General features: G+C 40.2%; 6 protein-coding genes and 1 long non-coding RNA gene across 17 annotated transcripts in view; 5 read left to right on the forward strand and 2 right to left on the reverse strand.

Annotated features, from left to right (window-relative positions):
* Positions 1-360: 360 nt before the first annotated feature.
* On the forward strand, positions 361-10,734 carry entpd3 (ectonucleoside triphosphate diphosphohydrolase 3). Its single transcript, XM_031278325.2, has 10 exons — positions 361-518; positions 4,411-4,548; positions 4,945-5,062; positions 5,359-5,518; positions 6,570-6,729; positions 6,864-7,091; positions 8,063-8,326; positions 8,412-8,522; positions 9,262-9,399; positions 10,064-10,734. The coding sequence occupies exons 2-10, from the start codon at positions 4,414-4,416 to the stop codon at positions 10,250-10,252; spliced, it is 1,503 nt and encodes a 500-aa protein (XP_031134185.2). The 5' UTR covers positions 361-518; positions 4,411-4,413; the 3' UTR covers positions 10,253-10,734.
* Positions 10,735-13,533: 2,799 nt separating this feature from the next.
* Positions 13,534-13,901, forward strand: LOC118496132. Its single transcript, XR_004898596.1, has 2 exons — positions 13,534-13,656; positions 13,689-13,901. It is a non-coding gene; the product is annotated as an uncharacterized LOC118496132 (long non-coding RNA).
* A 678-nt stretch (positions 13,902-14,579) lies between these two features.
* Positions 14,580-138,699, reverse strand: LOC116035255 (RNA-binding motif, single-stranded-interacting protein 3-like). 4 transcript variants are annotated; one of them, XM_031278249.2, is made up of 15 exons: positions 137,347-138,695; positions 103,977-104,161; positions 94,459-94,517; positions 83,241-83,332; positions 47,804-47,961; positions 46,509-46,588; positions 35,771-35,877; positions 30,018-30,061; positions 26,199-26,295; positions 23,742-23,792; positions 17,604-17,720; positions 17,355-17,438; positions 17,110-17,196; positions 16,424-16,548; positions 14,580-15,274 (listed from the first exon to the last, which is right to left on the reverse strand). In XM_031278249.2, exons 1-15 carry the CDS (start codon positions 137,419-137,421, stop codon positions 15,271-15,273), a joined length of 1,365 nt encoding a protein of 454 aa, XP_031134109.1. In that variant the 5' UTR covers positions 137,422-138,695; the 3' UTR covers positions 14,580-15,270. The 4 variants fall into 4 exon arrangements, with proteins under 4 accessions (XP_031134109.1, XP_031134111.1, XP_031134110.1 ...); XM_031278251.2 differs by lacking the exon at positions 17,355-17,438 and having other exon boundaries at positions 137,347-138,693; XM_031278250.2 differs by lacking the exon at positions 14,580-15,274 and having other exon boundaries at positions 16,420-16,548; positions 137,347-138,697.
* A 79,912-nt stretch (positions 138,700-218,611) lies between these two features.
* On the forward strand, positions 218,612-233,045 carry azi2 (5-azacytidine induced 2). 2 transcript variants are annotated; one of them, XM_036006515.1, is made up of 8 exons: positions 218,612-218,768; positions 221,528-221,781; positions 222,469-222,585; positions 222,828-222,933; positions 224,673-224,806; positions 225,200-225,264; positions 227,167-227,291; positions 230,700-233,045. In XM_036006515.1, exons 2-8 carry the CDS (start codon positions 221,563-221,565, stop codon positions 231,140-231,142), a joined length of 1,209 nt encoding a protein of 402 aa, XP_035862408.1. In that variant the 5' UTR covers positions 218,612-218,768; positions 221,528-221,562; the 3' UTR covers positions 231,143-233,045. The 2 variants fall into 2 exon arrangements, with proteins under 2 accessions (XP_035862408.1, XP_031134151.1); XM_031278291.2 differs by having other exon boundaries at positions 218,635-218,768; positions 221,520-221,781; positions 222,828-222,927.
* Positions 233,046-235,082: 2,037 nt separating this feature from the next.
* Positions 235,083-245,851, reverse strand: cmc1 (C-x(9)-C motif containing 1). 2 transcript variants are annotated; one of them, XM_031278353.2, is made up of 4 exons: positions 245,726-245,851; positions 245,208-245,300; positions 236,131-236,221; positions 235,083-235,902 (listed from the first exon to the last, which is right to left on the reverse strand). In XM_031278353.2, exons 1-4 carry the CDS (start codon positions 245,742-245,744, stop codon positions 235,782-235,784), a joined length of 324 nt encoding a protein of 107 aa, XP_031134213.1. In that variant the 5' UTR covers positions 245,745-245,851; the 3' UTR covers positions 235,083-235,781. The 2 variants fall into 2 exon arrangements, with proteins under 2 accessions (XP_031134213.1, XP_035862430.1); XM_036006537.1 differs by having other exon boundaries at positions 245,208-245,297; positions 245,726-245,816.
* Positions 245,852-261,524: 15,673 nt separating this feature from the next.
* Positions 261,525-267,764, forward strand: eomesb (eomesodermin homolog b). Of its 3 annotated transcripts, none has more exons than XM_031278375.2 (7): positions 261,525-261,778; positions 263,186-263,875; positions 264,099-264,253; positions 264,550-264,671; positions 265,112-265,270; positions 266,123-266,184; positions 266,389-267,764. In XM_031278375.2, exons 2-7 carry the CDS (start codon positions 263,352-263,354, stop codon positions 267,215-267,217), a joined length of 1,851 nt encoding a protein of 616 aa, XP_031134235.1. In that variant the 5' UTR covers positions 261,525-261,778; positions 263,186-263,351; the 3' UTR covers positions 267,218-267,764. The 3 variants fall into 3 exon arrangements, with proteins under 3 accessions (XP_031134235.1, XP_031134236.1, XP_031134237.1); XM_031278376.2 differs by having other exon boundaries at positions 261,526-261,778; positions 266,395-267,764; XM_031278377.2 differs by having other exon boundaries at positions 261,530-261,778; positions 266,437-267,764.
* An 809-nt stretch (positions 267,765-268,573) lies between these two features.
* LOC116035232 (ankyrin repeat and IBR domain-containing protein 1) overlaps positions 268,574-288,358 on the forward strand; it is a 38,295-nt gene continuing 18,510 nt past the window's right edge. Inside the window, exons 1-8 of one of the 4 annotated variants that reach the window (XM_031278209.2) lie at positions 268,574-268,768; positions 271,211-271,486; positions 272,699-272,999; positions 274,847-275,029; positions 275,778-275,895; positions 278,442-278,650; positions 287,531-287,619; positions 287,736-287,880. In XM_031278209.2, coding sequence (XP_031134069.1) covers positions 271,299-271,486; positions 272,699-272,999; positions 274,847-275,029; positions 275,778-275,895; positions 278,442-278,650; positions 287,531-287,619; positions 287,736-287,880 — 1,233 coding nt within the window. In that variant the 5' untranslated portion in view covers positions 268,574-268,768; positions 271,211-271,298. Of the gene's footprint in view, positions 268,769-268,864; positions 269,024-270,515; positions 270,642-271,210; positions 271,487-272,698; positions 273,000-274,846; positions 275,030-275,777; positions 275,896-278,441; positions 278,651-287,530; positions 287,620-287,735; positions 287,881-288,358 lie in introns of those variants that run through there. The other 3 variants (XM_031278211.2, XM_031278210.2, XM_036005903.1) reach the window with 3 other exon arrangements.

Consider the following 288,358-nt stretch of genomic DNA (forward strand, 5'->3'; position numbering starts at 1 on the left):
GCGCAGCAGATGCACTTTATCTTATTGATTACATCAATTAACTTTACCACCGCTCCCCCTCTCTCTTCTCACATTGTTTCATGCATACGCACAAATACCTGTGTCTGTGCTTAATCATTACACACAGACAGTGAGCGCTGCATCACTCACTGTCTGCGCTTATGGGCTGGTTGCTCTGTTTCACTGGTGTAGTGGTGAAAACTGGAGTTTGTAATGCATTGCTCCTCCCATGTTCCCTCTGTCCCTGACATTATGTTTTGTTGGGGTACAACAGCTCAGCTGCTCTTGTGAGCCAATCCACCTCTCTCTCTCCCACTCACAGCACACACACACACACACACACACACACACACACACACACACACACACTATCTCTCTCTCTCGCTCTCTCGCTCTCTCTCTCTCTCTCTCTCTCTCTCTCCCTTTGCTGCTCCCCTGTTTCCTGCTGTTTTTTCATCCCTTCCTCAGAGCCATCTCACTCCCGCTCCCAACCAGAATCTACAAACCAGCTCTTCAAGGTAAGAAACAAACACACCTCCTCTCTTTCACAAGCATCTACTGTATTTACCTGTTCACAAAACATTTATTTACCAGTAACAAAAAAAACAAAAAACAACCCAGAATTTTAAACAGTTAATTGATGCAGGTAAGTTTGTTTCATTGTGTGAGTTGATTTACTGGTCCTCACTGTGTTGTATGATATGTGCATGTGTTAGTGTTTAACCACATTCCACCCCTTTACCTCATAAAGACCAGTCTAAACAAGCAGACTTGCTGATTCGTTTTTTTCCTCGACTAGTTTTGTTGCATTGTGTATTTAGTTTACAAATATAAGTTTTACAAATGAAGAGTAAGGGGGGCTTGTTGTGCTTCAGGGTGGATAACAGAGACCAGAGTGGTCCACATTGTTTTTCTGTGTGTGACTTTAGACCAGAAAACACATTTATGTCATCTTGTACATTGTGAATGCTGCATCAAGTGAATACACAACTGCTCTCAGTGTAATCTCGTGATATACAGTATAATGTCATATACAACTGGACATGTTCAATGCAAAACTACTTATACAAAGAAGTACACTTTAAGATTGTAATATGTTGGTATTCTAAATTACAGTAAATGACCTACAGTAAAACCAAACTGTCTCTACTTAGCTTACTTGCTTTTACTGTCTGCATCCACATTTCACCTGTTTGTGACATAATGCAAATTATAGCTTCATATCTATGATGTAAGGTTTATGGAACATGTATCAAAACATATTTGAGAAAAAATACTAATACAAAACATGATACAGACAAAAAAGCATAACATTTGTCTGTCTTGTTGTCTAGCCGTTTTACCTGCATGTTTACACATGAAGTTGCTGTGGTAACTCTAAATGATGTAATGTCAAACAATAACAAACATTGTCACTGCGGTGTTCTTATAGTCTGATGACAACAAAGTGTCAAATATTGATTTGGGGTTTATACAACTTAAAAAGAAGCTTAAATGTGAGAAAAAAGGGAGAGATAGAGAGGGAGATGGATACTTGTGGTGCTGCTTACTCTCCCAACTGTTTGACAGACTGATAATGACACCCATGACAAGGCTGACACAGCAATACCTAATACCTGTAGACTGACACAAGTTTGTAATTAGTCTTGAGACCATTTATGACCTCCCATTGCCGTTAAGAAAAGCAAAGGATGGGTGAATATTATCCATTGCTGTGTCATTATTTATGATCATTCATTTATTTCATGACTCTATTAAAAACATGCTATTTTAAAAGGCATATATTCAGTCCTTGTTATTACATAGCATGACATTTTTTTTTTTAACCTTTATTTATGGAGGTAAGTCGATTGAGAACAAATTATCATTTGCGACGACGACCTGTCACATTCACACAGTTACACATTCATACCTGGAAGCTGCCCGGTACAACAGTCTAAAACAGTCTGATCTGCTGGCCACTGAGCAGCTCCATTGGAGTGGTTGGGGTTAAGGGCCTTGCTCAAGAGCAACTCAGTGGTGATGATGAGGGAGGGACAAGTGCTGCTCTTTTCACTTTTCCCCACCCAGATTTTAGCCTGTCGGTCTGGGGATCGAACCGGCGACCTCCCAGTCACAAGCTTGCTTCTTTAACGTCTAGGCCACCACTCCCAAATATAGATAATCTTCACATACAGCAAATACCAATGAGAACATGCACATTTAAAGAACTAAGGCGTAAATAGCATGCAAATAAAATAAAATAAATCAGAATATTAGAATCAAAAAAATGTATTGGTTCATGGGAATGTGTCTGCGCACGTCTAGGTACAAAGAGCTGCGTCTCATGTTAGAGAGTTTGTGTGTGACTCGTAATTGCAGCCATATTGACTACATGAGAAATACATGTGTGATTCTGGTAGAAGAACAGTCTTGTATATGCTAAAAATTTTCTTTTAACCTTGTGTACATTTTACTTTTTTTCCATCAAAGCACACATGGTGAATCTGGCACGAAACACTGTTTTCTGTCATTTATTATACACTTGAAACTCAAACAGAGCTGTTTGTGGCACACCATGTTTATCAACAAGATCCAAATTTGACTGAAAAAAGTGTTTCTCCGAGGTGAGCATTAGAGCATTGCCTAAAGCTTGACATCAAATGTGTTTGTTGTAAATGTCAGTGTTTGTACTCAATGTCTGGCTGTTTCTTCAAAGCCATTAGAAAGAGCTGAATACAAAACACACTTACTGTATGAACCAATGATCTGAGACTGGCCTTCCCTGAAAAAACGGCCACATAAGTTGTTTGTTCAAGCAGCAATTACGAGTCACATTTAGGTTTATAGTAGCGGCGCCCTCTAGTGGCTGTAGTAGTTATGATGGGAGTATAGCAGAAAGTAAGGCGACAAAGTATAAAAGCACCAAATTTCTACTTAAAGGTGCTCTAAGCAATGTTGGGTGACGGAACTTGTTGACGTTCGAAGTATTTTCAAACAAAACGAGGCTAGCTCGCCTCTCCCTCCACCTCATCCCGTCCCCTCTCCCTCCCTTCCGTGCTTCCGCGCACTAACCCCCCAACCCCCACCCCCAAATCCTTCTTGTCTTGGAACACTGTTTGTTATGTTTCGTGGGTGCAGGTTGGCACATTTTGTTTTTGTTGCCGTTTGTGGAGCCTGGGCTGTCTACAGAGACCGCGTTTCTTTACAGTGTGTTCAGGGGACAGGCAGCTCGCGGATAGTGAACAGATGTTTGCTGTATGTGACAAAAAATGTTGCAGCCTAAAAAACGTGTGACATCGCTTAGAGCATCTTTAAGGAGGTAGGTTGGGGTGGTGGATGGGTCAAACAAACACAGGACTTTCACCAAGGAAATGGGGTTCATGTCCTGTTTGAAAATAAAATTAAAAGCAGAGTTTGTTTTACTTTATGGAAGAAACGGAGCTACATCACGTTCTGCATCACGTGCTTAACCGGAAGTGAATTAATGTCTGATTTTAACCCTATATTATTTTTTACTACACTTAACTAAGTAGTTAAGTGCCTAAACATAACCAAACTGCAACTGTCTCACAATGTTATCGACGTGTTTTAAACCGTGGTTTAGATATGGGAATGGAAAACGCTCCCGGGGTCGTGTTAGAGGGTATGAACAAACAACCTATATTGTTGTATGGTTTGGAGGACTTGTTGAATGATCTTCAATGGCAGGTTTCCCTATCCAGTGGGTTTGTGCAATATTGAAATGTGTCAGCAATCTTATGTTGGATGTTGTAATCTAGCTGTGCACCCATACACTCTACGGCCCTTCCTTAAGACCTGAACAAGTTCTGCCAATCAGTGTTTTTTTACGAATTAGGTAGATACATAATTAACCAGTAAGGTTTCATTCCTGCATTTAGGTCCGACTGCACACGCAGTTCAAGTTTATATAAACAACACAACCAAAACCTTTGAGATTTCAAGGCTAAAGATGCAAGACTTTAACGAGACAGCAGCCAATTTGCTTGCTGGCTGTTGAGGACTTTTAAGCCTATTTTTTCTTCTTGCTGACAACCTTGGTAGAAACTGACACCTCCCAAAACTCTTTTAAATCAAACATCACAAATAGGTCAATCATAATATTATGGCATTAAAGTATCTCGTAATTGTTCATAATAAAAAGTAAGACAACTATTCAGACAGCCAATCATGATCCACATTCTTCCTCCTGATTCTGTTTCTTTTTATGCGTTTGTTTGGTGGTATTGCTTAGTCCATCAATACTATTAATGCTGCCAATGTTTTTCTTCCAGCTTGAAGTAAATAAAGTGTACTATTATTGTTCATCATCATTTTTCAAACCTCTCCACATGTCATCACTTTGAGAGCTAAAAAGCTTTTAGTGAGAACCACGCTTGGTTTTTTTTAAACCGCATTTCTTGCCAACAGGAAATGGCTTCCAAACAGCAAATTGGCTACAAGTGTCGCATAGCTGGAGTGCTGCTTCTCCTCTTGGCTAGTATTGCTGCCCTTGTTGCTGTTGCCGTCATCCAGGACACCTGGATGTCCAAAGAGTATAGCCTAGAGGTGAACATATACATGCACACGCACAAATGTATAATAATTAAAAATAAATAATAATAATAATGTCATTATTTGGCTGTAGATCTTCACTTCAACAAAGTAAAAGTACATAACAGTTCTCATACAGAGAGAAACAGAAACAGGTATACAAACACATACTTCGGCTCCCACACAGTCAGTTGTGAATGTGATGCCAAACGTTTTCCAGATGTCAGGGTCAGATATCATGATCCTGGTCCTGATGGACAACGTGGTGGGGGGTCGCAGCAGCCTGTAGTTTGATAGTCTCAGCTCTTTGCCATATTAACAAAATCATCTAGGGTTTTTAGATATTTCACTAATCAAGGTAAGAAGTGCTATTAGATAGACCAAACATTGATTTTTTTTCTTCTTCTTCAGTATGGCATAGTGATAGACTCAGGTTCATCACGTTCCAATGTGTACCTGTACAAGTGGCCAGGGGAGAAGCAGAATGAAACCGGAGTGGTGACTGAGATAATGAACTGTAAAGTTGCTGGTGAGTTACTGCTGCTTCTCTACACCGATTGCAGGTTTTGTGTGTAAAAGTTCTACATTTTCTAGAATTGAGTTACATAAAATGTTAAATGAAAATTTTGCAGTAAAGTAAATTTGAGTATAGGGGGTAAGTAAGAGAAAAAATAAAAAGCCAAAGCTTACTGAGCATTTTTAAATCATTCAACATTTGTTGAACTTACCAAGTTACAAATGTTACACATTAACATTAACAAATCACAACAAATTTGTAGTGCCTGTGCTTAGGAATATGATTTTATCTTTGCCTTGTGCCCACAGGTGATGGCATCTCAGAGATGAAAGTTGACCCACAGAAAGATGCCAAATCATGGAAGGGATTCAAAGAATGCATGGACAACATCACCAAAGCCATTCCTACTAAAAAACATGAAACCACACCTCTGTTTCTGGGAGCTACTGCTGGAATGAGACTGCTACAGTAAGGAAATGTTGAAATAAGTCAGCTTTAGGGTATTCTCTCGCCATTAAGGTATTTATGGGTTCATACTTGTATCTTGGGTTTCTACTAGAACATGTTTGCATGTTTTAAGAAAAAAAAAAACTCATTATTGTTCTTATACTGTCTGTCTGAATATACGCTTCGTTTTAGCGCCTGTCTCTTTAAGCCCCCTTCTCGAAAAGCCCAGTCTGCTCTGATTGGCTTGTGAGAAAAATATGGCGCACCTTTGCAAAGTTAATTCTGAAGCAGTGGATGGAGATACTCAGATGGGGGGCAGTATATTCTAATGAGCCTGCATGTGACATAGGAAGGGGAACCAAATCTGAATGACTTGTTGAATCCCATGTTTTCTGATGTAGACAGCCCACAAAAAACTGACTGGGATGTCTTATTTCACAGTGTGTGGGTTGATAGGCATTGCATATACCTATAAATACCTATATAAATACTCCATGTATATACTTATTATTGATGTTGGTATTGTAGTGGATATTTATGGAAATTCACTTCATCGCTTTCTTGCAGAGAATAAGATAAGATGCTCAATATCACTCTGGTATTTATATTGCAGTTAATATGGAGTTACAGCCAGGATACGATTAGCTTAGCTTAACACAACATAGACAAGGAACTGAGGGAAACAACAAGGCCTAGGTAAAGAGACCTCCTGGAGGTCACCTCACATTCTTGAATGGATTGAACAAACAAGATATAATGTGTTAATATGTCAATAGGCCAATATTTGTGTTACCTTTGAACAGAGCTAACTATTTCCTCTTCTTTTCCGTCTTCATGTTACACTAAGCTGACCATCTCCTGGCCAGCTCTGGCTTCCTATGTAGCGTACAGACATGACAGTAGTATCAATCTGCTTTTCTAACTCAGCAAAAAATATAAAGGAAATATAAAAAACATAATTTAAATATCAAACTATTACTTTAATGACACTGATTCCATATGTCATGGCTACTGACCTTCCTGTTTCCAATAAGATCTGTAATTGTGTTCCTTTTTTTTGCTTTGCTATAAGTGAGAAGGATGAACAGAGGTGCAATGAAATCCTGGCAAGTCTCACAGCATACTTGAGATCTTTGCCTTTCAACTTCCATAATGCTTCCATCATTACTGGTCAAGAAGAAGGGCTGTATGGGTGGGTCACTGTCAACTACCTCATGGGAAACTTCCTCGAGGTAAGACACTGTCATGGATCTATCTGTAGGTCAACATGTACATATCCCTTTAAAGGTGAAAAAAAGAATACTGCTTCACAAACAGGGCCATCACACGGTTCATCCTATACTAACCTTTCCCCTTATTTTTGCAGAAAAACCTTTGGAATACCTATGTACACCCAGAAGGGAAAAATACTGTAGGGTCCATGGACCTCGGTGGGGCGTCAACACAGATCGCCTTCGCTGTCCAGGATGATCTCAGCGGGCCTGACTACTTGCATGTCAAACTGTACGGTTACCCTTACAATGTCTACACACACAGTTTCCTCTGCTATGGCAAAAACGAGGCTTACAAAAGGGTTCTGGACAAAGTAGTTCAGGTACACAGCTTTTTGTTTTGTTTTGTTTTGTGTGTGTGTGTGTGTGTGTGTGTGTGTGTGTGTGTGTGTGTGGGCCTGTCTCCCAGATCATCCGTCTACATTCCAGGTAATTAGACTGGCCAACAGCTGAGTCCCATTAGCCTTGATTACAGTATTCAGTACTACAGAAGAGGAGAGAGAGAGAGAGAGAGAAAGAAAAGGAAGAGAGCTAGAAAGACAGGAATCTGTGTGTGTGTGTGTGTGTGTGTGTGTGTGTGTGTGTGTGTGTGTGTGTGTGTGTGTGTGTGTACGTTTTCTAGCAATAAAGGTCATGTCTTTCAGGTACTATAAGGGTGATGGTTCTTCTCTGAGTTCTCTCCCTGATAGTATGTGTTTCTATGTTCATGTTTAAGTGCTTGTGTGTGTGTGTGTGTGTGTGTGTGTGTGTGTGTGTGTGGTGCACATGGCAGTGGGAATGTCTGTTTTTTTTGCATGCATGTGCAGGCCAAGATCCATTAATGCCCAGTTAAGAATTGATTAGTGAATGGTGTTGACCCTGAGTTGCTAACAGGCAAAGGGAGACCAGTCAAGAATGCATTATGTCATTAAGAATATTGATCGGACTGTGAATGTCGTCATGCTAGTCTGCGAGAAATGCATTATTTCTTGCAACTTATAGCTTCATTCTTGAAAGTATTAGTAACTGAGCTGGATAAATATGCTATTCAGTGAGAATATGTTATGGGTATACATTTGCAGCAGGGTCCTGGCATAAAATGTTGTGTTGTATTAACATCAGGACCTACATGTCATAGTCAAGTAAATTAATCATGGTTTTTATATATAGATGGTGTCTGTAAATGCAAGTAATACTGACCAAAGCTCTTATCTCATCCTTCCATGTCTCTTCCTGTCCCTTTTTTTCTTATATGTAGTTGTCTTTACTCATCCTCCATTCTTTCTTTTGACATGTCCTCCTCTCAACGTTCCAGGAATCATCTGACCCAACCTACATTATAAACCCCTGCTACCCTGAAGGTTTCAACACCACCCTCAAGGCCTCATACATTTATGACACAGAGTGCACAAAAAAGCCTAACGGCTACAACCCACATCAAGAACTCTTCTTGGTGGGAACAGCTGACCCAGACAAGTGCGGCAGCATAGTGAAGTCCATATTTGATTTCAAGACTTGTAACTCATCCCAGTGTTCCCTCAACGGGGTCGAGCAGCCACCCGTCACTGGAGATTTTATGGTAACACACAGTGCAAATAGAACATGTGCAAGAAGAGAGATGAAGATGAAAAAATCTTACGATATGTCTCTACTGCTCCTGCCAGGCATATGCAGGATTCTTCTTTACTTCTAGGGCGCTTGGGATGAATGGAACATCAGATCTGGATCAATTCAACGCCTCAATTACGAAATTCTGCAACACAAATTGGACAGAAGTAAGCTTGTCCAATTTTATACATCTAGTAATAAGAAAAGGAAAACAGGTGGACCAGGAGGATGAGAAGATAGTTTAGGAAGAGTTAGAAACAAAGTAAATGTTGGGAGGAGCGAAAATATAGGGAAGAAAAAGGACAGGAATTCTATATTCTAAGTAGTGCAGCAAACACTACCACTCATAGGTCAACAACACTACACAATCTTTTTACTAAACAAGAACAGAGCAACAGTCAGTATTTTCTTTCTCCCTAAGGCACAAAACATGCTTTGAGATCACAGGCTGACATGTGCCTAGCAGTGTGGGAACATTTTCTTCTCTGTGTGATTTAGTGTGGGTGCTTCACATTATGTCAAAACAGCAACTTAACTCAATAAACAAACTATGTGCATTAAATGTACACATACAGATCATATTAGGTAGGGTTGTTGTTTTAGAATGATCAGCTCAGCTATTTGGAGATTTCAAGCACTTTAAGAATATTCCTGCCATGTCAGAGCGGATATTTCTCTATTAGACACATCTGTGTATCAGACCTCAAAATAGCACAGTTTAAAAAAAAATCCTTCCGGATGGATGTAGTTTTATTTGATCTTATCTTAACTGTGAATTGAAATCAGTCTTGATCGCACATTGTTTTGTCTCAGTATTGTCTTGATATTAGCATTCAGCTTCATTCGATTGTATCATTCTTCTTCCTAATCACAGGCCACTCTAATCTCTGTTTCTCTTCCTTTCAGCTAAGTGCAAAAAAGGCATGGATAGCTGAAAGATATCTTAAGACTTACTGTTTTGCAGCTCACTATGTCTTCACTTTGCTGGCGGATGGATACAAGTTTGACAAAGAGACATGGAAAAACATTAACTTCGAAAGAGAGGTTGGTTGAGCAAAAAAAAAAACACATAATAACATACATAAGTGTGAATGAGGCCACCCATGGGAACCTATCAAAGATGGATGGCTGACATATTAATCATCTGCACACATGAACAGTTGAAGCCAGAGTGAATGGCAGGCAATGTATCGCTCTGGGATGCCCTAAGGACACAGAGCGTCTTTCACAATGGCACTCCCTCAACAGAAGGGGATTCCTGGTCTGTGACATGCATTCTATCAGTCATGAGTCATAAAGAAAGACAGAAGATGTGAAAAAGTCACACATTACAGCAGCAGTTTCCAAATTGTATGGCAGTTTGCCTTTAGATTTTAACACAAGAACGTTCCACAACAGCTGCCGATGCTCCCAATTTCCAATCCCACCAACAAGAGAGTATGTGTGCTGCGTGTCCTGTTTAGTGCCTTTAGGCTGTCTGGGAGTCTGGTGGTTTGGTAGGTCCTTTTAGAGGAAGTTAAAAAAAACAGACACACTTGGAGTATTTACATGGGTGTTCTTTGGGTGTTATGACTCATCTTTTGCCCTAGAGCTGCAATTGTGCAACTTCTCTAGACATGCAAAGTGATGTATTAGCTGCATTTACTACTAAAGAATGCAGTGTACACATTCACAGTAAAACGTGGGAAATCTCTCCTCTTCTTTTCAGGCAAAGAACACCAGCATAGGTTGGAGTTTGGGCTACATGCTGAGTATGTCCAACATGATCCCGTCTGAAGTGAAATATACCCCCCCCATGACGGACCCCGTCTTTGCCGGCCTCGTCTTTCTATTTTCAGCACTTACTATCATAACTGTTGTCTTTGTTTTCATCATCCTCATTCGCACCTGCTATTGAGAGTGTACATTACAAAAGGAATGATCTGCCATTGTAAGCCTTGGCGTCTACTGTTATCCTGTAAGTAGAGGGACAGAGCTACAGCAGCATGTGCCAAGGATCTACTATAGTTAAAGTTACTGAACTACTGAAAGTTACTAATGAATGCCTTTTATTTCAATTATGAGTTTTTTATGACAACTGAAGAGCCTCAAAATGAAAACCTCATTTTGTACCTCAGGGAAACTCGCGTAGATTTAAATAATGGGATGTTTTTAGTTTTACTCTTCCAAGCTCCACTAAAGGAAAATAGTGTTGTTTTACAGACAAAAACAGGTGATACAGCCTGATGATGAAAGAGCACCCAGAAATGTCCATGTGCTCCTTCTTGTCGCACATTGTGTAATCAATGTGCATTGAAAGCATGAAAAATAGAAGTACACACAACAATACTCCACATTTACGGAATAAAAACCACCTTAATAAATAATGTATTGAGTGTGCTATGTGCCATTGTTTCATTATGATTTTGCCTGGGCCATCCCTGGGATGGTTTTCATTCTGTATTTAAAGAACAGAGCATTGTTGGATTAATATAAAATATATATATATATTAGGGCTGTCAAAATAACGCGTTCATTTCGATTAATTAATCAGAAAAAATAACGCGTTAAAAAAAATAACGCAGACTGGAGCCATTCTAGCTAGCTAGTAGCTGGATTAAACACGGTTACAATGCTGACAGCTAACGCTAAACGGTGTAAAGTTTGACTGTGTTTTACTGTAGAGGATTCAACACCGGGATGTAACAATCTGCAGCTACTGTCGGAAAAACAACACAGACGGTGCGTTCAATGAAACTGGTAAACTACAGCCTCGTGGTGCATTTGAAGTTATTGTAAATGTCCTTTTCCCATCTGGTGGTTGTTTTTGTTGTTCAACAGCAATTTACTAGTGAAATAAGTTATTGTTATTGTTATACATTATTATTAAATCATTTAATTTTGACCATATGGCCTTAGCAATAAACAGGTTCAGGCACCGTTAATTATGTATGCGATTAATTTTGATTAATTAATCATAGAGTATGTAATTAATTAGATTACATTTTTTAATCGATTGACAGCCCTAATATATATATGATAAGTCAGTGGAGTAGTTTGAGAAACTACACCAAAGAGTTAAATATAGTGTCAACACTGACAATCCACACATTTCCAGTTTTCAGTGTAATCTCTACTCAGTGTTGCTATGAAAGATTTCTGAATGAGAGATAGATTTCAATCAGCAGAGACTAGTTTACAAATATAAAGCAATGATGCAACAAGGTTATTTGAGTTTTTTGACTCAATTTTGTCAGTTTTGTAGATGAGTCCTAAGCATGGCTGAGAGGGAGCAATGAATCTGACTGACTGAGCTGTGTATGAAACACACTTGATAAGTACATCCAAAACATTGAATTGGTAGATGACCAGTAAGTATTAGCAAATAAGAATGTTTTCCCATTATTGTACAGTCCTTGTTACAGTATTGTTAAATGAGTTTCTTTTCTCAACAATAAACAATAAAGGCATTACAGAACATTTCATTCTATAGCAAAGAAAAGAGATTTCTTCACGACATAATTTCTGACTGAAAACAGCATGAATTCAAACGTGTGTGTGTGTGTGTGTGTGTCTTTTGACATTCTGTATATACATGGCTCTCTACTTGGGTATTGTTGTATTTGCACTTGAGAGAATTATGCATGATGTGTATGTAATGCACTGACTACTGTATTGGTCCTGTTTTGCTAATTCTCTATTCAGTATATAATAAACCTACTAACTGTACCTTTCGTGGCTGTTGTAAGAGATTCAGGCTTCCGTGTTGCATCATTTACCTTACTGATTTTATCTGAGCTTGGCATGTTATTTAATTTAATACCAAACACTGGTGGCTTCTTCAAATCAAATTCATTAATTAACAGTGGATATATTAATGTACAACTACGCCTGTATGAATCTAAATGTCGCTTGTTTATCTGTGTCAACTGAGCAACTGTAGATGTCCTGGTGACCTGTTAAAATCACACACACACACACACACACACACACACACACACACACACACACACACACACACACACACACACACACACATGCAGCTCTTCCTCCAATAACCTCTCTTCCCCTCCCCTCACATCTCATACTGTGTACTCTCATACTGTGTACTACAGTGCACTCTAGTGGTACCGCCTTGTTCCTGCGGAATATACAGTACAAGGGGAGTATTGACTGTTTGAAACATTTTTTTATTGAAAGATTTGTCTAAAAAGAAAACATAAAGAAAAGAGACATTTGAAACTACAGCAATATCCACTGGTTCTACAGACACTCTCAGAATCACAAGTTGAAAGACATAGGAGGCATGTGACCAAGCAAATAAAAAAATAGCATCATCAGTTATTTCTGTTGCATCTTCTTTAACACACCTGTACAAAAAAAGATCTCATAAATATTACTTTTGTTCTCGCTTTCTCTACTTTCTCTCTTCTTTCAATAATTTATTTTCCCATAGACGTTTGTATCTGCTTGATTTTGGTTGAACTTTTTCTACGTGTCCGTCTGTTCCTACATTGGCTTCTTATCATTGGTGGAGTGTCAGGTAGGTGGGTCTTCAAGGATTGACCTCAGAGCTTGTGTCAGCCAGTTAAAGTCCACTGATGCTCTCTTACTTAGTACAAATAATGCAGATTCGTATTACCAGCTTTTAGCAAAGAAAATAGTATTCTGATTTGTTTTGTGTTTTTATGAGGGCTGCAACCAGGAACTCTTTCACTTGAGAAGAGGCACAAAACTTGTAGGATGTGTTTTACGCAGTCAAGTCATGGATAACAATTAACTGTCTTTATCTTGGCTTCAAATGGTCAATTTTGAAAGTGTATCTCTTTCACACCCACCCAACACAAGACTGTCTCAATCCCCAATAATACAACATGTTTAGCAGCTCACACATCATAATCAATTCTTAAAAAAAGACAAAAAAAAGGCAACACAAAACGGAAAACAAAATCCTCGTCCTTTTAGAATATACTAATATATTTAATTCAACAGAAATGTTCTTTCCTCTATCAGAGATCATCGCCCCACTCACATTTTAAATGGCTTGTGTTTGGCAAGACGGTGGCGTAAAACAGTTTGTCTTATGGACTGAGACTGTGAATTTATATAATAATTAAATCTAGAGCAGTGGTTTCCAAGGTTTCTTGAGGGGGTTCCAGGGGGTCCCCAGCAAAAAGGGGAATCATTTATTTTCACTATAATTCCATCCATAAGTAACACAATGACAGAATGCATGACTATTTTGGTCATGAGTTTCACACACTTTCTGTAATAAAAAATCTTAAAGCAAAAATCTGGTCAGATGTTGGTCCGTGGTCTAATGTGTGTCAGTTTAGGGGTCCTTGACGTAAAAGAGTTTGGGAACCGCTGATCAAGAGCATTTCGGCTGGCCGTTATAAAAAGGACTTAAGGTTGGTCAATACAGCCTGAAGAGGGTGTTGTTGGGCGTATACACAGGTTTAAAAAGTACATGCCAATATTCCACAGGATATAATGAGTTTTTGGCCTCTTTACCACTAAAGTATTATACCAACTTCCCAATTACATACCTACCTAGACAGATGTTACAGCGCCACTTTAGAGCATCACCACTTTTGATCACATGACAAACAAAACATCTCAGAGCATGCTCTTCTTGTTGAGGCAGTTGTGTTAAAGACCTACTGCATGTTCCCAGTCACCGATTAAACCATCTCACACACCAACACTAACAAGCAAGAAAAATCTCAGTTTCAGAGATGAAAAAAAATAAAGAAAAAAGCAACATACAGTAAGGAAGATCTCTTCACTACCTAGTTTCTTCATCTTTGGTATAAAATATGCCACCTGTCGGCTGCTTTTGTTCAACGGTTAAGAAAGACTCAAGAAACTGTCAACAGTTTTACTAAAACTATTGCTTTTTGCACATTTAAAAACCCTAGCATTTATTTCTGCTTTTTGTCAAAGTCAGAGATGTTCCTTTTTTAACTTTTCTTTTTGCGGTGAGACAAGCAAAGCAGGCAAAGCAAACAGTTTTTGAAAGGTAAAAAGACTGCATTTAAAAACAAAACAAAACATAATACAAATGTGATGGAGAAATGGAACTTTTATCCCATGATTAAACCTAACTGCATTTTCCAGGAAGCAGTGTATTGACCCTTCCTACAAGTATCATAAAAGAAGATTTTTTCCCCCTTCCAACCAACATCAGCTGCACTGCAACACATAATTTAAAATCATCTTCATACAATTACAACCTTTTTTTTATCCTGTACAAATAACTTTGTAGATTTCATCTTGGTGGCTTGCGGAACTTTCCAAGAAGCTCTCAAATCATTCAACCACTCTTTTTTTTTAATAATTCAACACTATGGAAACATTTTTTTTCCCAAAGTTTGAGAAAATTAAGGCAATAAAGATTTACGAAAACATTGATATTCTAGAAAACTACTCAAATAATAAAAAGAATGAAAATAATGTAGCTTAATATCAAAGGAAGACAACCTGTTTTTTTTTTTCTAGACTTTGCTTCCTTCCTTTTTTTTAATAAAAAATGTCTGAAAATCTACCTGCACATTCAAATGTTCTTTTTTTTCTGTACAGCTTGTTGGTTGAGTTTAGATTTCAGTCTGTCTTCTCTTTTTCCTTCGGAGGCAAAGTCAAGTCTCACAGTGAGAAATGATAAACTCAAAGCTGCAGACTGCGTTTGATTTCATTGTCCTCAAGTTCAGTAAACCAGTCTTTTTCTTCGTTCAACCAGGTAAGAAATATAATTGATTTTTTTTTCTTCATTTTGTCTTTTATTTGGTGCCTGTGCACAGTGGAAGCATTCTCCCCTCAGTGTTGCCCGTCACCTCTTTTTTTTTTGTCCCCGTTTCACTTCGATTCTCTTTGTGTCTCCAGCGCCTCGGTGCAGTCCTTCTAAAGGCAATGCAGCAATGATTCCTACCAATCTTGTTATCTAAAGGAGACAGAAAAACAAGTCAGTGAAAAAAGGGGTAACTGAGGAAACTGGGGACAATGCTACAGTCTCTACAGCAGGCACACATTCTTTGTCCGACCGCTGTGTGTAAAAGAAACCACCAGCAGGTTATCAGGGAGGCAGAAAAACAAGATGAATAAACACCAGGAGAAAGATAAAAATGTGTTTTACAAGCAAAGGTTGACATGATTCTGTGACCAAAACTACACAACATTTTGTCTGTGCAACTACACACTGTAGTCTTCTGTAGCTACATATATACACACTATTCAACATGATTTATTTAACTTGTGAATCGCAACCTTAGCAAACACTGTTGTAGAACATTTTAAGATTGTAAGGAGAAGTTGAATGCGTTCTCTCTCTGGCCTTTTCTACACACGTACGCTAAATAAAAAGTCGGTAAGACTTTCTATGTCAATAATGCATTATAAGCACATTCATAAGACTTTGTGATGCATTTATAAGGCTTTGTAAAACTCTTAATACATTCTTATAATCATTCCTGACAACTTATAACAAACTATATAATGTATTATAAGTGGTGGACATAATGTATTATAAGTTCAGCATTTATAATGCTTTATACCTCCATGCCAAAGTGACAACAGTATTTGAAAGAAAAAAGGAGAATCTGAGGTTACACAGCACATTATGTCTAACTACCATAACTTCAGCCAGTTATTAAAACACAGAGAACTGCTCTAACATACTGTATAACAAATGTATACATTATATCTTTCTGAAATGGAATAATGTCTCAATAATACACTATAGCATGACTTTGTGAGCTTTACGTAAAGTGAGAACACTGAATACATGTGCATGTAAATCTCTCTCTATGAATAAATCTTTTAAAACTTATTTTCCACTATTAAGAAGGTAGCTTGAAGCTGTGTTTTGAATGAAATTGCTGTGTATGTGTACTGACAAATCTACATGTAAAAAAGATGTATGGCGTATCTACGTTATCACAGAAAATGCTGCATGCCACTAACTAAAGTGGAGAATGGAGAAAAAAAACTTGACAGTGCAACGCAGGAGTAATATCGCAATAACGTAACACCTCTGTACCAGCTGCACAGAAAGTTTGCGTTACAAAGACACACGTCTAGTTACAACACTCACTTTGACTGCTGGTAAGAGTATGCTGTGGCATGATCTCCTGTATTCTCCACTGTTAAAGGCTGCTGCCCGCTGGCGTCCTGGGAGGAGGGGGCGGCTGTCTGTGAAGATGGGTCTGTCACCATGCCCTGACACCAGAAACAAGTCAGATATGAAGCTTTCTCACACTGTTAGAATGTTTAATTTAGGACTCTCTGTTCCACACCGCACTGAAAAAAAAGTTACTGAGAAAATACAGTTCAGCAAAGACAGGTATTGATTAAAAGTGATCTTCCAGCAGACCCAATCTCATTTCTGGTGCTCATTTTAGGAATTAGATAACAGTTCCTTTGACTTTTGGGAATTTAATATAATTAGTGGCAATGTCTCACTCTGAATCACACAGACAGAACCACGACCTGATTCTGATATTATCAAGGCTTAAGTTCCCTCACTGGCAATAAATAAGTGACTGACACTGATGTCTCAGTATCAGTCTCTCATAGGTATCATTTTTTTTTTTTTCATGAAAGTGTGACCATTATAAACTACAGCTTAATTTACTAGCATCGAATCTATCCGAGAGGCACAATACGAGAGAATTATATGTGAATTATAGTGAATATAATTCTCTATATTCAAGTCATGTCAGGCCTGTAAAGCCCTATATAGGCTGCTGTTTGAAGTAAGTATAAGGCGTAACAACTTACTTCCACTGTGATGGCAGAGGCAGGCACTGCAGTGTACTGGGGAATGTAGGTTCCTTGCATAGGACCAGCTGTTGCAGCAGGCATGTACTGCAGAGAGAGAGGGGGGGGGGGGGGAGAGAGAGAGAGATACAGACAGTATTATAATGTAGGCGCAGACAATTTGTCCTTTAGAATATCTGGATTAAAAGTACTGTCTGACATTCTTGCGGAGGCATGTGGTTTTGTGACACTTTACAATACATTACATAATAGTTTGGCTTGGTCCCAGGGTCATCGCACATTTCAGCAAACAGAAAAAGGCAATTTCCATGTGTGTGGCTTTGTGGTTTCTGCCATGAGATAATTTCAATTACAGCTGATCATGGAAATCTTTACGGACTAATTGTATTGATTATATTACAACTCAAAAGATAAAAACACACACACACACACACACACACACACACATGCATGCAGAGCAAGATAGTTTAGAGGAGGCACAAGCTGAGACTCACGGTGCCTGTGGTGCCCAGAGACAGGTGGTTCATCTGCTGGGTGAGAGGAGCCATTACACTGGAGGGGTGAAGAGACAAACTGGGCTCTAGAGCCGTTGCTGGGGTGATCACAGCACCCTGAAGCAGGAAGGAAGGACACATAACAGTATAGACATTGTTGTACAAGGTGAACAAACTCTTATATGAAAAGCAACCAATGGGATCGATGAAACAAACAACAGGCTGTTTATGAAGTTTGGTTAAACAAAAATATTTAAACCAATCAAAGAAAGTCATATATGAAGGGATGGCGGGGGAGAACAAGAAAGCAAAAATGCATATTTCCAAAATGTAGAACTATTCCTTTAAATCAGTATAATCAGCAAAATATGTCACTTGATGTGTGTACTGCAGTGGGAAATGAGGATGTATTTTATGCTATACAGCTGCTTTGTAAGACATTCAGCTAGTAGAAATACGTTAGTAAAAGAAAAAACGTCCAACCCAGTTAAGTTTGATGACTGCAAAGGGTTTGCCGGTAATGCAGCCAGTCAGCCGGCTTGCCAGGCAGGCTTGACAGAACATGTGTCTGAATGAAGCAGAAAGGCATTTACTGTAAATCTCTTCGATGTGAAGGGCTTTGAAGCCTGCTAACACCTTGATGCGCTGAGCTCTACTTTTCCAGTACAACTCGACTACAGACTCAACAGCTCTTGTTTTAATAGGAGGCTTCTCGCCATAGATATCCTCGCATCGTGTGCTTAGATGCCTGGCAACATCCCTGCAGAGGTAAACACTGTTCATTTGTGATTGCTGTTTAACTGCACTTCCCATGAGCACAGACAGCATCAGTGGACATGTGTCAGCATCGCTCCAGAGAGCAGTCAGCACTTCTGTAGCTGCATGTTGAGACAAGATGTTAGAAGAACACAGGTATTAAATTTAGGTATTTTAGGCACTGGCCTAGCTGTATGGCAGTCGTCCTAACAGCTCTGTATCTGTAGGGTCTCATAGGGAGGCTTGCAACAACACAAGCACACATAGATGCACACATAGGTACACACACACACACACACATACACACACACACACACACACACACACACACACACACACACACACACACACACACACACACACACAGTATTGAAAGTTCTAGCTGTGTGGAGCGTTCTTCTCAAAGGCACACAGTGTCAGAGTTGCTCACAGTTGCAAACCTGTAAGTGAAGATCCTTATGTCTGCAAGCTTCACAGGGACACACCCACACCCACACACCCACACACAGACTACAGACAAGGATTGTCACAGCTGCTAACAGTGGTGAGTGCTCTTCTATCTTCTATCAGAAATGCTCCCTCAACCCTGTCCTCAACATCACAAGTGAATGAGTGGCACTTTTTCCAAACAAACGCACACACGCGCACACACGCACACACACACACACACACACACACACACACACACACACACACACACACACACACACACACAGATGCTCCACAGATCTTTCCACAAAGCTTTGGCTTCTGCACGTAGATTTAGCAGCCAGAGTCTAGCTACTCTAATTAATACCCAAGCTTTTCATCCATCTATATAATACGTTCTCTTGTTGAATGATTTCTTATCCTCCTTTGCTATTTCTCTCACTTCATCCAATCTCGCAGCAGGCTCCCATGCTGAGAGAAAGCTGCATAAAGCAGAAAGGAAACCCATAATAACTAATTGTCTGCTCTGATTTACAACTGTACAAGAATTAAACTTGCTATCTCTGCGTGTCTTCATGCAGACACTATGCATTAGTTGGTGTGTGGTGAGTATGTAATTATATGTGGTAGAGTGTGTTAGACATATTTTTTTCTGTGGAAAGCAATAAATGAGTATGCAAGGCAGACAGTTATCTTTTCCCCCGAGGACAGAAGAGAGAAAAACACAAGATCTTCTTCAACTTTGAACTCTCTCTTTCTATTGCTCACTCCCTCCTGTCTTCATCTCCTCCTTTTCTTTTGCTGTCATTTTTCCAGAAGTCAAGTGAAGCTGACTAGCAGAATGCTGCAGGCACCGTGCAGCATCAAATACACAGTATTGGTGATAATGACACCCATTTATCGAGAAAACCACTAACGGCTGCTGGTGTGACGGGAGCGCTATGTGAGCATGCAAAGAGTTCCAGAGAACCGGCATTATTTGTTCTCTCTCAGGTGGTGTGATCTGAAAAGCAGATATTTGGATTATTCTACAAAAGGATTTTCAATACTGAGACTACACCCTGGTCTTTTTTTTTTTACATTGTAAGCACAAAAGACTTTATGACATGAAGCAAAAACTCAGGTATTGCTGTGTTGTAAACTCTAAACATGCATGGGTTATGCACGCTGAGAGAGGCACACGTGCACACAAAGGATCCCAGCATAAAGAAATACCGGAAACAAACCACATATTGTACACTATTCAAGGCTCAGATATGTACTGATCTGTGCTTTCTTCCAACACCCCCCCCCCCTTTGTCTGCTTAAATGGGTTTAACATAGCAATTTAACTCCGGAAGATCTGAAATCCCAATTCTTTGGATGTCTCATTACAGCGCTCCCCAAAAAGCCCTGTTCCCTCTTTTTTGTTTTGCTATGCATAGTTAGGGTAATACATTAATTTCCTGTAGGGGGATTTGTGAATAATTATGCACAAAGACATCCTCTCACTAATTAAGATGTAAAGACAGCGAGTTCAAGTAATCTGGGCATTCCACCAAGGCTCGGAAACACAGTCCTTAAGGCACCACTATGTGAATAGGTGTGTGTATCTGAATAAACCTATGTTGTGTTTGTCAATTGTGTGAGTGCATGTGAACTTGCACTGTTTTTATTTTTATTTCTCTCATTCTAACCTTTTCATTAGAGTTATTCATTTCTTTAGTAACCGTGTAACTAGAGTGTGTATCTGTGAAACCATGTGCAATTGTCAGTGATACACATAGCAACCCTCCCAAAAACTATAACTGTATGATGGACTGTTGACTGAGTGATGAGAAGAGGCGTGCTTGCATGCATCAACCTAAATGTGTCAATGAGCGCACACTATTGTTGAAAGTTACCGGTCATTAAGCGAGGCACAGCAGTGAGGAAGCCTCGGCTGCCATAGGAACAGAATTAAGCCGCTGTGTCTCTCTCAGACTCCCTCCCTGATGCAGCTTTAATTTGCTGAGCTTCTTCTGTATCCAGGAAATACAATGACTAGCCTTCGCCTTTGTTGTCTAACAGGGATTTTGACTATGCAGAGACAAGGCTGGGGAAGAGGCGCACACAGCCCAGACATGCTTTTGCAGCCGTTGTTTTCTTTTCATTGTTCTTGATTTATTCTTTGTAATCCCTTCTTTCCTTTCCTTCCCCTGCGCCTGCCTCTCCCTTCTTCTCTTCTATCTCTCTCTGTCTTCTCCAAAGTCTTACGCAGTCATATCAAGGGGCCTGCCAAATAATTAGACAAGACATTTGTTTGAAAACACATTTTCAGAAGGGTATTATGCTCTCTCACAGACATAATTTTAATCAGAAATGACAACATAATGCTTTCAGGAGTTGGCAGACAGACACAGAGGAAGACCGATAGGATAACAGAACTATAGAGATGGGGACAACAGAATTTGGAACTAATTTAAATACAGTATTGTATTGTGACAGTATTAGCTGGAATTCCTCAGTGCATGGCTGATATACCATATCTGTGCTGCTGCCTCTATCTTCCACCCCCGTACAGCTGACAATTTCAAAGGAGCATAACTGCATTTTGCAAGAATAAAACAGTCTGCAGATGTTTGCAAGAAGACAACTTACTAACACTTGTGGTCAGATAAAATTCTGGATGATAAAATCTGTTTTGACTATTGTCTCTTTGTAAGAGAAGCCAACTTTATTTTCTAGAAAATATCGGAAAGGAGCCTGCTGTACTGTAAATCCTACTTCTCCTTTACACAAACCTGGAGCAGACAGTGTCATCACGGGCCATGATGGCCATGATGACTGAAATCCTCATTGGATTGTGCAATTGTCTCCCTCACTTTCTGACTGATAGAGATGTTCCCTATGAAATTGTATTGTTTCCTTTCCCCTTCATATGAACCCTTTCCAGGACAGGTGTGTAATCAAAACACCTGAGTATAAAAATGAAATGCATGTTTTACAGGCTTAATATAAAATTACCAAAGTACACTGTAGCCGAGCAGAACCACTGGAACTGTGAACTGCTGATGATTAAATGTTTAAGAGGTGATTAAGGTTTATTGTTCATCTGAAGCACTTTCAAGGTTATTGTGTGTTCCCGAAATTAATTTATCATTTTCTTATCCCTTAAACCTGTTGATAATAATCAACCAGTAAGTGAGTTTGAACTGCTGAGATCTTTCACCTGCCAGGCATACAGCAACAACGTACCTCACTTCTTCCGACAATTAAAGGGAGGACTCTGTCCTGCATCTGGACAAAGGTGTAGAGATGTTATACAGTATGTTAGGGTAGTTAATGTATGCCAGACAGACAGGACGTCAGCTGAGGCTTTACATTGAGCTCAGAGCGAAGCTTGCGGAGGCTCTAAGTTACTATAGCTGTATACAGTCCATGGCTAAAGGAGAATCTGTAAGTGAGTGTAAATTTGCGGTGATACTGTATTGACTGTACACCCATATACTCACAGGGAATATACATGACTTGATGTGTAAATATATGTGTGGGTGTGTATTACAGTACAAATATGATCAGTAGTTACAGATTATAATTGAGTTTATATTAGTATAATGTTTACAACTACACTTAGTAGCAGTGGGAAAATGTAACTAAGTAAATTTACTCAAGTACTGTACTTAAGTACAAATTTGAGGTACTTACTTTACTTGAGTCTTTTCTTTTCATGCCACTTTCATGCCATGCATGCTACTCCATTACATTTCAAAGGGAAATATTGTAATTTTTACTCCACTACATTAATCTGACAGCTTTAGTTACTAGTTACTTTACAAATTAAGATATTTGATATAAATGTAGTTTATGTTTAATTATAAATTAAACTACCTACCAATATAACGGCCTAAGTCCAGCTGAAATGATTAGCTGATTAAACACTTAGTTGATTGACAGAACTGTTTTGATCGTTTCCAGTTTCTAAAATTTGAGGATTTTTCTGCATTGAGTACTTTTACTTTTAATACTTTAAGTACATTTTCCTGAGGATACTTACATACTTTTACTTAAGTAACATTTTCAATGCAGGACTTTTACTTATAACAGAGTATTTTTTACAGTGTGGCATTAGTACTTTTACTTAAGTAAAGGATGTGAATACTTCTTCCACCACTGCTTAGTAGTAATGCTTTGTACCTGTAGTTTCATTTCAAACCAGCAGGGGACAACCTTTTTTAATGTATTCCAGCCTCTGCTCCGCTGAGCTCTGTGAGCTGCTGTGAGGAGGTTATTCAGAGGCTGATTCAGCACGGTAAGACTCAGATGCAGGGTGTGCGTTTTTTTTGGCCTGGGTTTGGCTCTCACATGCTGTATTTGTTTCAAACTGTATGTCTTTTTTCTTTTATTATTTGGCTTATTGCAATTATTCAGTGACTTGTACCATCATTTGCACTGACATACGAGTTTAAAATGAAAAAATAAAAATAAAATAAATTTTTGTAATTAAGTAATGTATTTGAAACACAAGAACATCATGGAGTCAGCAGATGTTGATATCTTGCAGCTAGATGGAACCAAGTCAAAGGAACAACTGTTTGTCTACAGTGACATCCTGAATAATATCCAGAAGTCTCTTTATCAATGTAATTAGTGACATTAAAACTGTTACAAAGCAATTATACTGTAGTGAGCATTATAGCACAAACAAGAATATGTTTTCTTAGATTTGTTTCATAGATCCTGTGGCAGCCAATATGACAGACATTCACATTACTTATCAAGCTTTTTTAAATGTGCATTGCTCAGAATCTTGAATGTTTTCAGATTGACAGACGAAGAAGCCCATAAGGCCTAAGTGCTGAGACCCGCTGACACACTGATGACAAGCAGCGATGGAAAAAAGAGGCATGAAAAGTGCTGAAAAATGTAGAAAATTACTCTATTAGAAACATATAACCCAAAAATTAAAGGAGAGGATAGTTAAAAAAAACTTACTGTAGGTTGCATAACATACTGTTGATGTGGCATCCAAGACGTACTCTGAACCTGTGGAGAAGGAAGTAGGAGGGGAGGGGCAAAGAGGGGAGATTAGAAGATGCAGCAAAGGTAGAGGTGATGACATTAAGAGCAGACATGACAAAGGAAATAGAAAGAAGAAAGATAGAGAGTAGAAAGGAAGTAAAAATAAAGTAATTAAAGAAGGAGGGGATGGGCATGAGTAGGGGGATGCAAAAGGGAGGTCAGGAAGCGATGAGACGAAAGGGAAGATCAAAAAGAAGATTGTTACAAGTGGACAAAAAATTGAGGAAGAGAGAACATAAAGAAAGACAATTGAACGACAGAATGACAGGAAGGGGGAGAAAATGAGAAAACCAACGAGGAGAAGAGAGAAAATTAATCATTAGCTCAAGTCTTTACAAGCCCATTTCAGAGCCTCAGTCCCTGCGGCAGGGCGTCCTAAAAGATATTACAGCAGTAACTGAGGGTCCACTATACAGTATGTCATGTTGTAATTACAAGAGGATATGAAGACCACATAGAGCAATAGAGTCTAATAATTACTGCTTCACATTGGAGGTTTCATCATCAAAGCCTGTCTTGGCCACAAATCACCACTTTCATCTCCTACTGCCCAACCCTAACATCAGGTGGAACAAGTCCCAGAAGGCCGCTTTGTCACATGTAAAACGGGGCATGCATGTGTATAGTAATTATATGAGTGCATGTGTATGTTCGCTTACCTTTGTCTGTCTATGGGGAGTTACGTAATGCAAGGTAGGTCAATTCCTTCTTGTGATTTCCTCAAAAAGCATTATGTGACTGTCTCTGTGTGTAATTCTGCACTGCACAGGTGTGTTTGTCTTTGCATTTGTCTTTCTCGTTTACAGCAGTGTTTCGTGCTAGAGAAATTAAGTAAGTAAGTCAAATGTATTTATACAGCGCTTTTCACAGACAGGGTCACAAAGTGCTTTACAATGTGCATAGACGATAAAACATAGTAGAAAATTGTCTAAGAATAGAAAAAGTACAAATACAACAGATTAAATTATCAATAAATAAAAGACATAGGTTACCCAAAAGCTAGCCTGAACAAGTGAGTCTTCACTTGTCCCTTAAAACAGTCCACATTCTCAGCAAACCTAATTCTGTTTGGCAGAGCATTCCAGAGTCTGGGTGCCATAGCGGCAAAGGCTCCATCCCCACATGTCTTCAGACGGGTGCGTGGCGTGGATAGCAGATTTTGGTTGATAGAAAGCCTTTGGGGAAGGACTGGTGTTTGTTTTAAAGTCTACGTGTTTGACAAACCGAGGATCAAGTACTGAGTCAATCTCTCAAAGAACCGCAGCTACATCGGCACCCAGCTTTGACATGAATTGGTATGGTTTGTGCGTGTGGAAGAGAGGATGTGACACATGGGAACAGAGAGAGAGAGAGACAAAAGGAGGATTTGTGCAAAGAATGAAAGATTGATGGGAGGAGTGCTGCAATACAAGCCTGTGTTTTATCATTGCTAGACTAAGAATTGTCAAGTTATGTGTTAAAGTCTCTCCTGAGAAAAGACAAGCTCTACTTGCTTGACCTGTCCAGGGACTACACACAGGACAACAGTGAAAAGAGTTAGTAATTCAACACATTTTAAATGAATTTAAATTTGAATTTAAATTTGTGCCAGCAAATCCCATAAAAAGACCAAAACCAACAATGTCTTAGTCTGTCTCTCCATACTTTCAGACTTCTCTGTGTGTTTCATTCAGCATGAAGCCCCATTCATTCCTACAGAAGACAGACATCTTTAAATATAGGTCGCAAATATCTATTTCATTTTCTAAAAAGGCTGAGTAATTTTCTTAAACAGCTGGGAACTGTAGTTTTTAGCAACACTTAACAGTTAAACAGGAGAAAATATATGCATTTCGTGGGGATTGTTTTGAGCTGCAGATTAATACACATTTGGTGTGCTAGTGGTTTTGGTCTTTTCATGGGATTTGTTGACAATTGGAAAAATATAGAATATCACTTATCCTTTACAACCACATATTTACAACTACTAAACCAAAGCTCCGCTCCCATGTATCTCTACAAAACTTCACTTTGCTATTGCTATCAGGTTGCATTATATGCCAGTGGGATGCTACAGTATATTGGAGCTATGTCTGACTTTGATTAGATGCTTTGTTAACTCTGTTGGCTGGCCAGAGAGCTATAGCAAAGTCAAAATGACATGCCTGAAGCTTGTACTTGGGTGCTTTGCAGTAGTGGCTAGGATAAGACAAAACAGTCTACTAAAGTACCCTGAATTTGGAAAGAAAGCAACATAATGAAACCATCATTTTAGCAATAAAGTTATTAATCAAAAAACACAACTCTAACATGCCCTTGTCAATTTCTAGAGCCTTTACAGGATTTCAAAGCTTGGTGTAACCCAGCAAACTTCAGAGATGGTCTACACACCTGATATGTGGAGACGGGAGAGGCAGCGATGAAGGGTGTGATTGACGTCTGTGCAATCATCCGATTGGTGGAGATGCTGTATGGAGAAGAGTAGAACCTATAGAAGCAAACAAGAAAAGGTTTAATTTTGACATCATTAATATTGCCAAACCTAGAAGCGGGGTAAACCTAAAGCAGGAACATGTTAAAAGACCGTACAACGTTAACAAAAATGCAACGTCAGTCAAGAGGCTTCTCTGCACAAACAGTTTTAGCTCTCCAGGTGTAGCCACATGCAAAGGTGAAAATGTGCCTTTTGTACTCTTTGTTTTCAACCACCCAGTGCACTTCAAGACACCACTGACAAAATGGATCAGACATCATCAAGGCTGTCATAGAAACAATAAATATTGCAGCTCCACTCCACTCCGTGCTACACCATCAAAGATGTCTTCGAATGAGACTTGACACTGCACCGGAATGCACATCATGTTACAAAGCAGTCTGCTCCACTGCTATACATAATAATGAATTATAACCTTAACGTGTAAGTGGATGAAATATTTCAATATTGCCCTTTATGTTCTGACCTATGCATATTCTACTTGGGAGAAAAATACATCTGCATTTAGTACTCGGTTTACTTCTCTCCCTATACCTTTGTTTGCCCTTCTGATTTTGCTCCATGTCTTTTTTTTTTTTCATTTCACCTCCTCAACCCTGCAGCGGCAGAATGCCGTCCCTCGCAGTGCTTTATTTATCATTGTGTACCTAGAGAGGACATGTTTCATCCGCCAGGCCGTGTTGCTGTGCCCGATCGATCCCAACGTGTCTGTTGACTGAATAACGGAGCAAGGGAGGGGAGAAAGAGAGAAGCAGAGACAGAGAGAAGCCCTCTCCTATATACTGTGTCTCTAACATAGCCACAACTGTATAATAAGGTATAAAAGTGTTTTGCTTAAGTGGGGGAGAAAAGTACTGAAACATCAAACACACTGTTGGTTTAATTTTAAGGGTTACTTCAAACTACTTCTGCCAAATGTCACAATACTCATTTGCCGTATTTCATTCATAAAGAGCTGTATTACACATAATAGAATATACAATATCCACTCTATTCTTACAACTTAGCTGACAGCCAGGCTCAGCAACCAGCCAAAGACAGGAAAACACAGATGGATACTTCACTGTGACACCAGCACACACCTTATTTCAAGGGTGAAATGGGTTGCCAAGGTGGTCACCCGCTTCTGTTTTAACATTACATTTGTTCGGTGAGTGATGGCACAATCGGTGTTGAACTCAGCTGCTAGATGCAAACCCTCAGGTATTTTTAAACAATTGCAGTCCTGGCCTCAAGGATGCAGCTGGTTTCCAACTGCCTGCGATAAGCTCCAGAGCGTGATTGTGCTTCACACGGATATCTAGCCTCCCTGTTGGATTTATACGCTCTACTTGGTGTGTTGAAGCCTAAGTAGTAGTACATGAAGAGTATAGCTACAATGGTTACTCTCTACGTTTCCTAAATGCACCATGGTTCACTTCCTTGGCACCAGAAAGAGAAATCACATGAATTATTCGCACTATATATTTTCTCTGTTCAGCTCTGGTTCATACGCAGGTTGATTGCGTGTTCTATCTTCGGTGTGTTGACACTGGCTCAGCTTACACTGACATAGATTTTCTTGAAATTTACTTTTGCACCTTTCAACTCTGGATCTTATTGATATTTTTCAACCTTATACACCACCTAAAATGGAGAAGTTGAACAGATAAATAGAGGATGGTTCAAAGTTGGAGAAATAACTTGTACTAGAAAAGAACATGTTTGTCAAAATGGTGATCAGCGACAAGAAGAACAAAACTCTTCTGCTGATCACGCAGCAGTGCCGATCCATCTTTGTGACTGTACAGTGAATGTATGACTTGCATTAGAGATACTGTATTACTGTCACTGATGAATACAAATGAGAGAACGCAGCTGGGTTATTCAATATGGTTCTCTGATTGTGTTTATTGTATTTTTCATTAGAGTGATGTGTATTGAGAGAGAGAAATAGTAGGTAGAGGACAGATGCAAGGTTATTGATGGAGGCTATTAGCCCTGAGCAGCACGCTGTCCATAGGGACTCCAGCACGGCTGTTTAAACAATACACTAAAACATGTAATTGCGAATAGAACATCACTACAGGATTGAATTTAAAACCTCTCTGTGAGTCCCTGGTGTGACCTAGCCACACTGTCAGGAGTTTGCTCTGAAAAATTAGCCAATGATTTAGAGCCGGCCTCAGTGACTTTTCAGTGGAGAAATGTGGGGGAGCATGCTAAAATATACATGTGTATGTGCAATGTGTGTGGGCAGGAGACACAGAGGAAAGGGAAGACAGACAGAGAGGCAGAATAAGAGAGGTAAGAACAGAGGCAGAGAGAACTAGACAGAAGGACGGAGAAACAAAAGGACAGCAAACAGACCAGATGGAGGAGAGAGATTGAGAAAAAGAGAGCCAGAGAAAGGGAATTTTATGTCTCCTTGATAAAAGAGAGGACAGGCTATATGCCAAAGCAGTCTGGTTGGTTGCAACACATGTTTCCAATAACATCAGATTGGCATCAGACCCTAGAAACCAGCCGTCCTCAAGCTTGGAAAGACTCACAAACCTGTAATTGATTCGTACCCTTCCCCTCTCCTTGGGCTGACTTTATTTTGCCTTTGCCCTCCTCTTGACCCCGCCCGGCCATCCCTTTTTATTCAACCCCCTTCCCTCCCTGCTTTTTCGCCTCTCTAATTAGCTGCATTAGCATTTCACAGTCATCTAGTGCTTCGCCGGAAGGAGCTCCGATGACTGCGGGAGAGAGGTCGGGGAGGGTTTAAGCACCGCAAGTGCACAGGTGCTCACGTGTGAGCATGCATTTATACATGCACGAGCATGCACACATACACAAAGACACCAGAGAAGAGCGAAAGTAAATCATCTGCTTGGAAATGGAGAGTAGGAATTATAAGAAGAAAGAGACTACAGACAATAACGTGTAGGAGAAAGGGGAAGAGATGCAAGAGTCGAAAACAGTTTAAAGAAAATGTAGGAGGTGGTCAGAGAAGCACAAGAGGGCTGGTTTAAAGGTGTTGTGAAGAAAGTAAAGGGAATTACAATGTGTTGAGCACAACAGGACAACAGTAAAAAAAGAGGAGAAAAGAGGGAAAGTAGGGATACAAAGTGGGACTGAGCCGACAAGGAGGAGAAGAGAAACAAAGAGCTGGAGGGATGCGTCTCCTGGGATCGCATCACCAGCAGCATTCCTAGCAGACAGCAGCGATCTCCAATTTCCCCCTGAAACAGGCAGACACTCGGCTCTCTGCATTAAGCCTGAGAGCACTGCAGATAGCCTGAGCTGACGAAAGTCTTACAGTGGCACTGCAACACCGCTCAACTTCCCTGTCTGCAATCAAAACCTACATGTCTGACAGCTTGTATGCATAGGTGCATTAATAAATACTCCATCTGCATCAGTCAGATGTGAGAATGAGGGCAAGAGCATGCAATGAGTGTGTGTGTGTGTGTGTGTGTGTGTGTGTGTGTGTGTGTGTGTGTGTGTATGTGTTAATGACCCGTGTGTCCTGTATCTGCTTGAATATGTGTGCATGTTTGAGGTCTTGTGCATATTAGTGCTGATGGTTGGCTGATGTGTGTGTTCATCTTTGCAGCTTTGCTGCTGTGGGAGGGTGTAAGGTTTGCAAAGGCTCATAAACAGGTGCTATACAAATATTTGGCACAGAATGTGAAAGTTTGCAGACATCTAAAGTTGTAGAAGTCGAAAATCTGAGAAAACTCTCTACGTACCCATTCTGCATCGCTGTGGGATCATATGTCAACGCCATACCACTCTGGGGAAAGAGATAAAGAGAGAAACATATAAATATTTCATATGCCTTTTGTGTTTGTGCTATCTCATTAAGATATTGATGTGTAAACATGTTATTTGATGGTGTAAAGACACCATATAGAGGGAAAGTAAAATTATTTGTGATGTAAAATAAACAATGAACACAAAAGCTTTGATTTGAAATTTAATAATTTAAACAAGTGAGTGAGATACAAGACCTGCTAAATAACAATTGATAATGTACGCACAAATCTCAAATGAGCCAGTTAAAAGCACTCATGTTCAATAAAATAATGCTGCATGAATTGGTGTGAGCCTGTGGACCACTTAAACTGTATTTATTGTTTTCAAAAATAGTAAAATAAACACAAAGGGGACATTGAGAGATGTTTGTTATAGCCCTGATAGTGCTACTGCATAATAGGGATGTAACAATTCACTCCTGCTGTTCATTGACTTAGTTAGAGTTAGCGTTTCACACCATAGTTTCCTCCAGGCTTGTCACAAAGCTCAAGGACCTGGGATTAAACACCTCACTATGCATGTGGATCCCTGACTTCCTGACACACCTGTTTTACCCTCATCCTTAACACCGGAGCACCCCAGGGGTGTGTTTTGAGCCCCCTGCTGTACTGCCTGTACACACACGACCGTGTAGCCACATTTGATTCCGACACCATCATCAAGTTTGATGACGACACAGCTGTGGTGGGCCTGATCACAGAGCAGCAGCAGAGAAGGAACTCTCAAGAGGGTCCTGGTGAGGAACATCACTACCTGGTACGGAAACAGCACCGAATGAGATCGCAAGGCCCTGCAAAGAATGGTTGGTTTGGCTGAACATACAATAGGCAGTGCCCTACCCTGCCTAAAGGATATTTACACCTGCCGCTGCAAGAATAAAGCTAGGAGAATCATAAGGGATCCCAACCACCCAGATAACTGCCTTTTCTCCCTGTTGAGGTTGGGAAGAAGGTCCGAACAGTCAGTGACAGTGGCCAACATGATCAGTAAAGCCCAAACTTCATTTCAATGACTGCAACTTGCTAAAAAAAAACAACAGCAACTTCTATGCAACTGAATGTCTCCATTTTATAACAAAAAAAAATCAATCCACAATACATTGTTACACCCCAACTGCAGGAAGTGCTGGAACAACAAGCGGACACCATACTGTAATTATCATATAGCAATCTCCACCAGTTCCAGGGCTTACTTATCACTACACTACTCAGTATACCCAAAAAGGAAAAGTTTTCCCTGCATTATATCAGTATCAGAAAAAACCCAAAGCTACAAGAGTGTGTCCTTCCTCCTCTCCATTAAAGGGGGGTTAGAGTAAAATAAGCCCATACATACCCTTCTCATCTCCGTGTGTGTTGTAACTCTGTCTGACGCACCCACCGCTAGCCTAGCTTAGCACAGATCCTGGAGGTAACCGACTCCATCTACGGCAACATTTACCTATTTACACGTTTTGATTTGTATAGTCACAACGTGTACAAATAACAAGGTCACATGAGACACAGCCATCTTCTAACCGTATACATACTGGGAACTATTCTCAGAAGGCGAAGCACTGCTACTTGGGCGGAGTGATTAGGGTTAACGCTGAGCAAACTCCAGGCGAACTCACTGCTCCTCACCATGGGGCTTCTCAGGTGCTGCGAGCAAATCACTCTGCCCAAGTAGCAGCTAGCGGTGGGTGCGTCAGACAGAGTTACGACAAGCACGGAGATGAGAAGGGTATGTATGGACTTATCTAACTCTGGGGGATACGGTGAATAAGCTAAAGTCCCAATAAGTCGGCGTGTTCCTTTAAATGTTGTCCCTATTAAGTCAAGTGTTTATCATTAAGTGACACGTCTGTGACTCTGAATGTTTTCTATCTGTCTCATTTCCTCTATCATGTGCTAATGAAGGAGACTGTACTTCTAGCTGCTGAGCTTTGAAAATGTTCCTCATCCACTTGACTGCCTCTTGGCAATGTTGGAATAGACTTAAAACAACAATGGTGTTTTTAGTCTAAACTTTCGCTCCCATGCCATCTGCAGCCTTACACAAGTCATTTGGACTGGAGTATGCCCTACTTCTGAACTTTGCCACGATGTTTGTTCTTTCCCCCAAACACTGTTTCTAGCCAGGACTGGGGGAATATAGACTGCACAAGCAATATAAAGGACTGCCAAACATTGATGACCAGTGTTGGGCAAGTTACATTAAAAAGTAATTAGTTACAGTTACTAGTTACTTCTTGCAAAAAGTAACTAAATTAGTTACTCAGTTACAAATTATGAAAGTAACTAGTTACTTCAGAAAGTAACTATTGTGTTACTTTCAAGTACATTTTTAAATGCTCAAATGTGACCTCACCTCCCCCTCCCCCTCTTTAATGGAACTTAAAATACATGTGCATGTTCAATTATTTATGATGAATCTGAATATTATAATGAAATGGACACTTAATACGATACATTATTAACAGAAACAATGTACACAAATCTAAACTATTTTAATGTTGCTGTGGGACAAAGTGAGACTAACCTCCAATCAAATGCCATGTATGTAGATATTATGTTTATATAGTGGATCGATACAAATAACACAACACCTCAACAGGCCACAACTGGGCAAAATTAAATTATGCTTGTTAAGTACTATACCAAAAATAAATAACAAATATATACACTCTTTGTAGTGCAAATAACGTAAGTGGCCTGATGTTTATACTTGTGCGCTGGTGTGTGCGTCGAGCCGGCATGTATGTGTTTGTGTGTGTGTGTGTGTGTGCAGCTCCTCTTTTCACCCTGTGTGTTGAGCTCTCTGTTTTAGCTACAGAGTGAGGCATCGCACTCAATCTTTGTTGGGAGTCACACATGTGCAGTAGGCCTACCTAGGTAAGGACTACTAGCTAGTCAGTTGCAAAGTATGAGGGTGTGCCATGCTAGCAGCTAGGCAAGCATTATAACGTGTGTTACAAAGTGACGCACGTTTGTCACGGAAGTAAAGGCTGGACTACAATAGAGCTGTTCGGAGCAGTTTGTGAACAGTGTTTTCTCTGGAAGATGGTAAGTCCCTTTGGGGTGGACTTTGGGCTTTTTCACTTTGTAAACCTATAATGTGCCCAACAATATATATAACACAACAAAAGAAAGGGAAAAAGCCAAAAAGCATAATATGAGCACTTTAATGGACCTACCTGGAACAGGCCCAGGGGCCCAAAGGGTCAGGGGGCCCCTGGAACCAAAGCATCTGTTTAAAGTTACTGTTAACATCTCTTCAAACATCTCTTCTACAAAGAGATGCAAAACAACTACAAAGAGACATAAAATCACTACAGAGAGACACAAAATGACTATGAAGAGACCCAAAATGACTACAGAGAGACACAAAACAACTACAAAGAGACACAAAATGACTACAGAGAGACACACAATGACTACAAAGAGACACGAAATGACTACAGAGAGACACAAAACAACTACAAAGAGACACAAAATGACTTCAGAGAGACACAAAATGGCCACAAGGACACACAACATGTTTGTAGTTGAAAAAGACAAAACAACCACAAAGAGACAGGACGTGTCATTTGTACTCAGGTTTCTTGGTGTGTGAGTGACTGTATGTGTAATATCTGCTCATGTCACAGTCCCAAGGCCAGACTCATTTAGGAGTGAGAGGTATTGGGAGATTAAGGTTGGTTGAGTGTGAGGCCGCAGTGAGGCCCCTCAAAGCACCTCCATGGCCAGATGCCTCTATTAGTCTGCCTGGACCCGGAGACTTGGCTCAGACAAATGCATAAACCTCAGAAGAGATGCCTTCCTTTAGCAAGGCCAAGTGGGGCTTGTCAGGACTTGGGCCACTGACAAATGTGTGAGGAATCCCACTGAAAGCACTGATCATTTATTTCAAGTCCAGCTGACACTTCACAAATGTTCACACCATGATAGAAAAAAACAATGACTAACACCAGGGCCTCTAATGTTACCTAAGCCCTAATGTGATTTGTGTTTGCTTTTACAAAAACAAAAACTGCAATGGGTGCCTGCTACACACATGAGGGTAATGCACATACTGTGGCATCCTGTTTTTGTTGTGGCGGCTCTTGTTTAAGCCCACAGTTGTTTCAGAGTGGTTCTATTTCATTTCACTTCACCACCCTGCTCGTTCCCAACCTCCATGTTATGCGAATGTTGGGAAACTGTTAAAAACTGCACTTGGTGTGTGGGTGGCAACATTATTATTCACTTTCCCTTGTTCTGTAAATTAAAGCTTTGGTATCGACACTAACAACTTCTGAACTCCCTACATTGTGCAACAGTCAATCTGCTTTCAATCCACTGCACACGGTTTAATTTCTTCTGTAGATGACAGACTGGAGGTGGGAGGTTCAACAAAGGGAAAAACAACTTGGCATTGGGGTCTTGCAGAAACCTTGTATTTTAAATTTAACAACCTTTATACATGCAAGCTTTCATACTGTCAGCAGCATCTCTAAATCGGCCTACAGAGTGTTATTGGAAATGAAAGCTGATAATGACACAGTAGGGGGGCCTGTCAAGTTATTAAAACTTGGTTATACACTGTGAAAAAGAAACTGGTGTCAAAGGGAACATCAGCCATATATTTAAAGTTTATTTAAATGGCGACCTTTTAAGCATGATTTATGCTTCTGCGTTAAATCTAGGCCATAGCTACGTACGTAGGTACGTGGAGACAGGGACCCTTCGCCGTAGCCTGACGTGCACCTCTCGGAAAATGTAACTACACGTCGCGGCAACGCACGTCACTCGGCCGTGGCTTTGTAGCGTTGCATTTCCGCCCTACTCATTTCCTGGTTCTCCTTCTCCATTAACAACATGACATCAAGGAGAGGGTTAACTTTTCCTGCTACAGATTTCCCACCGTGGTCAGAAAGAACAGAGGAGACACTTTGTTTCTCTCACTATGACTCTAGAGTCGGTACTCTCTCCAAAGCTAATCCCCGTCACTCTCTCATTCTCTCTACCACATACTATTCGCACATACACACATGCCGGCCCTGCTATTCACTTAAAGAGATTGAAGCACACACCAACGCACAAGTATAAACTTCAGGCCACTTACGTAGGCTATGGCGAAAGCTGTGTGGAGCCTCCGCAGAACCATAAATCACACTTTAGAGTTAAGGTTGTATGGTTTCTGTGAAGCAGCTGTTGACATTGAGCTGTGAAATGCTGCAGTAAAATATATTGTACTGTGTCCAACAGTATTTCACTCTCACCTCTCTGACTATTATGATAGGATTACTGTTGTGCTTTTGCTAGAAAGCTGAGTAGGCAAAGGTTTAAAAGAGGTTTGTGGATATACTGTACTCATACGTGTGACTAAGTTAGAATAACAGCACTTTGGGTTTCGTTAACTTTACTATTTCCTCTTATAAACCCTCTCGGTGTACTCATTCTGACTATGAGAAGTGAGCGGCGATCGTAGATTTTGAAAATGTCTACTGCGGCATAATTCTGCCTGAGGAAGAATTCTGTGTTGCTTTCTTTTACTGTGGCAAAGGGTAAAATGGGTAATGTTGTAACAAACTGATTGAAAGACATGGTTTTTGTGTTACAATTTGTGTGTTATAAGAAAAAGCTGCTGTTGCTGCTGAAGGGAATCTTTTACGATGGGTACTGCTGAGCTTTTTTTGATGATTAAATAGACTTTTAAGCCTCACCTCTCCGTCCCGTGTCCACGGTCGGCCATTCTGGGGATACTTGACCTGGGTCTGCCTCTTCTTCTGGCCTCCGTCAGCAAACTTGCACAGCAACGGCTCTGCAGGGGCTACAGAGTGAGTCAGACAGAGAGGGAGGGAGACGAGGACAAACACAGAGATGAACTGATCATCTTAATAGCAGGAAAAAGTGAAATTGTATCCATTAGGTTATGAGTTTTAACGGTAAGATTTCAATAGAGTGTGTTATGCTGCGGCTTAAACAAAAACATAACATAAATCAATTGGACCTGAAAACAGCACTTCAGCTCTTACATGTATCTCCACCACCACTAATCCAAACATCTAAACAACCGCCGTTATCGCACCATCTCTGAAAACCCCTACAACCACACTTAGACAAAAGCAGACGTGGAAACAAAGCCACGGGCTAATCATCAAAGCATGGTGAGCGTGGTTCAAACAACAAACCAAACAGGCATATTTAATACGCTAAATAACGCCACACAGCTTGACCCCGGGCAATTGTGATTTCTCCAAAGACAACATGGTCCTTTCTAGACCAGAGAAAGAAGAAAGCCTTGATTACAAATAGGATTAACTGAGTGTGACCTCCTATACAAAAGTTCACCAAAACTCTAACTTCAACCTGATAGGCTGCAGCCTCCAAATACCCTACAGGTTTCTGAAATAGCGTGAAAAAAGTGGCTGGATTGGGGCCGGATTATCTGAAAGAAAAAAAGGCTTTGTTCTGTATTAATGTATTGAGAACTTTAGAATGTGTTAGAAAGCAAGAAAGCGTGAATAATGGCTTCTATTTCTGGGAAATGCTTCAGCAACAGCATGAATCAACAAACACGATAAAAAGTATTATCCTGACATGAACCAGGACACTGGGAGAAGACATTTGATGGCTTATGTAGTCAGATAGTCACATACATACTGAATCACCATGGATCAAAGTAAATACTGCCCTCTTGGTAAAGCAGAGATTCTAGAGAATTAGAACATGTACGTATTATATGTTACCCAGTTAGAAAAAGAATGTAATAGTGTATTAATGTAATACATAGAATTGGAAAAAAAACTGAAAACTTCCATTTCACTTGAATGTATCTGGACTTTAGGCATTAAAATGTATACAGAACGTTTATGTTTTACGTAAATTCAGCTTTCCACTGAGGAAAGAACTACATCAATTAGATAACACTCATAAGACAAAGATTTCTAGCTGGTAACCACAGAAGATGCATAGCAGCCAATGAAGCACAGCAAATTATCATAACAGTATGTTCCAGTAAAAAGGCATTTAAATGGCATTAAGACACTGAAATTATAAAGCCCTAAACTGTAATTGTCTCAGTGATACGCTGTCACACCAGTGTTCTGTTCATGTCTTGATTCACTTTTATAAAGACACCCCTTGACCCTGAAATTGAATAAGCGACCTACTTTTATGCATTGCCTCCACTTGTTACTTTAATACGTCCACCAAGGCCTGTTTGAATCATTGACTGCATGTATAAAAAGAGGCTATTAGCTGGCACTCTCGTCTTATTTAACTGGCAATGATTTCAATCTGCAAAGAAAGTCAAATCCTTATTACTGTGTGCAGCTTAGAAATAAAGAAGTTCTTATAATTCTATGAACATCATGCCCGTACTGATTCGCACTTTGTGAATGGTAAAATAAACTACGCAATTACCTCGCCTACTTCAAGAAAAATGCTTCTTCGTCTCAGTAAACTGAAAAATGAGAAGAGGTGTTCTCAGCGGAGAAAAAACATTCAGAGCTCAAGGTTGAGAAGAGAGCTATTTGGAATGCCTGGGGCCCAGATGGGTACTCCAAAGGTAAGTAGACAGAGAAACACAGAGCTGTGAGATTATACTGCATTTAGGAATACTTTGTCATTATACTGTTTTAACTTGATTTCTATCTGAATAACAGGCCTCACGGCTGAGCCTCTGTTATCATCCCTCGCCTTTGCTATTCACCTTTCTCAATCACTCCCCTTCTCTCTCTCTCTCTCTTTTACCCACTTTGCTCCATGCATTCATTTACATTTGGTAAACAGTCATGTGTGTAGGTGTATGTGTGATGTGTGTGTGTGTGAATTTGTTCTCGTACTGTAGTTTCCTCGTGAAAAACAAGAGCTTGGCCCAGAAACAAACACAAGAATGGCCAAGATTGATTTAAGAGGTGCTGGTTGTTTTTAAATCAAGATAAATCAACAAAATCAGAGAAGATACAGTGTGGGGAAACAAACATAGGTCATTTTAGCAGAGGGAACTTAATAAAGGAGATAGCACCAAAGCTATAAAAACAAATGTTGATACTGTCTATTTCTCTGCATTATCAACTTACTTACTGTGGGCCTTCATTCTTCAAAAGCCCTGTTTCAGCTTTAGATGTCCTTTAAATAACAGCCCTTTTCAGACATATAGTTGCAGGAACTGAGCAGCTACAGCAACACAATTTATTTACTAATAGTCCCTTACACGCATTCCTGCTTGTGTTTCTACTGCGTCAAAAGAACCATGAAAACACACCCTTGATACAGATTTAAAGGGAGCATATGTGTTGTGTTGCTGTTTTGTTTTACTGGTGCGACAGTCACATTGTCGACGGCTGACAACTTGTCGAGTTTATAGTCAGGACACTTTCTTCTCTGTGTCTTCTACCACACAAAGAAACTTCTGCTGATCTAAAACAAGTGTTCGTCCTTGGTATTTGCATGAAAAGGATACCTCTGTGTTTTGAATTTAATCTGTTATTTTTATGCACCTGGCTTATCACAAAGACAGCAAAATGTTTGTGGACTCAAGTGAGATGAAAAAAATGGGGCCATTTATTGTTAGAATTAGTGATGCAAAAATGCTTAGTAGTTGAACCGAAGAGAGGAAAATAAAAGTAATGTAGAAATGTCTGTTCCCATGATGTGACAGATGCCTGCTAAAGGATGACGGGCTAAATTTAAAAGTGTACTTTTCCTTCACTTACTCCCTTGGTTTCCCTCATATTACCATCCAGTGAGTAATGCATGCAACATGATAACAGAAGGACATTTCTGTGGAATAACTTGAACTGCTTGTTAAAAGCAGGAGTTGGAATAAGGCCACTGTCTGGCCTACTATACCCTTATTTATCCATTTACATGTCACGTAAACATTGCTCCCAGGGCTTCGTCACTCTCTCCATCCCCTCAGTCTGTTTGGAATTTGGTAAAAAGGCCTTCTCCTACTCGGCCCCCTCAACCTGAAACACGCTACAACAGGAACTGAAGCTGTCCAGCATGATTCCTCTAGAGGATTTTAAACTACATTTAAGGAATCTGGAGAGATGGTTATGGGGATTTGCTGTCGTATATAGTTTTAAAACTACCACTTTTGTCTTTGTATGAACGTCCTGTCTATATCTTTGTGTCATATTGCTGTTGTGTCCTGACCAGGTCTCTCTTTAGAATGACACCCTGTGTCTCAATGAGATTAACGGTCTAAAAAGGTTAAATTAAAAAAATAGTAGCATCCATCCACATACATAGACATACAAATTCACATACACAACAATGCAATGTTGCTGTAAGCTGTTTTTGTATTAGAGCTGATGAAATGGCTCCAGTGTTTTTATATATACACACACACACACACACACACACACACACACACACACACACTTATAATATTTTGGGTGCCTTAGTGCATCTGGAGCTTGGATTTAGTGTTTTTCAGAGACTGCTGCAGGCCAATTGGGCAGGATATTTAGACAGGCCCATATATAGAGAAAGTTGTGTTTCTTGTTTCTATAGATAATTCGAATGAATGCACAATGCTGCCACATCCTCGGATACCTGGACTTCCTGGACTAATCCTATTATTACTTAAATCTGACATGTCAGATTATATTGTCATGGCATCTCACAATACCACCAAAATAACATAAGCGCAAAGAAGATTAAGTGTTTGAGCTGTAGCTTAAGACAGCAAACTAATTGAAATAAAAGAATAACTTGAAATGTAGGATTAACGGGATCCTGCATGTGCAGTGTATACTGTATGCATGTACCGTATGTGTCAGTTTATGACTGTGTGTGCATGTGCTCCTGTTTGAATGAAGGGGAACAGAGTCAATTTGACTAAATGTCTTGTTGGAATAGTACTTTTTTAGCTATTGTTGATGACCATCTTCAAAGGAAGACCATATCTGTCATGCATGCCATAGTTTGTCTTTAATACCGAATTAGTTTTACAAGCCAGAATTAATTAATTAATTAATTTGGTACAAACCGTGAAAGGATTTCCACTGGCTATTAATGAATCAGTATTGGCTAATGTGCAAAAGGATACATTGCACAAATCAGACCACCAATGAAGGCATTTAGTCTATTAAGTGATTTTATTAAACCAAGAGCTGTTCAACAGAGCCATTATTTTTGGTAATTGTCTAAAAAAATCATCTGTATTGTGAGGCATGTAAAATGATGCAAAGCGACTTTCACTGACAGTCTCTACCAATACTCCAGTGTGTAGTACGACAGTAGCAATATCATACAGAGCTAAAAAATTATCTAAAATCCTTTTATTCGCCTCATGTTGCAGCTATAAGGTAAAAACAGACAAGTGTATAATGTCACTGCTGTATTAGCTTTAGGTGATGCCTGTGACGGCAGAATTGTGATAGCATGCATTTCTCTGAGGGAGGAAATCATTCACTTATATTCATTCACAGGCACAGTGACAAGCCATAAATACTGAGGATGATAATGACAATAAGAAATGTTATTTATTCCTAAGAGGGAAACTTAGATGCCACACAATCAGGAAGCGACAACAACCGCAAAGCATCCAGAGACAAGATTACCTGTCTACTCAAACTGGTGCACCAAGTTAATTATTCAGTGTGCTTTCACAGTTACATTACTACAATCTGTTGCATTTCACAAGAGGGCTTTAAAAGGAAGGACATTTTTAATTGTCAGTTTGACCCCTGCTGCTCTCACTCTTGCTGCTCTGCAACACAAAGTGATGAATTCATGATGAATTTGGGTACAGCTGTGTATGCCCCTTAAAATGGGTCACTTATGGGCATTCCAAGTTAATTAACATAGTCTTAACCAAATATATGGCTATCAAAAAGTTCAGATATGTGCATTCTTAGTAAACAAGAAAGAAAGAGAAAGAAATTCAATTCAATTTAAATCCAATGAGCAAAAATGATTGGTACAGTCACACATAAATCGTTCTTTGTAGCCCCAGTGTTTCCTCTATGTTGATATTACCGCGGCGGCCTGCCACGGTAAAATTTCTGCCGCCACGGTATCATAGATAGGGCAGACGCACAGCAGGGTTTCCGCTATGTACACCGCGCACCGCCGCTCCTTCAGCTGTTTATGAAAAGTCATAAAATCGTAATTAAACGACTCGGCAGAGCCGTCTGCTCTACTGAACTCAAGCAAACTGTCATCCGCTCTCTCTCCCCTTTAGGGTGAGCAACTGGAACAGTGACAGGACGTCATCACTCGCAAAGTTATGGCAACCAAATAAACAACAGGGCGAGTACTACTTGTCACTCAATCTTAGGCAACGTGACAAACAGTGACGAAATCAGCGACATGAAATCTGCACTCACGCGGGTCCCGTGAAATATGACAGCTACAGCTGGAAAATAGCATTGAGGACATTGAATTTGATTAATTTACTGTTTATCAGACCTCAGATGAGTCAATAAGCTAATGAACGTTAGCGAATGCTGCGGTCCCTCTGCGGTCCCTCTGCCTTTGACTCCCCGCTGCAGGAGACGCTGTATTCCTCCGACACGATGTATTAACGTTACTGTTTTAAAACCGTTTTCCAGGTTAGTGGGGGTGCATACCGCTCAAAAACAACATGAAAAACTTAGCTAGTAATATTCACTCAGCGTTTTCTTTGGTTGTTAAACTGTGTGTAAAATCAGCGGTGACGTTAAATCACCATACGGTACCGTTTGCTGGATGGTTTCAAGGTAACGGTCGGTAGCTAACATTAGCAGATAAGCCCGTACTTTTTGACACCCCCCCCCCTGAGGAAATTCTAGAGGAAACACTGAGCCCCAAGCACAATATTCCCCTTCTTACCCAGGACTGCGTTTTTCTTGTCAGTGTCCCGACAGGTAAGGGGTTGTGTGGGAAATCTCAACATCATTAGTTTTCAAACTACTGCAACGTGCAGACAACTGCACACCTCATAGAAAATGATTGGAGGCAGAACGAGCTGCTTAATGGAACTTCACCATAACAGAAAGAGTCAGAGTGGATACACACAGTGAGCAGGCACACCGAGGTGAGAAACACTGTCTTTATTTTTGTTCTATTAAGTTTATACTGTAGTCACATTTGATTACAAACCTGATATATTATTCATAAAGATGTTATTCTATTTTTATATTTTTATGCACAGGAGCTTTTGTATTATACAGAACAAGTTGTGAGCCAACGTATCGCATACACCATATTTTGTTGTCTCACATATTCAGAAATGAAAAGATAACGGGCGTTACACTACCTCCATAGATGATCTTGTCATCATCCAGTTATGGATGTAAGTAGTTAATGATATTTGGAAATAAATAAAATGCAGATTTTAGTTTACACAGCCTTTGTTTGTGTTCCAATAATATGTCATTGGCTTCCATGACTTGGGAGGAGGTTGTCCTTGGTATTTGGTCCATGTGTTTATGTGTAAACATCATAATATTTTGTAGGTGTAAAAAAGTCTGTAGCACTATTAATCTTTCAAAATATCACAAATTAACATAAAAGAGTCTAAGCTGAATTTTATTTCAAAGTGAATCTGAATTTCTTGTTTTTGCTGTAAAATGTGACTCTGAGGTTCATCCCTATGATGAATGTGTGAAATAAAATACTCAAGACAAAAAAAACAACAACCCACACATCGAGCTACTATGTGGTGTGTGTACTGTAGCTGTGTAGTCAATACTACCAAACAACATAAGTTGTTGCCAAGAGCTGCAAACTTGAAAAGGGCAAGTAACTGAAGTGAACAGATAAAAAATACTACATGTAAGTATTTGTTCAAAATTGGGAACTGTTTACAAGATTTAGTTGTATGCATTAAGCAAAGCTTGCAGTAGTTCATTTACCAATTTAATTTATCTATCAAAGTTCCACAGCTTTATGGATCAGAAAGTGAAGAGTTTCACTCCAGTTTTTGTGTTTTCTTTGCTTCATTTGGGGAAAGAAAAATAGGGTGACATCCTGCAGCTGCATAGACAAGCGACGCAAATAGAAAATAAAAGACGTGAAGACTGCAAGAGATATCAATAAAATGACAGTGGTTGGTTGTTTGCCTGTCTGAATGTGTGTGTACATGTTAATGCTACAGGGTAAGAACAGAAGTAGTGCTTTACTGATTTGAAATGGATCTTTCGATCTGTGGCGGTTTGTGTATGCGTACATAGGTAGCGGTGTGGGTGGATTGTACTGTGAGGAGTGGATCACATACTGTTACCACTCATTGGAGCTGTGGGATATTGCAAGGCAACATAGAAACTGTTACACTCCAGCAGAGCAAACAAACATATCCATCTGTGTTTTGGTGAGAGGGACACAGGAAAAGAAATAGAGGGGAAAGAAAATGTGGGGGAGGATTAAATACACAGGCTCCTTTAGATGCACCTGATTAAGTGAAGGTACTAAAGACCTTAGGTTTGGTGCTTCTGCGCAAGGCATCAATCTGTAGGTCAGTAAAAGGCCTTAGCTCAGTTTTCACTTAGGAAGAGGGAGAATATCATATGAGTGGGACAATCCCTCAAATGGGAAAATTCTCATTTAAAATCCAATCCATTTGCAAGCAACATGGGAAATCATTTGGAAAATGGGATCCAATCCCCAAATGTGATAAAATGAGGATTCCCTATACTCTGAATGGGATGTCGTCTTTTTTCTTTAAGAGACCAGGCATCAAAGAGCTCAAAGCCCAGGGACAAAAGAATATGGACTCTAGAGGGTTACTATTTCAAAACATGAGAGGACGCCAACTATTTGCCACCCAAATCAAGAAATATGTATTAGAAAAATGTTTATGCATACTGCTATTAGCCTTTTTATAGCATTAATAATGTCTACTGCAATAAACAAAACAGTATGGACCGTAAACTGAGACAGAGTTCGGAGATTTAGAAGGTTTTTGCACTTTAAGTTTAAAGGTTAACTAAGTTGATCTCCACCCTGTGTGGCTGCCCCTGTGAAGCACGAGTTGACATTAACAACCACTCAACAAACCATTCCCTGACACCATCCCCGGGGGAGAGGAAGCTCACCACATTTACTCCATTTTCTTGTCATTAAGCAACCCAAAAAGAATTGGCTATGAGACAAGTAGAAATAAAAGGTACTGATGCACTAACATATTTATCTAAGAATGTTGTTCACAGAATGATGTTAAAATACAAGCACGTCCTTGCAACTTTTAGAACTTGACAGCATTGACGTGAATTGGTCAGTGCTTCAAAAGAATCACATTTTAACACCCATTGCAATGTTTTGAGTATAGAATAAGTCGCTGCAAATATCACATGTAAGCTGACTCGGTCTGACAGTGCAGTGCTGCCAAATAATTACAAAATCTTTTTCTCAGTACAGCACCGTTCAATTATTTTCCAGCATTATCAGGAACATCAAATAACATTAATTTCCTATTTATGAAAGTATTGAACCACTTCTGCAACAAATGGGGGCTTAATGCCTCATGGTCATACCAGACACATTTAATGCTGCACACATTTTTTAAAGCCTCCTGATCATTATTGAAAAGATTGAATGATAATGGGCCTTCTCTGAGATCTGGACATTTTTCATTATTGTCCTCCATTTGTCTTACTATTAGGGGAGGATAGGAAAAAGAGAACTATTAAAACTACAACACTATACTGTGTATATAGATAGTGGGAGAGAAAGAGAGACAGAATGATTAGAAAACGGTAAAGAAAGAGAGGAAAAAGAGATCAGATATGGGTCAGAGGTGATAGCGTGTGAGAGAGGATAACTTGGAGGAGAGGAGAAAAAGAAATAACAAACAGAGAAAAAGACATAATGGGGAAATGCAATTGGGTTAGAGTAACATAGAGAGGCAGATTTCCCTTTTTTCATTTCCTGAATCCAGCATCTAATTACTAAGTATTTAATTTTATACTTTTGTTAAGCTATATCTGACCAGGTCATATGTAGTTGCTGTTTTTATGATTTAATCATTCAAGAATTTAAGGTGAAACTGCCATGTATATGTATTATTGGGCTGCATGAGTATCAATTAAAATATTACCAAAATTCAAATAAGCATAAATAAACAAGATCTCTTGAGAAACTCTTAACCTTTAATGAAAGCTCTAGAGTGTGTGTGTGTGTGTGTGTGTGTGTGTGTGTGTGTGTGTGTGTGTGTGTGTGTTTGTGTGTGTCTGGGTGAGAAACGGAGCCGCCCACCATGCTGTACCTCACAAATCATACTGCCAGGGCACGGGGCACAACTCTCTAAGTCTGTCGTTGATTTCCATTTTCTTCAGTGTGGCTCAGCTTCCCTCTTTCTATCTATATTTGATCATTCTATATGTCCATCTCTTCTCTCCCATTTTGTGTCACTTTCAGTTTGCTTCTCCCCACCTCAGCTTTCTCTTTTCTCCCACCTTGTCCTTGCTCTGCTATCTCACTTTCTTTTTCCAAGCACAATGACATCCCCAATCTCATCCTCATTACATATCCTCCTCCTCTTCTCCCATCCTTTCCTCGTCTCTTTCTCTCTCTCCCTACACCCCATCCTCCCCCCCCTCCCTCTTCCTCTTGTGCATGTGTGCATCTCAATCTGTGTGCCTCACAGTCAATATTCAATTAATCACTTAGATCTTCAACTCAAGGTGGTCGAAGGAGTGGGACAGAGGGAGAAAGAGAGCAGTAGAGATGATGCTGATATATTATCAGTCGCACTGACACTGCTTGTACACAGACAGATGCTGTAACACCAAAAGGCGGAGATGTCCCTTGCATGGCTGTAACTGATTAGAACTGTTGGATATACTCTTGATGGAGGTCCAAAGGGGCAGCAACGTTTCTTCAATAAATGGTGATGCTGTAGCAAGAGCAGAGTGCGGGATTTTCCTTTTTTCGAGTCTGTGATATTTTCCAACGGATGTGCGAATCGTTTCTTTGAAAAGATGACTATAACTGATAAAACGTGATTAATTCATTAAAGTATGGTGATACTGTAGCTGCTACGGTTATGGGTGTATTTAATCAAATGAAAGAAAAATGTTTATATTCCTCAAACTAAGTTACTGAAGATAGGTATAATTTTGTTATTGGTACTAAAACTCAGGTGCTGTATTTGTACTGGCATTAAAGATTTTCAAACAATAACTAGCCCCATTTATGAGAGCTGTCCACCTTATCATGATGTGCCCATAACAACAACATGACGTGCACAGGTTAAACATGACAAGACTGCTGTGTTCTCATCAATAAGACACTAAAAGATGACTTCCTTTACATTTGTATCAACAAACCTCTGAACTTATGGGAGGTGCTTTTAAAGGTTGGTGGAAAACTGAGTTAAAAGAACACGAAGATTGAGTGTAAGATGCCACATAGGTCTGCATCTATATGAGCACCCGGACCTACATATTTAGAAACGCCATGCTCTCGCTATAGAAAAACACAAGCTTTGTCAGTACAACACAATTCTTGGTGATCGACACCTACCTGTCATGCCTGGAGGAGTTTTCAAGAATTTCCCGTTGAAATTCTGAATCACCACATCGCACTTCTCTGTTGACTCCATCCTGACAGAGAGAAGAAAAGACAGAGGTTCTACTTGACGACAGTAAGCTCCTTATGTCACTATTCAATAGGCACAAAAGGTAATGTGGTTCTTAAAAGTGTGAATGTACTGGGCGCCTGGATAGCTCAGTTGGTAGAGCAGGCGCCCATATATGGAGGATTACTACTCAACGTAGTGGGCCAGGGTTCAACTCCGACCTGCGGCCCTTTGCTGCATGTCATTCCCCCCTCTCTTTCCCCTTTCATTTCTTCAGCTGTCCTGTCAATAAAGGTCTAAAAATGCCCCCCAAAAAAGTGTGAATGTACTGTATGTGGATATGTGTGCATGCAAATGTATCCTGCAATACAGTAAGTAAATGAAACGCCTGCATATTGTGCTTGTTTGCCAATGTTAGCCTGAGCAAAATGCCTGAGGTAGGCCTGTGCATGTGTGTGCGTCTGTGTCTCTGTGTGTTTTCTATGGGGTTTCCTCTCCTTTGTCCGGGTTTAAAAGCTCCATTCAGTCTGATCTGTTGTGTGTCATGTCCTCTTTGTCTGCCACCATTCAGCTCTGCTCACCCAATCACAGCTCAATGACTAATTGCCTGCTTGGCAAGCAAAAGCCAGTGGTGTATGTATGTGTGCGTGGGAGAGAAAAATGGTGACGAGAGAGAAAGGGAGACAGTGTGTGCGTGTGGTATGTGAGCATGCATGTCTCTGTGTGTATCTTGGGTTTTCTACACATAGCCAGTGACCCTGAATGGAGCCCTGACTGCATTCTAATCACTGGCACACTTCACGGTGTAACTGAGAAGACCACACACACACACACACACACACACACACACACACACACACACACACACAGATAGAGGAGGGTGAAGGGACCAAGGGTACAGGAATGTGCAGTTGTATCATTACAGCTAAAAGTCCTCTGGTTGTAAAAGGCAGAAAGTCAACTCAGGGTTATGTTACCTCATGAATCTGAAAAAAATGTGATAGTGTGATAACTATGAATCTGTATTTTGTTGTGCCTGATAAGTAATTCTAGTTTGTCCAGCAAAAGCCTACATTTAAATACATTTGGTTGTGTTTGACAATTGGCATGTAAAAAAAAAAAACAGTGGGAAATGTAGTTAAGTTCCTCAAGCAATACCAACGTTTTGGTAAATACAAGATTTTTGGAGAGCCATAAGCCTAAGTGACAGTTTGTGTGCTTTCTCTCTCTCCGTGCATACCTAGCAAAGCCGACTCCTCTGCTCAGGCCATTGGCGTCCCTCAGTATCCGCGTGGAAATGACATGACCAAAAGGCTTCAGCATGTTCTCCAGCTCCTGCTCATCCATGGACAGTGGCAGGTTCGAGATGTAAAGGTTGGTGGGGTCCTGCTCTTGTTGCTGTTGGGAAACACAGTAGCATAAGATATGAAAAGAGTCATAATCACTTCATTTGTCTTACATAGGCAAAGGTTTCAAAGTCAGACAGAAAAGAGAATTTGCTTATTTCAGTCTAATCTTAAAGACTTGAGCACTGATCGAAAATGCCTCTCTGAAACCTTGAAAATAATCACTATTGGGTTTCACAATATGCGCTTGTATGCTATTTATTCTTGATAATCAAACTTCACAAAACTATGCTCTAAAAGATCAGCAGTTGGTGCATATAAATGGACTGTGAACAGTACAGATGTTGGATTCATCCTTACCTGTCCTTATGCTAAGCAAACAATTATTTTCATTTTGTATTGTAGTGTGTAAAATGCTCAAACTGAAGTAAAAGAAATAAAAGAGTTTGCTATAACCCTCCACTAAAGGCTGGTTTTGCAGCAGTAAATGCATTAAAGGTTAAGGCAGCACCATTCAAGTGCTTTATTTCCATATGTATGACTGAATATCCTACAGCAAAATAACTGTGAATTTAACTTAAGTGGCAAACTCTCCTCAAAAGAGGAATAAACATTTCATTGAAAAGGCAGCGCACCAGCTTCACTCAGACCCCCTGAAGCAATAAGGAAACCCCCTCAGAATTCATAGATGTTAAATGAGTTGCATTAAAAAAATTCAAGGAAATGAGAGAACTTCCTTGTAATGTGCCTCTCTGCCGCTCTGTTTAGCAGCACCCTATTGAATTGATCCTCTGCAGGAGACCAAAGCCCGTGTGTGCATGTGTGCGTGTAACTAGAGTGCTGGCAAATTAAAGAGGGATGGATGCACGAGAGGGTTTGATAGAGAGCGCTCCATTTTGCTATTGAGACTAGTCATGGGCCGGTTACTGGTTTCAAGGTATACCGCGGTTTGAAAAAGTTATGGTTTCAAAACCACTAACATTTTCTGTCATAATATCGTTCCTAAGGTATGAGCTGTTTTTTTCTGAGTCTTCAAGGACAGAAAGTGCAGTTTAGAAATCCCTCTTCCTGCCAGTGTGCAATGTGTTTCAAAACAAAATACATTGTGTTCAGTGGAAAAAAGTTGTTTTTTACCCAGACATTTCAAAAATAATATTTATACCTGTAATTGCAATACCGTAATACTGTGAAGCCATGATATTTTTGCTGAAGGTTATCATACCGTCAGAATCTCATACCGGCCCATGCCTAATTGAGACAGCCAGAAAGGAAGAGTGATAGAGAGTGAAAAGGGGGTGTGATACACACATGTTCTATGAATCCTAACTACATGATTTCATAAAACTATAATGCCTCTGTGATGTTTCTTTGATTCATGGGAGTTTATGGCTGCGTCGGCTTTATCTCCCCTCCATGCCATAATTATGCTATGTATTAATTATGGCCTTGGTAATAACTTTGCAAACACTCAAATTTGTAATTCACAACACATTTTTATTACGATCAGTGCTCAGAAGTGTCTGGAAAGTCTCTGATACATTATATCAGATAGTAGCTCTTATTATTAAAACGGTAGGGTCTCACATATTTTATCTCATGTCACCTGTGCACAAACCCAGGCAGCAGAAACACAAGTAACACACTGACATTGAATCCTGTGCAGTGCTGGAATGGGACACTCGTTGTACATTTGATTCCACTGTTGTCATGGAAAATAAAACAAATACTAAAAGTAGTAGTGTGTATAGTGTGTGTGCTATGCTGTATACATCAAATGAAATGGTAAGAGTCTTATTTTAGTGCTATGGCAAACAATGTATGTTGGATATATGTCTGCGTGTGTGTTGTTGGGTGAATACCTTGTGACAAAAAAGAAAATTGCCCAATGTGGCTCATTTTGAGTATAATTATTTGCTTTATCCATGGAGGCTTTTCCTTTGCATGCACCAGAGCTATTTGATTTCAAGAGTGGGAGTTCCAAGTCTGGCCGACTGTGACCAAAGCCATCTATGTAATCAGTGACTCAGAAAAAGCAGAACAGTGAAGAAGTCTGAAATATTTTACCTTTCTTTCTGAGTCTGAATCTCTCTCTCTTTGTCAGCAGGGGTTTTCCCTTGGCAGAGTGTCCAATACACAGAGTGGCACAGTTGTATTCCCACATGGGGGCAACTGGCTTTCAATGTAATCTTTTACATTTGTGAGCATGCCTGTGTGTGCGTTTATTTATGCAAGCAGTGGCATCAAAGGCATACAGTCGTGTAGAGCCAATGATCTTCATTAAAGAGTTAGGTCACTGAGATCATCAAGACCTTCTACTTGCCACATACCTGGGTAAACTATTACATAGAGCCTGACCGGTATATTGGCGAGCCGATATTATTGGCCGATATTAAGCATTTTCCAAACTATCGGTATTGGCATTTATAATGGCCGATAAATGAATATTTAAAAAATAAAATAAAAACGGACGAAACACCCTTCAACCATGTTATGAGTGTTGGCGTTGCATAGTTTGTCCACCAGAGAGCACTCTACAACGTCCCTGTTGGCAACACTCGTGTTTAACCCTTTAAGTTTCATAGCTTAAGTTTGTATTTTTATACATTTTATTTATCAGAACTTTAATATATTTTAATGTTCCTCTGTTCTGTTGTGACAATAAAGAAAACATTTTTAAACTGCATTATCATATTATTTTAGTGAGAACTCATAAATAACTACAAATAACTAATGTTAGGGAAATCTGTTTATGTTTTGTTACGCGTTTCTGGATTTTTTTTAAAAATACATATCGGCCGATATATCAGAATGTCGGATTTTTAAATCACCAAATATTTGTATTGATATCGGCCTTAAAAAATCCTCTCCGGGAACCATCACCTGGTCGTGGTGGAGAGGTTTGTGTGTCCCTATGAACCTGAGGGCTGTGTTGTCTGGAGCTTTGTGCTCCTGGTAGGGTCTCCCAAGGCAAAGTGGTCTCAGGTGAGGGGCCAGACAAAGAATGGTTCAAAAACCCTATGAAAAAACGAGGTAGAGATGGAGTGACCCTGCCCGGAGGAAGCCCGGGGCCCCCGTCTGGAGCCAGGCCCAGATGGAGGGCCCGTCAGCGAGCGCCTGGTGGCCGGGTTTGCCACTGAGCCCGGCCAGGCACAGCCCGAAAAAACTACGTGGCACCTCTCTCTCCAACCCATGGGCCCACCACCTGTGGGAGGAACCGCTGGGGTCGGGTGCGCTGCCACATGGGTAGCAGTGAAGGGCAGGGGCCTCGACGGACCAGACCCGGGCAGCAGACGCTGGCTCTGGGGACGTGGAACGTCACCTCTCTGTGGGGGAAGGAGCCGGAACTTGTGCGGGAGGTGGAGCGCTACCAGTTGGATCTGGTGGGGCTTACCTCTACGCACAGTCTCGGTTCTGGAACCATACTCCTGGATAGGGGTTGGACTCTTTTCTTCTCCGGAGTTGCCCAGGGTGTGAGGCGCCGGGCGGGTGTGGGGATACTCACAAGCCCCCGGCTGAGCGCCGCTACGTTGGAGTTTACCCCGGTGGACGAGAGGGTCGCCTCCCTACGCCTGCGGGTTCTGGGGGGGAAAACTCTGACTGTTGTTTGTGTGTATGCACCAAGCAGGAGCTCGGAGTATTCAGCCTTCTTGGAGACCTTGAATGGAGTCCTGTATGGGGCTCCAGTGGGGGACTCCATAGTTCTGCTGGGGGACTTCAACGCGCACGTGGGCAATGATGGAGACACATGGAGAGGCGTGATTGGGAGGAACGGCCTCCCTGATCTAAACCAGAGTGGTTGTTTGTTGTTGGACTTCTGTGCTAGTCATGGATTGTCTATAACTCTGACAGACCTGGTAAGCCCAAACGGGTAGTGCGGGTAAATTGGGTACGTCTGGAGGAGGCCCCTGTCCGACAGACTTTCAACTCGCACCTCCGGCGGAGCTTTTCGTGCATCCCTGTGGAGGCTGGGGGCATTGAACCCGAGTGGACAATGTTCAAAGTTTCCATTGCTTAAGCTGCGGCGAGGAGCTGTGGTCTTAGGGTCTTAGGTGCCTCAAGGGGCGGTAACGCACGAACACCGTGGTGGACACTGGTGGTCAGGGAAGCCGTCCGACTGAAGAAGGAGTCTTTCCGGGATATGTTATCCCAGAGGACTCCGGAGGCAGTTGCAAGGTACCGAAGGGCCCGAAGGGCTGCAGCCTCTGCCGTGAAAGAGGCAAAGCAGCGGGTGTGGGAGAAGTTCGGAGAAGACATGGAGAAGGACTTTCGGTCGGCACCAAGGTGCTTCTGGACCGTTCGCCACCTCAGGAGGGGGAAGCGGGGAACCATCCAAGCTGTGTACAGTAAGGATGGGACGCTGTTGACCTCAACTGAGGAGGTAATAGGGCGGTGGAAGGAGCACTTTGAGTGCTAAATCCGACTAATACGCCCTCTATGGTAGAGGCAGAGCTGGAGGATGATGGGGGATTGTCGTCAATTTCCCTGGTGGAAGTTGCTGAGGTAGTTAAACAACTCCACAGTGGCCCCAGGGATTGATGAGATCCATCCAGAAATGCTTAAAGCTCTGGGTGTGGAGGGGTTGTCTTGGTTGACACGCCTCTTCAACATTGCGTGGAAGTCGAGGACGGTGCCTAAGGAGTGGAGACCGGGGTGGTGGTTCCCCTTTTCAAAAAGGGGGACCAGAGGGTGTGTGCCAATTACAGGGGTATCACACTTCTCAGCCTCCCCGGTAAAGTCTACTCCAAGGTGCTGGAAAGGAGGGTTCGGTCAATAGTCGAACCTCAGGTTGAAGAGGAACAATGCGGATTCCGTCCTGGTCGTGGAACAACGGACCAGATCTTTACTCTCGCAAGGATCCTGGAGGGAGCCTGGGAGTATGCCCAACCGGTCTACATGTGCTTTGTGGATCTGGAGAAGGCGTATGACTGGGTCCCCCGGGAGATACTGTGGGAGGTGCTGCGGGAGTATGGGGTGAGGGGGTCCCTTCTCAGGGCCATCCAATCTCTGTACGACCAAAGCGAAAGCTGTGTCCGGGTTCTCGGCAGTAAGTTGGACTTGTTTCAGGTGAGGGTTGGCCTCCGCCAGGGCTGCGCTTTGTCACCAATCCTGTTTGTAGTATTTATGGACAGGATATCGAGGCGTAGTCGGGGTGGAGAGGGGTTGCAGTTTGGTGAGCTGGGGATCTCATCGCTGCTTTTTGCGGATGATGTGGTCCTGATGGCATCATCGGCCTGTGACCTTCAGCACTCACTGGATCGGTTCGCAGCCGAGTGTGAAGCGGCTGGGATGAGGATCAGCACCTCTAAATCGGAGGCCATGGTTTTCAGCAGGAAACCGATGGAGTGCCTTCTCCAGGTAGGGAATGAGTCCTTACCCCAAGTGAAGGAGTTCAAGTACCTTGGGGTCTTGTTCGCGAGTGAGGGGACAATGGAGCGGGAGATTGGTCGGAGAATCGGCGCAGCGGGTGCGGTATTACATTCAATTTATCGCACCATTGTGACGAAAAGAGAGCTGAGCCAGAAGGCAAAGCTCTCGATCTACCGGTCAGTTTTCGTTCCTACCCTCACCTATGGTCATGAAGGCTGGGTCATGACCGAAAGAACAAGATCCAGGGTACAAGCGGCCGAAATGGGTTTCCTCAGGAGGGTGGCTGGCGTCTCCCTTAGAGATAGGGTGAGAAGCTCAGTCATCCGTGAGGAGCTCGGAGTAGAGCCGCTGCTCCTTCGCGTCGAAAGGAGCCAGTTGAGGTGGTTCGGGCATCTGGTAAGGATGCCCCCTGGGCGCCTCCCTAGGGAGGTATTACAGGCACGTCCAGCTGGGAGGAGGCCTCGGGGAAGACCCAGGACTAGGTGGAGGGATTATATCTCCAACCTGGCATGGGAACGCCTCGGGATCCCCCAGTCGGAGCTGGTTAATGTGGCTCGGGAAAGGGAAGTTTGGGGTCCCCTGCTGGAGCTGCTACCCCCGCGACCCGATACCGGATAAGCGGACGAAGATGGATGGATATCGGCCTTAAAAATCCTTTATCAGTCGTGCTCTACTATTACATCACTGCTTTTTAACATAGAACATATTTAAATGTTGTTTTTATCAAAGGGCAGTTTCATAATTGTTCAAGTCTGTCTTAAAACAACAAACAGGTACACATAAGAACATTAGTCGGGTTTCCATTCAGTTGTCAAGTGAATTTTAAGCAAACCTTTAAAATTTTGCAAAAAAAGAAATGCAATTTAGGTACATTTTCATTAAAGGTATTCTAAGCGATGTCACGCGTTTTTTAGGCTACAACATGTTTTGTCACATACAGCAAACATCTCCTCACTATCCGCGAGCTGCCGGTCCCCTAAACTGTAAAACGCGGTCTCTGTAGACAGCCTAGGGTCCACACACGCCAACAAAATCAAAGTGGTCATGCAAACATACACAAACCGTGTTCCAGTGTTCAGCCAATAACGGACAAGAAGGATTTGGGTGGGGGGGGGGTTTAGTGCGCTGAAGCACAGAAGGGAGGGAACGGGATGAGGAGGAGGGAGGAGCGAGCTAGTCTTCGTTTTGTTTGAAAATACTTTGAACGTCAACAAGAAGTAACGTCACCCAACATCGCTTAGAGCACCTTTAACTGGTTTAGAATGAATAAATAAGGCTTCAGCGTGGTTTCGTAAGAAATTGGCAGTATAGGCTATGCATGGCTGTAATTGGCCAGTAAACAGAGAAGTAAAACCGGAAACAAAAGAAGTCTTGGCCATATAACCTCTACTAGAGAAAAATAAAGAGAAGTCTTTAGGAATTTGTTTCAGTACCTGTGTTTGCTACTACCAGCCATATTTTAGCCGCCAGCACAGCGACACCGACAGCAGAAACAGGTGTCTCCATATCCTATTTATTGCATTAACTCTTTATCGACAAAGGCAAAAAAACACCTCAAGTGAACGCAAAACTTTTTTGAGCAATTGAGGAAGTGTTATCGTATTTTTGTGAATGGAAACACGGCTAACGAAACACGATTCCTTCCTACTGCCTCACATTAGCTTCAGGTAAACCTTTGGATTCATTTTTGTGCAGAACGACAACTGAATTTTGTCCACCATAACTTATTTTGGAAGTCCATTAGGAAGGGCTCTCTTCATGTCAGGTATGAACAGAAGGAATGATTACAGCAAGCAAGGCAAATCTGTTTCAATGTTCATATGGGCACCTAAGTAAACAGACTTAAACAATTGTGAACCTATCCGTTACTTATTTCTCACAAGACTTAAGCAAAATCAAAAGGGGGAATTATTTAAGTCTTTAAACACTCATACATAATATCACCAATGTCTACATACTCTACTTATGAAAAATTGAAAACTATTCTTTCAGACAGGGATAGAGTTAGTGTTTTACTTTGCAAACTTATAAAATAGTTAAAAGCATTGTGTGCGTGACCTTCTCTTTATCATCAGAACATACAGACATATCTGTCTACACTGTGAGCTTTTTGTTTATGAAATCAAGATATATTCTGGTTTGTAAAGGCTCGAACAATTGCCTCATGGGACCGTGTTTATACCCAGTGACAAACTGCAGCACGGTGGTTAGATTCAGTGGAATTGTGCTCTGCAATAAGAAATAATGGCTTAATAAGACCCGCGTTGACAAACAGGACATTTTTTTATTCAGTTGCCGTGGGAAACCTTTATAATAAAAATCAGAACTTGAACGCTCTAAAAAATGTGAATACCCAAGAGAAGATTCAGCAGTACCTAAGGCTAATGAGGTGAGAAAAATAAAATAAATAAATAAGCTCATAAAGGTACCATAGCACATCCAAGTTGCAGGAATGTAGTGGATAAATCACTGGAGAAACTAAAACACATTCATTGCCATGTCACACTGATTAACGTTACAGGGAACCATTTCAGGAAGGAGGTTTAACAAACTCTGAGTCTAACCCTGATCTCTGAGTTGATTTACCCTGAGATGGAAACTCTGAGTTTTCGGTTCCAGAACAGCTGATTTGAGTTGGTTCAATCAACTCAGAGTAGGTTCACTTTTGACTCTGAGGTTAAGTTACCTCTCATCTCAGGGTTAACAAACTCAGAGTTTTCACTAAACCTGCTTTCTGAAATGGGGCCCAGGTCTCTGAGTTTCTGTCAGTCAAACGAATTAGCTCCAGAGCATTCCTGAGGCTATGTTTCCACTGTGCTTCAAAATCTTACTATGGCTGTGGACTTTGTCATAATCAACAATAACTTGCTCATCTAGACACAAAGGATTTTCACTTTTCAGTCTAGAGCAGAATTCACCCTCGCTGTCTGTGGAGGAAACACTAACAAAATCCTGTTCTCTCTGTTTGCAAGCCACAAAAAAAGATTAAATGGTAAAACAGAATGTTTCCTATCCCTGTGGTCAATGTGGTTGCAAGCTAATTTCATCCAAAGACAATATGTCTTTAACAAAATCTCACAGTGGTTTTCCCAATTTTTAGCAAAAAGTGGGTCAGCTTTTTTGTTTCTGAACACATTTTCCATACAGTTTGAAGTTACTGTAACAAGGGGAATGAATGCAGATTCCAAGCGAACAGGAGGGATGCCTTAACCTCTCCTCTACTCGTCCTACAGTTGCTGATTTTATGCATGTCTGTGCCCACCTGGAAATCCTTAGTTTTTCTTTGTATCATTTATATTGTCTCAATCCAGGAAAATCAAGAGTGAGATGGGTACAAAATCAACAGGGGTGGGTTATTGAAATTCCATTACACTTCACTACACCATGTCTAGACACAGTTGGCTGTGAAACCATTAATTTGCACAAGTACTTCTGGGATTAGCCTGGCTCCGCCCTCCTACGTACTTCCGCTCAATTTTCTTTTTCCTTCAGTACTCCGTCTGGGTTTGTGGTATATTTTTGGGTTTTCTCCAGCCAAATATTTGGCGGTCCAGTCAGCGAACAGAGGGAGTGGCTGAGAACGATGACGTTGAGGTTGTGACGTGCGCTAGTTTGAGTTATAGTTCCGTAATGGCGGTGGAGAAAGATGCAGTCCGTTGTGGCTGCTGAATATCCAGAAGTTAAAGCCCGAGCAAGAACAATCTTTGCTGAGTTCTGTTGGTGGCCATGATGTTGTGGCCCTCCTCCCCACGGGGTTCGGGAACAGTTTGATTTTCCAGCTCGCTCCGTTAGTGGTGAAGGAGTTGGCTAAGGCTAACTCTAGCGATGCTAAGCTGATAGTTGTTGTCGTCTCCCCTCTTGTTAGCCTGGTCCTACCAGACAGTACGTAGGAGGGCGGAGCCAGGCTACCAGAGTGGCTCTGGGCAGATCCAATAGTTTTAAACTTCAACAGAGTACCCGTCTTCAAGGAAGTTAACACTTGTCAATGGAGAGAGGCCAGACTCTCTGTACAAATGAAATGTACGAGAGTCTGGTAGGACCAGGCTACTTCTGGCATATGAAATAAAGTGCTTTGGAGCATTCACATGTGAATGAACTCTGCTTGACTTTGCTCAAAGTTGCGATTTGCACAAAGTTACTTCTCAGTGATCCCTAAATCTGCATGTTGCAAATGACTCACCTCTCTGTCCCCTCTCCCTCTTTGTCTCTCTCTCTCGCTCTCTCTCTCTCTCTCTCTCTCTCTCTCTCTCTCTCTGTAACATCTGTCATGAGCTGGAAACAGCTTCACACCAACTGTGCCTCTCCCTGACTATATAGTCTGCCTGCCAGTCAGTCAGCCTGTGTTTTCAGCTCTATTAAACCTCATTGCAGCATCCATTATAGCAGGTCTGCACCTCTTATCATGCTACTTCCTGGTTACCCTGCAATGCAACAACACCTGCTGAAGAGCTAGAGGGTAATGAGAGGGCAAAGCAATGGTTAAATACCTGTGAAAAACACCTGCTGGGTCTGTATGCTAGATGGATGGATATGAGGTGAGACGGTACTTGAATGTCACATTTCTTTAAAATCCCAGTTGCATCTCAAATAGCAACACTTCACATCAGACCTGCCACATCACAGCCTCCCACAGCCCGGAACAGGAATTGAGGTATTGAAAATGAATGGAAGGAAAGATGAGGAAAAAATTAAGTGAAGACATAGGCTGAGAAATGCTTTTTAAACAACTAGCAGAGTACTTCCTAAAAAAAGCAGTATATGATTAGGGAAATGAGACTTTCTATTCATTACGTGTTGACTCCTTCCTCTACCTTTCAAGCTCATTTTACGCATAATCCTGCTCATTTCCTCTTTTAATCCATCTATTCTTCCTTCTCATTTGCCCTCCTTCAGCCCACCTCCTCTCTATCCTTAACTTCCTCTTTTCTCATGCTCCCCCTCCTCCTCGTTTTCTTTCCTCTTTTCCCTATTTGCTATTTGCCCCTTCTCTTCCTCAGATTAATACTAATCTCATATAATAGCCTTGCTGTTTAAAATGCTATCTGAATGCTTCATGAATATTTAAAGAGCAGAATTTTCCTTCTTCCTTTCCTTTCCCCTTTGCCTCCTTGCTCTTTTCCCTCTGCCATATCTTACATTTTCCTCTTCACATCATCTTTGGTTTCCTTCATTTTCATTCATCCCTCACCGCAACTTCTTTCTCTCTCTGCATTTCTACCTTCCTCCATCTTCCTCTTCCTCTAGCCAAGATCTAATCTTTCATAATGATTGTCTGGGTGTCTAAACGCTCTCTAACGGCTTAATCAATACTTAATGAACATACCATAAATACTTTATGAACCCTAAACCCTGACATCCCCAGGGTTTCATTAGCCATGGAGATATACACTTTTCACCATCTTCATTATGACTGGAGGCTCAGTGAAATCAACACTGGATACTGATTACCTCATCATTTAGTCTCTGGTCAGTTCATACTGTATTACTGTTGGCATGATGTTCAGCTACTGCTGCTGCTTCTAATACCTGCATGTGTTTGCTCTGGTGTAGTAGGAAACAGACATGTCTATGTAAGATGTTAGTTTAGTCAGCTGTACATATGATGTATGTCCTTTCAATTGTACAGGTCTTAACACAACACCCACCTGTCAAATAACTCTTTTGTTGATGTTAACTTGTATTTTCAGTATATTGCCTGTCTGCTGCATGCCTAATACTTTTCATATTGGATTTATCTACCTACATGTATTTTAAAACACGGAAATATGTAAACATAAAAATTCCTGAAGCACTGCTGCATGTTTCAGCCACCTAAAGGCACTGCAATGTAAGTGTTTTGCAAGTTAAGAGATCCCAGAGCTTGTGGATGTACTGTATGCCCTTTTCATCACAAGAAGAGTCACAGCTGGTTATTTCTTCTGTGTTTGTGTGTTGAATAGCTCCAGAGATTTGGCTTTAATATGTACAATAATCAGGGTTTCTGCAGGTTTTACCAAGTAAAATTCATTTTTAAGACCATTATTAAGTAAATTTAAGACCTATATCACGACATTAAAAACAAAACGGGCGAGTTGGGAAACATCTGAAACAATTCTCTGATTTCCTCATTCGCATTATAGGACTGGTGTCTAGTCACCCTGTGGAGGACCCAGAGTAGGATTGGACATCGTTTGGGTTTTTTTCTGATACCGGTCCTAAAACAATTAAACTTATAAAATGGTGTTGGTGCCTTAACGATGCCTGAATTAAGTTTTACCATTAAGTTATGTGTTGTTTCTCGGACAACTCTGAGTCTTGAACTGCATGTTCCAGTGTTCCAGTGTTGGAATCCCTCCAGTGTGAAATACTGCCACACTTTAATGTGACACCATTTAGTTTCAGCATTTAAGCAGCTACTGGCTAATGTTACCTGCTGTGAAGTGTAATGTTAACTAGCGTTACATGCAGCGATGCTTCTGTTGCTTCTGATGTCCATTTCAGAGCACCAGAGAGCAGCGCAGGTATTTCAGTGGCACCAGAATGAGGCACCGAAATCTGCGTTACTATTCGGCTCGGTAGATACATATCAGCACCGGGTTTCGGTACCCAACCCAGAGCGCCTCCGCTCTGTTGGCTCTGATCCAAAAGCAACACAGAAATCGCTTAAGGGAGTTGCGAAGCTGCTGTGTGGGTCTCACCTAGGCAGTGTAGAGGTACTGCCGGGACTGGAGCCGAAAACTGAGGAGGACACGCTGTTGGATGCTGTCCTCCTCTCCTACTCTTTCTTCAATGCCTAACAAATCTATCTCTTTCTCTCCCAGTGACCCTGTCTTTCTGCTTGAGCAGCACTGGTTAAAGCCTGAAAATATTGTAAACAAATTAATAACATAACTAATTACACTGGTCGGACTGTTCAGCTCTGTTTCAGACTGATACCTCCGGTTCAGGCTGGTCCTCATCCTCAACACATGCCTTTTTCAGTCGCGGAAAATACTGTTCAATACTCATCTGGATTGAAGCAGCAAACATTCAGTGTAAGAGTAAAAAAATGACATAACATTATTTACAAGGGGCGGGGCTGTGTGTGTATCTGTGTGTGTGTGTGTGTGTGTGTGTGTGTGTGTGTGTGTGTGTGTGTGTGTGTGTGTGTGTGTGTGTAGCCTATGTGAGAGAGATGCGTGAGTGACAGAGAGACGGAGGAGAGCAGGGAAAGGAAATGCAGCTGAACGAATACGCTGCGTGTTTTCAATAGCGTTAAAAAAATAAATAATAACGAAACGCAGTATGTGGCGGCCGGTGTTGATTGTGTGGCGCACCGCCACCAATTAGTCTATGTGTGGGAAACACTGGTTTAAGCAGAAAAAGAAAACACTATACACTGATCAAAGAACCTTGTAAATTCATCACCTGGTTTTTGCTGTGGCTAATTGGCTACAAAGGTCATTTACCTTAGCTAACTTTTAAAGGATTGAGCCAAAGCTCAAGCATCATCAAAACTGGGGTTAGATGCTTTTCAAGTGGTGGCATACTTATAAAAATATTCAGAAGCAGAAAAGCTGTTTCTGGCTCTCTGGTGGTTGTGAAGTGGCAAAAAACCCAGACTATTCAAAGAAATGGCATCACACTTGACTAAGTGAGAGACTATGTTTCAATGTTTAATTCAATTTCATGACAGGCAGAACGTTTTTCTCTCCCTCTGGCTACGAACGCTGCCTGTGTTTTTACACTCTGCATGACTCATTTAAAGCAATATGAGAGGCCTTTCTAGATAATGGGGACTACACACAAACACACACACACACACACACACACACACACACACACACACACACTATTACTCAATTCACCCACTTATTTGTACCTTTGCTTCTCCTTCTCTCCAGCCCTCAATGTTTTTGCATTGTGCTCTACTGTCCTTTCTTACTACATTAATTTTAACATGGCTTATTCCCTTCACATACAATCTTTCTCTTTTTTTCACTCATACTGTCTCTACTGTGTGTATTAAAAGGCCAGTAATTCATCACACATTTAGAGCAGAGTGCAGGCTGCTTGTCTGCCAGCCGTCCAGAGCTAGAATCAATCACCCAAACCTGAGACATTGAAACCATCAGGGAGGGTCAGATGGAGAGAGAAGAGAGAGGGAGACACACAGAGAAAACCAGAGGGAGGGAGAAAGAGCTGGAGGTGCATATATAGTGAGATATCCAGGGCGGATTAAATACACATTTCCTGGGCTGAATGCAGATCAAAATGCCTCATGAATTTTTTTAAGGCAGGGATACGAGATGGATAGATGCTTAGATAGACTAAACAACATCCTAGCACGATTATAATTTTACATCTGTAATGCGTTCTTTTGTTGTTGATGTAGTTGTTTATTCTTCAAATCGACCACACAAACACAACTTCTGGTGTGGGGCTTGATTCCTAACAGTTGAGTAGAAGTGGTGTAATTTTCTGGGGTTATGTGGTTGTTGTTGGTACTTCTTTATGGCTAGGTCCTGGACTTTCAGCCAAAAACCCAAATGTGTTATTTAGACTCATTGAAAAAATATATGTTTCTTATCTTGTGGGGATCCACCAGAAACAGGCCTGTGACCCATTTTGGGTTTAACATTACAATTTTGGCCGACTGGTAAAGTGTCTCAGCGCCCACTGTGGGAAGCCTATTGAGAAAAATAAATTTTTGAAGAGTTATGCTATGAAATTTAAAACACATGCTTATAGACATAGTCAAAAACAGAATTCCTTAGATTAGACTGTTAAGACCCAAGGCACTGCTATAACACATAGAACTCATGTACAAGGATTACACACACGCCTACACATACCAGGCCTAATGCCTTAAAAACATACTCAATGTATACAGTACACACACACACACACACACACACACACACACACACACACACACACACACACACACACACACACACACACACACACACACACATTCCTCTCTTTCTAGCTCTCTTCCTTTTCTCTCTCTCTCCTCTTCTGTAGTACTGAATGCTGTAATCAAGGCTAATGGGACTCAGCTGTTGGCCAGTCTAATTACCTGGAATGTAGACGGATGATCTGGGAGACAGGCCCACACACACACACACACACACACACACACACACACACACACACACACACACACACACACACACACACAGTCAAGCGTCTTCCATAGTCAAGTTTCTTTTTTTCATGCACCTGCCACTCAAAGAAGTGTGAGTGTATGTAGCGTGAGTCAGCATGCACTTTTTTTGCATGTGGTGTGTGTCTGTGTGTTCACAGTTCACACAAATGCATGCATTTTTTAAAGGTCAATGAAAGCTCAGGCAACATTTCCATTCTATCTCAGTCAGGAATTCTATAGGCGAAAAACCTGGTAGAGAAAAGCATGTTGCTAAATTTACACAAAACCTCTCCGGTCTTATTTCTCAGTTCTTTTAATTTACTGAATAATTCTAGTTATTTTTCACATATTTTCCCATCATTTTCACTCACACTGTTTACTTCTAACTAAATTCTCACTTATTTGACAAAGACTAACCTCCTCAAGAAGGTGAGGTGGATGCCAAAGCAAAAGTGAAGTAACCTAGAGCGGAAATTTTAAATCATTTATATTAAGATATTAATTTAGATTAAGATATTGAGATACATTTTAAGCATTTTTAGTGGCAAACAAAGCTATGATTGAGCATTAAGTTAAGTGCTCTAAAACTCTCACAAAGTTCAATATAAAGGGATCAATAACTTTCAAATGGGGCTGATTTAAATGCTGTCCAGAATATAAAACCTTCAACAACAACACAGACGTCCTGTCTCTCCAGTTAATAATAGTGCATCCCATCCCACAGATCAAATTTCTGTGTGTGTACTCATTAAGGATGGCAGCTACACATCCACACACAAATACAAAACGAAAAACACAGCTATAAACAGATGTGTCACACTGGGCAGTTGAGATAATCAAGGCAGGAGGAAGAGGAGCATGGGTGAATAAAAATGTAATAGATAAGAAGATGAAGTGAGGAAGAGAAGGGAATATTAAACATAAACGAAGGATAGTTTTTTTTCAAATGTAACTGCAGCATACATTATTAACAAATTAGCATGCTAAAATATAGTATAGTATAGTATAGTATAAAGGTGAAAACGGTTGATACATAGAGGTAGTTCAAAGGTGACCTGAGAAAACTAGAAGAAGGCCTTAATACTGTATGAAAGAATGTAAGAAGAATGACGGTCAGTGAAGAGACCAAAGAATCTGTATAATGTCTAATGTCTCTTGGAATTAGTAAAAAGTTGAGCTGCACAATTACAAAAGAACAAACAAGGTGGTTAAAGCATGGACTACTTTTGCAAGAAATATTGTTGTTCAAAAGGTTTTGGCTATTGAATGAAAACAAAATTGCATCCCTCTAGCCAAGTGTTTTTTTCACTGGGTTAAAGTAAAATATTACACTTTCTAGAGGATAAGCAACCATATTGTGTGTTACATTGCAATATGAAGTGGTGTATCAGTAGCATAGAAATACAAAATGAATTATTTCATGAGGCCCAGTCACAGCATAGATATAGAAAATAAAATGATCCTAAATTGATCCCTGGGGAACACCATCTAGCATCTATAATGGCAACAGAAAACCTATCCAAGCAAGGTAGCATTACAATTATTCATGAATCCTTAATGCCAACAATTCTTTCAGGCAATCATTTGGAATGGTCAATGGAATCAAACGTTTTTACTTGAGTCAGACATGTCAACATACAATTTTTCTGATGCAGCTACAATCATTGATTTCAATAATTAGGAAAGCTGTTTTTTTCATCAACAGACATCATTTTTATGTCTATAGCTTCTTGCTAAAGACACCATATGGCACAGCAGTGGTATTTCTGCTTTATTAGTAGGGTTGCACGATATTGACAAAATGTGATATTGTGATATCGATTATGAATATTGCGATATCGATATTAATTTAGATATTTTTAAACATATGTAAAATTACAAAATTTACGGGAAAATGCATCAAAATAGATTCATAACAAATACAAAATTTTTCTTACAACACAAGGTTTATTTCAACTGACTGTCATATTGGACTGGTACAACATGAATAAATAAATAACGACCATGTCTACAGCACAGGACATGTTTTACTGGTTGTACAGTATAAAATAAATAAATAAAGAGAACAGGACACAACCTTTCTTTCGCTTCTCTGATTCGTTCCGTTTTGTTGTCTCTATCTATTTCTTCACTTACACTGTCACTCTGTTGAAATATGCACACACGTGGTACGCTGCATAGGGTTTGTCACGTAGTGGACCTGTGCACTGACGTGCACTAACATGTGCAAGTGGCACGGTAACTGGCCAATGAAACATGATCATTATAGCGGTTCAAGCGGGCTCTAAATCAAACCCAACTAAGCCACACAGCCAACGGATGGAACGCAGCGCTCCACAAAATAAACTAAATATTGTATACTTATTGCGACACTTTCGATATATTGCGATAACGATATTGAGTCGATATATCTTGCACCCCTAGATATAATATTGCGCAACGTGATATTGCGACAACGATAGTGAGTCGATATATCTTGCACCCCTATTTATTAGACAGTGTCTTGTAAAGTGTGACAGGAAACGGGGGGGAGAGAGAGGATGAGAGGTAGTCAGCTGGTCAAGATGAGACTCAAACCCTGTAGACTTGCTTTGCCAGACCTTTTTCCACAGCACTAAGCCCTGCAATCCTAGCTGCACGGTCTGCAGCCTACACTGTGGCACTGCACTACCTACTCGAACAGATTAAAAGAAAGTTTAGCTGTGCTCCTAAAATGACTCACATACTACCTTATCTATTTCCTCTCTCTCTCTCTCTCTCTTCTCCTTTCACCGAATTGCTCCTTGATTGCCTGTCTGTATCAGAGCATTTTATTAGAAAAATGCAATAAACCAGAAGACCTGCTGGATTGCTGGATTACCATTGAGGAAGCACTTTCGCGGATAAGGAAAGAGAAAATTAATAAAGAAAGTTTTTAGACAAACTTATTGAATCCAGGGTTTCTTTGTTTCCGACTTTTTTTCCCCTCGCTATTGGCATGTGGCTTTGTCCTCAGACAAATGATTGGGAAATGAAGTTAAGAGCCACAGCCAGAGAGAAAACAAATTAAAGTGAAACTGCAAAATTAAAAAAGTTCCCGAAAAGTGCAGGGAGTAGGATTGTGCTCTCGGCACTGCAGTGATTACAATTAAAGCACTGGCTCAGACACAAGAATCCCATTGGCTCAGAGGGAAGAAAGAGGCACATTTGATTCTGACCAAAGTTGGTGCTTCTGTTTTGTCATGTTACATTCTTGCATGGGGAGATGAGTATGGGGAAATGCCGTTTGAAAATTAGGAAAATTACACACAAAAAATAATCAAATTCCATCCTGGTCTTGGTGATGACTGCAGAAATCTGTTGTATTCTGCATTTGCACATTTGTGGGAAACAATTCGTCTTGAGAGCAAGCAAACAAAAGTCAATGCTAGAGTGTAAATGATGGGCTTTAAGGCAAAGGCTACAACCTTATTTTTGACTTAATTGCACTGCAGTAAAAGTGAGGCTGTCATATCATCCAAGGGCAAATAACACTTGCAGCACTTATAAAAGTTACACAAGCTGGGTGACTTGCCATATTATGGGGAGTTAAGCTGTCCGTGTCCACCCACACCTTCTGCTGGCCTCTGCTATAAAGTCCTGGAGGAGAGGAATACTGGTTTACACTTCAATAAAAGACCTTTTTCATCAACTCTGCTCTTCTCACTACATCTGTCATGCTGCAATCCCGCCATCAAGGTCAAGTATGTGTATGTTGGCGAGTATGTGTGAATGAATTTATGTCTTGTAAGATGGCAAGTATGACCTAAAAAAAAAAAAGGCAATACGTTATTTTCCCTGCCATAGTGACTCTGGGGCTTCAAACCAGGAAGGAAACTTCAAGGCTGAAATATGCATCTCTAGTTTGTTATTCAATCATCTCAAAATGGCTATTAACGTTTTGTTTACCTTTAATACTATTGTTCATGTTCTTCCTGTTTCTGTCTTCATCATTCTGAACACATCCTGTTCCAGGGATTCGTTAGACTTAACAATGTATGGATTTAACAACAGCAGCTACATGTATACTTGGTTGATTTTCACGCAGTGTATTATAAGTGACTGAGCAGCAAAGTCAGGGTTGGTGGATTCTCTGCCTCCACGCAAAAGTGTGTTTGTTTAGCGCTTACACATGACACTATTTCATCCTGATCAATGCTTTTGTCCCACCGACCCAAAGCTCGAAAGCCGTGGTCTGTTGCCATGGTTATCTCTATTTGAAACCGGGGGGATTAACCTCCAGGGGGATGGCTTGGGAGACAGTGAGAGGGAGACGAAAAGAGAAAGAGTGAGAGAGAGAGAGTGAGAGAGAGTGAGAGAGAGAGAAGAGCAAAATAAGAGGGAAGAAGTGAGAGAAAAACAACTACTGGTGAGAAGAATATAATAACAATAATATAAGGAACGAGATATAGATAGGTATAGAGACAGAGAGATAATATACTGTAGGGGCTAAGGATTTGAGAGGTTCGCAGGTTGCTATGTCCTAGTAGTGTCTTGGGCATCACACAACAACACAATTGCTCAAAAATATACAACCATAGTACTTCAACAATATAAAGAGTAGCCAAACACAAAAACAGTTATGTGACTGACTTTATTTACCTCAACTACGTTGCCAACTTTATTCCCTTCTTACATTTTGCTTTGGATCGGCTTGGTTTGCTTTGGCTGTACAGAAACCACAGGCCTGGATTTCAAAACAAAATACTGGGATTCTGTCATTGAGATGTTGTTTTTCTAATTGGCTGTCATTATGCTTTGTTAGGGAGCACGACCGATAAAGGATTTTTAAGGCCGATACCGATACAAATATTTGATGATTTAAAAATCCGATATTCCGATATATCGGCCGATATATATTTAAAAAACAAAATATCCAGAAATGCCGAAAAAACAGATTTCCTTAATATTAATTATTTGTAGTTATTTATGAGTCCTCACTAAAATAATATGATAATGCAGTTTAAAAGTAATAGTTTGTTTTATTGTCTCAACAGAACAGAGGAACATCAAAATATATTAAAGTTCTGACAAATAAAATGTATAAAAATACAAACTTAAGATATGAAACTTAAAGTCCTTTGAACAAAAAGACAATAACAACAAAAAAAATCAAAGAGTGTTGGCCCGCTGATTTATCGGTCGGGCTGTACTAAGTGTGTGAGTGTGAACCAGAGCCCTCTGGTTGAAGAACAGTCTTTGTGCTGCAGACGACGCATTCAAGGCAACATGTGGGGGAATTAATTTAATATGCTGGCAGAAAATAAAAGCATGTAAACTGTACCAGTTTTTCATCAGAAGGTGGCTTTTTGAAGATACAAGTTCTTTGCAGCACGCAGGCTAGCCTCTCTGAAGATGTGCTTGTGGTGCGTGTTGCTATGGTGTTTAGATGTGAGAGCAGAGATTTTCTCGCCGTCTTTAGATGTTGGGACGAGGGCACAGTGGGGCCAGCTGACAGCTTGGCGGACCAAGGTTATTTACTTTTAGAAAGGGAAAACCAGCCTGAGTCAGCAAATACTAAAGGGCAGCCACACACACATGCAAAGACACAGGCACATGCACAGACATCTAACTAATTCATCTCTGGTAAGTGCTCACACACACACACACACACACACACACACACACACACACATACACACACACACACACCACCAAGAGGTTAAGTAGGCTCATCGCTGGAACACTATTGAGAAAACAGCAGCCTAATTACCATAATATCCTCCACCAAGGACACCTCATGACAGCACGCTCACATTCGTCTATTCATTTTACCTGTAAAAACTACATCAACAAAGCCATTAGGCTCTAACAAGGGTTCTTAAACCCTTCCAGCCCGAATTGAGCAGCTTTAGTGTCCTCCTGAGACAGAACCTCATTAAAGCGCCATCATATGAGCACCCACCACAAACCGGCCAGTGTTCTATTTCAGCTCCCAGCAGTGCCATAACCCCACATTTTACTAACATAAGATCTGATAACCAAGAACCAACCACTAACCAGACAACCATTTACTAATATTGGCCTTATCACTAACACACACACTTGTACATTCTCATTCTCATTCTCACTCACACACACACACACACACACACACACACACACACACACACACACACACACACACACACACACACACACACACACATACAGAATAGAAGCAGCAATTACATATGATTTACTATAATAGCATGCATAAGAACATAGACCAAAGCACCTCTATCTTTAACATTCACAGGAGCAGCCAGGAATTTTTATCCACCTGCTGGACCATGGCTGCTAATGTCCAATTTGCTCCCCCTCCCTAGCCAGAATGTGAATGTTCCTGAAAAAGGACAGCCAGTGGCAGTCAATAGGATCTTCTAAGCTCTTGCCACATGTCATTTTTATTTTAAGCTGCAACATGAAGGTAAAAGCAGAAGTACATATTGTACAAAACTATTACTGTATTTGTTCTTAAATTCAGTGTTCTTTCATCATTTTCAAGGAATGAAGATTTCATGACCTTGACCTTTAGAGTGACTGTTGCTACATTAACTTAACCTGACGCTTTACTGATATTATGTTTTCTATTATAGCCACAGTCAAATACATCGACATCAAATATATCAGTTTGAGTAACCATCATCAAAGCTTCTTGCTTTTTCATTGAAGCTGCAGATCTGTGCAAGTTAACCAACAGATGACAGTTTCATCTTTCAATGTTAGATTTCTTTGTGAAGGAATAAAAAAGAGAATTGACTGTCTTATTATGAATCATAACTTAGTTTAACATGCTCAAATTCTTTGGAATGCAATGAAACATTTCAGCTACTAAAAATTATAATATATATATATATATATATATATATATATATATATATAATAATAATAATTTATTTTGCATCTGCAATCAAAACATCTGAGCCTGGAAAGTAACTACTAAAGAATTAGAGACTGACATTGTAAATTTTACTGTGAGGGGCTCAGTGCAATCACTTTTGTTCTGATCAAGTAAGATATTCTGCAATGCAATGATTGAATTCATTTGATTTATTAGTATGGGTAGATGACATTTCTACAATTCTTTGTGGAAAAAGGAAAGTTTAATGCATCCAAAAATTATCAATCAGAATTTAGTCGTTTTAATAGTGATTTATAGCCTTCATAATTTATGGTTTAACACTGCTATAACTTTCTTCAGAGTAAGCTGGTGCAATCGGAACTCTAATCTATCTGTATAGACTTAAAGGATCAGTTCACCCAACTTACAACAGATATTTTTGCACTTATAGCCCTAGTGATATCAAGCCATGCAGATAGTCTTAGTTTTGAGGTATAATCTGATATTTTGTCATAATTGTTATGAAACACCCCCCGCATACATGTGCAAGTTATGGCATTTCCTTTGCTGCTACAAGCACTTAAAACAAGTTAACATTAGAATTGTCTTTTTTTTTTTTTTTTAGAAAATAGCGCATGTGGGTAGAATTTTGGTGGAGTTACTGTAACCTATTTTAACCTGCTTAACTCTGGGTGTGCCAAGGTTTTCCCTGCAGATTCTTAACTGCTGAATTATAAAGTGCTGGCTTTATCTTGAATTTTAAGCAACAAAACAGTTCACATTTGCTTTGCAAATCATTCATCTGAGTAAATGTTAAAAGGACCAGCGGGCATTGCAGGTGTCTCACTCAAGCATCATCATGATTCTTAGTGCATCTCTGTTTAGATAGACAAAGACAAATGACCCTGAGGAACTCAGTAAATAAACTTTTCAAGAACAAGAAGGGGAATGGGGATGATTGAAAGAAAATGAAAGACAGAAGAAAATAAAGAAGAAAAGAGAAGACAAGTGAAGAGGAAGAGTAGACAGGCTGATAGGCACAGCAAGAGAAAAAGCCTCATTGGGTTTCAGTGGGCATGTGCAAGCTCAGACGTACTAAAAGGTTACAGCATTTGATTTGTGATATTCCACTCTGAAAGCTCTCTCTCTCTCTCTCTCTCTCTCTGTCTGGAGGAGCAGTTTGGCTACTGCTGTCCACAAAGTTTGATCGATGGCTGAATTATGCCATCGGATTGTGAATCTAGCCGACGCTGCTGTCTGCCCAATGATAAACAACAAACATGCCTGGCCACCAATAACAATGAGAGATGTGAGGACCGGACAGCCAATCAGTAAATAGACTTAATAGTGTCCCCATGAAATAAGGACATTTCAGTCAGCCGCTCCTACTACCATTAATATTTGTACTTCATTCATATGTATTCCACAGTGTGTGTGCAATACACCCTTTTCTTCCTCCAATCCGCCTTCTCTTCTAGCCTTTTATTTCCTTCTTGTACCTCCTCCTTCTCTCTGATTAGTCTCCATTCCTCCCTCTCAGAGTTCAAGCTGCCCACTCCATATTCACTCCATCTCTCTCCATCCGCCCTCGCTACAGTTCGGGCTTCCCACACCCTCCCTCCATCAATCTCTGTATGCACCCTCCCTCGCTCCAACAGCCCACTCAAAGGCTAATTCCACAGAGGGAAAGAATGTGAGGAGAGGCATTTTATAGTGTTTTCCAGTTATCTCCGTCCTTATAGAGCTGTTCTCAGCCCAGCTCCATCAAACACCAAGCACCACCCCCACTCTCCAGCTGCCTACTCTATTCCTCCTCTGTTCGTGGCAATATTTCCCTCATTCCTCTTTGTTTTCCATCCTCTCTAGGGTAATGCTGGGGTGATGCTGAATCTGAAGGGGTTCAATCCTAAATGAGGCATTTGCCAGTTGAAAAACACTTTACTTCAACAAAATGATGCCCCATATAAGCTCATTATCTAATTTTTTTCTAAAATAATAACCTTTTAAATAAATGTTACTGTTGTTGCCTATTGCTTTCCATTATTATAATATAAAGCAATGAAGATGTTATACTTTTAGTTTAAATTCATTTCACACACTATGTTGTGTTGCTATTAGCGGATTCATTCGGCCTTGTGAGGGAGATTTTCACATGGCCACCTCTTAGACCTGTATTTGATTTAATTCATTTATAACGTTGAGAAAACATGACTGTGTCACTGTATAAACAACTATATTTTTGCGTTTAATGAACTGTGTCGACTGTGCAGTATGTACTAATGTTTTATTTGTGCATGAACTCATGCCATGACATCATGGCCCAGATGCTGGTTTTCTTCTTCAGTATTTATTCTATGAGTTGGGACCACATTTACATACTATTTTTAAGCAAAAATCCCTAAAAGTCTAAAATCATAAAGTTTTTAAAGCTTTTCATGAATACAAAATCCAAATCTGGAGCTTTTGGGACATTTTCTTTCAGAGTGCTGCCATCACCACTTTAACGCCACCCAGTTTTCTTTTTGCTCTGTTTCTGCTGCCAGGCATGATGCCGGGAACTGCAGAATGCATAGAGTTGGAATTGCTGCTGTCCACAGAGACATCCCCACATTATGAGATATAAAACCAAAAATCTGTGACTTAAATTAAGAACCAGAGACTTTTTCATATACGTACAAAATGTCTGTTTTGCTCATCTGTGTGATTAACTGATTCACAATACCTGACCCATGAATTTGTATTTGCACAGCATTTTCCTAAACAACAGGTTGTAGGTAGGGCCTTTCTAAGAAACATGCTTTGGAACACAGGACAATATACATTTGAACATTCCCAGCCGCTGTAAACATTTGATTGAATTAAACAGATGAGGAACTCAAGGAAAACTTAAACTTAATCACCACAAAGAAGGTGTCTCAGTGGGACACTGATTGCAGAGTGATCTCTAGGATTTAAAAAAAAATGTTTTAACCTTTATTTATTCAGGGAAGGTTCACTGAGAGGCAACCTCTCTTTTGCAGGAACGCCCTGATCACATTCATACCTGGATGCTGCCCGGTACAACCACACTGATCTGCTGGCCACTGAGCAGCTCCATTGGAGCGGTTGGGGTTAAGGACCTTGCTCAAGAGCATCTCAGTGGTGGTGATGAGGGAGGGACAAGTGCTGCTCTTTCTCTTTCCCCACCCAGATTTTACCCTGTCGGTCTGGGGATTGAACCACGACCTCCCGGTCACAAGCTCGCTTCTTGATGCATGTGTGTGCGCATAGACTACAAAATCTGATTATCATCTGACAAACTGTAAATAAAATATAACAAAGTGGTCTGCTCTGAACACGCTAGTCAAAGTCATTCTAGATACTGTCGGCAGTGTGAAAAACTACAGCTGATGACAATAACTTGTTCTGTTAGTGCACTCTCCTGTGTATCTGTATCTAAATCTGTATGCAAATACAGGACTGATGTTACCACTAAAGGAGAGAGTAACACTACAAAGTAATATGAATGGAACATCTTTTTAATGGTTACATTAAACTGGAATTAATTTACATCTTACAATATTAACCCCAAACCCTATTTTTCTCCCTACCTTGCCATCCACTTATCACTCTCTGCCATCTGTGCTGTCTGTCTGACTAACTGACAAGTGCACTGAGGTCACTTCTCCCTTTTTTTCCGTTTTATAGAGGGTGGCAAAAAGCATTAAGGTGTATTACCACCACCTAGACTGAGGTCGCTGATCTGCTAGGTAGCTTTAAAGAAAATGCATTGACAGAAAAGAGTTCTGATGTTCGAAAGTTCTTACATCACCTCATTTAGGACTATGTTCTCTATAGCTACGAAGAAAACATGTTTTAGCATTGTTTGAATTATTAAGACCGAGAAAAGTGTGAAAATATAAACAGTGTTGAACATGTGCTAAGTTAAGCATCCCCCGGTGACATAGAAGAGTGTAGGCCCTCGGGCAGCCTCGGCCAATTAAATCCCTAAGTGTGACTGCCCCTAGTTTGTCTGTCAACCTCTTTTTTCTGACTGGTCTGGCAAACTACATCTCAGAAAAGGCACTGCTTCAAGTAATACAATTATAATTTTTAATGAACATACTGCAGTATTTATGAGTCAGGGACCTTTGGATGGATGGCTTTTGGCTGAATATCAGTCAAGCTACAGTAAGCCACTGCAGGCTGGATAAACACAACAAGTTCTTTAAAACAACAAACTGATATCCAAGAGAACAGTAGACTGTAGACTTACTATAGTGTAATGAAAATAGATAGAAGTTTCACATTGTATATCTGAATTGGTGTAGGGTGGCTTAAAATAAAGTAAATATACTTTGAAAATACAGTACTACAATTGTTGTGTTGAAGACTCTAAGCAGGCTATTACGATGTATGCAAAATGACATATAGTGGCTTATAATGGGTACTATAATAAGCAGTAACACAAGTACTAACTGAAAGCAGTCTAAAAATAGTTGTTCTGTGACATGCCAGCGTTTCCTGTTGTCTTTACTAAAACTATGTTGTGTCTCATGCTGCAGTGCACAGTGATCATTTTCAGAAGCAGAAATTGAATCAGACTGATTGTTTCTATCTCATTTTGTTATGAAATGTGGACATTATTAAAAAGGCAACTGTTAGCCAACAACTGTTAATTATACTCAAAGAATAAATGTTTGTAGTTTGCACTCTTTGTGTTTGCACTGTTTTGTCACACCCTATTAAGTACGTTAGGCTAATTATTAAGATTTAAATTGTGGCTGCAGTGTTGCATCCCTGATTTTTTTATCCATATGCAATCCCTTTTTGACATTAGTTAATGCAGCAAAATAAAGAAACTGTTAAGTGTCACAAGAAATTATCGTGATTACTGCTACGAGAAATGTTTTTTTTTTTCATTAGCAATGCCACAGAGGCACATTAATCACCCAAACACCCTTATTCATCTTCATTTTCCTCTCCATCTCCCTGCCTTTCACACTCTCTCTTCTTCCCATCCCGTCCATCTCTTCCTTTTCTTTTCTTTTCTCTCTCATCCACTTACACTAACATAAAAAAGCCACATGCACACACAGACATACACACAACCCAGGGCTGGTAATGCAGGGTTAATGAGATTGGAGAGCAGCTGATGGTTGTGCACATTCAGGCCAGATTTCATTTAATTCGATTGGGTTTCTCTCACTAGGCTCCCTCCCACTCCTCCCTTCTCTCTCCCTTTCATTCCTCCTTCTCCTCATTGTCCTCCTGCTGCTTTTGTTGGACCAGAGGTGGTCCGGCCTCACAAAAACATCCAGGTTCACACAGCATGTGCACACACATACATAGAGTTTTTACTTTGGAGTTGCTGTGAATACACATGCACACACACACATGTCCTTGGCCACTCCGCTGTCCTCCACTCCAAACCGAATGTGATTCATTATCTGTATTTTACAATGTCAACTCTGCCTTGAACCAGACATGACTTGAATCAGGATGAAGCACATGGGGAAGAAAAAGAAGATTTTAATTAATTAAATGTCTAATCTAGAATTTTTAAAAAGATATTTAAATACATGTGTGCATGCTTGACTATTGTAAAACAATGTTGCAAACAAACATTGCTATTGGCTCCTGCTGTCACTGCAGCGGAACTATGGCAGGGCAGTTGGATAACACACACATTTCATCCTATTGTATAGAATTAACTAGAAATTGAATATATCTTATTGTGGCAGTTTTAAAGAAAGAAAGCCTGTCATCGCCAATTCTTACAATATACTTTTGAGTGCCACTACAATGGATACAGTGGTCTTACTACAGTATATATTATTACTTTTGTGCTTACTTTTTCGCTAAGAAATCAGTATGTATCTGCAGTGTTTGTTTTGATTAGTCCCATGTGTGGACAAATCTTGAGGTAATGTACAGAGTGCTGAGGTTAGCCATTACCACATCTGGACCCATGAAAGAGAAAAAGCTAACGCTAGCTAGACATTTCCTTAGTATACTGTGGGATGAAAACAACACTAAGTGTGCGGGAGCCTAAAAATGGCCCAAATTACATAATCAAACAAAAACTGTGTTGGAACTAGTGCTTTCGTTAGCAGGCTAGGCTAACTACCACTTCCTTTTTGAGTGGAAGCTAGTTAGTCTAGCTTCCACTCAAAAAGTTTTTTTTTGGTCACAAAAAGAGAAAATTCTTATTCTAGTTAGCCTTTAATATTGTTTAACTGCCCACAGACAAGCTTGCCGTATCAACAACAGGCAGTGGTAAATATGAGCAATACATCTTCTCTGTTACTGTTGTCTTTTTAGTAATGTATATGTTTTAGTAGTTTATGAGGGATCGGAGACTCTGATTATTTTAAATTTTACAACAGACCATAAAGCCGAAAAAACATCACACCAGCACTATTGCTGTAGGTCTTGCCATTTTAAAATGATGCTTCTCTGTCACAGAGTTTGCTTTAGAAAGGAGAGTGCCACCACTCTTCACTTTAAATATATATGCTGGCTTGTGAAAGGATAGTGTCTTATAACTGGCTGAGAAAAAGAAAGAGAAGGAGCAAGATGAAACAAGCAAAGGAGAAACAGAAAAAAAGAGAATACATGAAAAAGGAAACAAACACATTTGAACAAACAGGGTATGAGATATGAAGGGAAGGAACAATGGAGGTGAAATAAGACGGCACATAGTTTTCAGGCAAGAAAGAGACAACAGAGTGATAGACAAGCAGAAAGTGGGGTTAGAAAGAGAGAGAGATGCACACGTCTTCCTGTCTATGTGTTTTTGTCTCCTCTCATCTTTTTATATGTCAGTCGGCTCTGTTGTCCTCTTCCCATCACTAACCTCAGCTGTCAGACACACACACACACACACACACACACACACACACACACACACACACAGATACAAGAAAGCACACACACACACACACACACACACACACACACATGATACATCAGTAAACCATTTCAAGAGAACAGCAGGCATCTGGCTTTTATCAGACACACACGCAAGAAAGAAAAAGAAAGCACACAACTGGACTGACCAAAGGGTTTAATCAGGGCTGATAAATGACAGTCATGCAACAAAGTTCACTTTATGTGTATGTATATGTGTGTGTGTGTGTGTGTGTGTGTGTGTGTGTGTGTGTGTGTGTGTGTGTGTGTGTGTGTGTGTGTGTGTGTGTGTGTGTGTGTGTGTGTGTGTGTGTGTGTGTGTGTGTCCTCTCTTTCTCTTTTTCATTACACTCTCTCAACCCACACAGACACCCCCCCCCACCTTTCTCGCTCTATCCCTCACTATCTGTCCTCACTCAACCCTGTAACTAATGACTCTGGCAGAGGCATTGCAGCACCTGCTGCAGACAAACACAGGAGGAGAGAGTGGGACAAAAAAAAGGAAGGAGAGATGATGAGGACGTAGGGGGAGGGGTCAGATAAAGAGAAAAAACTAGTCTGAAAAAAGAGGGAAGACAGGGAGGTAAAAAAAAAAAAGAAAGACAGTGAAGGGGAAAGAAAGGCAGGAAGTACCAAGGACAAAGTGGAGGGAAGAAGAAAGGGAGAGAAGAACGGAGGGAGGTGTGAAGTGTCAATGCCAGTGGTACCATCTCTCTAATTAGCATAGTGACCTTGGTCCTCTGTAACTGTTATTGCGCACACACGCACACGCACGCACACACACACACACACACACACACACACACACACACACACACACACACACACACAAAGTGCTAATAGATATAGCACAGTGTGTGACTTTTTTGTGTTTGAATGGTAAAAATAGCGCCTTATGTGAATTTAAATAGACAATAACATTTCTACATGTTGTCAAATAGCTGTCCAGCATCTAACTGGTTTATGTTGAGGCAGGATTCATGGACACAAGGAGAAGCATAGCAAATAGAATAGAAGAAGAAGAAACACACACACACACACACACACACACACACACACACACACACACACACACACACACACATATCACATACCTGTGTAAAGTACAGCAAATTCTACAGCTAATACTTTCAGTTAAATGAGGATTCAACATGCAGATATACTTAACAAAGAGAGAAAGTTAGTATAAGGCAGGGAGACAGAAAAACTAACTGTGAGTGAGCAGGCAAGGCAGACGGGGAGTACAGCTGTAGCAGTAATCATCTTTTAGGTCAACAGTAATTACCAAGAAGACTGAGGAAGTGAGTGTAGGACACACACACACACACACACACACACACACACACACACACACACACCGTTTCTTCCCTCTTCACATCTCGGCCTGCTGTATTTTCTTCTTGTCTCGTTTATTTCACAACCAAAACATGCACCTATCACAAAGAAGGTGTCAGTGCGGGCTGCAGGGTTTAATGGATAAAGGTTTCTCACAGTGAATATACACCAACAGTCTAATCTTGCTTCCACTGTGCTATAATTAATTCATTGGTAATGTCAGGAAGTTACTTTAATCATGGTTAACTTTGAGGTTGGCAGTTGGATTGTCAAACCTCTGTAAGATATACTGCTGCTTCATAATCTCCTATTGGTATTTTAAGTTACTTTTAAAGTTTAGCCTCTCTTAGGCTGCATATACTGTACCCCCCACATCCCTCACATGATGTGCAACGCAGCAGGACAGTGCCTGTGTTTGGCTGTTAATTCCTTTCTGTGCTGTGTACATTTATATGGTTGCTGAATCTGCTCATGCACAATGTACAGTACCTGCAGTCGAGTTGTATCATTATCAAATTCTTCCTCACAATCAGCCTTTTTATTTCCCCCCCCTTGAATGGGTATCTGTGCCTCTACTTGTTCATGTTCCTGGCGAGACACACTGAGGCCTTGGTGGCAATCCTTTCCCCCATGTGCCATGGTCCGTACACAAGCACAAGGAAGTGAGGAAAAATAGGTAGTCTGCAGGTACAACTGAAGCCTATTGCAGACCAGGTTCAAGGCAGCTCTGGAGACTTGGAGATGGTCTGAAATGGCATTGCATTCGGCACACTTTACATTACTACTGCGGTATTTAGTAGCCCTGGTGTTTTAAACATGGCTGGTGTTGATGTTCCATCCTGCAGAGTTTAAAAGTCTTGTGGAAGGAATCCTCCGATTCTGCAAATGCTGCCCAAGGCTTGACGTCAGCATGTCAATAGACTGATGTCTCAGTGTTCACTTTAAATAACTTCCTTATGCTAAATGACCTCCTCTAGTCAAACAATTTAGGCTTGTATGATTTTAAATTAAATTTGGCAGTGAACAAAGTAGTATGCTCCAATCATTGAACAGTGCCAGGTCCCAGTTTAATCTGCACTCAGAGATTAAGGATGTCTGCGTGGAGCAGTGACCCTGCGACTACATTTGTGTCGCAGTTTCTATTGCTCAATGATTATTGACTCCTTTGAAGCCTAAATGATAACCCCCTAATTTTATTCTTATTGCTTCTGTTCCTCTTGACACCCTTCACTTATGTTTTGGTTAAATGTTGTTGATATCTGTATAGAAGATAGTTTTTTTTAATTCATCAATTTATGTAACTGAAGTTTTTAATGAATTTGAACTTAATTAATGACTGTGTAAACATGCTTTCCGCTCTCACACCTTTAACACTGACTCGAAAGAAACACCTATTTTTTACTCTAATCTAACCCCTCTCTTAAGTCCCCATACTCACTCTAAGATCATTTAATAAGATGTGTAATAAGGAGATTATATAGCCCCCTTTGTGAGAGAGTGAGGAAAACCAAAGGTGTTAAATCTGCTATGTGGATAAATGATGATATTCACTTTTTTAAGTGAGACTGTAGAAAAGTGGAGTGATTGTGGAAATCTACTGCGCTCCATGTCCACCATTCCCACCTGATAGAGCTCTGGTTCGGTTACAGTGTTTAGAATAAGGATGTCAGAACTGATTATCTTTCTCGGATCATTTCCAAAAGTAAAGACAACCCCAGAGATTAACTTGAAAACACTGATAAAACTGTTTCTGCAGCTATTCTTGACTGCACAAATGTATTTCTTATGTTGTCAATACGATTAAGGATACAGACTCCCCAGAGTCCATTAGATGTGCTTTTTGTATTCTTCTATTTTGTACTAAAGAACAAAAACTACAACTTTCACTAGTGTCTAATAATAATACATTTAATCAAATCCATAAACTAAAATATGTAACCATTCACACCACAGCACATTTAGTTTGCTATGAAACAAACAGTTTCACAATAAAGCAAGGCAATGAAGCTGTAGCACATACATGTGTTAACCTTTGTATTTTCATATATATGCTGCAAATATACCAAAGCTATGTAAGTTTCAGCACTTTGATATAGGTAGAGTTAAGACAGAAAGCTTCTCCTTTCGCCAGCATCATGAAATGTAATAGATAGATAGATAGATAGATAGATAGATAGATGAACTTTATTAATCCCAAATTGGAAAATTACTGTTAGAACAGCAAGTTACAAGGACACACATACAGAAAATACAAGAAATATACTAGAAATAATAAATAACATAAAAAATAAGTGCCAGAATACCTACTCAAAACTAATATACTCAGAGGGATTATTATATTATTATCATTATTTTGACATTTAAACTTAAGCACATGCCATGAATGTATCTTTATAGATAAGATCCAATGAGCACTTTCCAAACAACACTATGTTTGATCCAGCGTTTCAGTTCACCACCGTGAATGAATAGTGATGTTCAATGTTAGATCAGCACAGCTCTACCTCCAAACCTCCCCTAGCCAAAAACCATCAGTATTCACCTTTCTTAAATGTCTCATCTCTCTTTCACAAAAGCTAATCCCTTTTTTCTCCCTCCCTTCTACCACCTCACTGCTGTCTTTGGTGGAAAAGCTTTTAACTCTCATGCAGATTAGAACTAAGAACAAAAGTTTCTGTCCCAGCTAACCTACAAAACCTCAGCATAGTCTGAGAAGGATGTGGGAAATAGCGTGCCATGAGTTTTCACTTTAGTCAGTTGGAACTGAATGCATTAAAACCAAGACTTTGTCAAACCCCAATTAAGGTGCTCATCTTACAAAATGTTAGAGGCTCAAGCTGGAAATAAACATCAGTTCTTTTGAGACTTTCTCATTGCAACACAATTCAGGAAAGTTAGCCGGGATATCAGCAGCTCTGTGCATAATAAGTACATGAAACAGTAAAAAGTCTGTGCAATTTCATTTGGAATTGACTCCATGCCCTCTATTCCATCCCTTTGGAAAACTTAATCTCCAAGGAGTCGAGGGTTCTTCTCTCTTTAATAACAGCTAAACACATCAACACTACTCTTCCAAATGCCCCTTCAAGCCGTTAGGAACAAAATAAAAGATGGACGTCTAATGAAAAGAGGTTTAATAGAAGAGCAAGGCAAAGGTGGCTCAGAGGCTTGCTGCTGTTTAATTCAATGGGATGGTCCTTGTGCCTGAAGACTGGCCCATTTTAATTGCACTTCTCTCTCATTTATAAGAGGAAGTATGCAGCGATACAGCTTTAATGAATCAGAAAGCAAGGCAGGCTATTCAGTGTCTTTCTCTCACACGCATTGAAGGATAATGTGATTGTGCTGGTTAGGCCCAAATGTTTTGGCACAGCCTTGTTGCATACAACTACCAGCTTTAGACACACAGACACACACACACACACACACACACACACACACACACACACACAAAATTACAAACACAAATGATTATTAGCATTAAAGAAGAAAATAGAGAGAAAATACATACTATAACTAAAACTAGCTCAGCCATCTAAAATAATCTGCTGCATCCTTTCACCCATCTTTTCGGGGATTTGATCAACTAGTGCAGTGCCTGTTGAAATGCCGTTCGGCGATGTAACAGTTAATAGGGTCCCCTCTCAATGCACATGACAGTGCGTACATAACATACTACTAATAAATAAGTCCTGTAGATCTCAAGAGCACGCACTCAACACTGCACTTCCTTGGTTCCTCAACAATACACCTGCCAAGTGTAAAGTCGATCGGATGAACGGTTGGCGTTTCTAGGACTTAAGGAGGTTCGGGGCTTAGCCAGGACCCATTTAAATAAACTTAATGCAATGCAAAACAGCGATCGGCTTGGCCAGCTTGTTAATAGCCAGTGTATGTTCATGTTAGCCGCCCAGTTTGTAGATGTTTGTTAGATGGCACCAACATTTGGCCTAATCATAACTGGCCTGGCAACCCAAAGTACAGAGTTTTTTTCCAGATATGTGTGGCGACTTATGATGTGGGGGGGTCTGGGGGTCCTCCCCCAGAAAATATTGAGCATTTAACACTTAATTTCTTGCATTCAGGTGAATTTTTATGGGACCTATTTCTACCTTTTTCTGAATCAATCAATTCATGAATTTATTTAAATCAATTTATGCTGAAAATATCTTTATGTAAAGGGAAACATAGGGGACAATAAAAAAAATAAAAACATAATGGAATAGTTTGCAGTAAGGCTCTTAGGCATTCTGTATTGCTTTCAACTATTTATTCTCCTGTAGATCGACTTTTCTAATTATATCTGAGTCAGCACACATGTAGCCTAGGCATCATTTACTCTTCCCTCCTCTTTTGCATCTTTTGTTGGGGAAGTAACCTCCTTAAATGTGCATATGACAATTATTCACCTCAATGATACATTAATTCATTTTAATGAATTAATAAACCCCTGGACTGTAATATTTCAGATGTGTTTGAGCAAGATTTCTGCTCATGTCCAAAACTTTGTGCACATTCAAAATATATCTGTGCCCTCTAGATTTGGAGGAGTCGTGATATTTTGAGAAAAATAAAGTGATAATAGGCTATTACAAGAATACAGTCACTATATTTCAGAAAATAATCTACCTGAACCATAGTCTGCTGTGCATTACATGATTGCCATGCTGATATGGTAGATCTCAGACCTTCTGACAGACTCAGAGCAACGTTTGAGACTCTGGTCTCTAAATGACACAAAGTTTAGCTAGGGAAGTACGCTGCTCTACATCGGAGGTGGAAAACCAAAACTACGGCAGAAATACACGGAGTACAAACACGTCACATCTTCCGCAGCATGTCCACATCAAGCTGCACAGACCACAGAAGGCACGCTGCTCATCTCTTTTTTTACAGAGAGTGGACACTAAAGCGACGCACAGGTCTGCTTCAGAGCTCTGTGTGTTTGAGTCTGAACCATAGACTGGAAACGTCACGGCACAGGAACTTCAAACAAGATCATTAGTATTGCACTCCTAAACTTTGTGTTAATTGTATCAATGTATTAGACTGATTTGGCTATGATTCCTCCGAATATTTCACCTTTCACAACGTTCCTCACTTAGAGACGGTTGCTAGGTGATAGCAATAAATACGTCATGCTGGTCAGACCTCGCACATAGCTGCCGGTTTTATTCGCCTTGGAAAAATAAACTGGACAAAGTTACAGTTCTAAAAATGTAAGAAATGCGAGTGCCTTGGAAAATACTTGTTTCCTTTATTAGTATTAGTATTCTATTATACTTGTTTTTGTAAAAAAAAAAAAAAAAAAAAAAAAGAGAGAGAGAGAGAGGGCAAGAGATCCGGGGCTATTCATAAAACATTCGGGGCTGTAGCCTTGGACGACCAGGCCTAACGATGCCTCTGCAGACACTCTAACTTCCGTTTTAGTTAGATAATCTCATCATGACTATAGCCGTTAATTAATAACTCTATATGGACTCAATCAAAAATCTCATCATTAACGTAGTCAAAGCTGCACCTATCAGTCTCACATTACTCAATGCAACAGTATAACTGATATACAGTCAATCCAGTGGTTGTTGTTATAATTATAAACACTGCACTACTTTTGTTACTATTGTTATTATGACCACAAATAACCTCCCCACCAGCACCACCATCGGTTTTCTCCGGGGTTTACAGACAGTGATCGAGTCCACCTGGAGTATAGCAGCACAACAAAGCCAAACACCTCAATAACAACAAGTAAAGCAGAGCAGAGAGTGAACAGAGGGGTGAAGCTTACCTTCGCCATCTGTGCCTGTACTCCGCTGGCTTTGAGTGAGGCCACAGCCTTCTGGGCTGCAGCAGGGCTGTCAAAGTCCACAAAGCCATAGCCTGTACACACACAGACAACACAGAAGAAGAAGATGATAAGAAGGAGGAGCACGGTGAGGGGGGAAAAAGGATAAAAGGTTGTAGAATTTCAGTTAATGTTGTTGTGAATATCACTGAGCAAAACCAGCCAGTGTCTGTGCTGCATAAATCCTACAAATGTGTGAAAATCAAGTCAGTTCACATATTTAATGAAACCTGCTAGTTCCCCCATTAAATGTGTTTTAGCACAGAACATCAACAGAATTGGTGTCATAACAGTAACTCTTGTTATCTGGTTTATGAACCAAAAGATCTTCTAAGGTCAAGGTTTTGTGTACTACAGCTCTTTTTTTTTAATGAAACCATGTCCATGTGTTGTAAAGACTCTAATGTCTTTCATTGCACAAATGGCTGCTCCCCATTCATTCCCTGTAGATGTACTGTACACATACTTTTCATCATGACTAAATACTGAGAGAATTCTTTACTTTTACATGTAAAATCTACTGGCTTCCTATTGTCTGACATTTAATATCCCACTGCATTGCATGTGAGCTTTTTTCGTCCCTGCACTACACTAAATCTGTCAGTACATATGGGGTTCCTATAGTAGTGGCCAATACAAGTGACATGAAGAAAAATTCTCCACATTTAATGCAGCCATTAAAGTGATTCAGAGTCTTGTTTGAAGAAATAAAGACGCAAAGAGAATGAGCATCAAGTCGATTTTATTGCAATATGGTCTGCATCATTTTGTGAGTGTGTATGTGTGCACAGCGTATCTGCCAAATTGCTGACGCTCTGGGGATCTAGGTCGGGCACTACAGGAAGCACTGAAGGACAAAAGGTCTGAACACGCACATATAAATCTCGTCTTTCAAAAATACGCCCTGTTTTGCTTGGTCACATGGGTGAGGCTGGAAAGAGAGGTCAAATAGACAGAAAGAAGCTAAAGAGACGCAGTCTGTCTGCAGTGTGAATGGCAGTTTGCGTGCAAGTGTGTGTGGTGAGCAAAACAGAGACTGTTAGTAGATATAGGTTTTTGACTGTGTGTTTATATGAGAGACTAATAAAAGAGACATATTGACACACACATGCATTAAGCCAGAAACAGAAACGTTCGGAAAGCACAGCAGATTTGAAAATCCTGCTGTAGTTTTGAGTGGGCTGCGTGTGAACACAGTTAAATGATCAAAAGCCTGACTCATTACAATCCTAAATGTAAACATGTTAAGAATGAGGGAATACACTTTCACTTTCACTTTCTCTCTCAATCTCACAAACACAAACACACACACACACACACACACACACACACACACACACACACACACACACACACACACACACTTCATTCCTAACATCTGTTCTTGTCTGTCTGTTCCAGGATTTGGAGCGACGCTCTGTTTTGCTGATAAGCGGATGATTTCTTTTATTGTTCAAAGGCAGCAAGATATGTATTGCACGCACAAATATGTATACTGTTGCTAATGAGAACCCCCTAATAGGATAGCCCAAACACACATATTATGTGCACACATTAACGACTGTGACAAACACATCTAGACAAGCATGGATACACACATACAGTATGCAGAGAAAACAGATTTATAAACATATGCAAGCATGTATACACATGCACACTACATACACAGGCATCACAATTTTGTATCTATATTTATCTAATTAGGGCCACACCACAACAGTTGAACTAATTGAGAATGCACAAACATACATCAGTAAAGCATCTTGCCAGGCAGCAGGATGCTTTTCATTTTATTTCAGAAAGATTTAAAAAGTTCCATTTCTCATATCTCACACTTGAACTAATGGCTGTTTGTTTAACCACAGAATGTCCATGTAAATAATGGGAAAATAAAACCCCAAAACAGTTCACAATGGATCAATCACCACTAGTCCTTGTGTTTGATGGCAATAGTTCAACATTATCAGCAGTGCACAAGGTTGTTGAAATAATAATAATAATAACGACTGTATTGACAAAGCTTGTGTTTTAAAGGGGAATCCACCGATTTTACACATCAAAGTCTATAAGTGTATAGGTCTTGAGTACTACTGCATGTATGTGAAAAAAAATTGTATGAAGCCTTTTGTGGCTCCAGAGGGAGCTCATCCAAATCTGATGATTGAGTGATCTCAAATCACTTCAGCGTTGGTTGGGTCTGAAGACTACAAGTTTGAAAATAAAAAAGAAATCTCGGGGTGTGGAGTTTACCAGACCTCTTTAGCCCACTCCTCGTCTCTGCTTTAGGCTAGTGGCTCGATGCCACAGTACCCACTCCTAACATAACACACCCAAATCTCGAGTTGAATTGTGGGTAATGCAGATGGCAGATTTTGACAAGGAAGAAGAATGTGTGGAATAAAACAAGGCGATATCTCTGGTTCTGCTGCATTGATTTTGATGCTTTATTTTTCTATTTTTGACTGTCCATCATGAGTCTGACAATGCAATAGGAGTGCAATGCCAGATCGGTGGATTACTCTTATAAAGCTACTTAAGTACTTAAGTAACTTAAGTAACTTAAGTAACTAAATAATGAGCTGTATGACTTTTATATGTAGTAGCCATATAATGTCACACACCTTTATTATAATAGCCATATTATTTCACATCAGTAAAGTTTCAGTTCATTATTGAGAGCCATCAGCCTCTACACAAAACAAATCATATTTACGAGAGTATAAAGCTCCTGAACAGCACTGACACGGTCTAATTGTCTCACTTAGAGTAGTTCATTTGTTAAGTAGTTTATTTAACCACTTCCATTTCCTCCTTTGTAATAATTAAGCATGACATTCATTATGGATTATTATATTGCTGTGTTATGAGGGCAGCAGGGGGTTCCATGATACAGCAGGTCTGCACAAAAAAAATGTCATTTTATTCACCATCAATCCCCTGAGGCCTTAATAGCCAATTTTCAATTATTTGGATCCATCCAGGATTTAAAAAAGTTAGGTTTTTATAGAGACTAAATAAAGAGGCTACAAAAATATATATCTTATACAGTGCAGCAGCAGAATGGTATTTTCCCCACATGGTATCAGTATATTACTACTATAGGGATTGGTTGCTTTGTATATTAGCATATTTGCACAACTTTAATGCAGTTGATTTTGTTGAATGGTGGTGACATATAGTGCTAGTAAGCGATTCTGTAGAGTGAAAACAGAGCACGTAGGTGTGATCAGCATCTGCAACGTAACCAAGAGCCACTTCATGGAGTTGCTCTGTTTACAGTGATTTACCGATCAACTGTGTAGCTCTTATCAAATGTTTAGTTAGTATTAAAGTATCAGAAAAATTAGTCCATGTCTGACGAGCCTTGTACATGATCTCTTATAAATATAAAAATATTGAGTTGTTGTAGATGCTGGCATGTAATCTGGCTTTGCCCTATACACAGAAAAACACCTATAGCCAGACACCATTCACCATTCATGTCTCGAGACATGAATGATGGAGGTATTTTTTTCTCAAAGTGCTCATCTAATTGACAACTTTGGTATGATAGACCATCAGCCTTGAAATGCACCATTTGCTTTGATTGTATTCATCACTCAAGGAGTGACCTGTGTTTTGTGAAAAATGTATTTGCCTCTCCCTCCAGGGAGGTCAGAGGTCAAGTATCAGTGTCAAGTAACACACCCCAGGAGCTGGTAGGGATTCATTGTCTTGCTCAAGGACACTTCAGCTGAGTGGAAGCTGCTTGAATCTGTAAGCAAATGCCTGCCTTCCAAGCTGATGGACAGTTTTCCAAATGATTACGCCATCCTACTGCCCGACATGTAATTTGTAAATGTTCATATAACCTAACCTACCCTCTTTAGTTTGGTGAAAACTCTCATCTAAGCTCTTCTAGGCACGATAATAGGGATATTTCCAGAGAACGGAAGAAATAAAATAATATCTCTGAATTATATAACCCTTATTTGTGCCCTGTCCCTCCCATCTGTGGCTTTATGATGACACAGAGATTAAAATTCCTCTTGCTCAGTCAGGCCTGACAAATATTCCAATCGTGAATGAAAAAAAAAGATGAAAAAATAATTTTTATTACGAAGTGCAGCGCCACATGAATACACCCTTATATGCGCTCATAGACACAGATGGAAGCGCAGATAAACATGCGCGCACGCACATGCGCAACACACACACGCACGCACACGCACGCACGCGCAACGCAGCGCAACACACACACACACACACACACACACACACACACACACACACACACACACACACACACACACACACACACACACACACACACACACACACACACACGCACGCACACACCTCCCATCTAATCTCCTGAGCTCCCGGAGTTCCTGGCCATGGGCCATTAGAATGGGCTAACCGAGTAGAGAGGGAAAAGGAGAGAGAGACAAAGCAAAGGAGGAATGGGAGGGAGAGAGTGGCAGGCAGAGAGAGAAAGAGAGAGAGAGAGAGATGAGATGAAAAACAGGAGGGAGGAGGAGAAAAGGCAGGAGACATGGAGACAGTGAGAGGGAGAGCGCTTGTCTTTGGGAAATGGAAATCCTTTACAATCTAAAGTGGTTTCCTCTCCCTTCCTTCCTCCATCCTGTGCTCCGTGCCCTCTCCCTCCCCCAGAGCTCCCACGCTGCTAACTAGAAAACTGTCAGTGTATTTAACATTGAGCCCACTACAAAGCTGAGGATTTTACAAAGAAAATCTTTATATTTTTTCAGAGAACAGAGCACAGTGGCATAATGTAACTAAGTACATTTACTCAAGTACTGTATTTGAGTACAATTTTGAGGTAATTGTACTATTTGTATTATTCATTTTATGCTTTCTACTTCTCCTCCACTACATCTCAGAGGGAAATATTGTACTTTTTACTCCACTATATTTGTTACATTAGTTACTTTGTATATTTTGATGCTAATACTTTTCTACTTTTACTTTGATGTTAACATTTTTCTACTTTTACTTAAGTAAAAGATCTATATATACTTCTTCCTCTGCTGACAAAGCAAAAATGTTGCTTTCTTTGTTCATTGAAATGGCAATGCATTAAACAGTAATTATCAGGAAAGTGTTGTTTAGGGCTAACATTTTAATGTATCTATGCACCATATATTCATATATTGTTCCAGTGCGAAACATGAACTTTTTAGGGTAAAAGAAGCAAAGAAGCCTCGAGGGGCTTGTGGGGTTTTCAAAAGCTGAGGAATCGTGAAATTTCAGAACTCAACAACAATTTAGAAATTATGATCAATATCCCTGCAGACAGCAAAGGAACAAGACTTTATTTATTTACCTGTCTTTTTGTCTCTCACGCTCTCTATATGCTTTCCTCTCTGCCAAATCTTACTGAAAAGAGGATGTCAGCTAAATCATCACTTTCAAGAGGTCCCCTTCCTTTTATGTCAGCCTCAGGTTATTTTTACCCCCACCCTCCCCCTCCCCGTGCCTCCTCCCATCCATCCCTTCCTTTCCAAGAGAACTCTCTGTGCCAATTTGTACTCCCTTAGTCACGCTAAGCACTTATCTTGTCCCCACTGAATGCCTCTGCAATCAAACCAACACTTATCCGGTTGTAAGGCATTCTAATGGCCGCCTGATAATGAAACTCCTTCATTGTGAGTTAACATGATGATGTCTACATCACAAGCAGCAAAATTGCTGATGTGGGCCACAGCCTGTAGAAATCGCCTATGCTGCTGCAGCTGCAGCATTAAATAATAAGCATACATCTACAGCTGAAGATATCAGTTTGCATTTTGAAACACTCTTTCTAATGTTAAGTATTCATAAAGGCCTTGTCTGGAGTATATCCAGATTATAGTGCCTGATCCAGTGCCAAGAATACCCCTACTCTACTGTGCAAACACACAGACTCTTTGCTTTTTACAAAAAGGATTTTTTGTACTAATGAAAGTGAAAAAAAAATGTGTCTCTTCTACAAGATGACAAAAAAGACAGCCAAACGTGTGTGTGTGTGTGTGTGTGTGTGTGTGTGTGTGTGTGTGTGTGTGTGCTGCAAAATATTTAAAGTAAATTGTTGTTTCTTTTTTTGATTTATTGATTTTTTTAAATCTGATTTTCAGCATTTGTAAAAAACAAAACAAAGAAAAAAAATATTTGTTAGTCCCATACACATAGTACCTTTGAAACCACTCTTCTCTTTAGAAAGGGCACATTGCCCAGGGGCACAGTCACTGTTCAGAACTCTTTTACCTGTTGTCCTTGTATATCTTTAGCTAATCTATATTTGACCAATTTTCTTTTTTGAACATATGATTTAAGTGCATACATAAAACAGCCCATGCTTGCAGCTGCATGCTATCACAGGTGATTCTTCAAGCTACAAATACAAACTTTTGCTCTGTGTTGATTGTTAGTTCACCCACGTTGGCGCATAAAATGTGACTGAATGGGATTAAATTAGGCTGTCAACTTGCTGCTTGAGTCTGAAGCCATTAACTGATGTTGCAAAGCATCTAATGACTATTAAATCACAGTCCTTAAGTCATATTTTTACTTGCATTATTAGTATGGGCATCACATCTCATTCACTGAACTTTTTTAAAATCTGATTTTGGACAAGATCTAGGAAACATGAACATGGACAGCAGATGCACCGGCAGTTCTGTTTATACTACATTGGGTTTCTGCTTAAACGTACCTGTACACACCTTTCCAGTCTTTCCATATATTACATATATGAAAAAGGCTGAATACTTGGCTCAAAATGTTACACAAACAAGAGTAAAGAGTGTATTTGTATTGTGACTATTTTCAGCTGTGGATTAATACACATTTGGTGCTCTAGTGAGTGTTTATGGAAGAAGTATGTGGGATTGACTCAACATAAACTTGTGTCCATGTCCATTGTAATGAAAAAACATGTCACCCAGTGTTATGGTGTGGCTCATTGGTGTGTTTTAATAGTTTTTGGACACAGAGGAAATTGCTATATCAGGCTTTGCCTACACAGGCAATACTCGCTAGTAGAATAGTCTTTCCATGGGATTTGTTAACAATAAGAAAAATTAAGATTTTTGTTTTGTTTTCTTACAGTGATGCTTTAGCTGCTTGCTCTCGCCTCTGCTTGCATTTTTCTGCTGATATTCTTGCTTTACTTCTGTGAGAAACTACGAGAAGCAGCTCCAGAATACTTATAAAATATAAATTGTATATATATTTCAACATTTATATGACCTCCTCAGTACTGCATAAGCATGGCCTACCAATAGCACAAGCCTGTACTGCAGTGACTGGAAACGTGGCGCTTAGCTAAAGGTAATTAGCAGCAAGATGTCTCCCTTCTTCACGGACGACAAACTTCTTCAGAAGGTTGCAAACCAAAACCAAAATAAACAGGCTAGAAGTGAATGTGGAAGTGAATGGACCTTGTGGGAATAACACCACTTTACCATGACAAAACAGTGGATAACTATATGCTAACACACATTCAATTAGCACCAACAATACTACAAAGAAACAGGAGGGCTGTGTACCAGGTAATACATCTACAAGTGAAAGTCCTCCCTTGCACTCTCTTGGTGCAAAGTCTAAGAGTAAATCATTTTCCTGGGAAATGGGAGGACTGAGATTTGTGATATGACCGGTTGGCCTGCATTATCGTCCAGGCAGAGCGCCTCTTCAACCCCTGTACTTAGTAGGGAACATCCGTGGACAGCTGCGAAAGAAAGAACTAGCAACAAAACAACTCCCCACAACTAGTGTGCAACAGATACAGTATGCTCTACTGCTGCAGGACCCTGGATATCCGTCTGATGAACTGGATTATGACTTATCGTCACACAGCAGGGGTAAGGACTGAGAGTAACTCAAAAAGCAAAAGGCAACAGGAAAATATTTAATAAAAAAAAGGAATGTTCTCTGACTTGGCAAAAGTGTTTCCTCCTTTTTCAGCAGCTGGGGGAAAGGGGTAACGTTGATTAGGGTTGAAAATTAGTGGGGGTGCACTAGTCTAGTAGCTACACTGCTGGCCAGCAACAGCAACGAAAAATATTGTAGGGTCCCGCGAGTGGTCCCATACGAAAAGATTATGTTGGAACAGTTGGAAAAAGTTGTCAACAGTAGCATCACCTAAGGAATTGTGTGAAGTGTGTCTGTGTTTGCAATGGTTACTCAAAAGCATCATATGTGTTACAATTATATTCCAGGATATTGTGTCCTTTCTCTTACACAGATAGTTCTATTTCAGTTTTTGGACCATAATAAAATCTGGTCAGAGTCCATTCAGTTTACAGATATCACACACAATGAACAATTACAAATACACAACATATTTTACAATGTGCATCTCAGATCACATTTTCACTTACTACGACCACTAATTTGTCATTAAAACACTGTATACAAGCATTCCTTTTGGCTTTATACTTAAATATGAGCAGGCTAGTCCATATTGTGAACAAATTAAACACAGTATGAAACTTAAAAGCAAACAACTAAATGGTGATATCAAGTAAAGTCAGCATTTGCTTTTTTTTTGGCCAAAGTAAGGTTAGGATAACATTAAAACCTTAGCTTCACAAGCCTAAACTGAAGCAACTTGAACTGTATGTAAATGTGAGTTTCAAACAGTAAGTGAATACAAAGTGTCACGTGAATACATCTCTTCAGCGGGCCGCCACTCCAAAATGTATAGCGGAAACACTTCAAAAAGAATCCTGCATATCGTGGCAGCACACCTAACTGTGAAAAAGATCATACTGTACATAGGGTCAAATGATGTTGTAAAGCAACAGTCTGAAGTGCTGAAACGGGACTTTATTGATCTGCTGAACGCAGTCAGCTCTCTGAATGCTGTGTCCCTCTACCACCAGTCCGAAGAGGTGTTGAGAGATTGAGCAAATTGTTGCCACTCAACTGCATGTACCATCCATTCAGTGCTGTTCACCTCAAACCTATTTTACTTCCTGCGTCACCCTGTTCCCTCCAGTCAGCGCGGCAATGGTTATGTTTAGGGTTAAGGTGAGGGTTAGCTGCCTGGAAGGCGACGTTGGAGGCTTAAAACACCATCGAGCCCACTGTGCACACAGCGTCTGTCTCCATAAAGGAGAGAAGACGGCTGGCGAAATTCACAAGTTCACGAAAGGTTGGTATCTATCTCGTGAACACCTTTACACAATCACACATTCACAATCACCGACCCGACTCTTAGCAAGCAAGCGATTGCGCCCGCTTTTTTGCGGTAAAATGCAGTTGGGTTGTCGAGGTCAAAACACTATATGTAGCAGCTGTGAATCAAATAAACTTATTATAAATAATGTTATGTCATTTTTTTACTCTTACACTGAATGTTTGCTGCATCAATCCAGATGAGTATTGAACAGTATTTTCCGCGACTGAAAAAGGCACATGGTGAGGATGAGGACCAGCCTGACCGGAGGAGTCTGAAACAGAGCTGAACAGTCCGACCAGTGTAATTAGTTATGTTATTAATTTGTTTACAATATTTTCAAGCTTCAACCAGTGAAAGACAGGGTCAGGGAGAGAGAGAGATAGATTCGTTAGGCATTGAAGTAGGAGAGGAGGACAGCATCCAACAGCGTGATCCTCCACAGTTTTCGATACTTGATTGTTATGTTGTTAAAATAAGTATTTAAGTATTTAAAGCAAATTAAGGTTGGTTTTGATTTAGTTTGTAAGCGTTGTGATATGATCTTAAATAAAACAGATGTTATTTTCCATGTGTAAATCATACTAAAAAAGAAGCATGCTCGTATGGCATAGCATAATTGGCAAACATAATAATCATGAGCTGGAGCACTGAGGCTGTACTGAATTCGTTTTTTTAAACTCCATTTCAAGTAAGAGCAATAAAAAAAAATTAATGAATTGAGAAAATGGAAGAGTAACAGATAATTATCACTAGGTTTATAGAATATTCTGACTTCCCTCTGGCTGTGCTGTAATGACGTCAGGACAGGCATTTCAATATGCTTTTAGAGCTCAAAGCAATATTTGATTATGTGATGCCAAAGCAGGTACTAGATTTGACTAGATTTATATAACTAGCCAGTTAGAAAGATGCAAGAAATAACGAAAGCAAAACAGTTTTCAGGGGACATTCAATAACGTTTGGTTTCATTATTATGTTAAAACAGGTAGGACTGCAATCATTTACTCAAAATATCTTATCTGAAGTAATCACAGCAGATGAAGTCTTAGAATTTACATGAAAGTCTCTGCCATCGCTATCAATCAGACTGACTTTTTCTTCACTCATGCTATTGAAGCTGATGTGCTGATTACAGGCCATTTGTGCCGTTGTCCTAAACCATGTCAGTGTACCTTTGAGTACAGCCCTGGCACATGAGCAGCAATCATACCGAACACATGCTCATGTGTGCCTCTTCAAAAGCAGACAACTACAATCATGTTGATTAATGTTTTGTTCAGACCACTCCAACAATCAAGCAGACCCTCATCAGAAGACACTTGAGTGAGCCTCATTCACCACAAAGACTATTTGAAACACATTGTGGCTGTTGTGTAGCGTTCTCTATTTTGACTTGGTCAATGCCAACAATGCCAACAATGCCAACAATGCCAACAATAACAACATCTTGCTTTCAAAAGCTGCTTAACTCTGACTATCATTAGGGTGCAATCCTGAAATCATCATCATGGAGAGGTGAAACCAAATAAAGGTACTCTAGCAGTGCATCATTTAGATAGATTAAAGGATGACATGGTCATTATGGGAGTCAATACTGTTGTTATGTATACAGTGTAACATCACACACCCTTACAGTACCACATACGTAAACTCACAATTCTGAGGCAAACAGAAGGACCTTGTGCAACAGCACGCACAGCACGATTGAAGTACTTTGTTTTAATTTGACGTCACACTGTCTGTTGACAGACATTTTAGCCCACTGTTAAAACATTTAGGCACTGATTAATTGGGGATGCAAAAAAGTACTACAGGAAGGGAAATATACAAAAAAACACTCCCTAGAGTGCACTGATTGGCCTGCCTGTAAGCTGCCAAGCTAATCAATTCCATTTTCCTATACTGAAATCTCATATCAGAGTTTGTGAAGTCAATTATGACTTTGCAAGTCACACACGTAACCACACTGGATAAAGTCAGTGGATTCTCACTCACCTTTGCATTGGTTGGTGTTCTTGTCCAGGATGGCCTTTGTTGACACAATCTTCCCATATCTGTAAAAAAAAACAATTAAATATTCAGATTAGTTGTTATATCAGTTTTGCTATTTTTAACATCTGGAGCAATATTGGTGGTTGTTTGAGTGTTATTGATGTGGCATTGCTCTAGGGTAGTGGTGGCAATGTCTGTAGTGGTCATTCTGTCAGTCCACCACTTTGGTCCTAGAAATATTTCAACAACTTCAAATGTTGTACAGAGATTCATATTCCTCACAGGTTCAATTGTAATTACGTTAACTTTTTATCTATCAGGTAAACATTGTTATTTGTCCACTGTTGGTTTGTGACCAAATACCTGCAAAACTAATGACATTTCCCATCAGCCTTAGCTGTTGTGTTAAGTGCTAATTAGCAAATCTAAACATGCTAACATGCTAAACTGAGATGGTGAATTTGATACACATTATTCTTGCTACTAATCGGCATGTTAGCATTATCATAGTGAGCACGTTGCCATGCTAGCATTAGCATTCAGCGCAAAGCACCACTTAAGTAGAACAAAGTAGTGTCGAAATTCAAGAAGTGTTACCTCCTCTGAGACAATATTTTTAGGTGCAACTGTAAAGATGTTTCCACAAAGGATAAAATTAAATTAAATTGAACAAAGTCTGTTCATAAAACAGTTTCTCAGGGTGTCTGCAAGAGACTCCACATCATCAGTTACATTTTCTATCTATGCTCCTATCCATCAATTCTGTCCTTATCTGTTTCAAATCTCACCCGTAGGCCTCAGAACACAGACAGTACTGTCTCATAAATGATGGTAATAACTAGACACCGGTATGGCACCCAATCCTGCTTGGAGGGCCTATAAGAGAGACAAACTCCATACCTCTTTCTATCCTCTATGCCAACTTTTAATGTTTTTCCGTTTCAATACTTTACTGTCTGTCTTACGTTTGAACCTGTCCCTCTCTCTTTGTCTTCTTCCTTTATTTCCCCCCTTTATCACTCTTCTATTCTCCAGCTCTCTGTTCACAGAGAGAAGTTAATAATGTTCCTTATCAGCCCAGTCTTTCAGTCCTTCTGGAAAGAGAGAAAACTGAGAAAGAGGCTGAGAAGGTTTGAGTAGAGAGGTGAGAGGAAAGAAAAGACAGAGAAGGGGGGGCAAGGAAAAAGACTCAGACCAGAAAGCTTGGATCCTTGAGATCAGCCTGGATCACTGCCTAGCTCTGTGGATGAGTCTTTTTAATTAATGTTTTAACACTGCTGCACAATGACAGACTGGCTGAGTGACTATCAAACAGATTGACAGACTGGCTAGCTGACTGGCTGGTGGCCACAGGTGAGGGATGAAAGCATATTCTCTCTTCCCTTTCACAGAAAAAGAGGGAGACAACTAGGAGGGAGACAGAAAGGATAGAGAAATCAAGAGAAGATACAGTGTGCGAGGTTACAAGCCGAGAGGGTGAATAAAGCGACGGGAGGAGGAGAGAGACACTCGGAGGAATGAGAAAGAGATGAGGAGAGGGAGAGCAGTCAGTCACAAGATAAAGAGAGACACTGAAGGCGAGGAGGAAGCGAGGTATTCAGGGAGCGATAGGGAGATAGTAAGAGGTGTTTAATAAAGAAGAGATCATTTAGTTGTCACCATCAGGAGAGTCTCTGTCAGCCAACTGCTTCTGTCAGTAAAAAAAAGAGAACAGAGACGAGCTCGCCTGACAGCTTCACATCAAACTCTATTGGGACAGGAGACTTTAGAAATAAAGACAGACAAAAGGCTTGAAAAGGCTGCTATCACACATAACACGATAGCTGAGCAGCTTATGATCTTGAAATTGGGAGAGAGAAAAGCACTGCTTTTTTCAGACAATGCATAATTTCACTGATTTTTTTCTGCAATTTGAGACATTTTTAGGGTATTTACAAACCCACCAATTGTGTCAGGCTAAAACCAAATGTGATGCTTGTCTGAGTGTTCTTTTTACAAAGTCATGGCTGGTGGTAAACAAGGTCTTTGGCCTGCAATTTGGGGAGCAATCCAACTGTTGCAGATGCAAAAAAACCACTGAAAAAACAAGGAAGGTCTAATCGCCCACACATATACGCAAAGACAAACACACATGCAGACGCACACGCGAGGCAACATCGCAGATCAAAAACACCAAAGCGGTAAACACACACATTACACACACCATCTGGCAATACCCAGATCTTTGTTGACTTCGGCCTCAGTGTGATTCAAACTTGGTGTGTGTGTGTGTGTGTGTGTGTGTGTGTGTGTGTGTGTGTTTGTTTGTGCGTGCGTGCATGCATGCGTGTGTGTGTGTGTGTGTGTGTGTGTGTGTGTGTGTGTGTGCGTGTAAACACCTATAGTGCATGTGTGAGATCTCATGCACCACTGATGTTTTGGCAGGTTGTTTTTCCCAGGTTGTTTGTTCGTTTGCGCGTGTGTGTGTCGGTAAAAAAGAAAGAGTGAGAAAGAAAAAGAGAGATGTACTTGGCCTGACATATTATGAATCTTGAAAAAATATGTTTGGAGTGGAAAACAAACAGCGTATATTTAATGCGTGTGTGTGTGTGTGTGTGTGTGTGTGTGTGTGCGTGTGCGTGCGTGCGTACGTGCGTGCGTGCCTGTTATCCTCAGATCAATGTGTGTGACGTACAAGTATAAATCCGCCTGTTCATTCTCTAATATAATGTGATAAAAACACAATTAAGCTGGACTGAAAAACAAAGGAAGAGTAGGAGGAGAAAGAGATGACACAATGGCCTTGGGGAAAATTCAAATTACACTGCGCCATTCCAAAAAGGTGTCCCCTTCTGGACTTGATTCAGTGGTAAAATTCCATTTTATCCAGACAGCTACAGCAATCTGCTACTGGGGTGAAGAAATGGAAGAAAGTATTGATAATAAATCAGACAATAAAGTAAGGATGTAGAAGAGAGCCTGGAACAAGAGGAGAGGAAAAGTGCAGAATGTCCTGTTCTGTCTTAAAGTCCCAACTGGAGCCCTTTTATTCATCCAGCAGAAGCCGGAGCTAGTTGAAAGAACATCGACCCACACTTGACCCAACGGCTGTGACACATGAGATACGCATAAAAAAACTATTCAAATACTTACGACATATCAACAAAAGAGCCGGATGGTTAGGGTTAGCACTTCCTTATTACATTATTCTCCATTGTGCCAAAAAAACAGTAAGTGAATCCGTTGTGAAAGGGATCTGGGTATGTCATTTGTTTCCATTGGATGTAAATCATGACTAAAGAGTCCATTATGGGAGTTAAGTGTGAAGCAACAGTGGAGCAATTTTCCAACATGCTTGACAAAGTGATCTAAACCACAGCAGGTTCTGTAGTTCTGTAACCAAACTTGTATCTTCCTTTGATGTATATTGAAAGTTTATTTCCAGTCTGCTCAGTTCATTCCCATAATGTCTGTTATTGTCAGTCCCATCCAGATTACACCACTTTTGTTCCCAATCCTGATTCCCTGTGCGTGTTGTTTGTTTTCAGGAGTGAAACCCTTCGAATTCTACGTTTTTCTTTTTCTTACCCTGCTGAAGTATCTACATTTTGTCCAACATCATAAAGTACTTGCCAGGAGTAGCTCTCTCTTTTCTTTGGCTTTGTAGAAAAGCTACAAAGCCCCACAAAACAGTACTAAGCCGGAGAAGACCTTTTAGGACAAGCTACTTGTCTTCTTCAACACATGGAAAATCCTTAGTATTTTTGCCAAAACAGAACTTTTTATTTTTTTTTTTATCCCACCAAGACATGCGATACACAAAGACAGTAAAAAAAAGTGACAGTATTTTCCACACTGTCGAGGTTTAAGGAGGAATGTCAATGTGAAACTCAGTGCACCCAATTTTGGCAGGCTTGACTAAATCTGTGTGCACCTTGGCTGTGTGTGTGTGTGTGTGTGTGTGTGTGTGTGTTAATGACAGTCCTCAGAGGGCCCCCACAGCGTCAGATCTGTGTTTTCATTTGCTTGTGGAGCACTGTCAGTCAATTGATGCTCATCGTTTGATGTCTACTGAAGCACAGTTGCCACACACCAACACACACATCATTTCTACATCTTTCCAGGATGCCTGTGAGTGTATACATTATGGATATGTGCATGTTCTCTGAGTTTGTAAGTTGTGCGTGTTGTGTCTCAGGCTGTGTATGTGTTTGAGCATGTGTGTGTGTGTGTGTGTGTGTGTGTGTGTGTGTGTGTGTGTGCATGTGCGCATGTGTATGCATGTAGGTTGGTCTCTGTGTGTGGTATCCCCTAATTGGGGATCCAATGCAGTTGTCTTGTCTCTTGCACTTCCCTCATTTGTCCCTCTCTCTGCCAGTTAGACTCACACAGAGGGAGGGACTGAAAGAGTGCAGTGCTTCAGAAGTCTTTGAATTCATTCCCCACATGTAGTTTAACATGTTCAGGGGCTATACAGAAATGAAGTCTTGGAGTTTTTCCATGATGAAAAGGCAATGTGCTGTGAATTCAGAAGATAGCTTGATGTAACTGAAACAAGTTTATCTGCCAAAAGGGTTTTTTATGATGTTTTAATCAGTGTCTGCAAGGCCAGTTAGGTGGTGCATTCAGGAATTGGTATTACATGCAGTAAACTAGTACTGTAAGACCACAAATATGTGGTCATCATAAGGTAAACAATCACAAGTATAAACAAAACAAAAAAATCTTTAGTTGATTTTTTTAACTGTGGGGTAGAATGTGAACACTTGCCATGAAGATTTATGTCAGACCAAAAAGCCGGGTAATACTAATAATAGGATCCTTAACATAGGATCTTTTTGTCAATGTAGTTAAAGTGAAATTACGTGTGACAACACCAGTGTTGGCAAAAGATCATGACTGTTGACCCTAAGGGTCAGGTTATGCTAGAAAAGAGCTAGTTGGTACTATGTGTTATCTGACCACGTCAGAAGGCAAAAGTATTTATAGCTGTTCCAAATGGCCACACTTGAGGCGGGGTGAAAAGCTGACCATTATAGAGAGGAGTGTGATTCCATAATATCTCAAATGGGGAAAGCAGAGCATGCTTTCAGACTCTTCTCAGGGCACTTGGCAGGTAACACTGTTAGTGCCTGGCACTCAGTTATAAACACAAAAAGTGACAGAAATAGAAGTGTAACGAACATAGACTGTAAAAAATAATAGACGTGATGTCACCCAGTGATTTGTGGACTGCTGTTTTGAAGCCAGCAGTTTGCATTAATTGGCCGCCGCCATCTTGGTATTTTGGAGCCGGAATTGACCATATTTGGACAATAGGGTGGAGCTGGGGAGGATGACGCGGCCAAGCCAGTGTTGGTTGTGGTTACAATCGCGCTGCGCTAAGCTAAATGCTAAAGAGAGAAAAATCGCTGATTTATCAAACTTTCTTTTAAAATACCAGCTAGCTAGCAATCTAGCGCTAGCTTTGGTTGGCAAGGTGCTACTGAACACTGAACAAGACATTTTTAGGCGACCAAGATGTTCCAATTAACTTTGATGAAGTGAAAACACACAGCGAAAGGGTCAAAGTTAAAGACAAAAAGATGGACTCACAAACAAGTTCACAGCTATTTTAATGTACACATGGCCATGGTTAGCACTGCTAAGCCTCTGTTATCATTGACAGGTCAGCGTATAGCCACGCCCCCAAACCATCCCCTGCTTTATCTTCTATAATAATTTACTAAATGAACATCATGCTGTATAGAAGAAGAATTGAAACTAGCGATTGAGACCATAAACTTGTTAGAAAACTGTTTACCGAGGTAATAAATCAAGTGAGAAGTAGGGTCAATTTCCTATAGACTTCTATAGAAACTGACTTCTTTTCGGAGCCAGTGGAGTTGCCCTTTGCTGGAAATGAGAATGAATGCAGGTTTAAGGCACTTTCACATCAGTTTCACTTTTCATCTCCTGAATTCGCTGCTAGGGAACAGATCAAATATGGGTTAAAAAAAGTTACTAAAATTGTCAAACACAGGTGTCGGGGTAGGCACCTACCAACAACTATTCAAGAAAAAGGTTTAAGCCGTATTACTTAAATTAATTCTTGTCCACAGAGTTTTGCTCATAAGACATAAGATAATTAGAAAAGATGGAATCCGTCTCTGAAATACTAGACAATACATTTTAGGTCAGACAGATATTTCTAGGTTTCAGGTTTCACATCAATCAACTGCTACCAAACATCAAGCACATTCGTTGGGACGCTTTTCAAATTTACATGATTTGGCATTTTCTAACTCAGCTGCTAAGGATTAACGAGAGACTGTGAAGTCATTTAGTGTTTTATATAGGTCTTCAGTGATTTCTCCTTTGAGTGGATTCGAGCCGTTAAGTTGTCTGTCCTCATACAACCCCTCCATCAGGAGAAGTAGAGACTAGCAGATAGATAGATAGATAGATATATAGATAGTGTGTTGAGTCAGTGGAAGCGTGAGAGAGACAGAGACAGTGTCAGTTAAAATGAGAGAGAGAGAAATTGCCCTTGTGCTCTGCTTTAGATTCCGCTCACGTTCTGCTCTGTCCCCAGACGTTAAAAGTGTGTCCATAGTTTGGGCGACCGGGGGGAGTGATTGGAAATGTCAGCTGACAACAGCACTTTTCACTGACACTCTGAGAACTGGCACAGAGACAGAGAGAGAGGGGTAGACTGAGGGACAGGGGCAAAGAGAAAGAGAGAGAGAGAAGGATGGAGGGAGGAAATGAGGAGGATGACAGAATATGAAAAGAGAGGATGGTGCTGGTAGGCGGGTTAGCACACACAAAAAAAGCCACGCTTGGTAACAATAAGGATGAGGACGACATTGAGCTAAAAGTGTGTATGTGTGTGTGTGTGTGTGTGTGTGTGTGTGTGTGTGTGTGTGTGTCAAGGGACTGTCCTTCTGTTATTCATGGTAACTATGTGCATGAATAAAATGCCTGTGTGTGTGTTTGTTTGCGCGCATGTCACATCAGTGAGTGACAGGAAACTGCTATTCAGTGTATTTCTGAAACCCGCAGAGAGTTAGAAAGCCAAGGCAAAGACTGCTGCCCAACAGCACACACAGGCCCCCCTCCCCCACTGACCTTTCCTAAATGTTACTGGCCACTTGGCAAACTGACTGGGCCTCTAATGAAACTTTTATTGGCCCCCATTTTTCACCCTGTTTCTCCAGAACGCCTCCAGGGCTAAGCTGAAATACAACAGGCTTGAACTGCAGCTGACATGCAGAAGGGCAAGGTATGGTGTGAGTGTGTGTGTGTGTGTGTGTATGTGTGTGCGTGCGTGCGTGCGTGCGTGCGTGCGTGCGTGCGTGCGTGCGTGCGTGTGCTATAGTCTTCACATTTCATTTTAATCCACCTTTTTATTTATTCCAAAATCAGATCAACTAGAAATGCTGATGAGACATGGAAAGCCTTTACCTGCTGAATATTTAGCTCAATATATCATTCTCCAGTTACATTTGATAATATCAGATAATAGCTGAAGGCAAACAGGACCCTCTCTGGAAGAGCTGGTTTATCATTTGCATCATTCACCCATATATTAACAGAAAGATCAGATACGCTTCACATACATGCTCACACCCTTTGGTGTAATAACAAGGTTTCAATCAAGTATTTAAGTATTCCTAAGTTATTTAAAGGTCATTTAATGCAAATTACTGAAAATAATAATCCAGTTGGGTAAAATGTGTTAATACTGTATTAAGACAATTTTAGTTAAAGATCCATTCCAAGTTACATTTTTTTATAATCATACCACAGAAAAAGCTCACATTTATCTAAATCCTCTTTGTATCCAAAATGACGGGAAACAACAAAATCCATCAGAGAAATGACTATACTTTGCTATTTTTATCTTTCTAATTCTATTTTAAATCTTTCAAACTCCATCTGTTGAGGGAGATCAAGGGAAATGACTGAAAGCAGCAGAGTGGACCTTGTGGTGAGACTGTTTCTGTCTTCCAAGGTGAACTTTCAAACTCAATGTTTTTAGTATTTAAACAGAGAGCAGTCGGGCATTTACAATACAAACTGTGTATAACAATTGCTGCTGCCAAAGCACCTTACCTATCAGAACTTTTTCAAACGTAACCTAGCTGCTGGTGGATAGTGATGAGCCTTCATCAGCCCTACTACAAATCTTGGAGATCAGTTGTAATAAAGCTTCATATTTTAAATTGTGCTGTATCACTTGGTAGCATTGACTATTAAGTCTAGCTTTACTACTTCTTCTGGAATGAGTGGATATGTCCTATATGTAATATAGTCTTTAAACAGTACATTTCCAAAACCGGTGGCATATATGTTAAAGACCAGTGTTGGTCAAGTTACTTCCAAAATGTAATACATTATAGATTACTAGTTACTTCATTTGAGAGTAATTCGTTATATTACAATATTACTGTCTCTGAATTGTAATGCTTTACACTACTTTTGCATTACTTTTGAGTTACTTTCACAAAAATAACAGCGGAAGTTTGACTTGGCAGGTAGCTTGTGAATTTCACCACTGGATCAATAAAGTCTCATCTTTATCTACTTTAATACATCATTGATTATTTATAATATTTTGTATAATTAATATGAATATGCAAATTAACTAAAGCTATAAAAATAGAGAAGTAAAACGTACAATAGGCAAGTAGGAGAAAATGAAAATACTCTAATAATTAAAAGTACCTTACAGTTGTATTGAAGTACGGCATAGTTACTTTCCACGGCTGATAAAATGCAATGATCTGTCAGCAGCTCGGACACACTGCTGTCCGCGCTGATGTAACGTCACCTGTTGGGACACAGAGGTTGTCTGTACCGTCTCTGGTTCTGGCTCTGACCACGGGAACAGTGACGGGACAGCTTGCTTAAACGCAGCATAATAACTCCTGAAAATAATGTCCATCTCGCAAATGTATCTGTCTCTACAGTCATCTCAACCATCGAATACAGCAACAGGAAATAATACTCACTTTCCTGTGAAGAAATGTTTTGCAGTGTTGGTGAATTCTTAAAAAAACTAAACTAAACTAACTAAAACAAAAGTAATGCGTTAAATTACAGCAAAAAGGAATACATTACTGTAATTGCTTTACTTTTGAAACGCGTTACTCCCAACACTGTTAAAGACTGATGGGATTACATCTTCTGCTGATGGATAAAAGGATGCATGTGTCTGTCCTTGTGCAGTGTGTGTGTGTGCCGATGACCCAGTGCAGAAGGGAGCGGATGGGTTAGGCCCAGCTGGGTTGTGTTTTTTCCTCTGAGGAAGCACAGGGGGATTTGGGCAGAAAGGTCAAGAGCAAACTGTTGATACTCATTATAAGCTGCTTTTGGACTCACGCAAAACGAATTACCACAAGCTAAACTGAACAGAGCAGGAATGAACTGAGCTCAGCTGCACTGAAGGATGCATAATTATGCAGCGTGAGGACATGGTCAGATTAAGCTGAACAGAACAGAACAGAACAGAACAGAACAGAACAGAATAGAATAGAATAGAATAGAATAGAACTCACGGCTGGCAGAGTTTGATGAGGTCCTGGTCGGTGGTGGCAGGCGGCAGGCCTCTGATGTACAGGTTGGTCTTACTAAGCTGCTCCACTAGCCCTCCTCCATGACCTCCTCCTCCACCACCACCTCCTCCTCCTGTGGTGCCAGGGCTGGGCGGAGCCATGGGTGGAGGGGGAGGAGCATAGGACTGCTGCAGAGATGGAAAGAGAAAAAGAGGGAGGTCACAACATAATATATATATATATATATATATTCTATTTATATAAAAATGTATTTAGTTTTGAAATATATTTTTCTAGCCTTGTATTGTTTTAGCCATTTTTTGTGCCACAATAATTACCGATTTAAAAATGCTAAAAAAAAAATGATTTCTGCCCCTCAAGTCCTAACCTGACGCGCCACGTGGTTTGTTGCACAGAACCATCTAAGAAGCCTTCATTGGAAACTGTTTGAAAAAGGGCAGGCACTTTCCAGAAATACCTGGCAGATGATTGGATGAACCATCTGTCTATCACATCCGCAATTGTTGTTTTGTTGCTGCCGTCACACACACCTACAGTAAACTACGCCCGTAGCTGCCAGTAGCTCCTCACCAGACGCTGTTTGGTTTGGTGCCAAGATGGATTTTCATGTGATATGTGATATTGCGAGATTCCAGCTGCCGTGCACGGTAACCTCAGTCCTACCCATCAAACACAACATCATCTTTCTACTGAACTCACATCCTTGTGAATAATCTCTTCCTGCATCAAGTCCCACACCAATACATTGATTCAACAGGAAGCACATCAAATTAAGGAAGCAGGATGTGTGTAATTAGTAGTGCTCATTATGATCATGGTACCAAGTTTTACTATGGGTGCCTGTGTCAATAACGATAACAAGCTGTGCTGCATCTAAGTAATTTCTCCAGCTTTGATGACAATGCAATAAACATCCCTATTCAGGCAGTGTCAACATCATGATTGGAGTGACCTGCAGTAAGTTACAGGGTTTTTTGTGTTATGGAACAGGAAATTTCTCAAGCCACTGGCAGCTTTGTTAAAGATAAAGAGGTTAACACGGTGTCGGTGGACAGAAGGCTCTGAGCGTATGTCCTGTCGCTGGTGAGTGTATTTAATTTAAAAGTTGCATCAGCTGTCTTGACAGGTCTTTCAGTCTAAAACTGAATCTTAAAAATGTGATCATTTAACTTGTTCTTTAGTATCCAAGCAGAGTTGGATCAAAACAATAAAAGGAAATCATCTGGAGTCAAATGACATTTTCTTGATACCAGTAATCTTGCTACTTCAATGTACTGTCAACAATTTCTTGAAACCACAGAATACTACATTGGGCACATTAACTGTGCTCTAAGAAGTTTCTGTCAAGCATCCTGTTATGGGTGCACAAACCAGGCCATTCAGTGTTTAATCCAGGCCATGGCCCTTTATCAACCCTAACTTACTCAAACGTTTCCTATCGGCCTCCACGGTCCAATTACACAGCTCAGTGCTGACTAAATGACTTAATAAGATGACCATTTCTGGCAGGGAAGAAGGGCAGTGTGAGGATTAATGAGTGTTTGGATGATGGGATCAAAGTGCACACTCACCCTTGCCTGCCCGCTGCCTTAGGCAAACTATTAGGTTAAGTTTGGAGGAAGTAAACAAGCCTAATGGCTCATTTGACAACAGCGTTCAAAACACTCTTACTGCCTCCTTAATGTTGGGAGCAAAACACTGTCTCAACATAGAAATCTAGTCTCAGCATTGGTCTCACTGTAGGGAACTGGATGGAATGAGTTTGAGATCCTGCTGCAGTTCGAGATGATCTTCAGGCCAGTTCCACTGTGTGCCACAATGACAAGTGAGCGAGACAGGGAGAGAGAGTTGAGGCAAGGGAGAGGGACAGGTGAGAGAAGAAGTGTGTGCGTTTGGATGTATACTGTATTTGGCGGATGTATGTGCATGTGCATTGCAATTGCCAGTGAGCGTGTGTGAGCTTTTGTCTGTGTGAGACAGTGTTTGTGATAATGACAGGTTGCTACCACACAGCAATGTAGAGCCTGAGCCAGCTCTGATATTAATCCATTACCTGTACTTCCCTCGATTCCTGACACACACACACACACACACACACACACACACACACACGCGCGCACACACACACACACACACACACACACACACACACACACACACACACACAGACAGACAGACTGCGCTAACAGGATTCACCACATGTACAGCAGATATGCAGCAGTAAAAGGAGATGGTGCCTGTGGAGTAGTGTCACTTACAGGTCAGTGCCTTACACTAACAGCCCAGAATGAGCCTACACTTCAACAAAAACATGACAAAGTGCAGAGATGAAAAAAGGCTACACTGGATAATACTTCATTTTAATGGCTGTGACAAATATGACTCTGCAAGTGAGTCCTAAAACCCTTACATTTGCAGTCTGGTGTTTTTTTCAAGAATATGTCCCAATACTGTGTTTACTGAGAACATTTTGTTTTGTAGGTATTTGGTCGTAAACCAAGGTATTGGACACATTCAAAGTTTGACCTTATGATAATACTAAATGAAAAGTTAATGGAACCACAAAGGTATTAAATTTAGTCCTGAGGGGGAACATGAAAGTCTGTGCCATTAAATTTGTAATGGCAATCCATTAAAAAGTTGTTGAAATATTTAATTAAAAACCAAAACATGTCCACCTGCTGGTGGTCCTAGAGGAAAAGTCAGAGGATCACCAAAGTCATTAAAATGCATAAGCAATCCATTCAATAGGTAATACACTACAACCCAAAAGAAAATCGACCTCGCTCTATCACCAGAGTCAGTGGGGTTCATCCTCTGGGGACCACTAATGGCCAATAATGTGCACATTCATGGGCCTCAGAGGACCATGCCTAGTGCCATGCTGCTTGCGTTTCTAAAACATCAACATCAATGTGTTGATATCATTACTGTAAAAGTGAGAAGAAAAGGTTAACTCTGATATCCTGAAGCTGTATTATTATTAAAGACAGCTTTTTAGTTGCTAGAAAACAGACACACTGAGCAAAGCATCATACTCCAAATTCCTCCAGAGGAGCTGCTCAGGGCCCAGCAGTGTGTGGTTTGTACTGAGAGGTGCGTGTACGTGTTTGCATGTGGTGCCTGTGATCCTGATAATGAAAACCTTGCTGCTTCAAAGCCTGAACTATTTCGATATAAGCCTTTTAACAATAGGTTTGTTTACCGACCACCTCTGAAAGATAACATGGATAAATGTTTGATGGGAAGTATCAGATACAAATAAAAGACCCCAGGCTGAAATCTGAAATAGAAATATCACCGGAATAAAAGCTTTAACGTCTTTAAGATAAGACACGTTGCACACATGTCGGCACATGCAATATGCGCAAGCAAACATAAACAAACTGGCAGCATTTATTCACACACTCAGTGTCAGCCTTATCTATGCACATTATTTTCATTCCACCATGATTTGGAGCAGAAAAGAGCCTTTCTTCACTCACACATACACACACACTCAGATGTCCAGGTATGCACAAATGTACAACTCCCCTTCCTCTCATTTGCTGACACAACACACACGCACACACACACACCTGATCAAAGGCCTTGCCCAGGAAACCTCTTTCAGCCAATTTGTGCAGCTGTCAGGATCGGGCCGATAGTGAGCTGTGTATGTAATGTGTCAGAGACTGTGATAGCGAAATCCTTTGAAACATTAAAATCTCTCTCTCTCTCTCTCTCTCTCTCTCTCTCTCTCTCTCTCTGGCAACCGCGCATTCTCCTCTCCTCCTATCTCGCTCACTGTCAAATTCAGCTCCACCTCGCTCAATCTCTTGCTCTTTTCACCTCTATCCTTCCACTTGCCATATACGTCTCCCTCCCTTCTCTCTTTCTCCCAGTTTCTCTCTTTTAAGGATTACTCTGTAGTTGGAGTGTGTGGACTGAAGGCTGCCTCTCAGCTGGTATTGTTGACACACTAAGTACAGTGGAGAAGCTCTCGCAGTGGGAAAAAGGCTCAGAGGCAGCAACACAAACTGTCACACAAAGCAAACACAGTCACCGGCTTTTCATAGATTTCACGCATGGCTGAGCCTGCGAGCAACACACCACAAAACATTGCTGCACGGTGTCATATATGCACATGCTGCTGACTACCTAATGAGTTTGTCTGGATAGTAAAATGCAATGCAAACTATTTCAGTTACTTCTTCTCAAGATACTAAAAACATATAAAGCACATGATAAGGATTGCAATAAGGTACAATGCAGCTATTCCGGAAGGTCGTGGTGGCTCAACACCATCCTAAGACACTTAACCCTTTGTGTTGTCTTCCATTCGACCATGTACATGTTGTCCTGAAATTCAACACTTCTTCTGACGTTTTCGTCTCTTTTATCGACACTTTTGTCTCTTTTTTCCAATGTTTTTGGCTCTTTTTTTGACGTTTAACGCTTCTTTTCACTACCATGTATAAACACCACTAACACCAACTTTGTACCAGTTTTACATTTACTACATTTTTGGAATTCATGGTCAATAAACCTCATTTATAGGAAATTATACCTAATTCTTGAGTTAAAAAAGCAGAAATTATGAATTATTTAGAATCATATTAAATGAAGGATAATTACAGAAGGGTATATGTCAGCGTTCAGTCTGGTTTTGAATTTTTTCTTTTTTTTCAAATGCATTTTTTTTAAATTTATAAAACCCCCAAAAGTCAATGAAAGTAGAGATCCTATCTTTTGTTGTACTTGCGAAGCGCGATGTATGGAATCATCCATGTTATTTTTGGGTAATTTAAATTATTATTTCTGATATAGACATTTTGAAAAACGGGGCTAATTTGACCCGAAGACAACACAAGGGTTAATGTTGTTTTTGTCTTTAATAGATACCGTTATTGACTCCAACAACTATTCAATCTATATTTCTTTGAAACAACTGCTTTTTTTCTTTCTTGTCTCATGTTGCGTCTTTGGGAAATATGTGGTTCAAAAGGGATTGTGTTGTAGTGTCTACTTGAATGGCTAGTTAGTAAACTACTGTAGCTGGCTAGCTAACCAATACCATGTTAGCCAGCCAGGGCCATGCTAGAGCTCACCAATCACAATAGCTCTCTGAGCTGCTTTCTGTTGTCTCTGTACTGGCCCGTTTACTCACCTGCCATTTTTCTTTCAGGATTGTACATCATTTCAAAAAGAGGAGGGTTAAATAAAAGTTAATGGTGGTCTATTTTGTACTTTTCTGTTCTCCGTTTACTCAACACTGTCAAAATGGCTTGCTATTGGTTAAATTTATCCAAAATTTAACCTGACGCAAACAGTTTGTGCAGATGTTCATTGCACACGTGAGCCTTTTTTTTCACAAAATTGGCCGTTTTAAATGCTGATGCGACCGGGCCTGTACTATCTACCACCCGTTTGTCATTCAGCCCATTCTGTGAATGCTGCCCTTCCTCTCTACCGATCCACTTTATTCAGGGCTAGGTTGGAACACATAAAACACACTAGTGACACACACACACACACACACACACACACACACACACACTCAGATACTGTATCTGCATCTAAACTCACATCTATGCACACACACTTGTCTATAGATAGCCCTCTTGTCCCTAAAGAGTTCTCTACTTTCCAAACAATGAGCTTCTCAAAATGGGTTTCAACTAACCCCCAACACACACTCACATACAACCACAACTCAGTTCTTTCCATAGTTCCCGTAAAAGTACATTGACCTTGCTAAGGTCAGGTTTCCCCTGCTATTTTTAGCAGAAACAATTTTTGTTACTGCATGCTGAGGCTCTGAGTGTGCCAGTGTGTTGCTGTTGTATCTGTTCACATTTATCTTTGTTTGAGCAAGACAGAGATGCAGATATAAAAGTGTGTAAGACAGGTATATGGCTTGGGAGATTACAGTAACAGCCAACAATGAATCTGAAGCTGCTATAACTCCACTATACATTTAACAAGGCTCATCTCTGACAATATGCTCCTCCATGTGCATTTAATATGATGCAACACCTTTTTTCTTATTCCCATGGGCATGTGCGCGGAGACATTAACAAGGATCAATCTTAGCTGTATTAAGCGTTAGTCCATTATAGATGAAGGGATTGAAAGACTCACTAAGTGATGGTAGAAAGGAAGGAGAGTAGAGGAAAAGAAGTCCCAGAGAGGGGTGAACTTTGGGTGAAAGGAAGCAAGAAAGGGCTAAAGAAATGGGAGAGAGGCGGTGAAAGAGAAGGCGGCAAGGAAAAGAGTAGGGAGAGGGTAAAGGAGGGATGGCTGATGATGAGAACTGAGTGAGAAAGGATAAGAGGAAAGAGGATGGGACAATGGAGAAAGGAAAGAGGGGGACATGTGAGAGCGGGTTGTTCCAGCCTTTTCGGATGCTTCCTGAAACACAGAGGAAAGAATGCGAATGCGGGCTATTTTTGGGTCCAGCGCTGAGATTCTCTCTTACTCTCTGTGCCTCTAAACACAGCAGCGGAAGGGTTTAAGGAAGAGCTTATGAATACATTGGAATGGAAACATGGCTCCCAATATACCATCCCAGTTTAGAGATTAAAGCAGCTAAATTAAGCCTTGGCTACCGCTTCTGTCGGAAACCTTAAAAAGGCAACAAATCATCTTTTCAGGAATTGAATGCCAAACTTGTCGTGTCCAGGCCTTGTCTGACTGGACGATGTGGCCGCAGGGTGTTGCAATCACCAAACGTAAAATAAATACTTTATATGATTAAAATAAAGGAAGGAAACATGGCATATTTACGTTAGTGGAAGCAGAGGAGGCCACAGCAAGTTCAGTTAATGCTGTGTGCAAGTATAATTAGCCTTCTTGGAGACAAGCCTAATGATATTCAATACAGGATACGTACAGGTTTCCAAGTATCAAGTTGAGGAATGTGTAGGCTAGAGGTATAGCCTGTGATTAGTCTGGAGAGTAAATTATATGTGTGGGGAAATCACATCTGAGGGTTATTTAATAAAACCATTTCAAAGTCCAGTTCCAGGAGTTGCTTAGAATTTCAGAAAAAAGGATTTGCAGTTCTTTAAGTTTGTCCTTACATAAAGTGCACTGATAATCAAGTCTCTGCATGTTTCATTAATGTTTTTAAGGACTTATCTTCATGCCAGCTACAGTAACATACCTCAACAAATATGCAGTTGAAATACATGACAAATATGAGTCGTTGTAATTGGGGTTATTTGTCAACGGACAAAAAATATACCACACCAACCACTTTATTTTACAAGTGTAATACTAGCTTTAACAATACCCCTGAGCCATAATTATTGTAATTTCAGGCTGTTTAAGTTTTTCAGGACCTGGACCAGAAAAAAGTGGATATCATGTTTTACCAGGGTGTCTGCAAGTTTCATCAGCCTCGATTTTAGATCATGGTAAGGTCAATCAGAATAGAAAAAAGATCACTTTAATTAGAAATGAAGAAAGTTGACCAATCAGAATATAGTCCGCATGACCTATTTCATTGCCCATCAGACAAATTGTGCAACAGGAATCTGCAACATTTGTGAAATGTCAATGTAAATCAGTATCTGTAACTGCATACACACTGGAACAGATGTATAAAAAAAATACAGCTGGGAAAATCTTTTACATTAAAATGTTTCCTTTCGGTCACATACTGTAACGTCAGTCTGTCAGTGCTGAGTTATTCTGAAAAGAAAGTCTTTGACGCTGCATTTTAGAACTAGCAGTGCGATGAAGCCACTTCCACTAACCCTGATCACTCATTCTGCTGTGCTATGCTTTCTGCTGTTAATCTATCCGCCATTACATTTCATGTGCTTCAACTTTCTGTCTCTCTAGTCTTCTTGTTTATCTCTCACCTCTCCCCTGATTTCCTCTCCCCTCTCGTCCCTCTCCCAGCCCCCTTCCCAAAACGACTCCCCCCGTTGTTTCTCTCTGTCTCCTCAGAAGATCAGGTCGTCTAGGTTGCTTCCCAGTGGAACGCCGTGTTACAACCCTCTACGTCTCTATCTCTCTTAACATCAGCAACAAAAGCATCAACAACACTTGGGCTGTCATAAACAAGTTGCACAAACATCCCAGGGGGACATCCAGTTTGGGCTTGTTGCTGAGTGACCTGGTGGGAGATAAGGAGATGATGGAGAGGCTGCGGTGACGTTGCTGAACTCTCAGTGAATTCCTGTGGCTGTGTTTATGAGAAGGTCAGAGAGAGGGGAGGTGATGGCTATGTGTGAGCTTACAGGCAAGCTGTTTAACTTACAGTAAGATAGATTTGAATCTGACTTAGGCTGCACTTAGGGCTCTTATTCTTGGGGTCAAGGCTGTGCATGTATGTGTGTGCGTGTGTGTGTGTGTGTGTGTGTGTGTGTGGGGGGGGGGGGGGGGTCGAGCAACTGTGTCTATATTTGGGTATATTCTTTTGGTTTATTTGTTCACATAATGTGGTTGGTGAAGTTGGTACAATTCATCTTCATGTTTTTGTATCTTTGGTCAAAGCGCAGTCCATTCAAAAAGCACACAGCAAGAAGAGGCTGGTTGAAGACGGCGAGGATGCAGGAGACTGGAGTTTACCTGCAGTCACAGATGTGCAAGTGATGCTCGCATTTTATTAGCTGTAACCAAGATTTTTCTCCAAACTTACTTCCAAAAGTGTTTAACAATAGTTGCTAACCCTAACCGTTTTTTATCCGCTATAACTACAATCTTTTCCCAACCTTAACCATATCAAATTTGCCATAGATGGTTTCCACAGATATTGTAAAAATTGCGAATTTAAAAGACTTTAGCAATGGACAGAAAAAAAACTGAACATAATCCAGGGATTTGCAAAATGGTCCAATTATGATATTCTTATCTGGAGATGTGTTGGTCCACCAGTGTACCCTTAAACTTGGAGATGTGGATGTTAAGGAAATTTCCATGCTCTGCTATTAGATCTGAAGCAGACATTTATGAAAATAGACGTTCACTGCTGCTACTAGCTAAAATTGAATAAATGTAGTGGATTCATTTTGGGAGTGTGCAAAATATACCTGGCCAAGACAGTGCTTCCAAAAAAGAGCAACACAAAAAGCCTTAGTCCATGCATAACGGCACATCTCCTAAAAATACAACCACCTAGTAATATCCAGTTTTTTCAGTTTAAATGTCTTTACTGGCATGACGGCCAAGTACGGATTCTACTTATTTTTCCTAACACTTAAAGACAAGTAAGTCTACCTATGCACATATCTCAATATATGTACTACATGCTGGCTCAGATTCAAGTGTCTGGTAAGCTACGTGCATACGTGCTGCCTTTGCTGTCTCAAACACTCACAGTAACTAACAAATCTACCTACGCTAAAGCAGCTGACCTTGCACTCTTTCTAAAAAAAAACACCCTTTCTTTCCAATAAAAAACATTGCACTGCATTATACTTCAAAACACATTGCAATGATTTTTTTCTTCACCTCTCTGAGTATATTCCAAAAAAAAAAAAAAAAAAAAAATCAAATGCTACATTCTTCTTTTTTAATTGCATGACCTCTATTACAAAAATGGGGGGATGCATATTGAAGAGGAGCTTTCCACAAAGCTCTTTTATTATGTATATTTATGCAAATTACACATTAGTTTATTCAAGAAAGTCTCTCTCGCTCCTCCTCTCATTGGCCCCTGGTCAGTGTTTCAACCCTGCAGTATGCATGATGAGCGGCAGCAGACGGGTTTTCTGATTGGTTCTATACAGACCTATGTGCAAGGGGAAAGTATGGAGGTTTTGTTCTTCTACGATGACTCCCCTCAAAGTTTAAACTGAAAGAATGTTAAATATTAAGTTTCAATAGCTCCACTTCTTTGTCACTGCTAATGAACTCTGGATGTCTCCTTATTAGGTGAACTGTATATTCCTACCTGCCACTCATCAACCAGCAGTGCTTCTATCCCTCTTTATCTTATCATCTCCTCCCTGCATATTAATAATATCTCCCTGCCCTCTCATGTCCCTCACCTCTTCACTGTTCCAGTCAAACATTTTGCTTTTCTCCTCCTACATAACTTCATCTTTTGTCTTCAACTTTCTCCTCCTCTCCATTCCTCAGCCACCGGCAGCCTCTGCCCTGTCTTCTTTTTGTTTTTCCATCATCTTTTTTCCTCTCGTCTCATCTTCCTCGTACTCACACTCCTCCTATCTGCTGCCCCCCTCTCTTCCAACACCGTGCAGGAGATTAAAATATGAGGAAACAATCAAGCTCTGGCTCATTAGCATATGAACAGGGGGCCGACAGGCAACTGCAGAGACGACAACAGAGCCCTGGAAATCCACCGCAGAGCTTTTTTTTAATCCCAGGAATGACTTTTTAGCGTATTTTGTTGAATGAGACAGAACAATCCTCTGCCAGTCCTTTCAGCCAGTCAAATTAACATCAGAATAAGAGGGCATTGGAATAAGACAGAATGCTTATATAGCGTCAGGTCAAAGAATGGAGACTATAGAATAAGAGTGCAGACAGAATAATGTTTCTCCACGGCAACAATGAGAAGCTGAAAAGATAGAGCTGCCATGTGTGTGTCTGTGTGTGTGGGTGTGCGCACTTGTGTGTTGGGTTCATCTTCTCACAGCAAAAATGAGAAGCTGAAAAGATAGTAATTGGCAGGTGTGTGTGTGTGTGTGTGTGTGTGTGTGTGTGTGTGTGTGTGTGTGTGTGTGTGTGTGTGTGTGTGTGAGCTTGCATGTTAAGGGGGGTATATTCTCATTAGCGAATCAATTAAAATGTCTCTAGCGTAGCAACATCATAGGTCGTGACATACAGTATATTATGTGGGCATACAAGGCAACAGAAATGGGAGATGGCAACGTTTCACATTACTGGAAGAGGCAGCTAAGAAATAATGTTGGTGAATAGATTCTGAGTTATGAAAGTGTGTTGCAGAGGTGGACGTTCTAGAAAAGCACAGTAGGGTCACTGCCATGTATATTACCTAACATCGGTTAACATTGCTGTTCAAATATATTGTGAACCAGGATAAACCACTTGAAATGAACCATCACATTTTCAAGGTGGTACTTTAACACCCACACACAAACAAATACAAGAAAAGAAAAAGAAGAAATGCCCTTCAACATTACTTAGTAGACCACTAAAAAAACATTACTTTAGATACACCGGTCAGTTATAACAAGACGAAGAGTCTACAGCTATGTTAGCAGCTCTTTGAGACTGTACTTGGCACAGCGGTGCTTTGAGCTAAGCGCTAACGTCAGCATGCTAACATGCTCCCAATGGCAGTATTAACCTCAAGACAAGTAGCAGAGATAACCATGTTCACAATCTTAGTTTGGCGTGTTAGCATGCTACATTTTGATAATTAGCACTAAACATAAAGAAGGGCAACAGCTGACACATAAAAAAAACAAATGAAATGTAATGAATGAAAACAGTTGAGCAGCTAGAAAATAGCTAGCGAACTCAAGAAAAACTACTGTACTTAATTAGCTACCTGGCTACTAGCTACCACGGCTAAAGTAGCCTATTAGCTTTGATTATGAGGAAAAAATAAAATATGACTATAAAGTATAAACCTACATCCCTCTGAACTCTTGGGAATTATTCAATTCTTGTACATTTTAAGCTGAGAATTAGGAAATGTATAAGTACACAACCATCTCCCTACAATTATAGGATGTGTGCTGGCACTTAACAACAGGACACAGCTGTACTGTAAAACAAATCCAAGGTTGATGTATTCGACCAATAATCATTGTTGATGGAAATCACATGAAAACACTGTAAACAAGAACTCCTGTTTAAGATAGTCTAACTGAGCTATGATAGCGAACAGAGATATGTGATGGTGCAGTAGGTGTCTGGGTACTTTGGGGCTTGCAGGTAATTTCACTCGTAAGTGAAGCAGTGTTGCAGTCAATGCACCACTACAACTATATACAGTCTCGTCTAATGTAGTAACAAGGTTCAATATGCCTCTCTCCTCCAGATCGACCAGGTCTGATTTAAACACACTTATCTTTGCCTTGTCTACTCTCAGGGTCATTCATTATTACTCTGCTTCCTTCCCTCACTGTGTCCCTCTTTCCTTCCTGTTTCTCTCTCTTCTCTAATTAAATTCCTTCATCAAATCTGAGAGAAGGAAATATTCAGGGGAAGAGAGAAGAAGAGGGAGGGGTAGAGGGATGGAGGGAGGAGGAGAGGAAGAGTGTAAGAACATATTGAGTGGGATCATCCAAGGCCTGCTGACTGAGATCAGATGATGACCTGAGGATATCTACAGGGAAAATCCATAAAAGGGCATCGCAGCAAAAGGTAGAGCAAAGTCAAATCATTATGTTTTTTATTTCTCAGGTGGAAGATTAAACATAAACATCTAAGAAAAATGTGACAATGCATTACACAGCTAGCCAGTACAGAGAGGCAAAGTGAAGTATCAGACACACATGATACGAGTCAGGCATACACACTCGGTACCTTCATTCAGAAATGCACCTCCACTGTATGCACTTTGCTGTTGAAATGAAACTCACAATTTATATTCTGTGCACTGTGTTCCAACAGCATGTTAATAGAGTCAACTGCCAAAACAAATTACATCTGGATTATGACGAGCCACTGGACCAATATAATATAGTGAGGGGATGCCACACCATTTTCCACAGGAAATTCCATTTGCTGGAATACTGAATGACAGCATGAAGTAACCCCGGTGTTAAATACATTTAGGCCTTGAAACCATTTTAACTCTCACTCCTCTTTTGTCCCTGTAAAAGATGGTACACAGCAGCCCACATTTATAATTCAGAATCCAGTATTGAACCATTCAGCAAATAAAAAAAGAGACATGGTTCGCCCATTAAAAAAAAAACAATAGCTGAACAGTGAGAGCAGCAGTCGACGTATTCACCGATCATTACCGAGAGAGTGTGTGCGCTTGGATTGATTTAAAGCCCGCCTGATCAAATTACCTGGAAAAGGTTAAAAGTATCCATTACTGGCTAACATGCATTTGCTATTGAACACGGGGGGAAAATGAGGAATGCAGCTGCATAGAGCTACAATCAAGCCCAACTATATCCTGGAGGCATAAATATACCAAAGTATTCAGTGAGGGAAAACACATCTTGAAAGAGAAATATCACCGTTAACAGACGCAAGTTAGAGAGAGGCAAACAGGCAGAAATCGTTCTCGAATATGCTTTGCTGAGAGAACACATTCCTATCTTTGCCGTTCCTTTTCGTTTAGCCAGGTGAGAAGATGAAGGTTTAGATTTGGAATTGCAAGTTAAGGGACACTCAAAATATACAACCAGACTTGTTTTTTTTCCGTTTAAATTCTAAAATACAAGAGTGAAATATCAAAACATTTCAAATCCATAATCTTTCAGAAATTGTACAAGGGTCACTAGAATAAAAACAGAAACAAGTACAGGCAAAGAAAGAGAAGACGTGAGGGAAGGGAGGCCAGTTTGAGGAAAGTGGAGGAAGGTTAAAGAGGAGATGAGAAGAGCACAGCACAGCAGAGGAAGGAGAAAAGGCCACCAGAGAGGTCACTTCTGCTGTTAATAATTTATCCTTTAAAAAACAGTCTGAGGCATTAATTGGTGCTGTGGCTTAATCCTGAAGCACACATACACACACACACACCTCAGGGAGCCTCTTAGCAGCTGTGCTCCAGCTAAATTGGCTACAGTGTAGTGACGGCAGCATTGACTTCCCTCCAGGTATAACACAGTCAGCCAAAACAGCAATAGCAGGCCTGGCAACCCCGTCTCATGAATCTGGGCGTGACACTTCTCAGCTTCTATCTGTCTCACGCTCGCTGTCACGCTCTGAAAGCAAATCTTACGGCAAATCAAAGCGACAAGATGTTAGTCCCCTCGTACGGTTGTTAGCTAGATAAACACTCGGCTCACTTCAGTTGTAATCTGCATTTATTTGAGGAAGACCTTATGTGCAGCATCAGGGGCTTCGCATGATTTGCATTAAAGTCATTCATTTGATGATTTAAGGCTTGACTTAACAGGTCGTGAATTAAATTTGCCTTTTCAGGACTCAAGGCTTTACTACAGTTTGAATAATCAAGAAATAATATGAAGGGCAAGTCATTATTGCCATGTAATGGTGTCATAATCACAAATGTTTTTTTTTAAATTTATTACAGTAAAAGCCTGTTTATGTATAGAAGCTTTATCTGTGCCACTATAAATTAAGCCCTTTTGTAGTTTAAAATCTCCGCAGGTATTAATAGGGAAAATAAGAATGTTCTTCTCATTCTTTGAAAAAAAAGACAACTTGCATCTTGTGTACTAGTGTGTATGGAATAATATTAGTGTAAGCACAGTGCATTTTTTAGCTACAGAAAAACATCCAGTGCATGCCTCCGTGTGCAGATGTCTAAACTGCTTTAGTTGTGTCTAAGAAGTCAGCTAATTGTATTGGTCTGCATGTGAATCCTGTAAGATGCCTCTTAAGGTTTCACACCAAAAAGACGGCTGACCGTCGGCAGAAAAGCCAGTCGGACTGTTCAGTCGGGTCCCTGAGGTCCAAAAAGTGCCTCAGAACACACCGAAGAGATGCTGACTTGAGCATACGCTCTGCGCGTGCGCGAAACATAATACGTCTCCATAGCAGCAGGCGGCGCTGCTCTGTATTGTTTCCATTAACAGTCTGATTGTTTCCCAGAAAATGAAAACCGGCAGCTGATTGGACGAACACGTCACGTGGTTCTTTTTTCTCCGGAAATTCACAGCCAGACTGTCGTGGCGGCTTGTTCAGAATACAATCTCATATTGTACTAAAATAGTTCACCAAAACGTGTTTCTGAAAACATTTTAAGCGAGAAATAGGCCGTGCAGTTGCTGAATCTGTCTTCATTTCAGATTGACAAAGGTCCGTTTAAAAGATTTTCGTCAGATTTTGAGCGGCTCATCCGCTCGCCATTTCTGGGCGAGTCCCGGCTGCCCTGTCTCCCGACTGAACATGTCGGGTCGGCCCAAACGAAGGCCGACGGCACAGGACACACCAAAAACAAACTCGAGTCACCGACCTCGCCAGACGGTCCGACGGCCGATTATCGGCTTGGTGTGCTCCTCTCTTAAGGTAAGGTGCTAGCACCTTGGGGTGATCAACCAAGGGATGTAAAGCTAAAAGGAAAAGAATTGAGGCCAGCATCTTCTTCTTGGTTTGTATGTTTCTGATGCTGTCATTCATTGCCGGTAAACATCCTTGATTTGTCGGACAAACTAAAAACGGAATCCACAATAAATGTCACGCAAAGTATTTAACATTTATCCTTTCCAACATTGCCTTCACTAAGTGCCGTCCAGCTCAAGGCACTCTGGCGGCATCATATCTGTGCCTAAAGGTTGATGAGCACATAAACTGCTCCCATATCCTATCCTCACATATCAGCTCTGTTGGTGAGATAAGCACCTTAACCCTCAGCTGATCCAAAGGGAAACCCTGCTAACTGTATCATATCGCGACTCATGCGCCGATACTCTACCTTTATATAAAATACCGACAACGTTATCTTCACCTGTTCAATTGACTTTACCAGATAGTACTCAACTTTCCTGCTTTTATTACAGCTATGTGAACTAACCACAGCCACTTGCCTTGTTTATGGACTCACGGTGGTGCAAATGGATATTTGGCTTTATTTTAAATGAACGGAAAACACGGATGTATGAAACTGCCAAATAAATTAATTTACATAATAATCGAAGGTGCTGGAATGCCGTTCCGGATGGTTCTGGCCCACTTTAACCCCTGCACATACACCTCTCAGTTAAAATAACGATTTTATTGACTGTCACCTGCGTCCGCACTCATACATTAATCTGTAACATGGCAGTTGATGTCATGTTAAATCTATGAATCATATCTAATAATAGTCCATTTTCTTTATTCCAAATGCCGTATGCGGCTATTGTGGTTTGCCAATAACCTCCGAAGTGTCATCTCAGAGTCTATATTATTGTGAACTGCATTTCCACCTTGAGAATTAGATTTCCAACGTGAGATAAAAACTAGACCAGGAGTTTTTGCAGTCCAAAATCACCCAGACAGGGAGGTTATCAGCCAGACCCGGGCACCATGAGAATACATAGTGTCTCCCAAATCCTATTGTACCATGAAATGTCACAGCACATTAGCTACAAGAGGGATTACTCTTCTTTTAAAGTAAAAGAGGGAGGGAAGGAGCCATTGAATGAAGATAGAGAGACAGAGACAGGAGAAGGTTATACACAGGGAGCCTATGGGAAATGGATATGTATGCAAACACATGCTGGTGCATACTGGTAAATGTGGGGTGAATATAAAATACTGATGCTCTGTAATCTGTAATTGCATGTGTATCATCCTTGCTAACTATTCTCCCCCCCCCCCCGGCTTTTCCTTCTCTCCTCTGTTCCCATTCTTCCTCCCTTATTCCCTTCCTCTCTCCTTTTTTGTGCCACTGGTCATCATGATAATCTCTAGATCTTGATTTGGCTACGCTTATGAATTATATTCACACACACACACACACACACACACACACACACACACACACACACACACACAGCTTATCTATGGCTGGGAAGTTGAGCTCGGTTGGCAGACTGAAACCAACAGCTTGTGGATGTACTTTGGAAGAAAGCAAGAGTCTGCCTCCTTTGCTTTGTCTCTGTTTTGCCTCTCCACTTTAGTCAGTCCATTTTCCCTTCGGTCTGGGTTTGCCACTCAATCTGTAATTCAGCTGTACTTCCTGTCTCTGATTGACTGTTGTGAAGTCCAGATTGCATGTTTTGAAATCTGTGCGACTGTCTTTCAGCTTTCAGTATGACATGAAGTCTTGTCTGACTACATTTTCTCTCATGATATGTAGTGTATAATTTCATTGTTTAATTTTGACATGCTGCAATCTAGAAATTGAATAAGCTTCCTTGTGCACGAAAACCATAACCACACAATAATGAAAATGTAAAGGACTAACAACCCTAGCGCCCTAGCAATATAGCTCTGATGATATATATTTCAGAGAGAAGGCAAAGGAGTAATTGCGGAGAGCAATTAAAGTGAATACAGCAGAGAATATGATCCAGGGTGGGAAAGTCACATATGGATTTGAAAAACGTTATTTTTTTCAGAGTATTGGAGAGGATTCCTATACCAGGGAGTCAAACATTTCTCCTCTTATAAGCTTATTTCAGAAGTGCTTCATATTTTTCTCTGGCCCCCTTTCTTTTCCTCTCTGCCTTATCTGTGCCGTAGTCCCTCCCCCCTTACTCTGATCCTCTCCTCTATTTCCTCTGTGTCTCCTCTGCTGTTGTGCTTTAACATTTTTGACCTAGCATCCTCTGTGGATGTACAAACCACCACACACCTCCTCCAGACTGTAACCAACACCACCTGGGCTCTGCTCCACTTTAGTGTCTTTTTGGCATTTTTCCACTACAACTCAGCTCGGCCGCGGTGCCCCGTCCTCCTTTTTCTATTTCAGATTTAGTACCGCCTCATGCGTGAGGCGAGCGTGGCTGGTCGTCATAGCGACGCCGCAGGAAACTGCCGCAACCTAACGCGACACACACACACACAGAACGTCGAATGTGTGTTGTTTTTGATTCTCGGCATGTGGCTGTTGCCACAGCCAGAAGACAAATTTTGTTTCAAAAGAAGCTGGAGGCAGCAAAAAAAAAACACAGCTGGCTAAACTATTTAAAAATGGCAGGTTTGTTCCGTCTGTCGCTAGCAATGATGACGCAGTGATTAGTGACGATTCTCTCTGACCAATCAGTAGTCTGCAGGTTTTCACGTCACCTTTTGGTATCGCCTCAGCTCGCTTGGAACCTCAACAGAGGTGATACTAAAAAAAGTACCTGTTAGCAGGTACCATGGACTTTTTTTCATAATGGAAAACCAAAAAAGGCGAGTAGAGTCGAGCCGAGTCGAGCAGGTACCATATAGTGGAAAAACGCCATTTGTGAATGAGTTGGGGGAGATCACAGTGTCATTATGTCATGTTCGTAAGTTAGGCTATGATATGTACTCTCCCTCTTGTCTATACAGTGCGCTGCTGTTCCCACTGCAATGCGTCTGTGACAGCAATACAGCTACATGTATGTGAATGTTTTTATGGTATTATCTGTTGTATGTTCTACTTCCTTATTTTTCAAGTACCTGTCATTTAACTTAACCTCCCCTTAGAGGCAGATTTGTTTCTGGAAAGTACTCAGTCACAGTCACAGTATCCCATAACAAGAGATATCCATTGGTGGAATACATTGACTTTTTGAAAATAATCCTTTGGATTAATTTACTGCAGTGCAATAAGAAGTTTGGTTGCAGTTTCACCTCTGTCTTCTTAGTGTTTAAATCCGCTGTGGTGCTTCTGAGATAATGCAAAACTTAATAATCATCAGTATGATCATTTTAGCATGCACTAATCAAACACTGGTGGCAATGTTAGCTGTTTCAGCATGTAAAATATGTCAGACTGAAGAAAAAAACAGCATCAGATTACATCTGTACTCTTTATATTGTCTATAGAACAAAGACAAATCCGTTATTGTATGCCTTGTATGCAGGTGGGTCTCCCACTGTACTGGCTGAGTGTCACCCACATCATTGATTTCTTCTTGAGAGAGACACGGAGGACTGAAAGAGACCTCTGCTGAGAGGATAATTCTAGGGTTGGTATTGGTAAGAGTGCTACAGTTAGTATTTTCTGTCACAGCGGTGCACTGAAGGCTCCTCCTGTTGTACTCCACTACATCTAATCTAGCAGTTGACAGTTGCTCTGTGTGTGTGTGTGTGTGTGTGTGTGTGTGTGTGTGTGTGTGTGTGTGTGTGTGTGTGTGTGTGTGTGTGTGTGTGTATGTGTGTGTGTGTGTGTGTGTGTGTGATTTTATTACATACAAATACTTGTTGAACATGTTGTCATTCACGCCTGCATGTGTGCATGCATGTGTCTACATATACCTGTAAAATGGTATTTGAGTGTCTTATTTTGATTTTATCAGGATTCATTCAAAGTGTAAAACAATGGGATATTTGTTAAGGAAGAAAGACAGACTTAGCGATAATGGCAGAGAGGACTCAATCAGCAATGTTGTCCATAAAGTACAAATAATGGGATTAGAATAAATAATAAAGCAAAATAACAATGTCCATATATCAGGTACTATCTAACTATCCAACTGCATGAATCTGCTGCTGCTGATCCAGGAGGAACATTTTAAACTATATATATTAAATTGTGTTACAGTATCCATTTGAAAATGAGGCCATGATTAGTGCCTGGCATCTATTAAAACAAATAGAATTCAGGCATTAGAGATGATTTGGGGCAATGGGTCACTTGTTCACATTTTAATATTAATGAATTGTCAATTTCTCTGAAATAAAGGATGAATTTTTTATATATATTTTGGCAGAGGCCAACCCATGTCATAACGCCTCAAAGCGCTGGAAATACACATTTGTGGGAGAAACTAAAAACAACAGTAAGAGAGATAAATGATTTATGATAGATTAAAATTAACAGGAAAAGACTATAAGATTGCAGAATACAGTGATGAAATCTGGTGCAGCTCTGGTGCAGTCATAGGTCAACCTAAAAAGGCAGGACAGCAGGAACACTCAGAAACACCCACAGACACAAATATGCAGAGTCTAAGAACAATGTCAAGCTTTGATAAGAAAGTCTTCTTAATGTACTCTAGTGCTTCGGCATCGATGCCCTGTAGTGCATATCGCATAAGGAGCATCTTCTTAATGAACAAAGTACATTCTAAGTAAGCCTATAAATGCACACCATCAGCTATGCACTATATATACGACTAGACAAGTGAGCATGTGCATACAAGGATGCAAACATACATGCGCAAGGAGACTGCCTCCCAGGGTCTTAATTATTCATACGGGAAGTTAAATCAATGAAATATGCAGTTTGCTGCTGTACCACATGTAGCAGACTAATGTCTCTGTCTCATCCAATGGTTCAGCACAACTGTCAGCATGATGGTGGAGTTCGAGCAGCATGGAACAGAGGCAAAAAAGCAACAACAACACAATTATGATGAACCATTATTTAGCGGTGGCTTCAGTTAACTCTCACCTTGCTGTTGCCAAAATGTGACAGCCCACGGACTCCTACTCTGTCTAACTGTGTTTTAAGCACTGTTGTGGTAATAATTAAGGTGATGATTGTTTAACCTTACTACACAACCACTGTGCCAATAATAAGTTAGCTTCTGTCACTCTCTAAACCCTGGCTAAAGCAGTGGCATACATGTTCAATATTTGAAAAAGCGAGAGGGCGGATGACTTGTCAAATTTTACAAGCAGTGTGTTACCACTTTTGAAGCGGTTGTGTTGTCTGTTCAAGTTAAACCAAGGACACCTCAGGCATTTTAAAACACTTTAAATGTTATTTTTACCCTCAAATGTCAGTCTCCTACCCAGAGAGACTAACATGGAAAGACAGTTCTGCAAAGTGGCTTAGCCAATGAACTATTATTGTTGGAGGCTACCTTGACTTTAAACAGTGGGGTGTCTGGGTGGGGGAGCTTGAATATGCAGTAATTCAGCCTCCTACTGGCAGAAACTGCAAGGTTATATGTATATTAAAGTATGGAGGAAAAAAAACAGCTGCAAAACCTGTAATCTATTTCTTATAATCCATCTTCTAATCTATTATATTTCTCCTTCACAGAGATGAAGAATCTGGGGTATTCGGTGGGGACTTGCAGAACTGTGACACTGTAAAACCTCCATACCATCCCTCCACAATAACACTTCACCGTGGTAACATACACTATGTACAGCACAGGATAACGCTGAGATGTCAGAACAGTGATTAGTGTTCTCAATGCTGTTATAGTGGCGGCGGTGGCTCTGCTAATCTGCTGCTTTTCTTTCTCTCTCTCACACACACACACACACACACACACACACACACACACACACATACACACACACACACACACACACACACACACACACACACACACACACACACACACACACAGTGCAGAGTGCGCTGAAAGGCCAGGCAGTACAGCACGCCTCAGTAGTGTGTGCCAGCCTAATCTAGTCAGGCCTTTTATCCCATCTCCTCCCTCCACTTCCACCTAAATCAACACTTCACTGAGAGCTACAAAGCTAGTTTGCACCATCGGCACACACGTACACATGCACGCGAGCACATGCTTCACTTCTCCTCCTTCATTGTTTGTCTCTGTTTATCTCTCACGTTGGCACTCTCACCTCATCTCTCTGCGTCTCAGGCACATACACACCACGCACGCTTTCGTACACACCAAAACATACTTGCACACAACACACTCTCACACAACTTTGAAAAAGACTTGTAGTCTCTGAGGAGAGCCTGTAGTGTGAATGAATAGAAGCTGAATGTAGCTTTACAATCTGTGCCCAGTCAACTGAGTTGGCCATTGCCCAGGCGGAGAGTTGGTACCCCAGAAAAGAATTATCCACAGAACAAAAGTATGACTGTACATTGGCAGCCATTACAGAGGACTCTCTGAACTCCAAGTATACTGATTCAGTCAGTCCTCATACTGAACGGACAAAAAAGGTCATTGTTCCAAAAAACGACACATATGAGCATTTCCCTGATCTGTCATACTGGATTAAGGTTAAGGGGAGATTGGTTTCAGGGTTAAAAAAAAGTGCAATATTTTTTAGCATTTGAACAACCAATGCTGTTGTTGTTCTAGTGAGGTAGTCGAAGTAGTCAAAGTAGTCGTGCGGAACGTCCCATATATTTCTTCACAGAGGGGGGTAAAGTCCCAGGAGCAGCAGCCTAAAGGAAGTGCAACTTGATGTTGAAATATCAGTGTCTTTATTCATAAATGTCAAGTTGAAATGTCACAAACTCCAGCCTTCCAACGGGCAACACAACATGGTGATTTGGTGTTATACTATCTTTAGAAAATCACTGGCATATGAGTAGACACACACACGCAATCTCTTTCTCAATCACACACACACACACACACACACACAGTGAGGGCAATATAAACAGCTTACTTTCAAGTGTCATTAGTGATCATTGGCTTTGGATGTGCTCCTTGTAATCAGCAACAGCCTACGTTTAGACTGCCATAACATGCATGTTCACACACACACACGCACATACACACAATTATGTAGACAGCTCTGATAAAAGCATGAGAGCTCTGAAATGTAATTTGACTGGGGCCCAACAAAAGGAGTGTTTTCCTAGGATAATCCCTGGCTGGAACTGCAGGGGATCTGCGCGCGCGCGTGTGTGTGTGTGTGTGTGTGTGTGTGTGTGTGTGTGTGTGTGTGTGTGTGTGTGTGTGTGTGTACCAGAACCCTGGAGAGTGGGTGTCTGTGTTTGTGTGTCCGCAGTTGTGCAATTGTGTATGTGTGGGATCAAGCCGAGTAGGGAGGGTTTTATTCAGGATTTCATTAGCAGGGAATAGGAGATGTTTGGCCTGGCCAGCCACCTCTGGCTCAGGGACAAGAGAGTGTCTGTAACCCAGCTAAAGTGTCTGTAAGGGCAAACACTGTGGCAGTTTTATAGAGTTTAACTGTGTTTCTTTATATATTCCTCTCAGACCCAAAAAGAATAAGTAAGGGTGTTGAACGTCAAAAAGTAACATTCCCCGAAAACAGCGTGTAGTTTCTTTTTAGCATCTCACATCACACTTTCAGTCACTATGACCACTACTACGGTCAGAAACATTGTGCCAAAATATGAACAATAACGTCTCTGTCAAGGGGCTTATCTGCTAATGTTAGCTACCGACCGTTACCTTGAAACCATCCAGCAAATAGACGGTACCGTAGGGTGCCGTTACCTGAAACCGGTGATTTAACGCCACCGCTCATTTTACACAGTTTAACAACAAAACAAAACGCTGAGTGAACATTACTAGCTACGTTTTTCATGTTGGTTTTGAGCGGTATGTACCCCCACTAACCTGGAAAACGTTTTTTAAAAAGTAACGCTAATACAGCGTGTCGTCTGCCCTATTTCTGATACCTGAGATACTGATACTGAGACCAGGTGTGGTCTATCAACTGCCAGAGGATGGACAGACTCACGTCATCGACGACTCCACGAGTGGTTCAGACTTTCTTCTAGCAAAGAGTAACCAGTGGAGGCTTTCTCACATTTTCTCCACTGACAAGTGGGACTCTCTTTACTACAGCTATCACTACCCTTATTACTCTCTCCGCTCTCTACAAATGGATAGATTCACTTCTTTGCAGGATTTTAAAAGGCAATCCATGAACTGTAAATATACTGAAGGAGCTGCAGAGAGAAGGGTAAATGACAAAAAACTGGAATGTGTTTAAGATCACAGATCGATTCACACTAACTGTGTAAAGGTAGTCAGGGTGGAATTTTCCTTTAACATGTCTGACCTGAGCTGAACTGAGGTGACTGAGAGTGAGAAAGGAAAAGAGAGAGAAGAGAGAGATAGAAGGAAGCAACAGCTAAGTAGGATAAGGAACAACATATGGGGGGAAATCCCTCAGGCCATTTTTTCAATTATCTCCCTGGTCCCTGGTGTAGGGATCACTCGCCCACCAACGCACAAACCCCCACACATCCCACCAGCTCACACAAAATGAGAATAAGAAATGGGCCGACCAAATCCCCACGTTGATAGTAATAATGACATCATGCATTTCATGCACAGAATGTGTGCAAATAATGCTACGGTGTTAGAAATGAATATTTTCAATTATATAAATATATTTAGTCTGTGAACACAAAGCATTATATGTCTTGTTTACATAAGAACGAGAAACAGTCTGAATTAAATCTAGAAGTGCTTGACAAGATTTTCATTTGTTAAATGTAAACAATGGAATCTAGATTTTTGCCAATTCTTTTTTCTCCAACATATTTCTACCCCAGACAACCCTGAACAGGATGAGATGAGCTAATTAAATGCAAAATGCATTATAGATGACAAATACAGTAGATGTTGTTAGGTCTGAACAAGATGTGTACTATAATATAGCCAACTTAATTAAAATATTATCTAATTCATCAAGAAACAAAACAAGCATCCTAATTATACCGGATCAATGTATGTGTAATTTAAGATATGAGATAATGACATTTATGATAGCAGTATTGTATCTGTTACAGCGTGTAGGTGTAACGAATGCAGACAACATCTGCCCATGTGTGCTGCTCTGCCTGACTCATGTCCCGTGCCCACACTCTGTGTAAACTGCTTGACACAGGGAAATCACAGGTCAACAAGTTTTGTGTAAAAAGACTCCCACGCTGGTCAGCTAATGATCCTTAAGCTATTCCCAATACATAACATATTTTTTTCACCAAAACACACACATTTTTATACTTATTTATACTTAATATTGTAGGTAAACAACTGAGTAAAAGAGGACAATACAAGCAATCTAAAATCACATCACGTTGCTCGCAGACCCCCACGAAATCCAGTAGGAACACAAAATCTTGCAATACAAAAATAGTTAGCTCTACTAATATGTGCTCAAATAGAGGAAAATTGTTACATTTAGGTGAAAAGGTGAACAAATGTAGACCAAAAGAACGGCATACTCTGCAGAAAGCTGGAGGTGAGTGCACTTTGTAAACTTTAAGTGAGCAGCAGCTTCGCGCTGAAACCTGGATTTTATAAAACACATTATTTCTCTTATTTACACGTTGAGGGTCCAGGTTCAGTCATAACATTAACAACAAAAAATAAAACATATTTAAAGTAATATTAATGAGAATGACGGGCAACTTCTTGATCAGAAGACGAACCGTCAATCCTTAAACATCACACACTTTATAACTTCAAACAATGTGTGGTGTTGATACAGGCTATCAACAACCACACTGAATCAGACTGAAGCACACTGAGTTCAACTTGATGCGATAATTTGTGACACCTAAATTATACTTACATAATAAATTGTAATTTAGAGAGGTATTAGACTGCTGGGCCACAGGCACACAACTGTGATACCCAACCATGTCCTTAAATGTCAACATACACTGTATCTTCCATCCTGTTCTGTTAATAAGTGGATGTGAGGAGTCCAGGGCTGGACTGGTCATCTGGCATACCGGGCATTTTCCCGGTAGGCACCCAATCAAATCCAGGAACCCCCTTCCCCACTCCCGGTCCTGAGACACGAGCTGTAACAGTTATGCTTATGCTGGAAGTTTAGCATCCACGTTAAAATGGACAAACGACCACCAAAGTGCAAGGGAGGTGCCGAGAAATTACGGGAGAAAAAGATTAAGAATCTACAGGCGGATGCCTCAAAATGTGCCAACATTTCTGACATGTTTGGGGCTGTAGTAGCTGCTTCAACATCAGCATTACCTGAAGTAGAGGAAGGAGGAGAGGTGGCTGGCTATACAGGGAAGCAGAAACAACATCATGACAGGGAAGAAACCGAGGAGGAGGAGTGACCATGACAGGGCCATGGGAGCGAGTGAGGAAAAGGAAGAGAGAGTAGATGACGACGTGGTAAGGAGTAGGCAAATTAACAGGGACTCTCACGAAGGGAGGGAGGCTGTGTGTGTGTGTGTGTGTGTGTGTGTGTGTGTGTGTGTGTGTGTGTGTGTGTGTGTGTGTGTGTGTGTACACGCGTTATGTGCACCTCACGTCATAACGACAACAAGCAGTTTGGCTGTAACATTAAAGTTAGTGGCTGTCAGGTAACCTAACTGCTTAAGCTTACATTGAAAATGCTAGCGGTTGGCCAGCTGAAAAGTCTGTGTGATCTATAAAATCAGTGTTCCTTGAATTGCTTAATTAGCTAATGTTATTCAGTAGCATTGCAAAGCCAAAGTGCTCTTTTCCAGGGCATATACTATTCTCAGCTTTAATGTAGCTTTTGGGAAGGGTTATGGTTATGGTTATTGTATTTAGCAGACACTTTTGTCCAAAGCGACAAAATATGAATCTTACAATAGTTAAAATTAACAGTAAACAGTTTTTAAAAGTTGTTAAGCCAATATTAAACAAAATAGTAATAATAACAATAATGGCAATACAATATCAAATATAAATAATTAAAAAAAATTAACAAATACCATAAATACACAAATAACTCTAAGAATGAATTAATTATTTTAGTGTAAGATCAACAGATAAGTCTTGAGACCCCTCTTGAAGGATCCAAAACGATCACATGAACGCAGAACACTAGGCAACTCATATCATAGAATGCACGCATATTTTAAGAGGACTGTCTACAGGGAATGTGTCTGACCAATCACGGTGTGTGTGGGCCATCTGGGCCATGGAGGAGTCTGAACATTTACTGGACAGTTGAAGGCCACCGTCCATATAATGCAGAAATACAGGCATTTGTAAAACCTAGACAGAATCTCCTATCACCAGAAACTAGATCAGCTTCAGGGCCAGGGGCCATATACACTGCACTGCCAATTACACACACACACACACACACACACACACACACACACACACTTAAAATAGCTAACAGCTAGAGGTTATGCTCTTTGTCTCTCCCTTTTCTTCCCACCAATAAAGTCTTTGTCAGACACTTACTGTAGCACTGTGTTCTAAAAGCCAACACACCGATGGCCAGAGCTGTACATCTCAACGAGTTGCGATATCAGTCGAGTCTTGGATTTCTTTTAAGCCCAAAGTATTTCAGTTGCTGCTTCCTGTAAGTACAGTCTATTTAGCTCTAAACATGATTTTCCAAAACATCTGAGTACTAAATGGAATTATGTTTGCTGCCAGGCAATATTAGATCATTGAACATTTTATCAGGAAGTGTTGGGGACTGTTGGAGCCCTCAGCAATTTCCATGGTGTAACTGTTTGAGGTAAAGGGCTCTGACATGAGCTTTTAAGAGGCAGAAAATCCATTAGACAAGGGTCGCTACAAAGTGGCCAACTATTAAAAATGCAGCAGCACCATTATTCCCTGACCCAGCCTACAACTTCTATCTCCTTCACTGCATCACTCTTTATTTCCCTTTGGATCTCCATCTCTTTTTTTTCTTCTTTTGGCTACAGCCATCCGTTCTCTCTCTGATATATCTCACTCTGCTCTCTGTCGCATCCATTTTCTCCTCCATTCTCCCTTCTCTCTCCCTCCCCCACATATTTTCTATTACAAAACTGGCAGGGGTGCGCCTCTCTTACCCCTCCGTACATGCACTGACCCACTGAAGCCTTTTCACTCCTATGCAACATAGCGAGGCGCTGGTCAGCGGCCACTACTGTACTGGGACAAGAATAGAACAGCCCACGGAGAATAATAAATGGACATATATGGGTGGTTAGGAGAGTCCCTTTTAAGCAGTAAAAACTACCCAGGCCTGGCAAACTGAACAGATGGTAGAAAGGAGAGAGAGAGAAAGAGAGAGAGAGAAAGCAGGGAAAGGAGGGAGCAAGAGTGTTGGGTAGATCATTAGAAGAAGGCAACATAAGGATATTCTCCATTCTCTACATTGGCAAACGATGCTATCAAAAGCAGAGCTGAGATCCAAACAGAATAGCTAGGTCTTAAACAACAAGCACATGATAACATTATTGTGTTGTAAAACTACAACCTAATGCAGGCAGGCAGATGTGTGAGGAGAAACAGGGCATGAGCAGAATGCATGCCGTGCTGTAAATCGTATAACCTCTGTTAACTTTGCACACACACACAGACACACACACAAACAAAGACACACACACATACACACACACACAAACAAAGACATACACACACACACATTCACACAATTCAGGTTCTGTATGTGTGTGTTGCATCATTTATGGTCGCTGTTTCTGCTAAGGCAAAGTACTTTATGTTTGACAAGAGGAGGAACAGAAGCTTAGAAGGAAGCAAGGAAGGAAGGAAGTGATAGTGAAGGGAGGAGAGAAAGAACAACAGCTCAGTGTATGAGTTAATCAGTTTCACATATCTCCATGCTGTGGGTTCTTCTTTCCCTCCTACCTTTATGATGTTTACTCATCACAGCTAAGCCAAACACTGACCACATTTATCTAGCATTTATCTAATAGAGAGTAATTCAACGTGAAAAAGCTAATGTTTGAATAATGGAATATTGTATTTACATCTGGGGGTGTCCGCGTGTGCCATTACTTTGATATCAGCAGAATGCTGTTTCTCATTAGCCTAATTAAAGCTCCTCGTGTGCCACTGAGCATATTAGCACACTCATTTGCAGCAAACTAATGATCGGCTGGTTGATAATGCGACTTTATTCTCTCTTTTTTTCATTCAGATTCTCTCTTATCTTGCTCTCAACGATTATCATCAAAGATTCACATCCTCAGTCAATTATCATCAGAGGCTGGAACGATTCAAAACTTGAATGTCTCTACTACATTCAGAGGCACAACCATGCACGCATGTACTGATGAAGGTTCATATATCGGCATATACGTATATACAGAGACATAAAATCAAAAGTCAAAGAAGAGCAAATCATGTTTGAGATAAGAGAAATGAAGGCAAAAGGGGAGAGGAGATGAACTAGAATGTATCACAGGTATAGGTTAACTAAAGATAAGGAGCGCTTGAATTATCCAAGAAACGGCCCAGCTGATCAAATTTATAATAAAATATTTCAAATATAATTTCAGATTATCAGAAGCTTTATGGTAGAAATGTATGACAAGGGTGTAAGAACTTGAAGAGGCATTTGCCTTGTCAAAACCAAGCAGTCACCTATGTCATGACTGCTACTTTTCCACTTCTAAAAAAAGCAACATGTCAGATTTTGTTGTTATTGATGCTGTGAAATGTGCAGTTATGACACATTCCACCCCAACCCCAGGAAAAAAAAACATGTTCAAAACATCACAGCAACAATCACAAGCGATAATTTGTTTTTTCACTTTCATTTGGTCCAATTAGGGATTTCACAGACAGGATTTCCTGAAAAATGTTTCCAGTAGATTACTAAATCATGGCCTCTAAGCAACAGAAAGGTCATTAACGCCAACTGAAACTAGCTCAAAGACACAATTGAGAAAATCCTAAACATTGATTGTATTTAAGAATAATACAGCTAGCCCCTCCAGCTATACCTTCTGGTTATATTTTAACAAATCACACCGAGAACGCAACAATGCAGCTGTGCTCCGGCAATAACCCTCCCCCTGATCTCCTCAAACCCTCTCACAGCTGTGATTAAGGGCCACTAGGCTCACATAAGAGAGCATGCTGTCCCTACCCGCCCCCTGCTAATGTACACTAACTGTACCTATAGCACCATTATGGAGGCAGAGCAAGAGCATTTCTCCATTTAATAGCCACACATTTACACACACTCAGTCATCTGACTAAGGATTGTTAGTTTAAGTTAGTCATTTCATAACTGCCTTTGTGTGAAGGTGGTCCGTGTGTGTGTGTGTGTCAGTGTGTGTGTGTGCTTTTGAGCGAGTGTGTCTTATGTTTAAAGATTGCTATTGTAAGGCAGTGAAGGCTACACACACACACACACACACACACACACACACACACACACACACTCACACACACACACACACACACACACACACACACACACACAATTGATTTCCACAGGAGGAGAGCCTCCACTCTCTGGAATCAAGATTAATAAGAGGCCATTTACATCTCCAATCAGATCAGTGAGCAAGGGAGAGAAAGAGAAAGAGAAAGAGAAAGAGAAAGAGGTGGAAGTGTGAGAAAGAGCTAAAAAAAATGGAACACAATAAATACAACCGGTAAGTCTTTGTATGCTCTTGTCCATTGTAAACAAAGAAAAGAGCCTGAAAACCAGCTGTACACCTACATTCACACCCGCAAATATACACACACCTTATATTTGACATCTGAGAGCAGCACAGGCAGATCAAACACTGGCCTGTTGTCAACGTCCATATAGATGTATAACACACACACACACACACACACACACAGAACAGTTCCTTGGAGACCTGGTAGAGCTTTAATGACAGCAAGCTGCAGCGAGAAGGGGTCAGGCAGGGGAGTCACTGTTCAGAGGCCCCACACACGCAGGCAGACACACTCACATTAACACAGGATACACACGTGTACTTACAGACATGCACACACAAAAGTGAGCAAATAAATTCATTCCAAGATCACGCACACACTGACGGACAAAGTTACAGGCTCATGTACAGTCACGGATACAAAGCTGACATACACATGCAGGTTTTATTCATTTATGGATAGATATGCGAACACACACACACACACACACACATGCACACACACACACACACACACACACACACACACACACACACACACACAGTCAGGCACAGTGGAGAGGGAACACTGGGGAGGGTAGGATCCAATTTGATTTGACCTTGACAGCAGAGCGAGTGAGGGCTGGTGGGAGGGAGGGATGGAGGGATGGATGGATGGAGTGTAAGGAATGAAGTGATGGTCTGGGCCAGATGCCTGTTGCTGATACTTCAGAGAAATTAGATGACCTCGAACTGATCGTGATAAATCACAGAACAAGAAAACAGCAGTGTGACACGGTGACATCTGCGCACATAAAATGGTGTGACAGACGCGCATCAAATGTTGAAGTCAATCTAACGTACATGTGCACACAGTTAAATATCTCGTGTAATAAACCTACAAATCACACAGGGAATTCTGGATACTCTTTGATTCACTGACTAGAAATGCTGCATCTTTGTTGTTGCTAGAAAATTAAATAAGATGCCCTTTTTTAAGTTCATTATAAAGCCAATGCAATCACAACCATCAATATTTACACGTGTAAATATGCCAAATTAACGCAACCACAAAATTAATGATGAAAACACAGCCATAACACTAGCTGTCAAAGTTTTTTCGGGCATGATTTGTTCAAGAAAAACACAATTTATCAACAAGACGAATTGTGTATTTGTCATTTTAATTCTGTTCAGGGAAGAAATATATTAAAGGAAAGAACACTTTTGCCAAGAGACAATTACCATGTAGATGTATGGAGTTTCTTTCATTAAAAGAAGATTTAGAAACAACACAGTTTATAGTATCCAGCAGCAGACATGCATTTACTCTTCCAGATAAGCAAAAAAAAAAAACGGGGTGCTCGTTATTGGTGATGTTGTTTATTACAACCAAATCACAGATGTGCATTAACAAACAGTTCCCAGCTTCTGTTTGCTCATCTTGAGCACATTCTTAAAAACATCAGACAGCGCCCAGATGTGAGTGTATGCAACTCCGAGATCAGCAGATACTTCGCTAATGTTGACATGCTGCAAATACAATCTGCATGTCCTCTCCAAATATATCCTGCAGTTAATGGGAATATCTATTTTGTGAACTAAAGCTGAAGAGCTGCTACAGTGGATTTGTTTAAGCTAATGAATAAAGTACAACATTTAGTCAGCGTGTACTTGACTGAGCTGAATCAGTGATATTTCTTTAAGATCTTAGATTTAAAAACATGTGGACAACAGTTTCATTGTGTAAAAACTACAACCTATCACCATTTAGAGATGTCCAAAGCTGATCTGATGGTTTGATATTCTAGCCAATGTTTTGGTTGATCAGTATCAGCAACATTGAAGCCCCAACATTTTAATGCCTTTTTTAATTGGAACTCAAAATGCTTCGTCCCTACCAGCTTTCATCTGTACAGTAATCGTCATCATCGTTAGTAATTGTCATCCACATTATCCACGAATTGTGGCACGTATTGTAAAAAGTTAGCAAGCAATCTTCAATGTGGAACTATTTTAAATTAGAAAATGAAAAAAGCCAAAAATCCACATCCACAAATCTTTTGTGTTTTGCACGATGGCAGTAACAGGTTCTTTTAACATGGTAAAAATGTATTTATTTAACTGGGGGGTCAGTCTTTGTGGGCAGTAGTTAAGAAATAACAAGGGATATTTATATTTTTTTTAGAGATGCTGAGCTATTTGGGTGCTCTCAGGTCTTGAAGAAAAATATAAATATCAGATTGGAAATTGGTTGGATGCTTAGTATTTAATCATTTGGATTGGAATCTAGGACAAGAAACTTGAGACAATCCTACCAATGTGTTGTTGGCTCAAATAACAGTATATAGGACTTCTCATTCATTCTAGATGTGTTGATAGGCCTGCACATGCATCATGCAGTCTGCGTTTGGTTCAAGGTTCAACCTATTCTTAACAGTGGAGCAATCATTTTCTTACCTGTTCTTCCCACACTGTGTCCATCTGATAGCATGATCTCTCTATTCTCATAGCATCCCACTCCTACACTTTTATCTTTGCATCTCTCTCCATCTCTCCTGCCTACTGACATGTACATATTTACTAAATATTGCAGCAAACCTGCCAACTCCTCACACTTACTATCACACGAAACGAAAAACAAATGAATCACGGCAGACAAAGGAATGGTGGACCGGACGATATGATGCAGGAGCCATCGATCAGGCCTTACCAATCCATAATTCCTCTTCTTGGTGGTAGAAGACTCAGAGAGGGAAATATATATTGTGTGTGTGTGTGTGTGTGTGTGTGTGTGTGTGTGTGTGTGTGTGTGTGTGTGTGTGTGTGTGTGTGTGAGTGTGTGAGTGTGTGCATGCTATGTGTGAGAATAAAAGTGAAAGAACAAAGAAAAAACTGAGCTCGGATTTATGTACTTCGGGTAATCGGAGTATAAGGTTCCATCAGTCACGTCTACAACATGGTATCATGGGGCGAGTATGGCCTGGGGATGGCCAGTGAAAGGAGGGGTAAAGGGTGGGGGGAGAGAGGAATGAAGTAGGAGAGAAAACAAGGGCTGAGGAAAGGGTGGGCCTCATGCCCTAAACTTGAACTTGGAGCTGATGGGGTCTGAGAGAGAGGGAGAGCATGGGGTCAAGCGCTCGTGTGGATGGAAAAGGAAAAACCCAGCTGAGTGACACCAATATCACCCTCCTCAGAGACAGATGGGGGAGAGGGGACGTTTAGCAAGCTGTCTTTACGAGGCAATTTCAGCATCTATCTCTGTGCTTTTTCAAACAGTTTCACCATAGGACCGAAAGTGAGTCAATTTTGGTCTTCCCTGGCTTGGTGAAAAACAATCTTAGTCTTTAGATATGCTACGGTCAGACCCCTTTTTGAGTCCTGGTGCATAGATTAAGAAACACAACATAATTTAGGTAAGAATTACTTGCGACCGTTGGAAAATGCAATTTTGTCTTGATCTGGTACAGATTGAGCAGGAGATTTAAAGATGCAGCAGATAGAGAAGATATAGAGTTAATTAAAATGAGGGTTGCAAGATGGTTTTGAGACAGTTACAAGAGGAAGAGTTGATGTGTATTTGCAACGCACAAACACGTTTATTCCCTCTGAGTTTAGAGGGGTAAAATAGGTCAACCTTGCGGACCATCCTACCTTGGTCTGGAGATAGTGGGGGTAGTAGTAGGTGTAGTGGGGGTACATTGGCTGCTGCTCCAAACGTTTTCCCATGTAGCTGGAATCCAATTGAAGGTCCTGGAGGCTGGAGATAGAAGCTTGCAGGTGGGGTCCGATCACTCCGAGGGGCTGGCCAGGATCCTTCAGATGACTGTGTCCAAGAGTGAGGATGCAGAGAGAGAACCTTCTCCTCTTACTGAGCTGTGTGTGATAAACGCACAGAGCAATGGAGGGATAGGAGGAACAGATAGTACTTGGGATTTCAGTCTGTCTACTTGTCTGGGAGCTCACGGGGAACCTCACAAAGAGAGACAGGTCTGGAAAGAGAGACAGAGAGAATCCGGAGTGGCAGCAAAAAAGGGGTTAGAGGAGAAGGAGGTGAGGAAAGGAAGATAGGAGGGTAGGATAGTAGGAGGCAACACAGGAAACAATAGGGGGAATTGAAGAGCAGGACAGAGAGAGGGTAAAGGGAGAGGGAAGAAGAAGAGGATGAGGAGGGAGGGATGGATGGAATCCGGTTGCTGGTTCCTTGCACTCGGCTCTAAAAATCAGACTCTCTCTGCTGCCCTGAACATGCCCCTCAATTTGCGTTCCAGCGTCTCTTACTCTTGTCTCTCTCTTTCTCTCTTCTTGTGTATCCGTTTCCCTGTCTCGTTCTTGCTCCCTCTCTCTCTCTCACACCAGACGAGACCCTGATCCCACCGGGAGCTCGGCTGTATCCTGGGGAACACACGCTGTCCTCTGCTTCTATCCTCAATAGACAGTAAAATCAGCGATTAACTCACACATGGATGTGGAGCTAGAAAGAGAGGACGAGAACGATGAGGAGGAGAGAGGGTGGTCTGGAGCTGAAGCTGTGAGTGCCTTTCTTCTCACTCTCTCTCACTCCCTCCCTCTTTTGTTAAGCTCCGGGGATAGATAGGTAGATATCGCTGAAGCCCGGCGTGGAGGATGAGCAAAAAGAAAAAGCCTCAGTAAAAACTCCTCTCGCTCAGGAAGAAGCAGATAGTCCTATCTAGACGCGCACTCACACAGAGGAAAATCCCTTCTGATCCACAAGGTTCCTCCTCCAACTCTTTTCTTCTCTTCCCCTCTGTGATCCCCCTCTTTCTTCTCAAGCTCTCCCTGACGGCTTGCTTCCCACTGCGCCTGGCAGCCGTCACTATGTGTGTGTGTGTGTGTGTGTGTGTGTGTGTTTGTGTGGTGGTGGCGGCAGCGGTGGTGGTGGTGTGTGGAGTGTGTTTGTGTGGCTGTTGCCGTCTGCTCCACTCTGCGTGCTGAGGCATAGAGGGGCTCGGCTTCAGCGCAGCTACGCTCCTCCCTCCCTCTCTCTCTTCCTCTCTTCCGTCTGTGTCTCTCTCCCTCTGTTTTTTTCATGGAACTATAGAACAGTGGGAGTGGTTGGTCCTGCCCTCGTTCAAGCCCTGGGGTGTGTGTGTGTGTGTGTGTGTGTGTGTGTGTGTGTGTGTGTGTGTGTGTGTGTGTGTGTGTGTGTGTGTGTGTGTGTGTGTGCACTGAATAGAAACTGAGAACGAAGACGAAGATGAGCTGTTCTGCTGGCAGAAAGACGAAGCTGGGGGGGGTATGAGGAGCGGGAGCTAGGGTAAAGGTTGAGAAGAGGATACACGAGGAGTATAATTTGGAAACAGAGAGGCCCCCCTACTGGTACTCTACAGGCGCAGCAATGACACATTTTTCATAATAAAAGCTGTTTTGGATACTTTAAACTGATTAACATAATATATTATCATCATATTTTCCATTTTACTTTGCTAATATTGAATCACGTTTTTTTATTATACAGCATCTCACAATCAGCTGGCATAACCAACATACAACATGTGTGCACAACCCGAATACCTCAGCGCACACAGAGACGCTCCATTCACACATGCCCAGTGAAGGGCCCAACATACTGTAGTATGCAGTGGTTGTGTGGCACAGTGACCCACTGGCACAGTGCTGCCTGTTATGTGATGCAACCAGGTTTAAGTAGTGCTCTTATATAAGCACAGTTAGCCATGCATGAAGACTACTCTGCCCTCTGACTGCAGCTGTGTGTGTGTGTGTGTGTGTGTGTGTGTGTGTGTGTGTGTGCGTGTGCATGTGCGTGCGTGTGCGCGTGTGTGTGTGTGTGTGTGTGTGTGTGTGTGTGTGTGTGTGTGTGTATGTCAAGGAGACAAGGGTTGGCAGACAATGCAAATTCCCTGCAGTGGAAAAAGGGGCACGAGAACAGAATGCAAACACAAACCCTTCTCTAAAATAAGGGCTTTATTCTTGTGCGCAATTAAACTACTTGACTTTGCTGCAAAATCACATCACTGTCCTTGTGCTAGTGTGCGAGAGTTTTTGTCACAATGTCCACATGCCTGTCCTTTTTATAGCATTCTTCTGCCAGCTTACACTGTATAATACACAATAATCATATGTTTGGCTCAGAGGTGTACTAACAACAAAACATCTTCCAATGTAGCATAGAGAAGGCTGTTGTGTAAAATTAAAAAATGCGAGCAGCACAGTTAGGCGCCTACAACACAGAGTTTCGTCAAGACATCTCAAATTTCTCAAAAGTTATTTTGACGAGTGACAACTGTGTTTGTTTGACTCATCAACAAAAATATTAAACATGTTTGATCCAGATTAGGACGTTGTCAGAAAGAAGGAGGGAAGCAAGGACAGCAATTACTCTGGCACCAACCCCGCCCCCACAACATACTAATCAGCGTTTACGTGCAGTTTAAAAAAAACGATTATATTCCGGTTAAGGCAATACCCCGATTTCTCAAACACCATGTAAACACCTTACCCCAGTTAAAATCGGAGTTCTCATAACCCGGTTTGTATACAACTTAACTGGGGTATGGTCAGGTTAACCATATGCGAATGCTCCAACTGCCACTCCCCTCTCCGCTGAAGTTGTTTTTGAACCGGAAATAATCCGTCAGCGCTGTGAATCATAGTCGTTGCTATGACACTATACAACAAAACAGCGTTGCCCGAATCAGCAGGCCATCGGCAGCAAAGAGCCTGCGGTCCATCTGTTAATTCCACCCGACACTGGTTACAGATATTATGAGCCGAACAAGTTGTCAGTCATCTAGCGAGAGCACTGTGCTTTCCTACGCTGTGACAAGAGTGTGTGAATGAAACATTAGGTTGTTATATTTTACTAATTTAGTGGCCGGTCAGTGTAATTTTGACAAAGCTCAATCGGATAAACAAGCAAGTTGTGCATTGGCAGAGCTCCACCTACTGTACTGGAGGTAGTTTAACTCCTGTCAATATTTATGATGTTATTACATACCCCGGTTACTGCTGTGCATGTAAACGCACTGACTGGAAAGTATGCATAAGCTCCCTGGGGGGTGAGTATAAATGCTACTCCAGGTTTGAGAAGTGGGTAATGGGTAACATCATTTTTACTTGACTCTTGTCTTGTCTTACCTCAGCAACGGTGTGGGAAACAGCTCTCTGAGTCTTAATCTTAAACATCATGCTTGGTCTAGACTCTGTGAATAACTTTCATTTTCATTTGTATTGCATTGTTAACCATGTGACAAATGTAGTTTATTTATTACACAAACTGAAATAAGTCTGTCTTCAGTACTGCATACATTACATGCTGTAATTTGTATACAGTTATAATTTAAGCCATGCATTGCTCCAATCAGACCCAATTAGATCATTTTCTTTAAAGAGCCCCTATTATACTCCTTTTCAGTAGGGTTGGGTACCGAAACCCGGTTCCACTATGGAACCGGTTCCTACGCAAAGGGTAGTATTCGGACCGGATTAGAACTCAAATTTCGGTTCCTCATTTCGGTACCGACTGAAATATTTTCCCTCTGTCGCTCCGGACAGTGGCAGACTCTTTTTTCTTTCTCCCTTTTACGCCGAGTGGCGCACATGCCCGCTTGCGGTGTGAAGCGCGTGTCCGCGCTATTCCCCCGACATGCACTCTACAATCACAGCTGATAGACGGCTTTTTGTACACGCTCTGAAATGGACGTAAAAATATCACACTTTCTCTGTAGTATACCGTTAGCTAGCTATCGTAAATGTAGGCTACTTTTGAAATGCCATATTCTCCCTCTGGGCTCACCAAAACGGACGTAAAAGCATATTAACCATTCACTGCACGTGATCGCTAGTAAACATATTACACTTGTTCTGCTAGTCTATCATTCAGGACAAGACCCTGTAGCCTGGTGGTGGGGGAGGCGGGACAGAATCCCCAAATTGTCTGCCCTTTCAAACTCATACCTGTGTGTACAGGCCTCTTGGACACCATCTGAGAGAGTTTTCTCCTGTGCAGGCCATGCCATAAGTCAGGAGTATGTTTCTTGCCAGAGAAGGCAAATATGGTCATTTTTCTGCAAAAGAACTGGTTGGCATACCAACTTAACAACATTTATTTTTGTTGTTACTTGTTAATAGTGTAACTGTTATTTGTTAAATTATTGTAGTTATGTTAGGTATTGTAATTTCCCCTTGCGGGATTAATAAAGTATAAATTATTATTATTATTATTATTATTATTATTATTATTATTAGGTGACTTAGGTTTACTTATTATATATTTAAGTACTTTAAAATGTTAATATATTGTTAAATTAAAATAATTTTTAATTTAAAAAAAACTCCATAAAAGAGCCTTTCTTTGATGTCATTTTTCATTTTTTCAAGAATCGGTTTAGGAATCGGTTAGGAATCGGAATCTTTTTAAAAGTACCGGTTTGGCATCGGAATCGTAAAAATCCAAACGGTACCCAACCCTACTTTTCAGCATCAAATTTGTACTCTTGGGGTCTACTAGAATAGGTTTACATGCTTTGATGTTCAAAAAACATATTAAGTTTCTCATAATGCCCATTGCTGCAGTGCCTCCACCTGAAACACTGTCTGAGCTTTTGGCCTGCCTTTCTGAAAAGCGCAGTCTGCTCTGATTGGTCAGCTGGCCCACTCTGATTGGTCAACCAAATCCAAACAAGCCACTGGGCGGGCTGTGCTTGCTCAGGCAGCACCAATGGGCAGCACTGGGCTGGCATTCTCCATTAATGACATCATTAATTGAGGAATTTCAAACAGGAATGTGGGCGAGCCGTTTTCAGGCAGTTGAGAAAAAGTGCTGTCTGTGGGAGAGAAAACTCCATTTGGAGTAAAATGTGTTCTTTATACATCTATTACATACACAAAAAACTTTTTGGGTTTGTTGTTCGGACAGACCTGCCCCCACTGCTAAAAATATCCTAAAGGAAACACTGAAATCATCAGGTAAATTGCTGCTCAGCCTACATCGGATATAGTGGAGTTATCTTGTAAACAGAGATGTTCACAAGTCATTTTGTGGAAGTCCAAGTCGAGTCTCAAGTCTTTTGCCACAAGTCCAAGTCAAGTCTCAAGTCTTTTGCCACAAGTCCAAGTCAAGTCTGAAGTCTCTGGCCATCTGATCTGTCCCTAACACTGTATTGTTAAATCTTAAGAATTCAAAGCATGTCCTGTAGCTGCCATCCATACAGTACAGTATCAAAATCAGTTGTAGGATAACTTTATAGGGTCTACTTAACACATCCCTCTAGCCCTCGGAGCCCTAGCCCTTGCCTGTTCTCAGTATTAGCACAACACTTTGCGATATATGCTTAATGTAACGTCTCTTTCACATTAGCAAGTGACTGACCTATCTGGGTGTGTTTTGAGATGCCTGATAAAGTTCGATGTTGTTGATCCGGCATCATTTATCTTGGTGCCACACACCTTGCATGTAGCTGTTTGCTTACTGCCACTGTTTACCAAGTTATTGAAAGCAAAACTAATGACAAAAGGCACAACTCCGGGAGGACTTGGTGTCGCCATCGTCAATGCATTTTTTGATATGTGAGTGTGCGCACATAAGGCATAGCGCATGCGTTACGTTGCACATTATGGCAAAGGGCAGGGGACATGCAGCTCGTCATATGTTTCCCCAACGTATATGCGCCAATAAAAGAACATAGAAATACATGAATAAATTTAGATTTAAAAAGCAATAATTGCATGAAAACTGTTTGTTGACGAGTCTCGAAGCTCGAGTCCGAGTCAAGTCTGAAGTCTTTTGGGTAGAGTCCAAGTCAAGTCTGAAGTCTTTTGGGTAGAGTCCAAGTCAAGTCTGAAGTCAGCTATTTATCACACAAGTCATTAATCACTGAACAAAGTCCCCTGGCAATCCAACAATAGTTATTAGGATATTTTAGTCTGGAAAGTGGTGGACAGATTGAGCGACCAGTAGGCCAATTGCCAGATCAACATTTGTGTTTTTGTGTGTACCAACACAACTATTGTGTTTTTGTTCTTTTTGCTTTTATTGTATTATATACCGTTGTGTTCAAAATAATAGCAGTCCAACATCACTAACCTCATAAATCAAATTTTTTGGTAGAAGTGATATTTCCACATGGCAAATAATTTACGTGTTGTGAGAGTGTTGTAGAGTCATAGAAAACCAACAGACCCAACAGTCATGACATGCATGCTGCTCATTCTGTGTAATTGAATCTGTAATTGAAAGGGGCATGTTCAAAATAATAGTAATAGTGTTGTGTTCAATTAGTGAGGTGATTGATTCTGTGAAGAAACAGGTGTCAGTTATGGCCCATATTTAAGGAAGGAAGGAAGCAAATGTTGTGCATGCTGGTTATAGTGCCTTTCACACTGAAATACTCAGCAACATGGGTCGTTCCAGACATTGCTCTGAGGAACAGCGGACTTTGATTAAAAAGTTGATTGGAGAGGGGAAAACATATAAAGAAGTGCAGAAAATTATAGGCTGCTCAGCCAAAATGATTTCAAATGCCTTGAAATGGCATCCAAAGCCTGAACGATGTGGGAAAAAACGGTCAACTACCATTCGAATGGATCGAAGAATAGCCAAAATGGCAAAGGCTCAACCAATGATCAGCTCCAGGAAAATTAAAGAAGACTTAAAGTTACCTGTGAGTACTGTTACGATCAGAAGAAGGCTATGTGAAGCAAAGCTATCAGCTAGAAGCCCCCGCAAAGTCCCATTGCTGAAAAAAAGACATGTACTGAATAGGTTGAAATTTGCCAAAGGACACATTGACTGGCCAAAGGAGAAATTGTGCAACATTCTGTGGACTGATGAGAGCAAAATTGTTCTTTTTGGGTCTAGGGGCCGCAGACAGTTTGTCCAATGACCCCCATGCACTGAATTCAAGCCACAGTACACTGTGAAGACAGTAAAGCATGGTGGTGCAAAAATCATGTTATGGGAATGTTTCTCATACTGTGGTGTTGGGCCTATTTATCGCATACCAGGGATCATGGATCAGTTTCAATACATCAAAATACTTGAAGAGGTGCCTTATGCTGAAGAGGAAATGCCTTTGAAATGGGTCTTTCAACAAGACAATGACCCAAAACACACCAGTAAGCGAGTAAAGTCTTGGTTCCAGATGAACAAGATTGATGTTATGGAGTCGCCAGCCCAATCCCCAGACCTCAATCCCATAGAAAACGTGTGGGGTGACATCAAAAATGCTGTTTCTGAGGCAAAACCCAGTAATGCAGAGGAATTGTGGAATGTAGTTCAATCGTCCTGGGCTGGAATACCTGTTCACAGGTGCCAGAAGTTGGTCGACTCCATGCAACACAGATGTGAAGCAGTTCTCAGAAATAATGGTTATGCAACTAAATATTAGTGCAGTGATTCAAAGTAAAGCAAACCCTTGAGACATTTTTCAGTTTATACAGTAAATGTTTGAGTTTGTAAAGAAAAATGCAAATACTGCTATTTTTTTGAACAGCCTAATATTCCTTTTTCTTCACTTTCTGTAAAGGTATAACTAGGGTTGGGTACCGTTTGGATTTTTACGATTCCGATGCCAAACCAGTACTTTTAAAACGATTCCGATTCCTAACCGATTCCTAAACCGATTCTTGAAAAACTGAAAAATGACATCAAAGAAAGGCTCTTTTATGGAGTTTTTTTTAAATTAAAAATTATTTAAATTTAACAACGCTTTAAAGTACTTAAATATATAATAAGTAAATAAGTCACCTAATAATAATAATAATAATAATAATAATAATAATAATAATGATTTATACTTTATTAATCCCGCAAGGGGAAATTACAATACCTAACACATAACTACAATAATTTAACAAATAACAGTTACACTATTAACAAGTAACAACAAAAATAAATGTTGTTAAGTTGGTATACCAACCAGCTTCAAACTTTAGCAGTTCTTTTGCAGAAAAATGACCATATTTGCCTTCTCTGGCAAGAAACACACCTCTCCTGACTTATGGCATGGCCTGCACAGGAGAAAACTCTCTCAGATGGTGTCCAAGAGGCTGTAAACACAGGTATGAGTTTGAAAGGGCAGACAATTTGGGGAGGCTGTCCCGCCTCCCCCACCACCAGGCTACAGGGTCTTGTCCTAAACTAACTAGTGATCACGTGCAGTGAATGGTTAATATGCTTTTAAGTCCGTTTTGGTGAGCCCAGAGGGAAAATATGGCATTTCAAAAGTAGCCTACATTTACGATAGCTAGCTAACGGTATACTACAGAGAAAGTGTGATATTTTTACGTCCGTTTCGGAGCGTGTACAAAAAGCCGTCTATCAGCTGTGATTGTAGAGTGCATGTTGGGGGAATAGCGCGGACACGCGCTTCACACCGCAAGCGGGCACGTGCGCCACTCGGCGTAAAAGGGAGAAAGAAAAAAGAGTCTGCCACTGTCCAGAGCGACAGAGGGAAAATATTTCAGTCGGTACTGAAATGAGGAACCAAAATTTGTGTTCTAATCCGGTCCGAATACTACCGTTTGTGTCCATAGTGGAACCGGGTTTCAGTACCCAACCCTAGGTATAACACAAACTTGATCAATTTTGGTCATATTTTGATTTGGAATTGAATGTGCAGTGTTCCCAATGCATTGATATTATGGAATTAAAAGCTATTCTAAGGATTTTGAGCATTATTCACTTTTTTAAACACACTGCTATTATTCTGAACACAACTGTATATATTTTTACATGTTTAAAGCATTCATTCATTCATTCAACATTGTTATCCCTAGTGCCACGGTCCAAATGAAGCTAAACATTTGAAAGATAATAGATTAAGACAAAAACCTTTCTACATTATAAATGCTACCTGCCCAAGCTTAACATGTGTTCATCCAGTGGAAAACCCAGTGGTTTATTTAAATTGGGATACATTTTCAACTTGCAAAACCACTTTATGAGACTATGTTAAATGACATGACATGATGCCGTGACAGTTATGTGCCTACTTAGAAAAGATTGCTGCTGGCAAGTAGGGGTGGTGGAAAAATCAATACATATTACCATCTTTCATCAATGGCACTGGGTCAATATTTTGATTAAGCTCATATCAATTAGTTTTCAAGGCTATCCAATATTCCACTCATAAGAACAGTTCCTATAATAAAATGTAATTTTGTACATTCTCTTTACGCTACCAATCAGTGAATTAACCAAACCCATTTCCTAACCTGTTACATGCAAGTCATGATCTATACTCTTCTAGATGGAAGAGTTACTGCATGAGCTCATCTTGCAGTAATTCTAGCCTCGTCTTCACAGTGAAATATATGAGCATGTTGTTGGGCCGCTGCTAGCAAAAGCAGGCTGTATTGATTGTGTTGCACTTGTAGTTGAGGAGTATGCATTCCTGAATTGTACGCACACAGAGCTATGCAGTTTGATGGAGGAAGGTTATACATTCATTCAATGGCACTATGTGTGGAATGCCAAATGACAGAGGGATACTGGGAGATTAGGTGTGTGTGTGTGTGTGTGTGTGTGTGTGTGTGTGTGTGTGTGTGTGTGTGTGTGTGTGTGTGTGTGTGCGTGCGTGCGTGTGCGTGCGTGCGTGCGTGCGTGCGCGCGTGTGTGTGCCTGTCTGCCTGCACGCGTGTGTCTACTATACATGAGTAGCACACCAGCCAAAGTTTTCATGAAAATTAAGATTCTGATGACACCGCAGTTTGGAAAAACAAAGAAAGAGAATTGATTCCTCCAACTGCACAGTACAGTCCCATTATGAGGCACAATCTTTACATCTCACTCCATACTCTGTTGCCATAATAAAGCTTCCTAATTACCACGTCTCGTGGCAAGACAGCCATAATGGCGGTGGTAAATACTGGTTAATTGCATTCATTCTAATATCAAACAGACTTCTATTACGTCTTAAGCACAATCTAATTGCCTACTTGTTTCTAAAGACTGAAAGTGTATCTGCTGCATCTGCGTTTCTTTGCAAAAAAGGACCTTTTTCTAAGGGGAGACGCTATTTTCCATGTCCAACGCTTGAAAAATACCAGATAAAAAAACTGACAGCTGGAGCAAAGTATCAAAGTGTTTTCATTGACACTGTGTATTCTTAAAGCCCCCGGTCTTCAAAGCAGTTTTCAAAAGGAGCAGGAAAGGCCATGCTGTGACTGAGGGATGTGATCCTCTCATCGCTGACCACCAGATGTATAACAAACACCGAGCCAGAAAAGAGCAGTACAAGCCTGACATCTTAGCTCAGATACAGCTGGGAAAACAGAAGAGGTCATGATGACGATAGTCATATTTTACAGAAGCTGCTCTGGTTGTTTTTCAAAGAAAACACTGGCCAGGATATCATCATCATCATCATCACACACACACACACACACACAAACATACACACACAGACACACACAGCCGCCTACACACACACACTGTGGTATTTGAACACAGCAGATTTACAGTGGTAAATGGACTATTACATCCAATTGCCATACACAGCATGAGGGAATTTGTCTGTTTGCAAGTCCCCTGAGATACAAACACAGAGACTGCAGAGAATGTAGAATAAACTGGTTTGGGTTTCTTTGATCCAGGAAATCGAATAAGAAGAATTTATGTTTTAAAATATTGACAAAATAAAATGCAGTATCTTTGGCAATTTAGCGTCTGTTAACATCTACATCACATCCAAGCTACATTTTTCAACCTTATTCACACATGGTCATTATCCTGTATGTGAGACACTCTGTTAGACAAAAGGGGTAACAAACTAAACTATTGTATTGCAGTGAATCTCTAAATCTTACACACATTTTCACAGATTGAAAAGGTAAGTAAAAGACCGATGATACCGGACCAATGCCCCCTTGTGACAACAATGGACTCTCGAAAGATATTATCTGCAAAGCGAAGCTCAGGTAAACAACGAAGACAGTCGAAGCCCGTCAGTAGTGAGCCTTGCCAGCTTGTCTACGTAATCAGAGAAGAAGGGCATAACACAACTGTCCTTAGAAAAAAAAACTCTTTACAGCAAGCTGAAAACCGCGATAAAGCCCGTTACTCAACCTGCTGCTTTTTTTAATTCTTTCACCTCCATTTAGCTTTGACAAAGCAGTAAATTATCAATGTGATCAATTCAATTAACATCACTTATGATAATTCAGATTTTGAATACTAATTTCAAGGGCCCCTTCGATATAATTCTCTACATCTGTACTGCCGTGCCATTATCAGTGAATTTCCCCTGATGGAAGACTTTCAACAACTCTGGCACAGCTCAATGTAACTAGCAAAAAGACAACAAATGTCATTTTGAATAATCAATTCCAACTGAAATCCATCCATCCATCCATCCATCCATCCAAATCCCAGTTAAAATTGGGTGAGAGGCTGTGACAAAGGCCAGTTTAAACCTCGAACACGAAAATGTGTGGCTCTCTCAGTGAAGGAGCTCAATCTGCTGTCGTGGAGGCGAAGCTGTGTGAACAAAAGCCGAGAAAGACGTGGACGTAGCAGTTGACTTGGTAGGGAGTAGGTACTGGCTTTAACATTTAACCAAGAAGCACTACGCACATGCACCACCTAGTAAAATCTTTTACAATTAAGACGCCTAGTGATGCCATTTCATGACACACATTTGGCACACATTTATAAAGCACTCACAGCGTGTGGCTGACAATGACAGTTGATGTAGCAATATCAAGGGATTTGAAATGGGTTGCAGAGTTCATAATGAACACCAACAATAAGTAGATTAAGGGATGAGGGAAATGTGTAGATGTCTCAGTCAATGAGACAGGCAGACAAGAAGGAGATATTAAGTTACACAATATGAGGAACTCATTCTAAACTATCTCCGTAGCCATAAAGCCATATGAAAAATCATTTCAAACCAATAACCCCTTGTACAACACTGAACGCTTAATTACATGACTGAATCAAAATGGTGACAAATCACCTTAGGTTCTTTGCAAATCCCGCTCCTCCCATCCTCCTTTCTGCTCCCTCCTCCCCTCCTTCCCCTCTCAACAGCAAGCCACAGCTCACTTTAACACAAATCATCACTTTATTAAAAAAGAAAGAAAAAAAAACGCACGTTAGTGGATTCATTTGAACAATTATGCAAATCAGACAGGAGATGAAGCTTTTATTAATGTTAGAGAAGTGTTGCATCAGATAGTGCTGAAGTTCATTAAGTTACTCCAGTTGAAGATGAATACATTCTGATTAGTTTGATGTCACTATGGTGTGTATCATATTATCGTCTTGGGGTGCGTCAGTGCAAAACTTCCCACAGATCTTTTGCTCAAGCAAAATATGGGATAAGGAGTGATATTTCACAGCTAAAAATGTGCAATTTGGATTAATAACCCAGACGTCTGCAGTGTTTTTTTGGGGGTTTTCCTCAGACTTTTTTCTTATGATTTACACTTCTATTGTTTTTGGAGGTTTGGGGTCTGTTTGGTGCCATCACTTTTTACTGTTTAACTGTATGCATCAACTAAAGATATCTCCTCAATTTGTATTCATTCCTTTCTTTCAAATCAGGTTCATTGTTGCAAACATTATGTATTTTTGTGTGGCTCTCTTCCTCTCTCTTTCTCTCTCTCTGTAGGTACAGGGCCTGGGAGGTGGTGGACCGTGACTGACTGACTAGGGCCCGTGCTTGCTGTGGCTCCGAGGGGTAATTAATTTTAGCAAACGACCGCCACGTCTGTCGGCTTTTATAAACGAGCGTTTACGCGCTACGGACAATTTAACCACTCCACTGAGCTCGCCTTGACAGAGATGAGTAGAGAGATGTGTGAGGGGGAGAGAGAGAGGTAGAGAGAGAGAGAGAGAGAGAGAGAGAGAGAGAGAGAGAGAGAGGATGGGGACCATGCTGCTAGGTGACTGATGGGAGATTTAATCAATAGAGTAAGCACATTTACTCTCATGATGCTCACCCAACATCCATATTCATGGTGTTAATTTTCTCTACGCCTACGTTGTTGCACACCACAACATATTATAATGCATGAAGGATTTCACTACATCTCATCAGGCCTCATCAAAGGCCAGTATCATCACTGTTAATTTACGTGGAGCATTATGGACTAAACATCAAGGTGGTAGTCAAATCACTTTATTCTAGATGCAAGCATAATTCGATATCCAAAATAACTACTCTCCATTACGATCTTATACACCTTAACAACCCAATGTTCTCTTTGTTAATGCCATTGGCCGCATTTGGGAGCATGCACCACATCCAGGAAAACAAAGGCTACAGCAGTACAATGTCCTTCAAAACTAATCCCAACCTAAGTGACATCCTAAAATATGAACTGTTTGTGTCATTGAGAAAATTTGAGTGGCTGTGTCTTGACAGTAACACTATGTCTGGTCATTGTTCGCTGTACTTGCGTGAATCCAGACATTAGATGCAATCTCTTGAGGTTCAAGAATAACAGTTCAGTCAACCACCACTCCTCTTAAAATATACTCAACCAAGAAAACTAGACTCCATAGACGCAAACTTGGAAGGCTGTGATCATATGTAGGAGTGGTTGCGTTGGATCGTACACAGCTGACTCTACAGCCATACAGGAAATGTGTTGAAATAGCAGAATACTGCTCAGGGTAAAAGTCTTCTGAAAGAAACGAGCCAGAGACGCAGCCAATGTCTTGGGTTTTGCAATGTCAGGTAAAACACAGACTGTGCGTACTGCTATGGTGTTGAGATGGATCAAATTCAGAACTGATATTTTCTTGTACATTACAGTAAAATGTCAAGCAATCTATTCCACCTTAAAACAACTTGATGCAATTCATCACTGTGCCCTGCATTTCATTACAGGAGATAAATACCATACTCATTGCTGTGTACTATTAGGAAGAAGCAGAAACAAGAAGAGAACTACACACCACACTATACTGCTGCACAATCACTAAACACCTAAAATCACTTTGAATTTATGCCCTGAGCAAAAAAACTGAGGTCAATAAAACTAAATCAGCTGGAGTTTGCTTGGTGTAAGATTGTTTTTATAACTCAACAGCATGTAACTTTCCCACTTTCTCCCCTCAGAATTTCCAGAGCCCGAGAACTGCGGAGCCACACCGCAGTCACTCGGCACGCGGTCAGCCGAGTCTTGTGAAAACCGTTCTGTTTGCCTCTAAAACTATCCGGTTGCCAGACTATAAGCGCTGCAGCCACCGCTCTGCTTTGTTCCCCCTGCCAAAGCAAGTTACATGGCTCACCTCGAAGTCAGTGTTTTCACAGCTAGACATACATTACTGTGTGACATCAAGCCCCGGGGCTTATAGATCTGATGGATTGTATGACAGGAGCCTTTATGGCTTTTGCGGCAATGTATGACAGCAGTCTGCCTGCCTCAATACTTGGCAGGGATAACTATAGTAAACCACAGTGTAGAACAGACTATTGCGGCCAAATGAGGGGCCTGTGGCAGCAAGTGTTTCCATAGCTACAGTAGGCCGATGGGATTGTTTACTGTCCGAGAATGAGAGATTAATAAAATGAGTGAGTCTCTACGTATATGCTGAGCAATCATTTCTGCACCCATGTTGTGTGCGTGAATGTTTGTGTGTGTGTGTGTGTGTGTGTGTGTGTGTGTGTGTGTGTCCTAGATGGAGCAGTTCTTAACAGGATCGTGAGGGTGCCCATGAGTCACTGCCCTGACATTAAATAGAATTACCTCATTCCCCCATCCACTTCTTCCATACACACAAATACATATGAACTTGCTGTCACACACATGTACCCCCCCCACCCCCACCCCCCAACCCCACACTCACTCACTCACCAGGAGAGGAGAAGCACACCACATCAGACAAAAAGCTAAACATTAACAACCACAACACCTGCCCCATATCACCATCAACAGACATAAACCACTAGTGACTAAAGACAACATCTAGATGACATTACCAGAGCCAGATGTCGACCTGCTCTAAATTAGCCAGTGGGGAATTCAGTTTAGGTCTTCATATCAACAGGTAATGATGGGTGTTAACGGTTGACCTCTTCTAGGACTCACTGATACTATATTATATTGCTGTAAATGACGTGCTGTATCCTGTTGCAATAGCACACAAACTTGATATACAGTGGAACAAAGCCAAAACAATGAAAATACAGTGTGTGTGAGTGGTAAAAGATAGCACTGTCTTGCAGGATATAACCTTCCTCTACCCTCCCTTTGGTACCTGACAGGCCTGTAGCTAAGCTCACCCTCAGCCATTACTTCTACTGTAGCCTTCCTGCTCCATTTAACTCAACAAGCTTAACTCAATGGCCTTCATTCCTCACAGCGACGGCTTCCGCTTCATACTCTGGTGGCTTTTAACAGGATCAATTTGAGTGTGTGTGTGTGTGTGTGTGTGTGTGTGTGTGTGTGTGTGTGTGGGGAAGAGAGAGAGAGAGAGAGAGAGAGAGAGAGAGAGAGAGAGCATCTCCCTTGTTAACACAAAATATGTCATGCATTGCCCTTGTTAACTTAAAAAGAAAAATCTGTGAAAACAATATTTTACCTTCTCCACTGTCCTTGTTGCTGAATAGAAAGATATTGCTCACTGGAGGCCAAGGCAAGGACCTAACAACTGCAGTAAAAATGAGCCATTAAGTTATACTGTCCATGTCCTGCTGTGGCATTTAATCTCCCCGCTTTAATATGCAACAAGCTAACGACATCCCACTTACAGTCCGGCATTGTGCAGGACTCCATACTGAGTCAGCGATTACTGATTATGGGAGGAAGCATTTTGGTAAATAATCTGTTTTCTTACAGTTCCCCCGAGTCTGTTAAAAGGCCCAATCCAAACGGAATATTTGACAAACAGGAAGCTGTCTGCAGCAGGAGAAACGCCACCCTCAAATCAAATGGCGGCAGCCTTGATTCAAAATGTGGCAACCATTTTGATCATTGAGAACAAGCAAGAAGTAAAACATTTTTGAAAAAAAACTCCATTTTGAGTAATTGGCGGCTACTGAAGTTGCAAGAAACAAAACCACATTCAAAAACAGATGCACTGAAAGAGCAGTGCTGAGAGGGCAGGCAGGTATGACAGAGAGAGTCTTTAGCTGTGCCTCTCTCAAGTAATAATGTGAGGTGAAATTTGGGGAGTATGTCTCTGGGACACATAATAAATATTTCATGGCATATTATGAATAGGTTCTTTGTTTAATTAGACTCGGAGAGTTGTCCCCTTCAGTCATGTTAGCATGAAAAAATACGATCCTTACCACTTTAATTATAAAAGGTCTTCAGGCCAATATGATACGTTATAACTTACCTATCAGCTTTTATATAAGTATAACTATGAAATATGTCAGGGGGAGGCACATAATTGCTTGATTTACATTTTTATTCATTTTCTGTTTGTTTTGTTAACTTTTCCTAAACATAGTCGAAAGGGCATTTACTACATTTTCAAATAGTAATTGTAGTAAACGATTATAAAGCTGATTAAATTTCTTTGCAAACTGCACAGTTGAGCTGCATGCAGGGATTTGACAGCAAAGTAATCCCAGAGTAGCTATAAAACAATTAGATCACATTCAGATTTCTATTGAAGCATTATCAGCAAAACTAACTTAACACATTAGCGTTTAACATCCCATGAGTGTATTTGAAGTGTTCTGAAAAACATTGTTAGGGCAACAGTTACCTCAATTAAATGAAACGTAATTAGTGCATCAATCTTTTATTTTAAAGTTAATTAAATCTGGCTTGAGTCTGGCAAACGCATTACATTTACAACTCATTGGCTGGTCTAGTTGTGCACACACACATTTATACTGTATATATATATATATATATATATATATATATATATATATTTCCTGTTTGAGCTTAAGCATATGTTTTGTTTGTGAGACCCTGTATTTATTTTCAGCCTTAAACTACAGTAACAGTTTAGTATCACTTCCTATTCTTTCTGTTGGTGCAGCACTGTAAGTTGGGCTAAACCAGGTGAAAACGCTGTACTGCGTCTGCCATAATTAATTGCAAATAACCTGCCTCTGCAATGCTCTGCATTAGAACCTTCCCGGCCTGGCTGCAATTATTTTAGGAAGGCTTTCACTCTGATGCTGTAGTGAAATGGAGCTTATGTTTCTTTCCGTCTTTGTTGTGGATCTCATTGTGAAAGCCTGTAGAGCTGCAGTGTAACACGCCAGGGAGGAAACACTGGACACAGCTCTCATGCCTTTCATCTTCGCAGACTGGGAACAGCTTCCTGTTTTTCAATCGACACACTAATTAGCATGAATACAATCATGCATGTCGCTCAGACAAAGATGCGAACAGATGCATACTATGCACACACACGCACAAATACATGTATGCACACATATGTATGAATGCACACACATACACAATTACAACACATGGAAATACAGTGAAAAGACAGCCCTAACTCATTTTCCACACGCCAGGTCTTTTGTGCACTTTACAACGCACCAGCAAAGGGGGGAGAAAGAGGGGGAGGGTGCCCACACTTCCAGCATAGTTTTTATATAATATTTTCTTTTCTTTGAAGTGGCGCAGCTAAATGAGTTTTCAAATCTCTGTAGGTTTCAATACCACAGAGAAATACGACCACAGTTGATAGGCACCACTTACATTCAATTATCTTTGTTCCACACACAGAGGATTAACACACACAAACACACATAGACACACACACACACACACACATACACCATTAGCAGCCCATTCTGAACACTGAGGCACTGCTTCAGAGCCCTCTATCTAAAATTGTGTAGATACAGTGCTCTGCTGCACTTCACATAGGCTACATCAAGTAAAAAGATACATAGAAAATCCTGTGGGGGCGTAGAAACAACGATGGTAATGAAATGCGTCATTAAGCAACAGCTATGGCTTTTGTTTTGTCAGTCATCTTCAGAAGTTACTTTATGTCGTCTCTAAAGTCATTTCAACTCTCTATTGCACGTTCTGTCAACCTGAACAAACTGGAACATTTCTACATATGGTCTGGAAGTGTGAACAGGTTCTGGAATAAAACAACATCAATAATATCTGATGTGATAGGATGTCGAATTCCTACTGACCCGATTGTTTTGTTACTTAACAGCGACTCTAAATTACACCTGCTTGGGAGACAGAAGTAAATCTGGCTAGCCGGCTCAACCGCAACTAAGAAAATGATAGCTCAACGCTGGCTCCACCCCCCCCCCCACTCGCTTTGTATAAACATAACAGTGGTTGGCATACTTTCTGGACATAGTTATGCTTGAGCTCTCTACAGCAAGGATTAACAAAGCTAAATCATCAACTATCAACCTATGGGAAAGTGCAGCAGCACAAATATCAGGCTTAATGACCTCAGCACCATAAGAACTAGAGGAGAGTGACTAGGCAAGGTGTGATTTCTGTTTGTTTATTGGTTGTTGTTGTTGTTGTTGTTGTTTTTTTCCCTTGAGACCGCAGAGGGTGGGGGGTGGGTGAGGGTTTTTGTTCTTGTTCAGTTTGTATTTCTCTGTTTCTGTTCTGTATGTTTGCATTAAAAAAATTACAATAAAAAGTTGATCTAAAAAAAAAAATGAAAAAAAAATAAGTTACTTTATGTGTACACCCTTGCATTGCCTTAGTGCGGGAAGCTTTGTGTACAATTTTGTACATTTCTCATTTTACTATCGGTAGAAGTGCAATCACTGTAATGACTGCTCAGAGTAAAACAAACGGATAATTGTTTTGTGATTTTATTTGGTCCATGTTGGTGATTATTATAGTGCTAAAAAATGTTTCTAAACTGTGCATCTGAGAGCCACCAAGGTCAGCCAGTCAGCATACTACCCACTTAGTTACAGATATAATCAAGATATTTTATAAGTGTATTATCACATTAAAACATTATGAAGGTACTTTTAATGCCAATCAGTGTTGCACCCCTTTAATTCTTATCAAATGGACTGAGGCCTCACATATAAACATATACATCATGGCCTTCAGAAAGTGCTGGGCAATAACAATGAAATTAATAACAAGAAGACTCTTTTTGTATGTAGTACAGAATGCATGCATGGAAAAAAAATCACATAGAAAATAATAACATTGACGTTCAGTGCAATGAAATGTGTTATGCCTTATGTCAGACAAACTACTGTTTAAAAAACAAACAATAATCAATTTTGTTAGATTTCAAATAAAAAAAAGCCCACCAAAATGAACTTGAACTTGAAGTGTAAATCCATCCATTAATAAGTATTTCCTGAAATGCATGAGCTTTTTAGAGTAACTCATTTTGTGCTATATTACAAACCTCCCTGGTGTTTTGACTAAGTTGAGTCAATAATGACAAAATTACAATTTGTGGGTGAACTATTCCTTTAGGCTTACAACATTACCACCAGTTAACTCCATACAATTTGGAGATTAGCATTATCTGATCCGATCCATAAGCCCCCGCCCCCTTTTACTCATCTAGAAGATGATTAGGGCTGAAACGATTCCTCGAGTAACTCGAATAATTCGACTACTAAAAAACCTCGATGCAAAATGATTTGCCTCAAAGCTTCGTTTAATCATGTTATCAACGTTGTATCACTGATGGTGTTTCCGCACGGATGATTATTACTGTCGCACACCAGGCTGACACTGCTGGCGACACATGCCATGAAACTGACGGCGCAGTTTACAAAATGAAGAAAGAGAGCGTAAATAGTGAGGGGCTAAGAGAAGAGACAGGTTTGGAATCAGTTCAAACGTAATTAAAACGAAAACTCTGTACAGTGTGTCTACTGCAAAATCAAACTAGCTTACCACAGTAATAGCACGACATCAATGCTTCAGCAACTCAACAGAAAACATTGAGTCTAACTTAATCATCCATTCCACGAAACGGACCCGACAAAAGTAAATCACAGAGTGGTATGGACGATGAAACTACACCAAACACAACAACTACCAAAAACAAAGACAAGAACATTCGTAGTGATGACCACAATCTGATCTAAAGAGCTGACTTGTTGACTATCCCTTCGGAAAAACAGCTGATTGTTGCGCACCATTTTCTCTCACTCTCTCTCTTCACGGAGAAACAGCTGATCAACGATCTACTAGCATAAGTGTAACAGAACTGTGTGACATTGTAATCAAATATAGAAATGAAAATAGGTTGAGTATAACTAATATTTACATATAGGCCTATTAGATCAGTCTCAGGTTGAAACTTGTAGTTCTGAAAGTTAAGTTGCACAACTTAAGGTAATGTTTATGTATGTTTAATGTATGCCTTAGTTTGAGGTTGTTATTGCATTTCAAAATGTTTTCTTTAAAAACAATGTAATATGGCACTTAAATGCACTTAATATGTTTAGTTTTTTGAGAGATGATATTGTAAGCAATGTAGGCAATAAAAATGTTGCTTTTCCTGAAAAATTAAACCAAACTATTGTATATTATTGCCCTTCAATGAAACAAAAGTATTTCTTACCCGATTACTCGATTAATCGATGGAATAATCGCAGGACACTCGATTACTATAATAATCGATAGCTGCAGCCCTAAAGATGATCATCACCAACTGAACAGCTCCCACCACAGATGTGAAATTGAATTCAGTCACAGCATCTCTAGAAGTTTCAGCCGCTTTCACCAACATCATCTCATCACCCCACCCACATTCACGTGGCTCTTGGCACAGATTGGGAACTCGACTGTAGTTCTTGGATTCTGGACGGTGCTTCATCACATCTGTGCTGCTCCAACTCCCGTGGTGGCTCAGTGGGGGAACACGTCTATAAATCTAACCATCACAAAGCAGGGAAATTAAGTTGGCAGAAAGATGGACGAGAGAGGGGTAAAGACGTTGAGAACAAACACGAGGACCAGTAATGGTCTAAATGATCACATTTTATGGAGGAGGAATCACCACTCTGTATTCTAAATCCATCTCTCTCACACATTTACTACCATTCCTTCCTCACAAACACATTGCATCTCCGTCTCCCAGTCTTTGTGACAACAGGATGTCTGTTCACTTGTTCTGCATTAACTTCCATGGAAATAACTCAAACCCAAATGTGGTAATTGAGTCACTAAGTGCAATCATCATCTTGGATGTGAGGAGTGACTCATCTTCAGTCTTTGCGATGCATTTGCGCACTTCGCAGGATTGCCGGGTAATGTCAGCCCACTGACTCATTCTGCACTCTATCCACTCAGAGAAAAAAAGAGACACAAGTTAACTGCTGTATCCATTTCCCCGGTATAATGAAAACTCACATAGGACAGCTTGCACATGGTGATCCACTCAAACTCACCAGAAAAGTTAGAGTGCAAGATCCTGTAACTCACTGGCTTAGATGTAGGGGTTGGACTGTGTGTGTGTGTGTGTGTGTGTGTGTGTGTGTGTGTGTGTGTGTACATCACACAGAGAAAGCGAGAGTGAAACAAAATGTGCATGTGCGCTGATGAACAGTGACCGAGCTGATCAATAGTTTGCAATTTCAGATTCGTTAACGACAGCCATTCACGGCGAGCCTTGTTTCACACGTTTGTTACAGCACTTCACAGGGCTGATATAATCAAGAGTGTTCCAGCTTGTACTGAAATTACAGACCAGTGTGTGTTCTCCACAGTGGCCATTTTCTACCGATTAAGCCTCCCCCCCTCAACTAACTAAGGAGGTTAAAGAGTAGACAAATATAAGACACGATAAACTGGAGAGAGAAAATTACAAACAAAGAGTGAGTGGGAGAGCATGACAGACCCACAGAAAGGAAGAGAGGAAGGTTATTAAAGAGAAGAAAGATAATGCATGAGAGAGGAGGCAGGAAGTGAATGATAGAGAAAGAAAGCGGTGTGTTGGGTGTGATGGATGGAGTTGAAAAAGGAGGAAGAGAGGAGGGGGGTATGGCCGTTCTCCACCAACTACCTCTCTGTCAGACACTCGGCTGTGCTGCAGGAGTAGGCGGCTCTGTGTGTGTGTGTGTGTGTGTGTGTGTGTGTGTGTGTGTGTGTGTGTGTGTGTGTGTGTGTGTGTGTGTGTGCGTGCGTGCGTGCGTGCGCATGTGCGTGTGTGTGTGTGCTCTATGTAGCATATGTGTGTGTATGCCGCATGTACCATGAGTCTGGGGACCAGTGGGGGGTTGACAGATTATCTGTCAAGAAGCAGGTTGGAGGAGTCTCTCTCTCTCATTTTCCACAGTCACTCACTGGCTCGCTCCACTCTGCGCCGCACAAGGTCACTGCAACACTGCGAAAGTTTGGAAGGTACATGGTACCAGGAGCTCAAGGGTGAGTCAGCACTTTTCTACTCCTCTGCTAGTCTCTAACAGCCAGACTGACAAAAGAGCGAGTGTGAATCCTGTTGCATCGTCCAACGTATCTTGCTTGTATGTCATCGCAGTGGCATACTGGCTTATTTCATGATCCTGGCATTCTATTGTGATTCATATCTATTTTTGACATGACCGGAAGCGTTTATTTTTTAAGGATTTCTGCTATCAATGCAATTAAAACTGTACCACTCTATCAAAAGTTACAGTTTTACAGTTACAGTAAGTGCTTACTCATAACTTGAGTCTGTCTCTGTTTTCCTCCCTAGCTTGTGAAGCTGTGATATTGAGAAAATGGCCCAGGAGAGAACAAAAATATCCGACTTTAGAAACCAAAAGAAGATAATTTGTAGTGTGCTTGTTTCGAGTTATGGTATGGATAAATGGAGGAGTAGACACATTTTCATTCTAAATGTGTGGGTAGGCATGCAGCCAGCATGCATAAAAAATGGGACTCTACTTCCTCTCGCCTGGCCGTTTACTTCCTTCCAGTTGTGTCTGCCTAGTAGCAGAGGAGGTGCAGCACATTGGACTTCAGCCTCAAGCTGATCCTGGGCCTGTTTCTGGACCCCTTCATGTCAGCTTGGCAGGACAACAGACAAAATACCCCAGCAGAGACAATGGCAATGTCAGCCCCAATAACAGCACAGAGCCAAAGAGAAGAAACAGAAGTACGACATGTTGGATAGTCAATTCCTAATATATCCTTCTCAAATGAGTTGCGGTATTGTTGTACAATGACCATAAGACCTTGTTAGAAAAGGCCAATAGGGATGGCCAATATATCGATATTATATCGATATCGTGATATGAGACTAGATATCGTCTTAGATTTTGAATATCATGATATGGCATAAGTGTCTTTTCTTGGTTTTAAAGGCTGCATTACAGTAGAGTGATGTACTTTTCTGAACTTACCAGACTATTCTAGCTGTTCTATTATTTCCCTTTACCCACTTAGACATTATATCCACATTACTGATGATTATTTATCTAAAATCTAAGTGTGAAGATATTTTGTTAAAGCACCAATTGTCAACCCTAGAATATCGCCGCAATATCGATATCGAGGTATTTGGTCAAGAATATCGTGATATCTGATTTTCTCCATATCGCCCAGCCCTAAAGGCCAGTAATATCTGAATCATCTGATCATACCAGTGGTGTGTTGCTGGTGTTCCATAACACTAAGAACACATTTTCCACAAACATTCTGTGTTTTGTTACAAAGTAATGCTAACTCCTTTCACAAGTAGTCATTTGCTATTTCACTATCAGCCACTGCAACAAACTGACAGGTGCATGTAGAACAGACATCTCAAATCTCAAACCTCAAACCTCAGGCAGAGATGCTTCTCAGCTGTGCATTTGTAATATTTAGCTGCAGACAATTATCAGTTAGTCATGTTAGGTAATATATTCATTGATGCTGATGTTTCTTTTGGCATTTGGTCTTTACCTCAAAACAACTGTGGAAGGTGTTTTTTTGTTCCAACTGCAGTTTTTTTTTTTTTTTTCTTGAACAACATACACAGTTTTGCTGAAACGAAGACATTAAAACTGCCCCAGTCAACATGACACAGATCTCACAGAACTTCAATCGACATTAGGCATGACTTGTTTATTATTAATTGTAATCTTTGATTTATTTGTGTTCATCGGTGACTAATAAGGGAGATTTGTTTTAATGAATTACTAATGGCAACAAAAATATAAGGTCAAGATCATTAATTCCCAGAAACAACAATTACTACTCCAATAACATGTCCCCGTGACTCCCTTTCTCCTTTACTTCTCCTTGGTTTTCATATTTCTCTCTCTCTCACTCACACACACTCTCACAAACATTCCCTCTGCCTCCCTCTGTCTCACTGTCTCTGTCTCTATGTAGTCCAGCCAGCCACTGTGGGTTTTCTGGGATTCCTGTGGCTAGTCATCTTGTGCTCAATATCGTCCATAACATCATTTCCCCAAAAGTGTAACTGGCTTAGCATGAAAGGAGTTTGTGCGCATCAAAGTGTGTGTGTGTGTGTGTGTGTGTGTGTGTGTGTGTGTGTGTGTGTGTGTGTGTGTGTGTGTGTGTGTGTGTGTGTGTGTGTGTGTGTTTGAAAGAGAGGAGAGGCCTCCGTCACGTCTAGCCCTTACTGAATCTGGGAACAGGCACAATAGCATCAAATGACCCTCATCCCAACTCTCCCTTAACCCACTAGAGCCACTTCCCAGCTGGAAAGCCAACTCCACTCTCACGTGTTCCAGCTCAGTCCAAATTATTTTGTATTCCAATTTATCTGTAATCTATCTATCTATTCAGTACAGCTTTAGCTAAAGCAGGCATCAGCCTCCCACTGTGATCCTAAAAAGAGAAAAAAAAAAACCTTGACATAATTTTACTTCCACAAACCTCAATTTGTAGACCCTAAAACAGCTCCAGAGTCATGCTTCACCACAGTCTCCACATCACAGAAACACAAGTCTTTTTCCTTAGCCATGTTACCCACCTAATTCATTCTCTCCCTTACACCAAATCCCAAATGTTGATTTAGCAGTTGGGATTTATTGTATTGGGTATTTTAAGTGATTCAAGAAAAGTCCATTCAGTGTTGCTACCTGGCCCAGAAATATCCAACACAGCTACCTTGATTCTTTTTGTTGAAGCAGAGTGGTAGTTTTACTCTAGTTTCTACAGTGGCTTTTGTCCCAGTCTTAACCCCAGTTTCCCAAAACTCACCGCGCCCTTCCCATATCCATCCCTCCTCACCACCAATTCCCTGAGTCCTGCACTCAACCGATCCCGAATTTTTAACTCCAGTCCTGTAGCGTCCCTCGTGTTCCCAGCCCACATCCTTACCCCCACCCCTTGTTCCCAACTCACAACCCCCTGGCCCCAGCCAACTTCTCCATCACCTCACTCCAGAGCTCACATCCAGGATTCGTAATCCCCAGTCTATCCATAGTCATTAATTCCCAGCCAAGACCACAGATGTTTCAGCAGGCCGCTCTCACTCTCTCACAGTTTGAGTTAAGAAGGCCAGACTTTTGACAGGGTAGTTCCTTTAAAATGCAGACAGAGGCTGCCAGAAAGAAAGTAAGAAAGTATATTTGAAACCTAGCGTTTAAGATTAGCTCAGAAATGTCTTGATATAATAAACTGTATGAATAAATACATCAGACTGATGTATAAGGTGCTGAAATGATCTGAAATATGAGTATTGTATAGTTGAGTACTTTATATGATCCAGCAACACATTCAGCAGAGAGCCAGCAAAAAAAAAGCCAAGCAGCTAGCATTTACTCATCAGCATGGAGCCCAGGAAGTGAGAATACTAGCCAGGAAAAAAACTACATCATGCTATGGCCGACCTGTCTGTGATCCAGCCTGCCACCCACACTGCAAGTAAGCAAAACAGCCAGCTATAAGCAGTCGAAAAAGAGCACAAACAACAGGTTCCCCTCTTCATTTTTCCATGGAACCTGTCACTGCATTCCTTTCTCTGTGAGGTGGCTCTTGACTCATGAAGAGGTCGGGTTATAGAAAGTTAGTCATAATAACACCAGCAGACAGAAGCTTTCAGTTTGACTCTGAACCATAGCTCAGTCTCCACACAGCTGCCGGCCTCTTACTTTACTGAAGCTGCACTTCTTAATCCTCCACATAAGAGATTTAACTGTTTGAGGGTACTTATTTCTTGAAAGACCGTGACCTATGTTTTTCAGTGAGAGAGAGACCTATCACTCTCATCTGCAATCTATTACTGGATTAACGTCTGGAAATGGCAGATTCAGTGTGTTTGACCTTTAAGATCTAAAAAGGCAAAACAAGCCAAAACTAATTTTGCCTTGAAGAACGGCTGACTTTGTTTTTATATATACCTACTGTATTCACAAATGGATTTTTAAGTTTGGTTTCACTGTTGCTAAAGTACACTTGGACATGTGAACAGAAGGAGCCGGGGATCAACCTTTTTTTGATTAAACAGCCTTGCCACTCTACCTTAGCGAAAGCCACCCAAGTGTTGATGTCATCATGGTGAAATTCATAATGTTTTGAGGGTCGACACCTTAAAGGACTAAACCCATTATTTGCAGGTTGGTTCATGCGTCAAATAAAGTATGTGTAGAGTGGATTGGTGCCAATATTCACTCTCATTAGATCTGAAGCGGTTCTGTCAGGCGTACTGTACATGCAAACACGTCAGAATATAGAACATTAAGTGCATTATACCACAAGTAAGACGATGAAAACATCTGCAAGGCTGGAGCTAATGTTAAAGGCATGCATCTAAACCTGCCTTAGTTTTAAATAGGGCTGTCAAGCAATTACAAAAATGAATCTAATCAATTACATGCATTGTGAATAATGAATCTAAATGAATGACATACATCAGTATTTGCCGTGATAAGCATTTAAAGATATTCAAATGGTTTGATAGATCAGTGAATACATTTTAAAGGTCAACATCCCTTAACAATAATAATAATAATGGTCATAACAATCAAAGATATGACAATAGGCTAACGGTCCCTTTGACCTCAATACTATTTCTCCAATATCTTATATGTCAAAATAAACGTTGGCAACACAGACAAACAGTTTAACATATAGTGCAATTTCAAATCAAGGGCATCAGCAACAGTCACAGGTAGACTTCTTCAGTCTGCTTCTGAATGCCTATTTGAGTGTGGCTTGACAAGACTGCTCACTCAGCATCAGCGATTGTGCTAGGTCTGACCTACAGGCTAAGTGCTTTGAGCTGATATTTCAAGTACTTCAATTCCTAACTGCAGAAATTGCACAAACGGTGCTTCTATCAACAGTTTTGCATAGGGGTGTTTTTAGATGTACATTTGTCATTCACTGTGCCAAGCAACATTTTGTCATCTGCTTCCACTATATATACAAAGCTACTGTGGACGGCGCTATGTTTAATGATGTATTGGGTCAAGGGGCATCATTAATCTGCACAATTTTCTTGACATGTTATTTTTTCTGTAATAATTTCTGTAGTAATCGAAATGAACATGTTATTTTTACAACCATAGTTTTAGACAAAAGTATGTATTTCAATGGCAAGAGACCTCCGCTGCCTTGAGAGTCTATGCGTGACTTGTAAATTTTGTTCAATCTACAAGCATTTAACAATGATATTAATAAAAAGATTTGTAAGTTTTAGCATGATGCTTTGGATAACCTAACAAACAATATGCCTATCTACAGTCTCAGAGACATGGGTATGGTGTGAGTGCCAGGTGAACATTGGACTGAACTCCCAAAATGCATATAGGTGCCAATTAATACACAGCAAAGTGTCTGAGTGCAAGTCTGACAAGAGCTGACAATGGTCCACATAACACCTCTTTGTGAAGACTTTGTCTACAGAGATGACAATTCATGTGTATAAAGCAAAAAGATCCTGTTCTAATTTTCATCAACACAACAAAAATACTACACGTAAGCTGAAATAGTATTCTAAAGTACTAATCTTTTGCTTTTGTGACAGTATACTGTGCAAACTCCTTTCTTAAGACAAGCCAGTAGTCCTCTTTCTAGAACTTGCTTTACAGTACAGAGAGAAAAATTGATTTATTGTTTCACTAAATAATACTCCGCTCAGAGCTTGAGCTCTGTATCTAACTGATTGGTAAATAAACCATGGATGTTGTCTAAGTCCACTCAGTGAAACAGCAGCACAACATGATTCAGGACTTTGCTTCAATCAGAACAAAGCGAGCCTCTAATTACAATGCTGGCAAAAACCTAGAGTCCCTAATCCTTAAATACTAAAGTGGGATTAGAAGCAAAACTACTTTTGTATTAGGTCTGAATTAAAGCTGAAGAGTTTTATAAACAACTTGCTTCTTTTAAATAAGAGCTGACAGCGAAGAAGAAGGAAAGACTATGAGGCACAGAGAAAGACGGAGAAACCTGCTGAGAAAAAAGAGATATGGAGCGATGTGAGAGGGAGGAGAAGTGAGGAGAAATGAAATCAATAATGAACGGCTCCATAACAGGAACTTAATCAGAACAGCAGGTCCCTATATTGCTCCTGACTAGCGCACGCATCACCGCCGTCGATTCAATTTACTCACCAAACCCTGAAAAAATAAATAAAACATGGAAAATAAATTGAGACGCTCATTCAAATTCATTAGAACTCGTCCCTGTGTGCCTACAGTACATAATATTCCCTTGAAGGAAAAGAAGAAGAAGAAGAAGTAAAATGGGAAAAAAAAGAAAATATGCCAACAACTCAGTATTGGTTTCTGGGAGAGAATGAAGGTGAGGGCACTAAGTCATAACAGCCTCCTCAAACACCATTGTCGTCTCCCTCTTACGCACCCACGCACATACATTATTGTATATTAATACACATATTGTATTCATACACTATAAGGAATATGTATGCACCCACACTTTAATATGTGTGAATAAGTACATGTATTTGCAGACAAATATCTATTCTTACCTTTAGACCTACATGTACATATATGCAAGGGCCTTTCCACACTCGCACTCTGCAGCCCTCCATTTCTATGACTAAGCCACTCAGAACAAATTCATCAGACTCATAAGAAACAGCGACAACAATAGAGGGAAAAAAATCAAATCAGTGAAAGGCAATGTTGCGTAAAAGCACAAGCTGGGCTGGTGATGACGTGGGGAGCTAGACCGTGGGTGGTCGGCCAGGCATGGGAGTTCTGTACTGACGGCAGCACAGGAGTGATGTTTTAATAGTTGGAGCTGCTCCCTCAGCCAATAACTTTCTTCCCAAACACATACAGCACTCTCTTTATTCCTTTCTCACCTCTTTTCTCACTCTTTCACAAACATCTTTCTATCTCCGTCTCTCACACTAATCCCATAACTCACTCTCACCCTTTTTTTCTCCATCTCTCCATCACTCCCATGCTCCCCATCTTCCAGACAGCTTCATAATGGCTGGCACCTCCACACTGGCTCTAATTGAAAGATGAACGAGTTTATTTGGGCATAATCCATCACCCTGTCACCTGGGGAGAGGAAGAAAGTCCTCGGAGGAGAGGAGTGTAGCGGAGAGGAGTGAGGAGAGGAGTAAAGTGAGGAGTGAGGAAAAGTGAGGAGAGGAGAGGAGAGGAGAGGAGAGGAGAGGAGAGGAAAGGCTCTACTAAGAAACGGGATGTTTGCTGCATCATGATCAACATTATCAAATAACGGGCGCATATACCTGCTACACACACCAACACACTTAACACCTTGGAAAGACAAACTCATTAACTGGTAATTATGCAGATTTTAATAGTGTGAACATCATAAACAAAATGGAAAAAGGAACAGGTCAACTGGAAACACAATCTGCCTCTACCAAATCAGTAAGTAGACAGCACTGGGCAAGTGGAACAAGTAAAACTGCGTTCTTGTGTTTAATATGAGTGGCACCGATGGGAATAGAACTCTGAACCTTGACAGTAGCAGTGGCATTTCTCCACTTCTTAGTTACACAGGAAAATAAATTGCTCTTTCATGCAGAGGCAACCACAGAATCTGCCTACTGTGCATACTTTGCTGCATCACTACTATAAAAGCCAGAGCAAGTATTCTTTTAGAAATGCTGTAAGTCAGTTCTGAGTGGGCATATTGCAGCACAGAGCTTGTGTCTCAGGTGTCTGCAAGATATCCCTTGCATCTGAAGGGAAACATTTTTAATTATTTAACAGATCATTTCCAAGAAGAATGAGTTTCACAAGTAGTCTACTTACAGGCAGCAGGGGAGGCTGACAACCACTGATGTGATGTCAAGACCATCCAATTCTGTCATTCCAAAATGGTTTCAAAGTACTGTATATTCTGCTGCCAGCTGTCATAACAGATGAAGATTTCATCCCAGCAGGCAGCAGTGTACTATTGAAGCAACATGTTCAATTATTGTTAAAGTGTGTGTGTGTGATGTGTGTGTACCACTATCCCTAAGGGTGCCTCTCTGGTGGTTTTACTCTCTGGCCTCTTGAGAAATGGTCATCACAAAGGGCACAGTCAAGCTTGGATGATTTTGTAACCGCCGGTCTGAACTGATGTTTTTCATTCTCCATTTTCGCCAAAGAGACAGGTATTACATTGCCTCTTTGCAAGTTCAAGGAGATTGACAAGGCATGTGTTTTGTTTTTTTCTCCAGGCGTACCTCATAAAAAAAATCCTTCATTTGTTATGCGACCATAAAAAGTCCCTGAGACCAATACAAAGACTTTATCTCTTCGTGAAAATTGTTTCAGTGCCCGTCTCTGTTACACAGATGCTGCTGGGGTTCCTGCGCCCGGAGCAAATTCTCCGGTGCTACTTGACCAAGTGAAAGGATTTTTTTCCCCGAATATCCAGGATGTACTGAGTTAAATTTTTAGTGCCTGGACAGCCCTCAGAGCACACAACCGACACAATCCTCATCGCAGCTCTCATACAGTAGCTTATATTTGCAAAACAGTCATGCAGGAGGCCAAATACACAACACACAGCCAGCTACACACACAGAAACACCTACACACACATTCTCACACAATATCCATACTTTCACACGTGGTCAAAATAATGGAGTCATACCTGTAATGACTTTAAACAAAACTAATATCTAAATAAGCCACTGAGGAGCAAACGGGTGAACTTGTTTTGGACGTGATTTCTGGGCAAAATAAACCAAACTTCCGGTGCGCTGTACTTCGGTTTCGGTGATCCATTTATTTACAGTTGAGCATTAACTGTTTAAACCACGTAAAACCATGCCGAAAAAAAACAACACGTGTCACGAGTCTTGCAGCGCTCTCACTCAACAGCCCTGGTAACAACAACAACTAAGATTTTGGTAGATGTGGATGCGCTTCCTTTGTCTTAAGGTGTCAGTATGCTTCTGGCCCAACACCATCTCCAATCAACTTCTACTCAGCCAGTTTAAACATGACAACATGGCTACCATGACAACATGCCTACCATCATTATGAGAAGGCGATGGAAATGGATTGAACATGTAATACGTAGAGAGCAAGAAAACATCTTGCGAACTGCCCTTCACTGGACACTAGATGGCAAACGTAAAAGAGGCTGACCCAAGAATACCTGGCGCAGGACGGTGGAGGGAGAGCTGAAGACCCTACATCACACCTGGGGCTCTATAAAGACACTGGCCCAAAACAGACAATAGTGGAAATCCGTTTTGCTGCCCTACATGCCAACAGGCATAATGGGCAGTAAGTAAGTAAGTATGCTTCGGCCAAAGTCCTTGTCAGATGGTCAAACAACATCTGAAACACTCAGCCCCCTACCCCCAACACACACCTTTCGAAAATTATAAACAATTTCTGTAACTTTCCAAAACCGATAATGTGGTGATCATACCACTCTATGCAGTGATTGGTCAGGTGTGCGGAGGTGAGAAAGTTAGCAAGATTTGAACCTTTCTCTTCAGCTCTCCTTTTTTTTGATTCGTCATACAACTATTCACCTTTCCTTTGTACGACTGCAAAACTCTGAATGCCTTCGAGGAAAGATTTCACGATTTAATGCGTCATTATCCCCATACTTGAACAATTATCTGTGACGGACGGCATTAATCCCGCATTTGAGAGTGGTAATTCGGAACAACTATAAACACTTTTATGTAGTACAAACTAGTTCCTTTCAACCATACCCCCACCTTGATCCCACAAGTAAGTAAGACAGCATCATGGCACCAACTGACCAGCATTAATCACATAAACAAAGCATATCACATATCACAAGACTATTCAAGAAGACCCAGGTCTGTACCAGAAGCAACAACTCTGCTCTGCTGCTTTTCTACCTCCAGCAATCCTAAATTAGACAACCAGCTAATCACAGGAGAGAGGATGATATGAGGTCAAGATACTGTAATGGGGAAGTCTGGTCAGGCATGAAAGTGAAGCATGAGCAGGGAAGATAGCAGCAGGAACAGGGTGCAGGCTTTCAGTCAGTGTTAAGTATGTCCAAGTGCACTCCCAGTCCACCTGCTGGGTAAATGAACATATGGATCTCCTCTTGTGCTATGGCTGCAACAGGGGTGGAGGGCTGGTGGCACTGGTACTGTTCAACTGACTTTCTAGAGGCAGACACAGAGCTACTCCAGCACAAAGGCTGGGAATCTGCAGCTACAATCACCATCTGCCAGGGAAGCCAGCATCCTTCGAGTGGGTCCCCTAAAAACCAGCAGCCGTCTAGGACTGGCTGCTTCTTAACCACGGGGATGCCAGGAAACTGTGCAGTGAGCTATGCTTCTCTGGTGAAACAGAAACCAGTCAAAGCACCATTCTCTCATCTGATGTCTAAAGACTACAAACACTTCAAGGACTTCCAAAAGTATCTCATGATCATTCTCCAGAGTCATCCTCTTCACTGTGGAGAGATGTAGAGGTTGGTGGAGATGACTTATTTGGGAGATGCATGGCTGTGTACTCCTCAAGAGCACAGCTTCAGCCAGAACTTGTGCCATTACATATTAGTTGATGCCGCTCTCCAAGACTTCAGCTGAGGGCTTTATCATTCTAGTAAGCCTAAGTGTTCTTCCACAGTGTAGATTTTTTTGCTTTAGGTTTCTTGACTTTGGATTATTTGTCACGTTTTGTTGTTTAATAATCATTATTTGTCTAACACAGTAGACATCCACAAAAACGGCACACGCAAATGCATAGCCCTAAAGAGGACCATTTTGTCAAAACACTAGCTTCAGTTTTTATTATTGAACTTCTGCCTGAGCTTTGTTGATGTCAAGTTGTTAGTTCAAATTCTTCAGGGCATGCATACTCCTACCTCGGGCATGAACGTCGCTGCCGGTTTGTTTAGGCCGAAAGGTGTTTTTTTAATCATAAATTCATTTTTGGGAAGAAAAAAAAAACAAAACACAAATCTATATTCATGTAGCATTGAGCAAGCAGTCAGATTTTGTGAACTTTGCTGAACTCCCTACTATTGTGTATTCAGCAGCTCAACGGAAAAGCATGTTGTAAATCTCCTGTGTCTCAGTTAAATGCTTTATCTCATTCCTCGCCTAGCAACCAGTTATAAAAACACACACCCAAACAGCCATGCAAGCATAAACAGACAAACTGAATCAGGCATGCACCTGCAGTCACTCTCTCACACACAGACACCATCCGTGCACTCATACTGTCGACAAGCACGAATACACTCATACTAACCCAGATGTGTACACATGGGCATTTCCACACCCCCTTGTATTTAATTTAGCTCCCAGGCTTGGACTTTTATCTGATCAAATGTTGCTGAGTTAATTGAATTAGCCAAGCCAGTCAGATGTAGGTGTGTCTGCCTCATTGGTAGAGTGTATAACAGTTTGAAAAGGATGAATGAACCCTGCTAATGTAAGTAAATAAGCAGTACACTCCAAGCAAATTCAAATTTGATGTGTTCGCGCAGGTGAAACTGTGTCGTTGTGCTCTAAATGACTGGCTGTATTTGCCTTGTTGAAATTTCCCCAAAGCCTTCTTCACTGCCCCTAATGCATTATCCATGAGTCATTTAGGCTACATGTTCCTCTTTAAGACTGAAGACACAATGGGCACGGTGAGGTAGGGTAGGCTGCCGCATCTCATTTTCATTTACTATGAGGATCGGCATGTCTCTTGTGACCCTCTTGTCTTGTCCCTGAGATCCGCCAGATTTTCCTCCCATGCCAAGTTACAGTAGTTCATAAAGCTGCACATTGTTAATTAAAGAAAGCTGCTAGCTGAATAAACAACATACTCCTTCACAATTATTAATTACAACAGGCAATCTAAAATAAATATGCTTTTAATGAGCAAAAGTGATGATTTCCACCAATTCAGTTTACGGTTTGTTTTTCGAATATCTACTCACTGTGCTTGTTGTTACGGACATGTTCAATTAACATTCATGAGATTATTCCCACATTAAGCTATAACTTATGGAGAACAATTATTTCAGCAAGACACATCCCCTGGCTTAAATCAAGTACTTAATGTAAAAAAAAATTCATAAACAAATAGAATTAAAAAAACAACTTTTATTCCACCTATGACTGTACTGCTGAAATAGAAGGCCATATCCAGATGCAGCAAATCTTTGACAACCAAAAGAAGAGAATTCCAACAACAACAATGGAAGACAGCAGGAAACTTTGCATTTAAATTGTTAAAACAATCTATTAGCGGATGATTCTAAGGAGGAATATGGCACCTTGCTACTTCGACTTAGTGAGTATACTGGCATGTGCTTGCAGCAATGTACTCAACAGCAGTTTGACATGTATAACCATGCCCAATTCAGTTTTGTTTGGTGTACAGTACTAGGGCTGCACAATGAATCGTTAAAAAATATCGCAATCTCGATTCAGACATGTACGCAATCATATTTGTGAAGGACGATTCTGCCATATTGGCTTTGGAAAGTGTACGTAGTTACATAGGAGGCGGGCATAAGTCTAGCCTGTAGCTTTTCTAATGTGCACCAAGCACTAATGTCACTGTAAATGTATGTTAAATCTACCACAGATATCATACGTAGACTGACTTTGGCTCTAATCATCTCACATAGCGGCTATGTTTGTGGGGACAACCTCAGTAAACTAAATAGCCTTGGCTACGCTCAGTTTCTTACGGAAACAAAGTGAGATGGAGCCAGAGTTGGCGGCTAAACTTGACTGTCACCAACATTTTAGCAGACAAATTATTCTAGCTGGGTATGCGGACGGTAACGGCATGCAAGGCATGTATGTCGATGTGTGTTGGCCTAAATGTAGACTGTAAAAACACTATATCAGATTGCTTATTGTGTAGTCAATGAATAAACAATTGTATTAGCAAAAGTAGCATACATGAATGCATACCGTATGTACTGTTTCGTTACAATTGGTGTCAATTGCATCTTCAGCACAAATTATTTAAAACTCTGACTTGCGTATAGTACGAAACAATGCATCTTCTCAACTGCTGTGTGTGGAAACTAAAACAGTTGTGGGAGGCTACTTCTATCATGTCTAATTTTTATTTATGTGCACATGCATTTTTAATATCCATACAGGTATACTGTATTTTCGTTTTTGTATGCATGTACTTGCTTTGTTATTGTAAAAACCTAATAAAAAACAAGTAACGTTCCGCTGCCTTTTTGAAAAATAACATTTCCACATACTTTTGTGTTTAAACTCCTTTGTTTTGTGGACTGTGTGTCTGGTCCACTGTCCAGTTTTGCCAAGTTCCAGCCGAAAAGAGAAATGTGTTCCAGCAAATGGGATAATGTACAGCATAACGATCAATGTGGTCCAAATACTGTTTGTCTAAGCCCCTCATAAAAAAAGAAAAGAAAAAACTGTTGCCATAAATCCAACGGTCCACAGTCTGTGGCCATGTGCGAGAGAGTGAGTGTGTGTGTGTGTGTGTGTGTGTGTGTGTGTGTGTGTGTGTGTGTGTGTGTGTGTGTGTGTATAAAAAGGCACCAGCGGGACCTATATGATGCTCACAGCAGCCACCATGACGGAAACCCCACAGTTGGCTCGGTTGCATCAGCCCTAATTCTAGAATAAGGATCATAAAAATGACACTGCTGTACATAATTTTAATGTTATGCACCAGACGACTAGCAATGCAGGCAGCGCGTGGAACATATGAGCGTGGATCGTCTGGAAAGTGTGGGTCAGCGATGGGCTTGTTCTGGCCCATTAGTGCTTAGTCAACTAAGAACGTGTATTTGTCACCAAAGGGAGCCAACACCAAATATGTATAACATTCTCTAGGCTAGTGGAGTATACACACACACTAGTTAGGAAAGTGATATACTTTTTGTCTCCTGTGCAATATATCTTTTATTTTAGTGTCTTTAGAAAAGGAAATATTAGCATTGCACAGTTTGAATGCAAGACCAGTTGCATGTCACATTTTGTGTTGTAATAGAATACTGTTGCCCTGCAATATCAATCACTTATTACTAAAGTGAGTCTGAGACAGTACAGGCAATTTAATAAACTGGGAATTTATAATAACTACATTATTTACAGACTAATGTGAGCTATCCATTGCCTGTTCTATTCGAATGCACAGTGGATTACTCTGTGTGCATCGCTGGTGGCTTGTGCAAGACGTAAATACACAGTGTTTATTTCTCCTGCAATGATACACAGCTATGGAGGTGTATGACGCATCACAACAGCTTTCAAAAACAGCACATTTAAAAGTTTTTAATACCCTGATAAATCTCTCTGACAAGCTTTAAATGGAGTTTCGCCCACATGTCAGCTGACATTTACACAGCTATGTAACTGCAGCAAAATCATTTAATAAATGGAGGAGCATCCCAGCAGACTTGAATGCCTCCTCTGGGTTCTAAAGACTGAGTAGTGCTTCAGGATGAGCTTAGGTTGCGATTGATCTAGTCAGGACTTTAACTAATACAGCCTCCAACTGTGTCAGTCCCTTTCACTCACTTAAAACCCTGCCTTACATTGATGGCCATTTTTTGCAGTGGTATTGTCTGTTGATCTAAAAGCATTTGGTATAGTTTGGAAAAGCAATAGGTGCAACGGTGGAAGGTAAAACAACTTATAAACTACTCTTAAATGTTGATGATTGAATCACAAAGATATGGCAAACTGCTTTAAAGGGGACATATAAGTGCTTGTGCACATATATTTAGGTATATGGAATGCCTACCAACCCACAAACTGAAATAAGACAACCTGTCTGTCTAGAGCAGAAAACATGGGATTCAACAAGTCATTCAGATTTGGCTCCCCTTCCTATGTCACATGCACATGACAGAAATATTGTGTTTTTTAACCTTAAAGCATTTAAATATGTTCTAGTAGAGAATCAAAATACAAGTATGAACCTGAAAATAGGTATCACAAGTATCACATGCCATAGACCCAACATAGTTAACGATCCAATAGAGTCACACTATTTTGCATCGAATTGGAAACATAGTTGGTTCTTGGACTATTACTTTAGCTATTACTTGTCATTTTATATACTGTAATGTTTATTTCGTGTCAAATATATGATAATGAATAGTTTCTAATGATCAAATGAGCGATCATCAGTGAATCAGTAACAATCGGTGTTCCATTTTAAGTCCTCTGGCTTAAAGGGAACTACCGTTTTTTTCAACCTGGGCCCCATTTCCCCATTTTTTTAGTTCTAATAGAGTGATGTGACCAATCTGAATTTGCGCGAACCGAGCTACAATGTTACCTAATGGGGCAATTGTGGAGCCTTGCTTTTTGTCCAATAAAAGTGATTTGTTTTTGCTACTGACAGGCTCAGATTGTTACTAAAAGTATCTGACAACATTATCAGTGTCAGGATGTGACTTTTTGTCCAAAGACAGCAGTGTAGAGAGTGAAACGCGAGACGAGAAAAAGGCGTTCAGGTAGTCTGGTGTTTCGGAGTAGGCTACAGAAATTATAGGCTCCTGTTATCTAAAATTGATATCGACAGTGTGGATGAGGTCGTTATAATTGGATGGCCGCCCGTATACATTTGAGCCAGAGTAGGCTATAGTCTATGGATGAAGTATACGGATAAAGAGTGGGCGAGGGGAGAGAGAGAGAGAGGCTGCAGCTGCTCAGTGTTTTGTGCGGTCAATAGGCTATAATACATCCAAGATTTTCAAAAAACAATGGTTGGTAGTTGCTCATGTCTCACAGCTCTGTTGAGTAGAGGAGGGAAATCCTGACGTGGTAACACAGCGTTGTGTCCGAGGTACAGTTGTGTTCGAAATAATAGCAGTCCAACATCACTAACCTCATAAATCAAATTTGTTGGTAGAAGTGATATTTCTACATGGCAAATCATTTACTAGTAAGTGTTGTAGAGTCATAGAAAACCAACAGACCCAACAGTCATGACATGCATGCTGCTCATTCTGTGTAATTTAATCTGTAATTGAAAGGGACATGTTCAAAATAATAGCAGTGCTGTGTTCAATTAGTGAGGTGATTGATTCTGTGAAGAAACAGGTGTCAGTTATGGTCCATATTTAAGGAAGGAAGGAATCAAATGTGCATGCTGGTTATAGTGCATTTCACACTGAAATACAAAATGGGTCGTTCCAGACATTGCTCTGAGGAACAGCGGACTTTGATTAAAAAGTTGATTGGAGAGGGGAAAACATATAAAGAAGTGCAGAAAATGATAGGCTGCTCAGCCAAAATGATTTCAAATGACTTGAAATGGCATCCAAAGCCTGAACGATGTGGGAAAAAACGGTCAACTACCATTCGAATGGATCGAAGAATAGCCAAAATGGCAAAGGCTCAACCAATGATCAGCTCCAGGAAAATCAAAGAAGACTTAAAGTTACCTGTGAGTACTGTCACGATCAGAAGAAGGCTATGTGAAGCAAAGCTATCAGCTAGAAGCCCCCGCAAAGTCCCATTGCTGAAAAAAAGACATGTACTGAATAGGTTGAAAGGTTGAAAGGACACATTGACTGGCCAAAGGAGAAATTGTGCAACATTCTGTGGACTGATGAGAGCAAAATTGTTCTTTTTGGGTCTAGGGGCGGCAGACAGTTTGTCCGATGACCCCCATGCACTGAATTCAAGCCACAGTACACTGTGAAGACAGTAAAGCATGGTGGTGCAAAAATCATGTTATGGGAATGTTTCTCATACTGTGGTATTGGGCCTATTTATCGCATACCAGGGATCATGGATCAGTTTCAATACATCAAAATACTTAAAGAGGTCATGTTGCCTTATGCTGAAGAGGAAATGCCTTTGAAATGGGTCTTTCAACAAGACAATGACCCAAAACACACCAGTAAGCGAGCAAAGTCTTGGTTCCAGATGAACAAGATTGATGTTATGGAGTCGCCAGCCCAATCCCCAGACCTCAATCCCATAGAAAACGTGTAGGGTGACATCAAAAATGCTGTTTCTGAGGCAAAACCCAGTAATGCAGAGGAATTGTGGAATGTAGTTCTATCGTCCTGGGTTGGAATACCTGTTCACAGGTGCCAGAAGTTGGTCGACTCCATGCAACACAGATGTGAAGCAGTTCTCAGAAATAATGGTTATGCAACTAAATATTAGTGCAGTGATTCAAAGTAAAGCAAACCCTTGAGACATTTTTCAGTTTATACAGTAAATGTTTGAGTTTGTAAAGAAAAATGCAAATACTGCTATTTTTTTGAACAGCCTAATATTCCTTTTTCTTCACTTTCTGTAAAGGTATAACACAAACTTGATCAATTTTGGTCATGTTTTGATTTGGAATTTAATGTGCAGTGTTCTCAATGCATTGATATTATGGAATTAAAAGCTATTCTAAGGATTTTGAGCATTATTCACTTTTTTTAAACACACAACGCTATTATTCTGAACACAACTGTATATCACTGGACACATCCAGACTACAGATATCGAGCAGCAACAGGTCCCACTCCTGACAACGTATTCTTTGGGCATATAGGGGCACAGCACCCACGGGAGCACTACCAATATCCAGAGCCTTGCAGCCCTTCAGCCACTGCTTCACCCTCCTCTGCCCCGCTGCCTCTCGCTCTCTCTCTTTCTCTTCATCCGTAACGTTGTAGCCTACTCTGGCTCAAATAAATACATGTGGTCATCGAACGATAACGACCTCATCCATGTTGAAATAATTTAAATATTGAGCCATTACATTGAAAATCATAATTTCTGTAGCCTACTCCGTAACAACAGACTACCTGAACGCCTTTTTCTCATCTCGCGTTTCACTCTCCACACCGCTGTCTTCAGACAAAAAGTCACATCCTGAGATCGAAAATGTTTTCAGACACTTTTAGTAACAAGTAAAAAATCACTTTTTTGGTCACATCAGTCTATTAGACATAAATGCATGGGGAAATTGGGCCCAGGTTGACGGTAACGGTAGTTACCCTTAAAGTATATTCAAATGTATAAATATATTAGCATAAAATACTAGCAGTCAACAGTTTAAGTTAAACAATTTTACAATTGTGTTAAACAAAACACTCACAACACCCATATCAAATCCTAGTGACAATCACCCCTCTGCCTTATGTTCTGCCTTTGTGTTCTGCCTTTATGTCTGCTGAGTCTTAAACTATACATCCCATCATTGTCACAATCAGCAACATCAAAGTAAAGAAAATACACTAGTTTTGAAGCAGTGCTTAAGCTGAAGGGGACAACAGTTTTCTGGTGTATGCTGCTGCTCTTTGTAATTAGGCTTGTCTAGATCTTGATGGCTCTTCAGTTGATGTTTAAATGAAGGGAAGTCTGTAATTTCACTTAATTAGAGACAAAGCAAGCATTAAGAGGATCATTTTCTTAAAATGACACACCACAGTCAACAACCAAGATTAAGCACCGACTCATCTTTAATATTTTTCCTTTTGTCTTTAATTCTTTCTTAAATCATGTCTGCTGGCATCAGTGAGCACAGAGAACACTTTGGTGCTCATTACACATGACATGGCTTCACACTGTCACTGACGGTTCATTCTGTTCTTAACTTTTCTTTCCTCGCCAGGTTTTTAGGCAGGGGCCTGATCACGTCTCTGATCTGGTGTCTGTGTTTTCATTAGCTGACCAGTGCTTACAGAATGTAATAATGGCTACAACAAACAAGGCCAAATTATCGCTGTAATTAAGTTCTTGAGCAGCAAAGGGAGGGAGTCGGAGAAGAGGGTGGTGGATGATTTGGCCACACATTTTGTCTGCTCTGCTGGAGGTGAACTGCTGTGTTTGTATGTATCCAAGTAAGAATGAACAGTGCAGTCCAGTTTCTTCTTCTTCCTCCTCATTATTCTTCTGCTTTCATTTTTGCATTTCTACCCCATCATCTGTCTTTCACCGCCTCCTTTAATACTCTCTCTATTATTTTACTGTTCTCTTTTTTGGCTCCCCTTCTCTTTCCTTTGTCCTCAAGCTCACCTTTTTCTCCCTCTTTCATACTTGCTGTATTACTGTTGCTCCATGCACTCTTTTACCTCCCTCCCATGTGTGTCATTCCCTCTCCTCTGTTACCATCCAACAACTCTGTCCAGATTCCAGTGAGGCACTGGGTTCCAAAATACAGTATTTACCAGTACAAATACAAAATCAATACCCACCCAATACAAACACAGCACACAGGCAGTTCAGCAGATCTGCCAATGACGCTGGCTCACGCCCTGCAACTGAGTTCAGTGCTTACAGAGCTGAGACGACAAAAGAATGCGATCTTTGGTCATTTATTGTCTGCAGAAACCAAAGACGTTTGCAGAAAAAGTAACGGAGTAAAGTGCGTACAATTCTTGTGCAAACTGTGATCCAGGAAAGGTTCTATTGAAAGTAAGATTTGCAAATGTAAAGGGGTAGTTTTGGGATGAACGCTTAATTCCTGTCCTGTCTTGCTGTAAAATGGATTAGGAAATTGATATATTCAGATGCCTGTACCATAGACTGTATATAAAGATGGATGACGCGTCTCCACTTCTTACCACTGTACAAAAGTGAAGCCAAAATACCCCGGATACAGGCGCCGCCATCTTGTAATTTTGGAGCCAGAGTCAGCGAAGTAGTGATCGACAGTGGAGACCGATCGCGAGTCAATCACAGCTGTCAATCATGATGTTTCACCCCATTTTTATAGCATCAAATAACTAATAAAAACCAAAGTTCAACAATCAGAAACATGAACAATTGAACAAAGACCAGCGTGATAATAACTACCAAAAATGACAGAAACCATCTTTGGGAAAAAATTATTTGACGTGTACTTAGATGCCCATATCTCATCCGCTAGTCTTGCATTGCCAGACCTTTCTTCACAGCGCTGCGGATGAGGGTCTGGCGAGTACACACAGCATTCCAGGATGGGAGAAAAACGTGCTCTGGATATTTGGCATTTCTTTAAACCAATCACAATCGCCATGGCCCGTGCTAAGCACCATACGGAGCCACGGTGCCGCTGCAAAATAGCCTCGGGAAGGAACTTGTTTTGGTGGAACGTGTACGTTCTAAAGTTGTTTTAGTCGTGCAACAGAAAACTCAGATTGGACAGATAGTCTAGCTAGCTGTCTGGATTTACCCTGCAGAGATCTGAGGAGCAGTTATCCATAGTCCTCAGAAATCCACCAGAGTTTAAAATTCCATCACAAAGAAAGCAGAAGGTAACGGGCATCCTGCCGAAAAGAAGGACATCCGGCGGTACCGAAGCAATCCCGGAAGTGGAACGTCGTGGATACAGACTACTCATCTGCTAACATGGAGGGGGTGGGGTTAATGACCTATACTGCAGCCAGCCACCAGGGGGCGATCAAGATGTTTTGGCTTCACGTATACAGTCTTTGCATCAACCTCTGATCTGTATAATAAATATGCAGCTGCTCATCCCTACCTTAGCACTTAGCTAGACCAGTTGCCAGGCAAAAAACTGTGGTATTTACACCTCAGGTTTTGTACAGATTAAAAAAAACTATTTATAACATTAGTTATATAGCTCATTAGTAAGCTTTAAGCCCGAGACACACCAAGCCGATAATCGGCCACTGGACAGTCTGGCGAGGTCAGTGACTCGAGTCTGTTCGGTGTGTTCCGTGCCGTCGTCCGTCCGAGGGGCCGTCTGCCTTCATTTTGGCTGATTTGACATGTATAATCGGCGGGGCGGGCACTGCCGGCAGTCGGACTCAAATGACCCATCTGATTGGTAGAGTGCTAACCCGGAAACGGGGAGCGAAATGAGCGTGACTAAAGTCTCTCAAAATCTGACGAAAATCTTTTAAACTGACCTTTGTTGATCTGAAATGAAGACAGATTCAGCAACTGCATGGCCTATTTCTCACTTAAAATGTTTTCAGAAACACGTTTCGGTGAACTATTTTAGTACAATATGAGATCGTATTCTGAACAAGCCGCCATGACAGTCTGTCTGAATTTCTGGAGAAAACAGACCCATGTGACGCGTTCGTCCAATCAGCTGCCGGTTTTCATTTTTGGGCGACAATACAGATTAACGCCGCCTACTGTTATGGAGACGTATTACGTCTCGTCGCTTTGGTGTGTTCATAGGCACTTTGTTGACCAATTTGGGGAGACTGCTCAGTCCAACTGCCTTTTCTGCCGAGGGTCGGCCGTCTGGTCAGTGCGTCTGCAGCTTTAGAGGTGCTGATGTTGTCACCTTTGGACACCAGGCTAGCAGTTTTCCTCCTGTTTACAGTCTTAATGCTAAGCTAAGCTAACCGCTTCTGGTTCCAACTTCAAATGAACCGTACAGATAGGAGGGTGTTATTTATATTCTGATCTAACTCTCAGCAATAAAGTGAAAAAGCGTATTTATAACATTAAACTTGAACACTACGAGCCTCAATTTGAATGCTCAAACTAGCCAGTCTGGAAGTCTCTCACACGATGATCACTTTAATGGGTCTTCTGTTTTTTCACTTGAACCTACGTGTATTATTCTTATTATTATTCTTTATTTTATAAGGACAACACACATTAATCAACATTTCTGTAAATGTGCCAGTGTTAGCCAGCTGGCTAATTTTCAACTGTAGTCCTTTGGCCAGATGATTTCAGACCAGAGCAACAGGAAAACAGCAAGACATTAGTACAGGTTAAACTATACAGACAGAAGTCAACAAGACACTAGAGCAACAAATAACCTTTCTCAGTAAGCCATGCAGAGCTACAGGAAGCAGCAAGACATTAGCACTGTTACACATCTACAGTATCCACATTCAGTATAAGAAGTCATGCAAGCATCAAAACACAGCCAAGCAACACAAACCTGAGCCATCTTCCTGCACCGTTAAACCCACAAACTTTAAAAACAACATGCTTAGACAATTCAAACCAACAGCATGTTTGCTCTCTTTAAAATGCACTCTCTTTCCCTTTTTCTGCACAAAATGTGATTTAAGCCCCTTCGGTACCATCTCTGTTCCTCTAGATGCAACAGTCAATACTTCATTGATACTGCAGCTCGAGCATTGTGTAGCCACAACATCCGCGGGGGCCCGGAGCGGATAAAATGTGCCTGTTTAGGGTTTCTCCAGCTGGGCTGATCTGAAGCGACAGATATTCAACCATCAGCCAGAGTGTCTCTCAGGAGACAAGAGGCTTCAGATGTCAGCAGCAGCACCATCGCTGCAGCTGTTAAAATTATCTGGATGAGAATGGCGCTAATCTACTACCCTTCATGGGGACTTCACACCGGCTTGGGGACATAAAAGGAAATGACATGCGTTCCTCTTCTGACAGAGGGAGGAATGATGGAAGAGGGCAACACAGACAGGGAGGTGAAAAGAGTAAAAATTAAGCATAATAGCATGATCTCGCCTGCCGTTCCCAAAAAGCCAATCTGATTTCCCCAATCACTGTATTGTTAGTGTTCCACCTGACGTGTGCACACACATGCTGGCAAATATAGCTATGCAGACACACGTAAATCTCTCAGCAGTGAGTACAAGATGCAGAAGTTTTCAAACACTCTCTCCTGGAAAACCATGTCAACTAAATCATTTTTTTCCCCATCATCACTGAACAAAACTGATTTTGCAGTCTTGTGTGCGGGCTGATGTAGCAGAATCTCCACTGTAACTAGGACACGAAGCTGAAGCCTGAACTCAATTCTGCTCTGTAACCTCAACACACACACACACACACACACACACACACACAAGATCATTTTTCATAATTAGGCAGAAGATGCTTTATAAATCTTGTCATATTATTCACTGTGACTCTATATATTACATTATTGTGCTCAACAATGTGGTTGTACAGCTGATTATTACAGCTCACTGTCATGGTTCATCGCTTTGTCAAGTTGCAGCATATTTCCTCACAAATAAAACTCCAACTGAAACCGAAAAATTATTTGACAGCAAATCTAGCCACAAACATCAATAAATGCCAGGCATCACATATTTATGAATAATGTTTTATCTCACTAAACTCTAGAGCTACAGTATATGGTGTATTATTGCAAAATGTCATCTTGCTTTTCAATAGCTCATCAGACTGAATGGGGGGGGGGGGGTGTCATCATGTATGCTTTCAATGGCTTTCTCACAGCAGACTGCAGATCTCCCTCTCTCTTTCTGTCTCCATCTCTCTCTATCTCTCTGTGTCTCTCTCTTTCTCAGACTGGCTGACATTTAGACTCGAGCGAAGGCAGAGGGAAGAGAGGAAGTCAAAGAAAGGATTCTCCCCTGAAAAGAGACAGAAAGAGTCTCCTCTATTCTCCAAAGGCGTGACCCAGTCAACCCCCATCTCAAATCAAAATGGTTGAAGATGCTTTGTCATCTATATAGGGAAAGCAATACACATTTTGTTATGTAGGCAAGAAACACTGAAAATAGCCTCTGTGGACTCAATTTCTTGGTGTTTGGCTGTGATTTATGCAAATGGTAAAAGCAATCATCACACTATTATTAAAATACTGATGACGCTATTTAAAAATAGTTTAATAGACATCTTTTTTTTCAATAATCACAGGGAGAGGCAGGAAGCTTTTCAAAGCTACATTTAATATGCCATGATTAACTTTACTCATTTTTCTTGATTGTTTTCACAGACATGATGCAACCAACAAAGCTAAGACGGTTCTGACAGTAACATTTTAGACCCTAATCATAAAAGTTTATGGACCCAGGTTACAGCTAAATATTTTTAAAATGCACTTGAAATATACCATAAATGCATTTAGAAGACCCTACGGCCGTGATTTTCCAGTGACTTCAACACTGCTTACTTTAAGGATTTCAAAACTTGCTGTACTTGGATTAAGATCATAACCGCTGCTTATCATAACTTAAAGAAAAAAAAAAAACACCTGTGTGCTGGCACACAATCCATATTTACGCACTCAATTATAGGATTTGTCTTCAGCAAAAGGTGACACTAAAAAACACAACCTGGAGATAATACCTTGATTAATATCCCTACAATATGCAGGGAAATGTTGTGCAAATGGTTCGAAAACTGACAGACACTAAATAAATCCTGAGAATTGCTTTTTTAATCTTGCAATTGTTTTGTTTTTTAGAAAACAGACACAAACAGGGAAAAGGCAGGAAAGAGGAAGCAAGAAAAGACAGACAGGGAGAAAGCTTGGAGGTCTGAACATTTACAAAATGAAATCGCTATATTTATATATTTATTATATTGCGGGTATTTATCAGATGGAGAAAGAAAGAGAGCGACAGAATAAAAAAAAAAGGGATGCAGACAGGCCTTTGTTGTAGAGACGACATAAACACCCAACTTGTACAATCAGAGGATAATTCATGTTCACTCCCGAGGACAGTAAAGCTGTAATGGTGGCCAGCAGGCTTAAGCCCCAAACGTTACATAAAAATGCAAATGCTACAGTTATGTTCCGGATACAGAACACCAACCATCTCCCCTGATGACAATGTAAAAAGTTTAGGCTACATTAAAATAATCTTAATTTTCATCACACTTTCATCCAAAGAAATACAGTCTCCTACTATTGGCAAGGCACATCACACAGCATGTGAAGCCCCTGTGGCGTACATGTTGCAAGGCAGTAATGGCGGCAGAGCAGCGTACTGCAGTAACTGGGCTTCCATGGGTGTTGGGTTTCTTTTCACATAGCCACTCTTGCTTTCCTTCCTTCCATCCATCTTTGTGCCTCACTGCATGCTGTCTCCCTCCTTTCCTCTCTTATGCTTCACTCCCATATTCTGTCTCTCTGTGTCCTCCCTCCATCCCTCTCTCCCCAGCCAAGAGGCATCCAGCTTCTCATAACTCTTCATTAGAGCCTTCCCAGGGACCCGCGGCTGCATCGTGTAACAGAGCAAAGTCCGAGTGCAACCAGAGAGAGGGAGAACTGAGCCCCAGAGACAATTAGCTCAGCCTGGAAAATAACATCATACTCCAGTCCACAGTCTCTCTGTGTGTGGGTGCCGGCAGGACAGCTGAAGCTGGCTTTGATTAGGGTCCCATATAGAAAATGCGTGCTTGAACACTGAAGCGCCTGAGGCATTTAATGGCACAGAATCAGCATAAGAATATATGCTTATATGTACTTCTGTGTGTAAACAGTAGGACTTTTATGAACACAGAGCTATCATCCCACTACACATGTACACTAATCCACACAAAGCCAATGTGACCCTCAGGGGTAATAACATAGTGAGTATATCTGGTTGTCTTGTTGGAAATGACATATTTATACAACTACATTGATTTTACAACTAAAATGAATGTAAAGTAAATTAATAGTGTTGATTTTTTTTTAAATATGGGCGTCGATGTAAAACTTTGGTAATACAAGATGTCTTTTTGGGCGGATAAATGTGGCATTTAGAAATCTATTAAGGTGAATAACTGCATGTACAAATTATGTTTTTTGTAAAATACAAAGAGACAGGAAACCTTTTAATAAAGACAGTTTAAAGCATCTAGACTAACAGCAGGTTCTCCTTTATATATTACTTCATATTAGTGTGATATGTCATAAGACAATGACATATGGAGGCACGTCTGTGACCCAACAACAAGGCTAAGACCAAAGAGACACAAGCAGACAAATCATTCTCTGTCACCTGGATGAGACTCTGTGTGTGTGTGTGTGTGTGTGTGTGTGTGTGTGTGTGTGTGTGTGTGTGTGTGTGTGTTAGACAGGCTATGAAGCATCAAGTGTCATGAAGGGTAATTCCACTGATAGAAACATAAGGATCAGGGAAATTCCACTGCGCTTGAAAATTCCTTCACACACAACCACACACACATAAAATCTGATTAGTTTATCATTTTCAGAATGCAGATACCACCGTCACAGGGTTTCCCCTACCTGCAGTAATAAGGGCCTCTTTTGTCATCAAAGGTTATATGTGACCATATCAGTCATTTATACTATACCAAGGTCATGGTTTCACTCTCATCCTTATCCGTGTCCACACATCCTCTCATGCTGAGTTTCATATGCCCTGACATGTCTTTGTGCCAGCAGCTTATAGGCATCACCGGTCTACCAAACCTGTTCAGGTGACATCTGAATTAGGAGGGCTATGATGCAGGGGTACAAAGTACGCGCTGTGGAAATACATCCAGCATTTTGCACTGAAAATCAGTCATTTATTTGCAAATATATTCACTTAATAGCATTTCAGTTAATCCAGCTTCTGACTGGGCACTTTCTTTTATTTCCTCATGAAAGTGACTTCTAGGTTAAATGCCTGCCTTATTTACCAATATTAATTTAAAAAAAAAAAAAAGTCTGATCCAAACTGTGGCGCTTTTTTGTACTTTCTTGCTGTCAAGAGTAGAATCCAGTGCACAAAATACATTTAAATAAAGTCATTATTGAAACCCATCTCCACTGAAGCCAGTAGTGGAATAGCTGAGCATAACATAAGCAAAGCACTGTGCAGTATAAAGTGCAGTTAGCATAATAAAAATAATGACCTTGAAAAACAAATTAAGCAAAAGGAGAGGATATGAACACTGCTAGATTAACAACAGAACTCTAAAAGCTGCTCTGCTACTACGAAGTTTCTCCTGTCACTTCCTTCTTCAACAAAACGGCAAAGACTGTAGCTGCTTTGTACTGCTGTCTTAATGGCACTCAGCCCGCTGTTGTGACTCCAAAAGCTATTGTCTACTTGCTAGGAAGGTCATAGGCCACTGGTTATTTGTAGCATACCTGTATATGGGAGCCAACTGAATTGAGAGCACATTTGCTGAGAGGTTATTTTTGGTGTTGCTGATCATGACATCTAAAGGAGATTTAACTGAGGACACAGATACGGTTTTCAAAAAGTCTAATGTCCTAAAGATGTAAGTCACTGAATACACATGGGGTACACAGACATATATGTGAAACGAAACAGAAAAAACAACAAACTTTTACACTTTGATACTTCCACGCCACCTCATCCCATGACAGCTGACAGCTCCACAAAACTGGAAAAGCTTTTGAAAGAAGTGAGACTTTTACGTCTGCATCAACAGACAAGATTCTAATGTAGTCTTATGTAGTGTATGTTTAGGATATAGTCTAGTTATATTAGAGCCTCTCGCCTCAGAAATCTACAATACAATCCACAGCAATGGTAAACTCTGTAAATCTTTCCTTAGTTCTGTCCATTCTCCCATGCGTTAAAATGCAAATCAGTAATTTATATCTGCACCAGCAAAAAGAAGGGTAAAAGCACTTAAGGAAGTAACTGCCCAGTGAGCAGCTAGTATTATTTAGGAATAACAAACTGTGTTAAAATGCTCTTAAGTAAGGCAAGCTAGTAATATTGCTTTTATTATAATGCATTTGTGTATCTGGGTTTTTTTCCTTATCTAAAGCTGTATGTATGTTGTCCCTTAGACAATCTAGAAAAATCTCACTTGCAGTTAGTGCAGTCTCTTATGAGAGATTTTGCCTCATAAGCTTGAATGGCTGCAAGAACCAAACTGTTACAGAGACATTGTTCATAAAGGTGCTCCAAACAGGACACACCTCTGTCTTACCAGAATTATCGTTATAATGCTTATATATGCTTTGAATAATGTGATTTATTGTAAAAACAAATAAACAAATCTGCAGTGACAGTGTAAAGATGCACACAAGCACACAAAAGTAACACGAGTATGCACCGAAACATATTCAATTTTCAACACATAAGAAAGCCTAAAGTATGCGCACACACGCAGAAATTCGGACAAGCATGAACACACGCCCACACACAGAGCAATCAGTGGTGCCAAGACAGACGTCTCACTCCTGCTGACATCCCCCCACAAGACTGAAGACGTCGCTTCCTCGCTGTCACACTGTCAAACCGTCAAGAAGAGACAGAGGAAGACGGACAGGCAGGATGAAAGAAAATCAAGTGTGTTACACAGAGTGGGAGAGAAAAGCAACGACTTCTTCCTGAGATAAAAATGACAGGCACAACAACAGTCTGTGATTTTCTCTGGGCAGTTAAGTCATGCTTGCCGTTTGATGTTTTGATGCTTAACAGGGATGTACTGAAACAACAGCTGGCCTCGCAGTCCCAACACAAGCTGCAGCAAGTTTGAACAGTCCTTCTGATACTAAGTCCCTAACTTAGTATCGAAAGCAGATGGCAAGGAGAATGCATGACCACACTGATGAAGGACAGTAAGTTATTGCCCTGGCACTGTATGTGCAAATCTGCGTATAACCAATTAGAAATTACACATCTAGTATAATAAGCTTACCCAAAAAATCCCATTGTTAGCAGAAAGTAGCGTACATGTCATTACACTTATTTTAGTTCCATTGTGGGACTAGTTTAAGAGGACTAATGAACAAAATTCACACTCACTTACATAAAATAGCAAAAGGTAACTGTAGTGCACTCTATAGTGAAGAAAACAATATCTCTATTCCTTTCCTGCTTCAAACTAAGTTTGCATACTCATTGAAACCAATCCGATCTTACCACAACCTAATGAGCCAATCATCTTGTTGCGGTTAAAATCTGCTCCCTTCTATGTTGCTTTTTAGCTGTCATTGCAACCCACCTCCACCCCCTCCACCTCCTATTTTCATCAGAACCATCTGTCCATTGGGTCCATCCAATGAGCTCATCACAAATCCCGCTCCAGATCACATCCATCTAGATCTTCAGGTAGGCTTAATGTTTTTCGATTCTTCACTCCATTGCGGCAGATATTCCTGCACGGCTCATGGTGTGATTATCTGTAAAAACGATGATGTCACGATGGAGTATAGTCGCCAGACTTCCTCACATATCACTTCAACTTTTCCTATTGAGCAGTCTCTTGTGTTTGAAATGCTATGCCCCAGAATTCCCGCTATCATATGAAACTAGAAAAAAGTCTTTAACGGGAGAGTTTAAAATTGTTGCCAGTGAGGCCATGATGTCAGCAGATGGATGCTCAACAAGTAAACATTAGATCTGTGCTATGTTTCAGCTCCCCACCTGTTTTGCCTGGTACATATTCACAAGAGACACAAAACTGCACATCCACGTTTTCAGAGCTAACTTGAGGTTACCAACATAAAAAGGAAAGAGAAATAGCTAGCGACCAAAAGAAATCCAGTTAATTTATTGTATTGGCGATTAGTGTTTTCTGTTCTCTAGTTCAGATGGTAAAGATTTTAGGATATAGCTGTCAGCCCTATTTTACTTCCCTGTCTTTAAACAGGAGGCCTAGAATTACAAATTCTAACAAAATGAACACAGCCAAGATCAGAACGTCAAAGATAATATGTGCTTCGTGTAACTACAGTCTGACGCACTGCACAGAGAGCAGATCAACAAAATCCCCCGCTTAGGTAATTATTTTTTTGCACTGCCACAGTTAGCTCGGGGAACAAGACTGATATGTTAATCAGAGCACTATTTGTAGTTGACGCAGGAAACCATCCATTAATACATCATGTCTAAAATGTAAATTTCTTCTCTTTATGTAACAAGAACAAGAAATGTTATGTTTTAAACTAGAGAAGTGTGTGAGGCGTTCCTCACAAAGGGAACTTGGATCTCGGGGCATTAACATTACAGACCAAAACATATCGTTCATGCCATATTGTTTAGTAACCATTGTTGATAATGCATGTCTGGCATAAATGAAGATTTTTGACTCCTTGTAGATGTATAAACATACTGAAGAAACAGACTTTTGTCAAACAAAATGTCACCAAGCAAGATGAGAAGATGAGCTCATGTGTGTAACAGTAAGTTTAATATGTGTAAATAAATATGCACATCCAAATAGCCGTACACTAACATCTCTTAGTGAAAATAAAGAGAAGAAACAGGATTTTTTCCCAAACCATTACATTCAGTGAGGGCAGTCAAACAATGGGCCTGATCTCACTGATAAGCTGTTATTACGTTTGCTTAGTTACAAAAATATGTCACACAGTGCGGGAGAACAGCACACTATAGGAGACTCTCCGCAGACAATTGATCTTTGTATCATTGCAGAGCTTTAAAACACTAATTACATATTTGTGCAATAAGCTATTACATTATTATTATTATTATGTATAATTGAATTAAAACTGCATTTGAATCATCCTTTCCTCTGATGCAAAACTGGGCCTCCTGTGAGGTAAAATAACCTTTGGTTCATGGTGTTAGGCCAGATATATTTTTGCAGCATTCACACCTAAATTACAGTGGACTGCAGTCAGTCGTCCATGGTGTTTCTGAGGTGAGGTTGAGGCCCCCAGCAGTGCTTCTGCAGCCAGCAAGGGCAGTCCTAATGAATAGCGAGATACATGATAAATGTGACCATATGGTGGAGCCGGCTGGCCAAGCCAGGGGTGCTAGCTAGCTTTGCTAAACACACGCACACACACACACACACACACACACTCACACACACACACATCCTCATACCTCTCTTTTCACTCCTTAGCTCGAAAAGAAGAATCATCACACTGCACAGCTCGAGACAGCAGCAGGTAGGGGTTAATGGACTCCAGGTCCTTTGGATAGATGGAGTGTTTATGGCCTACTGTGAAATCATCACCATACTTCCTGTCAAAAAGTTTCACAGAAGTTGGAGCGAGGACACAAACTAACTGTGCATGAGCCAGACTGTCACTCAACAGCAGTGACTTTTTAATTACAAGCATTGTATGTGCCTCGGCGCATAAATGCAGGAAGTCTTCCTAATTTATATTTGCCTCTCTGGTGATTTCCTGTGTGTGTTTGTGTGTGTATGGGGCTTAACTGAACCACAGCAGATGAAGCCATATGCTGTCTGTCATACTTTGTAGGCAGTCGTTTTCTTGTGTCCTCTCTTCTGCTGTACACAATACTCTCTCTCTTACTATTCAACACACACTCCACATGCTAATATACTGTAGCTACAGAAACACACAAGCATAATTAGTAACTAGCCTACAGACACAGACACACGCACACGCACACATATACATCTACTTATGGACTCAAACACGCAATGAACAAGCCATTGTTCTCCTTTTATAGTAGATACTATCTCTCTAATTGGCTCAGCAAAAACAAGGGAAGGGCCTTGGATGCCCTGCTGCAGCTATGCCCATTCAGTCTACAGGGATGCCCTCTGTTGTACCAACACATATCCACGGAGCCTTGGATATGGCTGACCTCTGTGTTGTCTAAAGAAGGCCAGTTCTTGATTACAAGGCACAGTTTCAGGGTATGTAATGAATCAGTAAGCAGGCGAGTGCACTTTACTTCAGAACAGCTTTGAAGCACAATATGAAAACACCCTGTGGGTTGCCAAGAACGCTCTGGCCAATGGAGGTCTCGTTAACTCTACATGCAAATAGTGCTCTGAGGCCAACCATCTCATACAGGGCTAACAGTGTGTGATACAGTATTTGCTCTAGCAAAGTGTGTTTGTCAAAATCCAGGCAAAAAAAACCTCCCTACCGTAACAAAAGTTTATGACACCATTCCTCCCAGTGCAGCTTGATGCACAATTGATAGGCGATAAGACTTCACCACATCATGGCAATCCACGGCTGTCAAACACCCCCAGTGTTTTGAAATGCAGAGAGAGAAATACTGGAGGTATGTCTGTAGGTGTAATTTGTGTTGGTGCAGTTTAGTTCAGCAGTGTGAAACAACTCTGAGACAGCCGTGTGATATATGACCGTACTGCTGGCATCACTGATCCTAACTTTAACTGCAGCAGTGCAGTTGCAGTTGATGGGGTGTTAAATTGCAGAGAAAAGGATTGTAGAGGATATACTGTGACCCCCACCATACATACATGTCTCACTAGTGATTAATAATAGGGGAATATGTTCTACTTTGCCAAGAGACAAAGGTGAGTTATTCTGCATGTCTGTACTCCCTACTAATTTTATAATGTTCTAACTCAAGTTTTTACAAGGTAGTGAAAGACAACTCTGTAGGAGTCCAACCTTCAGCCACTCTACTTCTCTACAATGAGTTTCATATGCCTTTGAATGTCTCATTGTCATCCATTATAATCACTTAAGTGCCTAATTCCCCAGAGCAAGGACTGAGTAAAATAACAAAGAAATAGCATCCTCTTCTGGTTGAAAATGATCATAGCGTGCATCTGCTGTTGCTTCAAGTCTCTCGGATCCATCAATGTAGATTTATGTACAGCAGATGTTTATATCAAAAACAGGCATGACTTCAATGAACCAAAGGATACCACCCAAAACAGTGTCATTCTGTTATAAACTGTGGTGAATAAGTGGCCGTCTCAGTTTGAAGAGGGTCAAAGTCCTAAAAATTGTCACAAATGATAAAGACCCAAGCGAGTGATTAATCATTTCCAAAGAACAGCAAGTACTCTTGTTTTCCTAGTCCAGTCTTTTCCCATCAGCATCTAATTGCATGGGCTGTAACATAAATAATTCATGCTGCACTTTAGGACAAAAACATTACAATCAACACCGTCAATCTGCAACTTCTGTCATTACTGATTCGGCATCTGCTGAATGCTTTTCTACCACTTGGCCTGATTACAGCATGAGTGTGTGTCTCCATAATATATTTCCAAACAATTCGTTATTAAGCCCTTTCCCTATTTCTATAAATATTAGGAGATGTCTTGCTATAGCGTTGAATGATTACTAAATTTAATTTAAGCTGTCTTTGTGATCTAGAAACAACTATAGCTTACAGCCAAATGTAAAACGTATTAGAGTTTTCAAGTGACCATTATTTCTATAATATGTTGTCATAGAGCTCATGCTTGCAAACACATTTCAAGTGCTCCAAACAAGCACTTAATTTGGGCACTGAACTAGCACATGCATAATAATGATCTTATTTGCATATATTATGTTAGTCTGCTTAGTATGTTAATGCTTGGTAAACTTCAGTGTTTAATCGCTCAGCAGACATTCTAATTGGGAGTTTGTTAATTGGTTACATTGATGCCCTGACATTTGTTAATCTACTGGCGGGTCTCGTTCATTTCAGAACCAAACAGCCTACTTTCTCACTTCACGCAGGGCGTTGCATGGCGAGGCAAGACTGATTCATTTTTACGTCTTGGTTTTACCATCTACGGGATTTATTTTACAATTTTTTCACGAGATTTTCATATTTAATTATATGTCAACAAACTAATGGTGCTAAAACTGATGCTACTTATGTGTGAGGTTGACAAAATGGGACTTTACTATAAAACAGGCTATAGCAGCACATAATTCCCCCTTATCATACAGTAGAGGGATTTACAAGGTAATAAAGGGCTGATGAGTACATACAGTAGTCGTCACTGATACTGCATTTGGCTTCCCTTGACACAATCAGGTCAACGTTTATAAGATGGTCATTTCCTATAATTTAATTTCTACTGCAGACTGCACTAGAATTGAAATTTGAAAGATTAGTTGGATATAATTATGGTTAGAACATAGAAAAGATGCTGTAAATAATCAATTAGAAAACAAAATTGACCAGTAATCTTTTATTCCCCTTTAGAGCCGATACAACAGTATCACAATATTTAGAATATAACATGTACCATCAACTACTGTGAATCGATGCTATGATGCTTAATACAAGTGGTATCACAAGTTTATAAATTCATTTTAAATTCAAGTAAAATGTTTTTTATACCAGTTTCACCACCAAAATCAGCAGAGAAGTAATGGCCCAATAAATAATGTATCTGACCTATCAGGACATAGTGGACTGAGGAAGAGCAACCTATTTAAGACTGAGAGACTGTACTGTCAAATTCATCCTCCGATGCAGTGAACTTTATTTATGAGCTCTAAAAAGGTCTTCACTTCAAGTTATTCAATCATAAGATTTCTTATGGACCTTCAGATGCCCAAGTATAGCACTGTCATATGTATTTATTATACATGCACTAAAAAGCAAGGTGGGCTGTGAAACGTTGCTGTAATTAGAGCATTGGAGGTGCTTTTAGGGAGCAAGATGATCTACAATAGGGTACAAACAGGAAGGACACTGAATAGTCCAACAGCTCTGTGTAATCAAAGAGAAAGCCTATGTCCCCATCTAACCTACACAGTGTGTTGTTGTATATTGGATGTTCAGGGTGTGCGAGACCCACACTATAGTTAAAGGCAACAACGCTAAAAGAAACAAAGGCATAACTGTATTGAAAGTCAGTGAGCTACTGCTCCAGTCGGGTCGCACTGCTGAAACTGCTAAATGTACTATGCTGGGGTAGACAAAACTAACAGAAGTGAAATAAATAATGCAAAGACTTCACCATCGGCCTAAACAATGACATTCTAACTTTAACTTGTAATATTTCCCTCTCTATACTGTAACACCATCATAAATACAAAATAAATACAATATTCTGAAATGGCAAACTTAAACGTTGTGCCAAATATGGTAATCCAAAACTGTCAAACTATGTTCTCGAAGATCTGAAAACAAGCAACAATGAACAAGTAACTTATGTCTTACATTAGCATTTAGGAAAAATTGAAACGTTTATCAACAGTAAAAATTGTCTTTATCCTCTATAGAACATGGTGTCAGCCTGCTTTGTCTCTGTCTAGAGAGCTACACGTCAGTTGTTGGCCTTCCTCCCATCATTTTTAATCACGTCATGTGTTGGTTCTCTGTCTGCCATTGTTACCTCTGCCAGTCATTTGGCCTTGTTGACTTTGTGTGATGAAACTACTAAGGTAGCCATCACTCAAGTGTCGCCCTGGCATCCTCCTCTTCCACCAGCCTGTGATCTCAGCCAGTCCTCCCTGCTGACCGCACTCTCAAACCTGAAGCCCTCTATGATCAAGGTCTCTCCGTCCTCCTCTATGCTGGCCTGACACTCCTGCTGAATCTGTCACAACAACAACATGCACACTAGATCACGCTGTGCACGCTATGCCTGAAAATAATAACAAGGTCATTTGCACATCCATCCAGTTTATGAGTCTACTATTGGTGTGTGTGTGTGTGTTTGTGTTTGTGTGTGTGTGTGTGTGTGTGTGTGTGTGTGTGTGTGCCTGAAAGAAAGACAATTTATAAACAGTCCTCACTACCATACTAACTTAGTGTTCTGCTAGCCTGGTTCCAGACCTCTGAATAAGCACCTACATCTGTTTGTTGAGAGATTTAAAGGCTTTTCATTAATGGCTGTTTTTCCGGTTGGAGAAATAGCTGAACCAATCAGTGCATTTGTAGGTCGGACTGAGGTTGTGAACGTCATCTAACTGGGCCACAGCTAAAATCTAAAGAAAATACAGCAACAAGCGTGGATGAAATCGATGCAGCATGGGAGGCTGTTTTAAATCAACTGTATCTTTGCAACTGGAAAAAGTTGTATTTGCTGGCCTCTCGGGTACTTCACGAAATAGGTCAGGAGGATTTAATGCTTAAAGCTGTTTGTCCCTTGATCACTTTGATGGAAAACCATGTAAAAGAGGCTGAGAGGCTCAGTTTAGAGTGCACGGCAACAATTAAATGTTAAAATAGTTAAGGAGCTTCGTACTGTATGTCAGCTGAAAACTACAGTGACTGCAATTCAGTCAATTTACATCTCAGGCTGCAGCTGAGAGGGCAAATTAACTGTGTTGCTATGCAACTGTAGGGAACTCATGTAGCCTGACCACATCTGACCTAAGTATTGTAGGAATGTGATAGTCCTATCTGCTTCATTATGTTCTTTAAAAGACAGGATAAAATAAATTAAACAAATGGTCAGGTTACGATTAGACAAATAAAACTGGTTGGTTAAAGCTATAGTGCGTAGTTTCTGCCGCCCCCATGAGGAATTCTAAGTAATGACAGTATGTATGTAATGACCCCCATTAAAGCATGTAAACATGTTCTAGTACAAACACAAAATGCAAGTATAATCCTGAAAATGCTATACAATAGTTGCCCTTTAAGGGATATATTGTGGTAATGATCATATCCACATGGTTCCAATTTACACCGCTGCCTCTATGCGTACCATTCTGCAGCGTTTCTGGTTGCAGGGGCCTGCTGATATACAACAGTCCAGAAGTTCCTCTATATCACACATCAGGAGCTGAGCCTTTAACAACACTGCAAAGACATTGACACAAAAAACAGTAGCAGTCCCCACCTCTGCTATCCACATTACAATTTGGTAAACACTTCTGCTGGCATGTACTTTTCTCAGTTCCAGGGCACAGACAGAATTCTTTTAAAACTATTGCAATATAAATGCAAAAAATATAAACATAAAACAGTTCAAACTGTAAATGTAATAAAACAAGCACAGTGGACTCAAAAACTATTGGTTGGAATTTGTGTTTATGTTAGAGTACAGCCTGACCACCACAATAAACTGAACTCTGATCTCTGACAAAGTCACCTCATGTCATTGACTCTAACCACATTAGCCTGAATTTAAGACTGATGTCATGCCTAAAAAACATGACATACTTCCTTTGACTTTTGCAGAAGAAGGTGCATACAAAAAAAATATATATAACTATTAGTCATATTTGAAAGGAATAAAATAAAAGCGTTATACTGTAATTGAAAAGCATGTTTACTCTCTAAACTAAGACTGAGAACAAAACTAAACTAGTGTGTAGGGAAGTGAGTTTATTGAGGTGACATATGCAAGTGTTGGGCTTACACTCGCGAGTCTTTAAGATGCAGATCTCGGGTGCCTCTTCACATGTCATGTCACTGATCTTTGCAGCTCCCTCAACAGCCAAAGCACAGAATTTGACTCCTTTAAAGTGAAAGTGAAAATAGCACATTTAGGAATTATTTGGCAATACAAGGAAAAATCTACAGATTAATAGCAGTGAATACGATAAGTGGCAAACTCCCAAAAAACACAGTAGAGTACGACCAACATTAGAAATCATGAAAGCAAGTTGCCTCTTGAGATCCCATTAACTTTAGTATTGTTTGTTGCTTTCTCTAAGTAGAATTTCTGAATGATACCATTTAAACCCTTATATTAGGTAGACACGTTGAATGAGATTTTTACTTACACTACTGTGCACACTTTAATGCTCTGCCTGGCACAACCACTGCTGGTAAATGCCATACTCATGTTTCTCTCTCTCACTTCCCCAAAACAGATTTCCCAAAATGTACATAAATTGAAATATTAATATTGAAATATTTGATATTAGAGCTACATGTCTTGACAACTATTATAGGTATGTTTGGACTTTTGATATCTAGATATCATTCTCTTTTAGTAAGCATATTTACTAAACTTACTTATTTAAAGTCATTTTTTATTTTATTGTTCATTAAATGAATGATGAATAATAATGAATAATCTGACTAGTTGAGCATTCCATATTGTGTCAAATCATTAACCAGTTCTATTGGACTCTCTCACAACTATTTAGATTAAATTAAGATAAAGTCCAATAAAGAAAATGAATAACCCATTTTATTTCTATGGGAAGTCTTGAGTTCTGAAGATGCAACTAGGAAGACACTTTGGTGCACTTCCTGTTGAAATTTCCAGTGACATCATTTAGTGATGGGCAAACGAAGCCTCGTGAAGCCTCTGAAGGTTCTTCCTGATTGTATCGCAAAATGATCCGAAGCATCGAAGACAACACAGTGACATCAGGTGGTCAGCAGAAATGACAGCGGCTATGAACTCGACACAGCTTACAACATGAACATAGACAGAATGGACACATGCATGCATATGGCATGACATGACTGAACTTCAATTAAATGACATGAACATGACATGACTGAATTAAAAATATAAAGCCTATGTTTGAATGTTTGAATAAAACATTATAATATAATAATATAAACTACTGTGATCAAGATTTGAATGTTAAGTAGCCTATGTTTAGCTAATTAGGCTAAATATGGATTCAATAAACTGCAGCAACAATGCCCCCTTCTACCGCTACGTAGAATTACGTAGCTACAGGTGTATGTAAGTGAGCATTGTTTGAATTAGGTGACATTTTAAAGGATATAAGGTGATAAAGGGTGGCGATCAAGATGATTTCTGCAAGGAGTGAGGACTGCTAGTGATATCCTTTCGCCCAGTTTGGTGCGTGTTCCTTCCTGGTGGGGTGAGACAAGATTAGTAGGCTATGTGTGTTGTATAATAATGATTACAATAATGAAACGAAATAAAACAAACCAAATGAAGGACCGGAATTAACACTGCCTTGAATGTTGTCGCTGGGTGGAGCACTGGATGTCGCTGCTGCTTCGTGTTTTGTACGGAGGTGTCTCAACATTGTAGAGGTATTGATGTATGCCAGTTCTTGTTGGCACAGTAAACACCGAACCTTAAAATAATGCAATGAGTGTGACTGTTTTGAAATAAAAACCTGAACTGGCCTGTTAGAAAAGCCAACTTCGTCTGAATTACTAGCTAGATAGTTAATGCATCTAGGCTACTTTGTTAAGCAGATAATGTTGTCTGAATGACAATGACGTTAATAATAACAATAATAATAAATAGGCCAAATACAACAGTCCATAAAACGTAGCCGTTTACCTTATTCGGGGATAATAGGTCAAAATGTTCCCACACCCTTCACCACTGACGCTTCCTTACGTTTGTATTGTTGTCCATGTTGTATTTCGAATAAACGGGCTCTGAGTCAGGCAAGTCTACTGATGAAACACAACTAAACTTCTCGGGGTGTGCGCGAGCTCAACGGTCCCGCCCACAGCCGGTTCCGGAAATAAAAATACAATGCAATTTCTTCATTGACAATTGGAGTATAAACTGTCGGTACTGTCGGTACACGATCCGTTCTGCCTGCACGATCCGTTCTGCACATGCGCAAGATAATACTGTTTTACTATCCATACGACCTGCACGATCTGTTCCACGCTAGCCTATAGCTAGCCTCCACCGGGAAGCTAACGTTAGTTTAGCTAACAGCTAATTCGGCTAACCGCTAGCTGACAGCTAGATTCAGTCTAAAATAACGTTAACTCAAACGTAATGGGAAAAGCAGGCTACAGCTAAATTAAGACTTCACAGTAATAACAATAAAGACAAGTATTGAGTGATTGTATTTTAAATGAGCACAAGTAAAGTAGAACTGACGTAACAGCTGTTATATATGTCAACGTTTATTTTCAAGTTTTATTTTGAGGGTCTTTTAAAGTTATTACATGCTGTCTCAGCTAGCAGTTAGCCGAATTAGCTGTTAGCTAAACTAACGTTAGCTTGGCTGTCGACCGGAAGCGTGCAGAACGGATCGTGCAGGCAGGTCGGTACACGATTCGTTCTGCCTGCACGATCCGTTCTGCACATGCGCAAAATGCATGCGCGGTTGTACGAGGATTTACGACACTGCACGATCTGTTCCACGCTTCCGGTCGACAGCCAAGCTAACGTTAGTTTAGCTAACAGCTAATTCGGCTAACCGCTAGCTGATTGTAGCGGTCTGCCGTTAGCCTCCACAGGCAAGCTAACGTTAGTTTATTATTATTTTTTTTTTTATTTGAAAATTAAGATTTACAAACAAACATGGCTGCATAAAACTTGTTACATCAAGGTAGGATACAAGGAAAATATAGCCAGATGGAGCAGCTCTTAATACAAACAGGAACTATACATGTGGTCTTAATAACAAAAGTAAGGATAGCTAACGTTAGTTTAGCTAATGGCTCATTCGGCTAACCGCTAGCTGATTGTAGCGGTCTGCCGTTAGCCTCCACAGGCAAGCTAACGTTAGTTTAGCTAACAGCTAATTCAGCTAACTGCTAGCTGAGACAGCATGTACTAACTTTAAAAGACCCTCAAAATAAAACTTGAAAATAAACGTTGACATATATAACAAACACCTAACATATATAACAGCTGTTACGTCAGTTCTACTTTACTTGTGCTCATTTAAAATACAATCACTCAATACTTGTCTTTATTGTTATTACTGTGAAGTCTTAATTTAGCTGTAGCCTGCTTTTCCCATTACGTTTGAGTTAACGTTATTTTAGACTGAATCTAGCTGTCAGCTAGCGGTTAGCCGAATTAGCTGTTAGCTAAACTAACGTTAGCTTCCCGGTGGAGGCTAGCCATAGGTTAGCGTGGAACAGATCGTGCAGGTCGTATCCTCGGTAAAACAGTATTATCTTGCGCATGTGCAGAACGGATCGTGCAGGCAGAACGGATCGTGTACCGACATAAGCCATAAAATCGTAACCATCGATGGTGTCGGTACACGATCCGTTCTATGGCTAGCCTCCACCGGGAAGCTAACGTTAGTTTAACTAACAGCTAATTCGGCTAACCGCTAGCTGACAGCTAGATTCAGTCTAAAATAACGTTAACTCAAACGTAATGGGAAAAGCAGGCTACAGCTAAATTAAGACTTCACAGTAATAACAATAAAGATAAGTATTGAGTGATTGTATTTTAAATGAGCACAAGTAAAGTAGAACTGACGCAACAGCTGTTATATATGTTAGGTGTTTGTTATATATGTCAACGTTTATTTTCAAGTTTTATTTTGAGGGTCTTTTAAAGTTATTACATGCTGTCTCAGCTAGCAGTTAGCCGAATTAGCTGTTAGCTAAACTAACGTTAGCTTGCCTGTGGAGGCTAACGGCAGACCGCTACAATCAGCTAGCGGTTAGCCGAATGAGCCATTAGCTAAACTAACGTTAGCTTGCCTGTGGAGGCTAACGGCAGACCGCTACAATCAGCTAGCGGTTAGCCGAATTAGCTGTTAGCTAAACTAACGTTAGCTTGGCTGTCGACCGGAAGCGTGGAACAGATCGTGCAGTATCGTAAATCCTCGTACAACCATACATGCGCGAACATTTTGCGCATGTGCAGAACGGATCGTGCAGGCAGAACGGATCGTGTACCGACAGATGGCAGACTTAAAACCAACTACGTCATGACTAAGCAATTGTATGCTTATATAGCATATAGACGTCAAAAGTTCATGGGGCACCAACCTTGTTTTGAGATGAATGTCTTTTATTCGCGATGTCCTGGATAAGTACTTCATTACCCACAATCCCACAGTGATGCCTCTGATTGGTGGAACTCATGTCATGTCACATGTGACTCTTTGGTTAAACCCCGCGAAAGTCCGTGAGTCTTTGCTGCTGTAACCTAACTGTGTAGGCAAAGAATGGGCTTTGGTGTAGGCTACTGTAACTTTTTTTAAATTTTTTATTAGTAAAGAACATAGGTACATCGCCAGTACGTACATATACAAAAAGCAATACCAGAGGTGCATATACAGAAAAAATATATGCAGAAAATAAATAAAAAAGTAAAAAAAGAAAAGTGTAGTAGGCTACAAGTCAAATGTATCACCGATACATGAGAAATTTATCAAACACAAGTCCAGTCTTAATTGCCTTCTTATTCTTAATGTCTCTTAGTGTTGCCGTATTGGTGCAGTTCTTGAAAAAAGTGTTCAAAGCTTGGTTTGGAGTCCACCCATTTTTCTTGTGAATGTGGAATTTTCCCAAAAACAAGATTAATTTGACAAAATAGACACCATCTCATTGCCTTCAAAACAGATACAAATATATTTATCCTTAAATTGAATTGATTGCCCAGTGTTCCGTCTTATAAGATGTTGAACATCTACCCAAAATGTTTTAGTATACATACAGTGAAAGAACAAATGACAGATTGTTTCTTCTTCTAGTTCACAGAAAGTGCTGGATATATTTTATGCAAGATTTTAAAAGAAACCTCTTTTACTTTGTTATTAAGACAGAATTTGTCTCCAATTAACCAGATTTTTTGCCAGTTCATTTCTCCATAGATTGAAGCCCAAAAGAATCTTCCTGAGGGCAGTTACTACCTCTTGTATACAATTCCTGATGTGTTTATTTGAGCATTTATTCTTGGTCATGTCAACTCCCCCAAGGAATATACCACTACTAAACGGATTGATCACTGACATTACTAAACCTCTAAGAAGTTGCAGCACACTTCTCGGCACAGCATCAACAACTATTGCGTATTCTCTTGGCGTGACTGCTAACCGGAATTTGGAGAGGAATTCATTATCAGCATTAAGGAGTTGTTTTACCAATACAATACCATTAGCAACCCACTTTCCATAACACAGAGATTTATTTTTTATATTGAATATCCTTGTTATTCCAAAATGTAGTAATTGGTTGGTGTAAAAATTATGCTTGTAAATTAATTTCCAGGCCAGCAGAGCTTGTTTATGAAAATTTGATAACTTTACAGGTAATCTATCAATTTTGTAATCACATGTTAACAGAAATTTTACTCTACCAACTAAACCAAATACATATTTAGGGAAAGTATTCCAAATACAGTTCTTTTCTTCCAATTAGTTAACACTTTGAAAGTATTATTTCATGTTTCAAAACGTAATACTTCTAGACCACCATTTCTTCTAATGTTGTCTTTTCTCAAGTAATAGTATCTGTTCCTCCAAATAAAGTTGAATAAGACTTTATCCAATTTCTTGGATATTTCAGAAGGGATCTTCAATGATAATGATACAGTAGACAGACCTGGATATTCCTTCAGCTTTAGATAACAAAACTCTACCATTTAATGAAAGATCTCTCATCAACCACATATTGAATTTTTTCGTTATTTGTTCAATTTTGAAATTTAGGTTACTACGACGTTTTTCATTCTTATCAATGATAACATGCAGGTATGTAATTTTATTCTTCACAGGGATTCCCTCTACTTCGGATAGGTCACATTCCTTAAGTGGTAGTAAAACAGATTTACTCAAATTCATTCTTAAACCTGACACAGCAGATAATTCCTTAATACAACTAATTGCTTTTATCACTTCATGTCTATAGCCAGAAAAAAAATTGTATCATCTGCTAGTTGGGATAATTTAAATTCTCTACCTAAGGAAACTATACCTTGGAAATTACCTTTTTTTAAGATGTATAGCCATAATTTGTGTAACAAGGAGGAATAAGAAGGGGCTAAGTGGACAACCTTGTGTTATGCCACGACCAATATCAAATTCAGGAGTCGTATCATGAGCTAACTTAATTGAACTGTTGCAACCCTTATATAGCGTTTCAACAGCTTTCACACTTAAACATAAATCGGTGACTTATGGTATGTCTTGTAAAAGTCTACCATTAAAATAAAGCTATTGTCCAATATATATTCATCATAGTCAATAATATCCAATACTAATCATATGTTATTACAAATATTTCTTCCTGGCATGAATCCCGATTGTTCTTCATCAATAATATCATCCAATCCTGATTTCAACCTTTTAGCAAAGACCAATGCAAATATCTTAGCAAAAAAAAGGTGCTAATGACTCATTAAATACTTCACTTACCAACCCATCATTCCCAGGAGATTTATTTCTTTGAGACAGTCAATGCATTTTTGTACCTCTGTTAAACTAATCTTCTGGTCGCAAACTGATTTAAAACTGTCATCAACGCATTTAATGTTCCTTTCCATATCTTCCAGAAACATATCCATATCTCTTTCATTTTCATAGTCAGCAGCGTATAACTTCTGACAGAAATCAGCCACATATTGTGAAATAAACGTTACATCTTCGCATATTAGACTATTAATTTTAAGTTTACACAGGGAAGACAACTCAAAGTTTCTCTTTTCCAAATTGAAAAAGTATTTAGTGCATTTTTCACCTTGTTCAAGCCACTTCCTCCTAGATCTGATAAAAGCACCCCTGGCCTTCTCCTCGTATATTTTGTCCAATTCAAGTTGTAGAGATGATAGCTCAATCATTTCTTCTCCAGATAAACTTAATTTTTCTGATAATGTTATTGTTTTTGGAATTATTTGGGACTCTCTTTCTTTGCTTTAGCAATCTGTTTCCCAAAAGATAGGGCCAAATTCCTGATTTAATATTTCATTAATTCCCAACAGTTTCCAAATGTTACGAGGAGGCGGAGGAAAGAGGACCCAAACGCAGAGAGAGGCAGGCAGGTAGGCAGGCAGGCAGGCGATGGTTAAACACAGGTTTAATGAACAAAAAAATGAGGAGAGCAAACAACGAAGGAAGTCCTGAAGGTACAGGCAAAAAGGTCCAAAATACAAAAAAAACAGAATAGGGAATCCAAAGACAAGGGCACAGGCTACGACACGCTGACAGGACAGGAACACAAACAGACACAAAACGATCTGACACCAGATAAAGGAAACACAGGGGCTAAATAAACTAGGTAACGAGAAGACGCAAGACAGGTGACACCAGGGCTGGGGAACAGGTGGAGCACATCAGACAATCACACAGGCGGGAAAACACAAAGTAAAGCTAGACAAGACAAGACAGAAAACAGAACAACAGACAGGAAACATGAAATAAACTAAACACAGAGACTTGACACAAGATAAGACACAACAGAAATATGCAAAACAAGAAACATACAGAAATCTACAAACAAGGCAAAAGAAATATCCAAACAGGTAACAAATACAGAATAAATCTACAAACACAGGGAATATACAGAAATCAATAATACAGGTAACAGAAACAGAACAAAATATAAAGGAAAATACTGAAACCTAACAGAAATGTCCAAAACCACAACACCAAAATTAATAATAATAGTAATTTTGCTTGACTCCAATATCTGTCAATTATTGTTTGGGTTTCTTTTTCTTTTATTTTGTAAAAGTAATTTATTTAATTTCCAGTAATCTTTGTTAGGGTTGTGTCTACCCATCCCAATATTTACATTCATTGTTACAGCCTTATGATCTGTAAAAACTGCAGGTTCTATCATCACTGAGTCCACCTTATGTCTGATGAGACCAACCAGAAGTCTATGTGGGATTATTGAGATCTATCCTTATTATTCCAAGTATATATGTTTTGGTTTGGGTGTTTATGTCTCCAGATGTCAATTAGGTCCAATCGACTACATATATTTCCTAATTCATTTGTTGCTCTGTCTTTGGGAGGCCATCTATCCATACTTTCATCCATTACTGTATTAAAATCTCCCCCCATAAAATTTTAGCTGAAGGGAATACCATTAAGAGGTGATTAATTTTACATTACTGTTGAAAAAATGACTGTATTGTTTTGTCTATTATTGGATGCATAGATATTAACCAAAACAAACTGAGATTGGTCAATGTCTACAAGAAGAATTATCCATCTACCATCATCTATTAGGTGCTTGATGACATGACCCTTAAACATTCCCTGCAATATAGCGACCCCTGCTGACCTATTACTACCAAAATGACACGTGTTTCGGAAGCATGAGTTTCTTGGATAAAATAAAAATCGGCACCTTTACTCTGGCAATATAAGAATAAACATTTTCTCTTCAACTGGTTTCCAATACCCCTGGCATTGACAGATAATACAGAAATGGACATTTGCGAACACGAACAGATAATAGAATAACTACTCTCTCTAGACTTTTAAGCTTTTTTGGTTAATTGCAGGAATCACTGCACAAGTGTTGTATATTGGTTGCCTTAACAGAACAATATAGGCTACTCCATTATGACCGAATCTTGCCCACAATAGTCAAGTTTACCTAGGAGTATATTATTATCACATACCTCCGTTTGCTTATTTAAATTCTTTGTCAGTCTATTTTAATCTCTTTCCCGTTAATAAACGCCTTATTTCCCACGAATAGGCCTTGTCTACTCTCTTCCTTGCCGCCTCCACGGCAGGCCATATACAACTGCGGGTGTCTCTGTCAGCTGTGGTCAGATCCTCTTTGAAATGGAGCCGGTTGTTCTTCAGGTAGTCGTTCCTCTTGGATCCTCTCCATAACACATCCCTGGCTGTTCTGGACATGGACCTGATAATTATTGGTCGTAAATCGTACTGGTTGATTGGATCCTCCGTCTTTGGGTCTGCTGATTCTGTGGACAACGTCTATTGCAGAAACAACCGTCTCAGCCTCAGTGACAGGTAGCACTGCTCGACAGATATCCCGGACTCGTGTTTGAATGTCATCCACTTTTTCAGGAACACCGTGAAGACGGAGGTTATGGCGTCGGCTGTAGCGGTCGACCTCGTTGACTTTCAGTTCCATGTCAGTAACTTCTTTCTGAAGCTGCTCACAGGTTTCTTTAAGAGCCACGTTCTGTCTTTTCAAGTCCATAACTTCTTTATGGCAGAAGTCCAGAGACTTTTTAAGACCGTCAATTTGAACTGTGTTGTAGTGGACAGCCTTATCGGTTTGGTCTGCTCTTTCATTTATCTTCTCAATGACAACTGTGATGATTGTGTTCTGCAGCTCAGAGAGCGACAGTTCATTGCTGGTTTGGTTTGGCTGGGATGTGTTTTCTCTTTTTGAGTGACGTTACTGTTACCTTTTGACTTCTTAGGTTGACGTTTCACAGGCGTGGTAGGAGAGGAATTGCAATCTTCACCATGTCCCGCTTGACATGCATAAGAGTGAATCTCACTTATGTTCCGTTTTTCTTTAATATTTACAACCTCCATATCTTCCAGTCGCGGGAGTTCATCTTCACCCAAGTTGTCTGTCGTTGGCACGTGGTAAAGTTAGCTTAGCTTACAGCTAGAAACCGATAGCTCCACCTCTCTCAGATGCAGGCGTAAAAATATACAGTATATATTAATGGGAAATGTCCATTTGCTTCTCCAAAAAAATGTATTAACTTCTTTTGGCAACAAAATGGTTGGGTCAAAGACGTGGCATGTCAATTCTGGTGTCCAAAGCATATTCATAATGTTAAAATTAAATATACATTTTAAAACAGTGCATTATATTGCTTTACTCTCCCCTCTTTACTCACTTGTATGAGTATTTATTGCATGAAATGAAAATTTTAAGAGCCATTGAGCTCCAAAGTACCAAACTGTCCATTCTGGGTAATGTCCCGACTTAAAATCTAAGTATAGAAATGTGACAAAAATGTCAAAAGAATTAATAAAAGCATTATTTTTCTACTTGGGTATAATTGTGTGAATGTTTGCAATTATACCTACAAATATAATACCAATACTGAGCTTATTTACTATTTTACACAAGAAATACTTTTGTCCAAACTTTTGGATTTCCCCAATGTCCCTCCTGGGTAACAGACATTCAAATGCATACATTACCCACAATGCATTTGCCTAGTCATGTAACAGGATATTACATTATAAAGAAGATTTTGGAGGACCCCAAAACATCTAGAGAGTTTAGTAATTCTCTCTTAAAAAAGTTGATATTTTGCTTTTTCGGTCACTGGTGCACTATGTCCAAAAATCATGTGTCTTTCTGGATAACGCTAATAAAACATATTTAATGTTTTGATATTTAAAAAATGCCTATTTCATGTCAAATATTGCATTAATGTTTTAAAGGCTAAGATCTATTTTAGCTGAGTATGCCATGTTTGACAGAGTTTTGGTGGGAAAATCATGTTTTTGTCCTTCCTGGATAACAGTTTGTCCTTCCTGGATAACGAAGATCTTCTGTTACCCAGGACATGTCCTCTGTTATCCAGATTGGACATGTTAATGAAAATAGTTTTTTTTATTAGTATTTGTCACTTTTCAAGCATTGTGTTGATGTTGTTTGATTATATTAATAACATAACATGTATTTCTTTAATCTTTTATGGCATTTTTGCATTATGTCATTCCTGGCTAACGGGATGTCATCCCGAGTAAGAATGACAGTCAAGTAATTTAACTCTAATTTTCATGGTATATTACACAATCATGGTTTCCTGAGTTGAGTATACAATACAAACCTGATTACCTTTACTGTAAAGCATTTTAAGACATCTTTAATCATTTTTCAGTTTTTGGCATGGAATATTGTGTGACCAAAATCAAACGATGAGCTCATTTAATTATAAATACCCAAATATATCATATTAATTGTGTTAAAAATGTAGTTTTTTTGAGCAGTGCGTGTTTGGTTAGCTGTAACTATGGATATGCCTAAACATTTATATGCTAAAAAGGTAGACATTGAAATCATTTTTAAATCCATTCCTGTTACCCAGGAAGGACATTTTTCATGGAATAAATCATATGATTCATCAAAAAAAATTAAATTGCATTTCTAAATTAAATTCCTGTTGTTCAGATGTATATATGACACTCTAATAAAAATAGAAAGTGCTTTTATTTATTTTCAAATTTTAAATCCTTATTCGTCTTTGACCCAGTTACATTAATAGTTTGTGCAGTAATTCCCACACTTTTTTGCTAACGTCTTAAAGTACAACTACTCATGCCGCCATCTTGAATCGACGTTGTGTAGGCTACTGTAACATTACTGTCTACTGTACAATCTTTAATAAAAAAGAAGAAAACAAAACCTGTGTTGTGTTTCTGCACGGTAGACTTATCAGTGCAATCATAATCTCCTTGACTGCCATGATGGCTTTTTTTAAGGACGTGAACAAGTGTCCAAAGGGGTGAAAACCACTTTAAATGGGGTCACGTTATTGAATGTAGTGTCCGAGGTTCAGCTTGTGGGTTTTGTAAGGGCCAGCATGAGGGACAAGACATACAAAGTTGTGGTGAGTTTTGCAGGGAGGTTGGTAACGTTAGTTAACATTATCCGTTCACTTTAGCTAGGCTACTGTAGCCTTCATGTATGAGTCATATCAATCATTTTATTATTTGCATGATTACTACTGAAAGAACTGCTATTAACTGTACATTCACTATATAAAAATCACTATGTTTTTCGGACTGGAAGTTGTTCAAGAGGTTCTTTCGCGGTCTTCGACTATATTATTCAGTGGTGCGCAGTGATTTATGGGATGAGTTGTTCCTTTGCTCTGAAATGAAAATATGTACACAGTCTTGTACCTTTGACTTTTTTTGGATTTTCTGTTCATTTTATCACTCGAAATGATATGTTGTATGCTTATGAGTCACGTCGTAGCTGGTTAGCCTAAGGCATGGTCTAAAACTCTTTATATACAGATTTTTCTCCCAGTCAATGGGAGAAATGAATGGGAAATTTACTTCCGGAACCTAAGGTCTCTCAGAGGAGGGGTGGGACTGTCCTGTATCCCATGCGTCAAAAGTGCTCGAGAAGACGGTGGCGGAGCAACTTACCACCCACTTTGATTCACAATCTCTCTTAAATCCAATGCAATTTGGTTTCAGATGTAAATACTCAACAGACTTTGCCTGTTGTTACCTCCTGGAAACTATCAGGGCATATGTGGATCAGGGAAGGGTGGTGGGAGCAGTATTCCTTGATCTGCGTAAAGCTTTTGATACTGTCAATCACCAGATACTCTACAGTATATTAAATCAATATATTCTCTCTGAGCACACTCAAAACTGGATAAGATCTTATTTGAGCGACCGACATCAGTGTGTACAAGTGAATAACATCCAATCTGCGTTCAGAGCCACCTCGATGGGAGTGCCGCAAGGGTCTATTTTGGGACCCTTGCTTTTTAGCATCTATATAAATGACCTCCCTAGAGTGTGTTCGGACGTTGACGTAATCATGTACGCTGATGATACAGTGATCTTCACTTTTGGGGAAAACGAGCTGGAGGTTACTGACAAATTATCAAAAGAGATGCAAAAAGTTGCAGATTGGTTGCAGACGTCCTGTCTGACCTTAAACGTTGATAAAACGGTCTCAATGTTTTTTTCAAATAAACGCAAATTACAAATTAACTCAAGAAATTCAAGTAAATGGACAAAAAATTAAGAATGTAAATGAAACAAAATATTTAGGTCTAGTACTTGATTCGAACCTTGGTTTTAAAAGTCACATAAAAAAAATTGGTAATACATTGAAATTCAATTTGATGAACTATAAACATATTAGAAATTCATTGACTACGGAAGCCTCAAATATATACCTCAATACTATGATTGTTCCACATCTTCTGTATTGCATGTCTAGTTGGTCTCAGGCGTGTAAAACATCGTTAAAATTACTTGAATCATTATATAAAAGGGCCATAAACAGCCTCGTCAGTACCATCACTGTAAAGTACAAAGTAAATATAACATTTTGAGTTTTGAAAACCTCATTAAATATAATCAAATTTCTGCTCTATTTAAAATTATTCATAACATCGCTGCTCCCCCTTTGAGAAAATGTATCTATCTAACTAAATTCGGAGAGAATTTCTAGAGCCACACGGTCGACAGTCAGAGGAGAGTGCAGCGTTCCAAGACGTAGAACCACATATGGTCAACAATCGTTCTTTTATAAAGCAGCGAGCCTTTGGAACACTCTTCCAAACGAAATTATTTCATGCATACACTATAGTACATTTACACGCCTGACCAAACAGTGGTTATTATCAAAGCAAACCTGTACGCACTGAATGACTATGATATGAATGATGTAAACTATGAGTGAGTGAGTGATAGATTTCTGAAGTGGAGAGTGTTTTTATGATGTGAGTGAAGTAATGCTTTCATGTATTATTTTGTATATATTTTATGAACCTTTTTAAGTATAACATCAACCTGTCCAGGGACTGCGGGTGGAAATTAGCATTTTTTGCTATAACCTGGCACATGACATCTCTTCTTTTTTAGACTAATGTTTTTTGTGCATTGTCCCTGATCAAATAAAGAAATATCATCTAACATGGGGGGGAGTGAGGCAGACAGACCGGGGTGTGCTAGCTGTAGCTGTATCCCTTCTAACATCAACTATAGCTGTATCCCTTCTAACATCAACCATAGCTGTATCCCTTCTAACATCAACTATAGCTGTATCCCTTCTAACATCAACCATAGCTGTAGCCGTATTCCTTCTAACATCAACCATAGCTGTAGCTGTATCCCTTCTAACATCAGCCGTATCCTTTCTAACATCAACCATAGCTGTAGCTGTATCCCTTCTAACATCAGCCGTATCCCTTCTAACATCAACCATAGATGTAGCCGTATCCCTTCTAACATCAACCATAGCTGTAGCTGTATCCCTTCTAACATCAACTATAGCTGTATCCCTTCTAACATCAACCGTTGCTGTAGCTGTATCCCTTCTAACATTAACCATAGCTGTATCCCTTCTAACATCAACCATAGCCGTATCCCTTCTAACATCAGCTGTATCCCATCTAACATGGGGGGGGAAGTGAGGCAGACAGACCGGGATGTGCTAGCTGTAGCTGTATCCCTTCTAACATCAACTATAGCTGTATCCCTTCTAACATCAACCATAGCCGTATCCCTTCTAATATCAGTTGTATCCCATCTAACATGGACGGGAGTGAGGCAGACAGACCGGGGTGTGCTAGCTGTAGCCCTTCTTACATCAACTATAGCTGTATCCCGTCTAACATTAACCATAGCTGTATCCCTTCTAACATCAACCATAGCTATAGCTGTATCCCTTCTAACATCAACCATAGCTGTAGCTGTATCCCTTCTAACGTCAACTATAGCTGTATCCCTTCTAACCGTGGATTTCCACAGGATGCGGAACGTCTGCGGACCGGCTCCGCTGCGGAACGGCTGCGTACTCCGCCGTCCGTCAATACCCACCAGGTCCGGATTTGTTGCGTAACGGCTGCGGCCAGCCGACCACGAGATCTCGCAAATTCACGTATGTTCGTGCGATATAACGGGATGTAGTTTCTATAAACAGAACCACAAAACCAACAACAGTTTGTTTCCATCCAGAGGAGTAGAGGGGAAACAACTCTGTGCTGTGTTTTCAAGGTGTAGTGCAGGGAAATATGACCTGCCGTGAGCACGGTGTATTTTATTTTGAAAAGCATCCGGCTGTTTTATTTTGTTTCTGTGCTCGACTTCCTGTCGAGCACAGAAACTTCCTGGAGCTCTCCGTCATCCGTCAAAAATAAAAGCTCTGCGTATCTGCTCCGGAGGGCTGCGGACTGACGGAACTGGGACGGAGTAGGGACGCAGACGTTCTGCAGTCAGTGGAAATACACACATTGACTTTAATGGAAACCTAATGACTCCGTCGACGTTCCGCATCCAGTGGAAATTGCCGGTAACATCAACCGTTGCTGTAGCTGTATCCCTTCTAACGTCAACTATAGCTGTATCCCTTCTAACATCAACCGTTGCTGTAGCTGTATCCCTTCTAACATCAACCATAGCTGTAGCTGTATCCCTTCTAACATCAGCTGTATCCCATCTAACATGGGGGGAGTGAGGCAGACAGATCGGGGTGTGCTAGCTGTAGCTGTATCCCTTCTAACATCAACCATAGCTGTAGCTGTATCCCTTCTAACATCAACCATAGCTGTAGCTGTATCCATTCTAACATTACCTATAGCTGTATCCCTTCTAACATCAACCATAGCTGTAGCTGTATCCCTTCTAACATTAACCATAGCTGTATCCCTTCTAACATCAACCACAGCTGTAGCTCTATCTCTTCTAACATCAACCATAGCTGTAGCCGTATCCCTTCTAACATCAACCATAGCTGTAGCTGTATCCCTTCTAACATCAGCTGTATCCCTTCTAACATCAACCATAGCTGTAGCTGTATCCCTTCTAACATCAGCTGTATCCCTTCTAACATCAACCTTAGATGTATCCCTTCTAACATCAACTATAGCTGTATCCCTTCTAACATCAACCGTTGCTGTAGCTGTATCCCTTCTAACATTAACCATAGCTGTATCCCTTCTAACATCAATCATAGCTGTAGCTGTATCCCTTCTAACATTAACCATAGCTGTATCCCTTCTAACATCAACCACAGCTGTAGCTCTATCTCTTCTAACATCAACCATAGCTGTAGCCGTATCCCTTCTAACATCAACCAAAGCTGTAGCTGTATCCCTTCTAACATCAGCTGTATCCCTTCTAACATCAACCATAGCTGTAGCTGTATCCCTTCTAACATCAGCTGTATCCCTTCTAACATCAACCTTAGATGTATCCCTTCTAACATCAACTATAGCTGTATCCCTTCTAACATCAACCGTTGCTGTAGCTGTATCCCTTCTAACATTAACCATAGCTGTATCCCTTCTAACATCAACCATAGCCGTATCTCTTCTAACATCAGCTGTATCCCATCTAACATGGGGGGGGAGTGAGGCAGACAGACCGGGATGTGCTAGCTGTAGCTGTATCCCTTCTAACATCAACTATAGCTGTATCCCTTCTAACATCAACCGTTGCTGTAGCTGTATCCCTTCTAACATCAACCATAGCCGTATCCCTTCTAACATCAGTTGTATCCCATCTAACATGGACGGGAGTGAGGCAGACAGACCGGGGTGTGCTAGCTGTAGCCCTTCTTACATCAACTATAGCTGTATCCCGTCTAACATTAACCATAGCTGTATCCCTTCTAACATCAACCATAGCTATAGCTGTATCCCTTCTAACATCAACCATAGCTGTAGCTGTATCCCTTCTAACGTCAACTATAGCTGTATCCCTTCTAACATCAACCGTTGCTGTAGCTGTATCCCTTCTAACATCAGCTGTATCCCATCTAACATGGGGGGAGTGAGGCAGACAGATCGGGGTGTGCTATATTATACAGCTGTAGCTGTATCCCTTCTAACATCAACCATAGCTGTAGCTGTATCCCTTCTAACATCAACCATAGCTGTAGCTGTATCCCTTCTAACATCAACCATAGCTGTAGCTGTATCCATTCTAACATTACCTATAGCTGTATCCCTTCTAACATCAACCATAGATGTAGCTGTATCCCTTCTAACATTAACCATAGCTGTATCCCTTCTAACATCAACCACAGCTGTAGCTGTATCTCTTCTAACATCAACCATAGCTGTAGCCGTATCCCTTCTAACATCAACCATAGCTGTAGCTGTATCCCTTCTAACATCAACCATAGCTGTAGCTGTATCCCTTCTAACATCAGCTGTATCCCATCTAACATGGGGGGAGTGAGGCAGACAGATCGGGGTGTGCTAGCTGTAGCTGTATCCCTTCTAACATCAACCATAGCTGTAGCTGTATCCCTTCTAACATCAACCATAGCTGTAGCTGTATCCCTTCTAACATCAACCATAGCTGTAGCTGTATCCATTCTAACATTACCTATAGCTGTATCCCTTCTAACATCAACCATAGATGTAGCTGTATCCCTTCTAACATTAACCATAGCTGTATCCCTTCTAACATCAACCACAGCTGTAGCTGTATCTCTTCTAACATCAACCATAGCTGTAGCCGTATCCCTTCTAACATCAACCATAGCTGTAGGTGTATCCATTCTAACATCAGCTGTATGATACAGCTGATGTTAGAAGGGATACAGCTTGAGGTCTATACCCCGGGGTATCGGTGCAGCGGCACAAATCTGAATCCAGCAAACCCTTCCGGAGTTTCAGTGACGTTCGAAGCTTCGGACGTCATCGGTCACGTGCTTATTTCTATTTGATACAAGCTCCAACACTGTTTCAAATTCAAACCAGTGTGCTTTGCGGGAGTGATACAAGCTTCGGTGCCTCGGCGTCAAACGTCCCATCACTAACATCTAACCCCTAACCCAAAAATGTGCAAAGTAGCACTACTTTGACTTTGAATAAACAAACGACAATTCCCGAATTTAAGGATGTTTCAGAATCCCACACATGCAAAGCACAACCACAAACAACAAGTGGCAGACAGAGCGTGATGCCACTTATAGGCAGGCTATCTATCTAATAAAGCGAGACGTATCTGTATGTTGTGTGTCCGTGTTTGGGGGGAAGGTAACCTGCACATCACACGCAGATGCCACATGCAGAACGCTTTACAACAGCGGGGGGTGGGGGGTACAGCCTTTGACTCTTTTAAATTGTTGTGAGCTGGCAGAACATAACGTAATCTCGGAGATTATTCCTTCACAGCGCTGTGCAATGTGAGAAAATCTCAGAGTTGAACCGGGCAGACACAGCAGTTTTCATCAGACTCACCCTGGGTTGGGTTAATTAAGTCTACTGCTAACTTACAACACTAATAACATTACCTTCGCCAAAATACCCCCGCGAATCAAATCCCCTACTTCACCGTTAATCGTCAAGCCACTAAACCTCTCTCTCTCTCTCTCTCACTCTCTCTCTCCCCGCACACACACATACAAACGGTCCGGTTCTGGTGGTTGATGAACACAGTAAGGCTGATTAGCTCTCATAACAGGCCGGGTGGGTAGCGCACTGCCATGAGTCCATGACGCTGGTTTACTCCATGATTACTCCACATTGTCATTGTGATATTTTGTGATTACATTCTGAATCTGCCCCATTCTCTGTCAGGTAAATACAGTAGTAGGTTGGCCTACAATGTCTTCCTCTGATGTAGACGTAGCCTACACTGTAAGTCAGTAGTAGGCTATACAGTGGAGTAAGTGGTTTGGGGTCCTTCTGTAAGTAATTTTGGGGTACAATTTGGTTTTGAAGAATTCTACAAGCAGCAATACCACAGGCCAAGCAATCGCCCGTTCCAAACAGGCACATTTTCAACGGGCTCTGTACTAGTCATTATGAATTCATGATTAAAAAAACAAGTCACAGGGGTTGTAGTTTTACAATTTCCAAACTCATTCATCACCTGATAATGGTCTCACACTTTAAGTCCAGCAGCCGTAACGTTAGCAGTCCAGAAGGGCTGCTTGGCATTAGAAATCAGCCTTTACTAACAGCTGGACAACTTGCTTATCTTCAACTGTGTTGGCAAAAGAGGACATAACATGAAGGGCTGGTTATATTTTGTATCAACTAACAATAATAAATAAATACATAAATGATAAATAATGAACGTTAATTATTATATATAGTTACGTGTATACGTGACTAACATTAACTAATAATGGTTACATTTGTCTGGGTTCAGCATAACGTCATTGCATCACTTTACTTTAATCCAGTGTGAAAGCGTGGACAAAAATTCCACAAGCAAGGCAAAGTAATTGACGTTAATATATAACCAAAAACAAAGATGCCATTTAATCCAGCTAACATTAGCTTTTTGTTTTGGTGAATTAGCTAGCTAGCTAATGTTAGCTAGCTAGCAGTTAGTTAGCTACCTAGCTAAATGCTCCCCAACTCAATGACTGCGACAGAAAATATGACAAAATGCAGTTTGTGTTAAAGGTACAATATGTAACTTTTCTGCATTAAAATGTCTAAAAACGACCATACCTATGTTATATATTTTTTTGAGTTGTGTAGTTACACTATCCCAAATGTTTCCATCAAATGGCAAACCCAGAGAAATCTGTTATTTTATTTTCAGACACGTCACGTTTCATTTAGTCGCCCATCAGTGGCGTCATATAACCTTTCACCATCTAGCTAGTTACTCGTTACTTCCGTCAAAACACAGGCACCCGGATGCTACGTTCAAGAGTCATTGTAAATCATACAATGTCACAGAAAAAAATACTGGTAACACTGCTTTTTCTGGCAAAATGCATCATTTTGTGATTAATTACATGCCACTTTGCAACACAGTAATCAGCAGAAACCTTATTTATTGGTATATCAATATTAATCCAGCTTAATGTTACTACAATGTATGTGCTGGTTGACAAGTAGCTAACATTCATGCTAGCTAATGCTTGGTGGATAACATCATAGGGAATTGTTACTAATAATAATAATGTATACTTTATTAATCCCGCAAGGGGAAATTACAATGTTTTTCAATCTGTTGTTATTACACACAGGCCTGAATTACACACGCTCAGTACCTATACTAAATGGAGAAATGTCAGAGTGAGGGAGCTGCCCATAGAAAGGCCCCACCTTGCTCAAGAGCACCTTGGCAGTGCCCAGGAGGTGAACTGGCACCTCTCCAGCTACCGGTCCACCACCATACTTTGGTCCGTATGGGGACTTGAACCAACAACCCTCCAGTTCCCAACCCAACTCCCCACTGACTGAGCTACTGCCACTCATATTAATTAATATTAATATACAGTCAGTCTATGCTGCCACTCCCATTTCAATTAATTTGTTAAATTAATTAAATTAAAATTATTTGCATTTATTTTGTCTGCCAATGAGAAACAAATGGACAGTTATTGTTGTGTCAGTGGAAGGTAACCTTAGCTTAGGAAGTGAGCAAATATTGGCTAACATTAGCTAAGTGTGTTAGCTAGCTAACATTATAACCGTCAATCTAACAGCTTACTTAGCTAACACTAGCTAGCTAGTTAGCAATCGTACAGAAGTTGTTCAGGACAGTAATTTATTTTGATCGGTGCTTACTCGTCGCATCTTCTTTTGCTCCAGCTAAAGTTAGCTATGGAAAAAAAAGTGTAGCTAGTGTTGTGTTGAGACTGTTCGCCAGTCCAACACTGGCCCTGGGTCAGAAACGATTTCAAACCTCACTAACTAGCGAAATGTTGGACAACCTAACCTACGATGACCCCTTGAGTTAGGTACTCTGGCACCACCATCAGGTAGCTAGCTAAACTATCAAAACGTACACGGTGTCACTGCCCGATGTGAGTCGAGTGCAGATGTGAGTCGCGCATGCGTCACTTTGCGACAAGTAGCCTACAAGATGCTAACGGCTTTTTGAGCTAACGCACAGTCTATGAGCTAACGTTAGCAATCAAACAATCATAGATAGCTAAAACGTTTTTGAAATGACTGCTCCTGCTGGCTACAAGTTAGCAATCAAACACAATAAAGGCTGTCACTTAATGGCGTTTTGAGCTAACGTTAGCAATCAAACAGTCATAGATAGCCAAAACGTTTTTGAAATGACTGCTAGATAAAAGTTAGCAATCAAACACAACAAAGGCTGTCACTTGAATGGCATTTTGAGCTAACGTTAGCAACCAAACAGTCATAGCTAGCTACAACGTTTTTGAAATGATTACCATCTTCTGTTATTGTATGTAAAGAGAAACGTTTATTATTTTATAGATTTCACAAATTTCAGTATGACACGTTATGCCGTAAACAGTTTAAATCTGAGCATGCGCGACTCACATCTGCACTCGACTCACATCGGGCAGTGACAACGGACCAACATCGCACACTTTACACACTAGCTAGCTACTTACTGAAATGTAACGTTAGCTAGCTGAGTAACGTTATCATCACCACAGCTGCTCATGCACCACAGAGAATGGCACTGTCCAAGACTCGTCATCTGTCTAGACCAGAGATCTTCAACAGGGGGTCCGGGACCCCTAGGGGGTCCTCAGAATTACTACAGGGGGCCTCCAAGTTATTGTTAATATTTGAAAGTTTTTTCAAAAAGCTAAATGTCTTAACATGAATCCAACATATTATTAGCAAATATAAATCTCCATTGATAATATGGCTTACTGGCCTATGGGTAAGGTAGTCACTACCATCCACAGATACAGTTAACAAGGATTCACTGTGCCACATGTATGGTTAACATTAAAAGATGATTTATAAAATCATGCTGACAATTATTACTTTAATAGCTTAGTATACTATGCACTAAAAAGGTATGTTAAGGCTTTAGGCTGCCCTACACTTTATTGTAGGCCCAGTTTAATATGCAACTTCATTTTTTACAATATTAGTAGTAGGGGGTCCCTGCTCCGTCTCTCTTTCAGTTAAGGGGTCCTTGGCTTAAAAAAACGTTGAAGAACCTTGGTCTAGACACACCACGAGCTTTTCTGTAATGTCACTCTTCCTCGGATCAATTTGTCAACTCTATAACGTTAGCTACTGACTGAAAGCCTGACTGAATGTTCTAAAATTGGAGCTAGTGAAGTCAGTGTATTACTCTTTCTGAAATGTTTCTAATCCAGAAGAGTTTCTTCTTCTTTTACACGCTGTCCAACTAGCTAGCTAGCTAAATCGCGTTAATTCAATTTATCGTCTTCTTCCACAGCTACAAACTACAAACAAACCACGACTAATATTTTGCATCGTGCGTTTATTTTGAAAGGACTTTACTAGTCAAATGACTCCCGGAAGTTTTTGTTTCCTCACCTGTCAGTTCTGGCACAGTGCGAGAGTCCAGCCTCGTCTCTTTGTTTTTCTCCGAGAAAGAGGTCTTCTTTTTTCAAAAATAAATGCTAATCTCGTGTGGTCAACTGACACCTAATTGAGGACAGCATCTAACACGGTTAGTGAGAGTCGAGAGTGAAACATAATCGACTGCTTTTGCTTCACCTCGCCAGAAGACGTTAGCTAAGAGCTAGCTAACTGTTATCATCAACAGATCGATCATTTTAGTCTCGGAATCTGCTGATACATATTTTGTGTGTCTCATGGTTAGTGTTTGGTAATTGTGTTATGTAACGTTATTCTGAAACATATTTCAGGACTGCCTGTCAATGTGTTTTGTCGGATGTCAACAGAGGGCTCACGGAAGCTAACACCATATCGTTAGCATTGTATACAAAAGAGATATTGTTTACATCCCAATTATGGTTGCTTTTGAATGCCTCTTTGAACTAAATAAGGTCTCTTCGTTGCTGATATTACCCTGTTAGCCGTTAGCTCTCATATTTTATCGAGGTAAGTCTAACGAAATGACGTTGCTACCCGTGCCTTGTTTTGGATTCACGTTGACTTTCGTTTTGACTTGCTGGGGTCGATTTCGGTTTCATACAATTTTCTAAAATCGTCCTTTAAAGTAAGCGGCTCTGCGTTTGTGTTTTACTTGGTTTGTATCAATGGCATGGCATGTCCAGTTATTCTCCTGAAACTTATTTTTCTAAAAGCTTCGTCCATCAGTGTTAAAAACGTGGCTTCTAGTGTTTGCTGCATCATTGCATGCTGACATCATCAACTAGCGTTAGCTGCACTGTCTCTGCTGCTATCTGAGCTACTCTAAACAGAAAGGATCAAGGAGGGTGTGGGGTTTCGGTTACTTTTAGGCTACCACTGTGTCTGTCCAGGTAGCTTGGCTGGACTGCTTACATTCTTGCTGAGAGTCACTTAGTATGTATTACAGGTGTAAGGGAAATATGTGTCCACCTGGGTGTCATCAACAGATCCTGACCTCTGGCTAATGAGCCCTTTTTCTTGAGAACAATAACTGAAAGAAACAACCCTGACCAGAGGGAAAGGACCAAGGCAACGTATAAAGAGAGAGACCAGCTTCCCATCAGTGTGCATATTACAAACTAACCTTTGTCTTGTGTACCGTGCTCTGAGCATTAAAAGTGTGAGAATACGGATTACAAAATTGCCACCACACAGGTCTGTAACAACAGGTCACTGTTGAACTCTTTTCTCCTCTGTACAGGTACCTTTGTATTTAACACTTTAGAACATATTTTCCCACAAACACTGTGGTTTTGTATGCACAGTATGCTATTATATGGGACGCAGCCATGGATCCTACAGTGGAAATTGCACAAATTGCAAAAACGGCCAATTTCTCTTCACAGCAGCTATATATATCTCATATAGATCTGACATTGCCACTGACACCCACTGCACATGCTGATGTTTTCACACCTTTAAGCCCATCTTCAATATTCATATTTAAAATAAATAAATAAAAAATATCAAACAGACATTAAAGTTTGGTGGAGGTTGAGTCAACTTTGCACAAGAAAGATATGTAAGGTTGGCCTGATGCAGTTTGAGGCCTATCTCAAACAGTGCAGACACACATAGAATCAACTCTAGAACTTTTGCTAAACTCTTGCATGAAGTAATGATGAAGCAAAACACACCTGTCGAACCAAAACCTGTGCAGCCATTAATACAATTACATTAATAACTAGGTTACTTGCCAGTAAAAATCAGCAAAGTTTTCCTTGATTGAATTAGACTTCAGCCTCATTGTTACCAGCCGAGACAGCATGTGGCTGGTATTGTGTGTGTGTGTGTGTGTGTGTGTGTATATATATATATATATATATATATATATATATATATATGAGTCACATCCACTGTCACTGCTGTTGCTAGCTCTAGCTAGCTATATGAATCTGTCTATGTATGGATATTAGCTCTGTGCTGCTAACAGTTGCAGATTGATTGACAGGCAGATGTCCCTGTATTATTGGTTGAAATTGGTTGGTAATAGCTTACACATCATTTTTTGTTTTACAGGAAGAAAACATGATTGGGTTTTGATCGATTTTTGATAAAAATACAAAGACAGATTTTTGTATTGCTTGGCATATGTTGGTAAATAGGTGCGCAATATGACTGGGGATGTGATCTAAAAGGGTTAAAAATGTATTTTTCATTTCATCTCCACTTTAAGATTAGGACAATTTGGAAAAAAAAAAAGGTGTAAACCCCATCAAATTTAAGCTGAAACTCTGCCTATATCCAGACCAACAATATGAACCTTTAAGCATTGTGCTCAACTTCTTCTTTACATACCTTTACACAGGTTTGGTTTTAAAAATACTGCTACAACAAACCAGTTTTTTCTGAGATATGATCAATGTTGAATCTGATCCGATTTAAATCAAATCCCCTTCATTTTGTTGCATTTGTTGTTCTAAGTTAATCACTTCACCTCTGGCAGCTCTTTCCTTTTGTAAATGTCTCTTGCACACAGGAAGTGATGCATTGTACATTTCCTGCAGCAAGTGTCATCAACCAAACAAAGTTACAGCACTGGGACACTGTATGGTTGCAGTCTGGTCTGTGGGATATGTAGTACAAACCATAACGATGGCCAACTATCCCCTAACATGTTACAATAATGTCCAGAAACTAGCTACAAAGCTACTTAACAAGCCAATGTATTGTAAACACAAGGCAATACAAATGCTTTATGATAGTCGGCGGTGCTAACTTAAGTTGTAAAACCGACAGTTTTTTCATTTAGTTCAGTCATTTTGTTGTCATTTGCAAAAAAAAAACAGAGATTTATCACCTTGACAATGAAACTCTTCATGTGGTCCCCAGGTCTTCTATCTGCTACAGAGTAGGCCTGTGCAGGCATGGAGCCCCTGGCAGTGGATGATGACATTTGCATCCTTAAACATGAGACGGCCTACACCGGTGCTGGTGAGAGTCCTGTATCGGTGTGTGCCGGCGATGAATCGGTTGCTTCCCACTTCGCCCTGGTCACGGCCTACGAGGACATCAAGAAGAGGCTGAGAGACACAGAGCGAGAGAATACCTTGCTGAGGAAGAGGGTTAAGCAGCTGGAGGATAAGGTATAGATGTAAACGAATTGGTGATGATGTTGGGAGAGAGGCAAGGAGAAGATAGAGATAACAGCATGAGGAGAAGGACGAAAACAAACATACTGCTTATCCAGATGGTTGGGCTATTGACAGAAATGAATGAAAACAGTTTTGTTTTTTTCCTGGACATCAGAATTATGGACAAACACACAATAGTCAGAGAAAGTTTAGAAAAAGTCAGCAGATTCAACTGCAAAATGTTTGCCTTTGAGAGAGTCTGCGTGCCAGCATCATTAATATTGTTGGCGTATAGTCAAAGCTATGAAACAATGAGAAATAAATCTGCTCTGTCTAAAAACCGAGAGGGGGTCTGGAAAAGTATGGTAATGCCAAACAATGTTTTGGAGCACTACACTTGGCTCCTGAAATTGGATTTAAAAAAAAAAAAGAATGGAGTACAATCCAGAGAGAGCTATTTAAAAAGGAAAGGTCCTAATACAGATGGTTGGCGAAAGTGAAAATGCTGCACAACATGTGGGCAGAGTTGCCTCTCTAGAAGTGTCTGATTTCTTATCAGCTGTAGTTTTATCTGCTGCAGCATTTGGCCCATCAAGATAGGATGTGGTGGGAGGAAAGTAACCGACCACAGATATGTGAATTAAATGAAATTGATCTCCCCCCTCTTCTCTCCGTGTGTTTTATCTATCTCCACTGTAGCTCTTCAGGCCAGAGGCTCCTCCATCAGAGGGTCCCCAGTACGTGAACAAGGCCTTCAGTGCTTACCGAGGTATCTATATAGAGAAGGAGGACCTGCAGATGGAGCTTAACAAACTGGTGCGTTTACTGATTGAATTTTCCTCAAACTAACTAGAGCCTGGCACAAAAGATCAAGTATGTTGCAAACCTGAAAACACTGCATATGTTTAAGTGTAAGGAGAATAACATCAACATCAACAACTTCTGCTATAATTTTGCTTTAAAAACTTCAGTAGAAACACCAAGCTTATGATATCATTACACATAAATGCAGCACCGATCTTACCCCTCTAACTCACCGCCTCCTCTCGTTCTGTCAGAAAAAGGAGAAGAGTGATAGTGAGAGGTTGCTGACGGAGCAGCTCCAGGCCAAAGAGTTGGAGCTGCTTCAGCTGAAGACGGAGATGGAGACCAGCCAAGGTACAGGTAGAGCACACAGGGTTGCTACTACTCATCTAATAGCCGAACAGTACTTTTAAAGACTGCGTGAACAATGGAATTCATTTAATGCTCGGACAAAACACATACAGCTGTATAAATTTGCTTCACACAACAAAAGGGGAAAGAAATCCTCTAACTTAAAGTGCTCATATTTTGCTCATTTTCAGGTTCATAATTGTATTTAGAGGTTATATCAGAATAGTAATTTTCAAAAAACACCATATTTTTGTTGTACTGCACATTGCTGCAGCTCCTTTTTTCACCCTGTGTGTTGAGCTCTCTGTTTTAGCTACAGAGTGAGGCATCTCACTTGTATTCCATCTTTGTTGGGAGTCCCACATGTGCAGTAACTAGGTAAGGACTACTAGCCAGTCAGAAGCAGAGTATAAGGGCGTGCCACGCTAGCAGCTAGGCGAGCATTATAACGTGTGTTACAAAGTGACACACGTTCGTCACGGAAGTAAAGGCTGGACTACAATAGAGCTGTTTGGAGCAATTTGTGAACAGTGTTTTCTGTTGTCCCTTTGGGGTGGACTTTGGGCTTTTTCACTTTGTAAACCTATAATGTGCACAAAAAAAGATATATAACACAATAAAAGAAAGGTAAAAAGCATAATATGAGCACTTTAAGTGAGATGATTGTTATTGATTTATATTTTAAAAACTGCTACTGTGTAAAATCTGAAGTGTGACATGTAGGGGGTGAAAAGTAGTTAACTACATTCAAGTACACACATATCAAAAAGAAAAGAAAAACTGAATTTCCCCAAGATGGATCAATAAAGTACACCTTCAAGTAAAAAAAAAACTCCAACTACACATTTGATGCCAGGATTTGGTACTTGTTGCTACGGATACAATTTAGTCGGTACCAAAATAGGTATGGAGGTTCTCATTACTACAACCAACACACATTACCAGACTACAGCACCACTGTTGGTGTTGAAATAAGGCTGCTGAAAATATCAGAGAAAAACAACAAGTACTCTACTTAAGTACAGTCTTCTTGAGATACTTGTACTTGAGTATTTCCTTTTTACACTGCTGGATACTTCTACAGTATTACACTACATTTCAGAGGGTATTACTGTACTTTATTTATGTGACAGCTGTACTGTAGTTACTAGGGACTTTTCAAATCAATACTTTACATACAATACCTGTGATAACCTGATAGAATATGATGCTTTTTGTAGATTTAACTACCCAAACACAGAAATTAGTTGAAATTAGCTCTACCTCGACTAGCTACAACATTGAAATACTGTTAACACATGAATGCAATGCATCAATTAAAATACTCCAGTAATGTGTGTGTGTGTGTGTGTATATATATATATAATATTACAGTATAGTACTCTTAAAGGGGTAATTGCATATAAAGCGCTTTTATTTCTGTACATTTTGCTGATTATACTTCTATATTTGTACTCAAGTAAAATTTGAATGCAGGACTTTTACTTGTAATAGAATATTTTTTACACTGCTGTATTTCTACTTTGAATTACAGAGGATCTGAACCCAACATTGTGTAAAACCATGTATTAGCTTTACATATTAAAGTGTATTGCTCTGTATTTAACTGCATTACCGTATCTTACCTAGTAACTGATTCATTGTAAATACAATTATTATACAGCAAAAGTCACTAACATTAATGTCTCTTTTCTACCAAATGGAAAACATTAACACTTAACACATGTTTTTGTATTGTGCGTGTCCAGTGATGAAGAGCCTGAACAGCCCTCAGGACTACTGGCAGGTGGACACGGTCAGCACTGAGCTGAAGATCCACAAACTGCAGGAGGAGCTGGAGAGGGTGACACTGGAAAACAGTAGGCTGCTGGAGAGAAGTGGGGTAAGTGAAGGTGGGAAGAAGGAGTTGAAAAAAAGGAGGACAGAGGGAAAAAAAAGGGGTAAGATAAGAGGGACTCTTGGAGAGATGTGGCGTAATTAGAGGAGAGGAAAAGGGCAGAGGAGAGCTGTTAGGACAGAGCGAGACAGTGGGACACTGGGAAACAGAGTAGTGGAGAGAAGTGGGACTGAGAACAACAGCCAGGGGTGGATTTGCTTGAACTTAAACAGTGGAAAAATGAATTACTGAAGGACGAAAGAGAGAAACAAATAGAAAAGGGAGTATGGGTTGAAGGTGAGCGTAAGAGTTATGCTATAATGAAACCCACAAAAATACTAAGTACAACTTCAGACACCACCTCCACTCTCTATTTTGCATAACTTAACTCTGTTTTAGGAGGAACCCCTTGGCCTTAACGGACCAGACTTGGACCAGACCTGTGACGCAAAGTATAATACAAGGTATAGTGTTTTATGAATATCATTTAAGAGTGGCTGCCAATTCAGATTCAGATTTTATTTATTTACACATCATGATATGGAGTACAAACATAAAACAAAACAGCGGTACAAAGGTAAATAACCAGAATAGATCTTTAGCACAAACTGTGCCCAACAAAAACAAATAAGCACTGTTGCAGTGGTAAATAAAATGATGATCCTTCAGTTGGTGATAGTCATCATAAGCAACCATCAGTATAAACATTAGAGAAATAAAGTGTTCATTATTGTTTTTCTTACTTAAAATGCATTTGCTTCTAATGCAGCTTCTCAGTTATAATTTATTTACCCTAATAAAAACTCCAGATACCTCAAAGTTAACTGCAGTAACTAAACTAACTAAAGTAGCAATCTTTTTAAGACAGGAGGCTGCAAAATTCACGTTGTCCTATCAAAATGTCCATGTTTGATTATTTTTTTGTGAATGCAATGCGTGGGCACTTAAATGCAACACATGGAAGACATTTCCAATCTATGTTTTCAACTGCAAATGCAACAAATATAATGACTTCAAATAATGGGTTTTACATCATATATACATACATACATGTTGAATTAATTCAGTTGTTTCCTAGAAAATAAGTATAAGCATAGTTTATGGTGTTCATGTATTCTAGCTAAAACAGCACCTGTAAACATCTGTTAAGAAAGTTACAAGACGTGGCACAAGGAGCAAGTTTGGGACAAATGGCACGAGAGAGACTTCACAGGTTAGATAGGTGTATTGTTACACATGGGATGTGATGTCACTGTTCTACACGGCATGGTGTCTGCTGGTGTTGTAATTCTCCCTTTTGGCCACTAGAGGAGGGTGCAGCTTTATACATTTTAACTTAGAACAGCCTATGATATGCATATAAACTCAGAAGTACCTGAACTGTATATATGATCACCACCAACTAAACCCTTAACACTTGCCATTGCAAATAGTTCAAATTTGCACTTCAGCGTTTTGATGTATACAGGGTCTATAGCATATGGAATCGCCCTCCACCTACCTACTGTTTCAGTGAAGATAATCTTCTTTTAAATTAGCATCTCCTCATAATTCATGGAGAAAATTCTATTTGTGGTGCATGCATCGTGCATTATAATTGTTTCATGTGTCATCGATTTTCAGATGTTGGTTTTTAGCAGCACAAAAAGCTTGAGTTTTTCTTTGTTTTTTTTTCTTCTTATATTTCAGACAGGTGTTTGAAGTTAACACTAAGTGTGAATACGTTTGGCATCTTTCCATAAGTTGTGGATAGGACAGTTTGTTGGTTTTGCCTTTTAAAAACACTTTTTTTGTTTGTACTGCAGCTGATGCTTCTGGGTGGTTTAGCATTTAATCCATCAGTATAGTTTGTTCTTTTGTGTCAAGAATGGCATCATTGTTAGTGTAGGGAAGTGTTTTTCCTTTGCAAGTCTCTGAAATATAGCCTAATATGTGCCTTATGTTGCTGTGAAACTCCTCTGTTGTTTTAAATCAGCACAATTGGTTTTGTTAAATGCATCAGCAAAGAAGAATTAAAGTTATCACAAAGAAACAAGCCTCTTTAGGAATTTCTGTAATATGCTAAATAGATTAGGTTTCTATGATAATATATCCTACAAACGTTGACCAAATTAAAGTCTTGCCAGTTTTACATCCTGGGATGTCAACAAACATGAATAATTGCGCAAAATACCTTCTTTTTAGAGTAAGTACAACAATAGCAAGGATATTTGAATGATACTCGAGTGAAACTGTGAGCTGCAGTATGCCACACAGCTTGTGATCTGCACAACGCGAGATCTTTTCTGACAGTTTGGATGTTTCTACCAACACAGGCTGCCTAGAAAGGCAGAAATCCCTTAAACAAAATATTTGTTCTCCTGCAGGGAGAGGAGCATTCAGCAGACGTACGAGTCTTTGTGCTGCGAGGTCACTCGTCTCCATTCAGAGCTGAAGCACCAAACGGGCCTGATTAGGAAACTCAGGCCACTCATCAGTGAGACAAGACAAGGTGAGACACACACACACACACACACACACACTCTCTAACATGTGGGCGCACTCAGGGTTGTGCTATTTGTTACTGTATATTTTAATACAAATCATTCCAATCTCAATTTCTGTGCTTGTGTCAGTATATGTGATAATCCAACAGCACTGCTCCCCTTCTGCCTTTTCACACCTCCTCAGCTCCACTGTACACAGCACGGAGAGCATCCTGTATCTCCTATACGCCCTCATAGCAATTATAGTAATACAAATTCTGCTTTTACTTTAAAGGCCCAGGTAATTATTCAATTTAGTTTTAATTCAATTTCCTTTACATGGCACATACTAGTGCCATATTTATAAATGTCATTCAACCTGTACTTTTGCCTCTCTGTATTTGGCCTGCTGTACCTCTGATTTCAACCTGATTGTGTTCGAGACTTTGAGAAGCTCCCATCTCTAGAGAAGCTGTCTGTACCCCACTTTAAAAAATGTAAACTAAACTTTGCATAGTCCCTAACACTTTTATAAGGTTTTCAATGTGAAAGGTTTTAGTGACATAAAGATTAGGGCTGCACAATATATCATTTTTTTTATCATCAACTGGCACAATATACACATCGCGAAAGGCTGCGACATATCGCGAAAAACACAGAGATTTTTTGTGTTAGTTGAAAGAAAATATCAGTAGAAAACTGCACTTTATAATGTAACTTTAATTCTTTTTTTTAGTGGTGCCTTTTATATTCAATTCAATGTTCAATTTGTTCAATAAAAGAATGCTAGAAATGATTTCCTTTCATTTGTTTAAAATTCAACACCCAATGTGTTGTATCTTAGCAGAATACTGAAAGCAGCAGAAACGCAGAACTGAGTACACTTTAATGTCTGTTTATTTATCGCAAGTAGTATCGTTATTGCGATATTCAACAACGTTATTGCATATTTTCCTCATATCGTGCAGCCCTAATAACGATTATTCTGGACTAGACTGGAAACTGAACGATAAGCACAATAAAATGTGAAGTTGAAAACTATAGTTAGAGATAAGTTTTTCATAGCCAACCTGAAGAAGTGAAATAAATATACTGACAAGTGTTAACATATTTAACCAGTCTGACATTTGAAAATGGGTCTTTGACCCGAGTGTCAGTTTTATGTGCACTTCACGTATAGTGGCTGGAATTCAAGCCTTGCTTCTCTACACAAGAACTAATGTGGCTAACATCAAACGAAAGAAGGGGGTTACTACTGCCTCTCTTCTGTTAAGGCAATGGCTGTTCTAAGAAAAAGTACTACTTACTGAGAGGTTTTTTTTTTTTCCTGCTACTCCTTGTTGCAATTTGTATAAGGGTGTGATAAGACTGTGGATATTATCAAAGTACTCAAACACTTTGATAAAGGACATCATAAAATAGTCTGTTCTGCCTCTCCCTCTGTGATGATGAATTCTACCCTAGGAGAGATTACCTCTGTTGTCGATTCCCTCGGAGTGTCAGAAGAGGAGACTAGGAGGTGAAAATTAGAATGAAATATGGCAAGAAAATAAATCTTGGCCTATTTATTCCACTGAATAACAGGGTAATCCTGTAACTTAGATGAGACAGATGGAGGAAAAAATGAAAGCAGGAGTGGTAGAGATGGGGGCGGGGGGGGTCTATGTATTTATTCAGTTATATTTTGCATCTGTATTCTTCTAATGTTCGTCCTTTGGAATCACTTTTATTCAAATCTTAGACTCAGGAGACCCTCTCATGGAAGAGTAGCGGGGAGGGAGGGAGGGAGGGATGATGTGTGGATGGAGAGAGGTAGATACAAAAGAGGGAGGAGAAACTCATTTAAACTTTATTATTTTCTCAAAATGCTTTTTTGAAGGCAACACAATGTGTGTATGTGTGTGTGAGATTAGGACATCTGATTTGTGTACGTATTATGCTTTGTATGGAATAAAAGCGTGGCTTAGTTGTTGCATAGAGGTCTGTTTGATTTGTTCTGGTGAACACCTAATTATTATTTGGGATATTTACATGGTGCAGAGGTTTTATTGTACGATACGTATGCCTGCTGCACGGCGTGAGATTTTACCTCACTTCTCTGTTTCTACGCGATGAGGCCTATTAACTAGTCGGGGATCAAAAGGCTTGTTGAACACACCTTGGAATTCTTAAATCTCTTTAGAAACCTAAGTTTAATCCATGTGTAAATAAGTACAGAGGTGCGACAGTGGTGCCAAATACAAAAGGAAAGCTCTTCCAGCAGAAGATGGCTTCATTTATGTTGGCAGCTTGATATCACAAACACTACGTAGAAAAAAAATCATACACACTAGAGCTGCAAAGATTATTCAATTAATTGACTATCAAATTAATCAGCAACTATTTTGATAATAGATAAATCGGTTTTAGTCTTTTTTTATGAAAGAAAAGTAAAAGAAATTCTCTGATTTTAGCTTAAATGTGAATGTTTTCTAGTTTCTTCACTCCTATATGACTGTAAACTGAATATTTTTGAGTTGTTGACAAAACAAGACATTTGAGGACATCATCTTGGGCTTTGGAAAACACTGATCGACATTTTTTTCACAATTTTTTGACATTTTATAGACCACACAACTAATCGATTGACAAAATACTCATAATCGACAGAATAATGGCAATGAAAATAATCGTTATTAGCCCTAATACACACCTCACCACCTTTCACATAGAAAAATGGAATAAAATGAATCTCATCTGAAGTCTTACCAAATCTAAGTTGCCCTCGATTGTGTCACTTATTGTTTCTGTCTACTTATAATGGATGTAGAAATGAACTGTAAGTTGGTGATATCTATTTCTGACCTATAGCTTTTAATAATGCACATGTCTACAAAATTCAGTAGTTAATGCCAATTATCAACTCTTCAGACATAAATACATTGCTTTGAATTATCCTTAAGTATATCACACCCATAATCTTTTGTGCTCTATCAATGTGTTTACAGTTGCAGTTGAAGTGCACTCAAATTGAACTGTATGCCAAATATTAAGGTAGTGAAAAGCTTTTTTTTCATTTTTCATTCTATCTTTTCAGCCATACAATAACTTTGTCTAAATAAAATATTGTATAAAATCTTAAAAAAATATATGAATTAGGAATATATGATCAAAGAATAAGTAAAAAAGAACCAAGAACCTGACGGAGCATCCAGTGTCACCTTTTGGCAATGGACAGGTTGTGTGGTTTCTCCTTGCCTTCTGTTAGACCATGTCCCCATATCATCACAGTGAAATTAGTATTATCATTACCAATTGGAAGGATAGTCAAAATATTGTTTTGTATTTCTTGGAAATTACAAACATTAGCAGATCTCATAAGCAACTCTCTGCCTTTTGCTCTCGTCTTTCCTCCCTCTCTCTTTCTACCGTCCCACCCCTCTGTCTGTCTCTAGCTGCCTCCACAGTTCCAGTCCAGTGTCTGGACGACGTGGAAAAGAACAACCACCACGCAGTTCCTCGGGCGTCAGTGCCTCGCCCCCCTAGTGCCCCCCCACTCCCCTCGTGCTCCGGCCGCCCCTGCCCCCCTGCTGGCGGCCCGTCAGGCGGCGTGCTGCCGGACAGCCTGAGGGAGGACTGCTGGTACAACGGGCCTTGGCCCTCCCAGAGCTGTTCAGGAGAGGCTCTGGTTGGCAGCGACACCTGCTCGGTCGTCCTGCCCCCGCCTCCCCTGAACCAAGCCTCCCTGGATGACAGCTCGCGCTCCTTCCCCAGCCCCCCCAAACCCAGTGATGCCATGTTCTGGGAGGGACACTCCGCTGCATCCAACTCCTCGTCCTCAATCGGAAACTGCAGACCCAGGAGCCCCCCCAATGCCGAGTGGGCCAAGCCCTATTGAGGGGAAACTTCAATGGGAGAATAGATGATTAAATAGTGTGTAATTGGATGGAAAATAAACAAATGGATGAATGAATGGACTCTCCAACCCTGCCACATAGCTACCACCTAACCTGCCTTAAGTTGATAAGACCACTCCTCTGGGCTGGACTGCACTGGACCTGCTCGTTGCGGGAGCTAATTGAGGCCAGAGGAGGCCTTTTTTGGAGGTAAAGACTCAGTTAACTCATTACTCTGTTATCTCTGCACACCGCATCGGTGAACATATCGGACTTTGCAGAGGAACATTTGATGAGCAGAATAAATAGTTTGTCGGTGTGTATGTGTCCTTGTATGCACATGCATAAGTGTGTGCAAGCATGCATACAAGCAGTTTTATTTCTGTGTGCATATACACACATCAAACAGAGTGTGCCTGTGTGTGCAGATCAGTGTGTGGGCATCTTTCGCCAGCCTGTATCTGTATATCGTCATAATAAACCTAATAGGGCTCAAAGGGCCTTGTTCTCCATTCCCTGTGGCCAGTGATCACTGGGGCCACAGCATTGTACTAGAATTTGTAAAACTGTACTCTCTCCAATGCAAGTCTTTTTACATTTGATCGCTGTAAAGTATACAAGGTATGTTAGTCCAATGTATGTCTCATGATCACATGAAGGAGCTAAGTCGGTATGAGGACTTGATGTGATTGTTTTTGTACTGTGACGAAGGACAGAGTAACTATAGGATAATCAGATTCTTTGTTCCAAATTATAACAGCTACCAAATGGCATCCTTTTTTCCCCCCTCAAAATTTATTTAGTTATTTTTGTTAAGTCCTTATGGATCAATATCAAAGTAGACTGTCAATCTACCAATGCTTACCAAATCATTTTTGAGAATGCACTTAACAGTATTTGGATTTTTAAGGATATTGCGTAGTGAGTAGCAAATTCTTTTAATTTAAAAATAGTATTGCTTTCTGAAATAAACCACTGCACCCTCACTGGCACCAGAAAAAGGTTTAACTGTTGACGATTTCCGTAGAGACTTGACAACTCAAGCCTCAACCTTAAACCTGCCTGTTATCACGTGTTTAATTCTCTCAGAACTACCGTCAGACAGTATCTCTTGTCGTTTTCTTTTCTCAGTTGTAAAGGGACATGTAAGATGTAAGGCTGTGCATTGTTGGATGTTTTTAAATGTGAAGGACTCATGGAAAAGGCTTCACACACTCCCGTGTATTTGAAACCCTGATTAAGTTGGAAACCTGCGGAGATTTTGAATTATAGAAAATGTATCTGAACTCTGTACTGTGCTGATGTTAATCTATGGTACATTTGTTTTGCAGTATGAGGCAGGTTGTTGTGTGAGGGGGTAGTTTCTCTTTGAATTCTCTTTTTACGTCACATGATTATAAACAACTGAATTATGTACAAAATAAAACACAATTATGCGTAGAATACAAAGATTCCCAGAGGGAAGAATGTGCATATCTGTATAAATGTATATGGTGGGCTTCAGTACTCTGCCAAACGCGGTTTTGCACTCCAAACCATAGGCTTTGTTATTTTTCTCCCCCACCCTTTCTGATGTGTATAAGAGCTTTCTGTGATGGCGGCAAGACTACAAGTCTATTAACTTGAAGAAATGTGAGCTGTGACTTGACAATTAGGTGCACAAAGCACAAAGGCCCTTGGTTGTTGAAAATACTTTTTTGTTTTTCCATTTTCTTCAGTCTGTTTCAAAACTGTGGTCTTATTGTTAATTTTTAAGAAATGTTATTTTACAGCAGTAGTTTCATACTTCTGTAAACTATTTGCAAACCAAAATGCAATGTACAGTAGATATGGATTATATTTTAGATTTACTGCACTTCAGACTGTTTGTAAATATGATCAATTAAACGAAGGATAAGGATGTGACTGTGTTGCTGTGTTTCTACTCAGTTTAGCAATAAGGTTCGGTGGTTGAATTTAAAAAAAACTGGACACTTCTATCAAGCAACTTTACAGTTGAAACTAGTAAAACTTATTTTTTACACTTAATGTCTCTGCAACAGAACAATTACATCACAAGGTATCCATACTACTGCTTAAACTATGCATCAACTAGCCGAGTCTCAGATTTTAGCAACTAAAAGTCACGTATCCATTAAAAATGTTAAACTTTTCTTGGTTCCGGCTTCTCATTGAATACCTTAGGTTTTTCAAATGTTGCAGACAAACAATTTGGAGGAAAAAAAGTAGGCTCTAGAAAAAAAAAAAAAACTTTTGCTAAAAAGAAACGAATTGTAATGTAATTGCACACTGTACACATTAAGTAAGAATACCTTATTGCCTTGTTGACAACTAACAAGTGCTGGATACCGATGTGTTTTCAATAATCTTGTAATAAATGGCTCGATGGTGTTTTTTGCCTCCAGCGGCGCCTTCCAGGCAGCTAACCCTAACCTTAACCCTAAACATAACCATTGCCGCACTGCCTGGGAGGAGACGTTGGGGGCTAAAAACACCAAAGACCTAATAAATGTAAGGCAACCAACCAGTCACCTGCCTTGTCACATCCATGGATTACAAGAGTGATTTAGTCAATATAGCCGTCACCAAAAAGAGAACAGAAAAAAATATTGAACAAACTAGGAGATAAATACACTTAGTTATGAACTAAAAGGATACCCCATTACCTAAACTCACTGACTCTTTTACTCATGTGCCATCGTTGGTTCTTTAGGATTAGAGATACAAAACACAGAACATATGAGACGGATGGACTGAACCGTCGGTCTCATATGAAAGCACAACGAAGACACGAAAAAGGTGAAGTGGTTATAATGGAACAGAAACTGAACCAAAATTGATTTTTCTATATATTTTTTTTTAAAATTGTACATTAAAAATAAACAACCGATTATAACCGATAACGTAATCTGTTTAAGACGTTAATTTAGCTCCAGACTGTTCTGTTAGTGTGGTCTGACTGTCAGCCTCATGCTCGGCTCACTGTCAATATCAAAACTACTTTGGTTACGCTTTACTTGAAGGTATCTACATAAGAGTGACATGACACTGTCATGAACGGGTCATAAACATAAACAAGTCATACACGTTCATGACATAACACTTCTGTCGTTAAGCGTCATTCGGTTTTTGTCATGACAAGTTAGGGTCAAAGTTAGGGTTAGGGTTAGGGTTCACGTGTTCATGACAGTGTCATGTCACTCTTAAGTAGATACCTTCAAGTAAAGTGTTACCACTACTTTTAACCAGAGCTGTACCAATTAATGCCAATAAGAGAGCAATCAAAATTACCAGCTACCTTTGAAAGTGCACTGAATTGAAATTGAATTTTTCAACTGTGCAAAGAATGTCCAAACCTCTATGACAGTGGTTCCCAACCTGGGGACCCCTCAGGGGGGCGGCAAAGATCAGAGGGGGTGCGCAAGTCTTTATCTGGTTTGAGGTTGAGGTAAAAAAAAAAATATTTGCACGTTAAACAAATTATGATAATACACTAGAATATATAATGTATACAAAAGTCTGTATAAAAACTATATATTTTTGTTCTCGCTTAAAATTGTAGGCAGGCTACTTAGTAGGCCAAACCTCCGGGACCTCTTAACCTGTGACCCTTGCTGTCAGCAGGTCAGCTGCTAGCTGCTATCATCCTCGTTTGTCCTGCCGCCACGGCATCACTATTTTATGAATGAAACATGGCAGAGAAACGTAAAAGTGCTGATAACTCCTCTGTATCAGTTACCTCAACTTCGGTTTCGGAGGGGAGCTCAGCTTTTCTTAGACATAAGTAGGGGGGGCGCCAAGGAAAAAAGGTTGGGAACCACTGCTCTATGATATACATATCATTTATGTTTGATCGAATAAAACAGAGGATGTTAAAGGTTTATCTGGAACAAAATGCATTCATGAACATTTCATGTTTGGTCTCATTTACCACTTAAACACTTTACTGCTACTGAATATTTTTATTTACAATGTCATAATTCATTGCATATGTCACATTACCACACATGGTTCATTGCTTAGTCAGAGGTTTCGCACATAGAGTGTATGAATGTCTTTTAAATTTCTAAGTCTTTTGGAAATTATTTTTTGTTAACAAAGGAGGCCTTCTACTTTCTTCTGCACCAAGCTGTTGGTCCAAGCAAAGGCAACAAACAGGACTCTTCATTACAACAGACACACAGACACAACAAAGTGTTCAGCAGATATTAAACATCCCTCAATTTGACTGTACACATCTGAAGCTAAAGCTCTGCACTCTAAAGAAGATCTTCTGGGTTTAGGTACAGGAGGTGACTGTATGATCAGAGCTACACATTCTATCAATCAATAAGCTCATTGGTAAATGTAATGCAAATGCTATTAATAAGATCATGTTGGCCATCTGATGGAGAACATTTTGCAAATATACAGAACAAAAAAATAGCAGTTGTTTTTATTATATTCCACTCTTGCACACCAAATCATTTTAGTCACTCCACATATTTAAATTAAATACACAGGCTTGTGCCTTTAAAAGTTATAAGCCCTGCCAGATGACCATGTATTCTGGGTTTGTAGGGCTTGGTGCTGGTTCTGGCTCACACTCTGCACCTTTGCCTCCAAAAAGAGGGAAGTTGTTTTGGATTGTCGTGTCATTCATTACATGCTAGTTGGGACTTTTTGTTTCCTGTTCTTTGTTGGGACCCCTGTCCTCTCAAACTCCAGCTTCTCTTGGATGTACTCCTGCTTACACAGCTCGAAGAACGCAGGGTCCTTGTAGCTGGCGGAAGACAGAAGGTACAGTATTTATTTTACAGAATTAATGTAGCCCTGTATGACTCACTTGTATGGTGATTATATGGTTTTGAGGCGACTGACACTTGACAGACAACAGTTGAGAGTGCGAGGGTGGCTGACAGTGGGTAAGCCCATGCAGAAGATGTTGGTGCGATACCACAGCTTATTGTGCGAGTGCTGAGTGTTGCAGAGGAAATTGCAAAAGACTCACTGTATTGTCAGACATTCCTTCAGTGCTGCGTTCTCCTCTCGACACTTAAACACCATTAAGAAACCAGTCTCTTTACAGCAGTGGTTGAAGGCTGGAGGGAGGTAGAGAAGGAAGGTGTTAGAGAGAGGGTGAAATTAGCAGGAAAAGAGGAACAGGTTCAACATGTACAGTAGCCTCAAACATAAATGTATGAATAGAACTTGCTTTAAATATATTAACATCCTACGTTTTACCTTATACTATTTGATTCTCGAGTAAAAGCCCAGAAAAGAAGACAAGTAGCCACAAGTAGACCAAGATGGGCCTCATCTTCGCACTCCACCACAAGAAGGAACCTGGTCTCTCTGGCCTCTTATCAAACTGAAACCAATGTTTCCTTGTTCACACAAGGAATGAACATAGCTGTGGTCGCCTAGTTTCCACATTGGCTCTTTAGTCAGGCCAGCACCTGCTAGGGCTGTCAACGAATATTCTTAATTTGAAAATATATTCAAATTGTTAAAAAAAAAATCAAAAAAAATCAAATATGAAAATGTATATTGTGAAAAAACAAAACAAAGGCAGCACTACAGGTCTTTTCAGACGCCGTTCCACGAGGCTGCATCAGTGACATTGTGCCCTGGCTACTGGTATATTCCAGATTAAACGTGCAAGGTCCTCGTAAATAATGTGTTGAAGACAGTCTTCACCTTGTTAGCAAGCTCTTTCTCAAGGCTTTAATTAGAAAAAGACTGCCCCCCCCATGTCCCCTTTCAAACAACTGACATCATACAGTAATTACCTTTATCAGTGGCATCAGTATGGTTATCACACAGACACTTTCATCAGGATGCAGATGTGAAAAAACCAACTGCAAAACCAATTTGGAGAAGCAGAACAGTGCGACTAATCTAATCAGCAAACGCCTCATCCCTGTCCCATGGTACTAATAGAAGCTGCAGAGGGTTGCCTTTCTGATCGCAGCTGCACCAAAGGCAAATCTATGAGACAGGCTTTATGTCAGAAAAGGCCCTTCTAAAGAAAAGTGTGATGCCGCCTTTACTTTAGGCTGTCTTGTTTGCCATTTTTAAAGATGCAGAAGTGTAGTTTGACAGTTAGTAGAAAGCAGAAGCTAGGGGCATCAACGTTTAGGGAGACTTGGACCTTTAGAGGAAGATAAAAAGTGTGAACCTCTAACACATAATTACTTGAAACAGAACATAAATGTCAGGATTTGAGCAAGATTTATGTATTTCTGAATAATGAAATGAATTAATAATGAAACCGTAACTGTGAAAAAGTATGTAGTAGTAGTTGGGGAAAAATGACTTGTTTTTTTTACAATTTTTTTTATTTCATGTTTTGAGTGTGGGGATCCAGACACAGGCTGAATTAATTAAATTTACATCCGAGTAGCTTTCTGCAAATCAAAGCAAAAATATAACAGTAGCCAATGTCAATGTCAGAAGTGGTTGCTCATTAAGTATGTGGGTTGTTTAAATGGTTGATTCTAAAAGACATGCGAAAGTACTGACATGAAGCATCAATGCAATAGGAAAAATCCCGTCAGGTCAAATAAAACTACAAAGATGTTGCGTACAGGTCAGTAGTACTTGTCAGGTTCAACAACAAAGCCTACAATATACAACTGTGGGGTGTTAGAGGCGTGTGGAGACAGATCACACAAGAAAACACTACTACTAGATTTGTTTGTTTTTTGACTTTCCGTTGTAAAACACAATCATAGACACATGCAGGAGCCCAGTGCAGTCACAAACATAAAGAATGACATGATAGAGGGCGGACATGGAGGTGTGAAAATGAGTAGGACGAGAAGCTAGTAATGTGAGGGGGGTTTCCACTACCCACACACGGTCTGCCCCATCACCTTAGGCTACATGTGCGTGAGCAGTACACACTGGCTCATACAGGCTGTCATCAGATTTCACAAAACCACATCACCTAGTCATTATCCGGCTGATGTGCTGCTGCTGCTGCTGCAGACAGGGCATATGTGAGCACAGCTGCAGCCAGCATTTCCATGCAGATGAAGTAGCAACTGGTGTTATGCCAAATTGGCCTGCTCCTCAATGGGTGGGCGTTCATGGTGGTGGGAAACAGTTTAGCCAAATAGAGTCAAAAGATTAAAAAGGGACAGGAAAAACTAATTTAGAAATTCTATAGAAGGAACATATTAAATAACCTCCAAACCAACACGTGTAGTGTTGCAGATTATGATCTACAGGTGTCAAAATAATTCCAATACTATGAAGTTACCATTTGAAAAAGAATTGTAACGTTAAATGCCTTAATGAATAATCCATCTTTAGTGTGAGAGTGAGGCTTTTGTGGCTGTAATTAAAATAACACAACATACATCATGGCCTGGAGTCATATTGTCTGTTAGATTGCCTATGTATTAAATATAGTTGTGGAGTCACACATACTCAGACAAAAAGTGTGATGAGCAGGCTATTATAAGCAGACTTTAAGCCAAATTTTGAGGAAGAAGTTAAACCATAAATAAGGAACATTAATGAACTGTATGTTCATATTATCTAAAAAAAATAAAGTGGGGTTCTCCAACACTGTCTAAATTTCTAGGGATTTCTTTGTTTTACAGCCTTCCAAAATCTACAATTTCTTCTAATTTGTTAAAATGCACACTACAAAACTAAACTGGTGGGTCGCAATATCATATTGTGATGCTTAACTGTCATGAGAACTGAATATTATTAGTTAAAATTAGAGCTGGGCAATATATCGATATTATATCGATATCGTGATATGAGACTAGATATCGTCTTAGATTTTGGATATCGTAATATGACATAAGTGTTGTCTTTTCCTGGTTTTAAAGGCTGCGTTACAGTAAAGTGATGTCATTTTCTGAACTTACCAGACTGTTGTAACTGTTCTATTATTTGCCTTTACCCACTTAGACATTATATCCACATTACTGATGATTATTTATCAAAAATCTCATTGTGTAAATATTTTGTGGAAGCAACAACAGTCAACACTACATTATCGTTGCGGTATCGATAGAGGTTTTTGGTCAAAAATATCGTGATATTTGATTTTCTCTTTAATCGCCCAGCCCTAGTTAAAATAATCATCTAAAATGATCACAATGGGGGACTAAATGAATTATCCTGCCATACTTCCATGACTGTGCATGAGGCATGTAGTAGTCCAAATTTCTAACTTTAAATGAACAAGTAGTATAGTATGAAGGTTTATTTTTGACCTTTTCTTAAATACAAAGACTTTCAGTTTGCAGGGGTGTATTACAGTTTTTTACGATCGCTATGACACTTTTTTCAATACTTTTAACAACTTTCCTAAACTCTTAACACAGTTAGCACAACACCCGTCTGTGTAGGCTATACAATTAACACATTTCTTGCTGCTTTGACACAAAATGCATACAGTTAACACAAATTTAAAATGCTTGAACTTCTTTTACACACAAGCTCAACCAAGACCAAAACAATGGATCTTTACTGCCAAATTTACAAATGCTTTCACACTGTATGTCAGAACACATAACATTGTGTTCTCAACCTAACGTATAGGCTAAAGTCAAAGTGAACAGCTGATCATATTGTAAATTGAAACACAAATATATCCCCTGCATTTTATGCATGCATTTATTGAGAAACAGCTGATTGAAGTTATGCAAATAGATCAATCACAGCTGATTCCCTTCTAGGAAACACACTCAGGTGTTGAGGTTCTTTCAACCTCATGACCATATGGTAGTACAGTAAAAGAGGACCTATTTGAACAATATACTCTAGATGAACACAGAAAATAAGAAAAATGCCTTCACGAGGGAGAGGAAGAGGAGTACCAGGACAATTCTGTCTCTGTCTCCTTTTTTTCATAAACTGTACATTCTATAAAGCTACTCTGAGATGGGTCATTCATTTTTTGTATTGAATCTCTGCAGCAAAAGAAACTTGTGACGATTTCCTGCATGTCTTCCCCCTCTCTCAACTAACTGTCCTGTCAAATAAAGGCGGAAAAGCCCAAAAAATAATCTTAAAAAAAAAATATGCATGCATTTACTAAACCCAACAAAACAACAATGTAGAGAGGCTTCAAGAGAAACTGCAGTGCAAAACACAATCTATGATCAATACAATCACTACTGTCTATTGTATAAGGGCAGACCTGACATATAAAATAATGTAGTTTCTGTAATTCCATGTGATGTTAGTGTTTTGTATGACATCGTGCAGGGATTGACTAAATGTTCCTGTTGGGAGAGAACATGTGTTAGTGTTTTGGAAGAATTATTTGATTTTGAGACATGTTTGCATACATGTTTGGTAGACAGAGTGTATTGTATTAGTGTATTATTGTATTTTGAAAATTAGTGTTGGAGTTTAGTTTTCAATGTGTGATTCTGAGCATGAAATGAACTGTTTTGCCAATTGTGTGTTGTAGGTGTGTTGGATGGTTAAGAGTTTAGGAAAGTTGTTAAAAAGTATTGAAAAAAATTGTCATAGCGATCGTAAAAAACTGTAAATATAGCAAATACACAGAGGGATTTGATAAACTTGGATTATAAATTGTATAACTGATTTCCAAACCAATATGCATGCATCTATTTAGGGGGTCAATTGAGTTAAAGGTCCGATGTGTGGGAATTTCTCCCATCTAGCGCTGAGATCATATATCGCAATCAACTCTCTCGCGCCACGCAGTTCAAAGTACGTATTACAGCTACGGTAGCCGTTCGGCGTCTCTTTCAATTCCCTTTTCCTTCATCAGGTTTTTCCATCTTTGGAAGGCAGCTCCAACGTTCACTGTTTTTTTATGATGACGCCGGTCTCTTGCTCTTTTCAATATCCATTTTCTTTTTCTTGGTGAAGACGAAGACTCCTGTTCCTGAAATTTGGATTTTGAATATGTGTGGTCCTCCACGTTTCCTTCTTCAAACTTGCCGAGGCCGGGAAGCGACGATACCCATTAGCAGCATTAGCGGCACCTGTGAGTTTATCATGTGACAGCGAAAACGCGAAAGGCTGAGCAGTATGTCCTGTATGTCCCTTACCGGCTAACGTATTTCAAGATGGCGCATGAATATGGAGCGTCTACCCCAGTTCATGGAATGGCAAATGTAAAATGTCAAGCCAAAAGGAATACTTGGAATTGATGGTGGTGGTAAATATTCATGAAAAAGGACAAATTACAAATAACAAATTTTGATAATGAACAACTAAACACGTTACACACTGGACCTTTAAAGAAGGGTTAGAAAGACAAGGTAAAAGATAGTGCTTTGTGACCTTTACTACTGCAGATAATGTGCCAGTATGCTGTATTTTGAATAATTGTCATATGCACATTTAAGGAAGTTTCTTCCCCAACAAAAGATGCAAAAGAGGAGGGAGGAGTAAATGATGCCTAGGCTACATGTGCGCTGACTCCGATATAATTAGAAAAGTCGATCCAAAGGAGAATAAATAGTTGAAAGCAATACAGAATACCTGAGCGCTACTGCAATATTTTCCATTATGTTTTTATATTTGGATTGTAATCTATGTTTCCCTTTACATAAAGATATTTCCAGCATAAAGAGAGCATGTAGAGAGAGAGCGCCGATCGACATTAACCCAAAGCAGTGAATCAGAGAAATAAAACGTTTTTGCCGATTTATCACTTGAAATGCAACTGTAGCAAGCATCTATCACTAACGTTATTAAAATTCATATTTAAAAACAACAAATAATATATCCAGCAACAAAAAGGCAGGTGTGAAAGTTAGAAGTACAAAGAGTCAGTGGCTATAAAGACAATACACCGTCTTGTCTCGTCTCATTGGTGTAAACTGGCAGCTTTCAGAACGTATCAGAACGCTGCGTTGCAAGTAGCTGCAGGTTTAATCTCTTCTCGTCGCAAATCTTTGGTCTGAACTTGCTACCGCACACACAGTGAGTGATACAGAGTGAAACTGTAAGTTGTTGTTAATGACTTTTACTTGCTTAACTTTAGCTACATTTACTTGAGGTAAAGATAAAGGGATACTGTAGTTGGCTATGGAAAACAATAGGCTAGCTAGAGTGAATAAGTGAAATACAATAAATAACTTACCCAGTTAGTTATCTGAAGTTCTCTATTCTTTGCCATTAATATAGCATGCTATATCTATAGTATTTAAAACAATATCAGTCCCCATAGAATGTTGTCACGGAAAACTAAATGTCATAGTGTCACTGGTAATGCTATTGTACCGTTATATCCTTCAATTCATTGAGCAGATGAATACAGGAAGATATTTAAGGAGAGAGAGAGAGTAGCTTGGCAGGACAGCTGAACTGAGGGAGGCGGCTTGATTGAGATCAGTAACGTTAGTGGTCTACAGCAATGGTTCTCAAAGTGGGGTCCGGGGACCCCCAGGGGTCCTTGAGAGGGTTCCAGGGGGTCCCCAGCAAAAAGTGAAATAATTTATTTTCACTATAATTCCATCCATAATTAACACAATGACTAGAATGAATGCATGACTATTCTGGTCATGGCTTTCATAGACTTTCTGTTTCCATTTGTTGGCAGGTCTAGGCACTAAGGCATAGCCTAAACTACATTATTTCATATTAATTATGTATGCTATATTCTGACCAACTTAACTTTCTGCATTAATTTGCTGTAATAAATTAAACAAGTATGTAGACTATACATGAGCATACATACATGCATACATACATACATACATATAGTAATCGTCTAAACTTTTATTCCTCCGCCATCAGGTTATTAAATTTAGCTTCGAATTCCAGCTTATATGATAAAGTATGCAACAATGGTTGTTTATTATTTTATATTTTCTCTATAGGCCAAAGACCTCAACTCAACTGAGAAAAATGACTTTGAAGTTATCTTAACGTCCTGACAATTGAGTTATAGGTATAATATATATATATATATATATATATATATATATATATATATATATATATTTTCACATTTTGTAGCGTATACCTGTATTAATCTATCGACAAAAAAATTTTGAACTCAAATTTGACCTTTGACCCTTTTAAGGAAGTTACTGTATTCTGCCTTAGCATTGCCCACAAAATGACAATCGGTCATACCAAGGCAAAAGACCTTAACTTCTATTTTATAGCACAATGTTATGGTAACAATGATAACTTTTACTTAAAATGTAAGCAATATTAATCCTATTGGACTCACTATGATAAAAATGGCTTCACATTTATCAACATCATATGAAAATGATATATCAATACATTTTTTCTGTATTTCATATTCATACTAGTACCACACAGGCAGTCACATGATTGATTCACACGCTCTCTCTGACAGACGTCAGAATTAAGCATGAGAGTGTTTTGATGTTTTAATGCATATGAAACATGTTCTTCTGTTTGGATATGAGGCACTAATTTAGACTCATTGCAAGAATGAAGACGTGAACATAAAGATGCCGTCATTCACGTGCATATTAAGTAGCCACGTTGGTTTGTTTTGGTCTTATAATACATCCATAGATGCTGTGCAGAGAGGATGGTTAGTTTAGCCAGCAGTTAAGTTCACAAGAATTTGTCCAAATTTCAAGATTTGTGGCAAACTAAGATAAACAGTTAGACTACAAACCGACAGCTTTTGCTTTAGCTTGTTTGTCAAAATTCGCTATTTAGAGTAGAGGAGAGCTGTGTTTGTGTAAACAGCGCGGTGGACGAGATCCAGACAGAGATTGAAATAGATCACTTCTTACATGTGTATGCCTGTAGACAGGTGAGTGGGTATTAATACGTATTTACTTTTAGGTTTTATTGTAGCCTACTTACAGTAACGAGCGTAGCGGTATCTTTCCCAGTCAGGTACATGTGCTGTGTGTCAGCATCGTCCTCTGCTGTGTGTGTGTGTGTGTGTGTGTGTGTGTGTGTGTGTGTGTGTGTGTGTGTGTGTGTAGTGTTTTAGCTTTCATATCCTCAGAGGTCCATACTTGATAATATTAGGAGTTACACAACATCAACTGAGTTGTGAAGTGTGTCTTTTTACTTTAGGGGGAATTCATCAGGTGAAAATAAAAACAAACCGTGTGTGTGTGTGTGTGTGTGTGTGTGTGTGTGTGTGTGTGTGTGTGTGTGTGTGTGTGTGTGTGTGTGTGTGTGTGTGTGTGTGTGTGTGTGTGTGTGTGCAGCGCGGGCATCGCATTTACAGAGTACCTTAACTCAATTTGAGCATTCTGAAGCGCCATGAAACAAAGACAAAGAACCGTAACTGATGTATTCTGTTCGGTATTCTGCCTTGGCTTCTCTACAGCTTTTGAAGTTACGGCAAAGACAACGCACAATTTTCTCCCCAAAACAATAAAATTGACTCAAGATATTTGTCCACATGATAAAGCAGATCTTTAATGTTCCAAAAATGACAATAACTAATTTTCGACCAAAATTGAGTTACGGTTTTTTCGCGTTGCATGGCAGTATAGTACTGCTATTTGTCATGGTACACTGACCTCTGTCTGTTTTACTGATTTGTGCTGGACATGACATTTTGGATGTTGACATGACACTGATTCAACCACTCTACCGTGCAGTAACTGTAGTAACTGTAGCTAATTAAATAGTCTTATTTTGACCTGCAACTTATATAATAGAGAGAGGAATTAGGTATAGTATTACTTTATCACACATTTATACGAGCAGATGGATAGCATTTAAGTCATAGCCTACAGAAGAACTCAGCAGGAGCACAGTCTGGCCTAAGTAAGTCGTCCCCCCCTCCCCCCCCCCATGCAGCTTTGATGTATCTAAAAGCTAACATTCGAGTAACGTTGTTAAGTAAGATTTTGCAAGGGAAAGTTTTGCATAGCCTGGGGGCTAAGCCCCCCCTGTCTTTCAATCCTAGTGACGTCCCTGAATAAAGACAAAACAATTTTAGTCCAATTAGAAAATTGTATAAGTAAATTAATTTGTATGTGTAGTGTAAATGTAACCAGCAAAACCATAAATGTAACCAGCAAAACCAAACACAACACAAGAATGGCTGTGGTCCTAAGTTTTACTTATTAAGTTGGACTTTTGGGTAGGGTTCTAACAGTTGCACAGCGATACACACACCTTCAACTTTCTGAGCACAGCGCTCCTTGGCTTTCTCCCTCATCATTTTGGGGATAAGGACATCTTTCTCCACATGCCTCAGGTGGATCTCCTCTGAGAGAGCAGGGCGAAAAGGAAAAGACAGATACACAGGTAAACCATCAGAACCATCGAGGTCAGCGTCGTCATCATCAGATATTGTATCTATGCATTCTGGGGCAACACCATCACTGTTTATTACATTCATGCAGACGACGAAACAGCGTTCACTGCTATAAAGTCAATTTTAGACAGTGTACATATAACTTAGTGCCTAGTGGAAAGACATGAAGAATAATTATCATTTGCCATTTTAGTTTACTTATGCTAGCTAACGTTAGCCACACGAGTCCACATAACATTGAGTAACATTAGTCTTTCCTGAATGCTCGGGGCTGTATAAAGCTGTATAAAGAGCGACGTAACTTGGATACTTAGCTAGGTAACGTTATGTCATAATAGGTACGCCATGCATTTAAGAGAGCAGAAATGTTTAATACCTGTGTTAGCTGCCTCCATTGTGGTAATGTTTCTCAAAACAAATGTGACCTACAGTAGCTCACTTACACACTCAAAATACTTCCGCTGACGCAGTTAGGCAGCGTAAGAAACTACAAATCCCAGAGTCACACACGGTCTTATGGGATTTACCATTAACAGTCTATGGATTTACCGGTAGATTTCAGCTAATACATCCATGGTTTACAGTCCGGCAGCCCTGCTGTATTTGGAAACTTATTCAACATATATTTAATATCAGAGAGGTGTTGATTTAGATCTATGGTCATTTCTGTTGAAGTTCCTGATGCTTTTGCCGTTTACATTTACATTCATAAGAGACCCATAAAATGAATGCTTATCCATTATTGTGGTTAAGCATAACAATAGTAATATTTTTAATAATAGTAATAATAACTATTATTATTATTATTATTATTATTATTATTATTATTATAATACATTCAAGGTTTTCATTGTAATTGCACTAAAATTAGGTGTAATTTGACAGCTAAACCCAATCACAACTCCTCATAAAATGAAATAATTTGCTCCAGAAAAACAAACCTGCTATTTCCTTGGACAACATTTTACAGTACAGGGGGTGGGCATGCTAGTAACACATTAACACAAGGTTTTCTAATTTGTGAGTAATGTCGTTGCTAAGCATCATAGTGAGGTCTTTATGTGAAAAAAAGTTAAATAGTGTAGCCTATTTGTTAAATATGATGGTGGCCTATGTGTATATCGTAGTGAAGACATGTTTCCGTTACCATTATTCCAGAACTTTGACTTACATTTTAATTGATTGTTATGAAATAATGGTATAAATCCCTTGCAAATGTCACATGTGATCAATGGGCAGAAGCTGTAAAACTGTCAGTTATGATATCTGTAGCATCACTGACAAATTAAACAGTATTCCAAAGTATGGCTGAATTATTATGGCTTTACTTTTGCCTCATTTAATGACTGGATGCTATGATAAAATATTATTTGTTCTTTGTTCTTTCACATGCAAAAGAAAAGACTACATAATAAAAAGAAAGTTATTTGGACAAACTGGCTTGAGTGAAATAAAGCAATAAGAATGATGAAAAATACTCCGCTGAAAGTACATCGACATCCAACCACAATGTTTCTGAGCCTGCCTCAGACTGCATGTTGAGCACAGTAAGTCTGACCACAGTCAGTTGTGTGGCGGACTGGCTGTCTAGATCCCATGCAAGGAGCCCCCACCTGTTCAGTCAAAGCGACAGGTACACACTCACAGACACAGACACACAAACACCTTGAAGCAATAAACAAGCTTCACACATAGTGTTATAGGCTATAGACTACAGTAAGAAGCAGGCGTAAGCTACCCACCTCCACATCCAAACCACACATACACACCCAGTGCGCCTTCACAACTCACACTCACCCACACACACGGCAACAGCAGAGGGGATATAGTGAATCTCTTGCTTGTCTGCCTGAAGTTCTCACGTCTCTCTGACCTTACAACGCTAAAGCTGTTACTTCCACCTCTGTGGAGGAGCACATTCTTTTCATCTTCAAATCAAAGGCCACAAAGAAAAAAAACAATGATTTCTACAAGAAGAAAAAAGACTACTTTAACAAGCAGATACCACAGGCCATCACCTGTATACACTGCACAAGTTTTTGTTTTGTTTACCCCAGACTTAGACACATACAGCAGATGGACCCACACACCTCCAAGCCCAACCAAACACCTCCCAGACAGCACACTCTTCTGTTTCCAATCCCTCCTGACACCAGGTGGGCATCTGCAGATTTTAATATCAGCAAATCTTTCCAAACTGCAGCACTAGCCAAGTTTCCACAACAGGGCCAAGTGGAGCACGAAGCGAATGATTGCACAATCACCGAACCAATATGAAAATATATATATATATTTTATTATATCTTGAATACTTGACAAAACATGAGCTTTATTTGATGTTTCATCCTGCAGGTAACATATCCCTTTTAAAAATAAATCCACTTACCACCATACAAATAGGCATAGTTGAAACCACAAGAATTTACTCTACTATCCACAATATGGACAAATCTCTCAGACAAAGTATATAGTAACTCAACAAAGAATATTTATATTACTAATGTTTTCTTGATAAAAATGAGTAAAATAACAAATTAAGAGCAGAGGCCTAACATTATTGTCTAATGATCAGGATGATATATGTTAGAATGAAAATAATAGCGCATCATCCACTTTTTGGGGTAACAAAGAAAATCTGATTCTATGATGATGATGATGATGATGATGATGATGATGATGATGATACATATTTTGTTTTTTCCAATTCTTTACAAATGCAAATGGTCTTATAAAATGCAAACACATAATTATAAAAGCAGTTATTTGGACCAAGTGGCATGAACAACCTAAATGATTACATTAGCTGAAGGGTTATAATGATTCACCACTTCTCATGCACAGTGTGTGCTTACATCTAAGTTCAAACCGTTTGTATTCTTTATTAGCAAATATAACTAAATGATTGCAGGTTTCTGAATTGGGAAACAAAATATTATGTTTACCTTTTCATGGCATATGGTAATAATATTCAACGTTACAGCCTGCATGCTTATCATAATGAGTCCTCACGATTATTTTTTTTTTTGAAGATTTTTTTTGGGGCATTTTTAGGCCTTTATTTTCACAGGACAGATGAAGACATGAAAGGGGAATGACATGCAGCGAAGGGGTGCAGGTTGGAGTCGAAGCTGCGTCAAGGAGTGAACCTCTACATATGTGCGCCCGCTCTATCAACTGAGCTAACCCGGCCACGAGTCCTCATGATTTTCTCTGACAGTGTTACCTGCCTTTACTCAAAGAAAATAAACCATTATCTTCCCTTATATTCTTGTTTGACTGCACTTTTCACACAAAAAATGTTGGTGAAAAAAAATATAAAGCCACACCAGGTGCTTATTAATTGTAAGTGTGAACCCTCTTTGGGTTTCATAATTAGTTTATTAAACAAAACATAAAGAACAAGAGAGCCAAAATGCTATAGTCAAACAGCTACCAGGTGGTTGTACTAATTAACTTACTGACTTGCAAGACAATCAATTACTGAAGCAATTGCATATTGTTATTTTATGAAACACAGTAGATCCTGCAAGTTCAGCCTTTAAAGATAGTAATCTTAAAGTGCTCATATTATGCTCATTTTCAGGTTCATAATTGTATTTAGAGGTTATATCAGAATAGGTTTACATGGTTTAATTTTCAGAGAACACCATATTTTTACTGTACTGCACATTGCTGCAGCTCCTCTTTTCACCCTGTGTGTTGAGCTCTCTGTTTTAGCTACAGAGTGAGACATCTCACTTCTGTTCCATCTTTGTTGGGAGTTGCACATGCACAGTAACTAGGTAAGGACTACTAGCCAGTCAGAAGCAGAGTATGAGGGTGTGCCACGCTAGCAGCTAGGAGCATTATATCGTGTGTTACAAAGTGACGCACATTAAAGTAAAGGCTGGACTACAATAGAGCTGTTTGGAGCAGTTTGTGAACAGTGTTTTCTGTTGGAGATCGTAAGTCCCTTTGGGGTGGACTTTGGGCTGTTTCACTTTGTAAACCAATTATGTGCAGAAAAAAGATATATAACACAATAAAGGAAAGGGAAAAAGCCAAAAAGCATATGAGCACTTTAACCATATTTGTTGATTTCCAGTTCAGCAAACCTATTAGACTCCCACACAAACATCTTCCATCTTACGTAATGAGCCTTTAAAATAATATCATAGTCAGTAAAATACTGAACAAGATGGAAAAGGAATACATTCTATGTCTTAGGAAGAGAACAAGTAAGCAAGCATCAAGCCCAGTTAGCCCTATAATGGAAACTGCTCACTACCCCAGGTAGCATGCTGGTTTATATGGCAGGGGCACGGGCTCCCAACACTGATCCAATATTACCCAAGCAGCAGGGCCCTATGAACCTGGCAGAAGGAGGTTAGCGAAGTTAAACCCTCTTACTACATGCCTCACTGCTCAGGGCCAACCACCAGTTCCTCCAACTGTCCACTGATGGCCACAAAACAAGGCCCCTGTCAGAGAATGACAAAATGACGAAAGGGTCATTGCCACTAACACTTCTTGCACTTGTGAGTCTCCAGGAAACCAGTTATTGATGTATGATTTTTGTATATTCTTAATCTTAGTACAGTAATGAAGAGTCCACTAAAAGCACTGTTAAAAGTGGAGGGAAATGTGTTGCAGAAAGGGTGATAAAGCCTTTATTGCAAGAAGTACGAGGACAGATTTTAACTTGGACCACAGAGGAAAGTATAAACATGTCATAACTGAAACCGTATAGTAATTTTGATGAGCATGATGCCTAAAACAGACTTTTACTAAAGGTTTCACTGCTCCACACAGCCACAGCGAGATTTCCACGTCAGCTGTGTTGCCTCAGTCCCCACTCCTCCGTATCTGTGACTTCCAAGACGTCGTACGGCCGGCAGATGGGGTGTAGAGATGAGATTTTAGAGAGTGTTTAAGTCTGAGCCACGGGGAACCTCTTCAGGGTCGATGGAGAGCAGATAATCCAACAACTCGGGTGAGGGGATTACAAACCTGCAGGCAGACCTCTGCTGTCGGGTCCTGCTGTGGGGCACCTTCCACAGGTCACCCTTGCGAAATTTGGCAGTCGTAATTATTGTCAAAGTCAACTAAGTGCATCTTGATGAGTTACAGCTTGGACGCCTCACCTTCTCTTCTTGCTGGCTTTTAGTACAATTTCATTTGACATAAGATTGTAAATATTCGGATGAAAAAGTAATGGTGATCTGTGATGAGTTTGCTAGAATGATAGTAAAGGCAAGCATTAGGTTTTAACATTTTTACCTTACCATCAATCCCTCTGCCTTCCTCTTTTCTCACAAAGCTCAGCTCTTTAACCAGACATGATATGTGTCTCAGAAGAAAAAGGATATATTGTTTTTATTTAAAATTTAAAATTATGATGACAACAACTAACTCCAGCTCAACTGATACAAGTTTGAAGCCTTAATGGCACTGGTGTGTAATGCAAATGAAATCACCAGACACCTATAGGTAAAAAGTGTACAACCCAAATTTAACAATATGAGAAATAACACTAATTACAGAATAGATTATACCATGATATTCAAATGAGCCAAAAAGCCTTTTCTTTTTTTGCTCTTTTGCTTTTTTTTGGTCATGTTGGCACCACCCAAGCAATGTCAGGATGCATTTCCTCTCAAGCAAGTGAAGGGGTCTGCCACTGTGCTACAATCTGCACCCGCTTCTCAGGCAGGCTAAACCCTTTGACACCACAGTTTTTAATTAAAATTACATTAGGAGTAATCAGCCAGAAGAGTTGGGGATGGAGGTCAGAGGCATCGAGGGAGGGTTGGGTGAGATATGCTTTGCATAGATGATAAAGGGGGAGAGTTTGACCCTAAATCAGTGATCTCTGCTGCCAGGTCAGTATAGATGTTGCTATTGTGAGGCCTGGTTAGCTTGTGGTTGTTTTTGTACTTTTCTGGGGCGCTATACATAAAAAAAAAGGAGCAACAATACCGTAAGAAAATAGCAATGGCACATTTCATTGGTATGATTAAACAATTCAACTACAATTAGTATACAGTAAACAGTAAATATGAGATTAAAGTTTGATAATTGCCTCCAGTTACTGCATTATTCTCCTGTCCTGTTCTGACATACTCAGTGGTGATTCAGTAAAATTAAGTTGTTAAAAGTTTTTTTTTTATAAGAGACACATCTGGCTTTCTCACTGCATCTGTAAAAGGGAAAGACCAAATGTTAATATGACTTCCTTCTTCCCAGAAACAGGAGAGGGCTGAAGAGAGAAGACTACAAAGACCCCATTCGTTCTCACTTGAGAGGCTCTCGCCAAGATAATTATAAGCTTTATGAAAGTACACAGCAAAAAGTGGAAGAAACCCACCAAGAGAATGGATAGACAGGAGAAGAAAATTACTTTTCCCCTCTGCCTTCGCTTTATGCCCCCTTTAACAAGAGATGAGTCGGCAATGGATGGAGCAGGCCTTCTTCAGGAGGCATCCTGGGGCTTTTTGCGGCGAGGCAAACAGGAGCGGGGAAGAGCATTCAGCCCTTCTTGTGTTTCTGCCATTCATTAAGCCAGCAAACCTTTGACCATTCTACAATGACCAGAGTTTTCCCTCATTACATGGTCCATCAAGATGAAAAGATGAAGAGGACAGAGACGAGGACAACAAGAAGAGCAGAAATGAAGACCACACCATTTGAATAGGGGTTTGGTATAGAATCCACTAGCACTAAACAACACCAAAGAGAACATCTTGTCTTTTGATCAAGTTTTTTTCTCCATCTATCTTCCCTTTCTCTGCGTATGATCCTCTCTGGGCTTCTGTACCCACATTGCCTATACACTGCGCTGAGTGTCTGAATGCGGTTAATTATCTAAAAGGAAAAGTTTGTACCTGTTGAAAAGCTATCCTTGGTTGCTTGGCTTGTTAATGCCAACAAAAAGCAGCCATAGTGGATGGTCAGAGGACACCACATGCTGCGGGAGCCTTTCAGACATGTCCCTAATAAGAATGCAGTGGTGAGAGCGCCTCTGAATGAACACAGGGGAGAAGGAAGATAGGTAGAAAGGAGAAAAGAAAGGGGGAAAAAATATCTATAATTACTCCAAATGAAGAATAGGCTGAAGAAATGGCTGGGAAGACTTTCCATTAAGACAGAAAAAACATCAAGTAGAGAAGGCAAAGCACAAGATCGATAGATTTTTAATGGATAAAAAAAAAAAAAGATGTTTTTATAACATCTCAAAAGTAACGACGTTTTATGCATCAGCGTGTGTGTGTCTGTGTGTGTGTTTGACAGTGTGCTTATGTTTTTTCTCAAGTAAAATCACATATGTGACTTTTAAATATAAAAAAGTACTATCCAGACGCAATTATGAGTCTTCACTCTATCAGTCTGACAGTCAGTATGCGTTAGTATAGTCATGCTATGGATACAGCTGTCTAAATCTTTGCTTTTTGCATGCAATGCCCGTAGATCTTTAGCAATTGCTCTCACAATATGCAGACACATTCTTCTCTCTTTGCTTCACTTCATCTGAAGAAGTAAGAAGAGGGCTGCCTCCTCTTTTCTCTCTGTCAGCATTAGAGAGAGATGTTGCTGTCTGTCTGTTGGGCCGACAGCGATCTGTGTGTGTGTGTGTGTGTGTGTGTGTGTGTGTGTGCCTGTGTGTGTGTGTGTGTGTGTGTGTGTGTGTGTGTGTGTGTGTGACCTGCTGACCTGTGCGGCGGTGTCATCTCGGGCTGTAAATGGCTCTGTTAATGTTTTCACACTCTCACAGGGAGAGTCGTGTGTGGTGAAGCTTTGGGAGAGGTAAAGCTTGGCCGGCAGTGTTCATCTTGTCATCAGTCCCTTCACACCTTAAAATACACTAATACACACAGCACTCACACACACAATGTGCAAGGTGTTGCACAAACCAGAAATATGTTAGAATTTCAATGTGCACGTGTTCACACCAATGGACACGAGGGTTAGGTTCTAGAAGATCCGGCTCCGAGTTGATATTCAGCAAATTTCTAATTGAATGTTTTATCAGCTCTCTCATTTTTTTTTTATTAGCACAGATCAATGTACAGAGCATTTGCAAATATGTAAACAGTAGATCTTGACTGTTGAGTTATCTAAAACTTTTTATAGTTAAAGTTGATAAAAGCTAAATGAATTAAATAAAGAATAGGACAAACTCAATATTCACATTGGATGTTTTCCAATCCCAATCTTAGAGGACACACACATATTAAATATACCTCCTCTAACCTAATTTGCTCAGCCTCTATGCCACCCTCAGAATATGAATAGGCTATTTTTTTAGTTGTATTCGTCAATGACCCTCTCTGAGAAGGTGACTGCCACTGAAAGGTTTGTGAGCAATTGACAGCGCTTTTATGGGATCAGTAGGTGTGTGTATGTCTATAATAAATTACACTAAAAATGGTGAAAAATACACCTTGCAAAGGATAATGCAAATCAAGACCCTATCTAAAAGCAACATGTTTATTCAATATAGACTCGTGGATTCAACGCTCTGGGCGTCTGTGTGTGTGTGTGTGTGTGTGTGTGTGTGTGTGTGTGTGTGTGTGTGTGTGTGTGTGTGTGTGTGTGTGTGTGTGTGTGTGTGCGTGCGTGTGTGTGTGTAAGACGGGGACAAGAGTGGGGGTACGGAAGAACACAGGCCTCACACAGGGGATAGGTGCTAAAATATACAGTGAGAAAAACTCTAGTGCGAATGTGACAGCTGAGCAATAGGGTGGATATGGAGGAGTTCTGTTTTGTAGACAATACCAATCTATTTTTACTATTGGTAGTGGTATATATTTTCATCAGAATACATCGTCTGAAAAAAAGAAAATAGTTTTTTTGAAAGGTTTTACCAGGCGATTTTTTATTTTTGCTCTGAAAGTACTGTAGAGGGCATATCTTTATCTTCAAAATACTTTGTATTTTTCTTCTGCCAAATGTAGACTAACAGTATAATCATAAGGAAAATGTGAATAGTAAAGTAGGAAAAGCAAATGTTTTTTGATGTTACATACACTGTATGAGATTTCACTGAAAACTTCTTGGAAGATTTTTCTATTTCATATTATCTTGCCATTTTCTCCTGCATAACTCCTAGCACCGTACACCAGACAGTAAGCAAACACACACACACACACACACACACACACACACACACACACACACACACACACACGCAGCACAAGGAGCAAGGAAGCAGCCTCTCAATTATCAACCTCTCTCCACTCCTTTCAACACCTTGTGTGTCTCTGGTAATGACTGGATTGAAGCTCTGATTAAGATGCACTTAACCCATAAACAGCAGTCCCCATTCACATACCGTCAAAAAGCCAATTAAAGCAAGCTGGGACTTCAATTGAGACTGACAAAGGCCAGACAATATCAGAGGTTTTGTGGGTGAGGGGAAGCAGGGATGAGTGTGTCACTTTAACTTCTGACAAGAGCAAAGATTTAGGTCAGGACATAAAACTAGTTGTAATATCAGATTTTTTTTGGGATAAAGAGGGTTGATTTAAGTGGCTTGCACAAGCATAAAAGCACAAAATGGGTCTAGTAGTGAGAGTACACTGTGAAAATACTTTTGGTTGTAATTATTGGAAAATATTACAGAGATTTGAATTGGCTCAAAGTCTTCACTGTATGTCAGTTTCATTCATAACTTACACTGATTTGGTATTAAAGTGTCTTCTTTGTTGTTTGGTGAGCACTGGTTGCATTTTTTTAATTAAATGAGAACTTTAAATGCCAAATTTATAGTTTTTGCCCAGACACTGTGTCTTCTGAAACATGACGAAATCCTACATTTGCATTTGACAAGAAGAAAATTAACAGAGTAAAGATAAATAAAGGTACATTCAAAATATCTAGAAACCATCCAGACATAATTATGTCTGTTACCCTGCTTAGTTTTGATCTTTTGTACTGGTAAACAAGAGATTCTTAGCCACAGGGACTGTTGCTTTTGCAGGGGTTACCAATTCAGACAGGCATTTTTTACTTACAAACTTCTTAACAAAGCCGATTAATTAACTATCAGGCTTATACCTCTGAACCATAAAGAGCTTACAAATTACCTTGGGGGAAGTGATTACAACCATGGAAAACAATCAATCAATGAATCTAATGAAGCCTGCGTGCCGGCGCTGGCATTTCGCTCTTACTCTCAGTCATCTGTGGAATAACAATGGGAAAGAAGGGAATCATAGTTAAATTGTTAATCATAATGTGATACCACAGTCAGCAGATTCCCCATATGAGAAAAACATGCTCAGGGTCCTGCCTATCGGCTCAAAGAGAGGACATAATGCATAAAATGTTCTTTCCAGCCCACTGGAGAGAGGGACACTCTTTTAAACAATACAGAGAATGTATTTGTTCTTTTACTATTTGCTGGGCTATTCTATTGATGCTATGTGACTGCTGGGTCAATAATATATAGATCTGAGAAATCTCTATGCTCTATGTGAGAAAAAGCATAGTACCAAGTGAACCAAGTGTAATGAGTGAATTGGTACATTATATTGATTGAGACAGAATCACATATTAAATCTCATCTTTATATATGTATTTATAAAGATTACAACAAGGATGGGAGAGGGGGAACAGTTGACCTACTATATAGGCCTACATTATTGTTTTAATGTGATGCTTGATTGAAGCCTGTAGGGATTTCTTTCACAGGGAGGTCAGAGGTCAGCTAAAGAAAAAACAGCCTTTCGGTGGTAAATATGGGTAGATCCTAAATCGGATCTGCTAGAATGGTAGACATATTTAGGTTTAGGCATAGGGAGTGGGGTTGGTTAGGGTTAGGGTAAGAATACCAGGGTAAGCCAATCAGAGGCAGAATAAGGCAGGCCACGAGGTATGTCCTGTGACGTTGACACGTCTAGTGGATCCGGTCTAGCATATACCATAAATATGTGATGGCTTGCTCAGCAGCTCTTCAGCAGGGAGGATTTGAGCACTTTGAGTTGTTGGTTGAAAGTTGGTAAATTTAACCACTTGGCAGCCTCATGCAAATTAAGCAGATGGTGCAATAGAAGCAATTGGAATTCCCAATCACCATCTTGTTTTGAAACTCAACCTCAAAACGTGTTAAAAGCTTTTTAAGGGTGTGTTCGTACCACTATGTATCACTAGCCCCTTTCACTCAGCCCGATCAAGACGGGACAGTTGTGCCTTTAAGCCGCCTCGCCATCTGTGTGAAAGTTACGAAGACGGAATTGGGGGACAGAGTTGTTGCGCCTTTAAGCCGGCAACTGAGGTAGTCACAGAGCCGTAACCGATATCTGTCTGAAAGGGACAGCCTGCATGGTAGGACTACATGCACTAAGATGCGCAAGTTGAGCCACAGGCAAGTCAAAAAGTGACAAAACTACTATAACGCATAAAGTTGGTGGTTTCACTGCAGGGCTATTGCGGAATCTCTGTCTCGGTTTTGTCAAGGCAATAGCTCATTACTGTGACCTGAGATCAAATTGTGACTGTTTTGGGGGCGGGTTTGAGGGGGAGGGTAGGCTGCTGACACTGGCAGATTGGTGGGCAGGAACTTTTTACAGTACAGATTGGGTGATAATGAGGAAGTGCTCTAAACGGGCCCTAATTGCTACTGGCCCGAGACTTTTGCAACTTTCCTTTAGATAAGTGATTTTGGGAGTCATGGGTCTTGGCTGAGGAAAGCTTCTAGGAAGATGAGTCTCTTGTGTGAAGTTGTGATCAGGGTGAACTGGCAGGGGTGGGCTCAGACACTTGATCATCAGTGAAATGGTATGCTCTCTTGTAGCAAAAAATAAATAAAAATAGAAATAAGCAGTGTTGTACTTCTGGTTTGAACAAATTTGAAAGACTGGTCTAGGTTGGGACCCCATGATAGCATAAACCCGTCCATTGCCTTCGTTGAATGCCAGCATAAGAGTTTTTACAGTATCACTGTGAAGTTGTTACAACTGTTGCTCCGCTAGTAGTACTCACCGTGTAGGTGATACCTTAGAATGCCAATGTGGTGTTACATCAGATTTGAGAATCCAAAACTAAAAGAATGTGAAGAACACTTCACAAATTCCTACAAGTGTACTGTTGTTGCCATAATGCTGCTCTCTCTCTGCCAGATCTCTCCTGATAAAGACATCCTTAATCTCAATGGGACTAATTGGTTGATAAAGGTTAAATAAATAGGATTTATGCGCCTCCTGTATTTGTAAAGAGATATTCAGGGAGATAGCCTTCCAGTATAAAGTCATGCAACAGGATCTCATTAGCAAATGCAAATGAGAAAACACCAAATCTTCGCGGAGAGGCAGAAGTGTATCTCCATGGGATAGCTGGAACATGACAGCTCACCAACCGCCCCCACGCTGAGCACCAAATGTGATGGTCCGCTCCTGCTGCTACTCTTAACAGGATGTAGGACCAAACCATAAATGTAAGCGTAGCGAGACAAGGAAGTGGGTCCCTAGAGGCCTTCACCTTCTGCCATTTGAAGCCCGGCTGTAAAAGCTCTCATTGGTGACTATTTGATTGTGGAATAAGTATCCCAGTGGTATTTGTTATATCAGTTATTTATCAAAGAGTTGCAGTGATATGTACATTACTTTGCTTCATATACAATTGTATATTTCATAGTACACCCTCAAAAAACTTAACTAAGTCTGTTCTTTATGCACTGGTAATTAATTAACAAAATGAAGTCAAAAATGTTAATTAGGCTGCAAATGTTTATATGAGGATGCAAGTTTTTTCTTCTACAAAATCCAAAGAATCCTCTTCATATGCAAATTACATCACAAAAGAGGAGAACATATTTGCGGTTTCCTGCATGATCTGCGAAGGCAGCTGATCAGCTAGGAGGGCAGTAAGCTGAGATCACATTCAATTAATTAGGTTTTGTACGTCTGTAAGTTCTTGAGAGGGCATTTCCCAGGAAATGAGAAAGAAAAACCCTCAAAGCCAATCAGAACTCTGATCGGAGAGCATGTCTGTCGTGACATCACAAGCTGTGGCGGGCAGAGTTCCTGCCGTGGCTTCAGACCAACAGACCTTCTGCTGCCAGCAGGGCGGCAGTGGCCTAGGGCAGGACGATGATGGCCAGGTCACCAGCTTTTCCTCCTGCCTGGCATGAGCACTGCGGGAGGAGTGGCCATCAGGATGGCAAGATGTCAGACACAGCCCTTTAGACGTGTCAAAAAGCAGGCACAGCTAGGGGAAGCTGCTCATCGAGCGTGACAGAGAGAGGGGTGAGGCCATTATACAGACAGGCTGCCCACACATGATAAGCAAACAGCATTATGTGATGTATAGTAGTTATTTTTTGGTAATGAGATAAACTGATAAAAGCTAGAAATTGTATGTTTTCATCATCACAGAGAGCGATAGTAAATAAGCAACTGGAAAATTGCTTGAAAATGCTGGAAGGTCTATTTTAAAGATCCCCTTAAGACATGTTTTAAGGCACTATATAGTAATTTGTGTCTTACAGCCTATGTTTTTATTAACCTGTTAAAAATCTTCAATTAAATCTACTCTGTCTTCCTCATTGAAAAAACTTAAGGAAGCATGAATATGCAAATATTGTTTATTTCCAAAGGTAAACTAGTATACACAAGAAGTCTCCTGCTTGACTGAAATATCCACTCTCCTCAGGCCCTGTTCACACCTGGCATTAACATGCGTCTTGGGGGATCTAAATATAAGTGTGAACGCACCCAAGACGCATTGAGATCTGATCGCTCAGACAACAATTTGGAGGTGGTCTGGCTACATTCTTTTATGTGTGTATGTGAATGTGTCCTGGGCCACATTGAAGGGCCGCCTACTCAACTGAAATCCTCTGCGTAATCGGAAGCACAGCGTTCTCAAATCTTTGAAAAGCCCACAGAGATATATTACAAGTGTGTCAAACATCTAAGATTTGGTTTGCCTGGAACACGGAAAGGAAAAGACCTAGTCTGTATTGTTGGGATTTCTTCAGGGAAGTGAGATGCAATCACAAGTGGTCACTCAAGACGCATGTGGAGAGGTATTCTAATGCCTGGTGTGAACTGACGTTCTTAGAGCTGTCCACTTGTGATCAGATCACCTAAGAGGCATGTTAATGCCAGGTCTGAACAGGGTGTACGTGCACTAAGTTTCAAGTGTTAAATTCAGATTTAAGGTGAGCACAGAGTAAATTTCCCCCTTCAGCAGATGTATGTAATAACAGCCTTCTAGTGTCAAAATGCAAACAGCATTCTGCACAGTGAAGCTCAACCATCCAAGTGAAGTCCCAATACGCAAAACACATTTTTTATTTGGAGGGGGGGGACGCTAAGATATTTCTCAAGGAGGGTGAATGCAGAAAATGTTTACATGCGTAATGTGTCAGTGAGTGTGTGAACCTGTGACCTGTACTACCGGGACAAACACAAGCTTATATAGAAACTGTAATCGAAACTTTTAACACTCCACGTTCTCACTTCTGACTCACTGGTTTTACCATCAATGCACGTGACTGTATGTGTTTGTGTGTCAAATGGGTAGTTTGCTAAATAAAGAAAAAGAAAGCTAGAGGGAGAGAGAGTTTATAATGTGCTTGCATTTCAGTCCCATTCAAATTGATACTTGAGAGTAAACATTTGTCACATTCATAAGAACAACAGTACAAACAAAAGTATGTCAAAGGAGGGAAACAGGCAAGCAGGGCAAAAATACTTCTAGTTCAAAGTAAATTTAGGACCACTGAAACCGCATGTGCACACCAAGATCTATGAATTCTTACTCTATATTCATGACCTTCTAAAATAATCAGACACCTCAATCAGTTTATCAGTGCAATCAGCAGAGGCCCATTAGCTTTAGACTGTTTGCTGTTCTAATAGTTTACCCAAAGGTTGATTTGTCTTGTTTGATGTGCAATGTGTTTATTTCAGAGGTGGCGACCTGCTTCATTAATCCTCTCACTGTCATTGTCATGTAAACTCCTCTCCAAGTACGCAGCAGCTGAGTATCGTCTGGTTTTGAGAGAAAAGCTGGTCTTTAAAGCTATTAAAAGGGGCCCCATTAACACAGTAATGCAGCATCATTTAAGGTCTGAATTTGGTTTCCTTTGATATGAAGAAGTAGAAAGAATAAAGGTTGTCTGATATGGGTCCCTTTAAGAGCCAAAATGATCTGTGAATTCTTTGTGCTTTTGTGACAAAATATGTATATTGTGGCAACATATGGGCAACATTCATTATCAGCATTGTACCTTTTTGTTGTGGTGAACGACAGAAAACAGTCAAAAGATACAATAGTTCGTATGTGAGTTGTTACTCATACAGATGTTTAAAATAAAATGCATTTTGTTTCTTTATGTCAGTGTCACAGGCGATAACATAAATGTTTCTTCATATAGTGTTGGCTCTTTTCAGCCCATGGTGAAATCACACAGCAGTGCACTCTCTTATCCTTTTCATGCCTTGGCTGCTCCTCTGGTTGGGGCTCCTCACTCTTCAGACCTATTTGCACTCATACGGGGCATCCTATTGATTGTATATCTGTACTAGTCTTTAATACCCACAAAGACAGTGATATAGCTGAGTTTCAATCATGACAGGTTCCATCTGTGCACCTATTGACATGAAAAATTAAAGAATTGTGTGCTTATTATTTTTATATTTTAAGTTGTATTGTCAGAGACGTACGTTTTCTCTCCAAGTTCTCATTTCAGTCTGACACATTTTCTACAACATGTTATTGCAGGTAAAGTATTACAACTCTGACTTACCTTGAAATTGAAATTAGCAGCAACTTTTCATGTTGATTTCATGCATTTTTCAAGGCTAATTTTGTGCTAAAAGTTTTGACTATACTCCTGTGGCCAGCTCCAGATCAGCACCACCTTTCAGAAATCTGAACATTCATGTCTTTAGCTCTTTGTGTTAAAACAGGATGCTTTCTATTTGTAGATATGAGTGTTCTAGGAATGACAATGGCACCTGTCATATAAAGCACAATATTAGGTCACCATAAACTCTGTACTTTGGACCCCTACAGACACACTCCAAGCCCTGACGAGAATGTTATTCTGGTGATATACCTTAGCGAGGATGATGGGATGGAAATAATTCGAGGATGGATTAGGGAGCCTCCTCTCTCTTATAGCTACACCTGGGCTGGGAGTGATGCCCCTCCCCTGGAGATCGGAGGAGAATCTGATAATAGGCTGCTATCTGTGCGTCACGGCCACGCGGAGAGAGCAGCGGTGAAAGCGGGAGTGCGCCTCCACGCTCATCAGTCCTCCACCACATGGCTGGCTTTACTTTTGACTCTCACCTTAGCCCAAAAACATGATGATGTCCTGTGCTGGTATGGGCTCAGCTTCGCAGGTTATTTTTCGAAATTGATGTTGCATTTAGCTGAAATGATTTCTCTTGCGTCTTCAACTTGACTTTCAAAAGGAAACAGGAGGGAGAATCGCTTGGTAAGTTTATATATTTAAGATGTATATTTTTTACATGGGATATATCAATTTGAATGTTTAAGTTTGTATGGCATCACCGGAGGAAAGATTTGTTGAATTCAACATTGTAATAAATGAGAAATTAAAACATTACTCGCCTCAAAATACAACTACAATTTAATCTAGCCTTTGGAATTATTTACAGCTGGATTCAAGCCACACGAAATCATCAAAATGTGTCTATTCACATATTTAGCCTATTTGTATTTGTCTGTTGTCGTTTGTCACATCGGACTGTCTGATCTAAGAAACATCACAGGTTTCTTCAAATGGAAAAATAATTGGCTATTTCCCTTTTTCACGTCGGGTATTCCGTTGGGACAGAGATCCGCACCAGAATTGAATGAATGCAAATTCATTAACTCTGAATAATAATATAGGATTAACAGCATTCAGTCTATTACTTATAAAGTGAGGACAGTTGTAAATTTTGATTTTTTTCCCCACAAAGACATGTTTATAAAGATAAATTCATTGCTACCCGTGTAATTTTTTTTTTTTTAAAGACGTGGGGTTATCTCGTTAGTCGTTATAAATTTTATAAAAAGCAAAAAAAAAAAAAAAGCACAATTTGTTTTTACTGAAACATTTGTTTTACATTACATTCTCTCAAAATATGCTACAAAAGAATCGTGGGCGAGCTTTCACTTCAGTTTTACACCACAAAGCTACTCCCCCCCCCCAAAAAAATCTGTGCTTTATTTTTCAGTTTGTCATATGATTTACAAGAAATTGGCTCTATACCTCGAGGCGATTCCTCTTCAATATTAGGTCTCCAAATTCACCTCATTCATATTTGATCCGGTCAGTTGTATTAGTAAGCCTGCAAATGTGTCATGGTTGTAGCCTATCTGAGATATTGACCTTAATCACATCGCGTTTATATTTCTCCTTGTGAATTTGAATTCTAAATAAGACGTGGTGCCTTCTTTTATTAGGCTACACTGAATTTTATAGAATAATTATCATGCTTTTAAAACAGAGAAAATAATAGGCCTAATAATAAAAAGGAGAACACCTAAATGCCACATATTAATTATGTTTAAGTTGGCAGTAAAGTCACTGCTTTTTAAAAGATGGCAATGCATTTCAACTATTCAAGACTTGACCATCTGTGATTCTATCCAAACCTGAACTTCGAGTTTTTAAAGAGTTCTCAGCCACACCCTGATACGCCTACGGAGTTTTACTTTGATATGATGATGACGGCCACTTCCCCATCTCACAGTATTTTCGTGTAGCCTACGCGCAAATTGCCAGCTTGGCGTTCGTATTAGGCCTTCCAAGTGATGATGAATCAGGTAGCCCAACGACTGCAGATGTAGACTATAGCTCTTAACCATAGGCCTACTATGTTTCTGTCTCCAGAATTCAGACTTCAGTGGATGCTGGCAGAAGAAGTTTTTCTCAGAAGACACCTGGCATAAAAACCATAGGCCTAATTCCTGAGGGGTATAAGCTAAGAAGAAAAGAGCAGTCTCAGCTGGGATCAAAGAAAGCAATTTATCTCTTTGACCAGACAAGAAAAGGAGTCATGCTCGGCGGTGAAGGGGAGAACAGCACCTTCTCTTCTACGAAGGAAGCAGCGGATGACAGGCGCAAGTCTCCGGCTGTTGGTGGGGACGATCCGACTGCTGCCAGCAGGTACACAGAGCACGGGATGGATGCTGACCGCTACTACATCCCTCCTACAGTTTCTAAACAAAGCCCAGAAACACCGAGTCCCTGCTCTTTTATCCCGTATACCCCCAGTGGGACAGTTTACACCCCGTCCAGCGCTGGCAGGTACCCCTCATCTCTCCACTTGGGCTCCGTGTTGCCTCCCGCGGGGTTTTCCCCCTCCACTGCTGGCCGCAGTCACTTCAGCCCGGCTTACCAGCTCGCGCAGAGCCCCGGCTGCATCTACCCGCCCTACACTGGTTCAGGGTCGGCTCTGAGCAACTTAACTCTACCCACCGCCGGCCCGGGGGTCAGGGCCCAGGTATACCTCTGCAACCGGCCGCTGTGGCTTAAGTTTCACCGGCACCAGACCGAGATGATCATCACCAAGCAGGGCAGGTGAGATAGCAGGAGGAGAGGATACAGAGGAAGTAACCTTGATACAATTAGCCTATCGCGATGTCCATGGAAAATAATTTAACTCGCCTCAGTTCACGTGAATTAGGCCTACATTTCATTTGCTGAGAAAAATCTGATTTTCATGGTCTTCCAATAAAACCTAGTTTAGGCTATAGCTATTCCAATGCCGTCTATCTTAATGCATTTGATTTTGTGTTTGCAGACGGATGTTCCCGTTCCTCAGTTTTAACATAGCTGGTCTGAGCCTGACAGCGCACTACAGCGTGTTTGTGGAGGTGGTGCTGGCGGATCCAAACCACTGGAGATTTCAAGGTGGCAAGTGGGTCACCTGTGGGAAGGCGGACAACAGCAGCCAAGGTACTGAAACAGGTCCATTTTTGACATTTTTACCATTTCATTTCTTACGGTGTGGAAATAACCATAGAAATAAAATAAAAACTTTGGAAATAACTGAAATGGAAAGACTTTTTCTATTTGCCAGAATACAATTAGCCTATTCGTTACAATTAAGTCGTATGTTCATGAGTATAGCCTATACCTTTTGAAATAGTGGTGTGCAATATTAAACCTTTTTTTTTTCAATAAGTAGCTTACTAAATATAGCCTACTTGGCGTTGCATTGAGTTTGATGTTGGAAAATGTCTTTATTTCAGGGAACAAAGTCTACATCCACCCAGAGTCTCCAAACACAGGGGCCCACTGGATGAGACAAGAAATCTCCTTCAGCAAACTGAAACTCACGAACAACAAAGGAACCGGTCACAATACCTCGCAGGTATGCCAAACTACATAAATAAATAAATACAGGCTAAACAATAAATATAACTAACGCCACTCACTGAAAGCTTTACATAATGTGTAGCCTATTCGAATGTCAACATATGTTTTGTTGCATTGAAATACCGTTATGTAGCCTATTTGTAATATAGGCTACAGTAAAATATTTACCCTGATAAATAATGCGTAATAGATAAAGGTAAAGCGCACCATTTACAAGTTTGAGCCGTAAATCACTATAGCACAATTCGGTAATTTAAACTTTTTATTTAAAATAAAAATAAAAACATTTTTGGAAGGAAATTCATTTTGCGTCATTAGAACAAACCAAATGATCTTTTTTTGCACACATTGCACGTTTTAGAAAATCATTTATTGCATAGTCTACTTTTAAAAATGAACCAATGATTTAACGGATTTTACCACGTTTTTACGCAGATGATTGTCCTGCAATCGCTGCATAAGTACCAGCCCAGGCTGCACATCGTGGAGGTGACGGAGGACGGGGTGGAGGACATCAGCAGTGACGTGAAGACTCAGAGCTTCACCTTTCCAGAGAACCAGTTTATAGCTGTGACTGCCTACCAGAACACTGATGTAAGCATGATGAAACAATGCCTCCATGCTTCTCTTATGCCACCAGGTGTTTTTTGAACTATAGACTGCAGTGCTGGAATGTAACTAAGTACATTTACTCAAGCACTGTACTTAAGTACAAATTGAAGGTACTTGAGACTTTTCTTTTCATGCCACTTTCTACTCCACTACATTTCAGAGAGCAATATAGTACTTTTACTCCACTACATTAATCTGATAGCTTTTTATTTTAGTTACTTTACAAATTAAGATTTTTGCACACAAAACACATGCAGTTTATGAAATAGGACGTTTATTATAAATTAAACTACCCAACAATATAACGGCCTACAAGTCCAGCTGAAATGATTAGCAGATTAAACACGTAGTTGATTAACAGAACTGTTTTGATCGTTTCCAGTTTCTAAAATGTGAGGATTTTTCTGCATTGAGTTCTTTTACTTTTAATGCTTTAAGTACATTTTCCTGATGATACTTACATCATTTTACTTAAGCAGTATTTTCAATGCAGGACTTTTACTTATAACTGTATTTTTGCAGTGTGGTATTAGTACTTTTACTTAAGTAAAGGATCTGAATACTGTTATTACTATAAAACCTACTCATAATATCCCTGCCTTGTAAGTAGAAAATGCATCTTGTTTTGATCCATTTGTTATTTCTATTCGTTGGAACTCATTCAATGGACATGCATGTAGCAGTTTTTAGTGTTAATTATCTACCTGTTATTTGTATAGTTTGACATGCAAGTGGTTAGTAGGCATTAAACTGCATGATGTTTCTTTACATTTTTTTCCTTCTTTATCGTAACATTTCAATATGAAGCTTATTCTTTATTTGCTTTTTTTTTAGATTACGCAGCTGAAAATTGATCACAACCCCTTTGCCAAAGGATTCAGAGATAATTATGATTCGTGAGTATTTTACTTTATTGCCACGCATTTCTCACCAGTTATAAATATAATTTTTTTTACAACATGTATATCAGATTATATGTTTTATGGAGTCAACTGTGTTGTAATTTGTTATTTACCAACTTTAGATTTGCTTTTTCATATGTGTGTGTGCCAACTCATTTTCAAAGATGTTTTTTTACACCATGGTTTTTTTTCACCCAGACACAGCCCTTCCTTGACCTCAAGTTCATACGTACATGTATTTTCCAGGATGTACACAGCTCAAGAGAATGACCGCCTCACACCGTCTCCGACCGACTCTCCCCGTGCCCACCAGATTGTCCCCGGGGCCCGCTACACCATGCAGCCCCTCTTTCAGGACCAATTTGTCAACAACCTTCCTCAGAATCGCTTCTATAACAGCGAGAGAGCAGTGCCACAGACTAACTGCCTCCTCTCACCTCAGACAGAAGACGGAGCTTCGCAGAGGTGGTTTGTCACCTCCATGCAGCAAGGGGGAAACGGCACTAGCACCACCAACAAATTAGATCTGACACCCTATGAGGGGGAATACTCAAGCTCCCTGCTTCCTTATGGTATCAAATCCCTGTCCATGCAAACATCCCACGCTCTCAGCTACTACCCAGACTCTCCTTTCCCCACCATGTCTGCAGGGTGGGGGTCCAGAGCAGCATACCAGAGAAAGATTACTCCTAGCCTGCCTTGGTCTCCCAGGCCCAGTCCCACCACTGGGTTCTCAGAGGACTCAAACAAAGTTAAACCACAGATAGAAGAGGAGGTGAACGACAGTGGAAGCCTGATCTCCCCCTGGACAGAGACACAGCCATCAGCTCTGTCCTTAGACAACGCTCATTCTTATTCCACAGCCTGCAAACGGAGGCGTTTATCTCTCATTGGTCCCAGCACAGAGGACTCTGACATCAAGTGTGAGGACTTGGCCTCTGCTGCCACCAACAGTAGCCCCTATAGCAAAGAAGCACCCTCATCCAAAGGCATGGCAGCGTACTATTCCTTTTACACAAACCCTTAATTCTTTTTTTATCTCTGTTTTGTCTCTCATTTTGGTTGTTCTTCATTTGCCATGCATACGATTTTTTTGTTTATCTTTTTTGTTATGGGCACACCCAGAGTTTGTCTTGGTGGTATTAAACGTGGTGATCATTATATTGTTTCTTCCTTTTGTGGTTACACAGGAAATACCAAGGATACTTAAACACATTCATATAATGACATTAAAAGTCAAAGGGCGTGTGAAGAACAATAAGCATCAGCATCCTGAGATGTTGTTGGCTTATTTCATCTATTCTGTCTTTAGTCCATCTGTTCTCATCGACTATATATGGACTATATCTTTTTTCACCGCCCCATTTATGAAACTCTGAATATGAAGTTTTGAAAGTGCCAAAGCATTTAAGTTGCTGTATATGCCTTTACACTGAGGTTATGTGTTGACAGATTATTTATTAAAGGCCTGTTGATATGAAATTTGTGCACTCATAAATGTGTCGATAATATGCTGTATATACCTTCATTGCAATGTTCAGAATTTTGATAATAAAAGGCATGTGTTTTATTGAGTATCTGAGTGGTTATTTCAAGACACCTTTGTCCGTGTTTAAATACAGCTTACTTTACATATGATGGGCTAATGGAACCATTTAATATTGCATTTGTTTGATAAAGGAATGCACCAGTTAAAGAGTTCTGCTCACAAGGTATATTTGATGATTATACACATTTTAATTGGTTCATTACTCATAGGAACCACCTAATGAGTGTGGGGGTAAAGCCACTTGAATTGAGCTAACCCACCTGACTGACACAAATGTTGCAACTTCATTTCATCTAACGCCACAATTTGTTTTCGTGGACTCTGTCGCACTCTTGTGGCATTTTATTGTACTCACAGCTACCAAATCAATCAGACTGTTGAGTTGAGATGGACAATGTAGGCCTACATATGACATAAAATAGAATTAGGCTACATTTGCATTTTATCTTGCTTAGACCCTATCACTACAGCCGATGTTTTCCACTTTTTATTTTATTTTGAAGAATCCCATGTCTTTTCTGTCCATGGGAACCTGTATATTTGACACACGTTTAGATAAGGTTGCATGTCCGTCATATTGCACTCCAAATATGCACTGTTATGATGCTAAGCCGTTGCGACAAACAGGAAGACCCAGTGGGCTTCCGAAAGAAAGAAAGAAAGAAACAAACAAACTTAGCCTAGTTGGTCATTTCATGTCATCAGTCCAGTATATTGCAAAATTGTGACGTAAGGATGTAAAAGTCAATTTATAGCGTCAATGTGTGTGTTTCATCGTTTATTTTCTGAAAAAAGGAGCGCAACTGATTTATTTCTCCGCCTGTTTTGGGGTTTGTGCTGAAACCTGGCAACCCGTCTAGCAGCCACTACCAGCAGAGTCAACGAAGAGTTGACAGGAACAACATCTCTCCTCTGTGCACACAAAATTTATGGTTTGCCTCACTAACAAGAAAATCTCCTGGTTATTGTGCTAGCGAGTGACAGTTTATTCACAAGATCTGGTCTACAACAGCGAGATGTACCATATGTGTAAGTCGGAATACTTGTTACTCATTGTTTATTGTGAGTTTATAAACTGTGCTTGCTGAGTTGGCTAGTAGCACGGTTAGCTTGTTAGCTGATCCGATAGCGTAACGTTATGCACTGACGTTAGCCGACGCAGATACTAGCGTCATGATGTTTTTATGCTTTTTAATAACATCCAGCTAGCAAGGAATATTGTGTATTGTGATTAGCACTAGCGCGTTCAACAAACGGATTTGTTTGCAGCTAACGTTATCTAAGGTCAGTTGGCTGGTGAATGTTGTCATTAACCAGAAATGTAACAAAGCGTTATGACGGACTGTTTAGTCAACAATAAAACACACGGCCGTTGGTTTGAGCTAGCGAAAATGGTAAACACCACACAGCATGGGGAAAGGCCTGCATGAAGGAGTTTAGTGACAAGTGGCAAGCTACGCAGACGAACTGTTACATTTTAATATCCTTAGCTGCTACTGTTAGATAGCTATAACGTTAGTTAGATGTTGGTTGGCGCTGTCATGGAGAAGTGTCCGATATGTTAATTAGTTACACATTTGGATAGCAACGCGTATCAAGTATAATGTGTTACCATCTTTGAGGTTGTATAACAGTTCAAAGATCAGATCAGTTGTTTACAAGTGTTCACCAAGGTGGGACATTTTCTGTTAGTGTTGCCCTTTGTTTTGATGGTGTCTGTCCTCACATGGCACAAGCTTGACATAGATTAGTGATGTAAGGAAAGTTTACTTGTACCATCTGGCTTCAATGTTTAGCTAAGTGATGTATAATTTGCTAACGTTTTACTGTGTGTAAGTTACGTGTTCATTTTATTTGAATATACAGAGTCCTAATAATTGCAAGGGTGGCTGGAGATGATGTCCTATCCTAACAATAGCAGTAGATTAACACATTTAAATAAGTATGCAGTGTTTACTTATTTAGGTTGGCTGAATAAAGAACAAATGATCAATCATGCATGTAAACTGACTTATGACAAAATCTGTTACAGAGGGTGAGGAGGAGCCCCAACCCGCTCTGGTCCAGCCTCTGTTCCCCTTACCTCCATTCTACATTGGATGTTTTTGTAGACGGTTTCTCTCACCAATCTTTCTCAAAAGTTGAAACATCAGCGTAGGAAATTATGGCCATATTTTACACTAAATGGGTATCTGCTTTTATACTTGATTGTAACATGCGAGCACCTCATAACGTTACTAAACTTACTTACTTTAAAGATATATACTCAGTTGCCAGTTTATTACATGTAGGTACACCTATGCAGTACCTTCATGAATATTAGAATGTTCAGTTTTTGTTAAAGCTGTTTTAAAGAGATGTTGATTTAACTTTATTATAATTTTGGAGGATGTAGTTTGTGGTGCTGCTGAACTAGAAACGCTTATTAGTATCTCAATACAATTCAAATTACAGTGAGTAATACTTTTCCTGGAAAAAGGTTATAGGTCCCTCCTTCTCCATTCTAATCTGTGACACACACGCACACATAGTTTTAGCTGATGTTGTGGAAAGATTATACCAGTGAGTCAAGTTCATCTACAGTCTTGACATTGTTTACATAAGCTACGGAAAATGATCAATTGTCCTGCAAAAGGAATGTAAAAATTTGCTTTGCATTTCCTTTGTCATTGTGGCATTGTTGAGTTGGGTTTCCAGGATGCATTTTTTCCTTAAATTGTGTACATAAGGTGCATATTTTGCACCGAAATCTGTGACCCGTCGAGATCCAAACTCTTATCCCTAACCCTAGTTCGCTTTGGGGGTGCTACGCATTTTAAAAGGAGGGACACAGAGATCAACAGGTCCCAGATTTTGCTACACCTACGCCAAGGCATTATTGTGCAGAAGGATTTGCATGGTGGTAAGAACTCAGTATGAATTCATTTTAGCATCATGAAGTAGACTATATTGTGCTGAAGGAGGTGATATGATCTGTTGATTTGTGCTTTAGCTCACCAAAAAATCATCACATTGCCCAAACAGTCACGACCATATGGTGCTCTGGTGGAAGCGAAATGCTGACTCGCTGCATGTTGTCCTTTAGTTGAGGATATCTCGCTTCACAATGAGTCCTGGCCTCAGTGGGATGGGCAGCATTGGCACGGAGAGGCGGAAGCTCCTGGTGATGCCAGAGGAAGTCTTGTCCTTTTCTCTGTATGAGCTTTGTTGGCACTATGTTTAGTTATTCAAAACAAAAAATAAAAAGAGAAACACGAGGAGGTGGTTTACAGTGCTGTGGTAATGCTGACAGAGGGGCTTGTGGCAGAGCAGCCTGAGCAACCTTGGAGATGCAACTCTCGTCTTTGTGATTCAGAGGCAGGGGAAGTGATTAATACTCACCATTTTTCAGTTGACAAGGCCTTGTTGGACTCGGACACAGCCATAAAGGAATTAAACTCCTGTTTTTCTTCTTTTCTTTTGGACATTCAGTATGCTGGCCTGTTGGACTTGAACAGATTGAAGACGACTAAAGAGGCTGCCGTGTCAGTCAGAGCTTGAACCTACGGTAGGGGAAGAGATGGGGAACACAGCGACCAAGTTCCGTAAGGCTGTCATCAATGGGGATGAGGTGCTGGCCTGCCAACTGTATGAGAGCAACCCGCAGTTCAAGGAGGCTCTGGATCCCAACTCTACATATGGAGAGTCCTACCAGCACAACACTCCACTGCACTATGCTGCCCGGCACGCCATGACACACCTACTCAGGTCAGGATATCGTCCAGATAAAATCTAACAAGCAAGCAAACAGATAATGTACACATTCATAGTCACAACGACTGCTGTCAGTGAGGGGAAAATGGATATCTAGCTAGGGTTGATAGAGGACTAATTTGTTGTGCTCTAGATGTTTGATATGCTGCAGTTTATGAATTTATTACAATATTATTTGTATTTATTACGTGGCACACGCTCAGATGTCAAGTGTCCTTTATACACTTTTCTTATTTTTTAGCACTCTGTTGCTCAGCTGGTCCCATCTATTACTGTATTGCTGCATCGTAAGAGAACATTTTTCCTGTTTTGTCTCTATACGTCTCTGTCCCATCTGTCTCTCCACATAGCCATCTGTTAGCAGCTCTCAGGAATGCAACATGCTGGGATGGAATAGAATGGGGCTCCAAGAGCTTCCCACCCCACAAGCTACCAACCTTGCATTTGTTTGTCTTTACTCCTCTCAGGCCCTATCGTTTCTTCTCTAATAGGATGCTTGTTCAATTTTGCATGCCTACCTCATTAAAAATGCTTGGTGGGTTTTAACATGTCAGAAGTTAACAGAAAAGTCAAGTGTAAGCAAAATATACGACTGGATAGATGGATGACGCACCACAATTCTGAGACTCAAACTAATTAACTAATTTGGATAATAATTTAGCTGAGGTGCAATATGTAGTTCTCTAGATTTTATTTAAAATATTGTTGTCGAACCACACGATACATGAGAGCATCCTTCCCGGAAGCCGTGCAGCTGAAAGCCGTTGCTAACTCCGCCCATACAGCTGACGAATTCATGTGACGCTTCAGAGGAAAGGACGTCTTACCCCTCTAAACACATTTGCTCGTTTCCTCACATCTCTCCTGTGCTTCCTTGGTGGAACAGACTAAGACACGAGTAAGAGAGGCAATATAAGAGAAGTGAGAAGGACCCCATGTCCCCATAAACCAAACAGGTCTATGTCATTTTACACAGATCAAATGATAATTTATCAAATAAAATAAAACATACTAAAAGTTAAGGATTAAATAGACACAAAACATTGTTAATTTTGGGAACAGGGCCTAGTGAAAAGGGAGAAAGGCAGCCTTTTCACAATTGTGAAGTACACTACTTAAACTGCTCTAGAATATACTATTACACTAAAAGTCGAATCAATTAAGCATAACAGATATAAGTGATATTTGTTATTTTTACCCTTTTAGGTATTTTCTCCTAAGCAAAGATGGGAATCCTAACAAGCGTAATGTGCACAATGAGACATCTCTGCACCTTCTCTGCATGGGGCCCCGCATCCTGACCTTAGAGGGGGCACTGCAACCCCGGATCTCACGGCCATATGAAGACAAACAGCGTAGGGCTGAATGTCTACAAATCATTCTGGCATGGACCGGAGCAAAGCTGGACCATGGAGAGTATGAGATCGCTGATATCAATGCCACTGACAACAAGAAAAACACCTGCCTGCACTATGCTGCTGCCTCAGGCATGAAGAATTGTGTTGAGGTGAGATTCCAAAGTCCTGTGGGCATTTTTCAGTATGGGCTAATGACTAGATATTGTCTTAGATTTTGGATGTCGTAATATCGTGATTTGACATAAGTTTTGTCTTTCCTGGTTTTAAAGGCTGCATTACAGTAAAGTGATGTCATTTTCTGTTCTTACCAGACTGTTGTAACTGTTCTATTATTTGCCTTTTCCCCACTTAGACAGTATATCCACATTACTGATGATTATTTATCTAAAATCTATGTGTGAAGATATTTAGTTAAAGCCCCAATTGTCAACACTAGAATATCGCCGCAATATTGATATCGAGGTATTTGGTCATGAATATATATACATATAATATATATATGTGATTTTCTCCATATCGCCCAGCCCTAGGTCAGAGGCTCCATAGATATAAATGGAAGAGCCTCACTAAGGCAGGGAGCAATTTGAGTGGAATGAAGATAAAAGAGGCCAGAGTAACCCTGATGTTAACACAAATTATTCAATGTCTGCCCTTTTGTTCTATGAATATTTGTAGAATAGTGGCTTATGTGTGGCGTTGTGCACATCCATTATATTATTTTATATATATATATATATATTATTATTTTTTTTACATTCATTATATTAAGTTTGATCAAACCAGTCCCTTTTGCATGCAGAGTTTTGGGAAGACTTTATTAATCCCTGGGGCTGGATGCAGCACGTACAAAGGTCACATATGCATAAAGCTATCACTATGTGTGTCTCAATATCTGCCTTTGTAAAGACTGGAGTTTTAGTTTTTGGAGACCAATTTTGTTTCTATGATTCATAATTATATAATTTTTAACTGTTGAATTTTTCTTTCTTAAATTTCACCCAAAAGCCATGAAGTGGCATATACAGCAAAATGCAATTTGCACCACGTGCAAAACAAAATGTCAAAGTTGGGATGCAGGCAGGTCTGGTGTGATAGAAAGAGAGAAACCTACAATAAAACTTTGGAAAATTTAGCAAAAAGCAAAGTGGAAAAGAATAAATTGAACAAATGTTTGGGAAGCTGAAATGACATCATACTTGACATAGTCTATATCGACAAAGATTAATGTAAGGGATTACTCCGGTGCTGCCGGGAGATCCGTCTGACATCCCTCATTTTCGGCCGGATGTCCCTCACCGTCCGCTAACTTTGTGTTGGCACTCGATTTATGAGGACTATGGTTAACTGCTCCTCAGATCTCTGCAGGGTAAATCCAGACAGCTAGCTAGATCTGTCCAATCTGAGTTTTCTGTTACACAACTAAAATAACTTTTGAACGCGCACATGTCGATCCAAACAAGTTCCTTCCCAAGGCTAATTTGCAGAGGCACCGTTTTTGCGTCCGGCGCTTAGCGATGATTGTGATTGGTTTAAAGAAATGCCGATAAACCAGAGCACGTTTTTCTCCCATCCCAGAATGCTGTGTGGACTAGCCAGACCCTCCTCCGCAGCGCTGTGGAGGAAGGTATGGCAATGTGAGACTATACTTGACAGAACAAGTCATTACATTTTCGTAAAGGGCCCTCAGCCATTGCCAAACACTTAATTGAAGTGCAATCCACGTATGGGTCCTGAAACTGGAAAATTGTATTGATATATAATGATGATATAAAATTTTGATCACATTATAGATCAAAATACTTGGGTTTAGCATTTCTGCCATAATTGCGTAGCCTTTTCCTCAATTACTACCACATAGTTATTGGTACGCCACTGTTTTTGTCATTTATGGTATTTCAAACCTCATATATAAGCCAGTAAACCTTAGCACATGCACCTGCGTATAGAGTTTGCCCCATTATTAAGCCACATTTTCTTTTTGTTTCACCTTGCTCAGTTCCTGGTGCAGAGAGAAGCGGACCTGTTTGCGGAGAACGAGGACCGCGAGACTCCATGTGACTGTGCAGAGAAGCAGCACCACAAGGAGTTGGCCCTGTGCCTGGAGTCGCAGATGGTCTTCTCTCTTGCCCCCGAGGCAGAGACTATAGAGGCAGAGTACGCAGCCCTTGACCGAAGAGAGGTACAGAATAAGATACTAAAAGGCAGAGGGAATACAGCTTTCAGTTTGTCACCCTCAACTGGTGTCACTTACAACATTACCAATAGCAAACTTCTACATAGTCACAAACTGTTGAAAAATCTAATGGGAGTTAACAGTTTTTGTCCATTTTATTGCTGTTTTAGATAAAACTCTTTTGAGTAAGCTACCTGAGATACCTGCACCTTGCCAAACCCACACAGGGTTGTAAGAATGTTGTAGGTCTGTAGTTTAGCACTATTTGTCAATAGTCCAGATGCTTAGATTAGACATGAACACACACACACACACACACACACACACACACACACACACACACACACACACACACACACACACACACACACACACAAACTAGTTACGCAAAACAGTCTGCCATAAGGCATGTGACTGCTTTCACCATCACTCTGTTAGCTCATTGGGCCTGGCTTAGTCATGCGTCAGCAATTGTCTATTTATGATTTGCTTTAAATACTACTATTCTCTTCATCCCTTTTGACCAATCTTTCTTTCTGCTCCCACTCTCATTCTTTTCCCTTCTCTCCCCCTCATCCCCTGATCACACCCTCTGTTGCTCCCTCTGCTCTTTCATTACTTTTCTCTGCCAACCTGCCTTCTTTTTTGCATCCCTACCTTCCTTCATTCCTTCCTCTCTTATTTTCCTCGTCATTATCATCCTTTCCTCCTCTTTCGTCTCTGTCCTTTCCTCTGCCATGCCTCTCCTCTCTAGCTGTATGAGGGCCTGCGGCTTCAGGACCTACGGAGGCTGAAGGACATGCTGATAGTGGAAACAGCCGACATGCTGCAGGCCCCTCTCTTCACTGCAGAGGCATTGCTGCGTGCCCATGGTACTATTAAACACACACACACACACACACACACACACACACACACACACACACACACACACACAGTATCTGCTTGGCCTTTAAAAATGGTTGGCAGCGACCTGGTAGCCTAGTGGTTAAAACAAATATAGTATATCTGCAACATCCCAGTTTTGATTCTGGCCAGGGAACATTGTTGCATGTCTTATCCTGTTCTCCGTCTCACAGTGTATCCTGTGTGCATCTACACTGTCTAGGGTTGGGTACCGTAACCCGCTGCCAATATGGCACTGGTTTCTTAACGACCGGTATCTAATGGACCAAATGACAACGCAGATTTTTTTGTGAAGATTTTGTGTAAAGTAACGGTAGCTCAAGGTAAAAGCCAAGTTAAACGTGTAACATATCCACATTCACAAACAAACAATATGCACACATTCACACAGTTCAGCTCATATGACACATGATTCTGTTCAGTCAATTTCAGGTCATCAAATCAATATACCTAACGACACATGCACCCCTGAGACATATGTGGAGACAGCTGTGGAACTCCCTGCCTGGTGGTCTCAGGCAGGCAAACTCAGTGGCTTCTTTTAAATCTTTTTTTATTAAATCACTGTTATCGTTTGACTTTTTCATAACTGTTATATTTATTGCTAATATTGTTGTGTTATTTATTGTTGAATTTAAGTATTTTATTTCATTTACATTTTAATTATGGATCTTGTTTTTAATTTATTGTTTTTACTGTACAGCACTTTGTAACTTGTAACTTATTATTATTATTATTATAATATTTTACCAATAGGCTAAATCAGTGAATGCCTTTTATTCTGAGGAGAATGAATTGATTTCATTTTGCCACATTCTTCATGCCCACAGATATCAGTCATTTCCCCAGAATTACTCCACTGATGCTCTTGTATTTTAGGCTTGGCTGAGTACTACAGAGTATCAGTGTCACAGTTTTGATTTGGTTTGCAGCCTTAAGCCACCAATTCTCGATCTTGCTTCACTTAACCTAGCTTAGATAATGGGTATGAAGAGCTTCAGATGTTTAAAACAAAGTTATTTGATTTGAAGCCTTTGAAAAGCATTACCACACTTAATTTAATTGAACTTTTCTTAGATTATGTCAGTAGAGGACTTCAAAAAAAATGTGTCACAGTTTGGGTTGATTCTCATCTTGGCTGGCTGTTGAGCTGTGTGTGCTACATATTAGACATACTTGTAAGAGCTTAGGGGACAGAGTGACCACCGATTCTTGCTATTTTTATTCACCTCTATCATGGGAATGCTGTCTGTCTGTTTAATGGGGATGTAACATTTTTGGGTTCTTGTTAATCTCCACGAGAAATGTTTTTGGACTTATTTATCATTACTTTCTTGTGAAAACTTTAACACAATATACTTTCTAACTTTTACATTTCCATATTAGTCTTTTTACATTTTATCATCACAATTCTTGGTGCTTTCCTGTTGAGCTGCCCGCCTGTCAATCTGTCTGTGCTTTTGACAATTTGTATTTCCCCACTAATGTATGATTTATAAGACCAAATGTGAAGACTTTTAATTTCCGACTCCTTTTAATGGCCAAAAGCTGGAAGATAGAGTCATACTCATTGATGAGTTTTAATTGAATGGATATGGGGGGGAATTGCAATATTGCAATATTCATTATCTAAACGAGGCCATTTAGAGTCTGAGGCATTTGATTGGTGGTGAAACGTGTCTCGAGGCTGATAATGGCCTAATTGCACAGTTGATCCGGTCATGTTCCTGATTTTAGAAGGGGCTTTTTTGTCAGAGAAAATTTGGACTCAGGCACAGTCCACAAGTCATTCAATATTTATACTGAAAAGCTCTCTGACCTGTTTTTGTACTAATGTGAGATTGGACAGCTATTCTAAAACAGAAAACCAGATGGCAGCAGGTCTATGTTGTTGGCTGTTTAAAAGGCTTATGTGGTGGTGTTGCCACTGGAGTGGGATTTGTGTGGGCTTTGGTGGATTCAGCATTGGGATTTCCAATTCTTACAAACATATGACAGGATGGACAGAAAAAGACAAGTCTTGTTTTATCAGGTTGAATGGGAATTCTGTCATATGTTGTCTTTGATGTTTATCCAGGCCTACATTTCTGAATATTTATAAAATATGATCACAAAATACACTAGGCTTTTGTTTTTTATGTTCTTATGAACAACTCAGTGATTCTAGATTGTGTGACTGGGCTTGGTCTGTTTTACTGATCACGTGGGTCTGTGTTATTAAAATACAGTGTTGTTATGAGCTTTTGTTTCTTCAAAATGCCAACTTAACTGGCTATTTAAACTCAATGTCCCAGCCTTTGTTAGAAGCCCTGGGCTTTTACTACATTGATGTAGTAATTTCCATTTTCCCCTTTCTGTTTAAATTTATTTTTTGACTGTCATCCGAACTCTTTCTTCATGCCTCATTGTCATGTGCTCATTAGGTTTCTCATTTACTTAGATTATTATTCTCTGTTTGGTTTCATGCATTAGCATTTCTCTCTTTTTAATTATCTTCACTTTTTTGCATCAGATTGGGACAGAGAGAAGCTCTTAGAGGCCTGGATGAGCAATGCGGAGGAATGCTGCCAACGTTCAGGGGTACAGATGCCCAACCCACCTCCAAGTGGCTACAATGCCTGGGACACCTTGCCCTCGCCTCGTACGCCACGCACCACCCACTCCTCCATCACCTCCCCAGACCAAGTCAGCCTCATGCCTGCCGATGTGGAGTCTTCTCTGGTGAGGTCCCCTTTCACCATTGTTTGCTAAATTAATAGAATAAGAGGATGAGGAAACAACTGAGATTGGTGCTAATCCCCACAACTCCCATTGAACTGGTGGGAGTCAGCGTCTTACCAAAAATAATTTACACAAATGCCTTCAAACTCCATCTTTCAGTTTTCATACATTTTGAGGTTGAAAACGTTGAAAGAACTTTGGTAACACTTTACTTGAAGGTATCTACATAAGAGTGACATGACACTGTCATGAACACATGACACTGTCATGACACAGTTATGACACATGAACCCTAACTCTAACCCTAACCATAACTTGACATGACAAAAACCGAATGACACGTAGTAAAAGAAGCGTTATGTCATAAACGTTTGAGTTGTTTATAATGTTTATGACACGTTCATGACAGTGTCATGTCATTCTCATGTAGATACCTTCAAGTAAAGTGTAACCAAAACTTTAAATGGCAGTTGCAAATTTGGTACATGCCGATGAGAACAATTTTTTGTGTATCGTTTAACTGTACTTATCAGTGGAGAGCCATCAGATGAAATTAAACCACAAGAAGAGCAGCCCCAGGGAGAAGCGTATTGTTTTCCTGGCCAAGAAGCTCCTACAGCAGGAAAAGGATAAAACGTGTTTCATGCTACTTGCGTTCAGCGCAGTCAGGGGTGGTGTAGACAGCGATATGCAGCAGTGATATGGAACTGTGGCCTGGGCAACTGTGCACGGAGGGTCTCAACGCCGAGCCGTGCACCCAAGATTTTGTAACAATGCGTATACCGCGTTGCAATGATGCAATGGCTACTGAAGAGAAGAAGTTGTTCTTGGAGACGCTCTGACCGCTGCTCTGCTGACCACTGCTCTGACTGCAATTAGTATGAACGACCAGACAGCACGGCGTCCACCCCGACCGTGCTGACCGCAAGAAGCATGAAACCTGTTTAAAAGCTAGCATGGAAGCGCCCAGACTAATAGCATCTGGCAGTGTACCCCTAACAACTGTACACCAGTGTTTATTTAAACCAAGTCCCTACGGTGCCACAGATTTTCTGAAGTGTTTCTGCTGAATTCTTTAAATTTTCACCACCACACCTGTCTCTCTGCATAATGTTGCATTATTTCCAAGCACTTAATATTGCTTGCGATCATTAGTATTCATGCCACTGGTCTCCCCACAAACATAAACACAAGTAGGACTTACTCTACTCCTTGGAGAACAAGTGGTTTGTTAATTATGGTGTATGCTTTGAACATGAGAGAATATTATATTATTCTACTGATGAGTGGGACAATAAAATAGGTAGTAAGAACATTCCATAGCAATCTAATGCTTCTGTGTCAAACATGAAGGAATTAGTAATCAAACCTCCAGATGTCTGGAATTGTCATGCTGTCTGCTAATTGGTTTCCCTCTACAGCTGACATAAACCGGTATCAAGTACTGTCTGCAAACTAAACTTTAAGCACTTTGTAGTTTTAACAAAGATAAAAGAAATATTTTGTGTGTTTGCAACAACTACAGCTCTCATGACTCATAGACATGCAAGTGTGCTGTTCAAACCTCATGGAAGGTGTGTTTTCCACAGCTGTGCAGAATCTGCACATCTACAAGAACATTATTGACCCGCTGCTGCAAGAGGGTCAGCGGCACACACCCCCCCGTTTAATTGCCCCTCCTATTATCCTGACCTTGTCTGAGGTTTCCTGATAATTATCAAACATGCTTGACATTTTCCTCAGCAGTCTTCTTTGTGAGCATTATGCCAGGTAATGTGTATAGAAGACTGCCAATTGGACACATTTAAAGGGATATTTCACTGCTGGAAATGTATTAAATTGGGTCATTTATGTAGTAGAAATGTGAAAAATGTTTAGAAGTTGGTGCCTTCTAGACCGAGAAAAGCCAGAAAAATAATTTTTGGTTCATGTGGATGAAAGACAACTGCCAGAATGCACTTGCTTCACTTCCCTACGAGTCCACTCCCAAGCCATGCCTACCGTTTACAGACAGACAGACAGAGAGGCAGTCAAGTCAACTCAAGTGTGTTTTATTGTCATTTCAACCATATACACGAAACAACGTTTCACCGTGGCTCAAGTGGTGTTACACATTTAAAATATAAAAAAACAACATTATATAAAAACAACATACAAAACAGGCTACATTTAGTGCACACACTTTATAGGCTCCGTAAAGTTCAGCTAACGCATTGGTAGCATTAGCGCTTGGTGGGATGTAAACACCGAGTATAAACACAGCCGTGAATTTGCGTGTAATGTAGAATGGTCGGCATTTAACAGTCACAAACTCCCCCAGCGGTTAGCAGTAGTTGGATAAAAGCACCCCATTTCTGCACCAGTCCGTGTTGGTGTTAACACAGCCCACCTCTACGAGTCTTACCCGACAGAGCAGCATCTGTTCGGAAGGCTAGCAGGTCTGGTAGCTGGATAGCGGAGTCCGGTACACTGTTGTTCAGCCATGTTTCCACAAAAACAAAAACACTCTGAGCTCGTGTTGGGAGTTTCGTTGAAGTTGGATGTAGTCCAGTTTGTTGTCTAATGAGCAGACACTTGCAAGCAGGATGGATGGGACAGGTGGCCGGCTACCGTTGGCTTTCCACTAGCTCCAACTGCTGCCCTCGGTCCGCGTTTTCCGCTTTCATGCACACCGCTTTCGATGTCCCCTTACCCGGCTAGCGGCATCGAGTGACACTGCAGGCTTAGGTGCTGGTCTCCGTAGCAGGCGAAGCTCGCGTAGTGTGTTGAGTATTCTGTCTGTAATAAAGTTTCCTGCATATTCTCCAATCTGTACCAATGTATACCGGTGGTACACATGTCCGGTAGTTTGAATGCACATAATTGTTGTAAAAGTTTGCTGCTGAAAAGAGAGAGCCTGTTTAGCTTAGCTTCAAGATGACTGGCACTCGACTAGCATCGGGTAGTGACAGTCCCACCCCCTATGGGCGGGTTGAAAACATGCGGAACTAACTGGCTGTAGTCCATAGCCTCTGGACAAAAATGCCTCAGATGACGCTAAATGGCGATTTTTGCGTCATCAGAGGCTTTTTTTCACACCCACAATAAAGAGGAATCTAGTCTCGGGGACATGAGGGAGGGAAGCACGGTCATTCGAAAATACTACCGGGTTTCTACTGATACAAAGCTTAATGCTAATCGGTGAAGTATCCCTTTAAAGTTTTTTTTCAGTGTGTAGAACTATATTATGAGCCTGCTAATGTGAACATGCTAAATGTGAGCAAAGAATATTATACACGCTTGTTGTGATGTGTTTGCAATGCAGATTGTGTTGTACATAAGTTGAAACTTACTTACTGTAAGCATAAAAGTGGAATTTCCTCGGCCATTATATGTATTTGAGAATTCATATACAAAATAATGATGGAAAGCTGATCCTGTAAATAAATCCCTTGTGTTTTCATGGTGTTTTAGACACCTTGCGTTAGTGACCAGGGACTTTTAAGCTTCTGAAATGGCATTGCGATTGTGGGCAAAGTTAGACAGTTTTGCCATGCTCTGAAAAGTTTAGTGTTAGAGGACATAATCTTTTTGGATGAATGATGATTAGTGTTTGGGTATGTATAACTAAACTGTTGATGATAGATGATAGCTGAAGCTGACCGCTTTGATTTATCAATTACTTTATGAGAAATTATAGGTTGTGTTTGGCTGACAGTATCTTTTGTCGTGGCTCTGTGCCTTGAGCTGCACTGTGTCAATCGACCGGGTCTACTCAAGGGCTTGTTTAAAGGTTACAGTTGATTATATCACATTCTGCTCTTTCACAAATCAATACTTACATTGTTGAAGTACACTGCCTCCTTTATGTCTGTTGTTAGGGCCAGTCTTTCACTGTAACAAGGCCTGTGTGTGTGTGTGTGTGTGTGTGTTAGAGGTCGACCGATTCATCGGTTTTGCCGATTAATCGGCACCGATAGTTGATTGGTGGAACTATCGTTATCGGCAAAAATCCATACCGATGTTTGCGTCCGTTGCTGTAGCGGCGCGCGCTGTCATTCATTACACAGTACGCGAGAGCTGAGAAGGGTCTGCTGGCATCATGCATTACAATAGCGGCCTCTAGAGGCGAAATAAAAACTATCACTGATGCCTGGTGTTGTTTATCTTCGACACGTGTTACTGCGCGCTGCACGGAGAGCACATGCTGCGGAGAAGGCTGACATCAGATGCTCGTTTAAAGCATCGACAGCAAAAAGGTATGTATACAGTACATATTAATTTGTTGAATAGATGCTGCATTAGTAGAGAAAGAACAGCACAACAGTATATTTGTTTGCTTTCGAGGCTGAGATGACGCTAAACATTAGTAGTAGGCTAACTTACCTCAAGCGGTTAAAACACTGACAAAAATAAACGGCACCTCTGATTCATATTTAGATCATTTAATAACAGTTAAACGTAGAGACTTACTGATTGCTGCAGCTAAAAGCTAACGAGTTAGCCGTCACGGGGGTGTCTTTGGTGTCTTTCTAGCCTCTACAGGTGATTTTCTATCCAGCCTGGAACTTGGGCCTTTTTTCGGGGTTGTTGAGCATTAAATCCAAACTGTTACATCCAAGATTTATCCACTTGATGTCCATAATTCATCACGTTTTCGGTCATTTCTGCCGCTAACTCCGTGCTACCCATAGACAGTAGGTGCTACCGACAAGGGGATCTCCCATGATGCCTTTGTTTATGTTTTCAACCAATGGGAAGGCAGGTCCGTCACACATTACGCCTTATATGGGCATCCAAGCGAGAACAAATATATATATATATATATATAGTATAAAGTGGGAAAGATAGATCCCTCCAGGTCAGAGATCGTCTGTTACCGTTCTAAACCGTTCTACAGAGAAGAATGGCGTCACTGTTTTGAGATTGTTTGTCCTTTCTATGAATTATAATGCTCATTATGTTTATTTTTGCACTGGATGACTCCAAATATGTAGGAGAACTGTTTTAGACAACACACATGCTTGTGTAGCATTGCTGTGGGTGTAATATCAATAAATATGACATTATTATTTTGATTATTGGCAAAAGCGTCTGGACTTTTTTTGAAACAATGTATGTATTTTGTCAACTGTATAAGTTATAAATACTATCGGTCGATTAATCGGTTATCGGCAAATACGGCCCAACCTAGCTATCGGTCTCGGTAAAATCCACTATCGGTCGACCTCTAGTGTGTGTGTGTGTGTGTGTGTGTAACAAGGCTTGTGTGTGTGTGTGTGTGTGTACCAAGGTTGTTATAATTTTGCATTTTTCATTAGTTTTTATTTCGTTTTGACTTTTTTCAAATTCAGTTTAGTTTTAATTAGTTTTTAAAGCGGGTTTGCTAGTTTAGTTTATTTTTTGAAAATGCTTAGTTTTAGTTTAGTTTTTATTAGTTTTAATGTTAGTTTTAGTCTTTTTTGTGATATGGGTTTTTTGTGATATTTTATATATATATATATAAGGCAAGATTAAAAAAGGTCAGAAAAAAGTATTGTGTAATAATAACTCAACAAAAACATCATACAATTTTAGAAATATGTATTCACAATGTATTCAACAATAACACCAGTACATAAAATGTACATATGATGATGAGCACAAATATGTAAACAGTCTACACAAGACACCGCAGTAAGTGCAAAGTGTAGTGTAAATGTAAGTGACAGGAACAGGTGTTTTGAACTTTGGTTCGAGCAAAGTTGTGAACTTTTTGAAGTCAATCGACTCACACAGTTGTGTAGATATCCCAGTATCAATATACATATTAACCCCCGCTTCCCCCAGCTTGTGTTCCTGCGTATTCACTAACCAGCAGCTATCGGGTCGCCGGTGAAAGCCCTCCTATAGTGTTCTCTGTCCTGCTGTTGTCTCTGTCATGCTGCCTGGCCCTGTATCCATACATCCATGCCCTGTACCGAGGTTAGCTTCTGTTTCGGGGAAAACGGGCTTTGCGTTCTCCTTTACCTTGTTAAGGTAAGCTAGGTTAGCCTCCTTGTGCGTGCTTCTCAAATGTACTTTCAAATTCGTGGGATTTTTCCCTGTAATAAATTGTCCACGTATTTTACCACCTTCCACTGCAAGACACTTGCTTTTATCTGACACAGTCATAATCAAATAGGACTCTGCCGCTTTCTTCCGACTCGGTACCGCCATGAAGCCAGGCGAGGGGCATGGACTATGTTGTGTTCAATTTAACATATCGACTGTGTATGTAGAATAGTAGAACATAGACTGTGTACTGTGTAATAGACATATGTCTATTGCATAGACTGTATAAAACAGGTCTATGGTCGGAAATGTCAACTCTGAAAGATATAATGTTATTTGCTGTGTGAAAGACATTGACAAAGACGAAAACTCAAGACATTTACTTGATAATATTTTATTTTAGTTAGTTTTGCAAACAGACATTATAGTTTTAGTTATAATTTTTTTGTAATGCCTCGTTTTTATTTTTATTTCAGTTAACGACAATGTTTTTTCCCACCTTATTTCGTTCGTTTTCGTTAACGATTATAACCGTGGCGTGCACATGTACGTGCGTGTGTGCATCTGTTTGTGGATGTGAAAAAATACATCTGATGACAGAACAGTAATCTGTGAGCCACATGCTAATGAGAAGTTATCATCTAGGCCTGGGCTAGCCTTTGACACAGTGTTTTTTTTTATAAATCAACTCTACCAAGAGATAAAATAGCGAGGGGCAAAGAGAACAGACAGTCCAGAGAAAACGACAAAATGTGTCCAAAGTTTGGGATCATTTCAAGCTGCAGCGAAAAACAAAAACTCTGTACGGTGTGTATTTTGTAAAACAGAACTAGCCTACCACAATAGCACAACATCAGTGCTTCAGCATCTCAGCAGAAAGCATCCAATCTAAAGTTGCACACTCCCGAAGCGACCCGGCACAAGGTAACATTACCGTTAGCATTTAATGTAAATCAATACGATTGCTAGTTGAGATGAGAGCTCCCCGCTCATCACTGCTGCCCACACTGCTGTGACACAGAGCTGGTTGGGTTATAGTTAGTTGTTCATTTTTAGAGACCTGACTTATTGTCTCTTTTGTATATTTACTATTACTCTTTAATAAAGTAAAATTTGTCTTATCCTATTACTCGATTAAACGATGGAAAAATTGTTAGAATAACGACTACTAAAATAATCGATAGCTGCAGCCCTAGTTCGGTATGATTTTGGTACAGCAGAAAAAACAAATGCATAAGGATGCATTTCTTTTCATTTTTTTTTAACAGACAGTAGTGCAAGTCAAGGACACAATCCTCTTGTTGGGGACAGATTTTTCTCACTGGCAATTTTGGTTAACTATTTTTATTATAACACAAAGGGAAGGACCATTAAACACTTCTACATTACACTGTATAAACACTTTCCCAAAAAGCAACAGGTCACAACAGTCTATAAAACTGAAAAGACTCTCTTATGGTGCGTTCAGACTGCAATGTTGCAAATATTCGCGTCGCTTTAATCACGAGTTTGATCGTGGCATAATTTTGGGATCATTTGTGTTTAATCTCGTTACTCGTGCTACTTGCGTTACCCCACAGTGTAGAGCTGTAGGCTTTTGAGACACAGCTTCACACGAATTTCTCGCTCAAGTTGAAATGTTTCAACTCACGCGAGTGCCGCAAATTTTATGTGTTGGCCTAATTCGTGTTGCGCCATTTGCATCATTCGCCCCACCCCCACGAATTTGTCTCTATTCGCATCTTTGCATTGAATTTGTATGTAATCGCGCTGCCGAATTCGGGTGGTGTGAAGGCACTATTATGCTATGAAACTGAAAATACTGAATAAACAGAATAATAAAAAATAAAACTTGCATTAGGAGGGTTACAATTAGTTCCACCTTGGCTATATGCCAAAGTAAATGCCAGTTGCTTCAGTAATTGTCTTATCCCATTCTGCTTTTGCGTCTCGTCTTATATAACTAATATAACTCTCTCTCCTTTTCTGTTGTAGCTGACCAGGAACCCACAGGCCAGTCTTCCAGCTCTGGCGTTTCATTTGCGCTCGCTATAGTGTGACTGACTCACACGCAAATCCCTGTGTGCCATGTTTCCACTGTATGGTATGGCTCTGTTCGACTCGAGTCAGTGTAGGTGGGATTCTCAGCTGATCGCCATAGCATCGCCGCGTGAAACTGCCAGGACATCTTTAAAGCCACACTCGCTGAATCCTCACAGAGGAAAGTCTGCACCTTGTCAGTTGTATGGCTTAGTGTACAGCCTAGTTTTGCTGCTTCTAATTTTCTTAAATCTGGGTTTAGTGAATAAAAATATTGTGGTCGCTATTGATGGTAGCTTGGCAATTTTAAAATGGCGGGTTTTTGCAGAATGTCCCGTGTCACGCTTAAATTCTCTTTGACCAGTGGTCTGCAGTGTTTTAACTGCACCTTTTAGTATTGCTTGGAACCTTGACTGAGGTGGTACCAATAAAAAGTATTAGGTACTAGCCCGAACTTATCCTAATGGAAAATGCATAAATAACGCGTAACGAACTGAACTTGGTGGAAACAACTTTGTTGTGATAACCTCAGCACCTGTAGCTAACTGCGTACAGCTAAAATTTTCCAGGCAGAACTAGCACTGTGTTTTCTGCGTCCACCGAACCGTGACCCCGTACCATGATGGTTCGGCACGAATACACAAACTGGTACAGCCCTAGAAATAATACATGAATTGTACTTAAGGGCCTTTTTAAATTGCAAGAAAGAGTTTTAAGAATTTTGTTCAGAAAATGATCTTTAATGGCAGATTTTTTTTTTTATCTATACTGAAAATATTTGTACTGTGGCCTCAAGACAGATTGTATCTCTTTTCTTTTGTGTCACAGTGTGGTATCTGCATGTCTTCCATTTCCGTCTTCGAGGAACCTGTTGACATGTCCTGTGGCCACGAATTTTGCAGAGCATGCTGGGAAGGGTAAGTTAAATTTTGGTTTAGCCTGCAGATCAGCTCCTACTTTTCTTACACTGATCTTCACCGTTTTTCTGTGTACATACGTCATTTCTGTCTGCAATGTACGTATGCTTCCTCAGGTTTCTAAATTTGAAGATCCAAGAGGGTGAAGCCCATAACATCTTCTGTCCAGCATTTGACTGCTACCAGCTAGTGCCTGTGGAAGTCATTGAGAGTGTGGTGTCTAGAGAGATGGACAAGCGCTACCTCCAGTTTGACATCAAGGTAACAAGATGAAAAAACAGAACTGTGCACTAAACAGATTTCCTTTTAACTGTGAGCCTTCTACACATATTAATATTATATTATCACCTTCAGAGATAAACACATGACTTGTGAAGTTGAATTGCAATCTAGAGCAAAGACTACATTGAATATAGATGCTAGTTGACTAACATGTTAGGTCACAATGGGACAACATTAACGAGAGTAGAGATATTCTTAAAAGGTAAGCAGCATTTATTTGAACTGAATAAATCAGAAATGAAGTGGTCTGAATGAAATGGGATTTTTTTTGTTACCAAACTGCCAGATTCCAATACCAACCAGCCAAGAATCACATTGACTTGACTTTTTTTCACCTATATATTTTTTCCTTAATTGAAGTGTAGAAGTGTAAGAGGCACAAATCTGAAATAAATAACAAGACTCTTTGTTTGAGTTGTCATAGAAACATGAACATGTTCTCATTCAAGCTGCACAG

This window comes from Sander lucioperca, chromosome 10 (assembly GCF_008315115.2).
Source record: "Sander lucioperca isolate FBNREF2018 chromosome 10, SLUC_FBN_1.2, whole genome shotgun sequence".
NCBI lineage: Eukaryota > Metazoa > Chordata > Actinopteri > Perciformes > Percidae > Sander > Sander lucioperca.

Coding starts and splice junctions, on each gene's coding strand:
- azi2 (XM_036006515.1), top strand. CDS start 221,563: ATGGAGCCCCTGGCAGTGGATGATGACATTTGCATCCTTAAACATGAG. Junction 222,934..224,672: donor GGAGACCAGCCAAGGTACAG/GTAGAGCACACA, acceptor GTGCGTGTCCAG/TGATGAAGAGCCTGAACAGC. Junction 225,265..227,166: donor GACGCAAAGTATAATACAAG/GTATAGTGTTTT, acceptor GTTCTCCTGCAG/GGAGAGGAGCATTCAGCAGA.
- cmc1 (XM_031278353.2), bottom strand. Junction 236,222..245,207: donor CTGTGCTCAGAAAGTTGAAG/GTGTGTGTATCG, acceptor ACCTCCCTCCAG/CCTTCAACCACTGCTGTAAA. Junction 235,903..236,130: donor AAGGAATGTCTGACAATACA/GTGAGTCTTTTG, acceptor GTCTTCCGCCAG/CTACAAGGACCCTGCGTTCT.
- eomesb (XM_031278375.2), top strand. CDS start 263,352: ATGCTCGGCGGTGAAGGGGAGAACAGCACCTTCTCTTCTACGAAGGAA. Junction 263,876..264,098: donor ATCATCACCAAGCAGGGCAG/GTGAGATAGCAG, acceptor TTGTGTTTGCAG/ACGGATGTTCCCGTTCCTCA. Junction 264,254..264,549: donor GGCGGACAACAGCAGCCAAG/GTACTGAAACAG, acceptor TCTTTATTTCAG/GGAACAAAGTCTACATCCAC.
- LOC116035255 (XM_031278249.2), bottom strand. CDS start 137,421: ATGGGAAAACGTTTGGAGCAGCAGCCAATGTACCCCCACTACACCTAC. Junction 46,589..47,803: donor AGAGGAGTCGGCTTTGCTAG/GTATGCACGGAG, acceptor TCTCTCTGTCAG/GATGGAGTCAACAGAGAAGT. Junction 16,549..17,109: donor CCTCTGCCATCACAGTGGAA/GTAAGTTGTTAC, acceptor TTCTGGTGTCAG/GGCATGGTGACAGACCCATC.
- entpd3 (XM_031278325.2), top strand. CDS start 4,414: ATGGCTTCCAAACAGCAAATTGGCTACAAGTGTCGCATAGCTGGAGTG. Junction 5,519..6,569: donor GCTGGAATGAGACTGCTACA/GTAAGGAAATGT, acceptor CTTTGCTATAAG/TGAGAAGGATGAACAGAGGT. Junction 8,523..9,261: donor GCAACACAAATTGGACAGAA/GTAAGCTTGTCC, acceptor TCTTCCTTTCAG/CTAAGTGCAAAAAAGGCATG.